Below are 288,358 nucleotides of genomic sequence, written 5' to 3'. Positions count from 1 at the left end.
TTCTAAAGGGTCGAAGCGCCTTTGCAGACATTCTCGTTCGATCAGAGGCCGAGTGGTCTCGCAGGTCGACAGCAGTGGAGGGTGCCAAACCTTCAGCGGGTCACCAGCGATTCCTCGACTCAGCTTCTTAGTTGCAGGATACTTGGCTCCTTATCCTTAGTTCATGAGAACTCAGGAGATCGACCTGGTAGTGGAGTTTTCAGCCTCCTCTTATGCAGAATTCCCTTCACGGCGAAACGGAGAGGGCCCAATGGGAGATCCACTCACAAACACTCACACCAAACGTGGACCTATCACGGACCACGGTGGTCCCAGGCATTCAGGACACTCTAGACTCTATGGCACCCAGGATGTGTATTGGTAACAGACATCTCAGCCCACATCCTGGATGCACACACAAGACATGCAGAAGCCCGCAAAAGCGTTGTGTTTCACGGGAAAGTGCATGACCAAATAAGGACTGCCTGGGGTCGGCTCGACCTGGGGGAAGGTGAAGGGGCAAGACGGTCAGCGGACAGGACAAAGAACCTTGTGGCATGGCCATTTTGGAGGCCAGGCCACCCATTTGGGCCAAACGCGGGTAGCGCGATTAACATGGCAAAAAGGGGTTCAAAACACAAAGAAACAATAGCTGCCACCAGTCCCGTCCATGTCACACTTGCACATTTCATGATATGTCCAGCGAGAGTTTCTAGGGCCTTTGGAATGACTAGAGACCCAACAGCGCGGTAATGTAAGTTATGGTGCACTCTTGTTTCATGTTGCTCAAAAGTTGCAACATGAGGAAAGGACTAAGGGAAACGAAGTCTCTCGGTACTGACAGTCTTAAGGGCATGTCAGTTTCCCCATAAGAATCGAGCGTAAGCCCTGAGGAGTGTGGCGGAAGGCTGCGCTTCTCTGGAAAAGTCTAGATCAGGGTGTAAAACAACAGCAAAATGTTTGGGGGTTGCCACATGGACGGAAAATTACCTACAATTATGAAATCTTTCCTAACAAGCGCTCAAACCACTGAGCTATCTTAATGCTTTGCTATTAAAAACGCAATCCCACCATAGAAAAGCATTTCAAAACTGGCAGCACATTTTAGGCCAGACACTTAATAACACTTATCATGTTTGCTCTAGCCTTGATGCTGCGCATTAAAAATTGCCATGCCACAGTAAGAAACATCTAGACTGGCAACACCAACATAATAACACTTATCTTGCCTATTTCATCATAGCTGCCCAGAAAAATATGCAATGCACAGTAAGGAATGGCTGCACCCAAATCAAAAACTAGTCAACCAGGTAAATACACATTAGCATGATTGCTTTATTAGAGATACCCATTACAAAATGTCATGCTACAATAAGAAATGGGTAATCCAGCTTCAGTAAAATGCTAGTCTAGACAAGTAATAACACATATGATGCTTACTTCATTATCAATGCCCAGAAAATGATGCCATGACGCAGTAAGAAATGGCTAGACTGGCTGCACCCAATGTCAGTCTAGACGATTATAGGTTAAAGCTTCGACTCAAAAAGGTCGAATGACAAAAGGGTCGAGTCAATTCAACTGAAAAAAAGGATCAAATTCTTTTTTTGTTTTGGGGGGTCTCCCCCAAACTCCTGTTTTACCTATACTAAATAAAATAAAAAATATATACATTTAAAAAAAATGTGATCCCTTTGTTTTCGGTCGAATGCACTCTCACCTTTGGCATTCGATCCTTTTGATTTCGGACACCAGTCTAGACAGGTAAAACATATCATGCTTACTTTTTTAGATATGCCCTGTAAAAATGCCATGCTACAGTAAGAAATTACTATACTGGCTGAACCCAAATCCCAGTCTAGACAGGTAGTAATACTTACCATGCTTACTTTATCACAAATGCCATGTAAAAATGTCATGCCACATTAAGAATTTACTAGAATCGCTGCACCGAAATGCGAGTCTAGACACTAATAATAGATATCATTCTTCTTTATGATGGATGCCAATTAAGTGATAGCGCACCCCCACCTGCCCCACCCTCCTGACACATCATCTTTCCCTCCAACTCTCCTCCTCAAACCCCAAACTCAGCCCCTTGGCCCAGCATTGCATTGATGTCCCTCTTCCTTGTCCCAGAACTTGTGTATGAAGCAAGGTGCTTCATAGGAATGTACTGGGATGAGGAAGAGTTGGACTAGAAGTAATGAAGATTACAGGTAAGCAATCTTGGTATTGAACACAAGCACACCATTCATGTGCTCGTTTACACTGCGCCCATTCACCATTCATTCACACACCCAGCCACCAGTACATCATGCGCTCACTCACACACATTGTAGAGACACGCTGCTGTAGAGTTATTTCAGATCTGTCATTTTGGATGCACCCATGCTAGCTTGTATGCCAGGTTATCCTTAGCAATCAGTAGGTAGGGTGAACTACAAATCCGAGGTAGCCTAGGGAACTTAAGCCCATTGGACGCGCATAAGCGCTGGTGTGTTTGAATGGCTGTTTTTTGCTGGCATATATACGGTGCTTTTGTTTTGCAGCTCTCATTTGAACGCATGCCATTGTGTGCTGGAAGTGTATGTGATTGGGGCATTTTACTGTGTGTGAAATCACAGAAATGTGAAAAATAATTGTTTGCTCATTGTGTTATCCTAATCTAAGTAGCTGCAATATCGTCATTTCAGATCTGCATTTTGGATACACCCGTGTTAGCTTGTACGCCAGGTGATCCTTAGCAATGACTAGGTCGGACGAACTACAATTCCCATCTAGCATAGGGAATGTAACCCCGTCGAAGGTGCGTACGAGCCAGCACGTTTGAGAGGCTGTTTTTTGCGGGTTCACTTAAGGTGCATGTAGTGGCGTGGTAAATGGCTGTTTGTCCTGGGAACCGTTCTGAAGACTCTACGCAGGTACCCACAAACCATTTTCCCCATAAGCTAGTCCTTTGGCTTTAATATGTCCACTGTGCTAGACTTCCTTAAAAAACTGTGCACCCAAAAAACGGTGACACCTACCCAGAATGTCAGCTTGTACCATGCATATCATGTGGAGATAGTCTCCCGTTATCAGTCTCTAGAACCCATATCCAAAACAGCCAACAGTGATTATGAGGCTTCTCTTCATAAAACCCAGAACTACAGCCCTGAACTGTGTGAGACACATAACTCGAGGGTTCTCAAAAGGAAAGAGACTTTCACAAAACAAAGCACAGAAATATATTTTGAGAGCAATATTCCTGAGCAAACACAAAGTACTCAGAAGTGAAACTCCACAGAAAATAGTATGCCACTATGGTTGGAATGATTGAAACAGACACAAAGAGATATGATCATACCAAGATGAATGTCGCTATATCAGACACTACAATTAATAAAAGTGACTCCACCCAGAACTCGCTCTTCAGCATATCCTTACTGAACAAACGATCACTTCTCCACAATGGAGTTGAAATTTCAGACCATCGTTTTGGCCATAATAGAGACATGGCTCCATGAGGCAGCCCAGGTGGCAGCCTTACAATCCCTTCCTTCCGGGTATAAGATATTCAGAGCTCACCCTCTCGGACAGAGAGATGGAGGGGTGGCTCTCATTGTTAAAGAACAGATGGATTGCCATCCAATCCACTCTGAAAATCTTGAAGGCTGAAAATGCCTGCTTGTAAAAATGAAAGGTAATACAAATATATCTATAAGTATCCTCACTCTATATAAACCCCCAAAATACATGCTCCAGTTTGAAGAGCAACTCCTCACTCTCCTCAACCATATCACTAAGCACCAATCACCTATGATTGTCTAAAGGCACTTTAAACTCTGGGCAAAGGACAAGCAGGATATGCAATCTTCATCCCTACTGTTGGCTCTTGGTGCCATTGGCTACACCCAACAAGTCAAGGAACAGACCCAAAGAGACGGCCACACCCTAGATTGGGTATTGACACATAATCTTTCTACTACATGCACTGCTACAATGTTGTGTCCGTGGTCTGATCTTGCATTGGTCAATACTATAATATTACTACCTACTGCACAATTTAGGCCGAACAAACAGCCAAGAATGCTAAAAAAAGAACAGGATTTTAAAAATGTCACACCATCTAGATGCTCTGCAACCTTTGCTGCCAGCTTAGATCTTCTGGAATATTTAATAATCCCAATGATCTTCTATTACATCTCTCACTTGCCATTTTCGCCAGTATTGTGGTACTGGCTCTGGAAAAAAACTAAGAGAGAATACTAAGAACTGGTTTGGGGATAACATCATTCAGGCCCAAAATGAGAAAAGAGCTCTGGAGCGTGAGTGGCATAAGAACCCCTGTCCATAAACCTGTACAAGGAATCTGTGAAGACATTCTAAACATGCTATCATAGAGGCTAAAACCAAGAACTATAATATGAGAATTAGCAATTGAAGATCCAGCTCTAGTGAGCTCTTTAACATTCTCAAAGAGTTTGAGTATAACGTGTCTGCCGTCCCTCACACTAATAGGGAACCAGCATGGTGTCAAGCGGTAGAGAATGAGTTTTACAATAAAGCAATGGCCATCAACAAGTCATTAATGATCAGCAAATCAGCATCAAGGGTTCAAACGTGGGCCCTGAGGTATTATCTAGTCCTGTTACCTCCACCACAAACCTGTCATTGCCCAAGTTTGAATTCAAACAGTGCACTGAAGCAGAAATTCAAGCAATAGTTTCCAACCTAAACCAACCTCATGTTTGGGAGACATTTGCCCTGCTAACATCCTTACAGTGTCTCTCGATGTGCTAGTTCCATGGATCACTAAGATGGTGAACATATCCTTTATGGATGACATAGTTCTATCATCTCTTAACGAGGCATGGATAACACCATTATTAAAGAAAAGTACTCTTGATCCATCACTGGCAAATAAGTACCAACCAATAACAAATGTCTGGTATCTCCTTAAAATCTAAAATCGAGTTGCATACATAAAGCTTCAGGAATTTGTAGAGAGTTGGGTTTTAGAGTTAAACATGTGATAGAAACAGCCCTAACAGATGTTAAGTCAAATATCCTAGGCATTGTGGAAAAGAGCCTGCCTTGTTGATGTTATTGGGCCTCTCAGCTGCCTTTGATCTTGTCAATCACAATCATCTGGTGGACAGACTGAAAGGCCTTGCATGCTGCCCAGAGAAGGCTGCACAATGGATCAAACCCTTTCTGGGTGTAGAGAACTCCTCCCCCCCATGCTCACACCAGAAAAAATGCAACCCACTAGGGAAAAAGGCCCAGCACACCTCTTGCAAGGAGAATAAAGGTGCATTTCCACAAAAATAGAAACATGCCAGCAAAGCACTCTTCTGCCATAGAACGTTCTGGCAAAATCAGAATGAGCAACACTTTATGAAGGGACACTGAGTCATCAGTGAAGTAAATTACATAATGTTCAAATCCAACTAACTGGTTGGCTAGACCCTATACATGGCTACCTGCTCCCTAAGGAAGGCCATGCCATTGGTCCCAGCCTGTCTGTCTTCTTCCATGTGGGTTCCTTCTTGCACGTCATCTTGCATGAAGCTGAACCTAATTGACAATTACGTGAAGAAAAACAATACATGCTCTATCCTTAAACTAATGTGCACCTGGTACTGCAGACAAGAGCTAAAAAGCTACTTCAAGGTCATTGCATCACACACACTAGCTCCATTCCAGACACGCTGGTGCCCATTCAATGCTCCCCACCCTCATTTTGGCTATGTTGGTTTACCCCTCCCGGTACCTTTCAGCACAAATCATGTGGCCTATGGTGAAGGCAACTGGTCCTGCTTTCAGATATTTTCTGATCAATTCGCGGTTTAACAGTTTTATGGTTGGTGGTCTGGGACTGACTGGTACCTTGGAATGCTGGGGGTCTTGGCATGGGGGCATCTGGGTGCTATTACTTAGAGTTGGGACATGGAAGGTTGGAGGCTCGTGCCCTCCTTCTCGTCGGATCACTTTTCACAGAGAGCTGTCAACCCCCTTGTGGCCTTGCAGGGCACATTCCTTCTGGGATATGAATGCTGGCAACATGAGACAATGAAAGCTATATGAATCTCTGCAGCTCTGGCTCTTCTCACCTGTGCCCATGCTGCAACCTATTCCCTATTCCTGCGTGCATGCACTTATTTCCATGTGAGTAGCTCAGGCTGTAACTCCGGCTGCAGTGCAAAGCTAATCCTCAATTTCAATATGGCTGCTAATGTGTAAGATGGTGCCGAAGTCCCAATGTATTTTAAAGCTAAAGCATACACCACCCTCGCCACATAATAGCCCCTGGTGACACCCCCTCGCCCTGTAAATTCCTCAAACCCTCTGCATAGGTCCAGGACTCTACCACATCGGAAAGCACTTTGGGGTTTTGGACAAACCTCCTCCTTCCCAACATGGGTCCAAGAACATCTTGAGTGGCGATCGAAAATGCTTAAGCGCCACCCACTATCAACACCTGTGGAGTGCCGATAGGATTGTGCTTATCGCCCACCTTGTTCAACATATATATATCAGGGCCCCTACTCGACCTCTTGGATAACATGGGTGTACAATATACGAATCATGCTAATGACACCCAGGTTCTCCTTGAGTTGTTGGGCAATCACGCACAAGACTCCAAGGCCCTGAATCCATTCTTGGATGGCTTTAAGTTCTGTTGCCCGCAACAAGAAAAATACCAAGACCCTCTCTGAGTGCTTCTCCATCATGGGAACCAAGATCTCAGTGGCCAGATGTGTGAAGACATTGGGGGTGTATGTGGATGCTGAGCTGTCCACAAAGCCTTATGTCTCTCATATCTATATTCCTGTGGATATGTCACTAAGTTACTGCATCAAATTAGGCCCTACCTGTCCATTGATAAAAAGATCTCTATTAGTCACTGCCTTGGTTAATACCAGGCATGACTATTTTAATAGCCTGTTAATAGGAACATCACAAGCCAATTTACACGCCCTCCAAACTGCAAAAAATTGTGAAATATAAGCCATTCATGGCCTAGCTAAACAAGACCACCTGTCTCCAGCCAGAAAGGCCCTACATTGGTTACCCTTCAAGTATAGGATCACTCATAAAGTGCTGTCACTTACATACAAATGCTGGACAGCAATTGCTCCCCAATACTTGACTGATCGCTTGGTTGTTGATCAGCCTAGGCGTAATGTACACTCCAATGAAAAGCATAAGTGCAACCACGCCACAAACTAACCAATTTTGGGGGAGCAAGGTTTGATGTGCAAGCCTCGAGTGTATGAAATGACCTCCTTCTCTCCTTGAGGTCACCCCTGTTCTTGGTAAAATGTAAGAGAGCCATTAAAACCCACCTCTTCAACCTAAAACCAGGTTGAAGAAAACAATGCTCTTGTGTGTCCTGTCTTCTATTTTCTGACTGTCCAGCTGTTTGATCCTACTTGTTATGTGTGTACACTGAGGCCCATGGGCATGTGGCACGTCATTTAAAATAATAATAATAATAATAATAATAATAATAATAATAATAATAATAATAATAATTTCCCGTGGGGTATGGAGGAAGAAGTTTATTTTTTAAGACTGACTTTAAAAAAAAAATGAATGGAAAGAGGTTTCTCTTGTGAGATCCCTCTTTACTTTTGTTTTCTCTATGCCTCTGCAGACCCCAGGGGTCGCAGACACAGAGGCAGAGGTTTCACAGGAGTTTCCAGAGTTTGCAATTCCAACCTCTGGTGACCCCCCAATAGACATCCCTAGGATGGGTTAAGACATATTTGACAGGCTTGGGAGACATTCGAGTCATGTAAGTGCAGGTGAAGGAGGCAACATGAATCACTAAATCAAACTGTAGGTGTTGGGAAATGGCAGTGCACAGAGACAAACAAGAAAACAATATAATAATAGATATTGGTAAAGAAATGTATGTGAGGGCCGCAACTGTGAAGAAGGACCTTTCACATCATTGCACCTGCTGAAAAGAACATTATTTCTACCTGACTATATACATACCCACAGACAAATACAGAATTGTCTTCTAAAATCAACAACAAGAAAAATCATGCTGTCACAAACAGTAGAGCGGAGTGAAGGCTACGAAACCCATACTTAACTGTACATAACCTGCTCTGTTTAGATCCCCATCAGAATAAGAAATACTTATGCATATTGAGGTTGAACCATATCTGTGGTTGCTTGTGGTCTCATGCAGCAGAAATGTTACCTAGCACTAGCAGTTGGGGCTGGTCAGGCCCTTTTGGTATGGAACCAATCCTAATTTGCATATGTTTTCGCTTTCTGTAATGCTGCAGCAGAATGAACAAATGATAGCATGGAAGACTGGCTTGAGAAACGTTGGTTCGTTTTTTTTATTTTTTATTAAATGATAGTTTTATTTCAAATCTTACAAAAAGTTAAAACATTTGATCGCCACCATTACATTTCCCCATACATCTCTTTAAAAGGAAATAAAGGGAAAGCAAGAGCCAAGAGAGGGCCAAAAATCGATAGGATGTACATAATGGCTCTCAAGGGTCGCCCTCAAGATTAAGAAACAGAGAGAGTACCAATTAGTTCACCCCGTCTCATTGACCCTTTCCCAATTCTAATACAACCTCCATAAACTTCATTGCAGCAAACACCATCTGGGTATTTTCTCCCGGAATAAACATGTCCCACCACTCCTGACATGTTAGAGTTCTACAACACTTGGATGTTTCACTCATATATTGTCTTCTTACTGCCTGCAAGGTTTGACATTCAGACAGTAGGTGTTGTGAGGTTTCCACTATTTCTTGATTTCAGCAGAATCTTCAGAAAGATTTGCTAATTGGAATCTGTTGCCTGTTGCTTATGACTTCCCTATTAGGGAAAATATTTAGTCTTAATCTCATAAATAACTTCCTATAGTGTTTTGATAGGTATTTGAGGAGGCTGTTCAGTGGTCTTCCTTCATGCTCCAGGTTCAGTGGTAACTTATAGGAGCTTCTTTGTGAGAGAGTGGTGATCCAATCCATTCTTATCACCTGCAATTTCACTTTGCCCGGATTTGTGTTAAGGACCTCCTCCTTTAGATCTAGCTGCTGAAGCAGGTCTTAGCTGGAGGATTTCCAAGCATCCACTGTCAGATCCCTCCCTTCATAATCCCCTTTGTCAAAAATGTCAAATGGGGGAGCCTTCCCCTCAATCATACATTTCGAAAAAAGGCATAACAGGCATAACGAGCACCATCCAATCATCAAATTAAGAGATTGCAGCCCCAATTCAAATCGGAATAGGGAGATAAAGATTCACCTTCCTCCAGAAGAGACACTCCAATCTGTCCCAAACTGCCTCTGGGATATTTGGGGCAGATTCAACCCCATATGTTAATATGGGTGCCACTTTGAGTCTATAAATACAGACTAGCGATTCAATTGTGAATTTGCCAAATTACATGTTTATTTTTCTTATTTGTGCAGCACATCTCAGGCATTTAAGTCTGAGACCATCCACCCATGGTTTTTCATCTACACTAGAACTGAAAGGGACACCCAAATGGATCATGGAGTCAACAGTTTCAATTTTCTCCAAATTCACTACCCGGGTAAACGTAGTCTTTTTCCGTATTCCAGGTTTTAGGAGAATCATTATGTTGGTTTTATTTGTATTCACCCTCAAGTTGAATGCTTTCAGATATCGCTCCAGTTGATTTAATTAAACGTCCTTTGAAGTTCTATTTGAGTGTAGTCGATCAAAAGGAAACCCTCCACATATATAACCCACAGGATCTAATGGCTATACATTTTTGGGTGGAAGGATTTCAACTCAGCCTGGCTCTGCTCCATATCAAATGGATACAAACTAAATAGCTCTGGAGATAGAGGGCAGCCCTGTTTGAGACCCTAGAGGTGCCGACCAACCTTGTTAGGGTCCTTGCACCGGACATCCTGATTTGAATAGGTGTTGAAGAATACAAGTTCTGCTTTGCTTTGAGCAGTTCTTGAGGGCAATGCAAATTATATAGTTTCTCCCCGAGCCTTTCTCTGATTATGGAATCGAAGGCCTGCTCCAGGTCAATTAAGGCTAAATAAACCTTCTACTTTGATCTACAGGCGTTCAACTTTAAGAGGTGAAGGAGAAATAAGTTTAGGCTGGTGTCCACCCCTGAGAGAAACCATTGTGCTGTTAGTCACAATTGCCAGATCTTATCACCCACTTCTTCAGGTGTCCCAACAAAATAGACATGAAGATCTTTCTAAGTGTGCCCAATAAAGCAATGGTCTGTAGTTTTTTGGGTATTCTCTGTCGCCCTTCTTTAGATTGGGACTATTATTGCTGGCATCCATGAGGGAGGAACCTCGCTAGCTGTTAAGATCTGGTTGAACAGTACCCAACCAAAATCCACCCAGTCCTAGGAGTTACGTTTCAGCATTTCATTGTGTAGTCCATTTTTTGAATCTTTACAACAATATCCTCCTGTGTAATCTCAATAGACATGGTCACGGTAGAGGAGGCCATGCTGACTACATTCGGTTCTGAGAGAGATGAAAAGAGTCCAGAAAAGAACTCAATCCACACCCTTTCAGAGACGGCGGAAATCATTGTTGCCAGAATGTGGTATTACTATTGAGCAGGGCCCAGAGGTCATGCGTGTACTTATTGGCTATAATTTTCATGATGACTTCAGCATCCACTTGAAGGCATTGTGCCTTTGTAGCCAGCAACCAATTCCTGTATTGCTGTTTGCGCATTTTCTTTAAAGTTACTTAATCGTCCCTTTCAAGATGATCAATATCCGACAAATCAGCTCTACATTTTTTTGTTGTTGCCTTTTTCACATCTTCATTAGTGTAGTGGAGCCTCTCAAAAGTGGCGTTGCTTCCAAACCTTGAAGTTACTTGGAACCTCAAAAGGATACAAGGAAATTCAATGCCCAGATATTTAGAGGCTAGGGCATTTTCTTAGGAGGCTGTGATCTCTTGTACTTCCCATGGTTTATTTTGACGGCTTTTTTCCCCATTCTCTTTTTCACCTCTCATTCCTGCTCTTTGAAGCAAAGACATAGAATACTGTGATCAATAGTGGCGGTAGGCGTGACATTCAGGGAGTGCATATATTTGAAGAGACTAGCTAACGCTAAATACTGGTCCAAATGGGCTTTCAGAGGACTGCAAGTCCATGTTGCTCTACCCGAATGTCACCTCTAAGGCCACCATTTACCATACAGCCATCACGTTCCTTCATCTTGGAGATCAACAGGGCTGTTTTATTCTGCAAGGAGCCCCACTGTAGTTTGGCCCCTGACTTGTCCAAACATCTTGCATTTAAATCGCCACATATCAAGAAAAGGGGAGATTTTAAATCAACCCAAGAATTATCCATTAGGCCAGTGATTAACTCAACTAACTCCTCATCTCCAAACCCAGCCAGGTTCCAATATACATTGAGTAACTAACAACAATGCAGCCCAATCTAGAGATACCATCTGCACATAAGGACTTGAATTGCTTGTATCCACAATTTTGAAGCTTTGACCCAATTTCACCAATGTTAGCAGGCCCGCTGATGGTCTCCCTACTTTCCTTGTTATAGCTGGATGCGCTAAGATTATCAGATTGTTACTGAAATTAAATAGGATAACCCCACTGAAGACTCTGCAGCCATTACTAAATGGAACTCTGTTTATTTCTAGTATAAAATCCTGATATCTTAACCTGAAGAAGGGCGATGGAGGCCCGAAACGAGTGGTCAAATGTTAGCGATGCAATGCTGAGTGATTTCAGCACTTCAAAAGCATTCATATATTAACTCCTACCAAGATGTCCAAAAAGACCACACATACAAATCTTGCATTATGATGCACATGAGAATCTAATGTGAATTGTATTATTGTAACACGATGTACACCCTGTGAATTTTGTATTGGTTGAATATCATTTGTTTTGTGAATTATGTTCTAAGATTACACTGAATATTGGAATATACCATATGTATGTCGGTACATACATTAATTGTGGAAATCTATGCATAAAAAATTCAGTTTTGTGAAAAACTGTATTGTCGTTTACAAATTCATTGATATCCAACAACTGTTTTGTTAAAAATGTGCCCTTGCTTGTCCCCTGTTGTTTTTCGAGGGACCTTTCTTTCCATAATACGTTCTGATCTGGTAGCACAGACCCAACAAGGAGCACCTGAAAGTCATTTATATTATTCATTGAATTACACTTAATTTCGATAATTTTAAGGAAATTCAGTGCACCTCCACAACTTGACTCCATCAATGTAATCACCTGCTAAAAGAGGGATTTCAAAACTGGTGATACGTGGGTGTAACATATCATATAGAATTCACCAGGTAGGCCATCACAAGTGGTGCCTTATTGATAGAGAAGGATTTTATTGCAGTCTGTATTTCTTCTTCTCTTATTGGGTTGCTGAGTTGAGTTCTGTCAGTGTTTGATAATTGTGGCAGGGTGAGGAGATCTAGGAAAGTTCTCACATTACTTTCTGATGCTGAGGTTTTTTCAGAGGTATACATGTTTTGTAAAATAGCTTTAACTCTTTATTTATTTGCTTCAGGTTGATGACTGAATCGCCTTTATAGTTTTTGAGGACACAGAGGCCCATTGTTTGTTATCTTTGGCACAACTGGTGATCTAGTAGATTTCCTGTTTTTTCATCTTGTTCAGAGTGTCTCTGTTTGAGATGAAATAGAAAGTATTCTGCTTTCTTTGTGTAAAGGGTGTTTAGAAGTATGTGGTCTTGGTTAGTGCCTTCAAGAGGTTTTCTGATGGTCTCTTCATCTACTCTAGTTTTAGAGTTTCGATTTCCTTTTCTTTCTCTACAAACTTGTTTGCATCCTATTTTTATGTAAGGAAATTTTGTTGGACCATCATACCTTTATAAATGCTACAAATAGGCAGTCAGTACATGTGACAAGCATGTCTTGAAGGTTTTGTTTTAGTATTTCTTTTTCTCGCAGATCCTTAAAAAACATTCTTTTGTTCTCCATTTGTTTCATGTGGGTCTTTTTAGATGTCAAGTGTATTGTAGTGAGGGAATTGTCTGGAATGTTTGCAGCCATCATTATGGTTATTTGAATGTGAGGCAGGAGGGATGAAGTAGTAAGGAAATAATCTATCTTTGATTGAGTTCCAATAACGCAGGAGGTGAAAGTATACTTTCTGTTGTCTGGATTGATCATCTTCCAAGGTTCTAGAAGATAATTGTCTCGCATTAGGTCTTTCAGAATCTCCATTTCCTTCTTGTACTTTATGTAGGCTTGCCCATTCTGTTTGGAAATGGGTCCATTGTCAAATTCCAGTCTCTGCCAATCACTGTCAGTGTGTTCACTACATCAAACAGTAATCTGTTCAGGTTATTTAGGATGACCCCTTTATCAGATTTGTGTACATGCACTTATCCAACAATGAGGGGCATGTCGTCTGTGTGTAGTTTGACTAGTATCATTTTGCCTTCCTCATCGGACCAGCTATTGGATATTTTTGCATTGACCTTTCTGTGGATCAGTATGTCTACTGCACATTTTCTACCTTTAAGTCAGGACCTTTCCTACACAGTATAATTTTAGTTTTGTTTTTTCTTGGTGGTTGAATTGTGTCTCCTGAAGTAGCGCAATGTCTGCTTTCGGTGCTTTTAAGTATGTGAGGATGTTCTTTCTCTTTCTGTAGTGGGTTTTGCCGGTGATGCTTAGAGAGAAACTTGTAATGCCTACCATTACTGTGGATTGTTTAGGTGGCAGTAGTTTTTCCCAAGTCTTGCCGCTTGATGAGATGAGAAAAGAGTGTACGAGGGTGGGATGCACAATTATGTGGATTGCTGGGGTGTACTGATGTTGAGTGCTGGTTGCAGTGGAGAGGGGCTTCAAGAGCAAGTGTGGCCCAGACAGAGCCTTAACTTTAGTGATTTCCTCTAAATACGTGAGGGGTGTGCGTGGTTTTGAAATTAGAAGTCGGGTGTTTAGTGTTAATTGAGGTCCTAATCACCTTGTGCTGCTTCATGCAAAAGAGTGTCAGATGCCTATTGAAGTTCCTTCAGTTAAGCCCTGCATGGCTTCCTCCTTGTAGGAGTAGGAGGGAGGAAGGTGACCTGCTATTTGAAGTGGTTTCATTTATTGATTTGGGGTCTGGTGAAGTGATATTGACATCCTTTAAGGGTGCTCTGTGTTCTGTTCTTTCCATCAGAATGTAACTTTTAGTTTCATGTAGACATTGCCTTTATTGGGGAACATGAGGTTGTCTATGTGCATCCCCTTGTGTGTCATCTCTGGGTGCTGCTGTGATTGGTTTGGTTCCTTTTTTGTCTTAGTGCTATTCTTGTGCTACCAGTATCTGCACTACTGATCTTCCTTGTTCTGGGGTTCCTGTGCTTGGATCTTTGGGCTTCCCGATGTGTCCATATGTTCTTCTGTAGTTGACTGCAGGTAGTGATAGATTTCTTCAGGTTTAAAGAACTCTCACGTCACCCTTTCTTTCTTGGTTATGAGCCCTATTGCTTGGCCAATGAGACCATATTGTGCTTGGCTATGGCAGAGTTCTGGTCCCAGCTCTAGAAACCTTTTGTGCTTAGCCATGGTTTGTTAGGAATAGTCAGCTGAGATGAAAAATCTTGTTGCCTTGGTATAGGATTGATGTTAGTTTCTTTGCGACTTACATTATTGTTCCTGTATGTTGATGGTGCCAGAGGCAGATTATTAGGGGTCTGGGAACTTGCCTGCTTCCTGAGTCCTTTGGTTTTATTGCATGTGCCCACTGAACTCTAGGAGTGGATCAAACTTTAGGTGGACTATCGATGAATCCATTCTTCCATGAATTTTACTGCATTTGCACCATCTGACTGATCCAGGAGCCAACAATATAGATGCTATCCCTTCTGCTTTTATCTTCTGTATCTATGCAAGTTAATTCTAGCTCTTTGACTATTACTTGGAGGTGTTCGAGACCTTCCAATCTGTCTTCCATAGTCATCATACGCTCTTATACATTTGTTAATATGCTGCCATGTGTCTTAATTTACTCCCTTAACCTTTTATTTAATTCAGCATATGCAGCATCCTCTGGTCGACTGCAGAAGTGGACTGTTTGATATCTGCAAGGTCTCCAAAGATTTGTATGATGTTATGCTGCTAGTCTGTGGGGGGCAATTCAGGTGTAGCTGACTCTTCTTGTTGTAGTTGCCTGCTGTGGTTCTACCCTTTCTTTTCACTTTGAAACTGCTCTTTCCTTGATGCCATGTTCACTTGGTGCACTGGAGCTTGGGCGGATCGAGAAGGGATATTGCTCAGGTCAATATGAGTATTGGAAGCAGGTAGATCTTCTCCTGGAGAACAGGCAATTCTTGCTCATGCAGCTTTCTCGTTGCCTCTTACAATATGGCTGCTCGTGATGTGCTCCAATAACTAATGGGAGAGAAAGGTATAATCTTTTTTTTCCCTTCATACTAAATATTAGTGCTGCTTATCGAATGCACTTTGCCAGGTGATTTTCCCGTTATTTCCTCCTGTGTCTTGCCGCTGTTTGGAGCCCAATATTCCAACCTTCAAAAGTGTGCTTGCCGCTGGTGAGGTAACCACCACGCTTCTTCCTGCAATCCGTGGAAGTGAGCATCAGGACACGAAGCATATGCTCTGCGATTCAATTATTACTTATTTTATGTTTGTTGGCTACAGAGCTGAGCACTTAGGTGCCCATTTTCTCGGGCAGTTGACAATGCCCCCGGGCCACTATGATTTCACCAGTTTACTACACTTAGACCATTAGCATTGTTAAGATGGATTTCTAAACTCTTACCTGGTGGGCAGAGGTTTAGGAGGTCACCCTACTTTAGTGCAACAGGGGAACCATCTGGACAAGCCCGACCAATGAGCGTAGCTTGGCGGGTACTAGGTCTCAGGAGGGGTGAGTGATCGGAAGGCCACAATGAGCACACACGGTAGTGAGCCACAGAATACTCTTAGACCGCTGTATATCAAAAACACATACATTTATTATGGGCCTTATAATCAAACATGAATAGCCATAGCAACGGTTACCACACAAGTGTATCACTAGGTGACATACATACACTCGCTTTTAGCCTAATGCAAGATGGCAGAAAACAAATGCACAACCTGTAACAGAAGGGGGTTAACACAATTATTGCATTGGGCAATCTTCAGAATTCAAACCCTAACTTAAGCATTCAAACCCTACGAAGCGGGGAGCCTTGAGCTCAAAAGTACAGCAGTGTGTTTACAACACTCAGTCGGTGTCAGGAGCAAAAACGGTACCTCTTCAGGGGGCTGTAGCAGTTCAGTAATGGACTTCAGGTGATGAAGAATAAAGTATGACTATTCGAGGAGGGTCTACGCTTGCAGGTAGAGCGACGTCCGACGTTCAGGAATAGCTAAGGCATGCAGGCTAGCAGAGCAAAGTGAGGATATTTTAAGGGATTCTTGTGAGTAAAAGTATATCAGTTGTGCCAGGGGCCACCGGTAAGTGAAGCAAGTACTCACCCCCCCTTGGCACAGGTCGAATAAAACTTTGCCAGTTTAGTCGAGGTCGCTTTTAGGTTCGAGCCCTGCAGTTTCTCGGCACTTCGGCTTTCAGAGGCTGCGGTATAGGACGATCATCCTTGATGAGACAGTAGCCTTTTCTCAGCTCACAAAGAAGAGAGGAAGAAAATTCCAGTGCAGCAGTCTTCAGGGCAACACGTAGTGACGTAGAGATCATAAAGGATTGCAGCGTGGCAAACTCTCCAAGTTTGCGACCCAGAGGAGCTAGGACTATGAAATTTGGCAGGAGATGATTAAGGACCACAAGCGATTCCCCAAGTCTTCTGAGAGGGCTATTTTGGTTGGTAATCAGGAGGTGCCAAGAGTCGTTTTTTCCCACTACTCCAAAGGAAGGAAGCGCCCTTGCAGGCCCTCTAAGATCGTTGACAAAAGCAGGGTTCCAACAGGACAGCAATGGACACATGGAGCCAAACCATCCAGTGCGACTCCGGTAGTCCACAGGTCTGCTTCGGCATCCCAGGATATTTGGCTCCTTCTGTAGTTCAGTGTGAACTTCAGTAGATGTATCTGCAGTGGGTGCAGACCCCCTTCACTTACCCAAAATTTGTTTCACGCTCAAATCTGGGATAACCAATGAAAGATTTGCTCTACTACAAGCCCGCCAGGCATGGGCCAATCATGGCCCACAGTGGTCTCAGTTATTCAGACATCCTAGCACCAATAGTGTGGATTGGGACCAGACAGTCCCAAACCTCTTTCTGGGCACTAGCACACGTGGCATGCAGGAGCCTGCGAAAGATGTTTTTTTTTGTGGGAGGCTGCATGCCCAAATAAGGAAGTCCCTGGTCAGCTTGAAGACTATGTACAAGATAGCCAAAGGACAGAACAAAAGACTTTGTGACACATCCATTTTTGGCACTGGCCACCACCAAGGCCCAAAGGCAATAAAGGATTTATGGTACAATAACAAGAAGTAAAAATACCAATAAAGTAAACTGCTGCCACCCGCTCGTGCTAGGCACACTTGTATAACCACCAATAAATCCTTAGAGGGTGTCTAGGGCCATAAAATGAAAGGACCCCTGTGCGTGGTACAGTAAGGTACTTGGCGCACAGATAAAAAGTTACCAAGAAATGGCAACAAAGTCTAAGACTAAGGGCAGCATTGTTTTCCAGTAATGACAGCCTGAAGGATGTGTCAGTTTCCCTATAACAAATAAGCAAAATCCCAGGGGAGCGCAGCTGAAGGCTGTCCTCCACTGGAAAACGTCAGGTTGTGTCAGTCACACAAAAGAAAAGTTTTGGGGGCGGGGGAAATTGCACTTAGAGAAAGTGTGGTGCAACATGAGGATCCGTAGACTTTTTTTTATCTAACACCAGGCAAAACACACCATTTAAGCAGAGAGAAATATTAGAGAAAACTGCATGCACCACTTAACTTTGTTAGGGCAACCCTTAACAATGTCGGAAAAATCTTCTAAGGAATACGAGTACAACAACTGCATGACTATTCTGGCTACAGATACTGGTATTCGGGTGGTCGGTTGGGCAAAAAGACCCCAAATCATTCATGCGTTCTCTGTAGGGATTGCTCTTCCCTTTACTAAGAAACCTGTGAAAGTTGCCACAAAGCCGGCCCAAAGCATGGGCAGTCTGTGCGGTCGACCTGTGCCCCACGCTCTAGGGAGCCACGCAGTTACCTGCTGCCATTAGTATAAGAATTAACAAGGGCTGGGATGCTTCTAGTCACAGGTCATTTCTTTGTGCCTGTTTTAGCAAGGCCTTGCTGTCAGCTCCCAAACCCTTGTGATGCACTTCTAGAGACAAACACCTCCCTAAAATCCCATCAGATCCATGGGGCCTCACAGTTGGGGCTTATCGTGCTTTTTGTTTGAAGTAATGGTACATTTAAGATTCTTTGTTTTGGATAAGGGGCTGGAAATAGGTATTTTATTCTGAAAGCACATACAGAAAAGCTAGTTGCCGCACAAATCTGTATTCTTTGAAGGCATTTAAAATATGTTGACGGTATTCATATGACGGCATTTGCTGTTTGTGGGATGTATTGACCCACTCTGTTATGCTATGCGGCATCACCCTGCCAGTTATGGGGAAAGAAACAGCAACAATGGCGGAAAAACCCTTGTGCCTGCAAAAAAAACTACAAAAACTGTGCCTCAGCACACAAAAATAGGGATGCACAACAAGCCACCCACGGTGCACGTGCAGTGGAATAGAACACATCCTGGAGAAATGTGCCAGTGGGTCCCATGACCAGCAAACAGAGTGCACAGAGAAATGCAGCACTTTGCAAATGAAACCCAAACATATGCCTACAAATGACATTTGTTTTGTTCCCAAAAACTCCAAAATGCCTATATCACAACACTTTTCAACATTCACAATCTTGCCTGATGCTAAAAAGTCATGTATCTAATGAAACATTGTAGACATACACAGTCCTGATATGAAGAGCAAAACATTCATCAGAAAACTGGATTGTCTGAAAACTGACAGCCATGCCCGATTTGGTGCAGTACCCTGGGCCTCCTGAATGACAGCTGTCAGAGGCGAACTAAGGCAGCTTTAAAATGGCCTAACACTCACAAGTCTGCTGAATTAGCATCACAAACAGGATTGTTGCCAAAAAGGAATATAGATTTTAGTTGTGTTTTGATTCCACAGATTTTAAGGCCAATAAAGAAATGTATTTATATGTGATGCAACAAATGTGGGTTTTTGCTAAGTTTAAAAAGTAATTAGCTTGGCTGAAGTTGCCAGTACTTGAAAAGCAGGTTTTTCTCCCAGAAGGAAGGCCTTCCCTCAGCAGAAACACACGGGGAGGTGTCAATTGCAGGGTTTGGACAGAATTTGGTCTACAAAGAGCAAAGGAACAATGACAAGATGCAGCTCGGGTTAATGGCTCTTGGCAGGATCTTTCCCTAACGAGGGGGTGTTCCTGGACTCCAGGGAGAGACCAAGGGGTGCAGCCAAGTGACCATCTGTTGCTACACATGAACAAAGAACACTTTTTAAAAGACTTATAACTTGCTATTCAAAATGGTGAAAAATATACCAAAGACATATATGTGAATCTAAATTTTGGCTGCATGTTTTAAGAGGCGGCAAAACCATGTGACATATTCTGGAAAGGAATGGCAAGATAGGTAATGTTACGCAAAATGTATTTCTGCTAGAACTGTGAAACTTTATACAATCATTCCCATGTTAAACACGTACATTTGTGGAAACTTGCATAAAAATTGAAAAGAGTGTTCATAGCGAAAAGGGCAAAATTCCGTAGAAAGGGGAAACATGATCCCACAGCTACGGGATTTGAGGAATAGCTGCTATGTAAAATATGCCAAAATTACACTTTGTGTTCCAGTGGCTAGGGGTGGATTCTCAGCATCATAAAATTACACCATAAAGATGACACTCTGTTTCTCTCCTCCTTTCAAGGCAGATAGTAGACTCCGGCCCAATCACCTTGCACAGGGGCAAGCCTAGCTAAGCCGGCCCATACATCCCCTTTGTGATGTCATTTCTAAGGCATAAATAGAGGCAGCAGAGAGCAGATAGGGACTCACTGATCCAGCCACCTTCCTGATTCCAAAAAAGCACTCTGATCCAGCTTCCTACATCCAGCTTTAAATATTATTCCCGATCCAGATGCCAAATCTCTTGCCAGCAATAGAGAATATTTATTTCCAGCAAGGGCCCAATCCTCAAATGTATTCTCCCCACTCAGTAAAGCACTGTGTGGGGTGAGAAGACCATTGTGAACCAGTATCCAGAAATTCTCTGGCTTGCCATCACTAGGCTTGCCTGAGGAATTCGCAATCCAGCTGATCCAAATACCCACAGACTAGGAGAGCAGAACCTGTGCCAATCCGACGACCGGCCTAGATGATCCAGTCCCGTGCTTGATCTGCTGTCCTTCTTAGACCAGACCAATCCAGGACCAGAACTGACAGTCCCATTTAAAAAACCTATCCAGTGAGTATAAATAGGAAGAACTGTGTCCCATAGCATATATACTTTGCATAGTCCTACCCCTATCAGACCCATTCTATCTTTCATTCGGAACCAGTATTGTTAGTAGTATCTTTGCCTTGCCTTATCCCTAGCTCCAACCCATGCTATCTTCCCTTCAGAACCAACTATCTTTGCGCTGATCCTTTGTTTTTCATCGGAAGAAGTCGGGTTTCATTATCAGTGGTCACCCTGATCCAGTGACTGTAATCCCTGTGTGGTATTCACTTCTTCATAGTCATCCCCTAATGTAAGCAAACTCATTTGTCAGTTTTAAAAGTGCATTTCTGTTCTTCATTTTTACAAAAACAACCTTGACTAAAACCTCCATAACTACCTCCGTTTTTGTAACAGAAACACAATTTCAACTGTAGCCCACATACATAGCTATCCAAAGATCCCAGATCCAAATTAGTGTGACTCTCCCGTTATCGTGAATTTCGTGCACTGAAAAGTTTGCCGCAAATTTCCAGTTTGATACATTTTTACACATGTAAAATAGCTTTTAACTGCTTCCGACCTGGACCTTAAGATCTTAATTGTTTTCTGCTGACCAAATCATTGCTTGTGCTTGTGTGCAACTATCCAAAGCGGCTCCCCTAAGAATGTATAACAATTTCAGCAATTTTGACCATATTTGATGTTTTTGCCCAGTCCATTCTAAAGTCAATCTTGAAAGCCAGTCTGACAGCTGAAAGTCAATTCCGTTTTCCTCTTGTGTTGCTGGGGGAAAGTGTGACTGATATTCTGTTTGATTTATGTTTTTCCATAATACCTGCTCTCTCCTCCTATATCTTTACATTGCCTATTGGGGGTTGAGGGGTGTTGCAGGGGGAACTGCTAACCACTGTGCTATCTGATCTGAACCAACCCAAAAGTATTATTTTCTGTGCTGCATTTGTTTTGCTTATTCCCTATTCCTAGTGTACTAAAGATATTATTCAGTGTTCTGTCACCCCATTGGTGATTGTTGTGTACCTATTAAAACGTATTGTGATTAAATCTTAAAAACATAAATAAATATTTACCTTTGCAAACCAGCCTGGTTCAGTGTGACCGGGGGTCAGGGGGGTTCCAGGCGAAGGGTTTCAGATGAGTGGTATATCGTTCAGAATATTGAGCATGCAAAACAGCAGGATTTGATCCAACTAACCCAGAAACCAAATGAAAGAGTCTTGAAAGCATACGGCTTGTAATGGTATTTTGCTTTCCATAGATTATTTCAATGTATATTTTGTCAGTCATTTTCTAGGTAAATCTTCTTTAGCTGTTGTGTTTTTTTCTTCTTATTTCGGGTATTGATGATGCATTTTGTGAAAGGCAATTCTCATTTCTATTTTGAATATTCTTCTTTTCTTCTATTAGGAAAGGCCAGTTGAATAAAATGTGCATATTTCTCTTTAGGATATGTTCAGTCCCTGTGCATATGTTAATGATCCCCCACACTTTTATCTGGATTTGAGCTCTATTGATGACATTTGAAGACCTGCGGAATTGCTTACTCTGGCTGCCTCAGTACCTTTCCAATAAATAGGCTTTATTACGATTGCACTATCCTGCAGCATAATCACTTTGCCCTGTCTGGCCCAGGGACAATCCCTACCTTATATTTTTGGAACATGCAGTCACATTAGGTATGATTGGATTACTCAGAGGTGATCTTCATTACCGTGTTTCCTACTCTTCCTCGTCACAGTAATTTATTTTATGGTTCTCATCTCTACAAATGATTCAGCCCACTCGGTCAGCTACTTCAAAATAAGCCTCAGTCCTGATATTGCTACAACCGTAATATTAACAGTCAAAGGGCCTCATTACAGGTCGGGCAGTCCGGAATTAACAGTGGCGGTAAACCCGCCACCACTGTTAATTCCGGACCGCCCGATCCCGAGTCCTGCAGGCGGGAGGTGCCGGTGTTTCCACTTCCCCATTTCCATTGATTCCTATGGGACTCAATGGGAATGGGGATTTACTGAATTCCGCCTCTGGAATTCCCGGGACACCAGGGTCGTAATGCCCTGGTATTTCCAGGAGTCACGGAGGCGGAATGGTAATACGAGTCCGGTGGTAACCAGGTGGTTTTACCGCCGCGGTTACTGCAGACTCGTAATGAGGCCCAAAATGTAGTTAAAATCAGATATTGAACATCAGTTCATTTTTTTCCCATGGATATTAATGACTAATTTTGTGATATCATTTTCTGCAAAAACAAAAGCCACCAAGGGGCCCACAAATCCTAGGGCCAGCCCTGAGTTGCCAGGTTCAAGAATTCATCTGAAAAGCAACCAATGCTCTTTACACATAACAGATATATTTAAAACATGCTGTGTGGTTTAGAAATTAGTGGTATCCCAAAGAATTAACAACGTTTACCCAAGTAATGGCTAAGGAATGCTGTTGATAGGACCCATTATGAACAGCAAGATAGTACAAGCAGAAAGAGACAGAACCAAGGGAATTTAAGATGTCTTTCTTCCACGATGAATGTGGACAAAATAACGTTGCGTAATCCTCACTTAAGGTGTCCGTCTTTGATTACAGTTTGCCCACCTGTATCTAGCCGATGTATAAATAAGTAAATAAGCAGCTGCCTACTAAATCCGAGTGTTTGCAGAACGTACTATTCCTCGTTTTAGATGTGATAGGAATGCAGCACTCCCTCTCTGTAAAGACTATGGCATACATTTATTTTAAGCGTTTTTACCAGCGTCCACATACTGCACAAGCAATGCAGCGAGGCTACGTTTGCTTTCCTGTGAGATGCCAGGGTGTAGGTCTGTCTTTAATAGGAATAGATTAACTGCAGTTATTTTATGGCTGTTAGGTAAAATACCTGTGGAGAGAAGTCATTAACAGTTCCAGAATTGATGAGGAAGGAATGTCTGCTCTGTTTTATGATCCATACAGGGCAGAGATCATTAGGGGGCGCTGAAGGCTTCAGGGGGTTGCAAATGGTCTCTGGCTCTGTTTCACCGATTACAGGGGAATTAGGCAAGTCATCAATTTGATCCAGCACAGGTAGAACTGGCATCTTGCGCTCTCCTCTCTAGAATTTACATTTTTACAAAGAAAAGAAAAAATGTTGGTGCTGGCTTTTGTGAATACTTTACGGAAACTAGACATAAGTGCACACGGCTCTCTATGGAAACTAGACACGCTGTAGAATGATAATGTTCTTTAAGTAATATATAATTCTGTGATTTATTATTTCATTTTACTGGCAACATTATTTGAATGCTGTGTCAAAGAGTTGCGTATGATTTCATATATTGCACTATGCTGCTCTCGTTTGAATGCATGTTCTGCCTCTTTTGAGAGAACATGTCTTCTTTAATGAAGTTATTGCTGCTTTCCATTTAATTTTGTGTTTTGAAGCTAGAACATCCCTACTTTCATCAAGAGGTGAAAGCATATGACAATTACTCGTACACAAACCATGTTTCTCAAAACTTAAATAAAAGGGAGCACACACATCCTGTATTTGTTTTGAAATGCTGATGTTTAAAAGTTCCCTTTTACTAATGTATGTCTCTGCAAAAGATTTGCCAAATTTCAGTGTTAGAGAAACGTAGGGGTCATTATAAGTTGGCAAATGTGGTAATAACGATAAATACTGGCACATTACCACACCGGGTAAGGTGGCGTTATTCCACCACCTTACCTGCAAAATTCGATTGTAATACTGGCAAAATCCCCCATGGGCACTTGCACCGGCTACTGCCACTTGTAAAGTGCTGGTAACAGTAAATCCGTTTGGTTGTTTTACCACCCAGACACCACCAAACTTGTAATGAGCTCCATTGTATGTTCCACCTTGAATTGGCAAATGGGTCGACTGGCTGAGTATAGTTGAGTTTGGGAGTGTGTGTGAGAGCAATTCTTGATATTAAAAAAAACACCCAGCTGCATGTAATGATAACCTTTTGTGGATGTGACTCCGATAGAGATAGAAACCAGAAAGTGACATTCATTTCTCAAATAATGCATTTTTTTAAATCACACAATTACACACTGAATGCTCCAACCGCTTTGAAAAACTCACTGGCAAGGCCAAACATTTTGGCTATTCTATTAGTGAACATGTTAACTTTATTTAGACATTGCTACAATGAAATATTTGCTACAATACCATTTTCTAAAAATTATCCCAACAAAATGAATAGCACGTTATAACTGGTTTTAAGATTTTATTTTGAAAAAAAAACAAAACACTAATTACAAAAATAGCATGGCGTTAAAGTATAAATGTCAATTTTAGATCACCACATTAAAACAATGCAGATACCGAGCAGCAGACGAATGGCTGAAATTAACTACTTACATTTCAGCTGAAATGTACTGTTTTAAGTGAAATGTGACAAGAACTTCGATAATACAGAACATGTGCTGAGGTTCATGCTACTTGTGTAAATATATATTTTCAAACGATCAGTCTGACAACTGTTGAAGAATCCAACCAAATTCAGAAACCGGAAACTAGTGAAACTATGTCAACGTTTCATAACAAATACTGCATTAAGTAACAGCCCTGAATTAATCGAGTATGTGAGATAAGAGTTCCCCCAGGCTGGGAAATCATTTTGTGGCTTTGTATAAATACTTTAACAAGTGTACGTGTAGGCTAGATGTGAATTGAAGAGTCTGATAATGTGTTTGTGCTTGGTGGAAGAATTTAGAATGATCAAGAATGCAGTTTGCTCAACTTAAACATAGGGCAGATACAAAGTGTGGGTTAAATGTGAATCTTTTATTAGCAAGATCACCTTAATAATGTTCCTATTGAAATGATACATCTCAAAGAGTTTATTTTATTTAAGATGTTTTGTGCAGAGACAACTTTTCGCACTCCTTTATTGATTCACAATGCCTCCCACCGATTCACTATGCCTCCCACTGATTCGCTATGCCTCCCACTGTTTCACTATGCCTCCCTCTATTCTTTACACTCTCATGCTCATCCTGCTACAACCATTTTTCTTCCTCCTTTTGCTGCGTTATTTTCCCATACCAAAATATTCCTACATAACGTTTAAATTCGAGTGCTTTACAGGTAGAATAATTGTTTGCTGCACTGTGTGTTTGCATTGTCATTCATAAGCAAGGACGCATATGTGGTGGAGTGTGTTCTGAGTTCTTTGGTATGAGGTAGTCCACTCCGTGACCACACTTTCTTTCTCTCAAAATATTAATGTTTCTACCTATTTCACCACATACATGTTTATTTGTCATCCCGATTTTGTAATAGTGAACATTCGAGAAAAGAACATGAAGCCGTCCTAATTAGTCATAGGAAGCAGTCAGGCCACACAACGTTCGCCAGTTTTCAATACAGTGAAGGAAACCCCAAATTTGCATTGGTATATAAAATATATTTAACATCTTTCTTTCATTGTCTAAAATCAAGCCAAAGAATCAGTAACAATTAAAATGATCAGCGGGTAATAATGGGGGCAGTATATTTTTAAATAACTCATCAACACCCAGCTCAAACCATTTGACAGAGGAACGTGAAATTGGTAAGGTACATTGTTTTCATGATGTAGGTACTCACTAAGGAACGATTTTTGAAAATTCCTTCCCATATGCGGTGAAAAAGAGTCATGAATTGTTTTATGAGGATACCTATGTCAAAATGAATATGTTAGTGGCGTGAAACTTGGTATTTAGATACTTCTTCAAAAATAGAGAAACACATGTTGTTGTCAACCCTTCAAGACTTGAAGACTTCAGGTCCCCTTAAAGGTTTGTTTTGCCATGACCATCATCAAATCTCCGGTGCAGACTTTAAAGGTAGCAGGGATTAACCTAAGGGAAGACTGCTTCTCGCTTGGACAGTTTTACATGGCCTGTTCCAGAGTGAGTTCACCTAACTCTCAGGTAATCCCAGTACCTGAAGGGAGAACCACTGATGTAGTTTACAAAGAAGTATTCAAATAGTTTTTTGTTGGTTTAATTATTTTGTCTGTCTGATTGTCTGTCTGTAATTACAACACAAACAAATTTCGGGATGCACATCAATGGAAAATTATCTTTGTTTGGTAGCTAATATGCCCGACTAACGTTTGCAATAAACAGTGATTATTATGTTAAGAAATCAACCCGGAAATTATATTTCATACAGTTTGAACAAAAAACTCATGTGTCTTTTAAAAACAATTGTACCAAATCCCCAAATCCACGCGAGACAAACCGCGAGCAACAGCTAATTCTAAATAATCTTCAAATTGTATTAATTCATTAATTTATTTATTTATGTTTCCATTTATAAAGCTCTCTAAGCCCATGGGCATCAAGGCACTGGTTGCAGAGGTAGAAAAGCAGTTACAGGTTAGCGAGAAAAGAGTCTGATGAGTATATAAGAGTGTTGTTGATACTTGAGCAAATAACAATGTCTTAAGTTGTTTTCAGAAGGCCCAGTAAGATTTTTTGGCTCTTAGTGATGGGGGTAGTGAGTTCCAGTTCTTGGAGGAAATGACCGGGAAGCTTAGCCCTCCAGCTCTCTTTAGGCAGAATCTAGAAGTGATAAGAGTTTTGAAGAGTATACACTCACTCATTGCCTGCGAGATTTGCTCTTTCTTAGGGATATTCAGAGCAGATCTTAGTTAATTGTTCGTAATGATCTGGAGTTTATTGGTGTTTCTCATGGAGGGGCCGGAAAAGAGTGCATTACAATAATCCAGTTTGGAGCCAATGAGGGCTAAGGCGATGGTGAGGCAGGTGTCGACCGACAGGAAGGGACTACTGCCATCGATTATCTTAGAGGTGTATGCTGTAGCAGATGCAATGACATAGGACTGATGGGTAAGCAAAAAGGAAGTGTCCAAGTGAACACCCATGGTCTTGACAACACTGGAGACTGGGATGGTGATGCCATCAGTAGTGAACATTTTGTATTCAAGGCCACGCTTGCTGAGTACTGGTTGTACACCAACTGGAAGAATTTCTGTCTTGTCGACATTCAGACAGAGGAGATGGGAAACCGTACATGTTTGGATGGTTAGGTAGACCGATTGCAGGTGGGTAGAGTCAGTGGCATAGTTTCCTGTTAGTGGTGAGAGAATATGTGTGTCATCGGCATAGTTCATAGTTCATGTAGGCAATGCCCAGATCATCAAGTAGGTTGCATAGACATTTTGTGAATATGTTGTATAGGGCAGGGAAGACACATGACCCTTGTGGCATGCAGCAGGTGACAGGGGCAGGGAAGCCAAGGCGTTGTCGACAAATACTCTCTTGGAGCGATCTGTCATGCAATTCCTTCGGTATAGAAGTGAGCGACCAATGCAAGGTGCTTGCATAGAATATGATGGTCGACAAGGTCAAAGGCTGTGGAGAGGTCCAACAAACAGAGGGAGGACAGAGTTTCTAGCTTCTTTGATCTGGTCTAGTTGATTTTGTAAACCCACCAGAGCTATTTCTGTGCCATGACCTGGTCGGAAGCCTAATTAACGTAACCCTATCATGTTATTTGATTCGAGGTGAGCCTGGATCTGGAGGTAGGCTACCCGATCAAGGATTTTGAGAAGGAAGCGGACAGTGTATATGGGGTTTTATTTAGTGGAGATAGTTGGTTCAAGGGAAGGTTTCTTTGGTAATGGAAGGACTCGGGCATCCTTCAAGCTGGTTGGGATGGAACAGCTAGAGAACGAGGCATTGATGAAAGTAGCGATGAAAGGAGAAAGGACTTTAACACAGTCCTGAATGACTCAAGCCAGCCAGATGCCCCTTTGCATTGAGAGAATTTGAGACTTTTCATGATCAAGGTGACCTTGTTTTCTGAGACAGGTTTGAAGGTGAGTAGGGGTGGATTATGCCTCAAAGCTGTAGTGTAGTTAACGTGTTGGGTGGACCTGTGGAGATGTTGGAAATGGCATATATTGTGTTAGAATCCTATGCTGAAGAGGGCATTTTGAATGTTTAAGCACCAGTTTTTACCCTTGGTACAGCTATTTGATGGAGGTGCTGGAGATTCAAGCTCTTGTAGTATTAGGAATAGCTTGTGGGTGCTGGAGTTAGCGTTTGCAACCCTCTCAGGTCCAGTTGCACCCCCTCATTGGTATTCTTCCTTTTCACACTTTCCCCCAGAAGCTCACTGTCTCCAGAGCTCTGGTCCTCTCTAGGCTGTACTATTGCAACAGCCTCTTTCAAAATCTAAATAAAACCAACATCCAATGAAGCATGAGAGTGTTTTTGACTGAGCTCAGCAGGCATAAATCCCTGAAATAAGTTTTATAATCTCTTTATTTTATTTTTATTTTTATTGTGTTACAACCGAATTCCGTTATTTCACAAATACAAAATTAATAAAACATATTCATAAAATTACATGCAAGTTCCAGATGTATATTAATAAACATTAGATGATTAAATAAAATATTCACATTTCCATCAATTTGATAAAACAGCATATGGAAACCATTAACAATGCTCAATCGTAATTAGCCCAGATAGCTGCAGGACCCTTATTACATTTATGATCAGTGTTGTTTCATGGCTTGCTATTAGCCTATCCCAGAACATTTCTGATTCAATTGCTCCTCGGTCTCTGCAAAGTAAAGAAAATGCTTCAGTCTTACATCCCGGATACCCCCACATTCCATCAAGATGTGTTTAATAGACTGTCTCCTCGGATCCTCACAACCAAGACACAGTTTCATGACTTTTCCCCCAATGAGACAACAACTCTCCAGTGTGTATCAGATTCAGACGGAATCTTAGGATATTTTGTCTTCTTTTCCTGTCTAGAAACTTTCTCAAGTACTTTGGGAGAAAGCCAATTTTTGTATCATTTGGGGAAAGTGAGACTGCTATAGATGACCTGCGCATATGTGTCCAATCCATGTGCATTAGCACCTGTTTTGCCTTCATTGGATTGGCTATGAAGGTATTCATGTCACTATTGCAGTCGGCCAATGCTCTAAGTACCAAATTCTGTAAATTGGACAAGAATGTCGACCATGAGTGTTCTAAGTGAACCTTTGAGTCCTCATAAAGAGAATTGGTCTGTGGGATCGTAATCTGTCAATATAAGGATAATTACTTCCATTATGCCTGTAATTTGAGTGACCTTAGACTCAGCTCATATTGTATGCTAGCCATAGGGAGACTCCGGGGAAGACCAAGGACCTTCTTCCAGATACTACCCTCTAATTTCTGCCAATTAAATTCCCATATCAGAGGTTTTGCTTCTAGCCCATAAAGCATTATTGTGATCTCTTTTGCTGTGTAGTACTTTATCGCAGGCATTATGGAGAATTTACAGTATTTTCCCAATATATTTTTCATTTGTGATGTTAGTTGGGAGACTTTTTCTATGAAGTCTTGATTACTTTGTCCCAACTTTGGAGCTGCATACAGGGTGAAACCTATATAGACAATTTCCTCTACCACCGGAATGGTTTTAGCTCCCAGTGTCCAGATAAATGTATGACCCTGTCTTCCGTGTCTCTGAAAAACTGTTTTGGATATCCCTGGATTAATTGATAGGCAATTCTCCTTTATACATAATTCAAGTGAGCAGAACAACTGCTGCAGACCCACTTCTGTATTATCAAGAATGACAATGTCATCCACATATGCTAGCCATCTGATCGGATTACTACCAATTTTAGTGCTTGCCTGAGCTGCATATTCTCTCTCCCTTCCCATATCTGTTAAGTAGAGGTTAAATAAGAAGGGTGCCACCATACATCCCTGTCTGACTCCCCTCTCTACTTTCACGTGTTTTGAAAGTGAGCCTTCACTGTCCAATCTTATTCTCACTGTGTTGTCCTTGTGGAAGTAGCTCCAACTTTCCAACTTTACCCACAACCGGTCTATGTTGACCAGGTCAACGGCTCTCAATAAGTCTATCCATGCCCCGTAGAGTACTGGTCCCTGTTTCAGGCCTGATTTTTCACTTAGGGTAGCTAGTATGGTGGCATTTAATGATGTTGAAAGACCTTTACGGAAACCAGTTTGAAATTTTGACAGAAGGCTACTTTGTGTGGCTCAGATCTCTAGCTCCCTCAGCAGGAGACTCGGGAAGAGCTTACTTTCTACCTCCAGGAGGGTGATCGGGCGGTAGTTTGCTGGAGCTGTTCCATCCACCTCTTAAAGATCGTAATAAATATTTACGTCTTCCAGGATGGGGGAAAGAGTCTTCTCTCCACAATTTCTTTAAATATCTGCGTTATCAGCCCTGACCAAACATTTATAATGCCTTTTAGCACCTGATCGGTCAAGCCAGTTGGACCCGCCACTCTATAGGATAATGGGCCGCATTACGAGTTAGGAAGTAGCCATGGTGCTATTAGCGGAATGGCTGCCTCCAAACTCGGGTCTGGGTTCCTTCAATAAGGAATTACCGGGTCATTCCAACCTTGGAGTACCCGGTAATTCCTCATTGAAGGTACCCATCCCCATTCCATGGGAATGGGGCGGGAGTTAATAACAGGCCCCTTAACAACGGGCCTGTTATTAGCTGCCTGGTCCCCTAGCGGATGTCTGGTCTGACCAGACGTTCTGAGCGTGTCCCGCTAAGGAACCTCGTAATAGGGCGGAATGGGTTACCCGGCACCGGAACATTACGTGCGCCATTAAACCCGTTACACCCACCTCATAATAAGGCCCGATGTCTTTTTTTATCAGTTCAGCAACATCACTCTCTACGAAGTCCAAGCAATATTAGGGATCTTAAAACTCACCGTACCTAGTACCTTTTGGTATTGGGAGGTCAGATGGTTGATCCATTCAATGTATTTCTTGGACTAAATTTGTTTGCCCACTTAATTGTGGAGTCTCAACTGAGTTTACTACTAGTCAAAGGTTGCGACAGGTGTTGTCACACAATACTTTGAGCATCAGCACTCCGTCTTTTTGCTGACAATGAATTTGACGTTGCCTCAACCAATTTCTGTAACATTTCTTGATGGTGTTTGCTCTTTTTTTAAATTCTTCCTTATCTGGGATTTTTATCCTCATAATCCTTAGGTTGTTTCGCATTTCTCTTTTTTTTACCCGGATCTATTTGTCAAATATGTGCTGGTGTGATTTCTGCTTAGATTGACATGATCTTAACGGGCAATCCAGAGACGACAGAAAATCTTTGAAAAATAGTGGACCAAATTTTTGCTTCAGGTCAGAGGCTAGCATATATTGGCAACACCTTTGTAGCTTATCGTTCAAACGTATACCATCTTTCCTATATTTCATCAATCTATTTTTGCTGTTATTAATGATCAAAGATTGGTGTAGATATTCCACTTTCCTACTGAGTTGCCAAGACATTTCCGCCTCTAAGCGTCTGTGATCACTTGATCCGCCGTCTTTGATGTCTGTCGAGTACTTGGGGTGATAGAAAAATGTGATGTTTGATAGAGGAGGAATTGCCCCCTCTCCATGTTACTGTGGGTGGGACATCTCCCTCTATGGAACCATTGATCATCTTCATGTTCCATTCTGCAAAAAATGCTAACCATCTTTTGCCCATGTTGGTGACTCTTTTGGCTCTTGGCCTATCTTCCTTTACTGTGGTGGTGATACATTTTGTATTAAGGTCTCCAGCTACAAGAACCAGAGTCCCTGGATGATCTAAATTTGCCTTAGTCAGGAGATCAGCCAATGATTCCAAAAAGATTGTGAGATTTGTACAGGCAGGGGTCCAATAAAGGTTTATTGCAAGTATTTTTTTCAAGCCCTTATCAGATCTTAGGATCAGCTTTGCTGCCAGTATTCCCTCCTGTGGATTAGCAATGGGTTCAGACTGCACTATTATAGCAGTCCTGCAAGCTATAGTGAGACCTTCTGAATGCCTACCCCTCCCCCAAAATGAGGTTTGCTGATGTAATGTTGTGAAACCTTCTAATTGGAAAGAGTTTACTTGCCATGTCTCCTGAAAAACAACAAATCATTTTTCTAAAATATCTCTTCCCTCATGACTATTGTTTTGAAGGAATTAGAACTCTGTGTGTTCCAACTCACAAATCACCACTTCCTCTAACTAAAGGGATTCCGTTCCCACACCTATCTTCAGAAAGACCTGGGACCGAATTAGGGGGAGCATTGACTATACTTTATTTTGTAATTCACCTTGTTCTGTTGAGCAACCATTAGTTTTCTCTATTTCTGCACTTCCTATGGTGTTAAAATACTTCTTTAGATTACGCCCCCCCAGATCTTGGACCCCCATTTTTCCCATCAAGTCTAGTACCATCAAATCTGTAAAAACCTCTAGTCCACGAGTATGCAGCAATTTAGAAGCTGCCAAGATTGCTTTGGCCCCCACCTTAGACTTCAAACCCACCTCAGCCACCAGAACAGTATGAGCCCAGGGAAATTTTACAAACTCTATATCATCCGACGAGAACAGGTACAAATCTGGAACTTTTGGTAAATATGCCAATATAGCACCTCAATTCAGAGATTTATAGTTTAAGATGTGTTTTTTGTACTTTAACCAAAGTCTTGGAACGGCATACCGAGCAATTTCTTCAATATTTAATATTAACTCCTGATTCATTGCTGGGTCCTCCACAAGTCTCAACTACTTATGCTCCTTACTGATCTCTTTTCCGTTCCTCGGCTTGTCCAGTGCGATGTTAGCTGCATTCTCAGACCTGTTGGCCCCTCTTCCTGCTTGACTCTCCAACAATGTGTCCTCTACTGGCATTTTTTTGTCACTCTCCAAAGGCTCCTCTTGATATCTTGACTTTCCTTGTAGGAAAGTTGGAGCCAATTTCAGCACTTGATGGTGCTGTGTTTTGGGTGACTCACCCTGTTTGCCTCGAGGGATTTGCTGTTTCCTTGGTATGAAGATGAGGGCCCATTTGATTGGATTTCTCATCACCTTTGGTTCCAAGTTGTCGATGTTCTGCTGTGCCTTTTCCCTTCCCATTGATGACTTGAGTTTATCGAGACTGTTGTCGGTGGCACATTTCTTATACTCTAGTGTCTCCTCTGTCTGTATGCTAATAGTCGCCCTGGTCTCTTTTATGTCCGGATTCTTTTGTGACTTATCTTTCTTCATTGATTGCTTATGTTTAGTTCTGTATGTTACTCCTGTAGTGTGTTTCTCCTGATCTCTTGTTTAAGTCTGGCTGGACACGCTTTGTTCATTCTCAGATATACTTGTGTCCGCCTTACTTGGGTCACTTAGTGCTTTAATGAAACTGGTTGTACCTATATTTTTGTATTTTTTTGTTTTCTTGTTCTTTGATTTTTTTCCCTTCCTGTTCAGCTGGGGCCATGGATTCCATACTTCCCTTTTTTGTCCCTTTCTTTTGGTCTTCCTCCTCCCCCAATAGCTCTGATGTGCGTTCTCCGTCCAGATGTTTCCAATGGTCTTTCCCCCTTGTGCGGGATTGGAGAGCGTATCTGGTGGTATATCTGTGGGTTCAGTTACATCACTCTCGGCTACTTGTGACATTCTGTGACATTCTTCCAATACTGATTCTGAAAGGGGGGTGTTATCAAGCAGCAATGAAACTGCCCTGTTGTCCAGTAGTGCAGGGTCTTCTTCCAAAACTGGCTCTTTTTTCCAGATTATGTGATTCAACCATTCAATAATTAGGCTGTGTGTTTCCTTTTTCCCGTTCTTAATTTTTGAAGGGCCTGCTTAATCACAGATGCCTCTAAGGTTTGCTTTGCAACCTCTTCTGTCAAGTTTGTTAAAGATGGAAATATTGTTGTATTTATGACTTTCTTTAGACCCACCATTGAGTATTCACATTGTTCAAATTATTTTGTAATTTCTAGCAGCATCCCTGAATTCACCCTTCAGCATTTCGAGCACCTTTACCAATGAGTTTAGAACAAAGTTGAGAGCTGCTAATGTAACTTAATTGGGTATTGAGTCCTGAGTGGTCCTTCCTGGAGCATCTTGATTTATTAGTTCACTCGTAGATTGCCTTGGAGCTGTTGTATCCAGTTGAAGTTGTTCAATAGAGTGGGATTCTGACAGAGAGTTTTGAATTTCATTTATTGTTATGGGTGTTGGATTGAGGTCCTGGGAAAACCTCCTTCCATGATGGCAGCACCCATTACCCTCACCATTTCCAGTGGTCTTATTGAAGAGTTCTGCTCTAAATGTCCCTAAATGTAGGTCTCCCATACTCCTGTGCCTTAATTTTGGGAAACATTCCTTGATTATTTTCTTAATGTGTGTTGCTGTAAGGGTAAATTCTTTTTCTGAAGCCAGTCGTTGGTCAAGGATCTTTATCTTCCTTGGTCTCACACTGCTTGAATGCTGTATTTGGGTATTATCTGTAGTGTGCACAATTACTTCTAGCCCTGCTGGTATGCTATGCTCTGTTTATGTATTCAGCAGGGCAGAGCTGGGTTTGTCAATTGGATTTCCCAGAGTTCCCAAATGAAAGCAGGGGAAAAGTGAAATGGACTAAATTTAGCTATGTGCTAGTGGTTGGTTTCCGTAATGAACATAATAGTTAAACACAGTTAAGGGTAACTGCAACCTTTCCTCCACCAAAAGGAGAAAAAACCTATAGTGTTCTTGCTATTGATTGGGATCGGCCACCCTCAGAATACAAATTGAGAGTAGAAGGGAGTGCGTTGAGCAGCGAGCAGAAACAAAAACATAAACTGCTTGCTCGCCTCTTCGCCTGCCAACGACTGCCAAAGACAACAAAGACTCAGCGACTGACTCTGTGACACCCCGAGTAGAGTCAGAGTCTTTATGTATGTAGCCCCACCACCTCTCATAAAGCTAGTTGAAAGACTACTTTCATCAATATTGCAGCAATGAAACAGCAATGAAACTGACAACAAAGACTCAGTGACTGACTCCTAATCATATGGAAGAGAAGTACATTGGTGAACCCTCCTGATTATTTTTCTTAACCCCATCTTCAAAACCCTGCAAACGTGGACCACATTTTCATTTTGCTCAGTTCGCCCACTTGACATACATGTGCTCTGCTTCTGACCTGAACGAGTCTGACCACTACTCACTTGAGTGTGGAATGGAACAAATCAGGGATCCCACAGAGCAAGAAGAGATTCTTGTAAAAGTCTAGATTTTCCAAAACACATACAAGACCTTCACGTCTCCTTTGGCTTACTTGTATTTCCCTTTTACCTGCTCCAACACCGCCAACATCTACTTAAAACAGCAACATCCAACAAAGTCACTAAACATGTGCTATCCAACTCCAAATGCCAAACCCTGTTTCTCCCAGTCTACCAGTTACATAGTGTTGCTGGGATCAATATCTACTCCTGGTCCAGCATACAGTCCTTCTGTATATAGTTACACCACTTCTACAGTCGGCCTTTGCCTGACTGCCAAACTACATCAACAGCTGGTTCCTATGCATTATTCATCTCCTAACTTCATCATGTACAACCTACTAGAATGTAGGTTAAACCAGGGCATGAATGCTGTTTTCTGATCAATTTCCACAGTCAACAAGTCTAGTAATACCAAGATTAACAACAAGCTGTGATCAATGAGACATTGCAGAAGGGTGCTGAAATTCATGCCAGCAAATAGTGCCTTCAGGTAGACAGGAGCACCTGCTTCTCCTGCTACAGTAGATATATCTCCACAATAAATAGGTCCAACAGTCTACTTCCACTATTGCAACAAATAGATTGACAAATGTAAGACTTTTTTTCTTACACTCAGTGGCATGACTCTATATTGATGAGAGGACACTTTCTGCCTCCCTCACATTAACATTGTGCTGACTTGGTAGAGTTTTTCTATACTAAGCATTATTGTATCTATTCAAACACACACCACCCTCCCCCCCATCCTGGACCCGCTGAGTACTCAGCCTGATTCCCATAAACTCGAAGCTCACTACATTTCTGTTATAACTGTTTTCAAGCCTCAAAACGTTTCAAAATTGTGGCCCCGAATTGTGACATCCGTAATTCAAAAACATTAAAGATATGCTTTCTGTAAGCATTTTGACTACTGAATCAATTAATGTTTGTTGCTAACACAAGTAATTATCACTTCTCTCTCTCTCACATATGGGATACTGTGTAGATTGCCAGGCATAGACAAGGCCCATAAAACAGTGGGTACAACACTGAACCCATTTTAGCCACAATGTATTCCTGAGTAACTACCAGTGAGATGTGTATCCTCTCTGGGCAATTAAATTACTGGATGTCAAAACAAAGCTACCAATTGCCAATAGCCACAAACATACTAGTGCATTGGACCTGATGGTCAATATACATGCTTCCTCACTGGCCACAGCAATCAGCTGTATTTATGTGAGGCATCCATTTATAGCATGGGCATACAATAAAATGTGTTTGTATCCTTCATCAAGAACCAAATGTGTCAGGAACATTATGACAGCATGAGCCATAAGGAGCTGCTTGTTATTCTGGGCATCACGCTCTTATATATGCTCAGAAGTAATCGCCCCAGCCTGAGGGACTGCAAATCTATTCATGTGTCATTGTTTGTGGTACTATTTAGTTTGTGTAAACTCTTGTGAGTTGTGGACCTTAAAGATTACAAATGGAGTATTTGGTAGCAAGAGACTATGAGCCTGATTTACAATGCAGTTTACAATTGGAATTTCCCATTGAAAGGGCTTTTGTAAATGGGACAGTTGTGGTTAATCTATTCCATAAGTCAGTCGAATTCAGTATCAGAATGCCATGCTGATATGAGTGGCCTATACTTTCTGCTGATTATTTCATGAGGGAGACAAGCCAGTCTTTGCCGGTCCTTGGCAGACGTGGTGGTGCTGGCAACACCACTGTAAGCTCGGCAGCCCTGTCTCTCTTTCTTGTGTTTTAAATATGCTCCCTTTGTTAGGGGGGTTTGCACAATGAACATTGATTCTTTTAAGGTATTTGAAGCAGAGTCCCAGGTCAAGCCTCTATACAGCTCAAGCTTTTTCCACGGTAGCCCCAACAGTGCTAATATGACCCTGAGAGCACTACTACTGAAGACCAGATCACTGGTCAAACATTCTGTTGACATTGCAGACTACATATTGGAGCGGGATATAGACATCTGTGCCTTGACGAAAACATGGCTCCAGGAGGCTGCTGCCCCTTCACTGATACTATCTACCCCTAAGGACTATTCTATTTGTTGTGTCAACAGGGAGAATCAAGGGGGCGAGGGTGGCAATTATTTTTAAGAATAACTTGGATCTATGGAAAGTAGATGTTCAAGGCCCTAGCGGTTGTGACACACTCTGTTTTAAAGTTAGAACAGATGCATCCACCATGTTGAACATGCTATTGATTTATCGTCTACCATCTATCATGCCAGAGTTCATCTCATATCTGAACAGTTTGGTTATAGCCCAACTGAAGGGCACTGCCAAATGGTTCATAATGGGCAACCTAAATCTTTGAAAGGATGGCCCTAAGGACCTGGCAGCCGGGTAACTTGTTATGTTCATGAATGCACTGGGTTTTCAACAATATATTGATAAACTCACGCATAGTAAAGGTCACATGTTAGACTTTTTCCCCCCACAAAATTAAGGTAAATAAACCTGATATCTCCTTATGCCCATGGTCCGATCACTCGTTTATTGAATTTAGTATAAGCATAGACTTTACTAGCAAAAAGGGCTTAGCGAAACAAAATTGGAACATATCTAGAAATCTTAAGAAGATCAATCCTGAGTCAATGAAGGAGTGGAACTTCCCCTTGTCCCAGAAGAACCCGACATCCCCAGTGAACATCAGAAGCATGCCCGACTCCCTCCTGAATGTACTTGATAAAGCTATCAATACATTAAGTCCTCTAAAAAATAGAAAGCTGATTAGCCATCCAAAAACATTTGGTTCTCAGACGACCTAAAAATGTTAAAGAGTGTCTAAAAGAAACGATTTCTACCATTGGAAAAAAATCCAAAAGAGAGGAGGATAAGTTATCTTATCAGCAGTCTGCTAGGAAGTTTAAACTGGCTGTCATAAAAGCCAAAAAAGACTATTATGAATCACGCATAGAGAAGGCTCAATATAACTCCAAAGAAATGTTTACCACCCTCAAGCAATTAGAGAAACATGACATTACATCCCATGAACCTATTTCTAAAGATCTGGAGTGGTGTGTGCATATTCAAAAGGCTATGGTGAACAAAAAGGAAATTATTAAAAGTCTTATCGAAAAAGCTCAAGTCAGATTGCTTTCTAATCCCACTATAGGGAAGTCGAATGAAGATGCCACATTATTGCAGACTACACCAAAGTTTAATTTGAGGAGCATAACTGGAGATTAACTTTGTATCATTCGGCCAAACTCAAGGGGATACATTCCTAGCTTCATCTATCAAAGCCTGTTCACAGCTTTCGATTAGCTCCATTACAAAAATAGTGAACGCAACCTTTAAAGAAGGATGGGTGCCCAAAAGACTGAATGATGCCTGGATAACTCCATTGCTAAAAAAACAAGGGCAGGATCCCAAAGTCACTAATTATCAGCCTATATCTAACTCACCATTTTTACTAAAAATAATGGACAGAGTGGCCTATGAACAACTACTGAGCCATATAAAAGACCATCCAATTTTGAATGGGGGCCAGTCGGGCTTCAGCCCAGGCTTAAGTACAGATTCAGCTTTACTGGAACTGAAGTCCAATGTGATGGCTAATATCAACGAGGGGAACCCATGTTGTTGATGTCACTGGACCTCTCATCTGCTTTTGATTTAGTGGATCACCCTCTCCTTTTGACCAGATTACAGGTTGTGGCCAACTGCAGTGATCAAGCAAGGGCGTGGATGCAGTCCTTCTTAAGTAATAGGACTTTGCGACTCTGCATTAATCAAGCGGAAGTTGACCCAGCCCCATTGTGCTGTGGGGTCCTGCAGGGGGTTTCTTTATCCACTGTGTGTACAACATCTTCACGGCTCCACTTTTCCAACTACTAGAGCAAAAAAAGATGTGTTTCTCAAACTATGCGCAGGATTCTCAATGCCTTATTCCTTTGTCAGGTAATTCGAGAAAGATTCCATACTGGTGACAGGAATGTATGAACTGATACATGAGTCGATGGATATGTGTGGGTTGGCCTTGAACCACGAAAAAACTGAACTCATGATCGTAGGTTCTAAGCCTAGACTACTTAAACTTAATACAGAACATGACTCCTTCCGCATTGCGAAGTACAACATCCCCACTAAAGGAAAAATAAAAATACTAGGTGTGGTATTTGAGCAGTCACTTAACATGATAGCTCAGGTTAACAGTCTTGTTTCAGTATCTGCCTATTACATACGACTACTTTCGCATATTCACCCATTCCCCTCTCAAAAGGGCTGTGAAACAGTTGCCAAAGCCATTATTTCATCACAAATGTATTATTGTAGCTCCCTACTTGCAGGTTTTGGTAAAAGAGAACTGGCCAAACTCCAAGTAGTGCAAAATAGCACTATCAGAGAGATTATGGGGATGCAGAAATATGAGCATGAGGGTGAGGGGAAGCCTGCATTGGCTGTCCATCGTAGCTAGGAAAGATTTTAGGTTACTTACGATTACCTACAATGCTTTGGCAGGGCTTCTTCCTGCATATTTAGCTTGCAGAATTAAAAACAAACCAGAACTATGCTCACTGCACTCAAGTAGTCTGAAACTGTTGCAAATACCGAAAGCCTCCCTTGAACTAGTAAAAAAGGGGCCTTTTGGGTGGCTGCTCTCTCTAAGTGGAATGCCCTGCCTGTTGAGTTAAGAAACTGACCTTCTCTGGAGTGTTTTAAGAAACAACTTAAAACCTATCTTTTTAGGTAATTCCTGGGCTAGGTCTAGTCTGTTCCGCTATGTAAACACTGTGCCCCTCAGCATAATCTAAAGTAAAGTAAAGTAGATTAAAATACAGAGGCAGATTATGAACACCTACCAACTTTGCCTAAATGCCCTAAATTCTTACATAATTATAGGTATGCCATCTTATGTAATATTATCATTTATATCCTTTATGAATTTTGAAAAATATATTTGAAAGAGTCTTTTTTGTATACAATGTTAACACATGATCCGAGTGGCCATATGGAGAAGTGACACTCTGATAAGTTCCTTTCGTGACCCCCTATTGGCTACCAAACTTTGGCTTACCTTAAATCCACAGGCATTGGATTCATAACAAAAGAGGTACTTTCACCGCTTGTTCATTCTTTGTCCGCCTTGTTAATTCATCCTCCAGGTCTACCGATTACCATCTAGAAGTCCTTATTGGGATACACACATTCGTCATTCATTCTCCCATCACTATCATCATGCTGATTCCAGGAATGCTTTGGTTGCAGCAGTCATCGAGCCCAGTCCTAATGAATGTGTTTATTGCATTATATAGCAGTATTCAGAGAAGACCATTTCTGAAACTATGCAATCACTGAACTCCTGGACTGGAAGACACATGTTCAGAGTTCTCAATTGACTAGCTCCAGAGATTGACAGACCTGAATAGATGTGGCCTGGTTGGAGCTGATACCATAGCAGAGTCCAGGTTGGGCTTTATTTATTGCAAAGATACACCTAGACTTGTTTCGGTTTTACAAAGGAGTTTGTTTCGATGCTTGATAACGTTGGTATAACATTAGAAACAAACTGAAGGTTCGTGCTCTGGCAGAGACATCCATTTAGCACAATTCAAGCGTGCCTCTGTCACATACCCCAGGAAAGACACGGGTATAGGTACTATAAGGAATGTATATGCTGTTAGTAAGATGCAATCATTTCAAGGAGTGGGAGGGGGGGGGGTGTTATGCTATTTAGCATTGTGTTAGCTATCTCACTGTATAGTTGTTTTCTTGTGTATCAGAAGGATTTTGTTCCTGTTCTCAGTACTTAGTATTTGCGAGGGTACACATCATAGGGTGAAATATCTCCCCAGCATAACAGGAATTAAGGAACATTCTCAAATAAGAGAACGGTGACAGTAGGCAAGCAGGATTTGGGTAGATGAATGAATATATTTAACAATGTTTCTACATACTCGAACAGTTACCCACTATGAACCAAGAGGCTTTGAGGCCGATTCATGGAATAAATGTGCGCCGAAAATCCCGGCGCAGAGGGGCCAATACGTGCGCTGCGCCGAAAATTAGCGAAAAGCGCAGGGAAACCAGCGCACGTCGATTCATGGAAGTCTGTGCGCAAGAAAAGCAGAGGACGTGCGCCGAAAAAGCGCGCGGCGCAGGCCGGCGCACAGGTCAACCAACGTCGTGCGCCACGGCCACTGCGCTATCACTCCGAGCGCAGCGCACAGCTCTAAAGTAGGCGGAACACAGGGCGGGACACTCGGAATGGGGAATAAAATGGTTCACAACACTCGGAATGGGGAAGAATGTGGGCGGCACGGGGAAAGTATAGGAGGCAAGTGCGCGGAACGCCCACACGCTCGCATACAACACGTATTCATGGAATAGAATAGGGCAAAAAAGCGCACGCTCAAAGCAGCGCACAGGCACAAACAGGCACAAACACGACCGCCACAAGAAAGCAGGCGGTAGCGTCTCTGCGCCTGCAAGAAATGTGCGCTAAAAGGTGCGCCAACAAATAGCACCTATATACAGACATGATCAATGTCCAATACTGTGGCCCTCCAGGACAAATGACGTACAAAGGGGTACCCACAAACACAGACACGCGCTGAGAGAAAAAATAAACGTGTGCGTGCATACCGGGGTGCGCGGGAAGTTGCACACGCGATATGGCCGGGTACGTGGATTACAGGGGTGCGCGGGAAGTTCCACACGCGATTAGTCAGGGTACGTGGATTGCAGGGGTGCGCGGGAAGTTCCACACGCGATATGGCCGGGTACGTGGATTTCAGGGGTGCGCGGGAAGTTCCACACGCGATATGGCCGGGTACGTGGATTTCAGGGGTGCGCGGGAAGTTCCACACGGGATATGGCCGGGTACGTGGATTTCAGGGGTGCGCGGGAAGTTCCACACGCGATATGGCCGGGTACGTGGATTGCAGGGGTGCGCGGGAAGTTCCACACGCGATATGGCCGGGTACGTGGATTGCAGGGGTGCGCGGGAAGTTCCACACGCGATATGGCAGGGTACGTGGATTTCAGGGGTGCGCGGGAAGTTCCACACGCGATATGGCCGTGTACGTGGATTTCAGGGGTGCGCGGGAAGTTCCACACGCGATATGGCCGGGTACGTGGATTGCAGGGGTGCGCGGGAAGTTCCACACGCGATTAGTCAGGGTACGTGGATTTCAGGGGTGCGCGGGAAGTACCACACGCGATATGGCCGGGTACGTGGATTTCAGGGGTGCGCGGGAAGTTCCACACGCGATATGGCCGTGTACGTGGATTTCAGGGGTGCGCGGGAAGTCCCACACGCGATATGGCCGGGTACGTGGATTTCAGGGGTGCGCGGGAAGTTCCACACGCGATATGGCCGTGTACGTGGATTTCAGGGGTGCGCGGGAAGTTCCACACGCGATATGGCCGGGTACGTGGATTGCAGGAGTGCGCGGGAAGTTCCACACGCGATATGGCAGGGTACGTGGATTTCAGGGGTGCGCGGGAAGTTCCACACGCGATATGGCCGTGTACGTGGATTTCAGGGGTGCGCGGGAAGTTCCACACGCGATATGGCCGGGTACGTGGATTGCAGGGGTGCGCGGGAAGTTCCACACGCGATATGGCAGGGTACGTGGATTTCAGGGGTGCGCGGGAAGTACCACACGCGATATGGCAGGGTACGTGGATTTCAGGGGTGCGCGGGAAGTCCCACACGCGATATGGCCGGGTACGTTGATTTCAGGGGTGCGCGGGAAGTTCCACACGCGATATGGCCGGGTACGTGGATTTCAGGGGTGCGCGGGAAGTTCCACACGCGATATGGCCGTGTACGTGGATTTCAGGGGTGCGCGGGAAGTCCCACACGCGATATGGCCGGGTACGTGGATTTCAGGGGTGCGCGGGAAGTTCCACACGCGATATGGCCGGGTACGTGGATTTCAGGGGTGCGCGGGAAGTTCCACACGCGATATGGCCGGGTACGTGGATTGCAGGGGTGCGCGGGAAGTTCCACACGCGATATGGCCGGGTACGTGGATTGCAGGGGTGCGCGGGAAGTTCCACACGCGATATGGCAGGGTACGTGGATTTCAGGGGTGCGCGGGAAGTTCCACACGTGATATGGCCGTGTACGTGGATTTCAGGGGTGCGCGGGAAGTTCCACACGCGATATGGCCGGGTACGTGGATTGCAGGGGTGCGCAGGAAGTTCCACACGCGATTAGTCAGGGTACGTGGATTTCAGGGGTGCGCGGGAAGTACCACACGCGATATGGCCGGGTACGTGGATTTCAGGGGTGCGCGGGAAGTTCCACACGCGATATGGCCGTGTACGTGGATTTCAGGGGTGCGCGGGAAGTCCCACACGCGATATGGCCGGGTACGTGGATTTCAGGGGTGCGCGGGAAGTTCCACACACGATATGGCCGTGTACGTGGATTTCAGGGGTGCGCGGGAAGTTCCACACGCGATATGGCCGGGTACGTGGATTGCAGGGGTGCGCGGGAAGTTCCACACGCGATATGGCAGGGTACGTGGATTTCAGGGGTGCGCGGGAAGTTCCACACGCGATATGGCCGTGTACGTGGATTTCAGGGGTGCGCGGGAAGTTCCACACGCGATATGGCCGGGTACGTGGATTGCAGGGGTGCGCGGGAAGTTCCACACGCGATATGGCAGGGTACGTGGATTTCAGGGGTGCGCGGGAAGTACCACACGCGATATGGCAGGGTACGTGGATTTCAGGGGTGCGCGGGAAGTCCCACACGGGATATGGCCGGGTACGTTGATTTCAGGGGTGCGCGGGAAGTTCCACACGCGATATGGCCGGGTACGTGGATTTCAGGGGTGCGCGGGAAGTTCCACACGCGATATGGCCGTGTACGTGGATTTCAGGGGTGCGCGGGAAGTCCCACACGCGATATGGCCGGGTAAGTGGATTTCAGGGGTGCGCGGGAAGTTCCACACGCGATATGGCAGGGTACGTGGATTTCAGGGGTGCGCGGGAAGTACCACACGCGATATGGCAGGGTACGTGGATTTCAGGGGTGCGCGGGAAGTCCCACACGCGATATGGCCGGGTACGTGGATTTCAGGGGTGCGCGGGAAGTTCCACACGCGATATGGCTGTGTGCTCCCAGGCATTACCTGTACACCCTCCACGGCCCCTGCAGGCAGCACACACCACAGGGAACTACCCTGCACACCTGCTCATGTCTCCCACCACCCCCACCCCCCATCCACCAGGGACACCCTCCACCAGGCCCCCACCCATGTCTCCCACCACCCCCACCCCCCATCCACCAGGGACACCCTCCACCAGGCCCCCACCCATGTCTCCCACCACCCCCAGCACTGTGGGGAACCTGCCAGCAGGCCCCCACCCATGTCCAACCCATGTCTCCCACCACCCCCACCCCCAGCACTGTGGGGAACCTGCCAGCAGGCCCCCACCCATGCCCAACCCATGTCTCCCACCACCCCCACCCCCCATCCACCAGGGACACCCTCCACCAGGCCCCCACCCATGTCTCCCACCACCCCCAGCACTGTGGGGAACCTGCCAGCAGGCCCCCACCCATGTCCAACCCATGTCTCCCACCACCCCCACCCCCCATCCACCAGGGACACCCTCCACCAGGCCCCCACCCATGTCTCCCACCACCCCCAGCACTGTGGGGAACCTGCCAGCAGGCCCCCACCCATGTCCAACCCATGTCTCCCACCACCCCCACCCCCCATCCACCAGGGACACCCTCCACCAGGCCCCCACCCATGTCTCCCACCACCCCCAGCACTGTGGGGAACCTGCCAGCAGGCCCCCACCCATGTCCAACCCATGTCTCCCACCACCCCCACCCCCCATCCACCAGGGACACCCTCCACCAGGCCCCCACCCATGTCTCCCACCACCCCCAGCACTGTGGGGAACCTGCCAGCAGGCCCCCACCCATGTCCCCCTGGCCCCAGGTCCTGACGATACACAATCATGGCAGTAATGGCCAGCATACCCAGCACAAACACCCAGGCAAGGATTGCATGCACCCACATAGTGAATGCAATCACATGACACAACCCCAAAGGCAAGTATGCAAAAGAACACATGTCTGTCACACACACATACACAATGGGTGCAAGTGAATGTCAAAACCCATATCATGACATGTAAGAAACCAAAGAGAAAATAACACAAGTGTAAGATAATATAAAAATGTATTAAAAACACAAATCAAGTAAACCAATAAAACATACAACTATGTGGCAAAGTAAATAAAAGGTCCATGTCCGAGAACAAAAATGATAAACCAAAAAACAAAGGATTAAAAAATCAATATAATTTGTCCAAAGCAAAACCATGTAGTAGGAAATCAAAGAAAAACCATTACGTCATGGTGTAAACAATAAAAAAATTAAAAAATGTATCTCCCAAAATAAAACAATATATACAGGAATGTTCCAGGGTCCATGAGCCCAACAGCACAAATGAAACCTAATACTAACTAATAAAATAAATATGTACAAAAAAGTGGCCATTGTCCGAGCGGTCCAAAATAATAAAAATAAATAAAGGAAACCTAGCACTAACTAACTAAAAAACTATATACAAAGGCAGCGGGCTAGTCCTGCGGCTCACTTGGTGATGCTGGCCAGGGCATCCTCGAACTCCATGTCAATGTCCTGGAGGCGGGACTCTGTCCTGGCCCCGAGGTCTCGCAGGGACAACTCCATGTGCTCACCAAAATCCCTGCGAGCCTCCTCGAGGCACTCAGCCCGCCTCAATGCCCGATGCATGGAGATCTCCGCCCTGGCCATGGCGAGCCGCTCCTCTTCCGCCCGCTGCCGCTCCGCACCTATCCGCTGGCCAAACTCCTCCCACACGGAACACACCGCCATGCCAGGGTTGCCCTGCCCTCCGGCCGATGCCTGCCCCTCTGATCTTGATGGCCCTGAGCCATGATGCCTCCCACGTCGAGCCCGCTGCTGCCTCCGACGCCACTGCCTCTGCCAGCACGACGGCATCCAGGCTGATGGTAACCACCGACGCCGTCGTGCACGTGCCCTGCCCGATGATGCCGGCACATCTTCCATCTGCTGGGGTCCACTTGCTGTGTCGTCCACCCCTGCTGGACCTCCGACTCCCAACTGTGGCAGGGATGGGATCCCCACCGAGCTGGCTGCATTGGTCGGGGCAGGTCCACAGGGGGCCATGGTGGCATCTGGGCCGGAAGACGGCAAGGAGAACGACCGTTGGATAGCCTGCACAGAGGAGGAGAGGGCCGTCAGATTGGCCAACACATGCAGGAACCCCCCGAACATGGCCGATCCCAATTGGGCCACGTCGGCACGGTGCACTTCGTGATGACGTGCGTGCTCCTCCCGGGAAGCACGCACGTCATCACGAATCACAGCCGTGCGCATCGCGACCCCAATCAGGACCTGCTCCACGCGGCCAGGGGTTCCCACGGCCGCAGGTGCAGGGGAGTCAGTTGACATGGACATCCCCACTACCTGCGGACGGGCCTGGGACGGGGCATCCCTGCTGGTGCATGGTGGTGCACTCACAGGGTCAGGGACAGCGACATGCACAGGCACCTCCACGGTGACCTGTGCTGCCTCCTGCCCCTGGCCCTGGACTGCACCACTTGCACCAGCAGGGATGCTCCCACCAGGCCCCATGTGTGCACCAGTGTCGGCCTCCTCCTCCTCTGTGCAAACCACCAACCTGGATGGCTCCTCACCGTCTCCCGCCGTAGCAGGCCCCTGTGGGGGCTCACCCACCCCTTCCGCTGCAGCCGTGGGGGCATCCCCGCCGCCTTGCTCCACAGCGCCGTCTCCGCCCTCTTCTTCACTAGCCGCTGCGTAGAGGGAGACAAAGGACACAAGCATCAGGCTACTGTAAAATGGTCCCCTAGACAGGAAGCAATAGCAGATGAGCACCCCTGTCAAAGTACACTTCCATCATGTCCCTCCACAACACATGGGTCAGTCCAGGCAAAACACACACAGTAACAGGCATGGTGCATGCCATGCACATTTCCATGCATGTCCAATTGACTCTTGAAACATTCAATGATATGTGACTCACATGCATCATGGCTCATGCATATCACATGCACACATTTCACCTCAGTCACATCCATCTGGCCCCAAACACAACAAACACAGGCGAAACAAGGGTTAGTTGGGTGCGTCACAGAATCTGTGCATTGTCACACACATGTGTCATGCATCCATGGCATGCACAAGTCACAGACACGCAGGTCAGGCACACAGACATGGCTACCATATATGTACCTGGCATCAGCACCCATCCTTCACCCCCATCCATGTCCAGGTACAGAGACTGGCATGCTCTCATGTCCTAAATCTGCATAGGGCTCCCCATGCCACATTTCAACACATGCAACAACCATGTGGGTCACACATCACTGGTCGCACATGCATTACCATGATGTCCCTGCACACATACATGCATACATGGCCCATGGCACACATACAGGCAAGTATCATAGAACCAGCACACCGCAACATGCCCTGTCTCACACAGTAATGCTTGCACACTTACCGCTCAACTCCAGACGGGCCTCCCTCTCAAGGACCTGGGCGTGGAGCGCTGGGCGTACGCGTTCCAGGACCCTCTTCTGGATGGAACTCATGCGGCCCCGGCCCCCCTCCACGAGGCGCCGGGCCTTCACAAGGGTCCTGGACCTCAAGTCCTCCCAGCGCTTCTTGATCTTCTGGACGTTGCGGGTTGCCACCCCCTCCGCGTTGATGGCAACCACACAGTCGGCCCAGATCCTCTCCCGTCCTTCCTTGCTGGCGCGGGACGATCCAAAGAGGGCATCATACTGCCCCAGGACATGCTCCACCAGGACACCAACTTCGGTGGCAGTGAAGCTGGTGCCCCTCTGCCCCTCTGGCCTGGGGTTGCCACTGGTGCCAGATGTCGAAGTGCCCGACATGGCAACCCCAGAGGCAGGTGTGGGTGGGCAACTGGGTCCTGGGGCTGGGCTGTGGAGCGATGTAATCCCAGTTGGGAGTCTTCAGTTCCAGCAGGGGTGGACACAGCAACTGGACCCCTGCAGATGGCTGATGTGCAGGCACCAAATGGCAGGGCACGGTGGCAGCAGGCAGGCAGGCAGGCAGCAGCAGATAGCACGTGGGAGGCTGCTCAGGGCACTGGGGGGGCAGTAACTCGGCCTTCTGGGCAGGAGCGTGGTGTTCCGTGTGTTTTCGGGTGGCCAGCTTGATACGGAGTGATTTGGCACGTGAAATTCCTGCACGTCAGCGTGAAATCCGAGGAAAGGGCCTTAGCGCGTAAGTGCATCAGCACGCATACGCGATTCTATTGGACCAGAGTCCCTCACCGCGTAAGCGCGTCTGACGTGATCCGCACGGGCGTTCCCCACTCAGCACGTGATGACGGAGCACACGTGGAAATACTGCACGTCAGAGTGTCATCGCGTGTAATTGGCCAAAAGTGCGCGTACACGCGATTGGCCAATGTACGTGTATTACATCGCGTGTAATTGGCCAAAAGTGCGCGTACACGCCATTGGCCTATGTACGTGTATTACAGGGGTGCGCGGGCACTTACACACGCAAGTACGTCAGCGCACCTGTATGCCTGCTGCGTGGGAATTTCCACACGCTATTGGAGTGGGAACTAGATTCCAGGGGTGCGAGGGTCACACGCTCGCCTAGAACACGCGCAAGGCATTAATTTGCGCACTTATCAATAAACAAGCCAGATGCCAGGATGAACATACCGTTCCTAGCAGCAGTGGCAGTGGGCTACCAAAGGAGGAGGAGGAGGAGAGTCAGGGCCAGAATATTCACACCCAGAACCAGCCTATTCGGGATGCCTGATGACCAGGTGTATGGGAGGTACAGGTTTCCAGCACACATCATACTGGACCTGGTCAGTGAGTGGGAGGATGACCTCACATCACCCACCCTGTGCTCCCAAGCACTCAGCCCCCTACAGAAGGTCCTGAATGTACTGCACTTCTTGGCCACTGGATCCTTTCAGCGGACAAGTGCCATAGTGGGTGGTGTGTCACAGGCCACGCAGTCACGCTGCGTACACCAGGTCTTGAACATCATCACTGCACGGCCATCAGTCCGCAGGCACATATATCTCCCCAGGACTCATGCAGAAAGGCGGACGTGCATCCAGGAATTCTATGGTGTGGCTCAATTCCCCAAAGTGCTTGGTGCAATTGACTGCACACATGTGGCTCTACGTCCACCCAGGGCAACAGAGCACATCTATAGAAACCGCAAGCACTGGCATTCCATCAACGTGCAAGTTGTATGCAATGCCAAGGGAATAATCACATCAGTATATGCCAACTATCCCGGGTCCACCCACGACAGCTTCATCTACAGAATGTCTACACTATGCCGGGACCTGGAGGCTGGCCAGCATGGAGATACATGGCTGCTTGGTGAGCATGAATGCCACTGCACATGCATGCATGTCAGATACTGGGTCATGACACAACACCACTAATGATACCCATCACCACCTCCGCAGGGGACAGTGCCTACCCTATCAGCCCCCACATGATGACCCCAATCCGGAACCCCACCACGCCACCCGAGGTAAGGTACAACACAGCCCACATTGCAACACGGGGCATAGTGGAGCGCACATTCGGAGTGCTGAAGTCACGCTTTCGCTCCCTTGACCGTTCTGGCGGGCAGCTGTTATATGCTCCCCGAATAGTGTGCAGGATCATAGTGGCAGCATGTGTCCTGCACAACGTTGCAACACGCCGGGGCCTGCCCGTGGACATGGTGGTGCCCCCACATCCACAACCACATGCACGCCCGCTGCGCATGGGAGGGGAAAGGGCACGGGGGTGGCAGCCCGTACGCAACTGGTGGCCAACTTCTTCACCTAGGAATCACAGTGCTGGCTAGTGCACACTGCTCTGGCACATACCATCTGACAATCAATGATGACACTACCTGACAATGTCACAAAATTACTTGACAATATACTGTCAGATACACATCAGCCTGAGATTGTTAACATGGAAGTGTCACTATGTGTGCACCCCTACCTACACATACACCAGCAATGCATCACAACGAGAAGACACAACTCCATCAATCAAATATGCATTGCCACAGGCGATTCACTACATGACAACATTGCCATGTCACCCATTCCCTTCACAGTCCCGCCACTGAGGACACCATGTCATGGTATGTGAGAGCAAACAAACTGGCCATCACAACATGACACCGGTGTCACAAATAGCAGTGCCCCAAATGGAACATAGCCGCACTTGAACAGCTAACCGCGCTGGAGCCACTACTACACACCTGTGTAAGAGTAATTTCAATCAAATTACACACCAACCCACCCTGAAGCCCACCCAAACAAGACACAATGCATGTAATCAATGGTAGTCTCATTACCTGATTCTGCTGGTATGTCCTCACCGTCCAGATGTACAGTGATGGCGCCACGCAAAAGTGTCAGTGCACATCTACCGACATGTAGTCTGACTCCAGAGAGTATGCCCGTGTGAAGAACTGTGTGAAATACCTGCAAAACATGAGCAACATATGTAAGTAGAGGCACATATCAAACCATCATGCATAGTTAGGTGCAACAACAATGTACACTATGAATGTCTACACAGTATTGACTATGGACTGGCCAACAGCTCATGGGAGTCCAATGTCACCGTGTAATTTGCTGTCACTTGGGCACACCCTTTGCAAGCCCATGGAAACGGAAGCAGGAGGGGTGTGGATGTCTGCTACCCAAGCATCTAAACCAAACTCAGGACAAGCCTGCATGTGCCCAGCCACAATACAGTGTATGCCCAGGTACCCACACAAGGCAACACTCTTGGAAAAGAAAAAAGAAAATTGAGAAAAAATGGCCATGAAAGGGCCGGCGGGGGGGGGGGGGCACCTATGAGGTCCGAGGACAGGATGCACGCCACAATCCACCTGTGTGGATCATGGGAAACTAAAACACCCCATAGGCTCGTGGCCCATACGGCTACTCTGTTGTGGGAGATGAGTCGCTATCGCTCTGGCCAGACCCTGCAGCTGACTCAGGAGGTGGGGGAGCTGCCTCAGAAGATGGTGTGACAATGGGAGGCAGCCCACGCAAAGCACGAGTTTGCTCCTCCATGGCTGCAAGCAGGCGGGTCTGGTAGTTCTGGTTCTGGGTTATAATCATGCGGAGGTCCCCATGCAGTAACTCCCGGGATGACCTGACCTCCGCACGAGTTGCCTGCATCTCGGCCGAGAGCGTCCGTGTCAGACGCTCCAGCTGCTCCTCTGTCCTTCTATGGGATGAAGCCTCAAGCTCTAACAGGGTCGACCTGAGGTGATGGAATTCTTCCCTCAGGCCTTCCCTGTGGCGCTGGGACTCCATGGAAAGTGATTCCCGCAGAGTCGCCATTCCCGCCGCCTGTCCTTGTTGGACGCCAACATATCCTCCCTGTGTGCCTGGCTGATGGACTCTGTAGCCTGCTCCAGTCGCTCCATCAGCCTTTCTGGGGGGACAATGGAAGTGGCCACCCTATCCATGGCCTGTGCAATCATCTCGGATGATGCTGCCTGTTGGTTGGCCATACCGTAGATGGATTGCTCCCAACCGGTATTGCCAGGTGGCATACGGCCACCACGTTGACGGGCACCACACCTGCCTGGGGCAAGGCGGACTGCGCCTTGCTGTGCCGGCAAGGCCTCAGGCTGCAGGACTGCATTCCCTCTCTGATCTGCAGCCCCAGGAACAGGATCAGAGATTGTGTGGTGTGGCCCTGCATCCGTAACCACCGGAGGCTGAGCTGCCGACACTGACATCCCCATTGAGGGCAATGGCCCGGCTGCAGGTGGGTCGGACAGAGGAGATTCTCTCCCAAGAACACTCACCTGCGACTGCACATAGGTGTCATCCTCCGAGTCTACACCTGAATACTGCTCGGGGGAGGAACCCCCAGAGACACCCCTCGACAGCACGACCTGCAGCACTTGTGGGTTTTCACCCACAAACACACCATGTCCCTCACTTGTGGAAGGTCGGCCCGGGTTGCCCTCCTGGGACGGCTCAACCACCACATCCCCAGCATCAACAAGTGCTTCGTCCCCTGCAAAGACATGAAAGAGAAAAATGGAAACAGGCATTAGCACCATGGCATGCAACAAGGGCTGATGAACAACAGAGGCAGTAGTTCTACGACACATGTCCCACATGACTGGGAGACCTCCTATGCATTCACCATCACTGGGTCTGTAGGGGAGGCTCAGGGCATGCAATGTACAGATTGGAGAGCAACGCCTGCTCACCATGCTGCCTAGCACTGCCATCACACATTGGCCGGTGATTGCCATGTCAAAGGCACATGCCATCACACACATGGCATGTGACATAGCCACCAAGTGAAGAGGGAGAGGAGGGCAACTTTTTTGGATTTCTACCACTCTGGTCCTGACATTGCATCATCACATCAATAAGTTGACATGTTGTACATGGATCTGCTAGTCCAAATTGGCCACGATGCACAGTGCCTTGTCTACATCAACAAAATGCAGTAAACAATGAGATTCCACCTCCCCATCACCTGTAAAGGAATCATATAGCATTCGTGAAGCACCGGTCCAGAAATGTATGAAGGTACAGCGGAGCACTGAGGGGTGGTGGGGCAGTAGGGGATGCCAGTCAACAATCCTACTGGTGCTGGTGTCATTCATGTCACGCAAGTGCAGGGGCGGGTGGCACAATGAAGTGCAAGGGGAAGTGGCGGCTGGAAGTGCTGTACAAGGTAAGTAGGACTTAACGTCAAGGGCAGATGGTGTTAGGCGCAGACAAGTGCTGGGGGGGGTGGCCTATAGGGGTACAGAGACAATCATGCAGTGCTGTGGGCTCGGAGGGGACAGGGGAGGTACACACTGCATCTGGCTCGGCAAGGTCCTTGCAGATTTCTATGTGTCCTGCAGAGTTGTCACATGCCGCAGATATGTGCCCTTGGATTGGGGATCTCATCTTGGTGAAAAGGGTGAGGCGCTATTGCCTTTGGAGCATGTGGCAGGCCAGTTTGCCAGAGGATGAGCATGATGCAGGACATTCCCTCTCTGCCACCCGGCACCTGTGGTCTGGGTTCACAAGATCCGAGTCATGCCAGGACTCTGCATTGGCATGGGGCTTCAGACAGGTGGTCATGACCGTGGCAAAGACATCCAGTGTACCTGACATAGAGTGGAGCATGGAGTGGGCCCTGTCAGGATGGGAGTGAGCCTAAGGGGGAGCTGGATGGGGGGGAGATTTTGGCAGCATGAGCCTCGACTGACACACACTTCATGGGTTGGAATACCAAGAAGGTGTGTGACAGTGGTGAGGGTGGCTTTGCCTGTGGTGTGGTGAGGGTGAGCTGGGAGGAGAGGAGAATGTGATCACTCCAGGAGAGAGGAGTGCAGAGATGGACGGAGAGGGGAAAGTCAGATGAGATCAGAGCATCAAGAGTGTGCCCTGCAGAATGAGTAGGGACAGACGGGAGTCTAGAGGGTGAGAGGGAGTTGCTGAGGTCACAGAAAGGTCACGTGGGGGGGTCAACAAGCATGCAGGTGGATGCGTACAGCAACAAGGAAGAGGATTTCTGTGTCTGGGGACATGAGTGAGGAGGAGAGGTGAGGACACTCAGAAAGGAAGTAGTACATTTGACCAGTTTTCCCAGACACAGTACGCACAGTTTGTGAATGTCAAGGTGTGGTAGAGAGAGACGTCACACAAGCCATTCCAGAGTGGAGTAGGTCTAAGTAGGAGTGACAGTGGCAGGAATACCCTCAGGGAAGCCAAGGGCACACCCCCCCTGCACAGTAGTGGCGGGCAAAGGAGAGGGTCTCCTGAACATCAGGTAGGAGTGTGTGAAGGATGCAGACAGAGCTGGCCGTCAGACATGTTTCCATGAGACCAAGGATGTCAAGGTGCATAACCTCATGTAAGTGACAGATATCGGAGGAATGCCTGATGCAGCCGCAGTGAAAGGAGTGTAATTGTGGAGGAGGTTGACAGCCTTGGAGGACTTACGGGGAGTGCTAGAGATCAGAGGTGCAGCATGTGTAGGAGTTGGAGTGGGAGGCGGAGAAGGATCATGGGAGGGTGCAGGGAGGCAGTGCAGGATTGATGAGGAGAGAGGAGGGGGGACAGCAGGAGAGGTAAGGAAGTTGATGAGATGTGGCTAGCATTTCTCAAGGAGAATGAGGTTGGCCTAAGGGCCTTGGACTGAGATGCTCCCATTACCATGCACATCAATTGTGGCCTCTGAGGATTTGAAGGAGGCCAGGAGTACACCCCAACGGGTCCCACCATTGATGGTGGAAGAGGAGCAAGGAGAGAGGACAGGGACCATGTGAAGGGTCTATGGGACAGGCAAAGGCATGTATGAGCAGATGTCAGTGAGAGTTGGCTTTGAGTAGGCTCAGATGCACTTGTCAGCAATAGGGTGGGTCGCATTGGAGGGCAGGGTGCCCTCATTTGACTGTTAGCAAGCAGGTGTCATGAGTAGGGCACGATGGTCTGAACTGTAGAAGTCAGGGAAGATAGACCATGAAGAGCAGCATGGAGTGTGAGGGAATGGGGCTCGAAACCAGACGGTACCAAAGCACACAGGTAGGAGGTGGATGTCAAGGCAACATCCACAGTATGACAGCATGTTGGTTGGCATTTATATACAGAGGACGCATTAGCATGTGGTATCATTGCATGTCAGGCATGTGAAGATGAAACTTGATTGGCTGGGGGTAAGTATAGGAATGGTATGTAAGACATCAGATGAATAGACAGGGGAGTATGAGCAACAATGTAGTGACAAAATGACAATTCAAGGGCAACTTCCATGGTGTAGGGCCATATGTGCACTGTTGCCAGTTGGGATAGTGCTGTGGGCAGATGGTGTTGCACTGAACATACTGGATGAGGCACATGGGTGCCACTATCTACTCTGCCACACACCCCCTTGACAGGCACCCAACATGAATGCTTCACACACACACCATGCACATGGATAATACACACATGCATGTGCACTCACCGGATGATGCCTCGTAATCAGGGAGATCTCCCACACCTTGGAGTTGTCCCTCGGTGACGTAGGATCCAGCTACGGACTCGTGTGGTGTGAGTTCTATTTCCTGTGCTGGGGACCCACCTCCAGTCACCAAGGTTCCAGCATGACTTGAGGCCAGCTTATCCTTTGCCCTGCGCTTAAGGTCATTCCAGCGCTTCTGGCAATCACTAGCTGTGCGCCTCACTACTCCAAGGGCACTTATTCTGTCAGCAATGGTCTGCCAGTGTGCCTGGCGTCTGGCATGTGTGGTCTTGGACCCTGCAACGATGACCATTTCCCTATCATGATCTGACACATACTGAACAAGTGCATTCAGTTCGGCGTCTGTGAAGCTTGGCTTCCTTGATGGGCCGGACTGTGCAGCCGTGCCTGGGGAATCAGCCTGTGCCGGACGTGCACTCTTCCTCTTGCGCTTGGAAGGGGGTGGGGATCCAGAGTGTCCTACGCCGCTGTGGACACTAGGGGCAGGAGCCGTGGTGGACTCAGTACTGGGTGTGTGGGATTGCACACTCAGCATGGGAGTAGGTGCAGGCATTGGGGGTAGTGGGATGGGGTCAGGCCTGATCTGAGGTGCATGAACTAGGACCGACACAGTCTTGGCAGGGTGTATGAGAGGTGGGGTGGATGGAGCCACACCCTGGATACGGGGGCCAGCAGATGACCTATCTGGCATAGATGCGCGTGCCCTGATGACACCAATGTGCACCGGTGCACGTGCAGTGGACCTGCTGACCTGGATGTCAGCGATGGGATCACCCTCGGACAGGTCTGCTGCCACAATGGGCTGGTCCAACAAGGGCTGATCAGGGTTGGTATCAGCCACATGACCCTCAACTGGGGGGGGGGCATGGGTGTCCCTGACTGGTCCTCCAGACTGGGGGGGACAGGGGCACCCTGCAAGTCACAACCACGTCCCCTAGTGGATCCTCCACGGCCACCACGTGTGGCTCGGCCACCTTTGCCACCCTTACGGCTTGCACGCCTCCCAACCATGGCACTGATGTTATTGTGCGTATGGGAGTCGGTGTGCACAATTGTCCTGGGCAATTGGGTGTCAAAGGGGTTGGGTACCAGATGGTATTCGTACCCTAGTGCAGTGGCAAGGCTATATGACACCCCTGGGGAAAGATGACGGGTCACGCAACGCACAGGCACCCCAGAAAAGTTAAGGAACGTGCACAATACCCCTCCTAGACCACGTGCGCTGATGGAAAACCCTGCACTACGCTGTGGCATCCAGTAACACAATGAACGTATGCGTGTCACACGCAGCCTAGAATGACCTCTGAAGGGGTAGGCTACACACGGGGCAAGCACAGAAGTTAGATACGTGCGTGACTCACCGTCTGCCAGGTAAAAGAGCGTGAAAAATGAGCGCGTTTGGTTGGCAACACCCCCGCCAAAAGAAGATGTGTACGCTGTCTGAGGAGACAGGACAACAGTAGAAGGGGACACTGTTTGAGGGAACAGGCCCAGGTAAACCAGTACAAGATGAAAAGGAGAAAAAGCTGTCAGAGGTAACAGGGAGTACGAACTGGAAACGCCGTGAAGTAAATCGCGTGTGAAACGACAAGAAGTACAGAATTCACCCACTCGCTCTCCACGAAAAGCACGTACAAGGAAATGGTGTTCAACACTACCTTATATACAGGCCCACACGTACAGCGTCACTTACGGCGTGTACGTGCTTGGCCCATGTTCACCAATCACACGCTTTGTCACTTCTGCGTGTGGATCCTTTTTCACCAATCACACGCTTTGACACTCCTGCGTGTAGCTCACTTTTCACCAATCACACGCTTTGTCACTCCTGCGTGTAGATCAATTTTCACCAATCACACGCTTTGTCACTCCTGCGTGTAGATCCATTTTCACCAATCACACGCTTTGACACTGCACGTGCAGGTAACTATAGACGCACATATGCTGGTGACGGGTTTTCGCGCGATTCGCTGAGTGTGGGGTTTTCACGTGCAAAATCACTCCCTATCAGGCTGTCCACGCGTCCAAACACGAAAGACCACGCTCCTGGCCAGGAGGCCAAATTACAGTCCCCCAGAGCCCTGAGCACGCTCCCACCTGCCATCTGCTGCTGCCTGACTGCCTGCTGGCCACGTGCCCCACAGTGCTGGTGGGTGGGGGTGGTGGGAGACATGGGTGGGGGCCTGGTGGAGGGTGCCCCTGGTGGATGGGGGGTGGGGGTGGTGGGAGACATGGGTGGGGGCCTGATGGCAGGTGCCCCTGCACTGCTGGGGGGTGGGGGTGGTGGGAGACATGGGTGGGGGCCTGGTGGAGGGTGCCCCTGGTGGATGGGGGTGCAGGGGGACATGATCAGGTGTGCAGGGTAGTCCCCTGTTTTGTGGGCTGCCTGCAGGGGCCGTGGAGGGTGTACAGGGTACACCTGTGAGGGCCCACCCAGCCTATTCGCGTGTGATAATTCCCACGCACCCCTGTGATACACGTACCCTGGCCAATCGCGTGTTGAACTTCCCGCTACCCCTGTAATACACGCACCCTGGCTGTTCGCGTGTGATAATTCCCGCGTACCCCTGTGATACACGTTCCCTGGCCTATCGCGTGTTCTACTTCACGCGTACCCCTGTAATACACGTTCCCTGGCCAATCGCGTGTTGAACTTCTCGCTACCCCTGTAATACACGCACCCTGGCTGTTCGCGTGTGATAATTCCCGCGTACCCCTGTAATACACGTTCCCTGGCCTATCGCGTGTTCTACTTCACGCGTACCCCTGTAATACACGTACCCTGGCCAATCGCGTGTTGAACTTCCCGCTACCCCTGTAATACACGCACCCTGGCTGTTCGCGTGTGATGATTCCCGCGTACCCCTTTAATACACGTTCCCTGGCCTATCGCGTGTTCTACTTCACGCGTACCCCTGTAATACACGTTCCCTGGCCTATCGCGTGTTCTACTTCATGCGTACCCCTGTAATACGCGTTCCCTGGCTGTTCGCGTGTGATAATTCCCGCGTACCCCTGTAATTCACGTTCCCTGCCTAGTCGCGTGTAGTACTTCCCGCGTACTCCTGATTTGAAGATTGCCCGCTTTGCTTTCCTTGTTTGCCTGCCCTGTGAAGTGGTCCAGGGTTAGCGCAGCCCTTAGCGATGATTTAGCGATTTTGATGGCTTTTCCTTGCGCGAGGGCGTTCTTGGGGGCGTTACTGGCGCTGCTGCAGGCTCGCTGCGATTCTCTGCGCCACGGCTGGTTTGGGAGCATGAAATCCATGAATACGCTGTGCGCGGAAATCAGTTTTAGCGCACGTGCCTGGCGCAGACTATCGCAGGCGCACGCTGTGCGCCAGCCGCGTGCGCTACTTGTGCGCTGGATTCTATGAATTACCCTGTTTATCTTTACATTGGAACTGTAAATGAATCAATGGATCAAAGCAACATTTGTTCATGTTTGTCGGAGAATAGCAGGTTTTTGTAGCTATTGGTAATGAGTACTAATGTTGTGGGTTCTCAGGAAGGAGTTTAAGTAACAGACCTTGTGACCATCATTTGGTGAATGGAGAGGAAGAATGGTGTTTACTATTGACCTTGAACGTATGTTCCATCTAAGGAATAGAGAAGGAACAAATGTGTTAATGTGTAGGGACCATTAATTTACTGGCTTAATATACTATTCAGGAAGGAGATAATTAGAATCAGGCTGAAATGATCTTGATGTTGATGAATTGTTTGACATATGATTTTGTTTTTTCTTCTCAGGCTTTAGTGCAACAACAGATCACTAATGCATGTTTCTCCAAGTATATTAAATGCAATATTTGTTTATGCCTAACAATTCCATTACCTTTTAAACCATGAACCCCTATGAGGAATACAAATTACTGCAGAACTGTCAGAATCATATTTGGTGCTTTAAGCAATAAGACAATGGGCCTCATTACAACTCTGGCGGTAGCCATGCCTGTAAAAACGGCAAGATTCTGCCGAAGTTGTGTATTTTTTCCAATGCCTGGCAATGGAGAATCACCTTGGCATTACAGCCCCGGTGGTCCCTGAAGCAAGGTGTCGGAAAAAGTTACAACCTATTCCCATTTGAGTCCCATAAGACTCAATGAGAATGGGGAAGACAGTAGCACCAGCACTATTGATAATGGTTCCGTTGCTACCGTCAAAGTCTGCGAGCAGGTGCCTTTCTGCCCGCCAGGTCCGACTTGTACTCTGCCGGTCTGGTAACAACAGTGCCGGTAAGTCTACCAGCAGCGTTGTTACCAGACCGGCAAGGTTGTGATGAGGCCCAATATGTTCCCACCCTTGAATATTCATTGACTTCACAAAATGAAATATTCACTTTACGTTAATTTGCCTGATGCAAAAAACTAGTTGTGACCCTCTACCACATACACATCACAAGATTGCTCACACATGACAAATTAACAAGAAGAGCAATTTCAACCTCCCAGATTCTGCCGCTCCCCGGTCAATTGAGATATACACTGTTTAAGCAAAATACCCATGTTTTTGATTCCCTTCACTTTGGAAACACATTGTTGCTTCTCTGTTTGGACACATTTCACCTGAAACTTACAGAAGCCCTTAAGACTCACTTTTTCCTAGCCTATAAGTCTCTGGACTATGCTAGCACTACCCCCAGTTCTTCATACCATTCTCTTGCCTGTCTTTCTTGGCACTCAGAGGTGGTTGACCAAGGCATGAATTCTACACAAAAGCAATCAACTCTATCAGTAAAATACATTGTTGGAGATTTATCTCCACTGCAGAAAGTAGAAATTTAAAAATATTTAAGTAACTTTTGTAGAAGGGCTTTATACAACGATCAAGCTATCCAAGGAATACAAATGGTTTCACAGATGGCTAAAGGATCACTCCCATTCTTAGAGGCAGTTGAATGATTGTTATTGAAGATTTTCTGGGATACATGGCCATCCATCTATCTCTCTCTCTCTCTCTCTCTCTCTCTCTCTCTCTCTCTCTCTCTCGATCTCCCCTGTCTAGTGTAGAACCTCTGCCCTAAGCAAGGGGTCCCTGACCCCGGCTAGTATTTAAATAAGATTGACCACTACTGTCATATTCTACCTTCTGCTAATGGAGAGGACCTAAAGAATGAATGCTGTAACTCACAAGACTCCCTCAGGGAATTCCTAACTCTCCCTACTATCCAATACGTAGTGTTCTAATGTGACTTGGGATGATGCCTTGCAATTATGCTGCTTGATTAAGGCCCTTTCAACCACACCTACTCTTAACTCTTCCTTTCTAATCATATTGCCATGCACCTCTGCCTTACTCCAGTCTTCTCTCGCTATGATGTTTCACTTCCCCTAGATCTTACATCCACCCGTTGATGTTGTTTCTCCTTTCATGACTACTTCTCCCTCTTCTTCACTACTACTCCCTTCTCCTACCAACTACTCCCCACTATTCTCCTCCTCCACTCTACTACTCTCCTCTTCTTCACTACTACTTCCTCCCACGCACTGCCACTCACTTTTCCACTCAACTACCTCACTGATTTATCAATAGTAGTGCTAACAGCCCTGATGATGGACGGAGGTCCGAAATGCATTGACAATAATATTGTGACACTGACTGGTCAGGAATAAATAAGGATACTTGATAAAACAATACAAAGCATTGTGGATTGATGATTTGGAATACAACTACCTAAAAAATAACTAATTACTTCTAAAATTGATTGAAACCCAACAAGGGGATTGAGAGTGAGCTCATCCAGGGATGGAAGTTGTCTGTCCCTTCTTTGTGGTCATTGGAAGGGAGCCATAATTTTTCACCAAGAGTTGAGCGGTAACAAATATTGTAGTTAAATTATGCAGATGACACATTATTGATAGACAGAACCCAGATTGGTTTTGCAATGAAGCATTGATACACTGTATAGGTGCTCTATGGAAAATTGCCTCATTATCAACCAGCACAATATATAAATGATGGAAACTGTACCTAAAAATAAATAAAAATGTGTCTTGAAGATATTAGATGAGTAGATTGAGGTTGTTCATTCATATATCTATTTGGGCATGTGTATCGTTGAAACATTGAGTATATTAGAGGTTGAAACATATATTAGCCTGAAAATAGAAACAATTTCGATGCCATCTATAACTTTGTGAAAAATAAAGGTGAATACTCAATTTATGGTTTACTAAAACTATATAAAACAAATTTGGTTCCCAACCTATTATACGGTCTGGAGATTTACACAATGGTGGAAACCAAATGGGTCTAAAAATTGGAGTGGATTCTCTGCCGGGTAGTGCTGGGTCTATCAAACTCTTTTCCGATTTAAGCGATTCATTCTGAATTGTGGTTAACCTCTTTATCCACTTTGTAAAGATTTTGATGAGTATTTCGATGGGTATTTTCTATTGGTATTTTCTATGTTAAGTTAATATTAGTTAAGATATTAGAGAAAAATGTGGACTCTTTGTATTCACATTTTGTTGATCTACTGAAGCATAACGCATCTCCAAATGTTTTTGGAGAATGGAAAAAAGAGGTCAATAACTTCTTATAGGAAATTGGTTTTATTTTATGAATATCTCATTAGTGGGAAAAAATCAAGAACTTGGCAAATAATTGGGGCATAGATGCTAACATGACAGTGCTGGGGAAACATAGAAAATATGCACTTTATATTAAACAAAGTTTCCCTGTGGAGGTACCTTGCACATATCTGAGAATATTCATAATGGGGGTGTGATTAGAACTTCCCCCTGCAATGTTGAGAGTGGGTGCCTGGGAGAAAATCCCATATCAGGAACATTTGTGTTGCTTGTGAAATAAAGAGGTGGAAACCCCTAGACACCTTTTATCTGACTGTTGTTAACTCTCCGATTTATATATCAAAGGATATCAAAATGCATGTTCCAAATTGGTAACCTTTAATTCGGATCAATCGTGGAGCCTTTTATATTCAGGAAGTAGTACAATTTTGAATTTTACATTATATCATATTTGGTTAAAAATTTAGAAATATTTAAAGAAAGTATTATGAAATTATTAGGTGCAAATATGAATACATGTTATCATTATATAAGAGTTGATTTGCTTCCATTTTACATAATGTATTGATCATTTTAGAGAGGTCATTTGATAGTAGTTCCTTATCCTGTTTTTTGTAATATGAATTTGAATTTGTACATTTTGTATGTATACATTTTACTTGATGTATTGTGATGCGTTTGTAATATGGTGTTAAATGGTTTATTCAACCAAAACATTTTTAATTTAATACAAAATAAAATAAATAAATATCCTTGCTATTCTTTAAGCATTACATACAATCACATTTTGCTTTTCCCCAATACAACTGGAATGAACAAGTGTTTGAAGGAAGATCATTGGAATACAAGGAACCATTTGATCAACTATTCCACTAAAACCTTTTCTAAAAATTGACGAACTGAGGTTTTTAGTGATGTAGCTTTTGAGAATCTAATATTTAACTCCAAATTGTTACTTTTTAAAATACAATTAATTATTAATGAAGACATAGCATATGGCCTACTTCAGTTTGTTTGATCTGAGGTATGTACATGTATGAAAATATCCACTTGATGGCAGTGTTGAGTTTTCTTTTAAAATGTCAATGCAATACAGGAATCTACAATTAGAAAGATCATCCCTGCCATCTCTCGAACATTATCAGGTATTTATGGAAAATCTACTAGAAAGAGAACATTATTGCTGGAGGGTAGACATCAGATTAAATCAGAATTTACGGGACACCAAAAAGCCTAGATATAATATTGTTGGCCATGAGGTTGTACATCCTTAGGAGATAATCAAGAATTACTGTTATCTACTTCTTAATTTTTGAATTTCTGCTACTCTAATGTAGTCAGCTTTTGGCTTCTGGTGATGCATTGACTAGCTGTGATAAATACAATATGCAATTGCAGGCTTAGCCTGTGAGACAGCTTGAGTTGTGAATGTTAGGGTGGCTTATCCATGAAGCCCATTTAGGGAAGGATAAATAATCAAAAAGAAACCAGTAGGAAGGCAAACCACATGTAACAGAATGCTTCAGGTTACAAACAAAGCAGAGAAATTGGCTCAAATCATGCAGAGCTGTAACACTGAAAATTGTTAGGGCAGTACAGCTTTATCTCTCAAAATGCAGGGCTGTAAAACTGAGGATAGCAGGAGGAACTGAGACTGGAGACTGGAGACTGGAGACTAATGAATATATCATTTGGGGGATTGAAGACAATGGGAACGCAACAGGCAAGTTAAGTAAAACAAAGTCGGATTGGACAAGAAAAGAAACATTCTCATAGACACAGGCTGGGAAGCTGAAACAGGAATCCTAGGAGCAAAACAATAAAACAGCTCAAACAGCTAACCAGAAGCATTGTAACACATTGGACATTATCCTTAGCAGTCCATCTATCAGCAATAACCTCTGCAATGGGCACCAACACAATCTTGGTACGGATATTAAAAGTCTCTAGGGCAAATAGAAATCAGGGGATCTCAAACCAGCATTGGTGCACTATAGATGACAGATTTGATACCTGTCAAGCCTCCATTCAGAAGAAGACTCGGTGCATCTTTCAACAGTTAAGTACTGGCAGAAATCTCAAGATTCTAGCAGGGGTTTGAGGTAACAAACATGGTGCTGGGTAATTGTAGCTGACCTTGATCTTCTTGTAGGCTTGTTTGAAAATGTGCATTGGGCTATGATAAGATATATGGAACATAATAGATACCTTTATCCTTTTGCATTCTATGTAACAATTATGTAGCCTGTCATTAATATCTTTATGTTGATCTTCTTCTGTCCATAAATGCCAATGATACTGCATTGACATTGCCTTTTTATTTTTCACAACTTTCACAATTTCCATTTTTGTGAGTCACTACAGCCCCTGCAAGTGACCCGGATTTCACTCTACCACACTATCCCATGTGTCTGCACCGAAAGTATTTTTGAGCGCTAGGCTCCACTCTTCTTAGGGTATCACTACATATTATCTCCACCAAAAATATTGCCAGATATATGGTCATCTGGAACAGCCTTAGGTGATATATTTGGGGGGATAGTTTTTGGCAGCTGGAGTTTCAGGGGTGTCGCCCGCTTCTTGAAAGATAATGCAGGGGTGTCCCCCCCAGGTTCTACGCCTTAATATTGCTGAAAAATATGGCATTATTTTTGTATGGTGATATTTTTGCAGGGATATTAACACATGGAACCCTTCTTAGGGCCTGTACTGCCTCTTAGTTAGGGTTTGTAAGTGAAGAACTGCTTAAAGTTTATTCACACTGTTTGCTCCCTTTCCATACAGGTTATGGACCCTTACTGTATGCCATTACTTTAGGCCACTAGATAACTGTATATATGTGTTATAGTAGTGTTGTGTTGCTTTAGGGTTTACTGCTGATATTTGCTGATATTTGTTTTGTGTTCGGTTTAAAAGGCCTTTAATAAATGTATATGTATTTTTGATATACACCTGACTGAGAGTCATTTGTAATGTTGTTTACTCTGTATGCTCATTTCGGGCTTTCGACACCCTCTCCCCTCCTGAGACCTAGTCTTGACTGCCACCAATGCTACCTTGATTTGTCTGGCTCGTCCAGAAAGTTACCCTGTTCCAAGAAACTAGGCTGGCCCACCAGGTCAGAATTCAGAAATCCATCTTAACAATCACCACTTGTATCAGCATAATTTAATGATGGGAAGAAGAATGCATACACCTCTCACACCCACATGCACAGCATCAGATGTTCACAGGCCATCCAGAGTGTTGGGGTAGGAGTTTCAGGGGTATTTGAGGGAGCTAACAAAAAGTATTAAGATCTTGTAGTGACAGATTACTGCTAGAAGAGAAGACATAGCTAAGGCATTGTTGTGCGATCAACTGAATGAATCAGCACCGCAACTGTATCCCAGAGACCAGATCTTCGTATGAAACTTTTTCTGGCGCTTGAATGACCAGTGTTTTCAGGACCCATAAAGAGGGGTCTTTTCCACCCCATTCATGATTCACGTAAAGCAGTTGTGGTACTTGGTCCTCTTATCTGATGTTCGGAAAGCACCTGGTACCACTCGAGAATGAAGCAGTTACTGAATAATATAAAAGTATACTTTGCAGCACGCTTTCCTATGGTATTACACATGATCAATCCCTGTACTGTGATGAAAGGTTTGGATTTTCCTGCATGTTTTTCTGTTTTTTCTACCCCTCTGCAGGCTCAACACTATAAATGTTATGTAATATATAGGTTATGTTGCATATGATGTTTTCTTTTTGTAGTCTTTCTATTGTTTCTTAATGGTTATTGTAAATGGTTGGGGCATATAAAGGGGGGTATGGGAATGATACAGATGAATAGTTGTGGATTACACGAATAAGGAGGAAAACTGAGACAGAGATAGAATATAATCAATACAAGGGTGTGACACTGCATATCAAGGAGGACGTGCACCACACCGAGATGGACAACATGTGGTATAATCACATGCGTGAGGTGGTGAGGGCGAGATCAAATGAGAGCTGCTTTTTATGCTCTCTGATACCTTACACAACAAGTGCACCCAAGTTGTTTATACCTGACAAAATGTTGTGTCTTATAGCCCAGTGTTTAGTACACCTGGACCTCTGCAGAATACAAAGTCTTTTCCAGGGGAATATGGTCCAAGCAGTAATAATGGACAGAAATGATGATAGTCTCGGGAGGATAGCTCAGCAGCAACGTGCTCGCCTTGGAAGCACGAAGCACCACAGGTTTGATCCCCGGGTCCATGCTTAGAAACCTCTGGGTATTAAGCGTGTTATAAATAACCTATCATATCATATCATATCATGAAGAGTGTGCCAAGAAGAAAGAACAAGACCATTGCAAAATAAGACCATTGCTTAAAATGGAAGGAGCGCTGTTTTCCAATGACAGATGGGTGGGAGGATAACTGAGCTGTGCAACAGGGTTCTTACTGGGTTCTCAGAGGATGCATGAATCAGAACTGTGGCAGGACATGGGGAAATTATGTGGAATAATTGATGTGGATCGAGTTAAGTGAGAAGCCAGCAAAAGTGCAGACACCAGTGTATTATTCTTTTTGCTTCTGTGCAGATGGGCCTTCAGTCACCTTAACCCAAACAGGCCCACCACTTAAGAAGTGAGTAAATGGTTGTACATAAAGCAAGTTTATTGTTCAAAGCTCTGGGGAGCAGTTAGATGGTGTTGCAGGACCAAACTAACCCAAGTCTCAACAATACCACATCAGTTCACATCTTTTATAATTTTTTGCAACAGTTAAAATACTCCCAAAATACTTTGCTGCAATCCATCCCACAAACATGATTGGACACAACCCTCTTCAAAGAAATCCCATCTATTCCCAATTTTTACATTTTCATTGGCCAGGTGTATCTCAATAATTATCTTCAGATTATATTCATAACACACCTCTACTTATGACTTGTCTGTAGTAGGTCACGACAACACATGGTTTAAACATTGGTATTGAAAACATAATTCATTACTAGCAATATCTGGCCTAAGCCGTTTAAATCCTAACTCTTTTTTACATATTGCTTGTATCAACATTTCACGCAATATGAGGAGGCTGGGTGAATGATTTACCTTTGTTCGTGATGCTTGCCAGGTCACTGTGCTATTGAACTTTCCAAGCTACAAGGCTCCCAATCCATTGCACAATTGCAAAGTCCTAAATAGCTTTAGGCACCAGTTTACCCTGTGTTTTACTACTGACCAGAATAAATAACAAAATTCCCTTGGTCATGCTCCCACACAGCAGGAGATTATATCTACTATCTACGAGATTCATCAGACCATAAAGCTCAAGGCTATTTATGCAGCAGTTGACAGTGAAGACCAAAGTCACTCACTTACCTGATTTTCTGCCATCTGAAAACCAGCTAGATGTCTAACTAACTAACTAACTAACTAACTAACTAACTAAATAAAAATGTTATTTAGCACACCCACAGACGAAGGCCTCAGGACACACTCACATGACAAACAACAAAGAACAAAAAATCAGTATGTTGGAAGGCAGCATGTCAAGAATAGACCCAAGAGTCTAAGTGCATTTGGCAAGAAAGCCCTAACCACTGTGATCTGATTCATTGTGAAAAGGCCTCTTACATTGAGATTCATTCATTCCACATGGATTTATATTAATGTGCATATATGTTTTTACATTTGGAGGATTTAATACGTTATCTTTCAGCGTGCGTGCAAGCGTATATGTATCAGTTCTGAACAAAAAGGAGCACTCACTCTCAGTTCACTGCACCCCCTGTCATCTATATGGCACTTGCAACATGAATCCCTTGTAATGATGGGAACCCTTCCTGACCACCCCAACATTTCCCCGTTCAGTTAATACTTTAGCTAACAAATCATAATCATTTTCTTGGAGAACATCCCTACACCCACCTTTAACCACAGTCTCAATATGGGCATAACCCTATGCTGAATAAACCCATCTCGCCCCCACCATTCCTACAATCTACCCGCTGCTACACACAAGCATGCCAGTTTGGTAGGGCACAAGACAGCTTCAGTTTGAGTACCCATGTGGGATGAAGTGCTGGTGACCGTAGCCTAGGATAAGGAGGGTTAAAGTTATCATAACAGCAGCTTTTGGCATCTGTGCAGAACAGCATTGTGAAAGTATTTGGTAAAAACAGAAAAGAATTAGAAATAATACAAAAAGTACACATAAAAGAACTTCACAGTGAGTCTTAACCAAGAAGGTACTCCAAGAGAACAAAGAGTTGATCCACGACTTGTTGGTGATCCACCCTCAGTCTCCATGATCACTTTCATGGTACGCAAGGCAGCAATAGTTCTGGTGCTTTTGATGATGCTGCTGAAATGCAGTTCAATCTTCTCCTATGTTGCAATCGATCCTTATTCTCGATGTCAATCAATGTCTTTTTGTCCGTATAGCGTGATGAAAAGGACGCAAGGGGCACAGGGGACAAAGTGTGGCACAGAGGTAACTTCGGACATTGGACGAGAAATGTTGTTCAGGGATCATCAGGACAGGAACATGAAGTGTAGAGAGACTGTTGGGTGTCCTGACCCACGTTTAAGCTATCATGCTACAACATTTGGTGCTGTGGGCTTAGAAAATTCAAGATGGCGGAAAACCCACATGTGCGCCGAAATCCAGGAAAGCTGCGCAGTTTGTGCGCACACCAAAATGGTTGCCTCACTTGCCACCCACCAGTGTGAGAATGAAAGGCCGGGTTGCCATGAAGGAAATGGGTTGCCAAAGGAAAAACAGTAGCGCCGGTTAGCTTCAAAGCGCTTTAAAACCACCATTGGACTACCCGCACAGTAGTCTGAAACCATTGGGAATGGCAATGCTGATTGCCAAATGCAACCTAGAATTGTGGGGAATTCATTTCTTAAATCCCAAAAATGGGTGCAGTACCAGTACTCACCACTATCCAAAAGCCGGCGTTTTAAAACCACCCTGTGTTTCTCTGAAGGCAGGCTCAAAATGCCTATTTTCAAACATTGCAACATGTGCAAAATATTCACTGAACACCAGCAGACATTTGGCAGAATGAGGTTTTGTGTGCTTACAAAATCTGGGAAATGAAGAGCCCAAAACAATGCTTATAACAAAACTGCTATGGAGTCAGCAGTTTAAGTTGCACTGGATTTAAAGACACTAAAATCGAAAATGTTTAGATTAAATGAGTGACCTATGTTTGGTGTCACATGCCTTTGTAACTGTTGAAATGTCATAGTTTTGCACTTAGAATCAGCATTCTAGCTGCATGTGTAAAATTGCAAGTTAATTTAAAAAGCAACAAAAAACATGACAGTTAGCTGAAAGTCTGGCTTAAGGAACTTGATTCTGCCTGGCAACTACCCCCATCAGGAGTGAAACTTGAGTCACAACTGTGTTCCCAGGCCCATCTGCCTTTTGCTGGCCACACTAAGGATATGCCATCTATCTGATAATTGAATTACCTGTGCTCTACAGGAGCTCTGAACAAAGCCTGTCTTGACTCAGGCAAAGGTTTTATTACAGCGGTCGTAAAATGTGGCTTCCTCTTGGCAGAAGCTGGGAGGGGCACTGCCTGTGAGAGCAAGCTGGCTTGGCAGAACTGGATAAACCAGTATTTCCACCATGTGACCTGGGAAACCACACCCCTTTGTAGCCAGAATATTGTTTAGAAAAAGATGAATAACTCATGGTGCGGACATGTGAAAATTTTATAAATGATACCATAATTCTTGTGATTTTTCTGCCCACAGTTTAAGAGGTTTTTAGAACCGGTGGTATGTTCAGGGGGGTGTTAGCGGAAAAGTGGATATTACTCTAAATGTATGCATGTTAAAAATCTGAAACTTCATCAGTTAATGTCCATACTCCCTGCGCACATGTATGTAAAGTTGGGTCAATGTCAGAAATTGAAAAATCAGTTAAAAAGTCAATTATGTGCCATTTCTGAATGCAAGCTCTTAGAAACAGCAGATTTGGACAGAGACATGGCTAAATTCAGCCACACCATGTATATGTAATTTCAAACAACTGTGTAACTCTGAAATATGTATTTTGATCATATATAGATTTGGGTGCACAGACGACAGGGGAGGTTTTTCAAGAGATCATAAATGGATGACATCACTCTGACTCACAGTCCTTCCCCAATCAAGTGAGGAATGGAAATTTGACCAATGACAAGGGAGAGGGGCAAGTTTAGTTATGACCAACACACACACCCACTTGCAGAACATATAAATGGACCACTGAAACTTAGGTAGAGGCCTTCAATTCCATCTGCCGCTGGAAGCTCTGCCGGAAAAATCCATACTTACCTCCATCAAACTTCAAAGAGCCAACACTTAGACTCCAAGATAAACAGAGACTTCAGAACCTTAACCAGAAAGGCCACTGCCAGCAAGAGTATTTGTCAGCAGGCCTCAAAATATTTTTGCAACTGAACTCTTCAGACAGCCGGGCGCCGTCTGAATTTTGCCAAGAACTTTTGCAAGAACCCGGTGACAGAAATATCCAAAGAGAAGGCAGGACCCGACCCAGAGAACCGGTGCCTAGCAGAGACCAGGCCATTGTATCCAGATTGCTGACCCCGATGCTGTGAGCAGTTCCAGAGACCAGACGCTGTGCCCAGAGACCGTCCGAAGTCCAGACCTGTTGACCAGATCGTGACAAAGCCGCCTTCCTGTTTAAAATCTCTTGTGAGTACCGCCAAACTGTACCAAACCAAAGCTCTTAGTTTAAATTCATCTAATTCAATCTATTTAACCTAAGTAGAACTGCCTGATAGCTCCAAATCTGTCACCTGTCATTTCTAGTAAAATCTGTCACTTGTCATTTTGAGCTTTTAAAATTTCAAATCTGAAAAACGACCTTCACAAAATCGCTCATATCTCCGCGACCGTTTGTCTTAGAGACTTGCAATAACTTTCATCTGAAAGCTTAGAATCGTGGCTTTCCTACGAACCTAGAACCGCATTCCTACCCCCTATAGTTTTACCGCAATCGCGGAACACGCATCCGCGAATTTTACCGCGATTTGCAAATTTCTCCTCGTGTAAAGACAGCAGTTTTGCTTTTCCTTGCCAAAAACTTTGTTTACCTGCTAGTTACTACTAAAGCATTGTTAAGGTGATCCTGAATTCATAGAGAGTAGCTATCACTCACCCTGAACCTCTAGAGGGAATCAAAAGTATTTTAGCATACTTTTCACTGAATCGCCAGCACATATCAAAGCATTTTGCCTGTGTTTTAAACTTCTGTTGTCTAAGCTTGCTGGGGATTGAACTGAATTACATTGATTGCATTTCTGAGAACTGTGTGCTTTCCTCCCATTTCCTTGCATTGCATAAAGAGGGGGGGAGTGAATAGCCAGAGAAAAGTGATTACATTGTTTGGTTGAAATCATATTGAGTATTTTCTGTACTGCATTCATTGAATATTGCATCCACCTGAGCTTACATAAAGCATTCTGTACCACCTTCTTCTTTTGTTCCTATTCACCTGTGTGCTACCTTATCCATTTCATGTCAACTCCTTATTGATTATAGAGAAGCGTGTTGGTGCCAGATTCTCCGTTGTTAATCTTTATCATATCAGATTAAGTGTGCTATTCAATTATTAATTTATTATAAAGTGTGATCTATATATCTATTGTTTAAATTATCAAATAAACCTTTTAACTTGCAAAACAGAACTACTTCTCGGCTCAGTGGGGTCAGGTGGATTCCAAGAGAGGGGTGTTATATAGGGGTAGTCATCCAGAACGCATGAACTGGACATAAAGATATATCAATAAGGGTTTTCATTCAGTATTATAGACTAGGCGTTGACTTAGCTGTAGTGTTGAATTGAATCCTCTTACAAACTGGGGGCTCGGCCGGACATTTGGGTTAGAATACCACTTGTGCAGCTTAATACAGTGTGCTAACTGACGGGATACATACATCCGGTCGGATCACCACGCTGCATTACGCTGTGAAGCATTCCTCAAAAGGGACACTCCAAGAAAAGTTCTGTTCTGCAAAAATAAAATACTAACTTCTGTAAGTCAGGACAGAGACCAATCTCTAGAATGACGACCTTGGTAGATATGAAAATAGCCAGAGAGCACTTCTTACATAAACTATTTGTGAGAGGTGAATGGGCTGAGCAGGGCCAGGATGCCTGGTTGCAGGCCATCACGCGACAGGTCACTGAAACAGGGTCAGTCTTATGGAGAGATCAGGGTCCATTACATGTGGCCCTGAGTGAACTATATATGGCTCCTAAAGCCAAAGAGGAACACAATAAGATTGCCAGGATAGCAGCATACCTGTACCTATATATGGGAGACATGCAGGATAGATGTGCTGAAAGCCAAAATCTGGCAAATAGGCAACAGGTGGTGTTAGAGAAGGTCCAATCTGACCTGGTCTCTTCTGAGCAGAGGCTGCAGGGGAGCCAGGAGTCAGAAAATGACAGCAGGCAGTACATCATTAAAATAAAAGAGGATATGGGCATCCTACAACAGGAAAAGACAGACCAGGATACCAGATTTCTGGCCCTGCAGAAGGAGCACCAAGACAGTTTGGACTCCTTACTGCAGAATCAGAAAAAGTTGGAGCAACAGATCAATTTCAACAGGGCATGCGCGGAGCAGGTAGTCACCCTGCAAAGCCAGCTAGATAGAGAGAAAGAGGAGAGCAATAAACTGATTCTGAAAGACCTGGATACCCAGGCAGAGTTTGATCAGGAGCGCCAGAAAGCTGGTGCCTTCCAAAGGCAGAGGGACGACCTGGCGGCACAAATGCAGGCTCTTAGTCAGGAAAGAGACGCCATAGGCCAGGAAGTCTGCCATTTAAAAAGGAAAATGGAAGAAAATCACCTGGCCCTCCAGGGGCTGGGTGACCTCCAAAAAGAAAACCAGAACTTGTTAGAGCACACCAGAAGGGTGGAAGATGCTCTGGCAAGAAAGGAGCAGGCCAGTAGGGATGGGAATCAGGAGGTAACCCTCCTGCAGCAAAGACTGGCCCAGTGCTCCAGGACCAATCAGGAAGCACAGAGGGAAAATGAGGCTCTCTGCCAGCACAATGAGAGGCTCCAGCAACAGGTAGCGATGCAGGAGAAACTGATAGAGTCGAGTAAGGACTTAACAGGCTCTTGCATTGCAACAGGGAGCAGGGGCGGATAGAGATGAGGTTCGCTGGGAAATGGAAACTCCGGAGCATAACCTCAGGAGCCCTAGTACCAGAGGCCCTCATACCTCTCAGTCCCTGGACTCTGCCACCCCCATGTCCCCTGGCGCACACGAGCACAGGGCCACAGGGATGGCAGATTACTATCCAACCAGAAGCATGGGGCTCATAGGCCAGTACCACTCAGGAATGGAGGGGTGGGCATCCGGGTATGGGCACCCAAGTACAGTACAGTTCAATGGGGAACCCCAGGAGAGTAGGCCCATTAAGGGCATCCTGAAAACCTCTACCCAGTTAGGTCAGTGGAGGGGGTACCCATCAAATCCTGGCAGCAAGGAGGAATCTGAAGACTCCTCTGAACTGCGCAGGACACAGGAGACCAGGTCCCCACATTCTGCCAGCCATTCCCAGGCTCGCAGAATCCGGGAAAACCTGGAAGAACAGACGGGAACCTCTGGGAGCAGTGCCTCTGAGTTCGAGGACGAATGGACAAGGGTTACCCGAACCAAAAAGGCCAATAAGGCAAAAAGGGCCTTGCTTAAGGACCCCTTAAAGCAGATTAAGGCGATCAGGAGCGTCATCACGCCTTACCATAAGAACGCTAAGTATTCTGTTTGGGAGCACTTAGAGTTGTTTGAACAAATGATGGAGACTTTCCATTTGAAGGACAGCCAAAGCTGTATTCAATATGTAAAGTGGACCTTCTCCCCAGAATACTCCAGTTTCTTTGCGGGGCTGAAGGACCAAAATCATTTAAGATGGTCCACCTATAAGGCGGCCATCTTGAAACATTTTTCTGTTCACAGAAATCCTCAAGAGGCTTGCAAGGCAGCCTACAATTTGCAATGTGGGGAGGATCAGGCCCCACAAGAATTTGTGCAGGAGTTAAAGCGTGCTTTTGCACAGACCACAAGAAGGGTGCGCACGGATAGCAGGGAATTTATTAATACGTTTTTCCATGCCTTGCCCAAATATATCATGACCCAGCTCGTGAGGGATTTTCACGAGAAAAGATCTTTAGACTGGGTCATTGAACAGGCTACCCAGATCTATGAGGTGCAGAAACCGATAGATAGCAAAAGTAATGCCCAGAAAAACCCCAAAGCCAACAGCACCCCTGCTGCTGCCAAGGTGGCAGAGGTAAAGGTCACCCCCGTTTTGGATTTGGAGATGGGGGGGCCTAAAAACCTACCTGCACCTAATAATGCTAGGCCCAGGAGGTCCTCGGGTCAGTCACAGACAGGGAGCCAAGGAGGCAGCCCCACAAATGGGGTCCCTCGCTCTCCTGATTATGTAAGTCCCCGTTACAAGGGAAATCGACCCATCCTGGGTTATGTGTGGACTCCTCCAGCCCAAGGGGGGGGATCCAGCCAAGCACCTAACCCAGGGAACTTCCCTCCAAACTTCCCACCGGAGGGCAGAAACTCTCCAAATCCTGGGCAGAACTTTTTCCCCAGGTATCCACCCAACTTTCAGCCCCAAAACCATCCATCCTTCTTTCCCCAATTCCCTGAGCCCAGACCACTGAATCCGGGAGAGGGGAGGCCAAGGGTGGAGGGGTACCCAAATCTTCCCAACCCGGGGTATTACCAGAGGAGGGATAGCTACCCTTCCCGGGATCAGCCCAGGGGAGAAAACAGGGCCCCGTATCAGCCTGAGCGGGTTTCCCAGTTAGAGCGCCAGGTTCAAAACATGGCGCGGGATCTGGGTCACATACTGAGGGCTCAGCAGAACCCTCAGATCGGCATGCCGGCGCAGAACGCACCCAACTCTGGACCTGGTGCTCCAGAACAATGACGGGGGCAGCACCCCGATAACTCACCGGTTCCCAGGGAGGAGGCACAAAGGGAAGGGGGGTGTAAAGCCTTGGAGGAAGCTTCCTTCCTCACTTGTAAACAGCCCCTGGAAACCCAGGAACCGGAAACAAAATCTCTTGCCCCTGAAAGTCTGCCTCCTAAGGAGCAGAGGGAGGTAGGAGAAACAAAAGACCCAAACAGACTCAGTTTGAGGAGGAGGTACAGATCTTCCAATTTGAGGGAGAGGGATCCTCAGAGGATCCTGGGAAAAGGATCTTCTCCTTCAGAGAGGGGGGAACTCCTCCCAAAGAAAAATGGGTCCCTAGGGATGCAAATCCAGACTGGGGAGATGTGGAGACTGAGCTACCGCCGCCCACCATCTCATCCCAGAACCAACAGCAAGAAAATCCCCTGGTTCAGACCCACCCTGGGGACTGCCTCCAAAAAGGGGGGGGCGGCCCAGAACCGGAACCAGGGGAACCCACAATGGCTCTGATCTCCAGTTGCCAAATTTTTCTTTCAGATTCCCAAGGCTCTCCACAGAATTCTGCCCAAATCTCTTCTCTTGCAATGTCCAAAACCAGAAAATTAGCCCACCAGTTGTCCAAAAATGTACATTATCTGTGCCCCCTTGAGGAGAAGGAGGGAAGATATTATGCCCCGGTACAAGTACAGGGGCAGGGTACAATCTCGGCACTGGTGGACACTGGATCTCAAGCTACCCTTCTGTCCAGAAGGGCCTTTGACGAACTGAATGCAGGAAGGGGAGGGAATTACCAAATTCCTCTCACCTCACTTCCTGGACAACTCCAGAACTTTGACGGGAAGGAAATTCCCGTCGAGGGGACGGCAGATTTGGACATTAAAATTGGGCGACACAAGTTGAAACACCCGGTCATAGTTGTGACCCCAGAGGGCACCCCTTGTTTACTAGGGAATGACCTCCTGAGAAGGTTGTCACCCCTAATAGATTGCGTAAACAAGGTCCTCTGGACCCAGACTAGCCGACCAATAAAATTAAAACAGAGTGTCAACCATGTTAGTTTAAACGGCACCTGCCACATGGTTGGACAAAAATCTGACCAAGTAGAATTTCACTTCCAGAACAACCAGATTCCAGACGTGACAGTAATAGCAGTAGGACAACAGACTGGTGATGGGGGGTCCTCTCTATTTCTGAAAATCAACCTTCCTCCCAGTTTAAAGTGGTATTCCACGCTGGAAGGAAACACTCTGAAGTTCTATACTAATCCACAATCAGAAACTCCCACTCCTATAGTCCAGAAAGATGTGAAATCAGCTCAGAGCCTGGCTGATATTCAGCAAATTGGAGAGCAGTTGTTCATCCCTGTTCAGTTAAATGATGGGAAGGACTCTGTTCTCGCTCGAGTGTGTGTGAACAACGGTAAGAGCTTCATCAGCGAAGCCATGTTTCGCCAACTCCCAAAAGATCCAGCCATTTCCACCTTCAAACTGATAGACAAATGGGAAATGGACCTGGAAGCACCTAATTCCAAACATCTCCTGCCAAGCAGGTGTATGCTCAAAATCTCCATTGGCAACAAGAGCATAGTCCATAATTGTTGGGTCGTGCGAGACGTCCCTGCCGCCTTTTACTTAGGCAGTGACATTCTCAATCGCTTTGCCATTAGTTTGGACCTAATAAACTTCAAAGCTTGGTCCCGATTAGCGGATAATCCCATGAGCTTTGATGATCCAGAAAAAGCATTTAGGTCAGCTCAATTGCTACCTTATGCAGTTGAAATTCAGGTTAAAGAGGAAGTCACCATCCTAGAAAGGACCCGACAATTCTCCCTGGAAGTGAAAGTCAAAAGGGGACAAGAGTTGAAAAACCCTGATGCTTATATACATCTAAATGCTTCTCTCCAACAGCAAGGGTTGGGGGTAAACCCAACTCCATTAGTCAACATAGAACATGACACCATTCCAATAGAGGTGGATAACAGCGACTTAAAGAGTATTACTCTAGCCGCAGGCACCATTATTGGAATGGCGGTTGATGACCGACATTTTTCCATAGACTTAGGTAATGAACTGTTAGGGCCAATCCCCAAGGACTGCTTTGACAGTGACAGTGATGACAATACAACACCAGACAGGATTTTAACCCGGCATGGGGGGAACTTCCTGGTGTACACTTCTTGCCCTTATGGTAAGGAAGATGTGACTTGTGACTTCAGGAGGGATGAGGTGATTTTCCAAGTCCATGAGGGCTGCCTTTCCCACCTGAAGCCTCCGGTCCAAATCAGCACTCTGACCAGGGACTTCTCCACCCAGCTGGAGGAGGCCGCTGAAATAGCCAAACCAGAAGTCTTTCCAGGCTTCAGGCAGATGGTGGAAGAGAGAGTCAACCTAGCTGATGCCTGTGTGACTCTGGAACAAAAGCAAAAGTTGAAACAAGTTTTCTTGGATTTCCAAGATCTCTTTGCGGTAGACTCATATGACTGTGGTTGCACTGATATCCACACCACAACAATCCCCACAGACCCTGGCATGACTCCAGTGTTTGTGAAGCAATATCGCTTGCCTCTCGCATCCATGGAGTCCCTTACTGAAATAATTAAGAACCTTGAGTCCCGGGAAATAATCCGTCCAGTCCACAGCACCTTCAATAATCCGGTGCTGGGAATATTGAAGCCAAACGGCCAGTGGAGACTCTGTGCTGACCTTAGGGAGCTCAACAATTGGGTCCATACTTCCCGATGGCCTCTTCCCTACATTGACCAAGGGCTGGCCCAGATTCAGGGGTCACAGGTATTCACTGCAATAGACCTGACCAATGGATACTGGACTGTGCCTGTCAGTAGGGAGGACCAATACAAGCTGGCTTTTACCTTTGGGGGCCAGCAGTACACATGGACCCGGACTCCCTTCGGATACCTTAACTCCGGCAATGAATTCAACATTTTCCTACATAAGGCCATGCCCGACCTGGGTGCGAGGGGTAACCTGGCTTATGTAGATGATGTCCTCATCAAAAGTTCATCTTTGGAGGAACACATAGCGGAGATCTGTTATGTTCTGACCCAGTTGAGGGCCGCCGGAGCAAAACTTTCCTTTCAGAAAGCACAGTGGTGTAGAACCCGTGTTAATTTCTTGGGGCATGAGATTACTCCTCAGGGTCTCTGTCCCCAGGAAAAGAAAGTGGAAGCACTTCAGAAACTGAAAGACCCCACAACTCTGCGAGAACTAAGGAGCCTCCTTGGACTGACTAATTACAGCAGGAAGTTCATTGAGGGCTACGCAGAGATCACCAGACCCCTGATTCATCTCCTGAAGGGGGGGGTCAAGTGGGAATGGGGTCCAGAACAAGCCGAGGCAGTAAAACAACTCAAGAGAAGCCTCTCACAAGCGCCTTGCCTAGCTTACCCTGTCAGAAACAAGGAGTTCTTCCTGGAGACAGGGTTCTCTAATACGTGCTTGACGGCAGTATTATACCAAAAGCATGACAAGGTCAATAAAGTAATCTCCTATGCGAGCAAAACTTTATCCTCTGTGGAGGAAAAATTCAACGATTGTGAGAAGGCACTCCTGGCAACGGTGTGGGCATTGAAGAATTACCGCCCGTTTATCCAGGGGGAACACATCATAGTGGAGACTCCACACCAGCCTCTGCAATATCTCCAAAGTGACAGAATCCGGGCCGGAAATGTGAGTAATTCCCGAATTACTTCCTGGATTCTGTCAATGCAAGGCTTTCCTGTGGAGGTCCGATATGGCCAAAACAAGAAGAGTCCCCTCGCGCAAGGTCTGGCTGACTTGCATGATTGTGCCAGAGAAAACTGTCTCGAGGACGAAAGTCTAAATATAAAGGACAACATGGAGGCATACCTTAATTCCCCCCACAAAGTCTTTGAAGAAGACAAGTGTGAGGGAATGCCCACTGTGTATGTGGATGGATGCTCTTACCATGTTGACAACAACGGGGAGAAAGAATTGGTGGCCGGCGTAGGGAATGCATGGGTGAATGAGTCCCCAGAACCCTCCGCTGGATACAAAATTGGTCCCCAAAGTAGTCAGGTGGCAGAATTGATGGCTGTGCATCAGGCCATCCTCACTGCTGTCCAGCATCAACTCCGCGAACTGGTCATAATCACAGATTCGGATTATGTACGGAACGGGTTCGTGGAGCACCTGGTTAATTGGAAAACCAGAGGCATGTTATGTGCTAACAACAAACCCTTGAAACATGGGAAGTTGATCCAAAACATTGATGATCTGGTCACCTCGAATGAGATGACCATCTATTGGAAAAAGATCAAGGGTCATTCCAAAGTAGAGGGACCAGACAAAACTGGAAATGACTTAGCTGATCAGCTGGCCAAAACCGGGGCCATCCAAGGGGATCTAATTGAGATTGAGTCCCTGTTGGGGGAAATCCAGGTCACTGCCATCACTAGGTCCCAGACAAATGCTCACAACGACCTTTCAATTGTACAATGGAGTAAGGAGACCCCTGATGCTGATTTGATTACCGCTCAGAAGGGGGATCCAATTATTGGTAAATTTTACCAGCACCTTGAGGACCCTGAGAACTTTCCCCTGACGGATACCGATTACAATGGGAAAGAGGACCTAAGAGTGTTGATGAAATGTCCAAAAATGTTCCGAATCCAAGACGGTTTGCTGGTAAGGAAATCCAAAGCTGGCCACGATCAGTGGGTGGTCCCTACCTCATTCCGAAGCCTGATGTTAAGTCACGCCCATGATGCGGCCACCGCCGGTCATAGGGGGTTTCACACAACATTGGAAATCTTAAGAGAGGTTGCATACTGGCCACACATGGGGCAGGACCTCGACCAATACTTGAAGGGGTGTCTTGTGTGTGCACAATTTCAGCCATCATCCCTCACGCACCGGGCGCCTTTACAAAAGAGGGGAATGACACTCCCATGGTCAGATTTACAAATCGACTTTGTAGGCCCTGTGATTCGCTCGGCTAGGGGGAATAAGTACATGTTGACTGTGACATGCTTGTTTACCAAGTGGGTGGAATGTCTCCCAGCCCCAAATTGCAAGGCAGAAACTGCAGCTGCCTTGATGATTAACCACATCTTTTCCCGTTTTGGTCTACCTCAAAGGATTGAGTCAGACAGAGGTAGCCACTTCACCAGTGAAGTAATGACAAAGATGTGGGAGATATTGGGGGTCAAGAGAAATCTGCATATTGCTTATAGACCAGCTTCTTCTGGGGCAGTAGAGAGATATAACCGGACAATTGTGAGCATATTAAAGAAGTTTGTGGCAGATTCTGGGCCAAGTTGGGATATCCGATTACCTCTGGTCCTAATGGCCATCAGATCTACCCCTTCGTCTGCAACCAAAATGTCACCATTTGAGTTGATGACTGGACGCAAGAAGGTGCTTCCGCAGCATTTGCTCTACAGGACCCAAGAGCAGACACTGATAAATGCCTCCACAACTCATGAGTATGTGGAGAATTTAAGGAAACACCTTCAACATGCTTTTGCTTATGCTCAGCGGAATCTAGAAAGATCGGCTGATAGCATGAAGACCCACTATGACCTGAAGACTTCCAGGAAGGAATATCAGGTGGGGGACCGGGTCTATCTATACAACTTCCAAAGGAACCAGGCCAAGCAGCGCAAATTTTTGCCTACATGGAAGGGACCCTTGGAGATCATCGACAAGATCTCCCCTGTGGCCTACAAAATCCACATCCCCAAAGGTCCTTTGGCAGCGGGGGAAGACAAGTGGGTACACATAAACCAGTTGAAGTGTTGCCATCCCAGGCACGCTCTGCAACAACTGGAGGAATCCTCTGGAATCCTAGCGGGTACTGTCTCAGACTAATTCTGTTCCAATCATAAAACATACCACATCTAGTCTCTAAAATATTGTGATTTGCATGAAACTGTCTCTTAGTTATAATGTTTTTTTTTCAAAATAAGAATGTAATGTTTCGTTATGATGAAATGCATATGCTGCCCCACTATCTCAACAGTGGTGGAAAAACGTCTATGAGTAGGTATTGCCGCTCTTCCTTTGTCGTCCTAGGAGAAAGAAAACCTGAAGACGGGCCAAGGAGGACGATCCGGAGACCGGGAACGAAGATCCAATGGGCCCAGTGGACCGCCCAATACTCCCATCAGGACTGGCGAGGAGAACCGATCGATCAGTACCGGATGGAGAAGAAGATGCTGAACTGTGCCATCTACAGAAGAGGAAGAAGATTATGCGGACAGACCGGTGCGTGGGTCAAAACCCTTGTGCACCCGACTCCCCATCGACTCAAATTCAAAGTGCAGTCGCGTGGGGGGGGCTTGTTGGGTGTCCTGACCCACGTTTAAGCTATCATGCTACAACATTTGGTGCTGTGGGCTTAGAAAATTCAAGATGGCGGAAAACCCACATGTGCGCCGAAATCCAGGAAAGCTGCGCAGTTTGTGCGCACACCAAAATGGTTGCCTCACTTGCCACCCACCAGTGTGAGAATGAAAGGCCGGGTTGCCATGAGGGAAATGGGTTGCCAAAGGAAAAACAGTAGCGCCGGTTAGCTTCAAAGCGCTTTAAAACCACCATTGGACTACCCGCACAGTAGTCTGAAACCATTGGGAATGGCAATGCTGATTGCCAAATGCAACCTAGAATTGTGGGGAATTCATTTCTTAAATCCCAAAAATGGGTGCAGTACCAGTACTCACCACTATCCAAAAGCCGGCGTTTTAAAACCACCCTGTGTTTCTCTGAAGGCAGGCTCAAAATGCCTATTTTCAAACATTGCAACATGTGCAAAATATTCACTGAACACCAGCAGACATTTGGCAGAATGAGGTTTTGTGTGCTTACAAAATCTGGGAAATGAAGAGCCCAAAACAATGCTTATAACAAAACTGCTATGGAGTCAGCAGTTTAAGTTGCACTGGATTTAAAGACACTAAAATCGAAAATGTTTAGATTAAATGAGTGACCTATGTTTGGTGTCACATGCCTTTGTAACTGTTGAAATGTCATAGTTTTGCACTTAGAATCAGCATTCTAGCTGCATGTGTAAAATTGCAAGTTAATTTAAAAAGCAACAAAAAACATGACAGTTAGCTGAAAGTCTGGCTTAAGGAACTTGATTCTGCCTGGCAACTACCCCCATCAGGAGTGAAACTTGAGTCACAACTGTGTTCCCAGGCCCATCTGCCTTTTGCTGGCCACACTAAGGATATGCCATCTATCTGATAATTGAATTACCTGTGCTCTACAGGAGCTCTGAACAAAGCCTGTCTTGACTCAGGCAAAGGTTTTATTACAGCGGTCGTAAAATGTAGCTTCCTCTTGGCAGAAGCTGGGAGGGGCACTGCCTGTGAGAGCAAGCTGGCTTGGCAGAACTGGATAAACCAGTATTTCCACCATGTGACCTGGGAAACCACACCCCTTTGTAGCCAGAATATTGTTTAGAAAAAGATGAATAACTCATGGTGCGGACATGTGAACATTTTATAAATGATACCATAATTTTTGTGATTTTTCTGCCCACAGTTTAAGAGGTTTTTAGAACCGGTGGTATGTTCAGGGGGGTGTTAGTGGATATTACTCTAAATGTATGCATGTTAAAAATCTGAAACTTCATCAGTTAATGTCCATACTCCCTGCGCACATGTATGTAAAGTTGGGTCAATGTCAGAAATTGAAAAATCAGTTAAAAAGTCAATTATGTGCCATTTCTGAATGCAAGCTCTTAGAAACAGCAGATTTGGACAGAGACATGGCTAAATTCAGCCACACCATGTATATGTAATTTCAAACAACTGTGTAACTCTGAAATATGTATTTTGATCATATATAGATTTGGGTGCACAGATGACAGGGGAGGTTTTTCAAGAGATCATAAATGGATGACATCACTCTGACTCACAGTCCTTCCCCAATCAAGTGAGGAATGGAAATTTGACCAATGACAAGGGAGAGGGGCAAGTTTAGTTATGACCAACACACACACCCACTTGCAGAACATATAAATGGACCACTGAAACTTAGGTAGAGGCCTTCAATTCCATCTGCCGCTGGAAGCTCTGCCGGAAAAATCCATACTTACCTCCATCAAACTTCAAAGAGCCAACACTTAGACTCCAAGGTAAACAGAGACTTCAGAACCTTAACCAGAAAGGCCACTGCCAGCAAGAGTATTTGTCAGCAGGCCTCAAAATATTTTTGCAACTGAACTCTTCAGACAGCCGGGCGCCGTCTGAATTTTGCCAAGAACTTTTGCAAGAACCCGGTGACAGAAATATCCAAAGAGAAGGCAGGACCCGACCCAGAGAACCGGTGCCTAGCAGAGACCAGGCCATTGTATCCAGATTGCTGACCCCGATGCTGTGAGCAGTTCCAGAGACCAGACGCTGTGCCCAGAGACCGTCCGAAGTCCAGACCTGTTGACCAGATCGTGACAAAGCCGCCTTCCTGTTTAAAATCTCTTGTGAGTACCGCCAAACTGTACCAAACCAAAGCTCTTAGTTTAAATTCATCTAATTCAATCTATTTAACCTAAGTAGAACTGCCTGATAGCTCCAAATCTGTCACCTGTCATTTCTAGTAAAATCTGTCACTTGTCATTTTGAGCTTTTAAAATTTCAAATCTGAAAAACGACCTTCACAAAATCGCTCATATCTCCGCGACCGTTTGTCTTAGAGACTTGCAATAACTTTCATCTGAAAGCTTAGAATCGTGGCTTTCCTACGAACCTAGAACCGCATTCCTACCCCCTATAGTTTTACCGCAATCGCGGAACACGCATCCGCGAATTTTACCGCGATTTGCAAATTTCTCCTCGTGTAAAGACAGCAGTTTTGCTTTTCCTTGCCAAAAACTTTGTTTACCTGCTAGTTACTACTAAAGCATTGTTAAGGTGATCCTGAATTCATAGAGAGTAGCTATCACTCACCCTGAACCTCTAGAGGGAATCAAAAGTATTTTAGCATACTTTTCACTGAATCGCCAGCACATATCAAAGCATTTTGCCTGTGTTTTAAACTTCTGTTGTCTAAGCTTGCTGGGGATTGAACTGAATTACATTGATTGCATTTCTGAGAACTGTGTGCTTTCCTCCCATTTCCTTGCATTGCATAAAGAGGGGGGGAGTGAATAGCCAGAGAAAAGTGATTACATTGTTTGGTTGAAATCATATTGAGTATTTTCTGTACTGCATTCATTGAATATTGCATCCACCTGAGTTTACATAAAGCATTCTGTACCACCTTCTTCTTTTGTTCCTATTCACCTGTGTGCTACCTTATCCATTTCATGTCAACTCCTTATTGATTATAGAGAAGCGTGTTGGTGCCAGATTCTCCGTTGTTAATCTTTATCATATCAGATTAAGTGTGCTATTCAATTATTAATTTATTATAAAGTGTGATCTATATATCTATTGTTTAAATTATCAAATAAACCTTTTAACTTGCAAAACAGAACTACTTCTCGGCTCAGTGGGGTCAGGGGGATTCCAAGAGAGGGGTGTTATATAGGGGTAGTCATCCAGAACGCATGAACTGGACATAAAGATATATCAATAAGGGTTTTCATTCAGTATTATAGACTAGGCGTTGACTTAGCTGTAGTGTTGAATTGAATCCTCTTACAAGACTACACACACCTAGCCAGGTCTGGAGGCAACTGCCTGTATAAATTTGATCCGCAAGTCCAGAAATTATCCAAAAGAGAAGCCGTACCTCTAGCCAGTTCTGTGATGCATAGCGTGTAACTGCAGTTCCAATTTGTGCTAATGGACACTGTGCCCTTGCCCTTATAACTCAGAGAAAAATGGGTAAGTGTTTTGTCTTAACAGTTTTTTTCTGGCTTCTTGAGCCACGTCAGATACTGCAATTTATTTCTCCATATTGTCCCACACTCTTGATTAATTTGTGCCACCCCTTCTTCTGAGAATCCCCCCATTCCTCTAGCTCTGCAACTCTTGAGCCCTTGCTCCCATCAATTAAAAAAAAAATAGCTCCTTCCAAGGTGAATTGAACTCTTTGAACACACCTAACATTGTGTTTTCTGTTCTCTCGCATCTGAACATTCCTCATCACATGGTATGATTGATGCCGTATTTGTCTTCCCTTTAAACTGCCCATGAACCCTGCACAGGGCTAGGTACACCAGGCATAGCGCATCCGCTACCTCTACCTCAATCAGTGTAAATACCCTGGGAATGCCAACATGGGGGATGAGATAGAAGATGTAGAAGTATCCTGTGGATCTCTCTCTCTCCACGCTCCCCATATGGCAATACCATATGTGATCCACTGCAAAACCATGTCCATTCATTGTAGGATCTAATTCATCATTGTTGTTATCTAGTTATCTAAATGAATATTATTGCCATTTCTTCTCACTCTAAGGGCCTCATCACGAGTTGGGATGTAGCCCCTAAATGTGGCGGTAACAGTGTTATTGCCACATTTATCGCTCCGCCCAATCTCTACTCTGACGTGTTTACCCCCAGCTCAGAGCTGGGGGTAAATTTACAATTTTTGGCAAAATTACCACTGGCGGTGTTAACATATGCTAATTGCACCAGAAATTCTCCATTGGGTCCAAGGGACACAAAAGGGAAAGAGGAATAACATTAAGCACCCAACCTGTGATCCGACAGTAATACCACGGGACGGGTGGGCACTAACTCAAATAAAGTAGGGCAGTATCCCAGTCGGGATACTGCCCAAGTCGTGATGAGGCCCTTAGTATTTTCTCCTTGGACCTCATAAACCTAGACAATTTAAAATTTCCCCTGTTTATACTTTTTGCCATCTTCAGACATGATGCCCCTGGACTTAGTAAACCACAAAAACTTTAATTTTTACACTATGTACAATCATAGACATGATTTTCCTTATACAAAAACATTATTTAAAATACAAATCTCTATTCATATCCAACTGAAAAGATTGCTGAATTCCTAGGGCATAAGTAACTTCTATGCCTGCTACTGTGCAGGTGGAGGGCTGACAGTATCCCTTTTGTGTATCCCCCAGGTGGATCCAACTCTTGTTGCACTCCACGTTGACGGCAGCAGGAGCTGCGCAGATCACTGTGCATGGCCCATGGAAACGATGTTGATTCCAGCGTAGATGAGGTCCCTCAGGAGATGATGTGACTTTTGCTGATCATCGGTAGTCTTGACATTTTCTACTGTCTGTTGGTGAGAAGGCACAACCACTGAAAATATGATCTTAACACTTTTCGTACACAGGGACCAACCTCAAGCCACCGTGACAATGGACAAGCCATAACAATTAGATATCTGCAGTTACTGCACCTCATTATCATGTCCAAAAAGTTGATGTGGAGCTCCTTGAATGGACCAGAGGATCTGGGCAAGACCCCCCTCACCAAAATCATGGTAGTTTCAGGTGTTACCTCCTCGCACAATACACAATTCCCTAGCAATCTACTTACCAGCTCTTGTAGGTTAGGGTTGAAAAAGTCTGCATGGAGCTCTGCTGTGATTTGTCGTTCAGATGTATGCGACGGCTAATGTAGTTTCTTAAGACCCAAAAGAAGCAGCTCTACAGGCATTAATGATTTCCCTGTCACTTCCCGTCTCCAAAGCAAATCTGTGGATGAGAGAACATATCTTCTATTTGTTTAGAGTTCCTGTTCCTATCTAGGTGCTTTTCATTGAAATTCTATTATCTGAAGCACCGGAACTGCTGTGAACTGGGCTGGGGTCATGGCTTCCTTTTTCTGTGAATCTGTGAAAGGAAAACATGCTGCTTCCTTCCTCTCCTTGTTTGCAGCATCATTTTTGCTGCCCAGGTTAACACTTACATTAGCTGGGGTAGCAGCACAGCATGCTGGACAGGGGGCCATCAGACCTCCTAAACTCTCTTCTCTGCCACCTGGATAACTCAGAGTGGACAGTGGAGGTGATGCATGCGAGTCAGAATACACAGTGAATTTCTGATGTCTGGGACCCAAATCAACAAAACCAATACCCCAGAAAGAAAATATGCTGCATGTACAGAAACCACCTTAATCATGCCTGTTGGTACAGTAGGTCTGAAAATGCTCTGCTTCCCTTACCGGATACAACCATTGGGTAAACCATGCACTACCTTCATCCGTGAAGGTATTCAACATGCACAACTTTCTCACGATGTCCCTATCGAAAGGATTTGCTGGGGTGTCCATACAATATAACAAAGGGTCTGATAAATATTGATTACCCACCTTGATATGAAAATCTTCAGTATAAGGAACTGAAAGGATAGCCCCAGAGAATCCCTGTATATCTATTGTTTTGGTCACTTACCTGCACATCTATCTGGGGTTCCTCTTCTGGATAGGTAGTAACAGACAGGACTGGACACATCTGGGACCTCTCTGGGCTGTCCTACCCCTGGTACATATAAGGACCTGGGATAGGAAAAGGCTTTCCCCCAAAAACACTTGCTCCAGTGTAGTGTGCAACTGTTCCTTGGGAGAAAGGAGTCATGTCCCATGTCTGCACCGATGCTTGTGATGGCATGATCAGTGGCATACCAAAGGTCTGTGCAGACTCAGTCACTGGGTTCTATTCAACCCGTGCCCGCTGCGATTGCACAGATCCCGTGGGGCATATGGCAGGGTTGGGACCTGCATCTGCTGAGCTCCCATGTAAAAGTGCTGCAGCCTTTCATGACAATCCCGTAACATGTGTTCCACCCTTCCACATGACCAACACTGAATCCCATAAAATCCTCACAAATTTTTTCCTGTTGGCCCATTAAACCGGGAACAAGTTCCTCCGTATCCAAAAAATTACCCACTTCCCTGTGGAAATCCTCCCCTACACCTCAGAAACCCCCTCATCGGCCGTTGACCAGGGAAATATCTGTCCATCCAGCCCTGTGTCATACCCTGTTCTCTGTGTCCCTGTTGTCGTGATTGCCCCTACTGTCCCTCTATAGGATTCATGATTACTTCCCCTTCTAGACAATATTTGCCAATTTCTTTTGAACAAGCTTAGCCTCTGCTTTTGTACATGCTCTGCATTCTCCCTCTCATTTTGGTTTCTTGTCATGCAAAAATGCATGATGTGCGCCCAAATTTCCAGCCAATTCTTGGCCTGCATCCCTATCACTTTATCTAAATTGTTTTGGAATTCTTGAAGTCCATGCTTCAACATGCGGTAAAAAAATTACCACATTCTTGTCCCATGCTTCTCCTGTTTCTGCCCTCCATATCTGCTGAATTAACTGGATGTGTGTGGCAGGATCGTCATTCAATTTCATTGTCTTAGCTAAAATTTAATTACTATCAGGCGTATCAGGATACATAATCCACAAGGCCCCCCATACCTGTCCCCTAAGATTATGAAAAGCTGCTCCATTATGGATATGTGTATCCAACTGAACTCCTGGATCCTGTGATCTCTTCCAAAGCTCATCGGACTGCTCCCCAATTAGTGGGGTGAATAAGCTCTTCATGTCCCCTATGGCCAACATGACAATTACAGTGTGCTTCTCCAATGCATAAATCCAGTTCCCTGCCCCTGCAGTGAGTGAAGGGGTTGTCTCCAACAAGTTACTCTGGTTCATGTGTGACCACGGGACATAACACGCCCTTTTTCCTGGGACTTCCCCCATCTCTTCCCATATCACTTACTACAGCTATGCAAGTACCCGGGTGCCTCCTATGGTTCTATGGTGTGCTTTCTATTACTGCTGCTAGAGTGGGAGATAGGCTGACGTCACGCTGCTCTCCTTGCTCGACATCCCATTCCTCTCTTCTTCATTGTCTACTTTGGCTACTACATCCACTAACCCTTCTGCTAGCATGGAAACATGATCAGCACTACCATAGGGTGCTGTTTCCCAGCCTCCCTGATCAGACCCTGTACCCGTGGCAGCATCCTTGTTCTCCATATCCCCCTCAACCATTCTGATAAGCGAGTTGTCCAATCTAAAGAGAACCTGCCCATGTCTCCACCTTCCTTCTTCTAGATTCCTTTCCTGTCTTCTCACTTTCTCCCCCTCTTCATCTCTTTGCCACCATAGCAGCACTACCTCTTCCTCTGCTAGCCTTAGTGCTTTCTTCATTTTCTCCTGTTCTTGCACATCTACCACTATTCTCAGATTATACTCTATCCTAGCAGGAAGAGGCCTAACCTCTGCTTTCTCTCCCATTTTCAATCTTTTCTCTGCTCTTCTGACTAGCGGCCTCAGTCTTTCTCGCTCATCCACCCTTAATATATCTGTTAACCTAGCAGTCAATAGGGAGTTATCCCCTTCCCACTATCTGTTTTCACCCTCTCTGTAGCCCTAACCATTGAAGGAGTCATCCTTCCACGTTCTTCAAAATCCCAGTTCTTAGAAGTCGTAACTGATGAAGGTGTTACCTGTGTCCATCTTGCAACCACTGGAGTAGCCTCTGGTAGAAATGGTGGTACAAACTCAGGGTCTGTCTACCCCACTGCGGGCGATAGAGGATAGCACCCATATGGGGGCGGGGCAGAAGATATTCTTTCACCATCCTTTTTCAGCCCTTCCACCACAATTTCAACATTATGGTCCGTTTTGCCTTTTTTTCACACATCCTTCATAATTCCAGCTTTTTACCCTTACCCAATTCCTTAGTCGCACTTCACACTAATTCACCGTACTTGTCTGTACTGCAATGACCTCACTTCTCTATTTACTCCAATCACTCATAAACAGAAGACACCATCTTATAAAAAAAAAAAACACTCCACCGGCCAATATCTCTGAGATATCCACACCACTCAAGCATAGGAGGTGTGCAATGCTTTCCACTAAAGAAGCGCTGGTCTTGCTCTCTACATCACTAGTACAATTTTCTCTACTACAAAACGGACATTTCCTGACTACAGGTACATTCCCTTCACTACTTCAAATAACCAAGAAAATCACAGTGAGGGGCTCCGCCTGCATGACAAATACAAGAGACTGTCACTGTCTACTTCAGAAAGGTATCTATGGTTGGACTTACCCTAAGATACCACCCCACCTTCAGGTGAATGCACCAGCTAACCAGACAAGCAAGCTAAAACATATCAGGACAAGCCTTACACTGGGCATATGGGGTAAGGTATCCCCTCACACCTGTAAAATAACAAACTAGTTAAACAATATATATGTGGGACTTACAAAACAGAAAGGTTCAACCACTCTATCAGTAACATCCACTTTTCCAATCCTCACAACCTCAACTAATTTCACAACCCCACTCCAAGTCTATCCTTATCAAAACACCCTTAAATCAAAGAAACCAACCCTTTCCCTTATGTGCCAGGCTATTATTGAAGTCTATCCAAAAAGGACGAGTACTCGTCCTTGCCACTGAAGGGATTAACCCTATTTCCACCTTGCTTAACACTCCAAACATGCACTATCATGAACCTGAGGCGCTCCGATATGGTGCTTTGTCAATAAGGCTTGCACAGCTAGGCCTCAGCACTACGTCTCTGGGGAGCAGACAAATCTTTAACCAATACAGCATCCACAGACCTGTTTACAACATGCATGGAAGAGAGGTCCCTATCATGAGGTGCCACAGCTGAGATGTGTGGACAGAAGACTCCCAAAGTCTTGGAATGCCTGTTCCTATCTGGCTCATCAAATGTGTGGCTGAGCCTTCAATCACATCAACTCTAACAGGCCCAACACTTAAGAAGTGAGTTCTCGTTTGTACATAAAGCAAGTTTATTGTTCAAATCTATGAGGAGTGGTTAGATGGTTTTGAAGTGCCACACTAACTAACCCAAGTCTCAACAATACCACATCAATGCACAACTTTTATATTTTTTTTGCCACAGTTAAAGCACTCCCAAAATAATGTATTGCAATCTACCCCCCAAACATGATTGGACACATCCCTCTTCAAAGAAATTCCAGCTTTTCCTAATTCCTACGTTATCACTGACCAGCTTTATCTCAATAATTATCTTCAGATTATATTCATAACATATCTCTACTTATGATTCATCCATGGTAGGTCATGATGAAAACACATGGTTAAACATTCATATTGAAAACATTATTCATTACTAGCAATAACTGGCCTAAGCTGTTTCAATCCTAACTTGCCCATGGCTTGTATGGACATTTCCCACAATATAAGGAGGATGCGTGAACAATTTCCCTTTGTTCATGATGCTAGCTCATTTCCCAGGTCACTGTTCTATTGAGCTTTCCAAGCTGCAAGGTTCCCACTCCATTGTACAATTAGAAACTCCTAAATAGCTTTAAGAACCGGTTTACCCTGCATTGTACTACTGACCATAATAAATAACAAAAAATCCTTGGTCACAAGCTCAAACATCAGGAGATTATATTTACTAGGGTAGAATGCCAGAAAAATATGTGCTTTTCCCAACAAATTCACAAAGCGCTTCTTCATATATACATCCAATATCCTATTTTAATACAATGATCAGTCAGTACAATTATAGTAGATGTATATAATAAATCTGTCGTTTAAATATCCAAAATACACAGAATGTCCTTGAAGACACGGGTTTTGACTAGTAAGTCCTTAACAAGGCAAACCATTGGCTGAATTCTCTTTAATACAATCCTATGGTTCCAGTACTCCTCCATATTCAAGTAGTTAATGTGCTTTCCTAAAAGTCTTCTATGTCCAATGGTCCCATCTGGTCTCCCAAAAGTGCCTTTAAATGCACTATTCCATACTCAGTAGTCATTGAAATTTCTCACCACATCAAAGTGATTGTTAAAATATTATCTTTCAAAAGCAGGCTGGAGACAGATGCAGAATGGGTGCTCTTCAGAGGACACCCTGAGATACACTTTAGAACATCACTATTAGGTGCATGACATAAATAGAGTGCTGCGTGATGTTTCAACATACACTATTTGAACAATCACTTTGAGGTGGTCAGAAACATCATGATTACGGACTAGTGCATTTATTCATTTACATGCAATTTTGGGAGACCAGATGGGAAAATTGGATTTAGAAGACATTTAGGAAAACACTTTGACTGCTCAAATGAGGAGGAGTACTGGAACCATAGGATTGGATTAAAGAAAATTCAGCCCATGAGTTGCCTTGATGAGGACCTACGGGTGGGTTGAAATACATGTCGGCAAGGTCATTCTGTATATTCTGGATAATTAAACACCAGTGTAATGTCATAAATGTACTATAATTTTACTGATTGATTATTAACTGTATCAAAATAGGATATTGGATGCATATATGTAGAGGAGTTTTTTTTACATTTGGCATTCAACACCAAATGTAAAATGGTAAATTTCATTTGGCTAGGAGCTAGCCTGAGTAATCCAGAAAGTGTAGCTTTCCGTGCAAAAATATAGTAATAATAACTAGCAAAATATCAATCCAAAAATATCCTCCACCTAACCGCCCCTATTATCCTGGATAAGACCACACATAGTACTAGATTATATTTACTGTCTGCAAGACGTATTAGACGATAACACTCATGGCTATTTGTGCAGCTGTTGACTGCGAAGGCCAAACTCACTCATTCACCTGCTTTTCCACAGTGTGAAAACCTGTTTAGAAGTCAAAGTGCATTTTGCATGAAAGCCCTAACCACTGTGTTCTTGTTCATTTGGAAAGGTCACTTATATTGAGATTCATGAATTCCATATGGATATATATTAATGTGCATACAAGTATTTATATTTGGTGGATTTATTACTTTATCTTTCTGAATGCTTGCAAGCTAATAAGATGGAGACCATTCCAGACCACCCAACACATCATAGGAAATGGTACTATACCTGTAGGAACGAACATTAATTTTAACAAGACACTTTCCATCTCTGACCTGACCTGAAGATGCTGCAATGTAAATGGATGTCTACTGGGTGTGTGGACAATACGCATACCAACACATTGCACCATCATAGAGGGGCAAGAGTTCACTGACCACCTTGCACTTAGCAGTGCTGGTAGTTCCTGATGCTCATCTGAGGGTCATAAATGTGATAGCCTCAGAAAAAACGATGCCCCCACCCATTGAGCACACCCATCACTCACTAAGGCTTTGTCTCCAGAAAATATCCAATTACTTGGACAAAGACTCATCTGGTAGAAGGCAATCCCAGACCAGTTCATTTTGTTTACCAAAACAGAAACCTTTTTAACTCCATCCTAGTGCCAGGTTTTCAGACTGCAGCAAATGGCAAGTGGCTAACAATCACTATGTGGGAGATGCTTTATTTCCATGAAGACTGTTTTAAGTGCTTCCAGGGTCATGACCCTTCATAACAGATATATTCTGGATTTGATCATGGCTATGGGAGGGGGCATGTGCAAAATAAATGGTTTGTCTTGTTGTACGTACTTCCCCCAAATGATGCAGACAACGGGCCCTTGACCCATGCAATAGGAGCCCTTTATAATTTGAGGATTGCCATGGAGAAAGAAGCGGGAGTGAATGCTGATGACATGTTTGATTTGATGTTTTCGTGGGCCCCGTTGTGGTTTGAAATGGTCATAAAGGAATTTGTTTGAGGCATAGTTTTTCTGCTTGTGCTTGTTTGTTCATGTCAGATGATCCTGAGATGTTGCACAAAGACCCTCCTGAAGATTGTGATTATGATGGTGTCAATAACAATGGCTAGAGCTCATCCCCTCACAAAACACTAGTACCCCTAGATTGAGAGATGGAATGGGGTTGTAAAACCAAGGATGTTGAGAGAAGAGCAGGATTATGGACCCCTGAGTTCATTGACTACACCCCCACCTGACCCAGAGAACTATGTAGAGCACTGGGATGACTTGTAAGGAGATGGGGGGTGTAGCTTTATGACAGGCACTCACGAGGAATATGCCTGAGGGGGTAAGGGAGATTGTGTCATGTGTTTAGGGCATGGGTACCCATAGATGATGACAATAGAAGGAAGGAGGCAGTAGGTTTATTTAATCGAGTATTAACTAAAGGGGTGAATGTTGGCATGAACTTACAGCGTCCCAGCCAAAATAATTGTTCTGGCTGATGAACATAACACAGGTTGAGTAGGGAGAGTTTTGTAGTTAATTTAGACACATGGGATATCCACATATAGCAACACAGAAGGAGAAACAAATATATTCATTTAATGTCGTGTTTGAGAGGTTATAGATAGGGAAGTGCTATAGGCCCTATGTTTAGGAGCTGTAGGCAAAGTTATGTTTTTCAGTGAGGTGCGAGGAAAGAGCTCAACCAGGTGAAATATGGAGTCAGAAAGGTACTGTGGCAGGAGCGAGGTCAGCATGGTCAGCATGTTAACATGGCAGGAAAGTCACCATATTGCAATTTAAAGCATAGTAGACAATGAACAGAATACAACACAGGCCTAGATGTGAAGCTGTGGTTCTGTTTAGCTTAGTCCCAAGACGAATCCCGATTCCATCTCCCAGGAGAACAGCCGAGGTCAGAGGCACCTGTGGTGCAGAGATAAACACAAATGGTATCGAGCTGCAGGAACTGAACGCAATCGGAACAGGATGTTAGCTTTGTGGAGGCCAGCTAGGGATGAGCCCCTCGAAGGACAAGTTCATCAGAGTAGGGCATGAGGTTTTATGATTCCAATAGGCCAGGCAAAGATTTAGAGCACTACTGCACTCACCCAGGGAGTGGTCATGCCATTTGAATTACAAGTAGATGCATAACTAAAAGCATATAAATCCCTGAAATTCAGACTCAAGAGCGGTGCCCTGGTCATGTAATTACTGAGCACAAGGGTTCTGAAGGAGATAAGGGGGAGCCGTGTCTGGAATTTTTTGTGATTTTGGATAGGAGGAGCAGAGGTGATACCAATAAATTCAGTACAAGATCCGGGGGTTCACCTTGTATGTGCCGCAGCATCTACTATAATCAAAGCAGTTGTACTTTGAACATGTCTGGATCGCAGGGGTGCACATCAGGTGACGGTCACGATTTATTATTGTATCAATTTACTTATTAGCAAATACCGTACTCAGATTGAATCGTGACAACATAGTGGGCCACGTGATTTGGGGAATGGGTTTAGATAAGGTGTAGCCAATCAGTCAAGGGAATATATAGTGGTATTAGCATGTTCTATAGGTGGTAGACAATGCGGGTGGTGGGATAACATTATAAACTATGTATGCTGATTTGCAGATTTCCAATATATAACCTGTAACATCTTGGGGCATAACGAGCTCCATGTCAGTTCAGTTCTACGGGACCATCTGAGACCTTCTTGCATGTAATAAACCTTGTTTTCATTTGCAAAACGGTGCAATGATCATTTGGTGTCTTGGATTATGCCATGTGGGTATTGGGTTACTATTCTCTTTACAAGCTGAAGCTTAATATCATTTGAAACTTTAAAACTGGAATTTGAGCTGCTCAAATAGACACTAGTATGAGAGAGTTTGACTAATCTCCAGCAAACCTCTTTGATGATAAAGGTGCCTTTCTCAAATTCCCCAACGTATTTAAAAACTGCACTTTATACTTGCATTCAAATGCTTTTCTTTTTAGAAAAAAAACGGTTATTTTTGGTTTCATGTATTTTAAATAGAAAGCAGGGACTGGTTCATTGTGGCTCATTCCAAATGTGGTGGTATTTACAGTGGAAATACTATCAAGCTAGTGTTACTGCCATTTGCTTTTGGTAGAATTACCACCAGATTATGATTGTGGTCACAGTGGGGTAAGCGCTCATGTGTACAGTCAATAAAACTCCCTGGTGACTCTTGCGGAAATACTGCAGTGGTAATTATGCCTACAGTATCCCTTGTTTGCATTAAAGTGGAGGACATAACTCTATTACTTGACCACAGGTATCTCCTCCACTTTAACACCAAACCTGGAATCTGTCTGTGTAGTAAAGCGGGCAGCAATTCCATTACTGCACAACATATGGTGTGAAAAAAATGACCAATATTTGGAAGGCCAAAAATGAGTTATTAGAAAAATCAAAATGTCTGTCTATACAATTCCATCAGCACATAATGATTCAATTTGTCTCATAGTTGGAGAAGGAAACCTTAATGGTTGCATTTTCAGTCAAACTTGCCAGGGGCAATAAACCATTTCATTTCGTGTTGCTTAAAAGGTGGCACGTTCAACAGTAAGATTTCTTTTTTTTTAAATCATTAATTTCATAAATTACAGCAATTTTATTTGTACATAGATACTTTTTTACTCTAATTCATGCAATGTAAGTATTACTTCATTGACTTAACCCTCACATCTTTTCACTGTCTTTGACAATTTGTTCTGCAGATTGTCTTTGAGTTCTTGCATTTGTACTATAGCCTTTAAAATGAAGGTGAGAAGGGGTGAGACAGCATCCCGTTGAGCACCCACTCACACACTACTCTGACAGGACAATGACCTAAATGAACACTTCAAAGGAAGGCAAGTAGTGTCTGTTTATATCAGAGTACATTTCCGAAAAAGACGCCCTGCTTCACAATTGGAAAAATGAACAGCTATTTAAATCGTGAGGGGTTATCACCCATCCCGCACGTTTCCCACGTCCATGGCGGTCCCATTGACACCAGTGGGGCAGATCTAAAACATACTCCTGCTTCAGATCCAACATTCCATTCTCCCTTTGTAACGCCCATGGACGTTTTCCAGCTTCCTGAAATCACCATACCTGGCCTTCTTCCTCGTGTGAATGCCTTTCCCCTGACGCCACCACATGGCATCTTGCAAAATGTGCTCATTCCACCATAGAATCTCTCTCCTCCCCGCACTTACCCTTTTGCTCCTGCACCAACCTGTTCTTTTGTAAGCTCCTGCCCTTTCCATCCCTCTCTCTTCTGCAATCCTCCACCCTTTTCTCCAGTCACTTGCTCCTCTCTGACGGCCCACACTTTCCAGTTGAGTGGCACACTCCTGACGATTCCTATATGCTACTTGGCAATGTCATGCTTCCAGCAAGTGGACTGTCTCCTCATCTTCTCACTGAATGTCCTGCCTCCTACATATCCCTCACCCAACATGCCTGCAACGTCCCAATCAATACCGACGACTCCAGATTGAGGAACACACGATGTTTCTAATTGCATTTAGTTTTAAAATATTATTATTTGCATTCTAGTTTTGTGCCAGAAGTCTCCAATGCAAGATTGCCATTGCATTCTGGGTTGGTTGGCTGTAACAGGTCTTTGAGTCCCTTTTCCCGCTTTAAGCACCCCAAGCATTGCCATGACCCCTTAAGTCAGGACCGGACCAATAACTCTCATTGCAGCCTACCAAACTGGGCAGTAACTCCCAAGTAAAACACGGCCTCTTTAAATACTTTTTAAGATGCCCAAGAGACATGATTTGAGTAGAACATGCAACACAAAAGTGGAGCATCTGGATTGGTCTGTGCACAAGTTGTGGTCAGTGAGAGGAGTGTGTGCTTGTGTATAACTGTGAGGATCATGGCTGCAGAATGGGCAAACATGTCGGATATAATTGATGACAATGTCCATTAGTCCATTTGAGTGGGAATGAACCAGCAGTTGGTAAAAGTAAAAACATCTTGCAAAAGACACTTTAAATTGTGCATTATGATCGGTGCTACCCAGGTATAAATACGTGAAATACAACACATTTACCACATCAGGTATGGTTTTACTAAATGTGGTAAATGTCCTGCTTGATCCAAAAGCATGATTTAGTGGTATCAAAACAAGTAATAGTACCACATGCCTTTATAATCTCCATCATACAGATAATGAAGCCAAAGAACCGGATTTGCAATGACATTACATTTAACACGACATGTTCATATGTAGCTTCCATGTCCCTCACATGAAAAGACTATCATGGCATTAAACTTGACACACCAATAATAGGCAAAATGTTTCTGCGGCTCATTTCCCCTAACTAATCCTGTACTATGGCGTCCAGTCCCTTACTGCGCTTTAACTATTTGATTGAATTCCCTATGAAATTGTATGGGAGTTCAACAGGTGAATTGCTTCATGGCCTCTGTTTACTAGAACTGTGATTATTACACTGAACAGTTCACCATTGCATCCAGCTTGTGACAGAAGGGATCGAATAACAGGAAGCAAGCACATCTGAGTCTGAACAATAGTGACTTGTATCTCTAGCCTAAAACAACCTTACAATAATCATGTCTATGACTTTGGGAAATACTGCTTTAGTAATATTTAAAACAAATCTAAAATTAATCTTGTAGGTTGATGAAAAGCTTGTGTTCAGCATTAACTCTAAGCCCTTGAATAATATGAGTGCTTTAATGATAATGATGTGTTATTTATACAGCGCTTAAGCCTAAGTGTTATACATAGAATATATTTACAAACAACATCACCCAACCAGGTTGGTACTCATTTATCAACTGCAGAGGATGACAGGCCGGGTTGATCTTGTCGGGATTCGAACCTGAAACCTGCAGATCACACACAGGTTGCAACAGTGAATGCTCAACCTGCAGAGTTATCTTGCCAGCTTTATTTTGTGTACTAACTCAAAAGCATGATAAACTATGGGGTCTTTTCAATACCTCTTACAAATTAAGTATAGACTAAACCAATATAACTGAGGTTTTCCCAGGCTTCTTTACAACATATTTCCATAGCAACGATGTATTTTTTTTAAGCTTGGGCCCTACATCTGCATACCAAATTAGGAGTCTTCGGTGTATCATTTTATTTTCCAAGTACTTTAGATGGTCATGTTTTGTATAAAGGAAGCAAAAATGCAAGTTGATAGCTACAAACCAGTCATAAAAAAGTCACTTGCCACCTCAATACTATAGATACATCGCATCATTTCTTACCCACCAAGAGTCAAATATCACTAGCCACTGGCTTGGCAAGTGCACATTTTGCACCATGGTGTAAATATAGAATGAGAAAAGAATTGTGTTGTGTTATTTTAACATTCTTTAAAGATGTTAACCGTGTTCTGTGCTTATTCGTGGGATTACTCTTTTCACAAAAGATACCATGATCGAGCAAACGCACCACTCGTGACAGCCAGTCCAAGAAATCACAAATGGCTGACATCTGTGCTGACTTCAAATGTAGCAGCTTTTTTGCGAAACATTGCCAATTGTCGTTTTTCTTTTCTTTCTTCTTTTCCCTTTTCAACCATGGCACTTAACGAGAAAAAGAATAACGACGAACCAGTAAAATAAACCAAGATGTATATCCTGTTGGGGACAAAAGGGTTTGACGTAATTTATGTTGAGTATGTCTACAAACCCCAAAAAAAATATTCAAATGTAAGAAATAAACTTTAGTGGCTGGATGCTTAATTACACATCTGACAGGATATTGGCCATTTTATTCCAAGATTGAGAATCCTTGTAAACAAATATCATTTGGAAACATTGAGGACAAGATAATAGATTGGAATGCTCCCAGTTCATAACAGGAACGCAATGCGACGCGATGCTGGCAAACAGATATAAGGAAACGCTAAACCAGAGCAGAGCTCTTTCCTTTCAAGGCATGTGTGTGCCAAAGGACCGCATGCCGTTCTTCTGAAGCCGGGTTGCTGCTGCGAGTGTGGCCCATCTGAAGACTCGTTCGAGTGTCTCGAACCCCCACAGAATGTGCCTGGGTGATACTGAAAACCGGCCTGCAGGAAATACCTCAGGACTGCGGTGTGCGCCACACCCACACCTTCTGATGTGGTGCACGTTTTCATTTCTGAAGAGGCAGCTAATTAAGAAACTCTGACTCGACCACGTGGATTCGTTTGATCTGAATTACACTCCAAACCGCAGCAAATTGTGAGCATGTGTGAGCCCGAAACATTTGTTCCCTGCGTCTGCGAGAACCGAGCCATCTCTGGGCAGCACATGTTCAAGTGACGAAAATTATTTCATAAATAACTTACTCTGAGAGCTACTTTTCCACATTAGGTATTTTATACTTTTCATAAGAGGTCGCCTCGTATCTGTACGTCTGCAGTTATTCCAGACTTGGAAAGGGAATGTCACTTCTCTGCAGTACAATGAGAGAGAGGACCACCTAGCATGCCTCTGTTGATAGACGCTCTCTTAAAGCAGTCATGACAGATGGAGGGTTGCCTCTTGCATTGTATCTCAAGCATATCATCACGGCTGTTGCAAGGCATCTGCAGCCTGTGCAGCAGCACTGAGCTTTGCTTTTAAGGGGGGCCTCACAGCCTCAGAGCTGTGATGAAAGGACGCGTGTGACTGACAGGTTGCTGGATACTTTTAACACAGGAAAATGAATGTCCCCCACTGGAGCCTCTCGCATTCTTTTTTTTTATATCTCTTCATCATCAACAGAACACTTACATGGAGCATTTTATAAGAGGTCCTTCATTGGATTGGCCATTGTCTCTTACAAGTGTCAATGTTTGGGTGCTAAGAACTGAAGGTTGCATTTTCTTCTGAACTCCGACACACCTCACCTGTTAGCTACCAATTGAATCACAACAAATCTTGTCAAACTGTCTCACTTATTTTCTTGAGACATGCCAATAACATTCACCCGATGACTTATTCTCTCCCATCTTAACTAACCCTGACTACCCCCACCTGAGTATATGATTTCTATTGCCCATGGATGATGTCCCTAAAACACTACGGCTTTAGAATGACCTGCCCTAGTGTTAATATCTATCTGCACAGGCACAGCTCATTCCCAGAAAGGACCCCCTTAGAAATAAAATAGGGGTCCAATCTTAGAAGGAAACCTCCAGAGTAGAACCTACCGAAGAACGTTATCTTCCTTGTTTTTAACGAAAACTTGCACCTGCCTAAAACAGAGAAAACCTATTAAAGAGAACAATGTCCTTCATCTGCAAGGCAGCAGACACATGTGAAGAACAAGGTGGTCCAGCATGTTCCTTTTAGCACTACACAGTGCACCAGAGACGATTTGGAAAGCCCAGTTAGCGAAGCTGGTCCCTTGTAACCTTTTCCACTCGACAAACTGTGATTTTTCAGTGTGACGTCCCTAAAACACTGCCAAGATTAAACTATATATGTCTATCTAGATTTGCAATATTGCAAAATAATTAATTACGCATAACATTCTATTTCTTGAACCATTCCAGACTGAATGTTTAACAGAGCCAAAACATGCAATCTGGCTTCAATCATAAAGGTAAAACAGGGACCGTTAAGATCTGTACCTCCTTTGCCTTTTGTAGTACAAAGGGCATAGGGAAGGCTATGCTCTTAAGAGGGGTGTGAAGGTGAACCGGTAGTGAGCCAAACAACACAGGATCAGAGTCCAAAAAAAAGGAAATATCCAATCAAGGTTTTATAAAAACATATATACTGTAATTAAACACACCACCTGTATACCAGTGTGGCCATGGCTAGGGTCTCTACCTCTACACACCTACTGTATCCCACCTTCTCAACATCCACTCAACCTCCCCCACCTTGTGTACCCCCACCCTGTCTACCCCATCCTCCACCATAATCCCTCCCTGTTTATTCTCTCCCATTTTACCTAAACCTCCCACCCACTCACCCTTCTTACACATTTCGTAACACCATTGTATTCCCACTATGTCTTTGACCACCCACTCTGCTGCTCCAGAATCTATGTATGCTTCTACACCATTCTCCCATTATGTCATTTTACATAAATATTTGCATATGTAAATATATATAAAAAAATTATAGCCCTGGCTACGTAAAAAGTGATGGGATTGGGCGAACGACATGTGTGATTAACCGCAGCAATGACTGTTGTAGGCATGTCCACGCCTACGACAATTGCAGATATCTTCTGGGACCACGTGGAATCACGGCTATATACAGGCCAATGGAACATTTTTTTTTGTGGTTTGCATTGCCGCAGTGACCGGAAAATGTGATCCAAACTGCGTCATAGAAATGACAAGTGTTATAGGGGTAATGAGAGAGGACCAGCGAGTTACCACCCTAAGTTACTAGGGGAATCCAGACGTGTACCCCTTGCTCACTATTCTTAGAGAAGCACAGCACCACCTCACTGATGAGGTCCAACCAGACCAAAACACGTGCTTGGTGTTGCTGTTGGTACTCTTGTTCAGAGAAGAATTGCCTAGCATTTTGGTGCTGGACTGCCTCAGGGCCTCTGTGAAAGACAGTGAGCTAAAGAATCTGGGTAAGGCTCTCGTAACCGGGACTAATGTCCGGCAGAGGGACTCCCAGGACGCCTCTTTTTTTCGTATACCCATTGGTATACAGCTTGCAGCCAGGCGTATGTAGGCTTGTTAACGTATCATGCCAGTTAATTGGTTGCTGCTGTACACACGGCTATATGAATAGCCATGGGTATTAAGCCATACCTTTTGGTGCAGTAATCATATTATTCTCTGGATGTTAGACCACACAATTTTACATGTACTTCTGATTCAATGTCATCACCTCTACCCTTGTCTCATTTGAACTTTTAAAGGTTGACAGTGTTTATTTTTGAGTTAGTAAAAAATGTACATGTAGCAGCGGCTACAGCCATGGCTATAAAAAGATGGTTGGAAAAAAAATGTTGTGTTTGTGTTTCAGTGTTTACAATTTGTTGGTGTTACTGTTGTCAATGTGTATTGGCATGTAAAAGGTTGCAGTGAAAATGTGTTGGCCATTTTAGTAATTTTCTTACTACAGTCCTCCTCCTGTGCTATTGATTTTGGAAAATATCAAAGCTACCATTTTGTACACGTCTCATTCTGAACTCACACTACTGTGCACATTTTGAGTGTGTGGCTGATATGAAAGTAAGTGTTAGTAAATATTTACATATTTAAATGTTTATTTGCAGTGCCGTGCTTGTAGGCTATATTAACCACTGCAATCAGATGGCCTATATTGCCACTGTTGCCACCTTCTAACATCAAGTGTCAGTTAATTTTACTCTAAAAGTGCCTACAGAATTAGAAACATTTAAGTGCTGCTCATACACCTATGCATTATCAGTCATTTACTCAGATACTATTAAAAATAGCTATCCCTAAAATGTAGCATATTCCACTACATATGAAGCTACACTATTTTATGAGCACTACTACCAGATGTAGGCCAGACATAGTACAAGTGCTCACACCAAGTTCAACTTACCAGTATTATAGAAATGTTTGGCAATTGCGTTAGCCTTACTTGCAAAAAAGGTATAAATGGAGCTCCTTTTTCTACACAGGTTACTGAAATTAAAGGTTTATTTGCTTGTCCTTGTCCTAAACATTCACTACACCTCCATCATGAAATACCTTCTGTCTGCAGTTGTGTCCTGGGAGGAAAATGTAAAGACATTGAAAAAGACGTGAGAAATAGCACCAGGCCAGTGAAAATAAAAATATTTTAAAAAAGAAAATAATTATATTAAAGAATGATTTGTCAATTTTCTCTGAGGTTAAAGTTCTTTTTTTTAACTTGACCTACATTTCCTCTGTAAAAAAAATAGCATCTCCCACCATGATGCAATTGTGCTATTTGCAGCACCAAACTTTACACTGCTTCAGACATAGTTTGGGAAGCAGTAGGGGAGGTTGGGTCTCGTGAAGGTTGTGCAAGGTATGGTGGTGAATGATGCGGAAGTTGTGGTTTCTGCTGTAGAAGGTGATGGCACGGCAGCTGCTTGATGCACAGAGTTTGGCCCATATGTCTTTATTTTGTTTTTCTCATGGGCCTTTTAGAAGTCCTCATCAACATTGTCCCTGTGGACTCGGACTAAGTGTTGAGTGAGGACGAATGTCCCCAAGCTCTGTGACGGTATATTAGATTATTCTTGCAGATCCTCTACTGTAACTGTTGTGTCTCTTTAGGGAGTGGTGCTGCTCAACCATAAAGTATCTTCAGATGTCTGCATTTTTTTTCATTCTGCCTAATTCTTTGTGGGGGTGGGGAGGTTGATTTGGTAACAAATGAGTTAATTGCTGCTGCTGCTGTTGTCAGATATATTGTGCAATGCCTGACCTGGGAGAAAATTGTAATAAAATTAAAAAAGACACAATAAAAAGGACTTTGCCACTAAAAATAAAAATATTTTAATTGAAAAGAAAATTACTAACTAAAATAATTAATTGACAAACAGGACAAATGACAGGACAAAGGAAAGAGGTAAATGGATAAAGGAGGGAAAAGAAGGATGGGAAATATTGAGAAGTTTGCTTAAAATTCACAGACAAGCTGTCAGTAGGAAAAGGCAATGAGGGAAAACACATGAGTCTTCTTTGCTTGTGGTTTATGCACATGGCTAAAAGCCATGTGTCACTGCGTGATGGCAGTGAGTGTTCTGATTGGTCAATTCAACACATTTGGGTTATCGTCAAAGCCGTGACTATGTAACTCAACATATAATTGGTTGCTGCTTTAGACGCAGTTACGCACCATGTGTAGGCACTTGAGCGGAGCGCTAATGGTCGATGGTCTAGGTGTGGATGCGTGTATCTGCATTAAGGAACCGTGCAGCCTGATTGGACCCTCTCATTGATGCGGTTACAGGTCATGTACTGGCACATAAGCGGGGCGCGGAATCTGATTGGTCGATGGTCTGTGCGTTAATGCGCATAACTGCATCAAGGAACAGTGTTGCTTGATTAAGCCCTCTCGTTGATGCAGTTACGGGTCATGTGCAGACGCATAAGCAGAGCATGAAATGTGACTGATCAATGGTTTAGGCACTTATGCGTGTAGCTGCATTAAGGAACCGTGCCACCTGATTGGTCCCTCTCATTGATGCAGTTACGGGTCTTGTGTAGGTGCATTATAGGAGCATGAAATGCGATTGCTCGATGGTGTAGGCGCAATTGTGCGTAACCGTGTCAAGAAACCACGCCGCATGACTGGGCCTTCTGGTTGATGTTGTTACGGGTCATGTGTAGGTACATATGCAGATTGTGAAATCTGATTGGTCATTGATCTAAGTGCAAATGAGCATAATGCATTAAGAAGCCATGCCGCATCGTTGGCCCCTCTCGTTGACATGGTTGCGGGTCATCTGTAGGCACGTAAGCAGAGCACATGTGATTGGTCGATGGTCTAGACGTGAATGCGCTTAACCACGTTAAGGAACCACGGCGCCCGATGGGACCCTCTCATTGGCGTGGTTCCGGGTCATGTCAAGGAATGTAAGCAGAGCACAAAATGTGATTGGTCGATGTTTTAGGTGCTGTTTTGCTTTTCCAAAAAGTGTACGGATGTAGTGCTTATTTTTCTACCCAATACACTAAATGAAAAAACTGTTGTGCACTAAAAAGGCAATTATATACACCAACACACACACACTGAGCTAGATGAGAAAATGGCTCTTTATGGCCTTTTATTTACCCAAATGAAACATACAATAATGAATGAATGCAACAAAAATATTCCATTAAAAGGTTAATTATACTTCACCATTAAAGTGCCAGCCACAGAAGTCCTCATCTCCGCCAGATCTTCAATGGGAAACTCCAATCCAGCCAAACAGAGAGATTTTTGCTTAAAGGACGATAGAAAGTGATACGTCTATCCTATCCCTGAAGCTTCTTCTGATCTCCTAATCTGGTGCTCTACAATTTAAATCCCCCTCAAATGCAGGATAATGTTTTTCCAGAAAGTTCTGACTTTACAAGTTCACCTGTTGCTAGCCTCCATAGGCTTTTGGCCGAAACGGCACATGGAAACCCTAAGAGGTAAACACTTCCCTTTCTCATAGGAGTGGGAAAAACAACATAACTTGCTTTCAGCTCCTGCAATGTTTATCAGGCGCCAGCCGGAACCTTTCTTCAAAACAATCATTGGAGCAATTCAGATTAATATAAGCAGTCAGCCTCAAGGATAACCATGTTTGCCAGTGAAAGAGTGTTCATACCTACAGTAAATGCAAATCTCAATGAGGAAGAAAAATGTCCATTGAGGATATGTGCTCACCCAGAATGCATTTCATACAGTCTCAATGTTTGTAGTCAAAAACATTACATTTCAAAAGCATTACAGGCGCAAATGCGTGTAGCTGCGTTAAGTAACTGAATTGCCTGATTTGGCCCTCTCGTTGATGCCGCTAAAGAGTGAACCCAAATCAATTGGCTGCATGGAAGGCATGAATGCTCGCAGCTGTGTTAATGAACCATGCCATCTGATTGGGCCCTCACATTGACATGGCTGTAGAGTGCATGCAATCCAGTTGGTTAGTGTAGAAATCGTGAATGCCTGTAGCCGCGTTAAGGAACCTCACCATTTGATTTGGTCCTCTCATTGATGCAGTTAGGGGTCATGGGTAGGCACATCAGTGGAGCGCAAAATGTGATTGGTCGATGGTCTAGGCACATATGTGTATAACCGCGCTAAGGAACCACCTGATAGAGCCCTCTCATTGACGTGGTTACGGTCATGTGTAGGTATATAAGCGGAGTGCAAAAACCGAGTGGTAGATGGTCTAGTCGCATATGCACATAACTGCATTAAGGAAGCACGCAGTCTGATTGTGCCCTCTCATTGTCACGGTTACAGGTCATGTGTAGGTGCATAAGCAAATTGAGAAATGTGATTGGTCAATGGTTTAGGCAAAAACGCTCATATTCACATTAAGAAATAGCCCCCCCACCCCCTCGATTGGTTCCTCACGTTGACGTGGCTGTTTAGTGCACACAATCCGATTGGTTGGCACAGAAGGCACAAATACGCATAGCCGCGTTAAGGAACCATGCCATCTGATTGGTCCCTCTCATTGACACGGCTATAAAATGCATGCAATCCAATTGGCTGGTGTGAATGCATGTAGCCACATTAACAAACCGTGCCATCTGATAAGTCCTTCTCATTGATGTGGCCAATGGTTTAGGTTTGACTATGTCATGTACCTGGCCATAGCCACATGTATGAAAGTCACACTCTGATTGGCTTGTTGGAGTAGCCGCAGCTGTTCATCACGCCCAAAGACACTTCTCTTTTGTTCTCATTGCTTTTTATCTCTTGGTGGGGGAACTTGCATGTGAGCCTATAGGAGGAGTATCCACATGTTCCTATTCGCTTATTACCACTCTTGTTCCTATACCTTTCTCCTTTGTCCAGCCATGTGTAGCTTGTGTTTTATTTTATTTTAGCTCAGTTATAAGTGTTTTTTTGTTTGTTTTATTTTCCCTCCATGGTCCCAGGTTTTTAATATGTCTGGGACCAACAGTGATTAAGAGGTGGTATGGGTGTACACTATCTTACCTCCACGGAAGAAACATTGTGCCCAGAAAACTGTCCCTCATAGCTGGTAGTATTTTTGTGTGAAAGAGCAACACAGTAAGAAGGAGTTTGAGGGAGTTCAGTGTGCTTTCTGTCGGAAGATGTTGTGGAGAGGACCATCAAATAAACTATCACAGAGTTTGGGAACCTCTACTTTGATTCAGCACCTGGCCTGTGTCCATTGGCATGATGTGGAGGAAACCTATCGGAAGGCTCATTTCCATCACAAGGTGAAAGCCTGTAGTAGACAATCTGCATGCCGGTATCTGCTGGCCAAAAGCACATCTGCTCAACTGCCTTCTGTTGCTTCATTTGTTTCCTCCACCACCACCCAACCTCATCCCATCCTGCCTGCAGTCGATCTAGACGACTGGCAGGTAATGTGTTTGAGATGTCACGACTGGATTGTGGTGGGAGATGCCACCCTAGATGGTTGGAGAAGGGCCATTTTAGAACACCAGAACTGCTAGAAATATATATATTTTAAAATGCCAATTTGTTTTACCTATTTTAAAAAATAAAGAAAAACACAGTAAAACACACAAAGATTAAGGAAATGCATAGAAAATAAAGTTTACTTATTTACCTTTTGTTACAATAGTGATTCCTAATATTTTCCCATTCCCAGTTCTGTCCTCCTCCTTACCTCTCCCCCAAAATGGCCCTTTTCTGGACCAAGTTTTCAATTATAAAAGTATACAATAAAAACACAGACTCTATAAATGGATCAATAATCCTTAACCTGCCTTTTTAATACAGTGGGCCTCATTACGACCCTGGTGGAAGACCATGGTACTATTAGCACCATGGTTGATGCCGGAGTCCGCCATGGCGGAATGGGGAATTACCACCCAATTCCGAGGTTGGCGGGGTGGTAATTCCCCATGCCACCATGGCCCTTCCCCATTCCCATTTTTGCCCATAGGGCTCAATTGGAATGGGGAAGGCGCTAAGTATGGTGCCGCAAATTGCGGCACCGTACTTAGCACCAAGGTCCCTTTGCGGGTCCCTACTTTAACGGCTGGTAAAACCAGCCGTTAAGGTCGGGTCCCGCAAAATGACCTCGTAATTAGGCGCTAATAGGTTAACGGTGCCGCAGCCTTTTACGGCGCCGTTAACCCATTAGCGCCTGGGTCGTAATGAGGCCCAGTATGTGTTAAAAAAAACACATATATGTATGTTTTTAGTTTAGCCTCGGTTATCCTTTATGGCAGCCGGGGTACAATGACAGTGATGACAGTAGCTGCAGTAACCATGAATGTTATGTTATGTTGTGCAATGTTATGCCTCAGAGCTGCGACTATGAGCAAAACGTTTTTGTAAAAACAATATTTACATATGTATATATGTGTATGGTAGATAGCCCTGAAGCATTCTATTTTGAAATATATTGAGTTTAGTATTTGTAAAAAATTACTGTAACACTTTATTTAATTAATCTTTATCTATAATATTTTTAAAAGTTAAATTAAGTGGTGGTGGGATTTATGGTATAACAAAACCCTTGAAATTCAAGGAAAAACAGTAGTTGCAGCAACATTAACATGAGCAATACATTGTAAAGAAAAAACTTAAAATTCAAGGAAACAAATGTACTTGCACAGACATTAGGTGAGAACTTAACACAACAAAACCCCTGATATTCATCTAAAGCCCCCTTGACTTTGCGCCCACTGTTGAGCAGCCAATGACCACAATGATGACATCACAAATGGCAACACTGATGGCATCACTAATTACATTACAAGAGTAACAAGCACAAAGCATTGCCTTCAGTCATGCGTAGTGTGCATAGACACATATATTTTAACACATGCATGGGTCAGGAGTCATGGTCAGTGGACATGGACAATGACCACAGCCTTCAGCCTTGCTCAATGTATATTTTAAAACACTAACAGGCCACCAACCATAGCTTTTGCCCTTCACCAGTGGCCATGACCTTCTGCCCTGTCCACTGTATATTATATGCACTAACAAGCTACTAATCATGGCCTGCAAAAACACTATTGGTCAGTAGCCACAGGCTTTGGTGGTGCCTACTGTATATTGTAACTTATTAATGGGACTAGCCAAGGCTTTTAGCCATAGTCAGTGGCTACGTCTTTCGAACTTGTACACTGTATATTTTAAAACAGTAACAGGCCACTAGGTGTGGCTTTGAGCCATGCCCACTGTATATTTTACAATACTAACTGACCACTAGGTATGGCATTTGGTGTTGGCCAGTGACCCGAGCCTTTGTCATGGCCAAGTCCATGGCCTAAATTGTTGTTAAGAAAATCAAAGTTTGTAGGAGCTAACTTATTAATTATGTTATATATAATGCCATTATTGATGTAATCTGTTATAGGCAATGTAATTAGTGTTGTCAGTGATGGCATCAGTGATGCAATCTGTGATGTCATCAGTGTTCTCATAGAACATTTAATGAATTATGTCATCTGTGATGTCATTATGGTCATAGGCTGTGCAAAAAGGGGCACAAAGTTAAGGTGGCTTGAGCTGAATTGCAGGGGTTTTGTTGTGTTAAGTTCTCACCGTAAAGTCCCTGCATTGAATTTCAAGTTTATTTTTTACAATGTATTGCTCACCTTAAGATCCCTGCAACTAAAGCTTTTTCCTTGAATTACACAGCCCACGGTAGTGGCTGTGTAGTTATGGTTAAGTTGGTAATCCCATAGGAAGAACACTTTTGGGCGGCTTATAACTTGCTCCCCCTGGACGAATCCTCAGCAAACTTTGCAAAAAAAGTATATGGCCCACTCAAGTTATAGGGGGGGTCCCAAAATGTCTTTTCTCCCATAGACATAATGGGAAAAAACTTTGTGCACCCCTACATCTCAAACCGCTGGACGGATTTCCAACAAATTTTAAATGGCCAAAACCTAAGGCAAAAAAATCAGTGATATCTATGTCCGCTCTGTGGATGTGCATCCCTGTTCGCTCTGCGAATTGGCTAACCGGCTCACGTCATGTCTGTGGACACACAACGTGTTCGCCGATTGGCTGGGGTGAGGCTTGAGGTGCATCACCTTGTTTCGATGCACCCGCCATCTTGGATCCGCCGACAGCGTGGCGGCGAACAGAGGCAAAATGCAGTTTGGGGAGTGTTTTGGTGTGCAGAAGTGCTTGGGGAGGGTTAAATACTGTATTTGTTTAGGTGGCCTGTGCCCCTGATGTATTCGACATGCCCGCGCTGTCCGGGATGTCCATAATTATTCAAAATAAGGGGTGTTCTAAGGACACTATTCCCGTCCGTGCTGTCCACAGGCAGGTTGAAACTGTTCTAAGGACACACGCGGTGTCCGCGGACATAAAATATGCCCATATGACACAGTTAAAATGTTTGATTCTATGGGTGTGATCTATGGGTGTGATATGCTGCGGTGGTTGTGGCCAGGGCCTAGAGGCCTAGGCCATGGCAGAGCCGAAGGCCATGCACCCAAGACTCTAGGCCCTTGCCACAACTACCGCAGCATATCACACCCATAGAATCAAATATCTATCAAATATTTGCAAAGCTACAGTTTGTGTACTGTTTGATTTGTATAGTTTGAATGTGAAGTTTTGGCTACATCATGCCATTAAGATTGTAGAGTTTGGTAACCAGCATTGCAGTATAACATGTACATGTAAGTAAGCATTTTGTATTGTGGTGTATGGTTAGGTGTTTGCTTCAATGGTTCTGTTATGCAGCAGTATTTATGCGTTCTATTAGAATATACTTACTGTTTGATTTTTTGTGATGGGATATATTTTTTTCATGAGTTCGGTAACTGGAGCAGATATTCTTTTTCAATTTCTGTGATAAAAGAAAAGATCATGTTAGTGCAGGTCTTTTATAAAGACTTATTACATTGTAAAATAGACATTTCAGCTTGTTTTCAACCCTCATATTTAGTAGTTTACAAACCAGTGTACTGTGCAATTTGCTCAGTTTCTGTGTTTGTTTTTTAAATCATTGGGTTTGTGGGAAAAAATCATGTTGGATTAACAAACACTTTTTTTGTTATGGTACAGTCTATTTGTTTGTTTTCAGTATTCACTTGTTGTTTCTGGCTAATGTTCTATCTGTTGGCTTGTTGCAGATTGTTACATACCTGTTGTTGAATTGTATCTGGTTATAGTTTTTTATTTATATTCTCAAGTTGCTGATCTATCTGTTGGGTTGTTGCAGATTTTTGGAGCAGTTGCATACATGTTGGCATATTTTAACTGTTTATTTCTTGTTATAATTTATTGGTATTGATTTATCTGTTTGGTTGTTGCAGAATCTTGGGACAGTTAGATACCTGTTGGCGTATTCTAACTGTTTATTTCTTGTTATAATTTAGTGGTATTGATTTATCTGTTTGGTTGTTATAGAATCTTGGGGCAGTTAGATACCTGTTGGTGCATTCTAACTGTTTATTTCTTGTTATTTTTCAGTGGTATTGATTTATCTGTTTGGTTGTTGCAAAATCTTGGGGCAGTTAGATACCTGTTGGCGTATTCTAACTCTTTATTTCTTGTTATAATTTAGTGGTATTGATTTATCTGTTTGGTTGTTATAGAATCGTGGGGCAATTAGATACCTGTTGGCGTATTCTAACTGTTTATTTCTTGTTATAATTTCGTGGTATTGATTTATCTATTTGGTTGTTATAGAATTGTGGGGCAGTTAGATACCTGTTGGTGTATTCTAACTGTTTATAGTTTTTTAATTGAAGTTTTATTAATGTTTATGCACAGATTAGTTATTAGTGGTATTGATTTATTTCTTTGGTTGTTGAACAATCTTGGAGCAGTTAGATACCTGTTGGCGTATTCTAACTGTTTATAGTTGTCTAATTGAAGTTTTGTTAATGTTTAAGTACAGATTAGTTATTAAATTTTGTTTTTAAGGAGATTAAATAAGCGTTTGTAAGATTTCCTGGTAATCTCTGCTTTAGAGTAAAGGTACTATCATTACATTGGAACCACCCACATTTCTTTTTTATATATGCAGTGTACTGACCTGCATTGGTTGTGGCTCCTGTGTGGTAGATTATACCTATTGTTGTGAAGGTTTTCTTACCAAGTGATACGTGACCATGTGTGAATCCAGTCAGCTTGCAGTTGTTTTTGGTACCATATGCATTTTAACGTAGAAGCATTAGTATTACGTATTTACTATGTGTTTGTATTAGTAAGGCGGAGCGATTATCTGAATTGCAGGTAGTACATAATTTACCATGGTTTGCATTTTGTATAAGTTGCTGAAATGGAACGGATTCACAATTAGGTATGGATACATACACGAAGCGCTCATTAGGGATTTTTGTTTGTTTCAGAGAGTGCATGTATGTTTCCACATGTATGAAATCTGGAAGATTTCATTTATAGGTATGTTTTTGTTTTCCAGTACTAGTAGTAAGTACCTTAGAAATTCTTGTGGATCTTCTTGTGGGTTTATAGTGAATTTCACCATTCCAGCACAGTAGTCCAATTCTTGTCCTATTCCATGAACACTATATGTGCTGTCAGGATTGTTTGTTGCGTTTCTATGAAGGACTAACATTTGCAAACAGAATTGGTCTGTACTGTGTAAGTAAATGTTGTAAACAATTGGTGGCAATTGAAATAGAATATTGATTGCTACATTTGCGTAGCAATTTACACCAGTTATATTTGAAAATTTGAATGGACCTGATAGTTCTGTGTCCAAGTCATTTTTTTGGAGTGTGTGTTGCTTCTTTGAAGAAGTACCTGAGTTACTTTGAGTAATAGATTCTTCTTTGGTTGTGGTAATTGATGAAGTCTTAGCTTCTTTTACTCTCTTTGGAGGATTTGCAGTGAGATCCTGTTGCATTTCTGTTTGAATTAGTTTTCTTTTACAACGTTTTCCTTTTTGTGGAACAGGATGTGTTTTTAGATGGGGCGTGTATAGTGAACGTAGTCTATTGTATTCTAAAATGCAAGGAATATCAGCGTTTACTTTACTTGCATCGAAGTTGATTAGAAATAGACTGTCGCGTGTACGTAAGTATGATAGTGCTATGTAGCTCATGCCTTCTTTAAAGACTGTGTTCCCAATATCTATCAATGCTTTATCTAGGGTAAGACCTTGTGATTTGTGAATGGTGACTTTGTATGCTAGAGTTAGAGAAAATTGTTTTCTGCGTGCATACATGTCTTTGAAAAGAAGGAATCGAGCTGTTGAGCGCCCTATCCTTTTTACTTCTGAACGTTTGTCAAAGAGAATATTGACAAACTGAATGTTGTTGTCACGTGGGTATGTTTGAAAGCCAACAACTGTACCCAGTGCTCCATTAAGTAGTCCTTGCTCCACGTCAAGATTACGTTTAAGCATTACTCTACAGTTTAAGGTTAATTTTAATATTTTCTCCAAACCAGCTGTTTTGGAGATAGAATTTTCTAAGGTATTTAGTCCTGTTGTGGCTTGTTGACACTTGGATAGTGTCATACCATGTACGTCCAGTTTGTCTGTGGAGCAAATTTCAATTATTGGTTGCATTTCTTTTTTCAACATTGTTTCATTGAATTTGGAAGAGCTTGCAAGAGTTGGCATTAAGGACATACAATTGACATTTTTGTGTGCTAATTGTTCCATGACATCAGTAGCACATGAGTTATGGCCATAAAGTGCATGGATGTGCCGGGTTTTTAATATTGCTTGTGCTTCTTGAGACAGTACACCAACTCTTATACTTTTTTAAAATGTTGGCGTAAGTGAAGTCTGCAGATTGGCGCATGTTTTCTGTTAATTCTTTGTATTAGAAATGTTGCCAAAGGTTGACATTTCGTATCCTGCCAACAGTTTTACGGCAGAGTTTGTGTCGTACGGTTTTAAAAATAGGTTCATCTCTCACTGGCGTCAATTGAAGAAAATCTCCAAAAACAATAAGGTGTTTTCCTCCAAAGAGTTCTTCATAGTTTGTTTTAAGTACTTCTTGCAATCTGAGGTGAACCAAAGCCAACAATAGGTTGGAGACCATGCTCACTTCATCTATTAGTAGCATTTTCATTTGTTTTAACACTCTGCGTAGTTCCATTGCAGCTTCTGTAGACATTTTGTAATATTCTAATTTGTTTTGGTGTTCTACTGGAAGGAGTAGTAATCGGTGTAAAGTGACACCACCTATGTTGTAGGCAGCTAAACCTGTGGGGGCAGTTACAACAGCTGACAGTTTGTTGTTTGTCAATTGTTGAAGGAACTTGCTGATGATTTTGATTAAGAATGTTTTGCCTGAACCAGCTTCACCACTGACATATAATAGTATAGGTTTGTAATTTTGGCAGGTACATTCTATATTTTCATGTTGTACCCCATGTGCAATTTGTTTTGTTACTTCTTGAAAAATGGTACGCTGCTCTTTGTTCAATTTTGATTGTAGTACAGTTAAGTATTCTGTATCTTCTTCATAGTGACACATGGTGTTCTCTACTTCTGTCATTGCTAATTCTGCCTCATTTGCTATTAGTGGCTGTCCCAGTGGTTCTTGGCTTCCTGTTACAGAAGGTTGACTACTGTCGGGAGTGTCCTTATCTATTTGGGCCTGGAGTTCTTCTTTGTGTTGCTGTTCATTGTGCAATATTGTTTTGTACTGTGTAAAGTTTACATCAGTGATAGTGCTTTCATTTGCTTTGAAAGCATCCTCTTAGGAGTCATAGCTTTATAATATCTCTTCTTCTTTTCTCCATGGTTTAAAAAGTTGTAGCAGGGACATGTAATATAGTTCTTTATGTTGAGGAGTTTTTAATGACAATTTGATATGATTAATTAAGCTTCATTTGTTAAGTTTCACTAAGCTGTCTTCACAATTTGTCACTCTATAGCTACCTTTTTTTCATCAGGTTTTATATTATTTTTGTATGTGAAGTTTTGGGCTATGTGGTATAGACACGTGGTTTCCAAAGTAGTACTCCTGTTGGGGCAGTATGTGTCTAGTAAATTGTTTTTCAAAATGTCTTGGCTGTTGGGATCATTTTTGGGTATTGTTTCTATGTCGTCGTATGATTTGAGAACTCTTTTTCTAAATTTAGCAAGACCAAGACTTAGCCATACTCTATTTTAAGATTTTCCATATAAAGCCGTACCGGTTAAACAATCTGCAGCTTCATAGGAGCCGGATTCTCTATGAGAGAGAATTTTTATGCTGTTTGTGCCCTCCCCATCTTTCACGTGCAAAAGGAATAAAAATAGAATAAAATAGACACACCCCGGATGGGCAATGAGACAAGGAGAACAGGCTGCGAGAGTTCAAGGTAAGGTTTATGTAAGTAAATGGCATCCAAAGAACTCTGCTGCCTATGAGAGCGCTCTGACAAGAATTAAGGTTACAATACATTTTATATGACAAATGTGTCAAAGATGATGCAACTAACATAGGGTACTACGTTGGTCCCGGATTGGACAGTCCATATAGTGCCTATGGTGTGGGCGGCATCTCGTCCTCCGGGTTGGCTGCTTGGTTGGCGGGAGGATGGACGTCAGGCATCTGTGCTTCGAATGGGTGAAGGTCAGGTCGCTGTGCAGCAGAGTGGCCACTAGCTAAAATACATAATACATTCTTAAAATGCATGCACTAAATAATAATCATTTGAAGTCTTTGAACAAATCATCATGTCTCTATAAACTTCACACACGTGTTTATGCTATCAATAACATTGGATTATAAAGGCATTAGGTTAAGGGTCTTGACCGCTATAATAACACTGGTTGAAGTGAGGGTCTGTGTTCATAAGAATCTCTGGTATGTTGACATTTGTTAGTAGTAGACAACAATATACTGCAGCAGGGATCTAATGTTAGTTGGGGGTCTGTTGGGTGGGCCTCATGACATGGTTAGCGGTCTGGCACATAAAAGGGATACCTTGAAGGGGCACGGGGTTGCAATGGCAGTAAGTTTCCACTGGCGAGGGAACGGGGCAAGGACACGTTTGTGGAGATGGATGAGCTTTGTGCTTAGCTCATGCTGGTTCACACGCAGGACAGTGATCTCAGAGGAAGAGTGATGTGTTACATTTGTTCTTTGTTGCAATTACCTCTGGCTTCAGCGTGAGAGTGGAGCTGCAGAGTTTTCCAGTCAGAGTGGGAAAGATGGTGGGGGCCGTGTGCCCTGCATGCCTGGCTGTTGTGAGAAAGGGGAGAGAGAGAAGCGTTTTTGTATTATCGCAGTGAGGCCTAGTCACCAAGATGGAGTCGAAAGGGGGTACGAAAATGGATGCCCTGTGTCCTGCTCACTGGTCCCATCTATGCGAATGTTAACCAAAGTCGAGATCGCATAAGGGTAAGGGGAGAACCCACCACTGGAGGCACTTGGTCCGACTTTGTACTGAGAAGTAAAGGATGCGAGGGGCCTATTGGCCCCTCACTCCCACACATTCCCCCCTTTCGTTACATCTAAAGTAACGAATTACGAGCCTTGTGCTCTGTTAATCTCCCTTCGGTAATACTCAGCTTCTGCAACAGCTGCTTCCCATGCTGGGGTATCTTTTATAGGCATGAAAAAGAGAAAATTGAGCGGATATCCACAGTCACTAAAAGAAATAACAATGGGATTAGTGGAAAAAAAGGTACAAATCTTAGCGGGAACAAATTGGGAAGTGTGTAACTAAAGAGGTGAAGGACTTAGTGGGAAGGAGGTACTGCACAGAGAGGGCTCCTGTGCATATCAAGAATTCCCTTGGGTAGGGAAGATCTTACCTGTTTAACAATAGCGCTGCCAAATGGAGACCGGAGCCCAGAAGTAAAGCCGATGCCATTTGAAACACTGTGCGTGTTTATATTGTGTTCTAAGGCGTGATGTCATCACGCGGATGCGTGTGACGCGGCATACTCAAATTAGAGTATAATTAGAAGATATGCCATAAGCATTATATGGGGAAGACATCACAATAGTGGAACTATTTTCACTGTCACAAAGTGAGTAATTGTTGCGGAAAAGTGCGAGGCAGAGTAACAGAGGCCCGGGATGTTGATAACATGACATCATCACATTAGCACGTGCATGACGTAATGTGTAAACAAACCAGAGCCGGCGAACTTGCGATCCATAAAAGGCACATGGGACCTCATAGAGTTGAGTATAAAGGCCTGTGAAAAAGGTGCAGGTAAGCAAAGTACTTCTAGTTGGGCTAGAAACAAGGCCAATCTTGCTAATGGTGTGAACGACGTCAAAGCATGGCATCCATGTCACGGAGAGTTAATGTAATCAGAGGAACATAAAAACACTATGTGAGCAGCCTAGAAAAGGCCCCCAAAGAAACAAACTAGTAATAATTTCCGGGAGAGGGAGATCAAAATCGAGATATGGTAAAAACAGCTTGCTGTTATGTTAACCAGCTTAAAAAAAGGCCCCCATATGGGAAGAAGGTGGTACTCCTTGCTCAAAATGAATGTACCAGAGGATATCCAGTGCACAGAACACAAGAGTGTTCTGTTAGGATAGTGAGGACTTTGTAGCGTAGGACAGCTGTAATTGGTCAATGAAACGACAATTATGTAATTTTTAGAGTAGTGTACAGTGATTAGAACCGCATGCATGAATGATGTGACTGGAATTTATTAGAGTCCATATTGGATCTGGTGGAACATAAAGGAGGGGCGAAAGATCAAGGATATTAATCTAAAAAAAAACTCATATATCAAGCGTCACAAGGTCTATTATTTATGCCCCTTCAAGATATAGTCATTTCCATAATTATGATGTATAGGCCAGACAACTTCACTGCCCATAAATGGTTGACAATTTGGTTGTAAATCAAGTGTAATAGAACATATGATCATTGACATATAAATAACACTTGGCCGGTCATGCAGACAGAGTATAATTTGTGTATAGCTAAATTAAGAGGCGCTCATCTGCCCATCGGCATGGTGCACAATCTAAAGGTGGTCATACAATCATTTCATCAGTTACATCTCTAGCCAGAACATATCAAGTGTGACTAAAGGTGGTAATCAGGACAGTAAAAAGAGTAGTATGTTAGTGATTTTTTTTTTTAAATAAATGGACCCAAGTAGTAGTGTTCGTTGAGCCCCAGGGGGGACATTGCATCAAGTCTATGTATCCAATATAGTTCTTTTTGTGCAAGTAGTTTTGGTAAGTCTCCTCCCCTTTGTAGGGGGTGCAATACTTCTAGTATCGCAAATCTCATCTGTGAGATACTGTGATTGTTGTCCCTAAAATGCCGGAACACGAGTGATTTGAGGTTTTTGGTTCTGATCTGTGACTTATGCTCGGTCCATCTTTCCTTTACTTTTCTATTGGTCTTCCCCACGTAGTATTTGCCACAAGGGCATCTGATGGTATAGACTACATTTTTAGAATCACAAGTTGCATAGCTTTTCAAAGGAATCTTCTTGCCTTTGTTAGGATGCCTAATGTGATTGCCTTTTATGATGTTTCGAACAATGTTGGCAGTTTAGGCAGGTGAAAGTGCCGTTTTTTGTCTTATTAAGTGTCCTCTGAGTGGAAGTTTTAGGTCTTTCTGCTTTTATTAGCGTATATCTGAAATTCCTTCCTCTTTTATACGCTAACATTGGAGGAGATGGAAAGAGATGGTTAAGGTTGGGATCTGATTTAATCAGGTCCCAATTTTTAGTGATGATCTTTTTGACCTGGAAACTCTGTGCTGAGTATCTCAATGTGTAAATCAAGTTGGATTTAGTCTGTGTTGGTTGTTTATTCAGTAACCTGTCCCGAGGTTGAGATTCCGTTCTGGTGATGGCTTGCATCACTACTTGTTCTGGAAATAATCTTTCCAGAAATCTCGATCTCATAGTGTCAAATTCTGTTTGTAGCTTTTCTGTGTTGGAAGTGATCCGTTTGGCTCGTAAGAGTTGACTGTAGGGAAGATTGTTCTTAAGATGTCTTGGGTGGAAACTTGTGAAATGTAAAGAGCTATTAACATCAGTTGGTTTCCTGTACATTGTTTTTACCAACTCTGTGTTTTTCCATTCTACTGTTACATCCAGAAAATTCACATGTGGTCTTCCAATCTCTATTGTAAATTTGATCCATGGGTTACATTGATTGATGTAATGCAAGAATTCAGTCAATTGCTGTTCTGTGCCCTTCCTAATTCCAAAGACATCATCAATGTATTTTGTCCAACAGTGTAATTTCTTTCCAGTGTGGGTGATCCAAAACGTGGGTTTTCTCGAAATAGAACATGAAGGGGCTACAGCTGAGCCCATAGAGGTACCTGAGATCTGTAGGTAGTATTGGCCATTAAATCTGAAATAGTTATTGTATAGTATTAGATTAATCAGTTTGATAGCGAAAGTTTTTTGGATTTGAACTTCATCATGTCTTAAAAGAAACCATTCCAAGGCAGCTATACCTTCGTCATGGGGAATTGAATTGCATAGACTAATAACGTCCATGGAAAATATTAGGGGATCCGGAAAGTTAATCTGCAAGTTGTTGATTTTCTGCAAAAAATGTGTAGTGTCCTTTAGGTAAGTAGGTATTTTCTGTACCAGTGGTTGCAATACGGTATCTAGATAAACTGCTAGAGCTTGAAATATGCTGTCTGTGCCAGCGACAATAGGCCTGAAAGGAGGATCTTTGGAATCTTTATGTATTTTAGGTAACCCGTAAAATACTGGGATGATTGGAGTTGTTTTGATCAGTAATTCTTCTGTTTTATCTGATATCCAGTCCATAGTACTTGCTTTCTCAACTGCCTGTTTGATAATGATACTTATGTTGTTTGTAGGGTCATTATTCAATGGGAGGTAGGTCTGTCTATCATCAAGTAATTTGAGACAGCCAGTATTTTACAGTGTCGTGTCCATGAGTACTAGGGCTCCCCCTTTGTCGGCTGTTTCATAGTGAGGGAATTATCATCCGCAAGGTCCTTGATTATTTTGAGCTGATGTCTCCGAATATCTTGTTTAGTGGAAGATTCATATTTAATCTTTCTCAATTCACGTGTGGTTTTTGTTTTAAATAGATTGATCAATGGATTATTGATATGTGGATGAAAGGTGCTTTGTTTCTTCATTTCCAAGTAGTCGTGTTCTTTAGCTGGTGTTGTTTGTCCCAAGTTGTCAAAGAAAATCTTTCATTCCATTTTCCGTATTAGTTTGAAAAGGTTAATTTCTTCTTCAAATAAAGTAGTTGATTTTGTGGGAATAAATGAGATCCCAAGACTTATGTGTGTCAATTTGAGCTTTGGATAGCTGTCTGGAGGAGATGTTAATGATCAACGGTGAATCTATTTGTTCTTTTGGCACTGTTTTCTTTTTCCCTCTTCTGGTCGGATGTCTCCTAAAAAAGGTTGTGGAGCAATTGGAGGAATTGTTGTATCTATTCCCCGTGGGATTGGTGTTTCACTAACCGTAGCTGTGGAAGTAGTTACTGGATTGGTTGCACTTGTTCTGGGCTGTTCTTCTTGTTCACCACTTGTGATATCACTGTTCTCAGTGTTGTTATCTGGGGTCGGTTTCTTAGGGCTGCCAGATGGTCCAGGTCGAGGTTTATAACTGCTATAATATTCCTGCCATGTATAGACTACTTCTCTGGCAAAGTCCAACGTGTCCCTACGAAATGTCTGAATTTTCAGCTGTTTGTTGTCGCGTTTATAGTTCTCCAACTTGGTATTGGTGTCTTCCAAGATTGTATGAAGTTCTGCTGCAGATTTGAGTTTAGTGAGTTCTGTGGATACCTCTTCGTTTTCTTTATTAATGGTATGAAGAGATTATGCAAGTTCCTCTATGGTAAGTAGTATGAGATCAAGGGAACATTTGTTCAAGATCTGTTCCCACCTTTTCACAAACTCTTTATTTTCTTTACATAATGTCTGTCGGAGGTACACTCTAAGTCCTCTCAGAATTCTTTTAGCCTTATAATACTGCGTTAAAGTAGTAGGATGAAGATTTTGTGAAATTTCTCTACGGATAAGTCTTTCCAGCCGTTGGATGAGAATTTCAGGGTTTTCTCTGTTTGTAGCCTCAGTACTGGTATCTTTAATCAGGCCTAAAATCCTCTCAGCTTCTTCATCAGTGAAGGCTAAGGTAGTAGCTGCTATATCTGTTAAAGTGTTGATTTTGGAAAATGACATTTCACAGAGGCCGAGGTGCTCACGTCCAGGGTAAGGTGTCAACCCGTCAGGGGGTAACAAAACATGAAAAAGAGAAAATTGAATGGATATGGCACACCCTATTAATGTGGGTAATAGTGTATTGGATTATTGTCTAAGTAGGAAATTTAAGGAAAATAGAAAATAGATATGAGGTGCAGAGGAGAGATAGGCAACCTTGACACCTAGGTTGCACAAAGTAATAAGAAACAAGATAAGTTCCCAATTAAGGAACTCACGTCCCCTGCACACTTTCCAATGTCCGGAAAACCAGACCAACAATTAGTTTGTATTCTAAACAGTGTTTCAAATAATATCTTTTGAAACCTTTGCATTAAACCCAGCTCAAGAAGGTCAATTATTAAAGAAATCAACATTCAGGCAAAGTAGATCACAAGAACCAAAATTCATATTTATTCTTGATGTTGAAACTGTGGATGGCCCAACGCGTTTCGAGTGGTACAACACTCTTCATCAGGGGCAAATCAAAAATTCTAAGGAAAGATATGTACAAAATTTACATTAGACTGCTATTTTGCATTAACAGCAATTTTGCAAAACAAGTCGTTTCAACAAACTTCAACTGGTATATGGGCTAATTGAATGAGCATAATTAACACTAGATATCCAAAGTTCTGGGTACATTGACAAAAAAAATAACATGTTTTAACTGGACAGCTACCATAATATTTCTATTAGAATAAAAGCAGTAGATCGGTGTCATGAGATTACGTTATAAACTGTGCTGTGCACAAGGTGGACTATATGATCATGGAATAGATATAACAAGTGTGAACTAAAGAGTAACAGCAGATAGAAGTGGCTCTAACCTTGTGAATTTAGTAAAATATCTTCAAGCGAAGAGGTAGTAGGTCCGGGAAGAGGATTCCAGGTTATCGATGAGACAGTACAAGATGAGTATTGTCAACTGACTCATATCTGTAAAAGAGGAGTGAGTATCAGAAGCTTGTAAGAGGGTGAAGGAAGAGAAAACTAAGGCTAAAAAAAATAATAAAAAATAAACTTACAACTGAATGCGATCTATCTGGACACTGAATAATCGTTTTAGCCATGGTATAGTTCCCAAGGTTCTTAGTGGTCCAAGGAGGTGGCTTGAAAAACCCAGATTGTTGCCAATAACTTTTTCAAATGTTCAGCAGGTATCCACTGTCACTAAAAGAAATAACAATGGGAAGAGTGGAAAAAAAGGTACAAATCTTAGCGGGGAAAAATTGGGAAGAGTGTAACTAAAGAGGTGAAGGACTTAGTGGGAAGGAGGTACTGCACAGAGAGGGCTCCTGTGCATATCAAGAATTCCCTTGGGTAGGGAAGATCTTACCTGTTTAACAATAGCGCTGCCAAATGGAGACCGGAGCCCAGAAGGAAAGCCGACGCCATTTGAACCACTGTGTGTGTTTATATTGTGTTCTAAGGCGTGACGTCATCACGCGGATGCTTGTGACGCGGCATACTCAAATTAGAGTATAACTAGAAGATATGCCATAAGCATTATCTGGGGAAAACATCACAATAGTGGAACTATTGTCAATGTCACAAAGTGAGTAATTGTTGCAGAAAAGTGCGAAGCAGAGTAACGGAGGCCCGGGATGTTGATAACATGACGTCATCACGGTAGCGTGTGCATGACGAAATGTGTAAACAAACCCGAGCCGGCAAACTTGCGATCCCTAAAAGGCACATGGGACCTCATAGAGTTGAGTATAAAGGCCTGTGAAAAAGGTGCAGGTAAGCAAAGTACTTCTAGTTGGACTGGAAACAAGGCCAATCTTGCTAATGGTGTGAACGGCACCAAAGCATGGCATCCGTGTCACGGAGAGTTAATGTAATCAGAGGAACATAAAAACACTATGTGAGTAGCCTAGAAAAGGCCCCCAAAGAAACAAACTAGTAATCATTTCCGGGAGAGGGAGATCAAAATCATTGTATGGTAAAAACAGCTTATTTCTTTTAGTGACAGTGGATACCTGCTGAACATTTGAAAAAGTTACTGGCAACAATCTGGGTTTTTCAAGCCGCCTCCTTGGACCACTAAGAACCTTGGGAACTATACCATGGCTGAAACGATTATTCAGTGTCCAGATAGATCGCCATCAGTTGTAAGTTTATTTTTTATTATTTTTTTAGCCTTAGTTTTCTCTTCCTGCACCCTCTTACTAGCTTCTGATACTCACTCCTCTTTTACAGATATGAGTTCGTTGACAATACTCATCTCATCGATCCCGTTCCCGGACCTACTACCTCTTCGCTTGAAGATATTTTACTAAATTCACAAGGTTAGAGCCACTTCTATCTGCTGTTACTCTTTAGTCCACACTTGTTATATCTATTCCATGATCATATAGTCCACCTTGTGCACAGCACAGTTTGTAAAGTAATCCCATGACACTGATCTACTGCTTTTATTCTAATAGAAATATTATGGTAGCTGTCCAGTTAAAACATGTTATTTTTTTGCATCAATGTACCCAGAACTTTGGATATCTAGTGTTCATTATGCTCATTCAATTAGCCTACATACCAGTTGAAGTTTGTTGAAACGACTTCTTTTGCAAAATTGTTGTTAATGGAAAATATCACTTTAATGTAAATTTTGTACATATCTTTCCTTAGAATTTTTGATTTGCCCCTGATGAAGAGTGTTGTACCACTCGAAACGCTTTGGGCCATCCACAGTTTCAACATCAAGAATAAATATGAATTTTGGTTCTTGTGACCTACTTTGCGTGAATGTTGATTTCTTTAATAATTGACCTTCTTGAGCTTGGTTTAATGCACAGGTTTCAAAAGATAGTATTAGAAACACTGTTTAGAATACAAACTAATTGTTGGTCTGGTTTTCCAGACATTGGAAAGTGTGCAGGGGACGTGAGTTCCTTAATTGGGAACTTATCTTGTTTCTTATCTTTTATAGGCATCCATGCTCTGCACACACTCCTCAAGCAATGCCCTCTTCTTGCGTATTCATCAGGAGTGCACGTTAGGTATATCCCACCATCCCCATCCAGATCTACCCATACCTCTTTATACCATTGTAGCTCCCTTGGTTCTTTGATTGTGGTGTGGTATACATTATGAACCCTGTCCCCATACTGTCTGTATATTGCAGTCATTTTGTATTTTGGGGGGTTATGTTCCCCTGTTTGTACTTGTGCATCTATCATAGTTGCTACCGTTGTCGGTTGGCCCATTGTTACCATCATCATAGCTGAGGTAGGCATACTTTTTACACAACAACTGAGACCTAATTGGCACACGCAGAAAAACAGCAGCACAAAGACGATAATAGGAACAAGTATTTTCATCATTACATTGACCCATGATGGTATCCAGCTGAACATGTTGTCAAACCATGTGTTTGGCTCTACTCCGCCCTCCGTTCTCATCCGTTCTCCTAAACTATGAACTGCTGATATAACATGGGAAAGTGTCCCGTTATCTGCATCTTCAGATGGTACGAATGTGCAACATGCCCCCCCCCCCGATTTTTCAGCAAACACTGCCGTCCATTGCCGTGAGGAGGTCTAGAACATATCTGTTTTGCATTGTCATTAGGCGCAAGGCACGGAGCCCTATCTTTATTACGTTGAACCCTTCTTCAGTGTCATTGGCCAGTTGGATCAGCTCCCAGCGCACTATTTGTAACCATTTGGCATTCGCTCACGCCTGGAGACCTGGCACTAAGAGCGATGCAAAGAATGCCTCTGCGGATGTGAAGAGCTTCTATTTTTGTGGGATCTCCGCAAGGAGTTTCGATGATTCAGACAAGATATAGTTGGATTATCTTTTACTTCGTGATAATTTTGTTTTCAGTTCTCGTTCGGACAACAGTTCGTAAACTGGTGGTACTGTTTTTTCTTGTTGGGGTGTTGTCGATGTGCCTACCGATTGCTCTGCTGCCGATTTGCCAGCCGATTCTCCTGCTGCTTCTTGGATGTGGCTTTCAGGTACTACCATCAGGGCTGTATGTAGTGTGGCTAGGGCGCAAGTACCCTTCCAGAAAGCAGGTAGATGCAGGTAGGCTTCTTTACCGCAAATCCAGTACATGTCCATGAGTGCTGCGGTACCTTTCTTCATATCAGGTATTATTATTGTCTTATTGCATCTCTTTGTCACCCCCATGTTCACTTTCCCTTCCCCATGGAAGCAGAGTTCATGCTGTATTTCCTTTTGTATTTTTATTGGCTTCTCCAGTGTGGTAATCCATGTTAGCTTAGTAACGTGTTGCTACCAGATAGGGGCACAAACTTCCTTCACCCACTGGAAGTTTTCCTCAGGTAGTCCTCAGAGCGCTTCTGCTTTGCACTCGATAGTTTCATCGTGCCATTTGTTCTCTGCTTATGTCATCCTTTTTATGACAAAAAATGGCTCCTTGATGCAAACTACTCCTTGCCGCCTGCTAGTGCATGTACTCTCATTTTCCAGAATTTCTATTGTGATGGTGTGTGCCTGGAAGGTGCTTCTTACCCTACACAGAACAAGATGAAACAAACATTGGGCCTCCATCAAGGGCACTTCTTGTGGTACTAACATTTTGGGCGTCCCTGATGCATGCGGTATGAGTGAACAGACATAGCAGCTTTCGTTTGTTGACTGCTTTGCCATGGCACTCATGTCCGAATACCATTTGTTAGATTGATCAGGGTGGCGGGGGTCTTCTATTTCGTCTAAACCCAGATCATGATAAATGTTGTATCTTTTCCCTCCTGCCCTCCTTTTTTCTCTCCTCTTTCCCTCCTTCTTGTAACTTCTTACTTTTCAATAATGAATTGGGAACACACCAACCCAGACAGTATCATTACTGTTAGATATGACGTATTTATACTCATTAGTAGCAGCAGTGTAATATGAGGTAGCTTCTATGGTTGTCTGCGCATGCATACTTGTGTTGGCCAAGTCACTCGGCCAATAATAATCTCCATCATATTCATTTGTCTCATTATCGTTACTCATACTCATGCCAGGGTGTAACAGGGAGATAATTGTTGGGTCGGCAGTGAAGTGCTCTAAAGAGTGTGTTGCATTTGTATCATTATCATCAGTGACATATGTTTCTCCCCATATTGTCTTTACTCCAGTCCATATTAGGCTTGACCCTTCTCGTATCAGTTGGGCCCCGCTCCCCCCTTTGTGCATATCATTAACCAGAGATAAGAGCGTGTAATACCAGGTCATGAAGAACAGCATCACAGAAAGCAAAACAGCAGCACATTTTAAAACACATTCGACATTGCTGTATTTATTGGCCCTACTGCCATCCCTATTGCTAGCTAACATTAAATCAGTCTCTGTGAGTGCCCTTGTTTCGGCCATTGTGTCACCTGGAGCGGCGATATAAATTTGTTAAGCGACCAGAATATGCTTATCATATATATATATATATATATATATATTGCATTTATTCGCTATTTTCATTTACTTTAACTATACGTTTTATATACATTTTTCTTTTATCAGCTTCACATATATATTCTTTTTACTTTTCATCATTGTTTTTTTTATATATAGTGGGAGGATGAATCCGCACGAAAAAGAGAGAGGGAGAGTGGAAGAGATAGAGAAGTAGCGGAAGGCAAACATCTTTTCTGCTCCATTATAAGTTCTTCTCAATTGATCAGGATGTGATTAATTCTCAACCTCAGTTGCAGTGCTACTTGCACATGCCTGCTCACATTGAGGGAGTGCAGTATCGCGCACCCTCCTCACATCTGAGAGGTGCACCCAATACTTCAGTCCCTTAACATTCACTGCAGTGAGTGTACTGTAAACCACCTCATATGGTTCATGGAACCTTGGTGAATTCCACCTTCTAACAAAACTCCTCACATATACCTGTGCTCCTGGCATTAGCGGCCCACTGGGGCTATCTGTGGCTGGCATTGTGGTGTCTGTTGCTGCGTTTTCGGTGAACGGTGGTGCTATCTGTTGCGCTATGCTGCATACCTCGCGTGTCAGCTGGGTCAAGTATTCCTTAAATTCTTCCCCCAGCACTGTTGCAGCCCTGTGCGCATCTGATGCTCTTCTAATTGGGGAAAGTGGCGTGTGTATCTGCCAAACACTCACAATTTCATGGGGGCTTAAATGGTGGTCTTTGCTTGGCTGCGTTCTGAGTTGGAACAGTGCTAGGGGCAGGCAATACACCCAGTTTTTCTTCAGTGGTTTACACAATTTCGATAGTTTACTCTTGAGCACGCCGTTGATCTTTTGCACCACTCCATTAGCCATCGGATTATAAAAGGAACACAGTTTGTGCCTCACCCGTAGGAGAGACGTCACTTCTTTAAAGAGGTAATTCACAAAGTGTGTGCCATTGTCTGATAGTATCACATCACATATTCCCCACCGGGAAAACACTTCCCTCACCAAAAACCTAGCTGCTCACTTCGCGTCCGGGTGGGGCCATGATCCCACTTCCACCCACCTTGAGAAGGGGCATACTATAAAAATTAGATATCTTGCCCCATTGCATCTTTCTCCTATTTCTGCATAATGTATGTGGAGCTCTCTAAAGGGCCCTATATGCCGTGGCAAAGTCCCTCGTAATGTCCTCAAAGTCATCCCTGAATTGTATGTTTGGCATGTAGTACAATCTATGATAAATTTGGACAGATGTTCCTGCAGTTTGGGGGCGAACCAATGTTCCTGAATGTCTGCGGCGATGTGTTGTTTTGCCGCATGGGCCGGGAAATGCAGCTGTTGGAACGCTACCTCTAGTAATTCTACCGGCATTACTACCTTCCCTGTTGTCTCTTGTCTGCAAATGAGGTCTGTAGGGGATTGTTTACATACCCGTTTACTCCATAATTCTTGCTCCTCTATTGGTGCTCTTCTATGTAGCTCTATTAATTGTGTTATGGGCGTGTTGCTATAGGCCTCTTCTAGTGGTTGTGTGATGGTTGTTTTAACAATGCACTCAGTCGCGGGGGATACTTTGAAATACAAGGCATCCTTCGACGCTGCGTTGGCTGCCGTGTTTCCCAATGAGATTGCATGTGTGTTGTTGGTATGGACTTGGCATTTCACCACTGCTACTACTGATGGTTCTGCTAAGGCCTCTATTAGTTCATTCAATAATGTGGCGTGCTGTATTGGTGCGCCATCTGCTCTTCTGAACCCTCTTCTACGCCAGCGCGATAGTCCTGAATGTACAGTGGTAGTGGCATATGTTGAATCTGAATATATAGTCACTGTGCATACTTTGGCTGTGTGTATTGCTTCAATTAATGTAATTAGTTCAGCCGCTTGTGCGGAGTAATGGGAAGGGAGGCGCTTTTGGACGATCGTTTCATAGCTATCTTCCTCCATCCTTACTACTGCCATTCCTACATGTTTCTCTCCTGTTTCTGGATTTATTGATGCTGCCCCGTCTATGAAGTATATTTCCCCTTCCTGCAGAGCGTTTTCGCTCGCTTTGGGAATATCATCACCCCCCACCTCATATGTTGCACAATCGTGCTCCTGCATGTCTTACACAGTACACGGTTCTGTAATGAACGTTGCTGGGTTTACTGTCTTGCACCTGACTACAGGCACGTTGGGGCTTGAAATAATTATCTCATATGCAGTCGCTCTTTGTGTTGTCAGTGTTGACTTTGACCGCTCAAGAATAGCAAATAGTGAATGTTCTGCATACAGTGTTACTGAACATCCCATTACAATTGTGGCACTCTTTTCAATGGCGAAAGCCACAGCTGCGAGGGCTTGTTTGCAGGCGAAGTGACCTTGCATTACTGCATCCAGTGTTCCACTGTAGTAGGCCAATGGCTTGTGGCCTAGTGATGTTTTTTGCGTTAACACTGCAGTCATCAGTGTTCTATTGCAGTGTGAGAATAAGAAAAAATCCCTGTCATAGTCTAGGTTCGCGAGAACTGGGGCTTCTGCTATGAGGTCTTTCAGTCTGAAGTACTGGGCCATCATATCATGTGTCCATTTTATTGGGGTCCTGCTCTTTTGCGCTTCCTTTAATGCTTGCAATAATGGGCGCATGTATGCTGCATAATCAAGTATCCATGCTTGGCAATAGTTGCATATGCCAAGACATTTTTGCATGTCCTTCACTGTCTTTGGTATTATTATGTTGCGTATGGCAGCTGCTCTGTAAGGGAGTATTCTTTTGCCATCTTTGGATACCAACTGTCCGAGGTACAGGACCTCGGCATGGCAGTACTGTAGTTTCCCTTTATCAACCTTGTACCCTTTGGTGGCTAACACATTTAACAATGTTATGGAATCTTCTGTACATTTTTGCTGCAAATAAGTAAATCATCTACGTATTGTATTATGGTGCTCTCTACGTCAATATTTCCAATGTCTTCACGTAATACTCTGTTAAAAATGCTTGGGCTTTCACAATATCCCTGGGTGAGTCTGCGATGCTCATATCTGTTATTTCCCAGTGTGAACGCTGTGAGATACTGTGATCTTGGGTCGAGTAGTATGGAAAAGAAGTCGTTTTTCAAGTCGACTACAGTGAAACATGTAGATTCTTTGGGTATACTGCATAGTATTGATGCCGGGTTTGGCTCTAGTGGGAAATCTTTTTGGATGATGTCATTGAGTGGGCGGAGATCTTGGATTATCCTCCACGCCCCTCCTTTTGCTTTTTTGTGCGGCAAGATTGCCGTGTTGCATGGGGAATTTGATGGAACTATTACACCTTGTCTGAGGAGTGCATTGATTGTTTCTCTAATCCCTTCATCTGCCTCTTTTGATATTGGGTATTGTTTCACTCTTGGCGGTATGGCATCTGGTTTGAGTTTTATCTTTATTGGCGTTACTTCATGTAATGACCCTACATCATCTGGGCCTGTGGTCCAAATCTCTGTCGATACTTTTGTCATGTCTTCCTCAAATATTGTTGGTGGGGCATTAACACTAGCCATACGTGGGTAGTGTACCTCTATGTAATGGCTCATGATGTCACTGGGTATACTTATTTCCATTATTATCTCTCCATCACCTTCATTATCAGTGAATAGTTCTTCATCAGTTAGAACTCTTAGCATTATGTTTGTGTCTATGCATAACACAGTTCTCCACTCGCATCCATGCGTGTCCAACCCTATCACCACAATACGTTTATTCGATACCTGAACTGCCTAGATGTCTATAGGCAGTATAGTTCCTGGTACAACATCTGTATTTGCAATGGGGCGGAATATAAAGTCTGATGGTGTTCTCCACTCGTTTCTCATAACTTCAGGCACAACTCGCGCCATCACCTTGATGCCATAAATGAACATGTCTATGTCAATGGGTATTCCTCGTACTCCAACCTCGTTTGTCATCGTACTAATCATCAACATTGCTCGTACTGGGCATACTCCTGGGGTGGAACACATTATTCCCTGCTCGGTGAATGAGATGGTCATGTTCAACTTACTCAACAAGTCTCTTCCCAGCAAATTGATTGGCGCGTCTTTGAGATACAGTAAGGGTGCGCACACTGTTTTTCCCCCTACAGTTATATCAAGATCTTTGGTGTAAGGAACTTTTAAAATAGCCCCAGAGAACCCCTGTGTTTCCGAATTCCTGCCTGAGAGCGGAAACCGGCCTTCCATAAGACATTATTTCTCCACTCATGAGTCTACAATAAAGATACACTGCTTATTTCCTATCTCTGCCCCCACTAGTGGTTCCTCTTCTGCACATAGGGTGGTGGATAGGACTGGACACGCAAGTGCTCCCTGTGGGCTGTCCTAATCTGTATACCTTTCCTGTCCTGGCACTGAGAAAACATTATTTCCCACTACAGTTGTGCCGCGGAGCGGTGCAGGTGCACCGTTTGTGGATGTCGCGAAAATGTTGCTGTTTATGTTTCCTACAGTATTTTGTCTTGCCATGGGCTGTGAGGCGTTGTGGTCTGGTTGTGAAGGTGGTAGTCTTTGCTGCATTTGGGGTTCATTATAACACTGGTCATGTGGTCTTCCCCCCCATTGGTAATCCATAGGGGCTACATGGATGGGGACATCCCCATACCTGTTCATTTTCCATGGGCGGTTGCCCTTGGAAATACCCTGAGGGCCACATCCTGCAGTCTCTTGAGTAGTGCCCCCACCTTCCACAGTTCCAACACGACCCTTGTTATCCTCTCATCACTTGCCCGCCAAATCCTCTGTTCCCCATACGCCAAACCCTCCTCTCTTGCCATGGTACCCACCTCGTCCTCTTGCTGGCCTTTCTTGCCACTTAGGTCCTCTGTTTTGCTCTTCTCTGTCCCACGGTCCTGGCCCTCCTGCTGCCCACACTGCAGAGATTCTGACTGGATTGCCTCCTGCACTTTCATCCCCCTCATTCTCCCTATCTGTCGTTATGCTTGCATTCATGGCGGCAACCTTCACTAATTTGTTTTGCACCAGCTTTGCTTCGTCTGCCAACCTTTTTTGTGCTATCTCCTTTTCTCTCTCTTTGATCCACCTACAGAGGTGCACAATTATGCTCTGAATTTCAGGCCAGCCCTTGGCTTCTATCCCAGCTATTTTGTCCAAGGCCTTCTGTACCTCCCTCGGGAGCCCTTTCTTGATTATAAAATAGAACAATGCGGTGGATTAGTTACATGCCGTACCAGTTTCACTTCTCCATAGGTCTTGCACTCGTAGTATGAATTGCGTAGGATCGTTGTTCTCCTCCAGTGTGCATTGCATCACTAAAGGTAAATTTGGAATATCTGGAAATGTGTGTCGCAACGCATCCCAAACTTGTGCTCGAACATTGTTAAAGGGTGATCCGTTGTGGCGGTCGCAACTCATAGTCACCCCTGGGAACCCTGCCTATTCCCACACTGCATCTGCTTGATGACCAACGGCGGACACTAACAAACTCTTTACATCACCTATCGCTAATGGTACTCTTGCTGTGTTCTTCTCGAACACGTTTATCCATTTCCCTGCCCCTCCCGCAAGTGGGGGGAAGAGTTTCAACAGGTTGTTCTTGTCCATCTGGACCCATGGAATATAGTGTGGCCTACCTGCTCCCTTGTGTATCAATGGCATCTGCAGCTTATGCTTTTTTCCTGTTTTACCTACCGTCCCTTTCTTTGTCTTACTTACCAGCATATTCCCTACTCGTTGTCTTAACCTACCCTGCCATCGTGGGGGTGATCGTTCATCTAAGTCATCAAAATGAAATGGTAGTGGGGATCCCACAGCTGCTACTCCCTCTTCATATTCATCTAGATCACTGCGCACCTCTTCTACTTCCTGTTCTTGATCATTATTCTCTTCCTGTCCTTCCCCTCGCTGGCTTTCTGGGGTGGCTGGTCATATTATTTTTACTGGTTTATCGTTCAGATGGAACAGGAACTCTCCAGATCGCCATTCTTTTTCTCGCACTTGTGATGCGGGTGCTCCTTGTGATGATGTAGACTGCGCTGGCTCTGGCGTCGCTGGTGCTGATTCTCCTGTTACACTTAGCGGGGGTGTGCGGTCTGCTACTGACAATGGAGGTACCTCCCCTCCCCCAGGCAGCATTTGGCCCCTGTCACACAGTGCTCGTAGCTGTGTTATTTCCATTTGTGTGTGCGCTAACTGTCGGTCTAAATCTCCGGTTAATCACGCTAGTTTTACAGGGGGTGCACTTGTCGGGCCATAAAGCCCTCCTTTGTCATATGGTGGTGGTGTGGTGGCTAGCACTCCGCCCGAGGGAGTGGGGGTGGGGCACGCAGGTACATACAGAGGTTCATTGTATCCTACTGCTGGTCTTGTCATTAAGGGGTATATTTTAGTTGTATCATTCTCAACTGTGGTCGTAGAGCATTCACCTCTTGGTGTTCCGTTTACCTCTTCCTGTGTTTTCTGCTTCTCGATTGCTTTATCTGTATTTACCTCTGCTGTGGGGGTAACCTCCTCGAACATTCGCCACAGGTCTAATACTTCCCTTCTGTTTTGCAAATGTTTTCCCTTATATATTGCTAATAGGTGTGTCGCTACTAAATCTAATACCCTTTTGTCAAACGACCCTCACTCTGGCCAAATTGGTGTTACACTGTCCCCTTTTATCTCCGTCACCCACTGACCGTGATATTTTTGTATCTTTTCACTATACAATGGGAGATGTTGACAGATGTGAGCTAATGGTGTTATTCCCCCCATGATAATGCTTCTCCCTGTACTTGTGTACTCACCCGCACCTGAACTTCCACCTATCTCGAGTGCAATATTTGTTACTTTCTTTGGTATTCACTCCCTTAAAACACCTCTCCCCTTATTGTGAATCAACAATATTATAAATGTTCTCAATCATTGACAGTTGTTGTTCCTAATACTCAAATCATCTTTGCAATCATTGCATTTTCAATTCCAACATTTCACTTTTTGCATGTATAACCAATTACTGACAGAGCACATATAACGTCTTGACATATGTGACAACAATGAACATAAGAGACATATAACACATAACAGGTACTACCTGCGTGCTTTTATTCCCCTCTTGTTCCCGTTACTGTAGGCTCCTTACCCCCTATTCTGCTCTTCTGATTCACTCCACTGCTCTTGCACCCTCTTACCCTTTCCCAAGAATCTTACATCTTACTTACACAGAAAAAGAATATTCTAAATTACTACTCCGAGTCTACTAAATATATGAGACCCCTAATTTTTTCTCTTTATCTTCACTTATTTATCTGCACTGGACGAGACAATGCTACGCGGAGCTGCCTTCTACCCCGTTCGGGCTAGGATCCCTCTTCTCTTCTTCTTTATTCTCACAAAACCTAATGGCCATATAAAGGATATATCAGAAAAGCCTCAACATCACTCATACAGACCCAAGTCTTAGTTCTGACCCACTGCCACCTGTTCCCCTGTTCCCTTACTCTCCCCCTTACCTTTCCTTGGGAACTTTCACAACCGGTACTCACGTATTCAGTCGGGTAATCCGAGAGTCACCGTTCGCGGTCTATCCACAATCTGGTTTGCAACCCAACCAAGCAATGGCCCGCCTCGGCGAGCAGCTTTTACTGTTGGGTATTCGTCAAACGGGAACCCTTGACCCTTTCTCATTGTGTGCACAGGCTGGTCAACCGCGGAGGCGATGGTTTTGCTGGGGGGCGTCCCGGATCTCGCTGCATGGTGCGGGACTCAAGCCACCTTCCCAAATAACGTTGCAGGGGGTCACCAAATGTTTGTGCCCTCCCCGTCTTTCACGTGCAAAAGGAATAAAAATAGAATAAAATAGACACACCCCGGACGGGGAATGAGGCAAGGAGAACAGGCTGCGAGAGTTCAAGGTAAGGTTTATGTAAGTAAATGGCATCCAAAGAACTCTACTGCCTATGAGAGCGTTCTGACAAGAATTAAGGTTACAATACATTTTATAGGACAAATGTGTCATAGATGACGGAACTAACATAGGTTACTACGTTGGTCCCGGATTGGACAGTCCATATAATGCCTATGGTGTGGGTGGCATCTCTTCCTTCGGGTTGGCTGCTTGGTTGACGGGAGGATGGACACCAGGCATCTGTGCTCCGAATGTGTGAAGGTCAGGTCGCTGTGCAGCAGGGTGGCCACTAGCTAAACTAACATAATACATTCTTAAAATGCATGCACTATATAATAATCATTCGAAGTCTTTGAACAAATCATCATGCCTCTATAAACTTCACACACGTGTTTATACTATCAATAACATCTATACTATCAATAACATCGGATTATAAAGGCATTAGGTTAAGGCTATAATAACACTGGTTGAAGTGAGGGTCTGTGTTCATAAGAATCTCTGGTATGTTGACATTTGTTAGTAGTAGACAACAATATACTGCAGCAGGGGTCTAATGTTAGTTGGGGGTCTGTTGGGTGGGCATCATGGCATGGACAGCGGTCTGGCACATAAAAGGGATACCTTGCAGGGGCACAGGGTTGCAATGGCAGTAAGTTTCCACTGGCTAGGGCACGGGGGCAAGGGCACGTTTGTGGAGATGGATGAGCTTTTTGCTTAGCTCATGCTGGTTCACACGCAGGACAGTGATCTCAGAGGAAGAGTGATGTGTTACATTTGTTCTTTGTTGCAATTACCTCCGGCTTCAGCTTGAGAGTGGAGCTGCAGAGTTTTCCAGTCAGAGTGGGAAAGATGGTGGGGGCCATGTGCCCTGCGCACATGGCCGTTGCGAGAAAGGGGAGAGAGAGAAGCGTTTTTGTATTATCGCAGTGAGGCCTAGTCACCGAGATGGAGTCGAAAGGGGGTACAAAAATGGATTCCCTGTGTCCTGCTCACTGGTCCCATCTACGTGAATGTTAACCAAAGTAGACATTGTATAAGGGTAAGGGGCGAACCCACCACTGGAGGCACTTGGTCCGAGCTTGTACTGAGAAGTAAAGGATGCGAGGGGCCTGTTGGATCGGGCGTCTCCTGCACGGGCAGAAGAACGGGTGAGGGGGGACAAGGAGTAACAAGTAAAAGGGGCGTAGGCTCAAAGGAATGACCTTACGGGAGGAGGGCCATCTAACCACTCAGAGGCAGTGTGGAAATAAATAAAACCAAACTAATTGGTCAAAGGGCTACAGGAAGGTATATGTGCCTGATCACTGGTGCACAAAGACTCATCATTGGGGGTGTGGGTGGGATGGGCTGAGATGGGGTGAGGGATTTGTGTGCCATTCTGCCTGCTAATCCCTGTTTAATAAATGGGGATTTGTGGGCAGAATAGTTCAGAAATCTCTGTTTTTTTGGTGCGCAAATTAAATGAATGAACTACACAGTGTGTTTGAGTAACATTAAGAATATTAAGGTAGTATTGTACTTACTCTTTTTTTGTGGAATGAGCAGGTTTTTACGGATATTTTGTTTGTAATTCAGATGCTGCTACTTTTCAGGAGAGTGGTCTTCACTGCAATTGTAAAAGAAAGAAGTTAGTAATGTTGTGTGTTTATAGCACTGATGTTAATTTAGATGTTGATTTTTATGTTTTTGTAGTAGTATTCTTGTTTGTTATCTGAACATAGTATATGTATGCATTTCATGTGACTATGTGCAGCCTTTATATTTTAATTACAATATGTTAGTTCAACATGGTTTGCAAATGAGTAGAATTTTAAGTGTATGAAATTCACTTGGTTTTTTAAAGCTGTGTTGTAGATAGCAGACTGGTTTCGAAGTGACAGTTGATTATAGTAGATGGGAAAAATTGCAATAAGTTAATTTTATAGGTTATGCAGGTTTAGTGCCATTACTCTGTTTATATGTCTTCATAAGAGTTTTACATGTACTCTGAATAAAATATGCATACCTGTAGTTTGTATTCATGCATGTGGATATGCATGCAGCTGTAAGTAGAAATCTTGGAGACTTGTAGAGTAGTTTTTGTAGTAGGTGCTTTCCAATGATATGAGACTTGTACTCAGAGTGATCAACAGTACATTTGAAGTGCGGACCTCTGATGATGGAGTTAGATGTAAAGGTCTTGGATGTCATTGGTGGATGGTTGTGTGACTGCTTAGCTGTATCCAATGAGGGAATGGCACCAACAGTGATGTGGAAAGGGTAGAAGGGCTGGCTAAGAGTTACGCGCATTGTGGTTGCCGCGGCTGACCGCGGTTAGAGCGTGCCACATCCGGGGTTTCCAGCATAACCGGCATGGAAAGGGGAATGTAGGGATCAGCCAATCAGATGTTGAGGTTGTGAATTTGTGTTGAAAGAGACTGTGTGTAGTGAAGATGGCAGAGGTGGAGAAAGTCAGGGTGTTGGTGCTTGGAGATATGTTTGTGCATGCTTTACAGCAGTATGCTCAATGCAGGCATGTGGCAAACAATTTCGATGTTAAAGGAGTGGAGGTGGTGTGGAGCACTGTGCCTGATTGCAATGCACAAGGAATTGTACAAGTTTGTGAAGAAATGGGCAGGATTAACAGACCGCATCTGGTAGTTTTGCACTATGGTGCTTTCCATTTGGGCTACGTCAGTGCCGCTACTTTGTTGGCAGATTTGGAACACTTGGTTCAAGCAGTAATGAAAATCCTTCCAAATTCCAAAGTATTTTTTTCTGGATTACTACCTAGGGCAATATGGGACAATAGTTCTGTTTTTTGCCCTCAGCAAAACATTGGTAGGTGTGCAATCAACCGAGGCATGTGTGATTTCATGCTTAGAGCTCGTATGTTTTTTTGTAATAATGAGAATATTGATTCCACTAATGCTGTTTATTTTAAAGAAGATGGCGTTTTCTTATCTTTTTTGGGAAATGTTATGCTGTTTTGGAATATAAGGGTTGCTTTGGATACACTTATGTGAAGATTTTATTAGTAAAGTAAGAAGAAAAAAAAGAAAAAATACAAAATAACAGGTGTCTGTCAAGCATCTCCAAAAAAAATGGCTCTTTTCAGTGCCAACCTCAAAGGGGAAATGGGGCGCACTATTTAAATTTACATTCACCACGCTCAGATTTTCAACATGTCCGCGGTATGGCGGTAGTCCATGGACACCGCGCATTACATACAGGGGTTTTGTGGTGGAGAGGCATGCAAATGAGAATGACCAGAGCTTGGGATTGGTCAGTAAAGTTTACTGGGTGTGTTGTGTAAGGAGAGAGTTTGTCAGAATGTGTTTTTCCTGAGAGAAGAACAGATAGCTATGGCTGTGTGTTTCCGAAAACAGTTTATCTGGATTTTGGGAGACTCATGGATACATTTGTTGGAGGTGCATGCAGAACGCTGTGGAGTAGCTGCAGATCTTGGATTCCTTCATGTGGAAGTGCACTGGCATGGAGTGCGTGGAATGAAGTGGCTGGACTTGATACCTCTCTGTGCTACTTTAGAGACAGAGCATCATCCAGACATAATTATAATTCATTGTGGAGGGAACATTTTAGGACATGTGTCTAGAATTACTTTGCAATTTGCAATGAAGGAAGGACTTGGGAAGGTCATGGACATGTTTCCAAATTCCCAAGTAATTTTTTCTCGTATTGCGCAAAGACAAATGTGGCTGCGTTCTTCTTCATTTGGTTCACAAATGGAGAAAGCGAGGCGCAATGTCAATAAGGCTGTTTGTGCCTTTCTAAGAGATGTTGGCATGTCCTCATTTCACAATGAAAATATTATGTTTCACAGCACCTACATTTTTCGCAGAGATGGAGTCCATCTTATGCTGGCAATCACATTTTTCTGAGAAATATACAAAATGCATTGCAACCTTTTTGGAATTACAGTTATCTATTTTGCAGTAGATGTTGACGATTTCAAGTTTTTCAAACACACAAAACCACCACCAAAAGGCTCTTTTCAGAGCGACCACTTCCTCCCAGAGAAAAGTGCATTGGTTTTGCTAGGGCAGCACCCTAAAACTTTAGATGTCCTAGGACTGTCCGCGGACTTCCAAAAAATGCACAGGGCCCTGCACTGTTTATTTGCCGCCACTTCTATTTTTAAACTGTGAAAGTCGGCTCTGAAAACAGCCTTTTTTCTTTTTTCTTTTTGTTCTTTTATATTTTTTTGTTTTTTTACACACAACACACTATGAGAGGAGGGGAAAGGAGGGTAATGAAGGGATACCAACCACAGGGATAAGAAAGGGCAGGTGATGAGAGGAAGATGTAGGGTAGGCCTTATTTAGGTAGGTAGCAGGTCTTCTGGTCCTCCGTGACCGTAGTCTCGAAAGCACTTCGAAGACTCTCCCCCCTGCAGAGTACTGCGTCGCAGTACATACACAATATTGTGACCCTCAGAAGGTAAGGGTAAACAGCATCATGAATGGCTTGTGAGGCAGCTGGAGGGATGCGCTCTCCCACAGGAGTGTCTCTTATGGTGAGAGTCGCAGAAACAGAGGATATGCTAGAGGAACTCAACCTACTACGTTGATCACAAGGTAGAATCTGGCAAATGCACCGTGGAATGACATTAGGTGTTGCTTCATGGATGTCGTACCAAATGGTCGTGTGCAAGCACGCGGGTGTTCTACGGACAGTGTTCGGGTACTAAAACAAATTAAAAGTGCGACACAAGTGAGACGGACAGTTACGGACAGGTACGATGTTCGCAGAACTTATGTGTGTGGTGCTTATGTGTGTAGATGTTCTGCAGACTGTACGGACAGGTATAGTGTCCTTAAGACACCTCCATTTTGTTTAACTACGGACATCCCGGACACCATGCGTGTTCTTAGGACAGTTTCAACTTGCCTGCGGGCAGTACGGACAGATATAGTGTCCTTAGGATACCTCCATTTTGTTCACTTACGGACATCCCGGACACCGGGTGTGCTCTAATTACAGTTCCATCTTGGTTGCGAACGGTACGGACAGGTATAGTGTCTTTAGGACACCAGCATTTTGTTCATTTACGGACATCCCGGACACCGAGTGTGTTCTAAGAACAGTTCCATCTTGCTTGCGAACGGTACGGACAAGTATAATGTCCCTAGGACACCTCCATTTTGCTAATTATGGACATTCCGGTCAGGCACGCTCTCCACGGACACCGCAACTGAGTTTAAAAAAAAAATATAAGACACAAAGGATTGAATTAAAAGACACATAATATTGTTTTTATTATATACAGATAAACAATTTATGAAAAAGAGGTGGAAGCAGAAACTGATACAAATATAGGGGAATTAGGGGTTTGGAGAGGATGGATGGGAGGGGATGAAGGGATGGAAGTCTCATCAAAACGTTTTTCTTGGTGTTGAGGGTTTGGGGATAGTTGACTGGGACATGGAGAGGTGTAACAGGTACATGTAGGACAATGGTATTAATTTTTCTTTTATGTGGTCCTCCACAAAATGTTTCAGAAGATTGAAATTTTCCATGGGCATGTCCATTTTTTGTTTCAATGCGCCGCAGAGTATTTTCCAATGTGTCTTTTAGTGTATTATTTTCAATGTCTGTATGGTCTGTTAAAAAAAATATATATGTTAAGTGCACATAAAGTAATGATTTTTAATTTGCTTATAAAGAGACGTGTCTACCATTAGTATTACTGTCTTCAGACATTTCCTCATGTGGGAAATGTTCCTCAAGCCATTCCAAAGTACTGGACATTTCTGTGTAAAAAACAAAAATATATTAATTTTAGTGTACCTAATAAAACATTTTTAGAAATATATAAGAAAAATGAAGTTTACTTACTAATTTCTGGTAAATTGTATTCTTACTGTTGTGTAGGTCTACTGTTGCTCCTAGCTGTGCAGTTTCTGTGAGGTAATTATGTTGGAGGTATATCTTTTTTGTTCTGGTATCTTCCATTTTAGTACATATGGTATTTAAATGGATGGTTGATGTGTTAGATATATAGGTTCCACTTCTTATTTATTATTACATATAATGTGTTCATGTGCTGCGTTTTGAACTTGTCCAGTGTTTATATGTTATGATAGAACAATTTAAGATACCCCCTGGTATTTGGGTAATGTTGATATTGTCCGCATCCGTTCACGGACATAAGCACAGTCCGCGGACATCAAAATCATTAGCAGACAGTTCAGTATGTTCTATGTTACATGTATATAAAGTAAGGGATTCCTAGTAAACATCTATCAAATTCACACTATGAATATGTATATTCAGTAAAATAAAATTTGATAAAGGGAGGTTATGGTTAAGTTGCGCTATTAAAAACCTATGAAATTCAGTAAAAAAACTTTGTTAAGGGGATTTTATGGTTCAAAGTAAAACCGAAAAACCCTTGAAATTCGCTAGTTATGGTAAGCTAAGCAACCATAACTTGCGCCACCATCGTGCACTGCTAAGACTAACACCCAGGACATCAAAGATGATATTACAAATGCCATTGGTGACATCACTGATGACATCACATGTCTGACTCGCTTTTCGTCCTTTAGTGATATATCTTAGACAGTAATAGTTAGGAATAAAGAAATCAAAAAGTACTATATTTGTAGACTTATTCTTCAAATATGTTCTTACAATAATTGACTCAGGGTCCACTCACAGCACATGAAACATATACATAGGAAAAATACTCACTTAAAAGATAGCAATACTTTCTGTGTATGAAGACAATCAGTAAGGTTATCAACCCTTTCTTATTGTTCTGCTGTTTTTTGTATTACTGTACTTTCTCCGGATGTGCTCATATTTGTATTTGCATTACTTTCTTTAGGGTGCAGTCACATCCTGTGATATTTGTAAATAGGGAAGTAGTAGTTTGAAGCAGAGCAAGCCTTTCTGTGCATAAAGATAATCAGTTAGGTTGTGAACACTTTCTGCTTCTACTACTGCTTTTTTGCATACTTCACTTTCTCTATATATACTCATATTTGTATGTGTTGTTGTGTCTTTGTGTTTTGCATGTAATAATGAAATTATTTGGTAAGTGGTTTTATTAGCTACTTATTACATATTGCACAGCACACAAAACTCTAATAAGAAAGCATTTATCAATTCACTATTCAACATGGTAAGATTATGAATATTGCACCTCCATCATGTATGCTGCACACAAGGCTTATTTTTATACATGAGTAGTTTAGTATACTGTAAAAAACTTCATAATAGAATGCTATTTATATCAATGCATTGCCTAATGCACTACATAGCTCAAGATGTCTATAACAATGATCCTTGGCACTTTTTTAAACAGTGTTTTAATCAACTTTATAATAAGAATCCCTTGTGCAGACTTTTTATGAAAAGTAAATGCACATTATGTTATCAGTGATGTCATCAATGATATTTGTGATGTCATCTTTGATGTCCTGGGTGTTAGTCTTAGCAGTGCACGGTACATAATGTATGAACATAGGAATGTTTGGAAGCGGATTGGTATGCTGCACTTTATAGGCACTATGCACTTTATTGGAATTGCACTATGCACTTTATTTTGCAAGTGAAGCTAAATGCATGATAACTGTGAAGACACAAATGTCACATATGACAGTATTAATAGCTACAAACATGAAGCAAAATCAAAAGAAACTTACTGCTTCATACTTATTCCTGCACAATGCATTACCCCATTAACAAACCGTACAAGTATTAAGCAATTTCTGTACATGTTTGGGGTGATTTTTGAAGATTATTACTATATCTTAAACAAAGGTTTCCCCCTCCCCCTCACCCCCCGCTCATGCCCCGTGTGTCTCTACCCTTCCCACCCACCCCCACTCATGTCCGTGTCTCCCTCCTGTACCCCCATGCCCCGCTCTTGCCCCGTGTCTCCTTCCTGTACCCCCCAACCCCCGCTCATGCCCCGTGTCTTCCTTCTTTCCCCCCACCCCCCGCTCATGCCCGTGTCTCCTTCTCCCCCCACCCCCCGTGTCTCCCTTCTTTCCAGCCCCACCCCCCGCTCATGCCCCGTGTCTTCCTTTTCCCCCCACCCCCCGCACATGCCCCGTGTCTCCCTTCTTTCCCTCACTCCCTGCTCATGCCCCGTGTCTCCCTTCTCCCCCTCACCCCCGCTCATGCCCCGTGTCTCCCTTCTTTACACCGCCCACCCCCCGCTCATGGCCCATGTCTTCCTTCTCCCCCCAACCCCCCGCTCATGCCCCGTGTCTCCTTTCTTCCCCCCACCCCCGGTCATGCCCCGTGTCTCCCTTCTTCCCCCTGCCACCCCCCACTCTTGCCCCGTGTCTGCCCTGTTCCCCCCACCCCCCGCTCATGCCCTGTGTCTCCCTCATGTACCCCCCACCCCCCGCTCATGCCCTGTGTCTCCCTACTTCCCCCCACCCCTGCTCATGCCACGTGTCTTCCTTCTTTCCCCCGCCCACCCCCGCTCATGCCCCGTGTCTCCCTTCTTCCCCCCCACCCCCCGCTCATGCCCCGTGTCTCCCTTCTTACCCCCCCGCCCCCTGCTCATGCCCCGTGTCTCCCTTCTCCCCCCCACCCCTGCTCATGCCACGTGTCTTCCTTCTTCCCCCAACCCCCGCTCATGCCCCGTGTCTCCCTTCTTACCCCCCCGCCCCCTGCTCATGCCCCGTGTCTCCCTTCTTTCCTCCCCCACCCCCTGATCATGCCCTGTGTCTTCCTTCTTCCCCCCCACCCCTCGCTCATGCCCCGTGTCTCCCTTCTTCCCCCCGCTCATGCCCCATGTCTCCCACCTTACCCCCCCACCCCCCACTCATGCCCCGTGTATCCCTTCTACCTCCCCCACCCCCCGCTCATGATCCGTGTCTCCCTTGTGTTCCCCCGACACCCCGCTCATGCCCCGTGTCTCCCTCCTTCCCCCCCACCCCCCGCTCATGCCCCATGTCTCCCATCTTTCCCCCCACCCCCGCTCATGCACAGTGTCTCCCTTCTTCCCCCCCACCCCCCACTCATGCCCCATGTCTCCTTCTCCCCCCCAGCCCCCGTGTCTCCCTTCTTTCCAGCCCCACCCCCTCTCATGCCCCGTGTCTTCCTTCTCCCCCCCACCCCCACTCATGCCCCGTGTCTCCCTTCTTTCCCCCCCACCCCCCGCTCATGCCCCGTGTCTCCCTTCTTTTCCCCCACCTTCCGCTCATGCCCCCTGTCTCCCTTCTTTCCACCCCACCCCCTGCTCATGCACTGCGTCTCCCTTCTCCCCCCCACCGCCCCTGCTCATGCCCCGTGTCTCCCTTCTCCCCCTCACCCCCCGCTCATGCCCCGTGTCTCCCTTCTTTACACTGCCCACCCCCCGCTCTTGGCCCGTGTCTTCCTTCTCCGCCCCACCCCCCGCTCATGCCCCATGTCTCTTTTCTTCCCCCCACCCCCGCTCATGCCTAGTGTCTCCCTTCTTCCTCCTGCCACCCCCCGCTCTTGCCCCGTGTCTCCCTTATTTCCCCCCACCCCCTGCTCATGCCCCGTGTCTCCCTTCTTCCTCCCCCACCCCCCGCTCATGCCCCGTGTCTGCCCTGTTCCCCCCACCCCCCGCTCATGCCCCGTGTCTCCCTCCTGTACCCCCACCCCCGCTCATGCCCTGTGTCTCCCTACTTCCCCCCCGCTCATGCCCCGTGTCTCCCTTCTCCCCCCCACCCATGCTCATGCCCTGTGTCTTCCTTCTTTCCCCCGCCCACTCCCCGCTCATGCCCCGTGTCTCCCTTCTTCCCCCCCACCCCCCACTCATGCCCCGTGTCTCCCTTCTTACCTCCTCACCCCCTGCTCATGCCCCGTGTCTTCCTTCTTTCCACCCCCAACCCCTGCTCATGCCCTGTGTCTTCCTTCTTCCCCCCACCTCTCGCTCATGCCCCGTGTCTCCCTTCTTCCCCCCCGCTCATGCCCCATGTCTCCCTTCTTACCCCCCACCCCCCACTCATACCCCGTGTCTCCCTTCTACCTCCCCCACCCCCCGCTCATGACCCGTGTCTCCCTTGTGTTCCCCCCACACCCCGCTCATGCCCCATGTCTCCCTCCTTTCCCCCCCACCCCCTGCTCATGCCCCATGTCTCCCATCTTTCCCCCACTCCCTGCTCATGCCCCGTGTCTCCCGTCTTACCCCCCACCCCCCGCTTATGCCCCGTGTCTTCCTTCTTCCCCCCACCTCCCGCTCATGCCCCATGTGTCCCTTCTTCCCCCCACCCCCGCTCATGCCCCGTGTCTTCCCCTTCCCCCACCACCCCCGTTCATACCCCGTGTCTCCCTTCTTTCCCCCCCACCCCCCGCTCATGCCCCATGTCTCCCTTCTTCCCCCCCACCCCCCGCTCATGCCCCGTGTCTCCCTTCTTCCCCCCCGCTCATGCCCCATGTCTCCCTTCTTACCCCCCCACCCCCCACTCATGCCCTGTGTCTCCCTTCTACCTCCCCCGCCCCCGCTCATGACCCGTGTCTCCCTTGTGTTCCCCCCACACCCCGCTCATGCCCCGTGTCTCCCTCCTTTCCCCCCACCCCCTGCTCATGCCCCATGTCTCCCATCATTCCCCCCACCCCCCGCTCATGCCCCATGTCTCCCTTCTTCCCACCACCCCCCGCTCATGCCCTGTGTCTCCCGTCTTCCCCCCCACCCTCCGCTTATGCCCCGTGTCTTCCTTCTTCCCCCCCACCTCCCGCTCATTCCCCATGTCGCCCTTCTTCCCTCCACCCCCCGCTCATGCCCTGTGTCTTCCCCTTCCCACACCACCCCCCGTTCATACCCTGTGTCTCCCTTCTTCCCTCCCCACCCCCGCTCATGCCCCGTGTCTCCCTTCTTCCCCCCCACCCCATGCTCATGCCCCGTGTCTTCCTTCTCCCCCCCACCCCCGCTCATGCCCCGTGTCTCCCTTCTTCCCCCACCCCCCGCTCATGCCAAGTGTCTCCCTTCTTCCCTCCAATCCCCGCTCATGCCCCATGTCTCCCTTCTTACCCCCCACCCACCGCTCATGCCCTGTGTCTCCCTTATTCCCCCCACCCCTTCCTCATGCCCCGTAACTCCCTTCTCCCCCCCACACTCGCTCATGCCGCATGTCTCCCTTCTTCCCCCCACCCCCCGTTCATGCCCTGTGTCTCCCTTCTTTCCCCCCACGCCCCGCTCATACCCCTTGTCTTCCTTCTTTCCCCCCACTCATGTCCCGTGTCTCCCTTCTTCCCCCACCCCGCTCATGCCCCGTGTCTCCCTACTTCCCCCCCACCCCCATTCATGCCCCTTGTCTCCCTTCTTCTCCCCCACCCCCCGTTCATGCCCCGTGTCTCCCTTCTTCCTCCCCCATACCCCACTCATGCCCCGTGTCTGCCCTGTTCCCCCACCCCCCACTCATACCCTGTGTTTCCCTCTTGTTCCCCCCCATGCCCCGCTCTTGCCCCGTGTCTCCCTCCTGTACCCCCACCCCCCGCTCATGCCCCATGTCTCCCTTCTTCCCCCCCACCCACCGCTCATGCCCCATGTCTCCTTTATTCCCCCCCACCCCTTGCTCATGCCCCGTAACTCCCTTCTCCCCCCCACCCCCGCTCATGCCGCATGTCTCCCTTCTTCCCCCACCCCCGTTCATGTCCTGTGTCTCCCTTCTTTCCCCCCACGCCCCGCTCATACCCCTTGTCTTCCTTCTTCCCCCCGCTCATGCCCCGTGTCTCCCTTCTTCCCCCATCCCCGCTCATGCCCCGTGTCTCCCTACTTCCCCCCCACCCCCGCTCATGCCCCATATCTCCCTTCTTCTCCCCCACCCCCGTTCATGCCCGTGTCTCCCTTCTTCCTCCCCCATACCCCACTCATGCCCCGTGTCTGCCCTGTTCCCCCACCCCCCACTCATGCCCTGTGTCTCCCTCTTGTACCGGCTCATGCCCCGTGTCTCCCTTCTTCCCCCTGCCACCCCCGCTCATGCCCCGTGTCTCCCTTCTTCCCCCCACCCCCTGCTCTTGCTCCGTGTCTCCCTCCTCTACCCCCCACCCCCGCTCATGCCCCGTGTCTCCCTTCTTCCCCCCACCCCCTGCTCTTGCTCCGTGTCTCCCTCCTCTACCCCCCACCCCCCGCTCATGAACCGTGTCTCCCTTCTTCCCCCCCGCTCATGCCCTGTGTCTCCCTTCTCCCCCCACCTCCCGTGTCTCCCTTCTTTCCACCCCCACCCTCCGCTCATGCCCCGTGTCTTCTTTCTACCCCCCACCCCCTGCACATGCCCCGTGTCTCCCTTCTTCCCCCCCTCTCCCTGCTCATGCCCCGTGTCTGTACTGTTGGAACAGGGCAGACACGGGGCATGCGCGGGGGTGGGGCCCCACCACTCCCTACTCATGCCCTGTGTCTCCCTTCTTTCCCCCCCACCCCCGCTCATGCCCCTTGTCTCCCTTCTTTTCCCCCACCCTCCGCTCATGCCCCATGTCTCCCTTCTTTCCCCCCACCCCCTGCTCATGCACTGTGTCTCCCTTCTTCCCCTCCAACCCCCCTCATGCCCCGTGTCTCCCTTCTCCCCCTCACCCCCCGCTCATGCCCCGTGTCTCACATCTTTACACCGCCCACCCCCCGCTCATGGCCCGTTTCTCCCTTCTTCCTCCCCCACACCCAGCTCATGCCCCGTGTCTTCCTTCTTTCCCCCCTACCCCCAGCTCATGCACCGTGTCTCCCTTTCCCCCCCCACCCCCACTCATGCCCCATGTCTCCCTTCTCACCCCCCACCCCCCGTGTCTCCCTTCTTTCCACCCCCACCCCCCGCTCATGCCCCGTGTCTTCCTTCTCCTCCCCACCCCCCACACATGCCCCGTGTCTCCCTTCTTCGCCCCACTCCCTGCTCATGCCCCGTGTCTGTACTGTTGGAACAGGGCAGACACGGGGCATGAGCGGGGGTGGGGCCCCACAACCCCCCACTCATGCCCCGTGTCTCCCTTCTTTCCCCACCACCCCCCGCTCATGCCCTGGGTCTCCCTTCTTTTCCCCCACCCTCCGCTCATGCCCCATGTCTCCCTTCTTTCCCCCCACCCCCTGCTCATGCACCGCGTCTCCCTTCTCCCCCCCCACCCCCGCTCATGCCCCGTGTCTCCCTTCTCCCCCTCACCCCCCGCTCATGCCCCGTGTCTCCCTTCTTTACACCGCCCACCCCCCGCTCATGGCCCGTGTCTTCCTTCTCCCCCCCGCTCATGCCCCGTGTCTCCTTTCTTCCCCCCACCCCCGCTCATGCCCCGTGTCTCCCTTCTTCCCCCTGCCACCCCCTGCTCATGCCCCGTGTCCCGCTTCTCCCCCCCACCCCCTGCTCATGCCCCGTGTCTCCCTTCTTCCTCCCCCACCCCCCGCTCATGCCCCGTGTCTGCCCTGTTCCCCCCCCGCTCATGACCCGTGTCTCCCTCCTGTACCCCCCACCCCCCGCTCATGCCCCGTGTCTCCCTCCTGTACCCCCACCCCCCGCTCATACCAGGTGTCTCTCTACTTCCCCTCCACCCCCGCTCATGCCCCGTGTCTCCCTTCTTCCCCCCACCCCTGCTCATGCCCCATGTCTCCCTTCTTCCCCCCACCCCTGCTCATGCCCTGTGTCTTCCTTCTTCCCCCGCCCACCCCCGCTCATGCCCCGTGTCTCCCTTCTTCCCCCCACCCCCGCTCATGCCCCGTGTCTCCCTTCTTACCACCCACCCCCTGCTCATGCCCCGTGTCTCCCTTCTTTCCACCCCTACCCCCTGCTCATGCCCTGTGTCTTCCTTCTTCCCCCCCACCCCCCGCTCATGCCCCGTGTCTCCCTTCTTCCCCCCGCTCATGCCCCATGTCTCCCTTCTTACCCCCCCACCCCCCACTCATGCCCCGTGTTGCCCTTCTACCGCCGCCACCCCCCGCTCATGACCCGTGTTTCCCTTCTTCCCCTTCACACCCCGCTCATGCCCCGTGTCTTCCTTCTTTCCCCCCAACCCCCGCTCATGCCCGTGTCTCCCTTCTTCCCCCCACCCCCCTGCTCATGCCCCGTGTCTCCCTTCTTTCCACCCCCCGCTCATGGCCCGTGTCTCACTTGTTTCTCCCCTCCCCCCGCTTATGCCCCGTATCTCCCTTCTTTCCCCCCCGCTCATGCCCCGTGTCTCTCCCTTCTTCCCACTCCACTACCCGCTCATGCTCCTTGTCTCCCTTCTTCCAACCCCACACCCCGCTCATGCCCCGTGTCTCCCTTCTTTCCCCCGCTCATGTCCCGTGTCTCCCTCCTTTCCCCCCCACCCCCCGCTCATGCCCGTGTCTCCCTTCTTTCCCCCACCTCTCGCACATGCCCCTTGTCTCCCTTCTTTCCCCCCTCCCCGCTCATGCCCTGTGTCTTCCTTCCCCCCCCCGCTCATGCCCCGTGTCTCCCTTCTTTCCCCTCCACACCGCGCTCATGCCCCGTGTCTGCCCTGTTTGAACAGGGCAGACACGGGGCATGAGCGGGGGTTGGGGCTCCACATTGCCCTTCCCCCGCTCATGCCCCGTGTCTCTCCTGTTCACCCCCACACCCGCTCATGCTCTGTGTCTGTCTCCCTCCTTTTCCCCCCACTCATGGCCCGTGTCTCCCCTGTTCACCCCCACCCCCGCTCATGCCCCCTGTCTCCCTTCTTCCCCCCCACCCACCGCTCATGCCCCGTGTCTCCTTTATTCCCCCCCACCCCTTGCTCATGCCCCGTAACTCCCTTCTCCCCCCCACCCCCGCTCATGCCGCATGTCTCCCTTCTTCCCCCACCCCCCGTTCATGTCCTGTGTCTCCCTTCTTTCCCCCCACGCCCCGCTCATACCCCTTGTCTTCCTTCTTTCCCCCCGCTCATGCCCCGTGTCTCCCTTCTTCCCCCACCCCCGCTCATGCCCCGTGTCTCCCTACCCCCCCACCCCCGCTCATGCCCCATGTCTCCCTTCTTCTCCCCCACCCCCCGTTCATGCCCCGTGTCTCCCTTCTTCCTCCCCCATACCCCACTCATGCCCCGTGTCTGCCCTGTTCCCCCACCCCCCACTCATGCCCTGTGTCTCCCTCTTGTACCGGCTCATGCCCCGTGTCTCCCTTCTTCCCCCTGCCACCCCCGCTCATGCCCCGTGTCTCCCTTCTTCCCCCCACCCCCTGCTCTTGCCCCGTGTCTCCCTCCTGTACCCCCCACCCCCCGCTCATGCCCCGTGTCTCCCTTCTTCCCCCCACCCACCGCTCATGCCCCGTGTCTTCATTATTTCCCCCCTAGCCCCCGCTCATGCACCGTGTCTCCCTTCTTCCCCCCCGCTCATGCCCTGTGTCTCCCTTCTCCCCCCACCCACCGTGTCTCCCTTCTTTCCACCCCCACCCCCCGCTCATGCCCCGTGTCTTCCTTCTCCCCCCCACCCCCTGCACATGCCCCGTGTCTCCCTTCTTCCCCCCCACTCCCTGCTCATGCCCCGTGTCTGTACTGCTGGAACAGGGTAGACACGGGGCATGAGCGGGTGTGGGGCCCCACCACCCCTACTCATGCCCCGTGTCTCCCTTCTTGCCCCCCCACCCCCCGCTCATGCCCTGTGTCTCCCTTCTTTTCCCCCACCCTCCGCTCATGCCCCATGTCTCCGTTCTTTCCCCCCACCCCCTGCTCATGCACCGTGTCTCCCTTCTTCCCCTCCACCCAGCCTCATGCCCCCTGTCTCCCTTCTCCCCCTCATCCCCCGCTCATGCCCCGTGTCTCACATCTTTACACCGCCCACCCCCCGCTCATGGACCGTTTCTCCCTTCTTCCTCCCCACACCCAGCTCATGCCCCGTGTCTGCCCTGTTCCCCCACCCCCCACTTATGCCCTGTGTCTCCCTCCTGTACCCCCCATGCCCCACTCTTGCCCCGTGTCTCCCTCCTGTACCCCCCATGCCCCGCTCATGCCCTGTGTCTCCCTTCTTTCACCCCACCCCCGGCTCATGCCCGTGTCTTCCTTCTTTCCCCCCTACCCCCCGCTCATGCACCGTGTCTCCCTTTCGGCCCCCACCCCCCGCTCATGCCCCATGTCTCCCTTCTCACCCCCCACCCCCGTGTCTCCCTTCTTTCCACCCCCACTCCCCGCTCATGCCCCGTGTCTTCCTTCTCCTCCCCACCACCCACACATGCCCCGTGTCTCCCTTCTTCCCCCCCACTCCCTGCTCATGCCCCGTGTCTGTACTGTTGGAACAGGGCAGACACGGGGCATGAGCGGGGGTGGGGCCCCACAACCCCCCACTCATGCCCCGTGTCTCCCTTCTTTCCCCACCACCCCCCGCTCATGCCCTCTGTCTCCCTTCTTTTCCCCCACCCTCTGCTCATGCCCCATGTCTCCCTTCTTTCCCCCCACCCCCTGCTCATGCACCGCGTCTCCCTTCTCCACCCCACCCCCGCTCATGCCCCGTGTCTCCCTTCTCCCCCTCACCCCCCGCTCATGCCCCGTGTCTCCCTTCTTTACACCGCCCACCCCCCGCTCATGGCCCGTGTCTTCCTTCTCCCCCCCGCTCATGCCCCGTGCCTCCTTTCTTCCCCCCACCCCCGCTCATGCCCCGTGTCTCCCTTCTTCCCCCTGCCACCCCCCGCTCATGCCCCGTGTCTCCCTTCTGTACCCCCCACCCCCCGCTCATGCCCCTTGTCTCCCTCCTGTACCCCCCGCTCATACCAGGTGTCTCCCTACTTCCCCCCCACCCCCGCTCATGCCCCGTGTCTCCCTTCTTCCCCCCACCCCTGCTCATGCCCCGTGTCTTCCTTCTTCCCCCGCCCACCCCCCGCTCATGCCCTGTGTCTCCCGTCTTCCCCCCCACCCCCCACTCATGCCCCGTGTTGCCCTTCTACCGCCGCCACCCCCCGCTCATGACCCGTGTTTCCCTTCTTCCCCTTCACACCCCGCTCATGCCCCGTGTCTTCCTTCTTTCCCCCCAACCCCCGCTCATGCCCGTGTCTCCCTTCTTCCCCCCACCCCCCTGCTCATGCCCCGTGTCTCCCTTCTTTCCACCCCCCGCTCATGGCCCGTGTCTCACTTGTTTCTCCCCTCCCCCCGCTTATGCCCCGTATCTCCCTTCTTTCCCCCCCGCTCATGCCCCGTGTCTCTCCCTTCTTCCCACTCCACTACCCGCTCCCCTTGTCTCCCTTCTTCCAACCCCACACCCCGCTCATGCCCCGTGTCTCCCTTCTTTCCCCCGCTCATGTCCCGTGTCTCCCTCCTTTCCCCCCCACCCCCCGCTCATGCCCGTGTCTCCCTTCTTTCCAACACCTCTCGCACATGCCCCTTGTCTCCCTTCTTTCCCCCCTCCCCCGCTCATGCCCTGTGTCTTCCTTCCCCCCCCCGCTCATGCCCCGTGTCTCCCTTCTTTCCCCTCCACACCGCGCTCATGCCCCGTGTCTGCCCTGTTTGAACAGGGCAGACACGGGGCATGAGCGGGGGTTGGGGCTCCACATTGCCCTACCCCCGCTCATGCCCCGTGTCTCTCCTGTTCACCCCCACACCCGCTCATGCTCTGTGTCTGTCTCCCTCCTTTTCCCCCCACTCATGGCCCGTGTCTCCGCTGTTCACCCCCACCTCCGCTCATGCCCCCTGTCTCCCTTCTTCCCCCCCACCCACCGCTCATGCCCCGTGTCTCCTTTATTCCCCCCCACCCCTTGCTCATGCCCCGTAACTCCCTTCTCCCCCCCACCCCCGCTCATGCCGCATGTCTCCCTTCTTCCCCCACCCCCCGTTCATGTCCTGTGTCTCCCTTCTTTCCCCCCACGCCCCGCTCATACCCCTTGTCTTCCTTCTTTCCCCCCGCTCATGCCCCGTGTCTCCCTTCTTCCCCCACCCCCGCTCATGCCCCGTGTCTCCCTACCCCCCCACCCCCGCTCATGCCCCATGTCTCCCTTCTTCTCCCCCACCCCCCGTTCATGCCCCGTGTCTCCCTTCTTCCTCCCCCATACCCCACTCATGCCCCGTGTCTGCCCTGTTCCCCCACCCCCCACTCATGCCCTGTGTCTCCCTCTTGTACCGGCTCATGCCCCGTGTCTCCCTTCTTCCCCCTGCCACCCCCGCTCATGCCCCGTATCTCCCTTCTTCCCCCCACCCCCTGCTCTTGCCCCGTGTCTCCCTCCTGTACCCCCCACCCCCCGCTCATGCCCCGTGTCTCCCTTCTTCCCCCCCACCCACCGCTCATGCCCCGTGTCTTCATTATTTCCCCCCTAGCCCCCGCTCATGCACCGTGTCTCCCTTCTTCCCCCCCGCTCATGCCCTGTGTCTCCCTTCTCCCCCCACCCCCCGTGTCTCCCTTCTTTCCACCCCCACCCCCCGCTCATGCCCCGTGTCTTCCTTCTCCCCCCCACCCCCTGCACATGCCCCGTGTCTCCCTTCTTCCCCCCCACTCCCTGCTCATGCCCCGTGTCTGTACTGCTGGAACAGGGCAGACACGGGGCATGAGCGGGTGTGGGGCCCCACCACCCCCTACTCATGCCCCGTGTCTCCCTTCTTGCCCCCCCACCCCCCGCTCATGCCCTGTGTCTCCCTTCTTTTCCCCCACCCTCCGCTCATGCCCCATGTCTCCGTTCTTTCCCCCCACCCCCTGCTCATGCACCGTGTCTCCCTTCTTCCCCTCCACCCAGCCTCATGCCCCGTGTCTCCCTTCTCCCCCTCATCCCCCGCTCATGCCCCGTGTCTCACATCTTTACACCGCCCACCCCCCGCTCATGGACCGTTTCTCCCTTCTTCCTCCCCACACCCAGCTCATGCCCCGTGTCTGCCCTGTTCCCCCACCCCCCACTTATGCCCTGTGTCTCCCTCCTGTACCCCCCATGCCCCACTCTTGCCCCGTGTCTCCCTCCTGTACCCCCCATGCCCCGCTCATGCCCTGTGTCTCCCTTCTTTCACCCCACCCCCGGCTCATGCCCGTGTCTTCCTTCTTTCCCCCCTACCCCCCGCTCATGCACCGTGTCTCCCTTTCGGCCCCCACCCCCCGCTCATGCCCCATGTCTCCCTTCTCACCCCCCACCCCCCGTGTCTCCCTTCTTTCCACCCCCACTCCCCGCTCATGCCCCGTGTCTTCCTTCTCCTCCCCACCACCCACACATGCCCCGTGTCTCCCTTCTTCCCCCCCACTCCCTGCTCATGCCCCGTGTCTGTACTGTTGGAACAGGGCAGACACGGGGCATGAGCGGGGGTGGGGCCCCACAACCCCCCACTCATGCCCCGTGTCTCCCTTCTTTCCCCACCACCCCCCGCTCATGCCCTCTGTCTCCCTTCTTTTCCCCCACCCTCTGCTCATGCCCCATGTCTCCCTTCTTTCCCCCCACCCCCTGCTCATGCAGAGCGTCTCCCTTCTCCACCCCACCCCCGCTCATGCCCCGTGTCTCCCTTCTCCCCCTCACCCCCCGCTCATGCCCCGTGTCTCCCTTCTTTACACCGCCCACCCCCCGCTCATGGCCCGTGTCTTCCTTCTCCCCCCCGCTCATGCCCCGTGCCTCCTTTCTTCCCCCCACCCCCGCTCATGCCCCGTGTCTCCCTTCTTCCCCCTGCCACCCCCCGCTCATGCCCCGTGTCTCCCTTCTGTACCCCCCACCCCCCGCTCATGCCCCGTGTCTCCCTCCTGTACCCCCCGCTCATACCAGGTGTCTCCCTACTTCCCCCCCACCCCCGCTCATGCCCCGTGTCTCCCTTCTTCCCCCCACCCCTGCTCATGCCCCGTGTCTTCCTTCTTCCCCCGCCCACCCCCGCTCATGCCCCGTGTCTCCCTTCTTCCCCCCACCCCCCGCTCATGCCCCGTGTCTCCCTTCTTACCCCCCACCCCTTCTCATGCCCTGTGTCTCCCTTCTTTCCACCCCTAACCCCTGCTCATGCCCTGTGTCTTCCTTCTTCCCCCCCACCCCCCGCTCATACCCCGTGTCTCCCTTCTTCCCCCCGCTCATGCCCCATGTCTCCCTTCTTACCCCCCCACCCCCCACTCATGTCCCGTGTCTCCCTTCTTTCCCCCCCACCCCTCGCTCATGCCCTGAGTCTCCCTTGTTCCCCCCCACCCCTGCTCATGACCCGTGTTTCCCTTCTTCCCCCTCACACCCCGCTCATGCCCCGTGTCTTCCTTCTTTCCCCCCAACCCCCGCTCATGCCCGTGTCTCCCTGCTTCCCCCCACCCCCGCTCATACCCCGTGTCTCCCTTCTTTCCCCCCCACCCCCGCTCATGTCCCGTGTCTCCCTTCTTCCCCCCACCCCCCGCTCATGCCCCATGTCTCCCTCCTGTACACCCCACCCCTGCTCATGCCCTGTGTCTCCCTTCTTTTCCCTCACCCCCCGCTCATGCCCAGTGTCTCCCTTCTTTCCCCCCACCCCTCGCTCATGCCCCGTGTCTCCCTTCTACCTCCGCCACCCCCGCTCATGACCCGTGTTTCCCTTCTTCCCCCTCACACCCCGCTCATGCCCCGTGTCTTCCTTCTTTCCCCCCAACCCCCGCTCATGCCCGTGTCTCCCTTCTTCCCCCCACCCCCCTGCTCAAGCCCCGTGTCTCCCTTCTTTCCACCCCCCGCTCAGGGCCCGAGTCTCACTTCTTTCCCCCCTCCCCCTGCTCATGCCCCGTGTCTCCCTTCTTTCCCCCCTGCTCATGCCCCGTGTCTCCCTTCTTCCCACTCCACTACCCTGCTCATGCCCCGTGTCTCCTTTCTTTCCCCCACCCACCGCTCATGCCCCCTGTCTCTCTCCTTTCCCCCCACCCCCCGCTCATGCCTGTGTCTCCCTTCTTTCCCCCCCACCCCTCGCTCATGCCCTGTGTCTCCCTTCTTTCCCCCCCGCTCATGCCCTGTGTCTCCCTTCTTTCCCCCCACCCCCTGCTCATGCCCCGTGTCTCCCTTCTTTCCCCCCCACCCCCTGCTCATGCTCCGTGTCTTCCTTTTCCCCACCCCCGCTCATGCCCCGTGTCTTCCTTCTTCCCCCCACCCCCCGCTCATGACCCGTGTCTCCCTTCTTCCCCCACCCCCTGCTCATGCCCCGTGTCTCACTTCTTTCCACCCCCCGCTCATGCCCTGTGTCTCCCTTCTTCCCCCCAACCCCCGCTCATGCCCCGTGTCTCCCTTCTTCCCACCCCACTCCCCGCTCATGCCCTGTGTCTCCCTTCTTCCCACCCCACACCCGCTCATGCCACGTGTCTCCCTTCTTTCCCCCCGCTCATGCCCCGTGTCTTCCTCCTTTCACCCCCACCCCCCGTTCATGCCAGTGTCTCCCTTCTTTCCACCCCCCGCTCATGCCCTGTGTCTCCCTTCTTCCCCCCAACCCCCGCTCATGCCCCGTGTCTCCCTTCTTCCCACCCCACTCCCCGCTATTGCCCTGTGTCTCCCTTCTTCCCACCCCACACCCGCTCATGCCCCGTGTCTTCCTCCTTTCCCCCCCACCCCCCGTTCATGCCAGTGTCTCCCTTCTTTCCCCCCCGCTCATGCCCTGTGTCTCCCTTCTTTCCCCCCCACCCCCGCTCATGCCCCGTGTCTCCCTTCTTTCCCCCCACCCCCTGCTCATGCCCCATGTCTTCCTTTTCCCCACCCCCGCTCATGCCCCGTGTCTTCCTTCTTCCCCCCACCCCCCGCTCATGCCCCGTGTCTCCCTTCTTCCCCCCACCCCCTGCTCATGCCCCGTGTCTCCCTTCTTTCCACCCCCCGCTCATGCCCTGTGTCTCCCTTCTTCCCCCAACCCCCGCTCATGCCCCATGTCTCCCTTCTTCCCACCCCACTCCCCGCTCATGCCCTGTGTCTCCCTTCTTCCCACCCCACACCCGCTCATGCCCCGTGTCTCCCTTCTTTCCCCCCGCTCATGCCCCGTGTCTTCCTCCTTTCCCCCCCACCCCCCGCTCATGCCAGTGTCTCCCTTGTCTCCCCCCCACCCCTCGCTCTTGCCCTGTGTCTCCCTTCTTTCCCCCCACCCCCTGCTCATGCCCCGTGTCTCCCTTCTTTCCCCCCCACCCCCTGCTCATGCCCCGTGTCTTCCTTTTCCCCACCCCCACTCATGCCCCGTGTCTTCCTTCTTCCCCCCACCCCCCGCTCATGCCCCGTGTCTCCCTTCTTCCCCCCCACCCCCTGCTCATGCCCCGTGTCTCCCTTCTTTCCACCCCCCGCTCATGCCCTGTGTCTCCCTTCTTCCCCCCAACCCTTGCTCATGCCACGTGTCTCCCTTCTTCCCACCCCACTCCCCGCTCATGCCCTGTGTCTCCCTTCTTCCCACCCCACACCCGCTCATGCCACGTGTCTCCATTCTTTCCCCCCGCTCATGCCCCGTGACTTCCTCCTCCCCCCCCGCTTATGCCAGTGTCTCCCTTGTTTCCCCCCCACCCCTCGCTCTTGCCCTGTGTCTCCCTTCTTTCCCCCCACCCCCCGCTCATGCCCCATGTCTCCCTTCTTTCCCTCCACACCCCACTCACGCCCCGTGTCTGCCCTGTTGGAACAGTGCAGACACAGGGCATGAGCCGGTCTGGGGGCCGCACCTTGCCCTACTCCTGCTCATGCCTTGTGTCTCCCCTGTTCACCCCCACGCCCCGCTCATGCCCCGTGTCTCCCTTCTTCCCCCCACCCCCCGCTCATGCCCCGTGTCTCCCTTCTTTCCCGCTCATGCCCTGTGTCTCCCTTCTTTCCACCCCACGCTCATGCCCTGTGACTCCCTTCTTTTCCCCCCACCCCCTGCTCATGCCCTGTGTCTCCCTTCTTTCCACCCACCGCTCATGCCTCGTGTCCCCCTTCTATCCCCCCCACCCCCGCTCATGCCACGCGTCTCCCTTCCTCCCCCTCCACCCCCCGCTGATGCCCTGTGTCTCCCTTCTTTCCCCCCACCCCCGCTCATGCCCCGTGTCTTTCTTCTTCCCCCCCAACCCCCACTCATGCCCCGTGTCTCCCTTCTTCCCCCACCACCCGCTCATGCACCGTGTCTCCCTTCTTCCCCCACCCCCGCTCATGCCCCGTGTCTCCCTTCTTTCCCCCACCACCCCCTGCTCATGCCCCGTGTCTCCCTTCTTCCCCCCACCCCCGCTCATGCCCCGCGTCTCCCTTCTTTCCCCTCCACTGTTCGCTCATGCCCCGTGTCTTCCTTTTCCCCACCCCCGCTCATGCCCCGTGTCTTCCTTCTTCCCCCCCACCCCCCACTCATTCCCGTGTCTCCCTTCTTCCCCCGACCACCCGCTCATGTCCCGTGTCTCCCTTCTTCCCCCCACCGCTGCTCATGCCCCGTGTCTCTCTTCTTTCCCCCCCACCCCCGCTCATGTCCCGTGTCTCTCTTCTTCCCCCCACCCCCCGCTCATGCCCCATGTCTCCCTCCTGTACACCCCACCCCTGCTCATGCCCTGTGTCTCCCTTCTTTTCCATCACCCCCCGCTCATGCCCAGTGTCTCCCTTCTTCCCCCCCACCCCTCGCTCATGCCCTGAGTCTCCCGTGTTCCCCCCCACCCCTGCTCATGACCTGTGTCTTCCTTCTTCCTTCCCCACCCCCCGCTCATGCCCCATGTCTCCCTTCTTACCCCCCCACCCCCTGCTCATGCCCCGTGTCTCCCTTCTTTCCACCCCCAACCCCTGCTCATGCCCTGTGTCTTCCTTCCCCCCCAACCCCCGCTCATGCCCCGTGTCTCCCTTCTTCCCCCCGCTCATGCCCCATGTCTCCCTTCTTACCCCCCACTCATGCCCTGTGTCTCCCTTCTACCTCCCCCACCCCCCGCTCATGACCCGTGTCTCCCTTCTTCCCCCCACCCCCTGCTCATGCCCCATGTCTCCCTTCTTTCCACCCCCTGCTCACGGCCCATGTTTCACTTCTTTCCCCCCTCCCCCCGCTCATGCCCCGTGTCTCCCTTCTTACCCCCCCGCTCATGCCCCGTGTCTCCCTTCTTCCCACTCCACTACCCGCTCATGCCCTGTGTCTCCCTTCTTCCCACCCCACCCCCTCTCATGCCACGTGTCTCCCTTCTTTCCCCCCGCTCATGTCCCGTGTCTCACTCCTTCCCCCCCCACCCCCCGCTCATGCCCATGTCTCCCTTCTTACCCCCACCCCTCGCTCATGCCCCATGTCTCCCTTCTTTCCCCTCCACACCGCGCTCATGCCCCGTGTCTGCCCTGTTGGAACAGGGCAGACACGGGGCATGAGCGGGGGTGGAGGCCCCACCTTGCCCTACCCCCGCTCATGCCCCGTGTCTCTCCTGTTCACCCCCACACCCGCTCATGCTCTGTGTCTGTCTCCCTCTTTTTCCGCCCGCTCATGACCCGTGTCTCCCCTGTTCAACCCCACCCCCCGCTCTTGCCCCGTGACTCCCTTCTTCCCCCCCACCCCCGCTCATGCCCCTTGTCTCCCTTCTTTCCCGCTCATGCCCTGTGTCTCCCTTCTTTCCACCCCCCGCTCATGCCCCGTGTCTCCCTTTTTTCCCCCCACCCCCTGCTCATGCCCCGTGTCTCCCTTCTTTCCATCTACGGCTCATGCCCCGTGTCTCCCTTCTTTCCCCCCACCCCTGCTCATGCCACGTGTCTCCCTTCTTCCCCCCCACCCCCTGCTGATGCCCCGTGTCTCCCTTCTTCCCCCCACCCACCGCTCATGCCTCGTGTCTCCCTTCTTTCCCCCCCACCCCCCGCTCATGCCCCGTGTCTCCCTTCTTTCCCCCCACCTCCCAGTCATGCCCCGTGTCTTCCTTTTCCCCACCCCTGATCATGCCCATGTCTTCCTTCTTCCCCCCCACCCACGGTCATGCCCCGTGTCTTCCTTTTCCCCACCCCCGATCATGCCCCGTGTCTTCCTTCTTCCCCCCCATCCCCCGCTCATGCCCCATGTCTCCCTTCTCCCCCCCTGCTCATGCCCCGTGTCTCCCTTCTTTCCAGCCCCCGCTCATGGCCCGTATATCACTTCTTTCCCCCCTCACCCGCTCATGCCCCGTGTCTCCCTTCTTACCCCCCCGCTCATGCCCTGTGTCTCCCTTCTTCCCCCCCACCCCCCGCTCATGCCCTGTTAGGGAGAATTCTCTGTTTAGGCTGAATGTCCTAACCTAGTGAGTCCCCCAGCAGCTTTGCTGGATTTCGGGAGTTTGTTTTTTTCCATCCTGCCAAGAGTGAGACTCTTTTTCTCCCACTCTTGGACATGTATGTGTGTAATTCCTTTGAATGTCAATGTGTTCTATGGGCTATGGGGCTTTTACTCCATAGGGTCTCATATGTTTTTCTATGTGTGTTACACCGCACCCTACGTGCCGTAACACTGGGGCGTCCTAGCGGACCTCCACCATAGACTCCATACACGGGGACTGACTACTGTCTCCCCGGGCATGTAAAGTCACCATTGGCTTTACTAGACCTAAATTTACTAACAGAACTAGTACAAACCATCTTATTGTGGACGTACTAGTAGGGGTAATTCAATTACTCCTGGATCTGTTATTCGAGGGGGCACTGTCCCGTCCCCCCTCGTCGAGTTTTGGCTGGTGGCAGTGGAAACGACTTGTTATGTTCGACCCCGAACATAACCCTATGGGATTCGTCCCATTGTTGGAGATTGATACTTTTTCTCGTTAATCTCTAACGTACCACCGGTCTACTTATCTTAAATAAGTTTAGTGGATGGTATTTTCTGCCAGAACTCGGTTTGTAAAATGGCGTCTGTGTTCGTCTCTGTGACTCCTAAACCAAAGGTTGAGCCTTTTGTTCCACTTTTGGCAGGCTCTGTACAGAGACCCTCCAAAGTGGTGCCATTCTGTCTGGGTTACCACAGGGGTGTGGGAGGGGGTTTAGGCACCCTGGACCGAGTTGCCTTGCCAACTCTGGTCGCACTCTGGAGTGATTGGCCCAAGTGGTGAGCCTCCCCGCTCACCACTTAGCATGTGTTGATTGACAACTAGGCTGAATGAATGGGGGCTTTCTGCATACAAGCAGGGCTTTTGGGACTGGATCTTCAGAAGTCGCCACAGGACCTAAGAATCCGACGAGGGTAACGCTGAGCCGACCTGCACGACGACACCTCCGGTGGAGCCCTGCAGAACCGACTCACCACTTCCCGACGACAGAGGAGATCTCCCTGTCGGAGATTCTCTTCCCTTGACTGGTGGGAACAACCAGTCCCCTTTGCTTTTTATTCGCCGCAGGACTCAGTGGTCGAATTGCCCGTGCAGCGCACCTCGGCAACTGGATAGCCACTACCCCTGTACCGCGACCAAAAGGTGGTGCCTTGTGACGGAGCACTCCGCGGCTGGCCTCTTCCCTGGTGGTGCACGGACTTCACTTTTCTTCGACGACGAGAACATCTCTACTCTTGGCAAAGACCCGACGTGCATCCACCACCAGGAACAACTGCCCCCGCCGGAGCTGCCCTCCACAACAAGGTACCGTGTGCACCTGGCTTCCCTTTCGATCGGTTCGAGTGAGGTGTCTTAATCCTCTCCTTTCCGTTGGGTCGCCTCCAAGCTTTCTCACGTATTGTTCTGAACTGGTTCAATCAGCCGATAACAATTTGCTACAAAGACTCGAACGCATTTCTACTAGAGACTTTTTGGGACATATCGCCTTGCCTCTCTCCGAGTGGGCCTGGCCTCTGAACTTTTCTGATCTATTGTGCTTCTTGCCTTGCATTTTTCCCGTGAAGTATTGAACTGTGTTGATTTCATAACCTGCCTATTTTTCTCTCCCGTCCTAACTAATATTAGAGTGCCATCTAGGTTGAGGCATACACCTCTGTCTGTAAATAAGTGGTGCCGGTAAAACCTAGACTTGTCGAAATATTGCTAGGGGGATTGATCGTTTCTTCTTCGTAGAGTAATTGTAATTGATTTGTTTGCCGTGATAGTACCTTAGTGTTTTTATATAGATGTTTCGTTATAAATAAATACCCTAATATCTTTACACTGAGCCTCGTTGCGTGTTTGCTTATCTTCCTGTGAAGAATTGCCCTATCTTGTATACTCCACATACTGCTTAACTCTTCTTGAGAGAGGTCTGACTGCTCAGCCACAGCTACCAACAGTGAATCTGTGTGGTACAGACTGCTACCAAGTGGGTTTACTGCCAAACACCTGTAGTCCTAAACCTTTTGCAGTGGTCCCAGAGGGAACTGCACAGGTTTCCGCCTAACATGCCCCGTGGCTCCCTTCTTCCCACCCCACTCCCCGCTCATGCCCTGTGTCTCCCTTCTTCCCACCCGACACCCGCTCATGCCCCGTGTCTCCCTTCTTTCCCCCGCTCATGCCCCGTGTCTTCCTCCTATTTCCTCATCCCCGCTCATGCCCGTGTCTCCCTTCTTTCCCCCCACCCCTCGCTCATGCCCTGTGTCTCCCTTCTTTCCCCCCCACCCCTGCTCATGCCCCGTGTCTCCCTTCTTTCCCCCGCTCATGCCCCGTGTCTCCCTTCTTCCCCCCTCACCCCCTGCTCATGCCCAGTGTCTTCCTTTTCCCCATCCCCGCTCATGCCCCATGTCTCACTTCTTTCCCCCCTCCCCCCGCTCATGCCCCGTGTCTCCCTTCTTACCCCCCGCTCATGCGCTGTCTCCCTTCTTCCCCCACCCCCCGCTCATGCCCCGTGTCTCCCTTCTTCCCACCCCACTCCCCGCTCATGCCCTGTGTCTGCCCTGTTGGAACAGTGCAGACACAGGGCATGAGCGGGGCTGGAGGCCCCACCTTGCCCTACCCCTGCTCATGCCCCGTGTCTCTCCTGTTCACCCCCACCCCCGCTCATGCCCCGTGTCTCCCTTCTTTCCCCCACCACCCCCCGCTCATGCCCCGTGTCTCCCTTCTTCCCCCCACTCCCCGCTCATGCCCCGTGTCTCCCTTCTTTCCCCCCCACCCTCCGCTCATGCCCCGTGTCTTCCGTTTCCCCACCCCCACTCATGCCCCGTGTCTTCCTTCTTTCCCCCCACCCCCCGCTCATGCCCCGTGTCTCCCTTCTTTTCCCCCCAACCCCCGCTCATGCCCAGTGTCTCCCTTCTTTCCCCCCACCCCTCGCTCATGCCCCGTGTCTAACTTCTTCCTCCCCCACCCCCCGCTCATGCGCTGTGTCTGCCCTGTTCCCCCCACCCCCTGCTCATGCCCCGTGTCTCTCCTGTTCACCCCCAACCCCGCTCATGCCCCGTGTCTCCCTTCTTTCCCCCACCACCCCCCGCTCATGCCCCGTGTCTCCCTTCTTCCCCCCACTCCCCGCTCATGCCCCGTGTCTCCCTTCTTTCCCCCCCACCCTCCGCTCATGCCCCGTGTCTTCCGTTTCCCCACCCCCACTCATGCCCCGTGTCTTCCTTCTTTCCCCCCACCCCCCGCTCATGCCCCGTGTCTCCCTTCTTTTCCCCCCAACCCCCGCTCATGCCCCGTGTCTCCCTCCTGTACCCCCCACCCCCCGCTCATGCCCCGTGTCTCCCTTATTCCCCCCCACCCCTGCTCATGACCTGTGTCTTCCTTCTTCCTTCCCCACCCCCCGCTCATGCCCCATGTCTCCCTTCTTACCCCCCACCCCCTGCTCATGCCCCGTGTCTCCCTTCTTTCCACCCCCAACCCCTGCTCATGCCCTGTGTCTTCCTTCCCCCCAACCCCCGCTCATGCCCCGTGTCTCCCTTCTTCCCCCCGCTCATGCCCCATGTCTCCCTTCTTACCCCCCACCCCCCACTCATGCCCTGTGTCTCCCTTCTACCTCCCCCACCCCCCGCTCATGACCCGTGTCTCCCTTCTTCCCCCCACCCCCTGCTCATGCCCCATGTCTCCCTTCTTTCCACCCCCTGCTCACGGCCCATGTTTCACTTCTTTCCCCCCTCCCCCCGATCATGCCCCGTGTCTCCCTTCTTACCCCCCCGCTCATGCCCCGTGTCTCCCTTCTTCCCACTCCACTACCCGCTCATGCCCTGTGTCTCCCTTCTTCCCACCTCACCCCCTCTCATGCCCCGTGTCTCCCTTCTTTCCCCCCGCTCATGTCCCGTGTCTCACTCCTTCCCCCCCCACCCCCCGCTCATGCCCATGTCTCCCTTCTTACCCCCACCCCTCGCTCATGCCCCATGTCTCCCTTCTTTCCCCTCCACACCGCGCTCATGCCCCGTGTCTGCCCTGTTGGAACAGGGCAGACACGGGGCATGAGCGGGGGTGGAGGCCCCACCTTGCCCTACCCCCGCTCATGCCCCGTGTCTCTCCTGTTCACCCCCACACCCGCTCATGCTCTGTGTCTGTCTCCCTCTTTTTCCGCCCGCTCATGACCCGTGTCTCCCCTGTTCAACCCCACCCCCCGCTCTTGCCCCGTGACTCCCTTCTTCCCCCCCACCCCCCGCTCATGCCCCTTGTCTCCCTTTTTTCCCGCTCATGCCCTGTGTCTCCCTTCTTTCCACCCCCCGCTCATGCCCCGTGTCTCCCTTTTTTCCCCCCACCCCCTGCTCATGCCCCGTGTCTCCCTTCTTTCCACCCACGGCTCATGCCCCGTGTCTCCCTTCTTTCCCCCCACCCCTGCTCATGCCACGTGTCTCCCTTCTTCCCCCCCACCCCCTGCTGATGCCCCGTGTCTCCCTTCTTCCCCCCACCCACCGCTCATGCCTCGTGTCTCCCTTCTTTCCCCCCCACCCCCCGCTCATGCCCCGTGTCTCCCTTCTTTCCCCCCCACCTCCCAGTCATGCCCCGTGTCTTCCTTTTCCCCACCCCCGATCATGCCCATGTCTTCCTTCTTCCCCCCCACCCCGGTCATGCCCCGTGTCTTCCTTTTCCCCACCCCCGATCATGCCCCGTGTCTTCCTTCTTCCCCCCCATCCCCCGCTCATGCCCCATGTCTCCCTTCTCCCCCCCTGCTCATGCCCCGTGTCTCCCTTCTTTCCAGCCCCCGCTCATGGCCCGTATATCACTTCTTTCCCCCCTCCCCCGCTCATGCCCCGTGTCTCCCTTCTTACCCCCCCGCTCATGCCCTGTGTCTCCCTTCTTCCCCCCCACCCCCCGCTCATGCCCTGTTAGGGAGAATTCTCTGTTTAGGCTGAATGTCCTAACCTAGTGAGTCCCCCAGCAGCTTTGCTGGATTTCGGGAGTTTGTTTTTTTCCATCCTGCCAAGAGTGAGACTCTTTTTCTCCCACTCTTGGACATGTATGTGTGTAATTCCTTTGAATGTCAATGTGTTCTATGGGCTATGGGGCTTTTACTCCATAGGGTCTCATATGTTTTTCTATGTGTGTTACACCGCACCCTACGTGCCGTAACACTGGGGCGTCCTAGCGGACCTCCACCATAGACTCCATACACGGGGACTGACTACTGTCTCCCCGGGCATGTTAAGTCACCATTGGCTTTACTAGACCTAAATTTACTAACAGAACTAGTACAAACCATCTTATTGTGGACGTACTAGTAGGGGTAATTCAATTACTCCTGGATCTGTTATTCGAGGGGGCACTGTCCCGTCCCCCCTCGTCGAGTTTTGGCTGGTGGCAGTGGAAACGACTTGTTATGTTCGACCCCGAACATAACCCTATGGGATTCGTCCCATTGTTGGAGATTGATACTTTTTCTCGTTAATCTCTAACGTACCACCGGTCTACTTATCTTAAATAAGTTTAGTGGATGGTATTTTCTGCCAGAACTCGGTTTGTAAAATGGCGTCTGTGTTCGTCTCTGTGACTCCTAAACCAAAGGTTGAGCCCTTTGTTCCACTTTTGGCAGGCTCTGTACAGAGACCCTCCAAAGTGGTGCCATTCTGTCTGGGTTACCACAGGGGTGTGGGAGGGGGTTTAGGCACCCTGGACCGAGTTGCCTTGCCAACTCTGGTCGCACTCTGGAGTGATTGGCCCAAGTGGTGAGCCTCCCCGCTCACCACTTAGCATGTGTTGATTGACAACTAGGCTGAATGAATGGGGGCTTTCTGCATACAAGCAGGGCTTTTGGGACTGGATCTTCAGAAGTCGCCACAGGACCTAAGAATCCGACGAGGGTAACGCTGAGCCGACCTGCACGACGACACCTCCGGTGGAGCCCTGCAGAACCGACTCACCACTTCCCGACGACAGATGAGATCTCCCTGTCGGAGATTCTCTTCCCTTGACTGGTGGGAACAACCAGTCCCCTTTGCTTTTTATTCGCCGCAGGACACAGTGGTCGAATTGCCCGTGCAGCGCACCTCGGCAACTGGATAGCCACTACCCCTGTACCGCGACCAAAAGGTGGTGCCTTGTGACGGAGCACTCCGCGGCTGGCCTCTTCCCTGGTGGTGCACGGACTTCACTTTTCTTCGACGACGAGAACATCTCTACTCTTGGCAAAGACCCGACGTGCATCCACCACCAGGAACAACTGCCCCCGCCGGAGCTGCCCTCCACAACAAGGTACCGTGTGCACCTGGCTTCCCTTTCGATCGGTTCGAGTGAGGTGTCTTAATCCTCTCCTTTCCGTTGGGTCGCCTCCAAGCTTTCTCACGTATTGTTCTGAACTGGTTCAATCTGCCGATAACAATTTGCTACAAAGACTCGAACGCATTTCTACTAGAGACTTTTTGGGACATATCGCCTTGCCTCTCTCCGAGTGGGCCTGGCCTCTGAACTTTTCTGATCTATTGTGCTTCTTGCCTTGCATTTTTCCCGTGAAGTATTGAACTGTGTTGATTTCATAACCTGCCTATTTTTCTCTCCCGTCCTAACTAATATTAGAGTGCCATCTAGGTTGAGGCATACACCTCTGTCTGTAAATAAGTGGTGCCGGTAAAACCTAGACTTGTCGAAATATTGCTAGGGGGATTGATCGTTTCTTCTTCGTAGAGTAATTGTAATTGATTTGTTTGCCGTGATAGTACCTTAGTGTTTTTATATAGATGTTTCGTTATAAATAAATACCCTAATATCTTTACACTGAGCCTCGTTGCGTGTTTGCTTATCTTCCTGTGAAGAATTGCCCTATCTTGTATACTCCACATACTGCTTAACTCTTCTTGAGAGAGGTCTGACTGCTCAGCCACAGCTACCAACAGTGAATCTGTGTGGTACAGACTGCTACCAAGTGGGTTTACTGCCAAACACCTGTAGTCCTAAACCTTTTGCAGTGGTCCCAGAGGGAACTGCACAGGTTTCCGCCTAACATGCCCCGTGTCTCCCTTCTTCCCACCCCACTCCCCGCTCATGCCCTGTGTCTCCCTTCTTCCCACCCGACACCCGCTCATGCCCCGTGTCTCCCTTCTTTCCCCCGCTCATGCCCCGTGTCTTCCTCCTATTTCCTCACCCCCCGCTCATGCCCGTGTCTCCCTTCTTTCCCCCCACCCCTCGCTCATGCCCTGTGTCTCCCTTCTTTCCCCCACCCCTGCTCATGCCCCGTGTCTCCCTTCTTTCCCCCGCTCATGCCCCGTGTCTCCCTTCTTCCCCCCTCACCCCCTGCTCATGCCCCGTGTCTTCCTTTTCCCCATCCCCGCTCATGCCCCGTGTCTCACTTCTTTCCCCCCTCCCCCCGCTCATGCCCCGTGTCTCCCTTCTTACCCCCCGCTCATGCGCTGTCTCCCTTCTTCCCCCACCCCCCGCTCATGCCCCGTGTCTCCCTTCTTCCCACCCCACTCCCCGCTCATGCCCTGTGTCTGCCCTGTTGGAACAGTGCAGACACAGGGCATGAGCGGGGCTGGAGGCCCCACCTTGCCCTACCCCTGCTCATGCCCCGTGTCTCTCCTGTTCACCCCCACCCCCGCTCATGCCCCGTGTCTCCCTTCTTTCCCCCACCACCCCCCGCTCATGCCCCGTGTCTCCCTTCTTCCCCCCACTCCCCGCTCATGCCCCGTGTCTCCCTTCTTTCCCCCCCACCCTCCGCTCATGCCCCGTGTCTTCCGTTTCCCCACCCCCACTCATGCCCCGTGTCTTCCTTCTTTCCCCCCACCCCCCGCTCATGCCCCGTGTCTCCCTTCTTTTCCCCCCAACCCCCGCTCATGCCCAGTGTCTCCCTTCTTTCCCCCCACCCCTCGCTCATGCCCCGTGTCTAACTTCTTCCTCCCCCACCCCCCGCTCATGCGCTGTGTCTGCCCTGTTCCCCCCACCCCCTGCTCATGCCCCGTGTCTCTCCTGTTCACCCCCACCCCCGATCATGCCCCGTGTCTCCCTTCTTTCCCCCACCACCCCCCGCTCATGCCCCGTGTCTCCCTTCTTCCCCCCACTCCCCGCTCATGCCCCGTGTCTCCCTTCTTTCCCCCCCACCCTCCGCTCATGCCCCGTGTCTTTCGTTTCCCCACCCCCACTCATGCCCCGTGTCTTCCTTCTTTCTCCCCACCCCCCGCTCATGCCCCGTGTCTCCCTTCTTTTCCCCCCAACCCCCGCTCATGCCCCGTGTCTCCCTCCTGTACCCCCCACCCCCCGCTCATACCCCGTGTCTCCCTTATTCCCCCCCACCCCCGCTCATGCCCCCTGTCTCCCTTCTCTCCCCCGCTCATGCCCCGTGTCTCCCCTCTCCCCCTGCTCATGCCCCGTGTCTTCCATCTCCCCCCCACCCCCGCTCATGCCCCGTGTCTTCCTTCTTTATCCCCCACCCCCGCTCATGCCCCGTGTCTCCCTCTTGTTACCCCCCATCCCCGCTCATGCCCCGTGTCTCCCTCGTGTTACCCCCCACTCATGCCCCGTGTCTCTCTCCTGGTCTTCCTGACCCCCCACCGATGCCCTGTTGTGTTCTCTTTATACACCCCGCCTTCCCTTTCCCTGGTGTCCATCTTGGTAAAAGATTTTCCTTCCTACACCGGGACGCCTGCCGGTTTGGGAAGAAAAATCTTTTTTTTACCACCCCGGGTTCCAACTTTGAGAACCTAGGATGCTAGTGGTCTTCCTCCATTGAAAAGGACGTTATGGTTATGTTGCACTAATAAAAAACTATGAAATTCAGTAAAACAAAATGTGTTAAAGTGACTTTATGGTTAAGTTGCACTAATAAAAACCTATGAAATTCAGTAAAAAAACTTTGTGAAAGGGACGTTATGGTTAAGTTGCGCTACTAAAAACCTATGAAATTCAGTTAAAAAACTTTGTTAAAGGAAAGTTATGGTTAAGTTGCGCTACTAAAAACCTATGAAATTCAGTATAAAAACATTGTTAAAAGGACGTTATGGATCCAAGTAAAACCGAAAAACCCTTGAAATTCGCCAGTTATGGTATTCTAAGCATCAAAGATGACATCACAAATGTCATGGAGGACATCACTGATGACATCACATGTCTGACTCCCCCTTTTTTTCCTTTCCTGACATATCTAGGCCACATGATTTTCTTCTGTAACAGTCAGGAACTAAACATTGTAAATGTACTATATTCGTAGACTTATCCTTCAAGTATGTTCTTACAATAATTCCCTTATGGTCCAGTCATATCATATGAAACATAAACATAGGGGAAGACAGAACCTTGAAAGACAGCAATCCTTTTTGTGCATTAAAATTATCAGTAGATTTATCAGCACTTTCTGATACTTTTGATGTTTTTTTTATTACTGTACTTTCCCTGTATATGCTCATATTTTTATATGTTGTACTCACCCTATTTTCCTTAGGGTCCAGACACATCATGTGATATATATAGATAGGGTAAGTAACAGCTTTGAAACAGAGCAATCATTTCTCTGCATAAAGGTAATCAGTTAGGTTATGAACACTTTCTGCTACTATTGCTGTTTTTTTTTCTTACTTCAGTTCCCTTGTATATATTCATATTTGTATGTGGTGTTGTCTCTTTGTGATTTGTCTATAATAATGCAATTATGTAGTAAGTGGGTTTTATTACCTACTTATCACAAGTTTCACTGTACACAAAACTCTAATATGAAAACAGTTATCATGTCACTATTCAACATGGCAAGCTTATGAATATTGCACCTCCATCATGTATGCTGCACACAATGCCTATGTTTCTACATGAGTACCTTAGTATACTGGATTGAAGTTAATAATAGAATGCTATTTATATCAATGCATGGCTTAATGCACTGATTAGCACTTGATATTTATTCCAATAATCTTTGACACTTTTTTATTAACATTACACTAAGAATCCATTGTACAGACTTTTCATGAAAGGTAAATGCACGTGTGATGTCATCAGTGATGTCATCAATGACATTTGTGATGTCATCTTTGATGTCCTGGGTGTTAGGCTTAGCAGTGCACGGTGGTGGCGCGAGTTATGGTTGCTTAGTTTACCATAACTGGCGAATTTCAAGGATTTTTCGGTTTTACTTGGAACCAGAACTTCCCTTTAACAATGTTTTTTCACTGAATTTCATAGGTTTTTAGTAGCACAACTTAACCATAACGTCACTTTAACAAAGTTTGTTTACTGAATATATATATATGCGATGCTTATTTAATGTTGAATGCTCGAATCTGACTAGGTGTATTTCACCTTAACAAGTTTTTCCGAATTATTTTTTAAACTATTATAGAATGTATATCTATACAGGGACTATCTGGAAAAATCTAAAAATCTATAATTTGTCAGGCCTTGAGCAACATTGTCTATATGCAGACTTGGTTTTCGAATTGCATCTTGCATTGTACAAGATGGCCGAATGAAAAAACGTCATCTTTGTTAGTCACCTTTTCTATGTTCATGAGGTATGCCATGGGTTAAAAGAGCTCCCACAACAGGGTGGAGCTACTGTGAACAAGCCACAGGAGTGTGGCGAAACGCGTCAGGTAGCCTTCTCTCAGCCACTGGGAAGCCGTTTTTCTACTACATATTACTTTTTGAATTAAAATGTATAACTTTTTAAAAAAACAAACTTTTGGCAATACAGTGATTTATTTTTCGGCGTGCATTTGTTGCTGAGCATTGATGGATTTCGTTTACCAAAAGGGAGTGCAACTTCAAAAGGAACTCGACCTTGCGGTATGTGTCTACCTTTCAATTTCATATATATATATATATATATATTGGCAAATTCTACCTTCAGGTAGCAAAATCGAGCTGCACTCTCCACAATGCCATGTTCGCCCAGTTTCCACAAACGGGGGGGGGGGGATTTAAAGTCCACACCAACGCTTTCTCGTTTTCTTGTTATCTTCCTTTATTGCTTTACACGGGAAAAAACAATGGAAATTCGTTTCCACAAAATAGAAAAATGACCCCAGTGTGGGTCCTATATATATATTCAGTAAAAAAACTTTTGCTTAATGCACTAATTAGCTCATGAGATTTATCCCAATGATCCTTGAAAGTTTTTGGTCAGCATTATAAGAATCCTTGTACAGAGTTTTCATGAAGAGTAAATGCACATGTGATGTCATCAGTGATGTCATCAATGACATTTGTGATGTCATCTTTGATGTCCTGGGTGTTAGTGTTAGCAGTGCACGGTGGCCGAGTTATGGTTGCTTATCTTACCATAACTGCCGAATTACAGGGGTTTTTCGGTTTTACTTTGAACCATAACGTCCTTTAACAAAGTGTTTTCACTGAATTTCATAGGTTTTTAGTAGCGCAACTTAAGCATAACGTCCCTTTAACAAAGTTTTTTTACTGATTTTCATAGGTTTTTAGTAGCACAACTTAACCATAATATCCCTGACTTTAAATACATGTAACATAGAACATACTGAACCCCTAGCTAGTGATTTCGATGTCCGTTGACTACCGCCATGTCCGCGGACATATCGAAAATATGAGCGTGGTGAATGTAAATTTAAATAGTTTGCCCCATTTCCCCTTTGAGGTTGGCTCTGAAAAGAGCTGTTTTTTTTGTTTTTTTTGCAGATGCTTGACAGACACATGTTATTTTTTTTTCTTTTTTTTTTCTTACCTTACTCCTAAAATCTTCACATAACATTCTCCAAAGCAATCCTTACATTCCAAAACAGCATGGCATTCCCATAAAAGATAAGGAAATGCCATCTTCTTTAAAATAAACAGCATTACTGGAATCAATATTCTCATTATTACAGAAGAACATACCAGCTCTAAGCATGAAGGCACACATGCCTCAGTTGATTACACACCTAGCATTGTCTTGCTGAGGACAAAAAACTGAACTATTGTCTCATATTGCCCTAGGTAGTAATCCAGAAAAATATACTTTGGCATTTGGAAGGATGTTCATTACTGCTTGAACCAAGTGTTCCAAATCTGCCAACAAAGTAGGGGCACTGACATAGCCCAAATGGAAAGCACCATAGTTCAAAACTACCACATGGGGACTGTTCATCCTGCCCATATCTTCACAAACTTGGCACAGTGCTCCACACCACCTCCACTCCTTTAACATCAAAATTGTTTGCCACATGCCTGCATTGAGCATACTGCTGTAAAGCATGCACAAACATATCTCCAAACACCAACACCCTGACTTTCTCCACTTCTGCCATCTTCACTACACACAGTCTCTTTCAACACAAATACACAACCTCAACATCTGATTGGCTGATCCTACAGTCTTTTTTCCATGCTTGATTTGCTGGAAAACCCTGGATGTAGCATGCCCTGTCCACCGACAGCCGTGGTGTCCGCGGACCGCGTAACTCTTGGACAGCCCTTCTACCATTTCCACTTCACTCTCTGTGCCATTCCCTCATTGCATACAGCTAAGCAGTCACACAATACAGAGAACGTCCTCAGAACACCCCATTTTGTTTATTTTCAAACATTTCAGGACACCACGAGTGATCTTATAACACATGCAATTTGCCAGCGAACAATACGGACAACGTCCTCAGAACACCCCCATTTTCTTTATGTACGAACATTTCAGGACACCGCGAGTGTTCTTCTGGCTCACTCTTTTTTCTTTTGCTGACATATCTAGGCCACATGGTTTTCTTCAGTAACAGTCAGAAACTAAAAATTGTATTTTATTTGTAGACGTATCCTACAAGTAGGTTCTAATAGTAATTCCCTTAGAGTCCAGTCACATCATATGAAACATATACATAGGGGAAGACACAAGCTTTAAAGACAGCATTATTTTCATGCAAATAAATGATGATTTCTCTGTTTCAAAGCTGCTGTTTACCCTATGTATATGTATATTGGTATGTGTTCTTGTCTATTTGTGTTTTCTCTATAGTAATGCAATTATGTAATACATGGGTTTTATTAGCTACTTATTACATATTTCACAGTACACAAAAATATATTAAGAAAACAATTATCATTTCGTTATTCAACATATTAACATTACGAATATTATACCTTCATCTTGTACGCTGCACACAATGCTATGTTTCTGCATTAGTAGCTTAGTATACTAGATAGAACCCCATAATAGAATGCTATTTATATCAATGCATCGTTCAATGCACTAATTAGGGTATGATGTCTATTGTAATGATCCTTGACACTTTTTTCGCAACATTATAATAAGAATCACTTGTACATATATTTCATGAAAAGTACATACACATATGATGTCATCAGTGATGTCATCAATGACATTTGTGATGTCATCTTTGATGTCGTGGGTGTTAGTCTTAGCAGTGCACGGTGTGGCGCGAGTTATGGTTGCTTAGCTTACCATCACTGGCGAATTTCAGGGGTTTTTCAGTTTTACTTGGAACCATGACGTCCCGTTAACAAAGTTTTTTTATTAGCACGCAAACAATATACAAAGATGGAGTGTAAAAAGCAATTTCTCAGAGATGGATGTACACAGAATGTTGCAAACTAAGAATTTATGGTAGTTTACAGTGAAGGTCAGCTGCTTCAATTTTTTGCTCGCATGCCGGAGAGGCCCACGACTCGCACTATAAGGTTCTATTGTTTTTTTACCTTAACAGACAGGGATCGTGCTAAAAGACTTCTTTTGAAGGAGTGTTGCAAAAACGCAAGACACGATAAGGATGAAATTTCTGAAGCGAAACCACTTTTATATATTATATCACTATGAGAAAGATCGTTGGCACAGACAAAGTCGTATTTTGGGACTGCACTACGCTTAGACAATGGAAAATGCCAATATAATGTAAGTAACCCTTTAGATAATTTTATACCGGAATATAATAACAATAGCGTGGCGTTAAAGCCTGGTTAAGTTGTACTTGTTCGTTCAATGTGGCATAGTGTTTTCTACCGCGCACTATCACCGCCTAATTGGTCCCCTGTCGCTGGGCTCTGAAAAAGGCAGAGGACAGAGGGTGGGTTAATGGGAATAAGTTAACATACTCTGTTGCACTATCCTCGCTAGTAAATAGTTTCACGCCCTAATAAATAAAATGAATATTTTTAATGAAGATCGGCTGGTGAGACTAATTTATGTTTTTTAAAACAGGTACGTCCTTCCGTACTGTCAATGCCACAATTTTCAGAACCCAGCCGACGGATTTTTTAACAGCCAGGTGCAGCTACTTCTAAACAACTTCATGACCCTCACCATTTTATGGGACAATCGCCAAGGACCAATATGCCCTTATGGGGTACTAGCGGCTAGAAGCAACATACCAACCATTATGGTGGTCTAATTCCTTTTTGTTGGAACAGCCTTCCGATTATCAGTGCAACCATAGTGCTTCTTTTATCATAAACCAACATCCTGTGTACCGCAAAGGAACAGTGCGTGACTCAAGATGAACTTTTCTGGATCGACAGCAAAGACAAATGCAAATCGCTAAATATTCTCTAAACATTTAGGGGGTAATTCATAGAATTCAGTGCACAAGTGGCGCATGTGGCTGGTGCACAGTGTGCGCGTGCGAATCCCTGCGCCAACCGCGTGCGCTAAAATACATTTCCGCGCACAGCGTATTCATGGATTCCAGCCACCAAAACCAGCCGTGGCACACAGTGGCGCAGCGAGCCTGCAGCAGCGCCAGTTACGCCCCCAAGAATGCCCCTTGCGCAGGGAAAAGCCATCAAAATCCCCAATCCAGCGCAAAGGGCTGCGCTAACCCTGTACCAGCACGGCAAGCGGGGTACGTGTATCACTGGGGTGCACGGGAAGTTCCTCACGTGATTTCAGCTGGGTACGTGTATTACTGGGGTGCGCGGGAAGTTTCACACGCGATTGCCCTGTGCGAGCGGGGTACGTGTATTACTGGGGTGCACGGGAAGTTTAACACGTGAATTCAGCAGGGTACGTGTATTCCAGGGGTGCGCGGGAAGTTTCACACGCGAATGTCCTGGGTATGTGTATTTCGGGGTGCGCGGGAAGTTACACACGTGAATTCAGCAGTCTACGTGCATTTTAGGGGTGCGCGGAAAGTTCCACACGTGATTCCATCAGGGTACGTGTATATCAGGGGTGCGCGGGAAGTTCCACATGCAAATGTCCTCTGTACGTGTATTTCGGGGTGCGCGGGAAGTTACACACACGATTTCAGCTGGGTACTGGTATTCCAGGGGTGCACGGGAAGTTACACATGTGAATTCAGCAGGCTACGTGTATTTCAGGGGTGCGCGGGAAGTTTCACACGCGATTCCATCAGGGTACGTGTATTTCAGGGATGCGCGGGAAGTTCCACACGCGATTCCATCAGGGTACGTGTATTTCAGGGGTGCACGGGAAGTTCCACACGCGATTCCATCAGGGTACGTGTATATCAGGGGTGCGTGGGAAGTTTCACACGCGATTTCAACTGGGTACGTGTATTCCAGGGGTGCGCTGGAAGTTCCACACGCAAATGTCCTGGGATGTGTATTTCGGGGTGCGCAGGACGTTACACACGTGAATTCAGCAGGCTACGTGTATTTCAGGGATGCGCGGGAAGTTCCACACGCGATTCCATCAGGGTACGTGTATTTCAGGGGTGCATGGGAAATTCCACACGCGATTCCATCAGGGTACGTGTATATCAGGGGTGCGTGGGAAGTTTCACACGCAATTTCAACTGGGTACGTGTATTCCAGGGGTGCGCTGGAAGTTCCACACGCGAATGTCCTGGGTATGTGTATTTCGGGGTGCGCGGGAAGTTACACACGTGAATTCAGCAGGCTACGTGTATTTCAGGGGTGCGCGGAAAGTTCCACACGCGATTCCATCAGGGCACTTGTATATCAGGGGTGCGCGGGAAGTTCCACACACGAATGTTCTGTGTACGTGTATTTCGGGGTGCGCAGGAAGTTTCACACGCGATTTCAGCAGGGTACGTGTATTTCAGGGGTTCTGTGGAGTACTACACGTGAATTGGCCGTGTGGGTCCTCCCAGGTGTTCGCTCTACAACCTCCACGGCCCCTGCAGGCAGCCCACACCACGGGGGACTACCCTGCACCCCTGCTCATGTCCCGCAGGCAGCCCATCCACCATGGGCACGCCCCCCAGCCAAGCCACATGTCACCTTGCACTACTGATCAACAATGCATGTCTCCCAGCACCCCCACCCCCCAGCACTGTGGGGCACCCTCCACCAGGCCCCCACTCATGTCCAACTCATGTCCCCCAGCACTCCCACCCCCCAGCAGTGCAGGGCACCCTCCACCAGGCCCCCAACTCATGTCCCCCTGCACCCCCACCCCCCAGCATCCAGGGGCACCCTCCACCAGGCCCCCATTCATGTCTCCCAGCACCCCCACCCCCCAGCAGTGCAAGGCACCCTCCACCAGGCCCCCACTCATGTCCCCCTGCACCCCCACCCCGCAGCATCCAGGGGCACCCTCCACCAGGCCCCCACTCATGTCCCCCTGCATCCCCACCCCCCAGCAGTGCAGGGCACCCTCCACCAGGCCCCCACTCATGTCCTTCTGCACCCCCATCCCCCATCACTGTGGGGCACCCACCACCAGGCCCCCACTCATGTCTCCCAGCACTGCCACCCCCCAGCACTGTGGGGCACCCTTCGCCAGGCCCCCACTCATGTCCAACTCATGTCCCCCAGCACCCCCACCCCCCAGCATTGCAGGGCACCCTCCACCAGGCCCCCAACTCATGTCCCCCTGCACCCCCACCCCCCAGCATCGAGGAGCACCCTCCACCAGGCCCCCACTCATGTCTCCCAGCACCCCCACCCCCCAGGAGTGCAGGGCACCCTCCACCAGGCCCCCACACATATCCCCCTGCACCCCCACCCCCCAGCAGTGCAGGGCACCCTCCACCAGGCCCCCAAATCATGTCCCCCTGCACCCCCACCCCTCAGCATCCAGGGGCACCCTCCACCAGGCCCCCACCCATGTCTCCCAGCACCCCCACGCCCCAGCAGTGCAGGGCACCCTCCACCAGGCCCCCACACATGTCCCCCAGCCAACATGTCATCACAATCTAGATCCCTGGCCCGTATGGTCAGCCTCCAAATGCCAAACACCCACCCGAGTATTGCATCCACCCACTTAGAAATGGCAATAACATGATAGAGCCCCAATTGCAAGTTTGGAAATGAACACATGTCCCTCACATACACCCAATGGGTGTCAGTGAATGTCAAAACCTATATCATGATATGCAGAAACCAATGAGATGATACTACACATTGAAGTTTGAAGAAAAAATATGTATTAAAAGCAACATAAATTGAATCAAAAATAAACAAACAAAAATGGGAATTTAAAAAAATAAAAACCAGCATGTCCGTGAAATAATGCAAAACCACAAATCATAATCCAAAGGAAAGGTGTCCAAAGTCACAGTCCACAAAAGTAAATCCAATGGATAATTAAAATCGAAAACCATTGCTCCATGGGTAAATCATTAAAAAAAATGAAAATCCAACAGTCAACTATATACAGATAAACACTCCAGGGTCCATGAAATGCAAAACCAAAGGAAACCTAACACTAACTACAGAACTATTTAGAAGGTCAGCGGGCTAGTCCGACGGCTCACTTTTGGATGTCCCGGGCCAGGGCATCATCGAACTCCTGCTCAATGTCCCGGAGGCGGTCCTCGTCCATGGCCCAGACGGTCCGCAGGGCCGTCGACATGTCCACCTACAACCCCCTGCAGATTGCCTCGAGGCACTCAGCCCGCCTCAGGGCCCTCCGCATGGAGTTCTCCGCCCTGACCATCGTGAGCCGTGCCTCTTCCGCCCGCTGCCGCTCCACATCTATGGCGTGGCCCAACTGCTGCCACACGGAAGACACTTCCCGTCCTGGGTCCTCCTGCCCTCCGGCCGATGCCTGCCCCTCCGATGTTGAAGGCCCCGAGCCATCATGGCTCCCACCACGTTGCTGCTGCTGCTGTGCCTCTGCCCGTGCACTGCCTCCTGCTGCCTACACATCCTCCGCTGGCTGGGGTGCAGTCGTTGATGTGGCCACCCCTGCTGGACGTCCGACTCCCAACTGTGGCAGGGATGCCCCCTCCACCAGCCTGGCCGCACCGTCAGAGGCAGCTCCACAGGGCACCCAGGTGACTAATGGGTGGGAAGATGGCACGGAGGACGACTGGCGCATAGGGGGTTCAGTTGAGGAGGGGGTCGTAGCAAGCCCCATCAAACGGAGGAATCCGGCCTGGGTGACCTGTCCCAGTAGGCCGACGCAGTCAACGAGCCATTCGAGATGACGTGCAGTCTCCTCATGAAAAGACTGCAGGTCACCTCGCATGGCCGTTGACGCAACACCACACCAGTCAGGACAGGCTCAACCCGTACCCGGATAGCCACGTCCGCAGGCAGAGGAAGGCCAGTTGTCGTGAGCTCATCCCCTGCCTGAAAACGGGTCTGGACGTAGGCATCCCTGTTAGTGCAAGATGATGCAGTGACAGGATCAGGGACATGATTGCACACAGGCACCTCCGCAGTGGCCTGTGCTGCCTCCTGTCCCTGGTCCTGCACTGCACCACTAGCACCAGTGGAATCCCCACCTCCAGACCCCATCTCTGTTGCTTGCACAGCCTCCTCCTCCACCAAACCCCCCACCAACCTGGATGACTCTGTGCCATCTTCCCCCGTTGGGCCCTGTGGGTTCCCAGCTGCCCCTTCTGCTGCCGAGGAGTCCAACTCCAACCTCCGCCTCTTGGACCTCCCCCCGGCAGCTGCGGCCTCGGACGCGGCACCGGACTCCTCACTCCCCGACGAGATCACAACCTGGGAGGGGAGCCGGGCCTTGCATCTCTGGCTGGTGGTGCGATCCCCGCCGATGTGCTCCACAGCACCTTTTCCGCCCTCTTCATCAGTTGACACTGCAGACAGGGAGAAATAAAACACAGGCATCAGGGCACTGTACAATGGACACATACACACATGACAGTTGTACATGAGTGGCATTGGCAAACCTCAGACATGGCATCACAATCGCCAACACACATGTCATTTCAACTTGCACACATGAGCCATACCACAGCCATATCGCAACTGCCAGCACCATCCATACACATACAACAGCATGAGCAGGCAAAGGTGAGCCAGACATCACATGCAACACAGGGAGTGCACTACACATGCACGCACACCACCACACTTGCATGCATATGTACAGCTCTGCCAACTGTCGCAGTGTTCAGATGGGCATCCATGTCACATCTGCCAATCAGGCTTCCACATCTCGCTGTCATATGTATCCATGTTGCATCACTGCTGCACCCTTGTCAAATACACACACATGCACATGTACACAGTGCTGATACATGCAGCTGAAAACAACATACATGCGTGACATCACGAACATGCCTACTTACATACACATTCATCGAAAACATGTGTGCCCACACAACTGCATTTGGCATGCAAGCCTACACACACAAGCACCATCCATGTCTCACACATGACAGCCCTCGCATGTGTTAGCCTCACGGCCCTGTAAACCCCCACCCATACTCGGCCCCATACAAACAGATGTGCAACCTGCACACTACTGGCACATCACCACACGCACAGCTTACAATCATGATGCATGTACACTTACCGCTCGACTCCAGACGGGTCTGCCTCTCAAGGACCTGGACGTGGAGCGCTGGGGATATGCGTTCCAGGACCCTCATCTGATCTTCCGACAAGTGGCCCCGGTGCTCCTTAGCATCTGCTGCCTTCAAGAGGTGCCGGGCCTTGTTGAGGGTCCTGGACCTGAAGTGCTTCTTGATATGTTGGAAGTCGCGGACTGCCACCCCCTCCGCGTTGATGGCAGTCACGATGTCCGTCCAGATCCAAGCCCGTCCTTCCTTGTCGGCTCGGGACCTTCCGATGAGGGCATCATACAGCCCCAGGACTTGCTCCACCAGGACACCAACTTCGGTGGCAGTGAAGCTGGTGCCCCTCTGCCTCTCTGGCCGGGGGTTGTCAGTGGTGCCAGATGTTGCAGTGCCCGACACGACAACCCCAGAGGCAGTAGCGGGTGGGCAACTGGGTCCTGGGGCTGGGCTGTGGAGCGATGGATTCCCAGTCGGGATTCTTCAGTTCCAGCAGGGGTGGTCACAGCAACAGCACCCCTGGCTGATGTGCAGGCAGCAAATGGCAGGGCACGTGGGCAGCAGGCAGCAGCAGATGGCAGGTGGGAGCGTGCTCGGGGCTCTGGGGGGCAGTAATTCGGCCTTCTGGGCAGGAGCGTGGTCTTCCGTGTGCTTACGCGTGGCCAGCTTGATATGGAGTGATTTGGCACGTGAAAATTCTGCACGTCAGATTGTAATTCGAGGAAAGGCCCTTAGCGCGTAAGCGCGTCTGCACGCATACGCAATTTCATTGGACAAAAGGCCCTTCAAGCGCAAGCGCCTCTGTGACGTGACGCGCGCAGGCATGCATGGGTGTTTCAGCGCGCGTGAAAAACTGCAGGTCCACGTGTAATCCGAGGAAAGGGCCCATGCGCGTAAGTGAAGTGACGCGCGGGCGTTTCCCTCAGCACGGGTTAAAGGTGAGCAGGGCCAGCAGTTCGCTGTACGTGCCTTTCGTGGAGACCGATGTGTGTTGCTGCTTCCTGTTGTTTCGCGTGCCATCACAACTTCACAGCTATCAAGGACGTATCTCTTCTTTTGGCGGGGGTATTAGCTACGCGTGTTTTTCTGCATCGCGCTAGTCAGAAGGTGAGTCGCACACGCTATTTTTCCCACTGCGGGTGCCCCTGTGTATCGCACCCATTTTCGATGTCATAGTAGCCTGTGTGTCCCACGTGGACGCGTTATTCGTGTTACTGGGTTCCACCGCGTACTGCGGGAGGTTGATTCCACGCACGTAGGCTGCAGGGTTGCGTGCACGGTTTTACTGCAGTTTTGGGGTGCCTGAGCATTGCGTGACCCATCACTACATCACCGGGGTCACATACAGCCTTGCAGGTGCAGGGGGGCTGTTAACATCTTGCTTCCCACCCCCTTCACCCCAATTGCCCAGGTCAATTGTGGTGTCCACCTCCCATTGGCACTACTCCATCTGTGCCGGCACTACTACATCTGTGCCATGGTTGGGAGGACACCAAAGGTGAGGGGAGCCTCAGCTGGGCGTACTCCTCGTGGCGGGCGTGGTCGGGGACGTGGCCGTGGTGACCAGGGAGTAGGGGGACTCCAGGGTGTCCAGGGCGGCCACAGAGGGGGAAGAGGCAGGGGTGCGCCACTTGAGCCCAATGTTGTGCCATGCGTCGGTGCAGTCATGCCACCACCCCCTGTGGTTCCGGGGGATGCAGCTTCTGCATCTGGCACTGGCGCCCGTGTAACCCGGCAGTCAGTTCCATCGACTGCCACGGGCCCAAGGGTAGTGGTAGCTGCAGGTGCAGCTGTGGACACTGCCACCCAGGCTCAGGGTCCGCCAGCACAGGCTGCGTTGGCACTTGAGGAGCCCTTGGTAGATTTTCAACAGGCCAGGAGGGAAACCATAGGGGCAGGCAGGGCTGCTTAGACCAAGACGCGTGTCCCTGGGGCACTCTTATGTCATCTGCTGCCCCGAACAGCCGGGTGCTGGCAAGTGCAGGGGCAGATACACCCAACAACACCCCGGTTGTGAGTCTGCCAACCAGGACCGTTGCGGTCAATGACCTTGCCACAGCTGATGTTGCTGCGCAGGGCCATTAGAGGGCACCCAGATGCCACTGACACAAGTCAGGCCTTTGGTCGACCCTCCACCTGCCACTCCCTTGCCTCAATCCACTGAACCCACTAGCCATACTGGTCAGGGCGGCATTAGCCAGCCAGGGTCTGCGCCACAGTCCAAGAGGAGGAAGGTTGCACCTGCAGCACAGGCTGGGACCCCACACACAGCCACGACCTCCTGTACGTCGAGGAAGAAGCCTTTATGCAAGCAGGAACTGGACTTCCTCGAGGGCTACGTGCAGGGCCACAGCCGTGACATGCTAGTGGGTGCCAATAGTCAGACTACGGCTGCCCAACGTGACACCCACTGGAAGCATGTTGCGGAACATGTCAGTTCATTCGGCCATGAGGTGCGCACGGCGCAAGAGTGCAAAAAGCGTTGGAATGACATCAAACGCAGCACTAAGGCTAAGCGTGCCTCTAATTACAACTTGACTCTGGTGACTGGCGGTGGGCCTGCACCAGAGGAGGAAGAGCTCACTCCGCATGAGGCACTCGTTGCAGAGTTCATACCACCTGCATTGGTCGAAGGAGTCGGAGAGATGCTGGACTTTGATGCCCAGTCCAGTGAGTGTTGATGCGTGTTTGTTGAGGACGTGTGTGTTTCACTTGTGGGATGTGTTGTGCATGATTGCCACTATATGTGACGTGTACATGGTTCTGATGTGTAAGTAATGCAATGCTTCCGTGATGCATGTCTGCTCTGCTGGATGGTGGACATGTGGAGCAGACGGGGACTGTCCGCATCACCACTATTGCACCCTACTGACATGCTGGTTACAAGTATGCCCCTCTGGTCCATGTTCCAGCTCACTGGCCCTTCTGCATGTGGCGTGGGATGACCTTCCTCTCAGCCCAGGCACAATGTCATTGCATGACTGACGTGCATGTCTGTTCTGCCTGCATGCAGGGACTCCATGTAGGCATGCTCCCTTGCCCCTCCTCCGCCACTCTGCACCCCAGTTCCACCTCTGCACTGGTCTGCTTCAATCTTGCCAATGTGTACTTTCCTGTTCATGCGTCCTGTGTAGATGCTAACTTCCAGCGTACAATCTGCCAGACATATGCCATGTGGTACAGCCCTAGTACTTGATGCAGGGTATCTCACTTGTACTGTGCATAGGTCAGATGTCCCGCAGGGACATGAGTGCCCATTCATGCTCCATGTGCATTGCACGCATGCCCCTATGTGTCATTGACTGGATGATCACTGTAATACAAGTCCTGGGTGACATACATTGCATGGCATCTCATCAGCCTTCCCATGTCAACTGTGGCTCAGTACTGCGTTGCACACATGTTTAGGGTCTGACAATCTGTGTGGCTCACAGGCCTCAGCCTGTTCAATGGCCAATGACTCTGTCCAACGGTTGTTGTGTCTTCTTCACACGTGGGCGGCCTCCAGAGTTTTCATCATGTGTCCTGCTTACTGTCCCATCATCATTTGCAGTGTTGTCACTTGAATCACATTAAGCTGTTGATGCCAGTCAACACTCCCTGTCAATACACAGGTGTATGGTCAGCCTTTTGATACCATGCTAGGCATCCCTGCTTTTGTACTGGGGTGGAGGGGTGCTTGGCTTCTAGATATGCTACACATTGAATGCACAATGCACGTGATGCCTGAATTTGACCTTGCACTGCCTTCACATTTCCTGACACACACCATGGAATCCTTGTACATGTAGGTAGTGAGTGGCGTACACATTTTCTGCACTGCATAGACCCACTTCCATGGAAACTGCCACCTTTCAACAGGTCTGATCACAGAAGCAATTCAAAGTTGACCCAGCATGCATGCCAGGTTATATGTTGTGTGTCACATGTCTGCCTGATACGTTTGTTGTCGGTGTGTGTGTGTTGTGTGCTTCTGACATGTGTAGTGACCTTTTTTCTCTCTATTTTTCAGGTGATGACGCAATGGAGGCAGAGGATGGTGTTGTCATGCCAGACACAGGGTTGTTACCACTACATCAACCCGGCACAAGTGGGGGTCGTGGGGTGGTAGGCCATGAAAACCCCCAAGTGCTAAAGTCCATCTTGTCTCTGGCTGCCTATGAGTCCAGCCTTGATGACGACTCTGACGTCCATGTTGAGTTGGATGAGCATCAAGTCCATGTGTCAGGGTTGAGTGATTCTGATGTGGACACTCCTCTGTCCGTGACACCTGCACTGAGGGATCAGACAGTATTGGTTCCTCCGCCCGTGGTGGATCGGGGCGCAGGGTCACCCTCCACACTAGTCACTGATGTGCCTGGGACATCACGTCGACGGGGGCATGTAGTCGTGCAGCCGTGGGCGGTGCCAACACAGCGAGGACCCCCGGTCCTTGGGTCCCGCAGGGGTCAAGCCCGGCAACACTGTCGCCGCGCGCAACCGCAGTATACTGAGTGGGAGCAAGACATGACTGCCAATTCAGAACGGCAGGGGGCAGCAATGGAGAACAATGCTGAGAGCATGGAGCGTGTGGCCCGATCTGTGCTCCCCCCTGCTAGGCAGGTGCTTCTCCAGCAGCAGGCGGCACGGTCCACGGCCTGCTCGCTCAGGCTGGGCATGGCGGCCTCAGACAGGGCACGCCAGGCTGAAATGTCGTCTCTGCGTCAAGCAATTGCTGCTCACGCAGAGGCGCACATGGATGCCCTGAGGGAGGAGTATGCTTCCCTCAAATCCACTCTGGGTGTCCTTATGATGTCCCAGAGGCAGCGGGCAGAGGAGAGGTTTGCACAGCTTGAGTGTACCATCTCAGCTGAGCTACAGGCTTGCCGGGAGGTGCAGCGGTTGCCCAGCCAGGCCTTGCAGGAGGAACTCCGTGTTACACGTGCTACCTTGCAAGAGGAAGCACGTGTATCACGTGAGGTTCTGCATGCAGACCTACGTCACATCGCCACACAGACCAGGCTCATCCGTCCGGCAGACTTGCTGCCGACGAGGGGCAAGCTGCGGCTAGGGGTGGCCAGGCTACTGTGCCACGTCCTCCTTTCCAGGATGAGCCAGACTCGGACGACCATCTATCTCCCACATAGGTCGGGCTGTGCAGGCGTTGAGCCCATGGAGGTTTTTTTTTTGGCTCAGCATCATCGCATGTGGGTGTTGAGCAGCACCCTGGTGCTCCCCCCCTCCTGGGTGTCTCCCCTCCCCCCGGGTCGTATGTGGCCATTTTTGATTATTCTTTTAGTTTAGTTAGTTAGGTTTCTGTTTGATAGTTAGTTTAATTAGGTAATGTAGGTTTTTCATAGTTAGTGTAATTAGTTAATATAGTTTAAAATTGCTTGTCTATTGTGCTTTCATGTGACGGTGCAGTGCTTTGTGGCTTTTGAAGGCATCCACTGTCTGTTCCAGCTGGGCCCTTCAGGCTTGTCTTGTGTATGTGTTTGCCGCTTGGGGTCCTTGACTCACATATGCCACTCCTGCCTCCCTTATCCATGGGCTTGCAAGGATGGTTCGGTGTGACAACCTATTACACAAGGGCTTTGGACTGTCATATCTGTGGCATGTCTGGTGCTGTGTGACTTGTGTTGACACCCCTAGTGGGGATGATTGCGGTGTTATTGTCCACTGTTCAGCTTTTGCTAGATGGGGTGTTTCATGATTAATGTGTACATTCATTGCTATGCATTGTGTAGTATGTTTCTTATCTTTACTGTACACGTGCTTGTTGCAATTCATGCCGTAGATAGTGTGTTCCACACTTTGGATGTGAAAGACGGACTGATGGTGTGATTTCTGATGTAAGTCTCTGACATGGTCCAGTAATGAGATGCCTGAAGAGACACACACAGATGACTTTAAAGCATTAATCATGTGTTTCATGCCCTTTCTGCAGGGGGATGAGCCTCCAGAGCACCTTTGCCAGCAGGCATGGCCCATTGGACATCTGAATTCTGGACACGTTTGTTGGTGCCCACATGCACATGTGTGCACAAGCAGAGGCACAGGGATTGCAGACCTACATCCTAGAACTGCTGACGTGTTCCAAGGAACTCCAGGCAAGGTGAGCAGCACAGGGGGGCACAACACAGCAAAGCTTGCACCAGGCGAGTTGCACATGCAGGCTTCGTTACAGCACTGAGGGTGAGCTTGGACGAATATTGGTGTTGAAGCACACAATGCAGCTCAGATGTGTTGGTGGACTGATGGCTGTTGATTGTAAGGTTGTCTGGGACACCTGCAGGGGAAGTGGCACATACCCTCCGGTACACCAAGGTCCATTGAGGCACTTGTGTCAACCATGTAGCCTTCCGAGACATGGAAAGGGGCAGCTCACAGGGACATACAGCAAGGGACATACTCGGGTGCAGTGCATTTCATTTCCATGTACATTTTGATACATGCACTGCCTACTTTGTTTCGGTCATGGTGGAACACGACTTGTTCTGAAGTCATGCCTTGCTATATGGGTCTGTCTGCTTACCCAGGGAACATTGCATGTTGTGTGAATTGTGACACATTGGTGTTCCATTTGCCACGCACCCACCGGCGGCTGACTTACTGCATTGACTGTGTATGACCCATCACAGGGATAATGTTATATATGGGTATGAAGCATCTACACCAGATTGTCTGTTTGTAGAGTAGTTTGTTGCTGTGGGGCATGTTTGGTGGTGTGTTTTTGTGTTATGGGCACGGACAGATTATTAACTGTGGCTCTCTTTGCAGCATTGCAGTGCTCCTGTAACTGGACCAGAGAGTGCGCAGGCAGGAGGCCAGCACTCAAAACCAGAGCTAATTGTCTTGTTGTTTTTCTTTCAAACTGCTCTGCATAGGCTTGCTGGGAGGTGCACTAATGCATGGATGAATGTGTAATTCAATTTGGTATGTTTGTTTTCCCCTAATCACCCGGAGTCCTATCCAATTTTAAAACCTGTACCCTCTACCCGGTGTTCCTGCTTCCCGTACCTATCCAAGCAACGTTCCCTAACCCTCTTTCCCCGCTGGGGTTGCGGATGCCTGTGTAAGCCCCAAACTTGCAGGCGCCAAAACCCTAGAGGGGGTGTTTGGTTCGTGCCACTCCTAAGCCTAGACTACAGAAGGCCATGACAATGATGTCCAAGTTTGTTCGGATTGTGTATGTGTTCATGCAGTTAGTACATTTTCGTGCATTCCCTACTTTCATGTGTCATTCCTCCTCCCCTCTCCTGCCACTCATTCCAGTTATCCAGTGTGCCAACACCTGTCCCGACTGCACATCCCTGACCCTCCTTCCCCACCAGGGTCTCAGAGCCCTGTGTGAGTTTAACCTTGCAGGCACCCGGGACACGGTGGGGGTGGTTGTTTCGTGCAACTCCTGCGCCTGTACACGGGACCTGTGACAGTACACATCCGTTCATGGTGCATCATTCTATGTTATGTACCACACATGGTTCACATCCTGTTGTGACATTGTTTTACTGTGCTACCTTGGTTGTTACCTCATTATGGTAGTACTTGGCCTTTGTGAGGTACTGCTACGTCAAGTCACCTACTGGAGGGTGTTCTGGTTCGTTTTTCTGGCATGGATTTTGTGATTTTGCAAATGAGGGTGGACTCTGAGGGTGCAGGCACCTTTTTACACACAAGGTGGGAGATGGTGACGAAGGGGAAGGGTGATCCTGTGGCCAGGTGAAATTGAGGGTTGAAGGCTCCATGACCCAGGTGCAGTTGTTCAGTGGGTCATGGTCATTTGTGAGGGAGGGGGGGTGGTTTGTTGTTGATAGTTGCCTTGCCCTGCAGTGTGATGGGAACCCTGACATTGTAATTGTGGTATCCTATGTACATGTTGTGTTCTGCTGATCAATGCCTGTTCATGTGTTGTGTTTACCTTTCAGGTGTGAGGGGATAGTTGTGGTTTGACATGCTGGGGTGTACACATGGTGAATGTTCACATGTGATGTGTAGAGGACACTGATGGTCACTTGATTGCACATGCATATGTTGAGTGCATGTCCTTACTGACCCACACACTTGCACTATGATGCACTACATGTACAACCACCCTTGCATATCCACGTGTACACTCTGTTTGCCTTCTGGTGCCCACTGTGTTCCTGCAGCACATGTTCTGTGACCAATTATGGATCCTGTACATGCCTAATTTGCTTTTTGATGTGGTCTGTCGCTTAGATGTGATGCTCAAAGTGTGCATCACACACAATGGCTGTTCACTGTGCTGTGCGCTGAGCAGTGTGTTGCAGGAGTTGGACACAGCACACAGAAGCTGCAGTGTTGATTTTGCAATGCACAATGTGCATGTAGACAGTCTTTCATTGTTATGTTACGTCTACAACTTTTGTAATGCATTTGGGAATGACTTATTTTGGGTGGGTAGTTGTTGGTCAGTCATTTCATCTGATTCCATGTCAGCCATCTTTGTCTGATGCCACTGTTCATTATTGACATGGCAATGTGTACCTTATTGGTACTGTGTTGGTGTATGGGTATTGCTTGCCATGTCATGTTGTGGTTTGGGAGGGTTTGAGTGACATAACAGTGATGGTCATGGCCTGTTTTGCAGGTGTGTGTGATTCACACCTTGCATGTCAGGGTCATCCGCTTCTCAAAGCAACTAGCTGGGGGTAGATCTCTCTCCGCGGCAGGGGCCTCCCTCTGGAACAGCCTTCCTGCCTCACTGGAACTTGAGGAGAACCATCTCCGGTTCCAGAAGCACCTCAAGACCTTCCTCTTTGCTTCTGCTTTCTCTCTCCCTCTCCCTTGCAAAATTCTTCACTGGAACTGCACTGGATCTGCACTGGGCCACTCTCACCGACCTAGGTCCCTGGCCCAGCCACTCTCCACTTGCACTGTCTCCCTGGCAACCCCTGCACTGCGGGACTGTCTCTCTATCCCTACACCCCCCCCTTCCCAGCACTTGTCTGCACTTACCTTTGCAGTTGCCACCAGATGGCCTATTTATTTGTTTTTTAGTCTACTTACCCTGTCCTGCACTCCCCCCCTTCCCCTTGCACTTTTCCCTTCCCCCTACCTCTGCACTTGCACAATCTGACTTGAGCACTCCGAATGTGCGCTCCACTATGGCCCTGGTTGCAATATGGGCGGCGTTGTATCTTACCTAGGGTGGTGTGGTGGGGTTCCGGATTGGCGTCATCATGTGGTTGCTCAGAGGGTAGGCACTGTTCCCTGGGGAGGTGTACATGGTTGTGATTATTGGGGTTTGTGTATTTGTGTGTGTGTGTGTGACATGCATGCATGTGCAAGGGCCTTTGTACTCACCTAGGAGCCATGTGTCGCCATGCTGCCCAGCTTCCAGGGCCCGGCTCAGGGCGGACATTCCGTATATGAAACTGTCATGGGTGGAGCCAGGGTAGTTTGCATAGACAGAGGTGATGATTCCCTTTGCATCGCATACCACCTGTACATTGATGGAATGCCAGTGCTTGCGGTTTCGGTAGATGTGCTCAGTGGCCCTAGGTGGACGTAGGGCCACATGGGTGCAATCTATGGCACCAAGCACTTTGGGGAAGTGTGCCACCCTCTAAAAATCCAGGACAACGGCCTGCCTTTCTGCGGGTGTTCTGGGCATGTATATGTGCCTGCGGACTGAGGGGCACGCTGTCATGATTGCCAATACCTGGTGTAGGCAGCGTGACTGCGTGGCCTGTGAGACCCCCCCCACTATGGCAGTAGTCCACTGGAATGACCCAGTGGCCAAGAAATGCAGGACATTGAGCACCTTCTCCAAGGGGCTCAATGCTTGGGAGCAAAGGGTGGGGGATGTAAGGTCATATTCCCACTCCCTGACCAGGTCTAGGATGATATGGGGTGGAAACCTATACCTGCCGTAGACCTGGTCGTCAGGCATCCCAAAAAGGCTTGTCCGTGATGCGAAAATGCATGCCCTGGCTATTCTCCTCCTCCTGCGGTGTCCCACGATCAGTGCTGCGACAAATGGGGCATTCATCGTAGCTGTATATACGTGTTTGTTGTTTGCGCGCACTTTTATACTGTGGGCGGGGACGCTTCCACCTACCTTCGTGTGGCGGACGTGTTGACGCCTGTGTGCGGCTTTTGCCATGCGTGGGTTTCCCGTATTCGAATCCATGAATACGGGTTGTTTGCGTGCGTGTGGGCGTTCCGTGTAGTTCGCTGCAGTACTTCCCCAGTTACGCCTTCTTTTTCACGTGTTATTCCCCATTCCGCGTGTTATGCCCACTGTTCCGCCCACTTTGGTTGTGTGCGCCGCGCTATGTGCGCTTTTGCTGTGCGCGTAGCGCACACCGTGTGTGCCCGCATGCGCCATGGCAGGATTTGGCGCACGGACAGCGGGAAACACGTGCAGCATCTTCCTTGAATCGCACGCGCGCGCGTGCGCTGAGTTTCTAACGCTTGCGCCACCTTGCGCCTTCTTGCGCTGGGATTTTCGGTGCACGTTTGCTCCATGAATCGACCCCTTGATGTCAAATAAAAGTACTTTACGAAATTTACAATCTTGCTGTTTGCTTTTAAATCACAATTTCATATTCCGAATTGTGGCGCGCTGTGTTGTGAGATGATCTGTGTTGTTTTCTGGGTTCTGTGTAAAGTCGCGTAGGACTGGAGACGACTGGGCCTTACACGATACTAGCGGCTAGAAGCAACATACCAACCATTATGGTGGTCTAATGCCTCGTTGTTGGAACAGCTTTCCGACCATAGTGCTTCTTTTATCATAAACCAACACCCTGTGTACTGCAAAGGAACAGCGCGTGACTCAAGATGAACTTTTCCGGATCGACAGCAAAGACAAATGCAAATCGCTGAATAGTCTCTAAACATTTGATGTCAAATAAAAGTACTTTACGAAATGTACAATCTTGCTGTTTGCTTTTAAATCACAGTTTCATATTCTGAATTGTTGCGCGCTGTGTTGTGAGATGATTGTTTTCCGGGTTCTGTGTAAAGTCGCGTAGGACTGGAGACGACTGGGCGCGTTTGGCTACGCACCCTGTACCGTCACGGAGAGAGACAGGGAATATGAATGCTTTGATAATGTCAGGCTTAGGGGTGGGAGATATGATTTAGTGTTGCAAAAGCAGGTCAGCCAGGTCGATGGGGCAAGTGATAGGATTATCACATAATGTCGGCACACAGCAGCCTGATTTATCGTTTGTTTAGTGGACAAAAAGTCAGGTAAGGCCCATAGGAAACTGTAATGTCAACGGACATAAGGAGGGTTCTTAGAACACTTTCAACCTGACAGTGAACAATACGAACAGCGTTCTCAGAACACCCCCATTTTGATCAATTGCAAACATTACCTCCACGTCCACTCTTCCTCATCCCAGTACTTATTTCATGAGGCCCCTGCCTCCGACACAGGACCTTCTTCTATTTCTTTAAATTCCTATAACTCCTCCCCCACATCCACATCACTCAGTTTCATATTACCAAGCCGGAGCATGGGACCTTCCCTGCAGGGAGGGTGAGGAGGGTCGTCAGTACTGTGACGAGGAAGAGTAAGAGTAGGAGTAATGAAGATTACCGGTAAGTAATCAGAGAATTTCAGGACACAGCGAGTGTTCTTAGAACACATTCAACTTGCCAGAGTACAATACGGACAGCGTCCTCAGGACACCCCCATTTTGTTTATGTATGAACATTTAAGGACACTGCGAGTGTTCTTAGCTCAATTTTAGCTTGCTTGCGAACAAAACGGACACATACTCCGTCCTCAGAACACTCCACCATTTAGTTTATATAGAACATTTCAGAACAGGCGTGTTGTCCGCAGACAAATCAAATACAACAAAAGTGTCTAGCATATAAAAAAACAGAACATTGAACCTATCTCATACTCACCCACCCTCCCCAAACACTCTTACACACCAACACACTCCACTAAATACAATTTGTAATCCAAGTTTCACCGCGCTGTCCGCGGGCGTCGGCGAATGCAAGATGGCGGGCGCCACAGAAAATCTGATGCGCTTCACGACCACGCCATCCAATCAGCGAACACGTCGCATGTCTGCGGACATCACGCAAGCCGCTTGGCCAATCAGGGCACTGTCCGCGGAGCGAACCGAAAAGTCTGTCCGCGGAGCAAACTGAGATATCACAAATTTTTTTGCCTTACATTTTGGTCATTTTAAAAATAAACTACTGGACGGATTTACACCAAATTTGCAAAAGCACACTTTCCGGACCAAGCCCCCGCTCCTGCCGCAAAATTTGGTGTAAATCCGTCCAGCGGTTTGGGCTGTAGGCGTGCGCAAATTTTTTTCCCATTATGTCTATGGGAAAAACAAAAGTTTTGGGACGCCCCTATAACTTTTCCCCCCTGGACCAAACCTCTCCAAACTTTTCAAAAGAATTCAGAGTGGGCCATATACTTTTTTTTGCAAAGTCTGGTGAGGATTCGTCCAGAGGGAGCGAAGTTATAAGCCACTCAAAAAATGCTCTTCCTATGGAAACACCAACTTAACCATAACTACATGGACGCTATATAAAAATTATTTCACATTATACAATTATCTCTATATGACAACAGGTTATATACTGTGCTATAGATAAAATAAATGTTGTATGATTATTTCAAATACAATAACCATCCAGGTAACTACGAACTTGGTTTTACATGAGCAAATTCTAAATAGAATGTCAATAATGTGTGCACCTATAAGGTTGTGTTACTATTATGAAGCTGTGTTTCAATTCTGTACACAATTATTATATATTGAATGATGAAATATATGCAGATAGATGTATGCAACCTAATCAGGAAACCAAGATATATAATCTAAGTGTGTCTTCAGTTTTATAAATAACTGTATAAAGACATGCCAACATTGTAACATTATTTTGAGTATACATCTTTTTACATTCTAGTCATACCAATATTTCATATAATAGGTAGATAATAAAAACATGTGTGTGTGTAAATCAATTAACACATAAAACAAGCTACACTTAGAACATAACAAATGGTATGCCCATACTTTTTGTGAGATCTGTGTGTGTCCTTTGTTTGGCCACTTACACACATAAGAAGTTAATAAAGACATCTGAAAATCTACACATCATGTTTGAAATGTTTTTTTTAAAAAATGGGAATTGTTTATTTGCACAGATAGTTTTGTGCATTGTGGGATTTCTTTTATGAAGTTGTTTGTTTTTAAATATTATAATTATCTCTGCATTGTTATTGGAATGCTTCTTTTCAAATTGGCATACATGCTTTTTTGCCCACCTACACACTTAAGAAGCTAATGACAACTTAATTATTTTTTTTTTTAAATGCCCATGGTGTAATGACACATCACAGTGCAAGGCTTTTCTGGAAGTGTCCACACTGCAAATAGCATATCTTTAAACATTGAACACACTAATGCTTAAACTAGGCTATTTTCATTATTTAATTGAATTGGAATGTGTGTGCATCTTTATTCTGGCCACCTACACACATAACAAGTAAGACACAATGGCCCTCATTACGATACTGGTGCTAAACCATGGTGCTATTAGCACCATGGTTGGTGCCGGTATCGTAACGAGTCCACCAATGTTCAATGAGGAATTACCACCCCATTTCAAGGTTGCTGGGGAGGTAATTCCCCATTGAACATTGGCCATTCCCCATTCCCATTTTTGCCCCATAGGGCTCAATGGGACTGGGGAAGGTGCTAAGTACGGTACCGCAAATTGCGGTACCGTACTTCGCACCAAGGTCCCTTTGCGGGTCTAGACCAGTCGTTCAGGTCGGGTCCCGCAAAGGGACCTCGTAGTAAGGTGCTAAGTGTTTAACGGCGCAGCCTTTTACGGCGCCGTTAACCACTTAGCACCTGGGTCGTAATGAGGCCCAATATCCCTAAATCCTTCCCTACAATTCTTTTTTGTCTCCTAATGTTAACTTGAATCATATGTAAACAGTCTTGAACCTCCACACTCCCTAACACTCAAAATAATGTACATGGAACCATTTATGTACCCTAGTAATTACAGTGAACACATGTACATTTTAAATTATACACTGTTATAGACAATAAAGCAGCATTAGAAGATTTCAGAATGCTGTTTTTCTTCTAATTTATTTAATATTCAGAAGAGTATCTCTACATTTATTTCATTCACATTTTAAAATACATCCTAGTAAAAATGTATGTTCAACTTTACATAAAACACTTATTAGCCTATTCTTCAATTTTAAAGTTTGATTTTGCAAATAATACAAAAGAATTCACAAAGAATACAAAAGAAATAATGTAACACATTGGTTCTAACAACATTAAGTAAGAATTCTTTAAACCCTTTAGCAATGTAACTTGGTGTGTGACTATAGAGTCATTATAGACAAGACAATCTTCTTCTTTACGTACCCATGTTGTGAAATGTCCACAATGAACTAATGCCCCCTCATATAAATAATTGCACACATCTTAAACATTTTCTTAGAAGCTTAACTATTTAGAAAATTAATTACTGACATATTAATGTTCTTACCATCTATACTGTATCTTTGAAACATAATCAATATATACATGTAAAAAACCTAGATGTTGTAGTGTAGATTGTAAATTACAACCAAAGTCACTGCATTGCATGTCATGAAATGCTTTGGTTAGAAGATTAGAAACATTTAAGATTTTCTGATCTGGAAAGGGAACATATCAAAAGTACTGTAATCTTTCTTACATTGTAGACACATATGGTTCCACTCATAACTAGTTCCTACATATTTATCTACAAAAACAGTACCCTGCAATAATACATCAAAGGTAGTCATTACAAATTCCTGACTATCCTCATGAGTATTTTGAGAACATTGTTGATTTCCACTTGCTTCAGCTTATCTTCTGTGGAAGCTATTTCTTGCCTCAAAGGTGTCATTTAAAACAACATAAAAAGTTGCACTAGAATAACATTCAACTCCTGTTTCATTACAAAATCTACAATGGGATTATGACATACTGGAATTACTTTCTGATTCCAGTAGATTGTCTTGTTCTTTAGTCTTAAGAGAAATTGTTTTATTTGAATGTAGTTTCACTGATTCATTATGTTTCCTAGCCTGAGTGCTTAGGAGGTACAGGTATAAGGTTCAGGTGAGGAGCAGACTGTACACATAACCTATTATATTCTTCAATGCAAGAAATGTCAGCTGTCACTTTTCTTTGATCATAGTTTATTAAAAAATAAACTTTCGTAGAGGAGCAGGTAGATGCTATCTTGCTAGTTCCTGCCCCTCACCACCGTCATATAGGAGAAGTTATAGAAAATAAATTAATGGGAGTCCCTGTAAAGTTCCCATACTGCATTGAATGTATGGAGGACATTATTCACTCATATAGCCCTACAGAATGTACCCTCGCACCGAAGGTGTGGAAAGATGTCATATGGCAGAACACTACATGGAAGCACGTCACATGCCAAGATGCCAGAATACATCAATCAATACTATGGATGGACATTAAAAGTAAAATCTGACAAGTAAAAAATGATGGGACAAAGAAGACATATGAACCTATGCTGAAACAATATGAAACATACTTAGAAGTAATAATGCAATTGAAGCACTAAAAGCTGAAGTAATAATGGATCTAAAGAAGCTTAAGTAACTTACTGTTCAATTGATGAGTCAAGGTCGGCCTCGAGTTAACAATGCTAGTTTCAATGAATAAACTCAGATTATGAAGGGAGTACATGGATACGCTCTGAATGTGGTACATTCTTCATAGATGGAAGAAGACAGAAACATCTGTGAGAGCCAAGCTATTGGTCAATTACAAGCATACAAAGTTCATATGAGATAGAGTGAACAAGTCTCTAGAGGCCAAGTAGAGCAACAGCACCCTTCATGATTGAATCAAATAGCAGTAAATGGAAAGATGAAATGGACACATTTATATTCTGTTCACATGTGACTCAGAAGTAAAAAATCAAAGGCTATTCATTAGAGCATTAAGCTAAAATGGTGAAATGCTCACACTCTGTTGAATGTTCCAGGACAGTGAGCAAGAAACAAGTTCCACTACAATTGGAAGACATTGCCTTGTGTCCTACAGATCAGAGATGATGGACACATTGGGAACATGGGGAGTGGCTGATGGGATACAAACACCTAAGTCACGTATGTGCTGCTAAAGAGTAAAGATTCCAAGGTTGGGAAAGAATGGCAATCAATCAGTAGGGTTGGAGGACAACCTAACACACAATGTTTCAGAAGCCAATCAACTGTTGTTATGTCCACTATAAACGGTACTATACATATTTAGAGGTAGTTCAAGGTGTGCCCTACAGATAAAGGTTAGCCAATGATGCACCAGTCCTTATATCTTATATAAGTAGATGTGTTCCCTTCACCAATCCCTTCCCTTGATAGGTTTGGTATTTTTCCATGTGGATTGACAACATAGTTGATGCATATTGGGGTATAAGACCTCCATGCAATCAAGTTTGTGTGTGACAGTTTGTGCATCAATCCAATGTCTGCCAGTTGACCTTGATTTGTTTCATTGATTATAAAGTATTACTTCTTTGAGTCTGTCCGATTATTTGGTCTAAGATCATTATTATATTTCCATCTAGCACAAAAGATATTTCAAGGTGCTAGAGCACACCTTCAATAATTTCAAACAGACAGATGACAGAGCTACATATGACATTCCTTCTTCAAACACTGTATGACCAAAGTCAATAAGTGCTGCTTCTAAAGGCAAGGTTTGTGATTTATGAATAGTAATTGCATATGCAGAGCAAAATAGAAATTGGGATCCTTTCACGAAGGCATCCTTAAAAAACATGAAATGTAGAGTGGTAAGGGAAATCAAATGAGTTTTTTGTACACGATCAAACTTAAATTCAACATGTTCAATATTTGTCCTGTGAGGAAAAGTGTGAAATACAATCACTATTTCCATAGCTCCATTGACTAGACCAATTTGTACATTCAAATTCCTCTTTAACATTACCTGTGCTTTGATGCAGAGTTTTAAAACTACTTCTAGACCTGCTGTTTTAGAAACTGAACTCTCTTGCTTGAACTTATTGAGCTTTTGCTTTTTTATCCATCTCTAATGGCATAAAATGACCTTCTAAAACATTGCATGACTTTATCTCCACAATATTTTGCTTATCTGACAGCAGCATTGTAGAATTTAAAATGTTACATTCTGCAAGTGTACATATCAAAGCAACACAAGAAATGTTTATTTCCTTAAGAGTCAACATGACATGAGATGTAGTGCAATCTGCATGATACATGTTAGAAATCAGTCTTTCCTTTAAGATTGCTTTCACATTATCCTCAACGATACTAATACACATCTTATTAGGGAATTATGCATACTCTAAGTAAGCAGATTGTCTTATTTTAATTGGTAGTTCCGGAATTCAAAAAAATTCCACATTTTAAAATGATCAAAACTGCCTTTAGTTGTTTGACTATGCTTAGATTGCAGCATCTTGAAAACGGGTTGACATTTGGCAGGAGTTCTTTGTAACAGGTCTCTAAAAACAAGTACATGTTTACCTCCAAACAAATTGTCGTAGTCAATTGTTTCAAACCTCTTGCATTTGCAAGTGAATAAAAGCTAGCATCAAGTTAGACACCATGCTTACTTCATCTGCAATCAAGGTATTCAATTTTCTTAGAACTTTTCCTACTTCTTGATGTCATGAGTGTTAGTCTTAGCAGTGCACGGTGGTGGTGTGAGTTATGGTTGCTTAGATTACCATAACTGGCAAAGTTCTGAGGTTTTATTCGGTTTTACTTGTAACCTTAATATGGTTAGGTTGTTATTAGTGCAAAGTAACTATAACGTCCCTTTAACAATGTTTTTGCACTGCATTTGATAGGTTTTTATTAGGGCAACTGAACCATAACATCCCTTTAACAAAGTTTTTTCACTGAATTTGATAGGTTTTTAGTAGCGCAACTTATCCATAACGTCCCTTTACCAAGGTTTTTTCACAGAATTTCATAGATCTTTACCAGGATACCCTTAATTTGTATATATGTACCATACAACATTGAACCCCCTAGTCCCATGCAGATAACCACAAGGTCCGCAGACTGTGCGACTGTTCGCCGACCTTGGGTATCATCCAAACATCCAAAAAGCTCAGGGGTTCTCTTACATTGTTGTAGCGTGCAGCAAAGACACTGAACATTTTGAAGAGCAAAACATAAGTGAATTGGAAGGAAAAATGAAGTAGGTCTACAAATTCTGTACTTATGAAAGCAACCGTGCAATTGCATAGGGTATGCAACATAATGGAACTGTGCTTTGATGCAGAGTTTTAAAACTACTTCTAGAGCTGCTGTTTTAGAAACTGAACTCTCTAGCTTGAACTAATTGAGCTTTTGCTTTTTTATCCATCTCTAATGGCATAAAATGACCTTCTAAAACATTGCATGACTTTATCTCCACAATAGTTTGCTTATCTGACAGCAGCATTGTAGAATTTAAAATGTTACATTCTGCAAGTGTACATATCAAAGCAACACAAGCAAATGTTTATTTCCTTAAGAGTCAACATGACATCAGATGTAGTGCAATCTGCATGATACATGTTAGAAATCAGTCTTTCCTTTAAGACGCTTCCCACGCCTCATCAACATCCTTTCCTCTCCTGCTGTGCCCCCTCCTCTGTCCTCGACTAACTTGCCTCTTCCCTCCCTCCCCACCCCCTCTCGTGCTCCTTCTTCATCTCCGCAGGGTGTACCTCTGATCTCTACCCCTCCCCGGAAGTCCTTCAAAGATGGCAAACTTCTCCACATTGCCACTCTTAACTCTCGCTCTGCCGTCAAACATTCCTCTGATATCTGCCGCCTTCTTGAGGAACTTGACCTTGACGTACTCGGTCTCACTGAGACATGGTTCACGGCCAGCTCTGTCACCAGCTTTGACACACTCCTACCCTACGGTTACAAGATCCTCTCTGTGCCCAGGCCCAACCGTGCGGGGGGAGGCGTGGCCCTTATCTTCCCTGAGTGGATTCCTGCCACTGTTACTCCCATGCAGACCTACTCCTCTTTTGAATGTCTTGTCTGCCGACTCTCTCTCTCTCCTAGCCATTCCCTTACCGTGGCTACTATCTATCGGCCACCTGGTCAAATTTCCTCCTTCCTCTCCGAGTGGGCGGACCTCTCCTCCTCACTCCTGTCCTCAACCACTCAACTCCTCTTTCTTGAAGACTTCAACATCCACCTGGATGCCTCCTGTCCCCCTCTGGACTCTTTCGCAACCTCTGCGACTCTCTCTCACTCTCTATTCTCCCGTCTGGGCCGACTCATTCTGCAGGGCACACTCTTGATGCCCTGATCTCCTCTGACCTTCCCCTCTCTGTCCCTCTCTCCACTCCTCTCTCCTGGAGTGATCACTTTCTCCTCTCCTCCCACCTCACCCTCCCTACCCCACAGGCAAAGCCACCCCCATCACTGCCACCTTCCTTCTCGGTCATCCGACCCATGAAGCACGTGTCAGTTGAGGCTTTTGCTGCCACCTTCTTGCCCCCTCCTCCCCCTTCAGCTGACTCCCACCCTGACACAGCCCTCTCCACTCTCCACTCTGCTATATCTGATACTCTTGATATCCTTGCCCCTGTCATGAGAATCCGCCTGAAGCCCAAAGCCAAATGTAACTCCTGGTATGACTCGGATCTCGTCACCCTTAAACTCAAGTGCAGGGTGGCAGAGAGGAAATGGCGTGCTTCATGTTCATCCTCTGACAAACTGGCCTGTCGCCTGCTCCAAAGGCAATACCGGCTCTCCGTTCTCACCAAGAAGAGAGCCCTTATCCAAGCCCGCATCTCTGTGGCATCTAACAATTCGGCCGAACTCTTTAAAATCTGCAAGGAGCTGGCCAACCCTGCTGCAGTCTCTACCTCTCCTGTCCCCTCCCAGGCCCTCTGCACGGCACTGGCCTTTCACTTCATTTCAAAAACTCAGGACATCCTGTCCTCACTCTCCTCCTATAACCTCCCCCCCCTCTATTCCCTGCCCTTCCTCTGGCTCTTCTGCAGCCACCCCTCCTCTCTCCTTCTCTTCCTTTCCCCTTTTTTCTGCTGACAAGGTTTCAAGACAAGTCCGATCTATGAAAGTCTTGTCAAAACAGGTCCACCCCTGTTCCTCCAAAACTATCAAGGACCACATTGACTCCTTGGCTCCTGCCCTTGCTGACTTCTGCAATCACTCCTTCGCCTCTGGAGTCTTCCCATCCCCTCCCAAGCACTCCCTTGTGCACCCCCTTCTTAAGAAACCCTCTTCTGACCCTTCCTGCCCAGCTAACCATCGCCCAATCTCTATAACTCCCTTCCTGGGCAAGCTCCTGGAGAAACTGGCCATCTCCCAGCTTAATCTCCATGCTGAATGTGTTGGTAGTCTTCATGACCATCAGTCTGGCTTCAGAGCTGCCAGAAGCACGGAAACTGCTCTCCTGAACATCCGTGAGGACCAGCTCTCGAACCTTGACTCTAACATTCCATGTGTTCTCATTTTGCTTGATCTCTCTTCTGCCTTTGATACTGTCAACCATACCATCCTGCTCAACCGTCTCCGTGATAACCTCGGTATCACTGGTCAGGCTCTGACGTGGCTGACCTCTTTCCTCTCAAATCGACCCTCCCAGGTCCAACTGGGGTCTTTCCTCCCTGACATCTTCTTCTCTACCTGTGGTGTCCCCCAGGGATCTAACCTCTCTCCCTGGCTGTTCAACCAGTATCTGGCACTTCTCGCCCACCACATCGCCGCTCTCTGCCCCTACTTTCAGTGCTATGCGGATGATACCCAACTCATTTTCAGGCTACCCTTGGCCTCCTCTTCTCCTTCCCTCATCTCTGACTGTCTTTCTGCTATCCAGGAATGGTGTGCCACCAACAACCTCTGCCTTAATGCCAGTAAGACTGAGATTCTACTCATCGGCACTCCCACTCCCTCCTTCCCTGCTGCTCTCTGGCCGGCCTCTCTGGGCCCTCTTCCTTCTCCTACCTGCAAGGCAAAAAACCTTGGGGTCATCTTCGACTCCACACTCTCCTTCTCTCCTCACATACCCGACGTATCTAAGAAGTCACACTTCCAGCTACACCTCCTCAGAGGTATCCTTCCTTTCCTCTCCTTCCCCCAGAATCTCACTGTCTCTAGAGCCCTGGTTCTCTCTAAGCTGGACTACTGTAACAGCCTCTATCTTAATCTGCCCGCCTCTACTCTCCGCCCTTTGCAACTCATCAAGAACAGAACTGCAAGACTTGTCCTTGGCCTCAAGCCCAGGGACCGTATCTCTCCAGGACTGAAATCACTACACTGGCTCCCAGTGACTGCGAGGATCAAGTTCAAAACCCTCTGCATTGTCCACAAGGCCGTCTGGGGCCTTGGGCCAAAATACCTTCAACTCTCTCTTCCTAAATATCTTCCTTCTCGAGCTCTTCGCTCATCCGCCTCCAACTCCCTCAGGGTCAGCCGCTTCTCCAAACAACGAGTTGCGGGCAGATCTCTTTCCAATGCAGGGGCCTCCCTCTGGAACAGCCTTCCTACCTCCCTGAAACTTGAGGAGAACCACCTCCGGTTCCGGAAGCACCTCAAAACCTTCCTCTTTGCCTCCGCTTTCTCTCCCCCTCTCCCCTGCTAATACTACTGAAACTGCACTGAATCTGCAACTGGGCCATTCACCGTTCTCGGCCCAGCCACTCTCCCCTGCACTGCCCCCACGGCAACCCCTGCACTACGGGACTGTGTCTGTATCCATACAGCCCCCCTTCCCAGCACTTGTCTGCACTTACCTCGCACTTGCCACCAGCTGGCCCTTGTTATTTATCCTGTATGCTGTATGCTAATAACCCTGTACTGCACTTTCCCCTCTCCCTTTCCCCCATGCACTTTTCCCTTCCCCTCTACCCTTGCACTTGCGCGATCTGAATGACACCTGGCCTAGTAAGATCGTTGTCTGTCTCCCCTTGTTCCCCCCCTGCCTCGTCGCGCCTTGAAACACTTGTGTATAGGCGCTTTACAAATGCCTTATCATATCATATCATTGATTGCTTTCACATTATCCTCAACGATACTAATACACATCTTATTAGGGAATTATGCATACTCTATGTAAGTAGATTGTCTTATTTTAATTGGTAATTCCTGGAATTCTAAAAAATTCCACATTTTAAAATGATCAATACTGCCTTTAGTTGTTTGACTATGCTTAGATTGCAGCATCTTGAAAACTGGTTGACATTTCGCAGGAGTTCTTTGTAACAGGTCTCTACCAAACAAGTACATGTTTACCTCCAAACAAATTGTTGTAGTCAATTGTTTCAAAACCTCTTGCATTTGCAAGTGAATAAAAGCTAGCATCAAGTTAGACACCATGCTTACTTCATCTGCAATCAAGGTATTCAATTTTCTTAGAACCTTTCCTACTTCTTGATGTCATGAGTGTTAGTCTTATCAGTGCACGGTGGTGGTGTGAGTTATGGTTGCTTAGATTACCATAACTGGCAAAGTTCTGAGGTTTTATTCGGTTTTACTTGTAACCTTAATATGGTTAGGTTGTTATTAGTGCAAAGTAACTATAACGTCCCTTTAACAATGTTTTTGCACTGCATTTGATAGGTTTTTATTAGGGCAACTGAACCATAACATCCCTTTAACAAAGTTTTTTAACTGAATTTGATAGGTTTTTAGTAGCGCAACTTATCCATAACGTCCCTTTACCAAGGTTTTTTCACAGAATTTCATAGATCTTTACCAGGATACCCTTAATTTGTATATATGTACCATACAACATTGAACCCCCTAGTCCCATGCAGATAACCACAGGGTCCGCAGACTGTGCAACTGTTCGCTGACCTTGGGTATCATCCACACATCCAAAAAGCTCAGGGTTTCTCTTACATTGTTGTAGCGTGCAGCAAAGACACTGAACATTTTGACAGAGCAAAACATAAGTGAATTAGAAGGAAAAATGATGTAGGTCTACAAATTCTGTACTTATGAAAGCAACAGTGCAATTGCATAGGGTATGCAACATAATGGAATGCACCAAGAAGAACAGTATCCTGTGCTTCCAACAGAAATACCTCAGTGCTGCTTTACATACAAACTGAGAAGCAACTTTCATTAGGACAACTGCAAAGTACTGACAGCAGAACTGTACTACTAAGTGGTAGGTACACTACATTTTTCCAATAACTGTGCAGTTTGTTCAGTGTGCAATACTAGGAAAAAATATTTCTCCTTTTTTACACACAAATGGCAAGCACCCTTGAGTGGCTTGAAGAGAATTTCCCTCGGGATGAAATGAGTGAAGAAAGTAACTTTATAGGTACACAATACAGTAAGACAATTAATACACATTGCTTCAAATGTACCTCACCCATATTTTATTTGTTTAACAGTACATACGGGTAATGAAGGGAATGCTCCAGAAGCAGCAGCTCCTCCACAAGTCCATGACCACATAGAACACCAAAGTAACAATGCAAAAAATCAACTAGTGAGCCTGGAGGCAAAAATTGACCAATCAATGAACACATTTGCCGACTTAAACAGATTTTGTACAGAGACATATAATGGACAATATTAAATGCCACTGCCCCACCTGCACCTGTACCCCTTGCCCTTGTCCCAGCCTACCATCCCCATAAATTCCCTATTCGCAAAGACGTTATGATGAGACGTCAATCCCTTCCTCCCCTGAAAACCAACCTGTGGAAAACCCCAAGTCTCCTCTATATGTCTCTATTTCTGCTACCCCTTCCCTTTGCTAATTGTGTGTATTTATGTGTGGAAATAAAGTGCAATGTGTATATTGTTGCACCGCGTGTGTTTAAAAATGTTATGGGTTAGCGGAGCACACAACTGCCCGAGATGTCCGCAATTAATCAAAATGGAGGTGTCCTGCGGACACCGCACCGGTCCGGAAAGTCCGTAGTACTCCGATCCTGTCTGCATGTCCGCAAAGTTGTGACATACCTTTAATTAGTTTTATGATCCCAACCCTGTCCGGCAGACACTTGGGGGCATACGTACCTCTTCCCTCAAGTCTTATGAACATCATGCCTCTCCGGCATGTCCACAAAACAGTGACATACTTTAATTAGTTTCCGGCCCCCAGTCATTTCCGGTAGATGCCTGGGCTCATGAGCATCTCAATCCCTGTGTTCTATGGACAACGAGCCTGTCCGGCATGTCCGCAAAGTTGTGACATACTTTTAATTAGTTCGAGGATCCCAACCCTGTCCGGCGTACACCTGGGCACATGCACATCTTATCTCTTGGGTCCTATGAACACTGCACGTGTACGGAAACTGTTTGCCGCACGTGTTTCACACTTTTAATTAGTTCAGGTACCTAAACCCTGTCCATAGAACTTCTATGCACATGCACACAATGGATCCCGCGCAATAGGTGTCCTATGGACAACCGTCCCATTCACAAACGTTTGTGCTGTCACCATGTGACCTCACCCACGCTGAGCGTCAGTCCTTATTCACCATGCACCCAAGACTATAGTAACTGGCCACAATTACCTCCCACTGCATAGACATTCATACACCCAAGAATCTCAGGACAGTCCAACAAGCCACCTGCCACACACCCTGTCCACTTTTGTACACATAATATTATACTACTTGCAGCCAGTGGGCAGACTCTTCGGTGCATGGCCTCTGACCATACACCTATGAGTCTAGTAGATGGTCACAATCACAACAGCATAATACAGCCATGTACCCAACAATGTGTACAATGGCCACATCCCACACATATAAGCCAGCCGCCTGAGACCCTATCCACATCTGTACACATAGTATTCCAGTACATGCAACCAGTCAGCACACTGTGGGTGCAGTAAGCCAGCCACCTGAGGCCCTGCTTGCTTCTCTACTCATACTATTACAGTACGTCAACCCCTGTCCACTAGTGTACACATACTATTACTCTACTTGCTGCCAGTGGGCAGACTCTTGGGTGCATGGCCCAAGATGCTAGTAGCTGTTCACAATCACCACAGCATAATACAGCCATGCACCCAACAATCTATACACTGCCACAACCTACACACATAAGCCAGCCGCCTGAGGCCCTGTCCACTTCTGTACACATAGTATTCCAGTACATACAACCAGTCAGCAAACTCTTGGATCCAATAAACTAGCCACCTAAGGACTTGTGCACTTTTCTATACATACTATTACAGCACTTCAACCAGTGGGCAGACCCTTGGACACATGGATGCATGGCCTGTGGCCATGCACCCAAGACTGTAGTAACTGGCCACAATTACCTCCCACTGCATAGACTATCATACACCCAAGAATCTCAGGACAGTCCAACAAGCCACCTGCCACATACCCTGTCCACTTTTGTACACATACTATTATAGTACTTGCAGCCAGTGGGCAGACACTTGGGTGCATGCCCTCCAGCCATGCACCCAAGAGTCTAGTAGCTGGTCACAATCACCAGAGCATATTACAGCCAAGAACCCAACAATCTGTACACTGACCACAACCCACACACATGGAAGTGGCTTCTGCTCAGTTTAGAAAAAAAAAAATCCCTCACAACGTTCAGTAAAGTACTAAAAACAAAGTTGTTCAACTAAACCGTTACCATACTGCACTTCCTCCAACATTGTTCCTCTGTAATTTCAGGACACCTCTCTACAATGTCATTTAATGTCTATATTTGCCTCTGCAACTAATGTTATAACATGCATTAAGTGAATATTCTGTAACAGCACCACGAAGCCTCCGGGCCACTGGGCGCTTTATGAATCCAAATAAATAAATAAAAAATAAACATAAGCCAGCCGCCTGAGATCCTGTCCACTTCCGTACACATAGTATTCCAGTACAAACAACCAGTCAGCACACTATTGGGTGCAGTAAGCCAGCCACCTGAGGCCATGTTCACTGCTCTGCACGTACTATTACAGTACTTCAACTCCTGTTCACTTCTGTACACATACTCTTGGACTCTTGAGGCCATGCACCCAAGACTTTAGTAGCTGCCACAATGACCTCCCACTGTATAGACTATCATACACCCAAGAATCTCGGAGAAGTCCAAAAAGTCACCTGCTACACACCTTGTCCACTTCTGTACACATATTATTACACCACTTGCAGCCAGTCGACAGATGCACCCAAGACTCCAGTAGCTGGCCACAATCTTCACAATATAATACAGCCTACACAAACGTCCGCATATCATCTAAATTCCACTCCCCTACCTTAATGAAGCATGCTTGAAGTCACCACATAACCTGCTGGCCAGTGGACCTACCCCGAACTGCTGCGGTGTCCCAAAAAATGTTGTCCAGGTGTTTTCACAGCCATGCTATCCGCAGATATCCATGGATACAATATGGTGGGTGTTTCAGAAAAATGTGACGCACATCATGCTTCCGTCCAGCCAATCAGCGGGCGAGTTGGGTGTCCGCGAACATGATGCATGCCTCAGAACCAATCAGAGTCCAGTCTGCGGAGTGAACAGGGAAATGGGTCCACAGAACAGAGTCAGATATCACTAATTTTTTGGTACCTACATTTTGCGTGTTAAAAAAAAGAAAACTACTGGACAGATTTTCACCAAATTTACAAAAGCACGCTTTCAGGACCAAGCCGTCGCTCCTGCCACATATTTGGTGAAAATCTGGCCATGGCATGAGCAAAGTTTTTTCCATTCGGTCTATGAAATAAAAAATGTTTCAGACCCCTCTATAACTTTGCCTCCTCTTGACGACACCTCACCAAATTTACAAAAAAAAAATCAGAGTGGACCATATACTTTATTTTGCAAAGTTTGGTAAGGATTTGTGAAGGCGGAGCAAAGTTATAAGCCACTATGAGTTGAGCAACTTAACCATAAGTACAGGGCTATTACTGCAGGCTGTGTAATTTACATAATAGATCACTCTTAAATAGGACTCTTTCTGGTAAAAACAGCAGATTTGTTTGCACATTGAGGTATATAGCCACGATTATGGTCCAGCAAACCCATGGCTGCAACCCTTCCCAGCCGTTTCTGCAGTTAACCGCTCCTTAAAAATTCAACTTCCCATTGGAACATATGGTAGCCATCTATGCTTAAACAAATTTAACTACATATCTATAGATGTAAAATCAAGGAGACTAAAGAGGTGAGAGTATGGTTAATCTCAGAGGTACAAAAGCAGTGAATAGATTCAGTAGATATAGAACATAGAAGATACAATAACATCCTTCTATTTGTAAAAAAAGAAAACATAATTAGTAAGAGAACATGCACACTTTAACAAAAAAAAAATAATACATACGTTTTTATGACCCTCATATCTCATGTGCAGTGCACCAAGTGCACTATATAGCATACAACATGGGTGCATTGTGTTTTCTTCACACATAGTAATAAATGGGTCACTGAAAAAAATCCAAGGTGGATTAAAAAAAAACATAGTTGCAGTACACTGTTACATTCCACTTCTGCCACCACTGTCACTTCCTCCCAACCTCATCCCATCTTGTATACACCCGATCTAAAATACTGCCAAGAACATGACAAAAAAATAACCATTCAGTTATTGGGAAAAAAAACATGGTGGATTGAAAAAAACAACTACATGAAAACATGGTGTCGGGTTCTTCTGCTTTACCTCCACTCAAATAAAATCCAAATACTCAGAAAACTATTGCTGATGATTCACAATATTTTCGGGTCAAGGAGCAACACAGTAAGAAAGAAATTCAGGAAGTGCAGTGTACTTGGACAATAATCAATTTCTAAATATGGGAACCTCAATTTTCATCTGCCACCTTGTTCAGGTTCATACACATGATGTGGATGAGATGAACCCTATAGGAAGGCTTGTGTTTAACACAGTTTCAGCACATAGTCTACAATCAGCGGACCACTGTACAAGTACAAGAAAGTAAACCCTTACCCGCAAAAACATGCATACAAAAAAGAAATAGATACATAAAAATGCAATTGAATTTAAACAGCATATTACTAAAACTTAAAACATCATCAAAAATGTACTGTATTAAAAGTATAAGAAAAATAATAGTAGTGGTAATTTATCTGACACATAACATCCCAAACAAAACTTTAAAATATTTAATTCTATGCTGGTACTTACTTCCACAACAGCGACACACTCAGCATACTGTACTGTGGGAGTTCTGCAATCAAAATGAGAATACTACACAAAATTGTGACTTTTATACTACCCAAAAGCAATAACACAAAAAGAAACTATATATTAAGCAAACTACTAAAATGGCCAACACATTTTCACCACAACCTATCACAGACATCTACACAAATAGAAGAGTAATAACAGCCAATAACAAACAATCACATTCACAGAAATCTTTTTTATCGCTGGCCAGCATCTCTCGTAGCCGCGGCTAGAAATCTTGACTTGTAGCTGCGGCTACATGTACATATTCTGCAAACCCAAAATCAAGCTAAGCCAACCTTCAAAACTTCAAATAAGACAAGGAAACACCTAATCACACAAAATAACAAATACAAAGAACATTCTGAGCTCTGTCATCCACATAACAATTTGATTATTGCGCAGAAAATGTATGGCCCAATAGTTGTGGCTATAATAATAACCATTCCTAACAGAACAACTAATGGAATTGAAAAAGGTTTTGATGAGCAACCACACATGTTTATTGTAGCCGCGGTTATAGAGAAGCCTAGCCGGTTCATATGTTGATAGCCGCGGCTACCACACGTCCACAAACACTTGACGTGCCATATGCTACTATGTAGCTGCACTGAACAGGGCACCACTTTTACCCATGGATAGCAACACCGCACACCAGCTAGGCACTGGGTTGCAGTGGGTAAACATGCCAGTCATTGCTGTGGCTAGGCGCATACTCAATACACCAATCACACCCTTTTTTGTAAAGCCACAGTTATACGATTTAAAAAATATAAAAATCTGAATATGAAATAGCAATGATGAAGGATTCACTAGTGATGCAATGATAGTTAAATGGTATCACTACAGTATATGACTGTCATGGAGTTATGTAAAGTGTACGATGATAAGGAAAGCACACAATACATAGTAGTTAGGATACAGAAGATGGGGTTAACTTGGCTGCCTGCAGACAAGTTCATATACATTAGTATTCTTCTATCTGTAAAAAAAAGAAAACACAATTAGTTAAAGAACACACTACATCAACACAATTAAATACATTTTCTTTGACCCTCATATATAGTGCAATATATAGACAATACAAGATACAACACTGTTGTTCTCTTTGCACATGCTAATCATTGGGTCATTGGGACAATAAAATCAACATGGATTAAAAATAACATACAAAAAGAAGTATTAAAACTGTAATTACAATAAATGGACAACAACATATAAACAGAGTAAGAATAAACAGGGGAGATTATACTCTGTAGTTGCAATAGAACGGATGAGGTAGGGTAAGTAACATTGGAGAGCAGGAGAATATAGGGTAGGATAAGTAAACTTGGAGAACATGGTACAGAAACCCAACACACAGGTACAAACACTAGTACTTTAGAAAGAATCTGTTTACATTTTTTGTAACATTGGGCCTCATTACGAGAAAAAACTGGGTCATTACCGGCATGGTGGAAGTAGTGGGTCCGTGCTCCTTAGATGCCGCTAATAGTGGCTGATTACGGGTGCGCGAGTATGCGCGAACCCCCATGCCAGTAATGGCCATACCGCCATGCCGTTAAAGGGCCTCCAACCCCCCGATAGCGCCATCACAGGACCTGCCGATACCGCCTCTGTCAAGGAGCAACCTCTTAATAATGAACCAGAAATAACAACATGCCAATACCCGGCTTGTAATACTGGACCCGGAAGTAACGTCATTGCGTCGGAATGGGAAATGCGCCGGCAGCCATCTTTAAAAACACAATCAATTGCAATCCTCCCAAACCACCACTGCTACAGAGGAGAGACCAGGGCCATTGTGTACATCATGTCCAATGCAACCTGTAAAACCACCTCTGCATGCGCAAGAAGCGCTTCTCAGATGAGGAATTAAATATGTTGGCAGATACCCTTGCTGCCCATGCCGATGAGGTATTCACGAATAACCTCAAAAGGGAGGTGCAGCTGAGGAAGAAGGACATTTGGGAGGAGGTAGCACGCAAGGTGTCTGCAGTAGGCACCACCCCCCGGAAGGTCAAAGACTGCAAAAAAAGATGGGACGACCTCCGTCTCAGGGTCCAGAACATCCTGGCCAGCAATCAGAGGGAGGCCATGGCCACAGGCGGGGGTGCGCACTCACCAGTGAAACTCATGAGCTGGGAGGAAACCTGCAGCACAACCATCCAGATGGAGTCGATAGAGGGCTTCGGGGAAATGGAGAAGGGTGCCGCGACATCTGGAGAAGGAGGTGAGTGACCCTGCAAACCTCAGTAGGCCAAACCATGACGTAGCACAACTGATGTGAAAATGTCCGAGCCAAGGCAATGCATGGCCCATCGTGCACACATTTACAGATCCATGTCCAGATGGAGGCCCAAACCCTGCCACAATGAAATGCATGCTGTGTGCCAATCCCATAACCAACAGACACCCAACACACAGGGACCATTTGCATGTAACACATCACACAAAGCCCAATACAATGGCATACCACCTGGTATGCATCAGTGCCAAATGTAGATTCCACGGCTAATGCCAATATGCCCCCCCTTGAAACTACCCTGTGTGATACACCTATAAGATTGCAATGCATGAGAAATGAAATATTGTACAGCACAATCTCATGCTTCTTGCATGTAACACCATGTGGGATGTTCTAACCCACTAGTCTATGACCTGCAACATCACTGTGTGCTGTTTTCATCAAAAACAACAGGATGGCCGCCAAAAAGATCTATGCGCTACAAATCGATGAGAAGTGTGCAGGAGACCTGAAGAATAGGCCGCCAATCCATTTTGCCTATGTCAGTGGTAACACAGGAGACCACTGCCAAAACCTATCATAGGGCTTCCCACAGAGTAAAATGAAACTATTTGAAAAAGCAGTGCTGCATTGCATGGGAAACCCAGAACTGCTTGAAAATCCATTTTTCCTTGGCTGTTAAATTTGCAAAATAATGATGCTCAAACATCAGAAAAGATCGAACATCCTTGTTGGGTTTTAAACATCACTTTATTTAAAGAATGCACCTAAGCACAATGTCTGCAGAAGCACATTTCATCATAAGAAAATCCACATTCAAAGGTGCTTGCTTGGAAAAATATGTCAAATATGGGCGCAGTACCGACGCTCGCCTGTGTCAGAAGCTGGCATTTACTTATACTGTCATTTAAACTTGTACATTAAAATCAAAGCAATATAGGTTGTTACAATTCAAACTCTGTGTTTTAAAAAGGCTGGAATTAAGAGATTGGTGGATATATTTGGTAAGAATGTTAATTGTATTTTAGAAAAAGACCATTTTAAACAGTGTGTTAAAAGTGAGCTAAAACCAGCCACACCGGGCTTCAAAGACATTCCACAGCTTCTCCCAAACAAATTAATCTTCCCCCCTGCTCTCTGCTGAGGAGCTGGCAGGGAGTTGTGAAAGAAGGTGGGAGGAGGACTTTGGCCTGTTGCTCTGACAGGAGACAAAAGACTCCCTTGACTGAAAGGAAATGCACATTTGGGCGTCAACAGAAACCAGCTGCTAGCAGGAAGAGGCTCAGGTTGTTCTTGGCTCAGCCAAACCTTGGAGGCGGGACTAGACTGAAATGTGTATCTGGAACTGGAAAAAATATATTTTTGAGAAAACGACTCAGAAAACTGTGCCAAACTGGTAAAAATCTGGAATTTATATGTTGTTAACATGAAAATGTTGCTCACAGTTTTATAACTACTCTGGAATTTGTGCGGTATTCAGAGACTGGAACACTAAAATGTTGATATTGTAGCAATTGCGATAATGCTAGGAATATGAACATTTACAGGATTATGCCTAGATGTCATTCGCATGTATGTGGAAAAATGTGTACAGATCTGACACTGGGTAACCAACCAAAAGCGCGAAAAACGGTCATTTGTGAACCAAAACTCTTAAGAAGATGGGACTTGGACAGATATGTGCCTTATTACATTTGGGATGTGAATATGTATTATTAGCAAGTTGGTGATATTGTAAATATGCTTTATATGAATAATATACTTTCTGTGCATAAACAAAGGGGAGGTTTTTCCCTGGACCATAAACACAGCGTCATCATGACACACCATGCCACACTGTTTCCTTCTCAAATCACGAGAGAGGGAATACTTTGACCTATCAGTTTCCTAGAGGGTGGGCTTAGTATAATCAGCCTATCCACCCCCCTGGGAAATACATAAATAGGGACTGTTGAGGATCTACACACACACACACATTAACCCATCAACTGATTTACTGGCGAAGCACTCTGCAGGAGAACCCAGATCCACACTCCAGAACTCTGAAAGCAGAAGGCCCAAAATCTAAAGCTGAACCCTTTTCAGCTGGACTTTAAAATCTTGCAACCTGATTTTAACCCCAAACTTCCAAGGGGTACAACAAATTGAACAGCCGGGCTGTGCTGTTTCTGGTTCTTGTCAAGAACTCTTGCCAGAACCCAGAGATCCAAACCAGTAGAGCAGAGCTTTAACCCAGAACCAACCCATCAGATCCAGTCCAGGAGGCCGTGCAGAGACCAGAGTGCCTTGCTGAGTGCAGAACCAAGCACCTGAATCCTGTCCGGTGGCTATCAGATTCCAGTCCAAAACCCTTTGACCAGATCCTGACGGGCCTATTCCAAAACCATAGTTGTGAGTATCTATAGCATAGAACTGTCCATAGCCAATCTCTTACCCTTAAGTAATCCCATCCAACCCATTCTATCATATCCAGACTGCATTGTAGAATCTCTTTTGTCTGTCCTGAATCCTTCTCTCATCCATATAGTCCTGTGATAATTGGAGTGATAAATCATCTTTGCGCTAATATATTTGCTGAAGAAAGGCAAGTGTTGCGGTGGGGAAAGATCAGGCAGAGGCTGGACTTGTGGCTGTACCGTTGGTATCTCGCATCTTCATAGCCCCTTAGTGTAAAGCCAATCCTTGTTTGTAATATTCAAAAGCGCATATTTCATTTGAAATCTTGACTCTTTTTGCGAAAAATTTACCTTTACTAAAACCGTCATAACTTCTGAACCACATTCCAACTTCTTATAGTTTTGTCGCAATCGTGCTTAACGTGCGCAGAAAAGTTTGCCGCAAATCGGCATTTGGCTCAATTTCATCACATGTAAAATAGCTATTCTTTGCACTCAACCTCTGAATTCAGTTTCCTATATGCCATTTATTCAATCATCATTGCTAGTGTTTACCTGAAGCTATCCAAAGCGGTTCCCACTAGTTCTGAATCCATTTCAGAGAATTAAATCCATTTTTAGCATTTTTCCCATTCATTTAAAATCACATTCAAAAGAAATTGACCTGTTTTGAAATCATTCCTGTTTTTCTCTAAGCTTGCTGGGGGAATTGGGATTGAAACTGTATTGGTTAAGAGTGTTTATTCCTGAACCCTGTTTTCTCTCCTTCCCTTTCTTTATTGCATATTATGGGGGATTGAGTAGTATCAGGGGGAAACAGTGATTACATTGCATTTGATTGAACATACAAAAGTATTATTTCTGTGCTGCATTAATTTCCTATCATTGCATTTCATTTAACCCACACACAGTTTTATTCTATGCTACATTATTCTTATTATCCATACTCCTATTGATTAAAGAGATTGTTGATTGTAATATCACCCAACGCGGATCATTGTATAAATATTAATAGTGTGATATCTAGATATTGTTCAAATTCATAAAAGTGTGATATATATATATATATATTGTTCAATCCATCAAATAAATCTTTTAACTTTGCAAAACAACCTACTTCTTGGTTCAATGAGACCGGGGGGGATTCAAAGAGAGAGGCGTGATATAGGGGTACATCATTCAGAAATAAAAGAACTTTTAGACATTAAAATATATATAATTAAGGGTTCCACCTGGGCATCTCACACTAGGCATTGACTTACGTGGAGTGCTGGGTTGAAACCACTTACAGATTGGGGGCTCGAATCCGGGATTTCTGAATTAGATATACCACTTGTGACAGTCTATTACAGTGTGCTAACTGACAGGGTATATAAATCCTGTTGGGCTACCACACTGTGTTACACTGTGAAAAGCACCCCTCAAAAGGGAACGCTCTAAGGAAACGGTCTGTTTTGCAAAAATAAAAGAAGACTTCTGTAAGTCAGGAAGGAACTTAATATTTCCAGAATGGCGACATTGGTAGAGATGTATATGGCTAGAGAACACCTATTGCATAAGTTATTTGTGAGAGGTGAATGGACAGAGCAGGATCAGAAGGTGTGGTTGCAGGCAATCACACAACAGATCACTGCAACAGGGTTAGATACATGGAACGACCAGGGTCCATTACATATAGCCTTGAGTGAACTATATATGGCCCCTAAGGCACAGGATGAGCAACACAACATTGCCAAAATAGCGGCATATCTATACCTATCTATTGGGGCCATACAGGATAAATATGCTGTAGGCCAAGATTTGGCAAGTAAACAACTGCAGGCATTAGGAAAGGCCCAAACTGATCTGGACTCTGCTGAGCAGAGGCTACAGAGGAGCCAGGAGTTAGAAAATGAAAGTAGGCAGTACATAACCAAAATAAAAGAGGACTTGGGTATCCTGCAGCAGGAAAAGGCAGAACAGGATACCAGAATTCTGGCCTTGCAGAAGGAGTACCAAGAAAGTATGGACTCTCTACTGCAGAGCCAGAAAAAGCTGGAGCAACAGCTACATTTCAACAGGGCATGCACAGAGCAGGTAGCAACCCTGCAAAGCCAACTAGACAGAGATAAAGAGAAGAGCAATACATTAATCCTGAAAGACCTGGACACCCAGGCAGAATTTGATGAAGAGCGCCAGAAAGCTGGTGCGCTTCAAAGACAGAAGGATGACCTGGCGGCACAGAGGCAGACTCTTGCTCTGGAAAGGGACGCCTTAGGCCAGGAAGTCTGTCATTAAAAAGAGAAAGTAGAAGAAAATCAACTGGCCCTTCAGGGACTGGGTGACCTCTAAAAAGAGCATGAAAGATTGTTAGAGCACACCAGGAGGGTGGAAGAGGCTCTAGCAAGGAAGGACCAGGTCAGTATGGACAGTACTCAGGAGGTAATCCTCCTGCAGCAAAGACTGGCCCAGTACTCAAAAACAAGCCAGGAAGCACAGAGAGAAAATAAGGCTCTCTGTGAGAACAATGACAGGCTCCACAGACAGGTAGCCATGCAGGAGAGATTGATAGAGACTAGTAAGGTCTTGATTGAGGAACAGAAAGCTCAGGTTCTTGCATGGCAACAGGGAGCAGGGGCTGATAGAGATGAGGTTCGCTGGGAAAGGGAAACATCTGAGCATAACCTCAGGAACCCTAGTACTAGAGGCCTCACCTCTTCCAATCCCTGGACTCTGCCACCCCCATGTCCACTGGTGCACATGTGCCAAAGGCCACGGGGATGGTAGATTACAATCCAATCAGAAATATGGGGCTCATAGACCAGCTCCTACCAGGAATGGATGGGCGGGCATCTGGGTATGGTACCCAAGTACTCCGAAATTTAGTGGGGAACTCCATGAGAGTAGGCCCACTAAGGGCATCCTGAAAACCTCTGCCCAGCTAGTACAGTGGAGGGGGGTACCCATCAAATCCTGGGAACAAGGAGGAATCAGAAGACTCCTCTGAGCGCCACAGGACTCAGGAGACTAGATCCGCACATTCTACCAGCCATTCCCAGGCTCGCAGAATCCAGGAAAACCTAGAAGACCAGACGGGCACCTCTGGGAGCAGTGCCTCTGAGTCAGAGGAGGAATGGACTAGGGTTACCCGAACCAAGAAGGCCAATAAGGCGAAAAGGGCGTAGCCTAAGGACCCCTTAAAGCAAATGAAGGCGGTAAGGAGTGTCATCACACCCTATCATAAGAACGCTAACTATTCTTTTTGGGAGCACTTGCAGCTCTTTGAGCAGATGATGGAAACTTTCCATTTGAAGGACTGCCAGAGCTGTATTCAATATGTGAAATGGACCTTCTCACCAGAATACTCCAGCTTCTTTGCGGGGCTGGAGGACCAACATCATTCTAGATGGTCCACCTATAGGGCGGCCATCTTGAAGCATTTTTCTGTTCACAGAAATCATCAGGAGGCTCGCAAGACAGCCTAAAACTTGCAATGTCTGGAGGATCAGGCCCCACAAGAATTTGTGCAGGAATTAAAGCGTGCCTTTGCGCAGATCACCAGAATGGTGCGCACGGACAGCAAAGAATTTGTCAATACTTTTTTCCACGCTCTACCAAAGTACATCATGACCCAGTTAGTGAGAGATTTTCATGAGAAAAGATCACTATACTGGGTCATTGAACAGGCCACACGATTTTATGAGGTGCAAAGCCCATAGAAAACAAGAATAATGCTAAAAGCCCCAAAACAACCAACACCCCTGCTGCTGCTAAGGTGGCAGAGGTGAAGGTTGCCCCCATTTTAGATTTGGAGATGGGGGCCTAAAAACCCACCTGCACAAATTCAGAGCAATCCCAAGCCCAGAAGGCCATCGGGCCAGTCACAGACAGGGAGCCATGGACGTAGTCCCACAAATGGGATCCCTCACTCCCCTGACTACATAAGTCCCTGCTACAAGGGGACCCGACCCATCCTGGGTTATGTATGGACTCCTCCAGCCCAAGGGGGGATCCAACCAAGCACAAGGAAACCCAGGGAACTTCCCTCCTCACTCCCCCCAGGTGGGCAGAAATTCCCCAAATCCTGGACAGAACGTTTTCCCCAGGTACCCACAAAACTTTCAACCCCAGAACAATCCATGCTTCTTTCCACACTTTCCTGAGCCCAGACAACCCAATCCGGGAGAGGGGAGGCCAAGGGTGGAGGGGTGCGAAATTCTCCAAACCCGGGGTATTTTCAGAGAAGGGATAGCTACCCTTCCTGGGATCAGCACAAGGGAGAAATGAGAATACCTTATCAGCAGGAGCGGGTGTCACAGCTAGAGCGCCAGGTCCAAAACATGGCACAGTATCTGGGTCGCATGCTGAGGGCTCAACAGAACCCTCAGATGAGCAGGCCGGGGTGGAATGCCCCAACCGCTGGATCGGATGCTCCTGAGCAATGACGGGGGCAGAACCCCAACAACCCACTGGTTCCCAGGGAGGAGGCATAATGGGAAAGGTGGTGTAAAGCCTTGGAGGAAGCCTCCTTCCCCACTTGTAAAAAGCCCCTGGAAACCCAGGAACTGGAACCAAAATCTCCTGCCCCTGAAAGTTTGCCACCCAAGGAACAGAGGGGTGTTAGGAGAAACAAAGAACCCAAACAGACCTATTTTGAGGAGGAGGTACAAATCTTCCAATTTGAAGGAGAGGGATCCTAAGAGGATCCTGGGAAAAGGATATTCTCCTTCAGAGATTGGGGAACTCCTCCCAAAGAAAAATGGGGCCCAAAGGATTCAAATCCGACTGAGGAGATGTGGGGACTGAGCTAGCGCCGCCCATCATTCATTCCCAGAAACAACAACATGAAAATCCCCTGGTTCAAACCCATCCTGTTGACTGCCTCCAAAAAGGGGGGGCGGCACAGAACCAGAACCAGGGGTACCCAAAACTTCTCCCATATCTAGTTGTCACCTTTTCTTTTCAGATTCCCAAGATTTACCACATAATTCTGCCCAAATCACCTCCTTATCAGTGTCCAAAACTAGGAAACTAACCCACCAGTTGTCCAAAAATGTACATTATCTTTGCCCCCTTGCGGAGAAGGAGGGAATATTCTATGCCCTGGTCCAAATACAAGGGCAGGATACAATTTTGGCACTGGTGGACACTGGATCCCAAGCTACCCTTCTGTCCAAATAGGCCTTTGATAAACTGAATTCAGAAAGGGGGGGGGATTACCAAATTCCTCTCACCCTTCTTCCTGGACAACTTAAAAGCTTTGACGGGAAGGAAATTCCTGTTGAGGGGACTGCGGATTTGGATATTAAAATTGGGCGACACAAGGTGAAGCACCCGGTCATAGTTGTGACTCCAGAGGGCACCCCTTGTTTACTAGGGAATGACCTCCTGCGAAGGTTGTCACCGCTAATAGATTGTGTAAACAAAGTCCTCTGGACCCAGACTAGCCGAAACAGAGTGTCAACCATGTTAGTTTAAACGGCACCTGCCACATGGTTGAACAACTGACCAAGTAGAATTTCACTTCCAGAACAACCAAATCCCAGACGTGACAGTAATAGCAGTCGGACAACAAACTGTTGATGGGGGGTCCTCTCTATTTCTGAAAATCAACCTTCCTTCCAGTTTAAGGTGGCATTCCACACTGGAAGGAAACACTCTGAAATTCTTTACCAACCCCCAATCAGACATTCCCACTCCTATAGTCCCGAAAGATGAGAAATCAACTCAAAGCCTGGCTGATATTCACCAAATTGGACGGCAGTTGTTCATCCCTGTTCAGTTAAATGAAGGGAAGCACTCTGTTCTTGCCCGAGTGTGTGTGGACAACGGTAAGAGCTTCATCAGCGAAGCCATGTTCTGCCAACTCCCAAAAGATCCAGTCATCTCCACATTCAAACTGATAGACAAATGGGAAATGGATCTGGAAACACCCAATTCCAAACTTCTCCTGCCAAGCAGGTGTATGCTCAAAATCTCCATAGGCAACAAGAGCATAGTCCATAATTGTTGGGTCGTGCGAGATGCCACTGCTGTCTTTTACTTAGGCTGTGACATTCTCAATCACTTCACCACTAGTTTGGACCTAATAAACTTCAAAGCTTGGTCCTGATTAGCGGATAATCCCATGGGCTTTGTTGATCCAGAGAAAGCATTTAGGTCAGCTCAATTGTTGCCTTATGCAGTTGAAATTCAGATTGGAGAGGAAGTCACCATCCCAGAAAGGACCCGGCAATTCTCCCTGGAAGTGAAAGTGAAAAGAGGACAGAAATTGAAAAACCCTGATGCCTATTTTCATCTGAATGCTTCTATCCACCAGCAAGGGTTTGGGGTAAACCCAACACCACTAGTCACTATAGAACATGACACCATTCCAATAGAGGTGGATAACAGCGACTTTAAGCGAATCACTCCAGCCGCAGGCACCATTATTGGAATGGCGGTTGATGACCAACATTTTTCCATAGATTTAGGCAATGAACTGTTAGGACCAATCCCCAAGGACTGTTTTGACAGTGATAGTGATGATAGCATAACACCAGACAGGATATTTACCCGGCATGGGGGGAATTTCCTGGTGTACACTTCCTGCCCTTATGGTAAGGAAGATGTGACTTGTGACTTCAAGAGGGATGAGGTGATTTTCCAGGTCTGTGAGGACAGCCTTCCCCACCTGAAGCCACAAGTCCAAATCAGCACTTTGACCAGGGACTTCTCCACCCAGCTGGAGGAGGCCGCTGAGACAGCAAAACCAGAAGTCTTTCCAGGCTTCAGGCAGATGGTTGAAGAGAGAGTCAACCTAGCTGATGCCGGTGAGACTCTGGAGCAAAGGCAAAAATTGAAACAGGTTTTCTTGGATTTTCAAGATCTCATATGACTGTGGTCACACCGACATCCAAACACCTCGAATGGGATGACCATATACTGGAAAAAGATCAAGGGTCATTCTAAAGTAGAGGGACCAGACAAAACTGGAAATGACTTAGCTGATCAGCTGGCCAAAACTGGAGCCATCCAAGGGGATATACTAGAGATCGAGTCCCTGTTCGGGGAGATCCAGGACACTGCTATCACTAGGTCTCAGACAAATGCTCACAATGAACTCTCAACTGCACAATGGAGCAAGGAGACCCCAGATGCTGATTTGATTACGGCTCAAAAGGGGGATCCAATAATTGGTAAGTTCTATCAACACATTTAGGACCCTGAGAACTTTCCCCTGATGTATACCGATTACATAGGGAAGGAGGACCTCAGAGTGTTAATGAAATGTCCAAAAATGTTCCGAATCCAAGATGGTTTGTTGGTAAGGAGATCTCTAGCTGGCCATGATCAGTGGGTGGTCCCTACCTCATTCCGAAGCCTGATGTTAAGTCACGCCCATGATGCGGCCACAGTCGGTAATAGGGGGTTTCATACAAAACTTGAAATCTTAAGAGAGGTTGCATACTGGCCACACATGGGGCAGGACCTCGACCAATACTTGAAAGGGTGTCTTGTGTGTGCACCATTTCAGCCAACATCCCTCACACACTATGCGCCTCTCCAAAAGAGGGGGATGACACTGCCTTGGTCAGATTTACAAGTCGACTATATCGGGCCCGTGATTCGCTCCTCTAGGGGGAACAAGTACATGTTGACCGGAACATGCTTGTTTACTAAATGGGTGGAATATCTCCCGGCCCCAAACTGCAAGGCAGAAACCACAGCTGCTCTGATGATCAACCACATCTTTTCGTGTTTTGGACTACCCGAAAGGATCGAGTCAGACCGAGGAAGCCATTTCACTAGTGAAGTAATGACAAAGATGTGGGAGATACTTGGGGTCAAAAGGAAGCTACACGTTGCTTACTGGCTAGCCTCTAGTGGTGCATGGAGAGATACAATAAAATAATTGTGAGCATATTAAAAAAGTTTGTCGCAGATTCTGGGCCAACTTGGGATATTCGATTACCTCTTGTTCTAATGGCCATCAGATCTACCCCTTCATCTGCAACTAAAATGTCACCGTTTCAGCTGATGACTGGACGCAGGATGGTGCTTCCCCAGCATCTGCTCTACAGAACCCAAGAGCAGACATTGATCAATGCCTCCACAACTCATGAGTATGTTGAAAATCTAAGAAAACACCTTCAACATGCTTTTGCCTATGCTCATCGAAATCTAGAAAGATCTGCAGACAGCATGAAGACCCACTATGTCTTAAAGACTACCAGAAAAGAATACAATGTAGGAGACCAAAGGAACTGGGCCAAACAGCGCACATTTTTGCCTACCTCGAGGGGTCCTTTTGAGATTGCAGACAAAATCTCAGCAGTCGCCTACAAAATCCACATCCCCAAAGGCAGTTTGGCAGAGGGGGAAGATAAGTGGGTCCATATTAACCAACTGAAGTGTTGCCATCCTAGGCACACTCTGCAGCAACTGGAGGAGTCTTCTGAAACCCTAGAGGGGGTCACTCCAGCTCCCTAGAATTCCAACTATAAATAGTCAATAAATTACAATAGAAAAAAGTGTCCTGATTTATCAAAATGTATGTGTCCGCGCCACTACATTAATAGTGGTGGGGAAATGTCTACAAATATGTTTTTGCTTTGTCATCCTAGGATTGGAAACCATGATGGAGACTAAAACCAAGGAGGACCACCCAGGGACCGGAAGCAAAGATCCAAGGGGCCCGGAGTATCTCTCAATACTCACATCCGGACTGGGTGAGGAGAACTGGTCGATCCACACCTGATGGAGGAAAAGATGATGAACTTTGCCATGTTTGGAACCAAAAGAAATGAGACTGACCATCCCAGTCTTGCAACTTCCCATTGATAGACGGTCAACGCCAAATCGCAAGGGGGGGCTTGTGGGATGTTCTAACACACTAGTCTATGCCCTGCAACATCACTGTGTGCTGATTTTATCAAAAACAACAGGATGGCCACCAAAAAGATCTATGCGCTAAAAATCGCTGAGAAGTGCACAGGGAAACCTGAAAAATAGTCTGCCAATCCATTTTGCCTATGTCAGTGGTACCACAGGAGACCAGTGCCAAAACCTATCATAGGGCAGCCCACAGGGTAAAATAAAACTACTTGAAAAAGCAGTGCTGCATTGCAAGGGAAACCCAAAACTGCTGGAAAATCTGTTTTTCCTTGGCTGTTAAATTTGCAAATAATGATGCTCAAACATCAGAAAAGATCCAACATCCTTGTTGGGTGTTAAACATCACTTTATTTAAAGAATTCACCTAAGCACAATGTCAGCAAAGCACATTTCATCATAAGAAAATCCACATTCAAGGGTGCTTGCTTGGACAAATATGTCAAATATGGGCGCAGTACCGCCGCTCGCCTGTTTCAGAAGCTGGCATTTACTTATACTGTCATTTAAACTTGTACATTAAAATCAAAGTGTGGAAAAGAAGAGACTTCCCATCAAAAGCAATATAGGCTATTACAATTCAATCTCTATGTTTTAAAAAGCCTGGAATTAAGAGATTGGTGGCTATATTTGGTGAGAATGTTAATTGTATTTTAGAAAAAGACCATTTTAAACAGTGTGTTAAAAGTGAGCTAAAACCAGCCACACTGGGCTTCAAAGACATTCCACAGCTTCTCCCAAACAAAGGAATCTTCCCCCTGCTCTCTGCTGAGGAACTGGCCGGGAGTTGTGAAAGGAGGTGGGAGGAGGACTTTGGCCTGTTGCTCTGACAGGAGACAAAAGACTATCTTGACTGAAAGGAAATGCAAATTCGGGTGTCAACAGAAACCAGCTGCTAGCAGGAAGAGGCTCAGGTTGCTCTTGGCTCAGCCAAACCTTGGAGGTGGGACTAGACTGAAATGTGTATTTGGAACTGGAGAAAATATATTTTTGAGAAAAAAGACTCCTAGAAAACTGTGCCAAACTGGTAAAAATCTGGAATTTAAAGGTTGTTAAAATGAAATTGTTGCTCACAGTTTGAAACCACTCTGGAATTTGTGCAATATTCAGAAACTGGACCACTAAAATGTTGATATTGTAGCAATTGTGATAATGCTAGGAATATGAGAATTTTCAGGATTATGTCCAGATGTCATGCGCATGTATGTGGGAAAATGTGTACAGATCTGACACTGAGTAACAAACCAAGTGCACGAAAAACTGTCATTTGTGAACCAAAACTCTTAAGAAGATAGGACTTGGACAGATACGTGCCTTATTAAATTTGGGATGTGAATATGTGTTATTAGCAAGTTGGTCATATTGTAAATATGCTTTATATGAAAAATATACTTTCTGTGCAGAAACAAAGGGGAGGTTTTTCCCTGGACCATAAACACAGCATCATCATGACACATCATGGCACACTGTTTCCTTCTAAAATCAGGAGAGAGGAAATACTTTGATCAATCAGTTTCCTAGAGGGTGGGCTTAGTATAATTAGCCTATCCACCCCCTTGGGAAATACATAAATTGGGACTGTTGAGGACCTACACACACACATTCACCCATCAACTGATTTACTGACGAAGCGCTCTGCAGGAAAACCCAGATCCAGACTCCAGAACTCTGAAAGCAGAAGGCCCAAATTCCAAAGCTGAACCCTTCTCAGCTGGCCTTAAAATCTTGCAACCTGATTTTAACCCCAGACTTCCAAGGGGCACAACAAATTGAACAGCCGGGCTGTGGTGTTTCTGGTTCTTGCCAAGAACTCTTGCCAGAACCCAGAGATCCAAACCAGTAGATCAGAGCTGTAACCCAGAACCAACCTATCAGATCCAGTCCAGGAGGCGTGCAGAGACCAGAGTGCCTTGCTGAGTGCAGAACAAAGCGCCTGAATCCTGTCCGGTGGCTCGCAGATTCCAGTCCAAAACCCTTTGACCAGATCCTAACGGGCCTATTCCAAAACCATAGGTGTGAGTATCTATAGCATAGAACTGTCCATAGCCAATCTCTTACTCTTAAGTAATCCCATCCAACCCATTCCAACATATCCAGACTGCATTGTAGAATCTCTTTTGTCTGTCCTGAATCCTTCTCTCATCCATATAGTCCTGTGATAATTGTAGTGATAAATCATCTTTGTGCTAATATATTTGCTGAAGAAAGGCAAGTGTTGCGGCGGGCAAAGATCAGACAGAGGCGCCTCTGGACTGGTGGCTGTACCGTTGGTATCTCGCATCTTCATAGCCCCTTAGTGTAAATCCAATCCTAGTTTGTAATATTCAAAAGTGTATCTTTCATTTAAAATCTTGACTCTTTTTGAGAAAAATCGACCTTTACTAAAACTGTCATAACTTCTGAACCGTACATGCTAGGAACGAAATTTAAGTGTCAAACTGAAGCTAACATCCTCCGCTTTCAAAGAAAATCAAACCCGCATTACTTATAGTTTTGCCACAATCACGCTTAACACGCGCAGAAAAGTTTGCTGCAAATCGGCATTTGGCTCAATTTCATCACATTAAAATAGCTATTCTTTGCACTCAACCTCTGAATTCAGTTTCCTATCTGCCAGTTATTCAATCATCATTGCTAGTGTTTACCTGAAGCTATCCAAAGGGCCTCTCACTAGTTCTGCATCCATTTTAGAGAATTAAATCAATTTTTAGCATTTTTTCCATTCATTTAAAATCACATTCAAAAGCAATTGACCTGTTTTGAAATCATTCCTGTTTCTCTCTAAGCTTGCTGGGGGAATTGGGATTGAAACTGTATTGGTTACGAGTGTTTATTCCAGGGGGGAGGGCGTGTGAGTGGTGGAGGGAGGAAGCACTTTTATGTACTTTTCATTAATACACCCGGTGTGTTCAAAATCATTTAATGCCTGGACATTGTTCATTTTTTGTGTGTTCATTCTATTCATGACAGTGCACAGTGCCCAACTCCCCACATACCCTGTGTGCATATCCACATGGACACAGTGCTCAGTGTAGCACTGACACATATCCATCAACGTCCCTGTGGTACAGAAGTGTTTGTCAATCAGTGATTGGCGTACAGCACGGCCATCTTGTGCATCATGTACTGGCAGGGGTGCTGCTTCTCCTCCATCATCATCCTCATCATCCTCACCCGGTGCATGCATGTCAATGTCAGGTGGCAGTGGTACATTTCTCCGGATGCACATGTTGTGCAGCATGACACAGACCATGGTGATCTTTGCCACCTTCTCAGGGTCATCAAGGAGTGCTCCACCAGACCTGCTTAGGCAGCGGAACCGCGCCTTCAACAGGCCAAAGGTCTGCTCAATCACGACACGGGTACAGGTATGAACCTAATTGTACTCCTCTTTGTGCCTGATACGGGGGTTCCGCACAGGGGTAAGTAGCCACGGTTTCAAGGGATAGCCTCCATCACCTGCATGGGAGCACAAAGAGGTATGTGTGAGTCATTCTGAGCTGCCACCTTTAGGATTCACGGCCATGGCCACAGCTATTTGGTGTTGACATGCATATGTCCCTGTACAAATGCACACAGATTCATTGGATGCATTGTGTACTGCAATATGGTCTGCTAGTTTGGATTGCGTTGTACAGATGATGCAGGGTGTTCACTTGCATGCTGATACGGATGTACTGTGGATGCAGAACAATGTCTTGCCTCCCATAAATGCAGTGTATGCTACTCTGTGCCTAATCACACTGGAAACATTGGCACAGTTGTAATCATGTTTAGTCATGCATTTCGTGACATACCCATGGTGGCCTGTGCTTGTGATTCTTGCATGTTGTCATTGATGTACAGCATTGGTCTTATGTATGGCATTGATGTGTCATGTTTGGGTTAGGAGGTTCAGGTCAGAAGTGTTTAGCTCTGAGTGCATTGTCCACTCACTGCCCATTCCCACCCAGGTGGAGTATGCATCCCCCCTTCCCACCCAGTGGAATATGCATCCCCCCCATTCCCACCCAGGTGGAATATGCATCCCGCCACCTCACAACCCTGATGCACTGCCATGGGCCAGTCAGACGATCACCAAGCAGCCAGGCACGTCATCCAGCATGTCGCTCCATGTGGCGGGGTAGCGTGGAGTTACGCAGCACCATGGCATCATGTGTAGATCCGGGATATCGGGCGCAACAATGTGTGATGATCTTGCTGGAGTCACATACCATCTGCACATGATGGAGTGGTATTGCTTGCAATTGCGGTATAGTGCCTCTGTTGCATGAGAGGCGACCAATTCTACATGGGTGCAGTCGTGGGGAACAAGGCAATTGGGCAAGCCTGCCAATGCATGGAAGCCTACTTTAGTATCGGCAAGCTCCTGGACAGTCCGTGGTAGGGATATGTGGGTGCTAGCGTGCTTCAGGAGGGCATCCAGCACTTGGGTCAGCAGGCATGAAAAGAGTGGTTGTGATATGTCATGCAGCTTGCCCACTGTGTGCTGGTAGGTGCCTGTGGCTAGGAAGTGGAGCACAGACACCACCTTTAGTAGCGGGGGGATGGCAGTGCGTATTTCTATGAGGCTGACGATGTCGTTGTGTATCATATCCGCTATGGTGGTGATGGTGTCCCGGTCCAACCGGTACAGGGTGTGGATCTGCTCTAGGGTTAGATTGAATTGGCTGGGTCTGATGCGAGGGATTGGTGGCTGCCTACGTGGTACCACTGGCTGCACTGGTGGAACTTGCTGGGCCTGTCTCACCCTCCTTCTCCTCCTGCATCTCCTCTGTGCTGCCTGTTGTTGTAGCTGTAGTTATTGTTGTTTCTGTAGTTGTAGCAGTACAGGCATGTCCTCAAGCCCCATGATTGCAACAGCTAGTGGTATCATTTTGGTGTGGGAAGGGGTGTGGTGTGTGGGTGTACTCCTTTTGTACTGGGACAGGCTCCATTGACTCCACCTGTGGTGATTGTGTGCACTTGTGGCAGTTGCCTACAGTGCAGGTTGCTATTTACAGGTTGTCTGCGATGCCTGTGTTGCTGCCGTCGTGCAGGCCCTAATTACTGCCTTTGGGATGCCGGTAAGTGCATGCCCGCGTAACTTGTGATGTCCTCCTATTAGCGGCGTCCTGGTATTTCTGCTGCGAAGGGGCGCGTGTACACGCGCATGCTGGTGTGAAGGGGCATAGTACGGGTGGTGGCGGTATTGGCGGGTTGTCGGGTTGTAATGGCCCGGACCTGTTAACGATCCCGTAAATACCATTCCGCCTTCCTATTTTCATTACCTCCATGCTCGTAATGAGGCCCATTGTCTTATCTCTGTGGATTTATTATTTACTCCTCTGTTAGACATATAACTTGTCTGACATTTATAGCAGAATGAAGACCACCACAGAAAGTTGACAATACGTCAAACTGAAAAAATAATGAGATTCTGTGGTTTTACCTCCATATAAAAAAAGCAATGTGCACAGAAAACAATTGCTGACAGTGCTCAATATTACCGGGTGATGTGCCAACACAGCAAAGGGAGATTTAGAAAGTGATGTGCACATTTTGTAGAACGTTTTTACAGAGGGATCCTTCATAAAAACTGTAGCAAAGTTTGGAAACCTCAACATTCATTCAACATCGTGTCTGCGCACATTCTAATGAAGTGAAAGAATCATATATAAAGGCGCATATGCAACATAAAGTCAAAGCACATGGAACAAAATCAGCAAACCAGTATTTATCATCTGCACCACAGTGCACAAATAATATCACTACTTATTTTCCACCAGCCAACACCGAACCTCATCCCATCGTGCCTGCACCCAATCTGTCAAATTGTTTGGTAATGTGTAAAACCTGTCACAGCTGAATCCAGGTGAGAGATGCCACTATAGACAGTTTGAACAAGGCTATTTCAGAACACCAGGACAATGCCAATGCTGGGTGCAGCATTCAAAACTAGACTAGGGTGAATGAAGTTCAAAAACAGGGAAAGGATGAGTTGGACACAAAGAATAACAGTATATTGCACAGCGGTTCAGAAAATAAGGGTGCAATGCATAGAGAATAATACAGTAGAAGATGGTATGATATGATATGATATGGCATTTATAACGCGCCTATACGCAAGTGTTTCAAGACGCGACAAGGCAAGGGGGGATACAAAGGGAGGACAGACAACGATCCTACTAGGCCAAGTGTCATTCAGATTGCGCAAGTGCATGAGAAGGGGCAAAAGGAAAAGTGCGCGGGGGAAGGGAGCGGGGAAAGTGCAGTACATGGGAAAAGTGGAATAAATAAGAAAATAAATAAACAGCTGGCTAGTGGCAAGTACAAGGAAGTGCAGACAAAAGTGCTGGTAGGAGGACTGTAGTGATACAGAACAACGGTCCCCAGGTGCAGGGGTTTCCAGGGAGGCAGTGCAAGTGGGAAATTGGCCAGGTAACCCGAGCAGTTTCAGTCAGGAAATCAGCAGGGTAGAGGGGGAGAGAAAACTGAGGCAAAGAGGAAGGTTTTTAGCTGCTTCCGGAACCGGAGATGGTTCTGCTCGAGTTTCAGGGAGGCAGGAAGGCTGTTCCAGAGAGAGGCCCAGCTGAAGAGAGTAATATGCCACCAACTTGTTGCTTGGAGAAGCGACTGACACTTTGGGAGTTGGAAGCGGATGAGCGAAGAGCTCGAGAAGGAACATATTTAGGAAGAGAGAGTTGAAGGTATTGCGGCCCTATGCTCCAGAAGGCCTTGTGTACAATGAAGAGGGTTTTCAACTTAATCCTCTCAGCCACTGGGAGTCAGTGAAGAGATTTCAGTCCTGGAGATATACGATCCCTGGGCTAGAGGCCAAGGACAAGTCTTGCAGTCCTGTTCTGGATAAGTTGCAGAGGGTGGAGAGTAGAGGCAGGCAGATTTAGATAGAGGCTGTTACAATAGTCCAGCCTAGAGAGGACCAGGGATCTGGAGACAGTGAGCTTCTGGGGGAAGGAGAGGAAAGGAAGAATACCTCTAAGAAGGTGCAGCTGGTAGTGTGACTTCTTAGAGACGTCAGAGATGTGAGGGGAGAAGGAGCTATGTGTGACCTACCTAGCAGGAGTCATCATAAATTGTGTAGGTTCCCAATCCATCCCGACCACATAAAAGGGCTAGGAATGAAAATGTTTGCACACATGGATAAACTACACATACATGTACAAGATGTGGATATACTACAACTACAATAAAACACAGAAGAAACTAACAATAAACGTATAAAACTACCACTACAATAAACAAACATGGATATATAAACTGGGTAAGAATAAACAAAGGACATTTTACTAGGACAGAGGATGCGGAAGGTTAAGTAAACTTGGAGAACAAGAGAGAATAGGGTGGGATAAGTAAACTTGGACAACAAAGAATATAAAACTTTCACAAAGGTAGAATCACTAAAATCCTTTAAAAAAATGTTAGCAGTCTTTTTCACCATACTCCAAGAAGACCACTGCAGATAGTTGGAAATATTTAAAGATAAAAGAACACTGTTTAAAAAGACATGGAGAAATTCCTAAGCACCTTGTGCAAAAAGACCCTGAGATGTGAACCTTCAAATGTTGCATTTCCAAGCTTGGAAACATCTAGTTTCAGTGGGACATCACTGACTGTGAATGAACCACAAACTTCTGCAACATTGCCAATTCCTCCTGTTCCAATGTTACTGCTCTCAATGTTTCAGTTATGAGAGTTATGTGTTGCCTATGCCTCAGTTGGCTTCTCCCAGGAGATGCCACACTAACTCATTGAGAAATGACTCTCTCTAAACATAATGCACATTGGGATCACTAATTCACTTACACAATAGGGGTACAATAAAATTATAGAGACTGTTACTATAATCAACTAACATAAATATATAAACTGGGTGATAACAAACAAGGGACATTATGCTAACACACCCTAAAACAATTGTGCATAGGTGCGTTATAAATGTCATATCATATCATAACATATTATAAGGAATTACAATATAGTGAATTGGGTGGGTTAAGGAAACTTGGAATACAAGAGAGCATGGGTTAGGTTAAGTAAAAGTGCAGAACATGAATGGATGGTGTAGGTTAAGTAAACTTGGAGAACATCGGAAACAAAACAGTCACACAGACAGAAAGAGTACTGATGACCAATCAGGACACCCGAAATTCCACAGACAAGCTATCTTCCACACCCCAAAAAATTACTTTATATTGATCATTGCAAACAGTACCTTTTAGTGAACAATGTTCTATTCCAATGCTTAGGAACATCAGTACCGATCAACCGTCTGTTACAGGTGCACTAGAACAATGAATGTTTAAAAGCAATACCTTTGTTGTGATCTCTGAACACATATACGTTGCTCAAAAACTGTAAGTCTTAAATGCAACAATTAAATTATTCAAACTCCTGTGTTTAAGTATGGAATACATATGTTGTTATATTTTGTGTATACATTGTTTAAAAAAATTGTTTGTAATTTGATCTATTTTAAGTACTCTGCATATATAAATGAAGTATGCAGTTTTAATGTTAATTGATTGACTAAAAGTATTTTAATATATTTGTAAAGGTTTTGTAAACCAAAAACAAATAAAAAGTTGTATATAAAGCAATACCTCTTCCACCACCACCTCCATCCACTCTTATGTTTTGAATATGGGTTAGGCTTTCACAGGAGTTAACTGTACAACATCTGGTGTGAGTCCACTGGGACAATGAGAACGATGCATATTGGAAATCGCACAAGCACCACAAAATGAAAATGCATGTGCCTCATGCATTATATCACAGAAGATCAGCACCTCATCCAGCAAGTCCATCCACCAGTGGAAAATCTTCAACAGTCAACTCTTGGGTGTCAACCTCAACTCATCTCTCTCCTTCTCACCTCATATCACTGACATTGCCAAGATGGCCCACTATCAGCTTCATCTCCTCATAGGGATTCTCCCTTTTTTTACCTTCCCCCAGAAACTCAATGGGCCTCATTACGAGTAGCGCTGTAAAAACAGGGTCATTACCGGCATGGCAGAATGAGCGGGTCCGTGTTCGTATGACCCCGCTAATAGCGGGTGATTACGAGTGTGCGAGCATGCGCGATCCCCCATGCTGGTAATGGCCATACCGGCATGCCGCAAAAGGCCCTCCAACTCCCCGATAGCTCTATCACGGGACCCACCGATACCGCCACCACCAAGGAGGAACCCCTAAATACTGACCCGGTAATACCAAAATGCTAATACCGGGCTCGTAATCCCGGACCTGGAAATAACGTCATCGCGTCGGAACGGGAAATGGGCCAGCGGCCATCTTTAAAACATAATCCATTACAATCCTCCAAAACCACCAGTTGATTCCTGGAGAGTTCTATGCCAATCCTTCCATAACGTCCAAATGTACCCTGTCGTATGATTCTCCCTATTGCTTAACACAGGATCCCTCCTCACTGTAACCCAAGGCACAACTGTACCTGTACCTGTAACTAAGTTCCCTTACAAGTAACAGCTTCACAATGCCCTTGGGCTGCCTGCGCGTTATATAAAAGTAATAAATAAATAAATTAAACAGGAAGACCACCCCCCGGCTGCGGAAACAGCGATTTTCCAACGCAGTACTAAATATGCTAGCTGACACCCTTGCTGCACACGCAGACATCATGAAATCCCTAAGCCTGAAGCGTGAGGTGCAGCAGCAGAAGAAGGACATCTGGCAGGAGGTATCCCGCAAGGTGTCGGCTGTAGGAACCACCCCACGTAGTGTGATCGACTGCAGGAAGAGGTGGGATGACATCCGCTTGAGGGTCCGTAACATCATGGCAAGCAACAGGAGGGAGGCCATGGCCACAGGCGGGGGTCCCCACTCTCCTGTAAAAATGACCACCTGGGAGGAGACCGCAAGCACCTTCATTAGTCCAGAGACCATCGAGGGATTCGGGGAGATGGAGACGGGTGCGGCATCATCATCAGAAGGAGGTGAGTGACCCTGCAGATCCATGTAGGGGAAACCATGACGTAGCACAAGTGATGTGGAAGAGATTCTAGGCAAGGCAATGCATGTCCCAACACCCACATGGACACATACAAGTCCAGATGGCGGGCCAAACCCTGCCAGACAGAAATGCATGCTGAGTGCCAATCCCATAACCAACACACAGCCAACACACATGGACCATGCCCATGTAATACCTCACACAAACCCCAAATCAACGGCATGCCACCTGCCATGCAGCCAATGCCAAAATACCCCCTCAGACTACCCTGTGTGATACACCTGTAAGACAAGAATGCATGATTAAATGAATAATGAAGAGCACCATAGTATGCTTCTGGCATGAAACACCATCAGTGATGCCCTGCATCTCTTCTACCCCCAGGCACTGATGCAGAAGATGCCAGCAAAGACAGCACCGCCAGGGCATCCACGTCCTGCCCAAAGAAAAGGGCTACCGCCACCACCACCTCCGGGGCCACCAAGCAGGCCACACATACAGCCAGTGTGCCTGACACAGCCAAGACACAGCTGACAACACCTACTGCCAGTGTGTCTGACACACTCGGACCCAGCAGCCCACACCCACACCAGTGGAAGAGGAGTCCCTACAGGCACTGGCCACCACAGAAAATGACTTTGAGGAGATTGTGGACCAGGAGGGAATCACTGAAGTGACATGTCCACCCACCCCAAGCCCCATGTCCACCCCTCCTCCCCCAAAATCAGCCCTCACCCACCTACAGCAGTGCTGATCCCTGCCTCCATGATTCGGACCTGAGCCCCTTCCAGGAGGACAGCACCAACAATGCAGGCCCTGTGAGTGCACCACCCACCACTCCTGCTCCCACCAACACCTTCGAGTCACGTCTGGCGAGGGTGGTGGCCCGACAGGAGTCCATGTTGGAGATCCTGCGGCAATATGTGGCAGATGGCTAGGACACCAAGCGGGAAATAGCCACTGCGATTGCGGGGACCACTGCTGCTATTACCGCAAACACAGCCACAGTGAATGCGTTAGCTGTGCTGATGAGGGACTGCCTGGGGGCAGTAACACAGGTACTTACATCCATCCTGCTCCACATGTTGCGGCCATGCCCTGCAGCAGCCGTGGAACCTGACACCAACTCCTCATCATCCACCACTCCTGCTTCCTCAGTCCCCACCAGCCCTGTGCGTCCCACCAGGAGGAGTGCAAGGCACACCAAAATGCTGCCCCTAGACAGCAAAAAGTCCCGCAAGTAGTGTAGGCGGACAATGGGACTGGGACAAATGGTTGGGGGTGAATGGGAGCATTTGGTGGAGTTTTTTGGGGGGTTTGGGAGTTGACTGGGGGATTTGGGAGTTCATTGGGGGGTTTGGGAGTTGACTGGGGGTTAGGGAATTCACTGGGGGGCGTTGGGAGTTCACTGTGGATTTTGGGAATTGACTGGGGGGTTTGGGAGTTGACTGGAGGGGTTTGGGAGTTGACTGGGGGGTTTGGGAGTTCACTGGGGGGTTTGGAAGTACACTAGGGGGGGTTTGGGAGTTGACTAGGGGGGTTTGAAAGTTCACTGGGGGTTGGGGGGATTGTCACATTTTTGCTGTTTGATCCAATACACCCGTTTTGAGAAAAAACATTCAATGGCTGGACATTGTTCATTTGGTGTATATCCATTTATTGTATGACAGAGTTCTGTGCCCAACTGCCAACATTCCCTGTGAGCATGTCCACATGGACCCAGTGTGTCACTGACACATGTCTATCGCAGTCCCTATGGTTCAGAAGTATTTGTGGATCAGTGATTGGCGTACTGCATGGCCATCCTGTGCATCACGTACTGGCAGGGGTGCTGCTTCACCTCTGTCTCCATCCTCATCATCCTCACCCGGTGCATGCATGTCAATGTCAGGTGGCAGTGGTACATTTCTCCGGACGCACATGTTGTGCAGCATGACACAGGCCATGGTGATCTTTGCCACCTTCTCAGGCCTATGAAGGAGTGCTCCACCAGACCTGCTTAGGCAGCAGAACTGCGTCTTCAACAGGCCAAAGGTCTGCTCAATCACAACACGGGTACGGGTGTGAACCCGATTGTACTCCTCTTCATGGCTGTTCTGCGGGTTCCGCACAGGGGTAAGTAGCCACGGCCTCAAGGGATATCCTCCATCGCCTGCAAGCAAATACAAATAGGTGTGTGTCACTATGAGCTGCCACCTTCAGGAAGCACAGTCATGGCCGCAGCTATTTGGTGTGGACATGCACATGTCCCTGTCGATATGCACATATGTTATCTAGATGCATACTATACTGCTATGAGGTGTGGTAGTCTGGATGGCGTTCAATAGATGATGCAGGGTGAGATGATGCATGCTGAGGCGGATGTACTGTGGATGTACGACAATGTTTAGCCTTCCAATTATGCTGCATATTCTACACTGTGCATGGTCACACTAGCCATATCGGCACAGTAGCGATCCTGTATATTCATGCATTTCTTGACATACACATGTTGGTCAGGTCGTGCGTATCACATGTGGTCATTGATATGCGTTAATGGTCAGATGTGTGCCAATGATGTGTCATGTTGGGGTTGGGAGGTTCAGGTCAGGTGTCATTAGCTCTGCGTGCATTCTCCAATCACTGTCCATTCCCACCCAGGTGGTGTATGCATCACAACACATCCCGACCCCATTGCATTGCCATGGCCCACTCAGGCAACTCACCAAGCAGCCAGGCACGTGGTCCAGCATGTCGCTCCATTTGACGGGGTAGCGTGGAGTTACGCAGCACCATGGCATCATGTGTTTATCCGGGAAATCGGGCGCTGCAATGTGTGATGATCTTGCTGGAGTCACATACCATCTGCACATTGATGGAGTTGTATTGCTTCCAATTGCGGTATACCGCCTCTACGGCATGGGGGACTACCAATTTTACAGGGGTGCAATCCAGGGCACCAACACAATTGGACATGCCTGCCAGTGCATTGAAGCATACGCTGGTGTTGGATATCTCCTGGGGAGTCCGTGGTAGGGATATGTGGGTGCTAGCGTGCTTCAGGAGGGCATCCAGCACTTGGGTCAGCATGCATGAAAATAGTGGTTGTGAAATGCCATGCAGCTGGCCCACTGTGTGCTGGTACGTGCCTGTGGCCAGGAAGTTGAGCACAGACACCACCTTTAGTAGCGGGGGGATGGCAGTGCGTATTTCTATGAGGCTGGCAATGTCATTGCCTATCATGTCCACTATAGTGGTGATGGTGTCCCAGTCTAACCGGTACAGGGTGTGGATCTGGTCAGGGGCACTGGTGGTGATTGCTGGGCCTGTCTCACCCTCCTTCTCCTCCTGTGTCTCCTCTGTGCTGCCTGTTATTGCTGCTGTAGTTGTTGTTGTAGTTGCTGTTGTTGCTATAGTTGCAGCAGTATATGCATGTCCTCCAGCGCCATGATTGCAACAGCTAGTGGTAGCATTTTGGTGTAGGAAGGGGAGTGGTGTGTGGGTGTACTCCTTTTATACTGGCCCAGACTCCATTGAGTCCACCTGTGGTGATTGTGTGCACCTGTAGCAGTTGGGTTGATTGCTGATTGCTGTTTGTGGGTGGTCCGTGATGCCTTTATGGCCGGCATCGTGCAGCCCCTGAGTACCGCCTTCGGGATGCCAGTATTTGCATGTCCGCATGGGTTGTGATGTCCTCCTATTACCGGCATGCCGGTATTTGCTCCCTGAAGGGGCGCGTGTACGCGCACATGCCGGTATTAGGGGGCACGGTACGGGCGGTGCCGGTATTGGCAGGTTGTCGGGTCAGAATGCCCCAGACCTGTTAACGATGCCGCTATTACCATTCCGACTTTCTTTATCCATTACATCCATTCTCGTAATGACGCCCAATGTCTTCAAAGTTATGGTTCTCTCAAGGCGTAATTACTACAACAGCCTCTTCCTTAATCTGCCTCTTTCCTCCCTCTGCCCTCTTCAACTAATCCAAAATGGGACAGCATGATGTATCCTTGGCCTCTGTCAAGACTGGAGGGGGGTATCTGTATTTCTGGCTCCTATATTGTAGGGTAGAGAGACAGAACACCCCAGCCAAGGTTCTCTATATTGTAGCTATGGATGAGCATCCAAGGCTTAAGATCTCAGGAGGTGATGCAGGCTAGTTCTGAAGTACAGTGGGCCTCATTCCGAGTTCGGAGGTAAGCACGCTGCTATTTGCGGAATGGCTGCCTCCGAACTTGTCCAAACTCGGCCTGGTGAATAGAGTAAATACCGGTCCATTCCGAGGTTGGAGGGACCGGTAATTACCCATTCACCAGGGCCATTCCCCATTCCCATTTGAGCCCCCATAGGGCTCAGTGGGAAGGCGGCAATAACAGTACCGTAAATTAAGGTACCGTTATTGACCCAAGAGTCCCTTTGCGGGGTGCCGTCCTTAACGCCTACTAAAAGCAGGCGTTAAGGAAGGACCCGCAAAGGGAACTCGTAGTAGGGCGGTAAGGGTTTAACGGCACCGGTCTCGTTACAGCCCTACTCGGAATGAGGCCCAGTGAGTCCCCAAGCCCCCATAATGGAATGTCCACACACAATGTTACGTGCTAACACAGTTATATATATAAAAGTAAGTTTCAGAGATATTACACAATTCAAAAAACACACTTTGTACTCTGGTAATTCTATGATAGCAAAGCTATGCAATGCTATGTGGTAGCACACTTTTAGATTTCTTTAAAATGCATCAACTCCTGGCAGTTATAATAGAGCATACACATCTTTCAGTAAGGTGTATTAACATAGACAATAAGGAAGGAAGGCAGGTTAAGGTTAGGCAATGGCAAAATGCTTTCTTTGGATATAGATACACAATTCTGAATGAACATCCCCACACCCCGGCAACCAGTAATATAAGAATTACAAAGTCCAGTCCATAAATGTTTAATCAGCCTTGTTTCTTGGTTAAAAAGCTCAACTACCCCAATGTACCTGAAGTGAAAGTGTTTCTTCAATGGTTCATCAATGGTATCCTTTGAGGATGGGCTGCATTTGAAGCAGGAGCCACTGGACATGGAGAACCTTGAGGAAATGTGGAACACTTACAGTGATTCTGCAGCTTCGACCTTCACAGTGCTCTTCGACGATCAATCGTTTAAGTTATGTGAAGTCCAGGCATGCAGTAAGATTAATGAAAAGTGTTTGGTGCCACAAATAAGACTCTGTGATGGATGTAGGTCCGGCAGCGGGTGTAGGATGTCGCATTCTGTGGTCCTCCAGCCTGTCAGTGTTGCAGCCGCAGCATGTACCTCGGGATAGCTTTGGCGATCGGAACTTGACCACGGGCTGGACCTTGGATTTTCAGTGTCCTCTGGACGTCTTTGTCGGCTTCTGGGGATGGGATCCAACGGGCAAACTTTCCTTGGTAGCTCGCAATCTCAACTTTCTCATGCGCGACAAAGTGGTTAACGGTGATGGCAAGCAAGTCCTCTGTCAAATGTTCTTAGGCAAGAGTGGAGCTTTCTCTAATCCGGGCATCAAGCAGCACAGCGTCAAAGTGTCCCTGCTTCTGGGCAACACAAGACGACTGGCTACCAGTGGTCATGTCGATCTTCCAAACCCTGGTCGATGTCAGTGGACATCAATGGCCTCGATGTCCAGGCGCTCTCTTCGGTATTCTCAACTGACCCCTTCTCTGGACGCCAGACTCACAGAACTGGATTCCAGGGTGCTTCAATGAAGAACAGCAGTTTTTGCATGCTGGTCCCTTGTAGCTCGAGGAGAGGTCTCCTAGCCAGGTCCTCTCTCGGATCAGTCCTCGACAGACTTGACAGCTTTTAGATTCCTTCAAAGAAAATGCAGCAACAATCTTCTTCCGGCTGGGCTTCGAGGATGAGCTTCAAGTTTCAACTTCAGCGTCTGAACAAATTGGGAAGTGAGAGGTCCCCAGAGATACATCTCTGTCCCTCATTCACTCTGGCTGAGCCCGGCTCAGTCAGCCAATCACACAAATGGGCATTTATGCAGGAAGGGCTGTCTCATTAATTATGTCACACACACACAGAAACCAGACACCCATAACATACAATACATATTGGTCATACACTCTATTCACAAAGGTCCCACCCAAAGGGTGTACACACAAACATACAGTCACTGCGAAGGCTCCACCCAGTTTAGCCTGGACTTCTCCACAGGACCATATATGGTTCTTCCACCCAACAGCCAGTCAGGGCTTCCCAGGACTTTGGGAAAACAAGGTAACAGGCAAAAGAAACCAAGAGGGAGGCCCCAGGGGCCATCTTGCCTTCTATTAGGAATCCACTGATTCCGATGCCAGGGCCTGGCTATACCAAAATGGAGGATACTCAGATCTCCTATCACAAAAGCATGAAGCTGCCACAGCCCATACCCTGTTCTGTGGACAACACAAAGGTGCCCAAAAACATACAGTAGGGGTACATGGTAGGGGTATCCCGAGGGTCTCGGTTCACAACAACTAAAAAGAGGAAGAACTGCACTGCAATGGGTCGCAACTGGACTCCTGTGCAGAAAATAACACAGACCACATATGATAAGGGAGTACAGGACAAGTACAGGACAGGACAAGGACAGGGAGGCCCTGTCCCTCCAATGCTTTTCCAGCATCACAGCCCCAATCCCAGGCACTGGATCTCTCCAGCCCAAAATTCTCTACATTGACTCCCGATGGCTGCAAGGTTCAAATTCAAGTCCCTCTGCATCAACTGCCTTTCTTCTCCCGCTGACCCTTCTTTCCCTTCTCTGGCTCCTCTGCCTCCTCCATCCTCTGCCACCTCTTCAGCACCCTCTACTGAATCACCTGGTCATCCGCTTTATTCGGGCCCAGGTCCTTTCCTGTCCAGCTGCAATCCTGCACTGCTCCCTGGCTCCCCTGCACTGGTGGTCTGTATCTGTAACCCTAAAGTTCCCTCCCTTGCACTTATTGCCACCCGCTGGCTGTACTTATGAGTACCTGCACTTGCCACCTGCTGGCTGCAGTCTTTTTTTCTCCTTTGTCCCACACTTCTCCTTCCTCCCATTTCCCCTTGCACTTCCCCCTCACCCCTTTTCCTGCTCTTGCGCAATCTGAATGACACAAGGCCTAGTAAGATTATTGTTTTGTCCTCCTATTTGTTTCCCCGCTTTATCTTGTCACTCCTAGACACACTTGTGTACAGGAACATTATAAATGCTGCACTTATATTATATTATATTATATTATATTATATTATATTATATTATATTATATTATATTATATTATATTATATTATATTCATATCATATCATCTTCCACAAGGCTTTCTGGGGCCTGGGACCTGACTACATTCAACTCTCTCTCCCTAAATACCTCCCAGCTAGAGTCCTTTGGTCTCCAACTCTCTGCAGATCAGATGATTCTCCAAGCAGAGAGTAGGTGGTAAATCTGTCTATTGGGCAAGAACCTCCCGCTGGAACGACCTCTCTGCCCCTCTCCATCTTGAGCCAGATCTTCTTAAGATCTGGAAGCTACTCAAGAACTTCCTTTTCTCTTCCTCTTTCCCTGTCCCCCTCCCCTGCTAGTCGCATCCTGCCACTATAACTGGATGCCTGTGTCCCTTATGAGTCTCCCAGGAGGGACATGCCCTTCTTTGTCCAGTCTTCCCTCTCACCCTTCCTATGAGCACTTGCCCTTGGGTAACCTTCCCTGACTAGCCTTCCATGGCTGGTCCACCCCCCTCGTCACCATTACACCTTGCTTACCCTGGCACTTGCCATTCTGGGCACCCCTTAGCACTTGCCCAGCCCCTTGTGCCTCCTCCCTCCAGCACTTCACCTTCCCTCATCCTCTCCTTACCCCATGCCTTGTCCTCACCTCCCCCTTCCCCTGCACTTCTTGATACTGCACTTGCATCATCCAAATGTCACAAGGCATAGTATGACCATTATTGTTGTTTCTCCTCTGTCCCCCCTCACCCACTTAGTCTTGTTGCACCTGGAAACACTTGCTGCTGTATAGGCGCCATACAAATGCTCAATAAATTAAATTAAATAAAACCCTCAACTTCTGCGGGTACTTCTTCAATTCGACCTCTTGCTAAACTACTGGCAATTAATTTATCTGTTAAGAAGATAAAGTGTTCCATAAGCCACAATTTGATTTCCACTAAAAATGCAACAACATAAGATTGGCACAGTGGTACATCTACTTTGTAACTTATCCTCTTTTCCCTTTACAAGTTACAGTTTTTCTTCATCCCCTGCTACATTTTGAATATAGGTTGACTTTCACTGGAGTTAATTGAACAACATCTTCAGTAGCCACAGAGCACCTCAAGTACTTGAACCATATCAGCACCTGTCCACCATCAAAACAATAATGACCCAATCTGAAAATAAATGCAAAGAATCAAACTTTTCTACAAATACTAAAAAAGCAGCAACAAAAAAAACTACAATAAAACAATGTACGACCTCACATAAAACTGAAAACAGCTAAAAGTGCTGGCTAGCGAAAGTCCATTAAAATTATGACAAATATATTCAAAGAAACCTTCAACCACCTCACTAACATTAATACGCAATCTAAATATCTGCATATGAATGCCATTGGAAGACAAATCTAATTGTGTAGGTCCATGTTAGTGAAAATTAAAAAATACATTAAAATACAATCAGAGCAGATAAAACAATGACAGCAGTTGTTAATATAACTAACACACACAACACTGCAAATCAACCTTCAAATATGTAAATATTTATTAACACTAACTTTCATATCAGCCATACTCTTGCATGTGCACACTGTGAGTACTGGAATAAAAAGGATAAGACTGCAGAAAATGAATACCACAAAAAGAGGACTATGTACCAATGAAACTACTAAAATGAATGTCACATTTTCACCACAACCTATCATAGACAGTGACACAAATAACAAACAATAACAAACAATCACACTCACTGAAACTTTTTTCCCTGCCCAGCATTTCACGTAGCCGTGGCTATCACACATGAACAAACACTTGATGTACCTTTTGCTGGTATATAGCCGCGGCTGCACAGGGTGCCACTTTTACCCATGGGTGGGTGCTGAATAGGCGAGTGTAAGCACCCCAGACACTGCTGTTGCTGAGAGCAATCCGCAATAAACCAATTGCACTCCTTTATTTTATAGGAGCTACTATAAGAATGTTTTTTTTTTAAATCATAGTATGGAATATAAATTATAAAAGAGACAGTAGTAATTAAATAATACTTGAAAGACACCAATACAATAAATGACTGCTCATGGAGTTACTTAAAGTGGATGATGATAAAGAATTATACATAGTAGTTAGGATTCAGAAGATTGGAGTTAGGTGGGGTGGATGAGGTTCGAAAACAGGTAAAGGATGCATAGGACACAAAGAATTAAAGTATGGTACATAATGACTTCTACAATCAAAAGTTGTCCCAGTTGAAGTATGACTGTAAGAGTAACACCTAGCCAATGTCTGTGAAGTGGAGAGAGTAAGTAAATGCTGTTGGAGATAGGAAGAACGTACAATGACCCACAAAAGGGACAGGGGCATTGACCAATGGAGTGTGTGGTGAGTGTGGGAGGGTATCAGGGATCAGACCTCACAACAACTTGACTCTGGAGGCGGCAGAAATATGCACACTCACTTATGGCATGCCATGATGCATGTTGGTAGTCATCTTGGATGTTCTATGTAGCATGGAAGCACCTACATACATCTGCAAATAGACAATCCATACCCTGCAGTGCATGAAGTGTAACTCATGCTTCAGACAAAAGCACATAGCTAGCAGAGCAGAGTCACTGACATCAAGGATGCAACTAACAAGATGGCATGTTGTGGTATCATGTTGCAGATGGTGGGTGGGTATGCTAGTGGGGGATGAGTACTGTCACATGGTCATGTTTTACTGATGCACAATACATGGGTTGTATCCACTCTTCAGTACACTGGCTGAGAGTCAGTGTACCATTACATGGTTCACCAAGGACAACGATTCAAATGCAGCCAGATGTGCAACACAATCATACATCTTTGTTATGCTTCATTAGACATACTCAAGATGTACAATCTTGGTCACTCACCGGACGTGCCGTCGTAATTTGGCAGTCCTCCCACACCTTGCACCTGCTCCATTAGAATTAATTGGATCACAGTCTCTTCATGCTAGGGGAGCTCCTCCTCCTCTGGTAACACCGCTCCAGTTGTCATAGCAGAGGCGAGGTTGACACCCAGCTTGGACTTGGTGTGACGGGTGAGGTCATTACAGTGCTTCACTTCCTGAGCAGCAGTGTGCCTCTCAAACCTTATGGTGTTGATCTCATCCGTTACATGCTGCCAATGCACCTTACGATGAGTAGGTGGATGTGTACTCCTCAGTTGCAGGGACATGTCACAGTAGTGCTTGGTCATGTAGCCCATCAAGGTCTGGAGTTCTTCATCATTGAAGTTCCTCTCCCTCAACATGCCAGTGTCCTGTGCCATGCCATGGGGTTGAGCCTGTTCTTGCTGTGCCAGCTTTGCCTTCTTGGCACATGGTGTTGGTGTTGATGCTGCATAGCTGGGACCACTCTGAGCTCCAGATGCTGGACCACTAGTGGCCCGGCATGGCATTACCCACTGGGGCTGTGACAGCTGCTTTAGCTGCACTTCCCTTGCACTTCGGGGCTGGGACAGCTGCTTTAGCTGCACCTCACTTACCATTTGGGGCTGGGACAGCTGCTTCTGCTGCACATGCCTGGATCTTTGGGCTGGGACAGCTGCTTCCACTGCACGTGCCTGGGCCCTTGTGGCTGGTACAGCTGATTCCACTGCACGTATCTGGATCATTGAGCTGGGTCAGCTACTTCTGCTGCACGTCCCTGAACCCTTGGGCTGGCACAGCTGCTTCTGCTGCACGTCCCTGGACCCTCGAGGCTGGGACAGCAGCTTCTGCTGCACGTCCCTGACTCCGGCCACCTCTGCCACCTTTCTCTCTTGGGGCCTTTCCAGTCATGTTCCAGGTGTAAGTGAACAATGGAAGGCGCACCAAGCAATTGTCCTGGGCAATTAGAGTGAGGGGGCAGTGTACTTGATGAAAACCTACTTCTGTGGTCCAGCAAGACTCAAATGTATCCCAGGTGACACAAATAGGGATGCGTAATGTGCAGGCTCCCCAAGAACTTCAAAATTGCATTTGCGAGACCAGGATAGCTTATGTAATAATAAAAAGCATTACGCGATATGCAGTGGCACCCAGCAACATTAAAAATGCGTACGCGGACCCCAGAAAGCTACAGTAAAGGTAAGAATAAAGGTACATGATAGACAGGGGCACCCAGAGTAGGAAAAATGCATACCCAACTCACCGTTAGCCTCTGAAAATACAAAAGTAGACAGGCGTATGCGCGGCGGCAAATCACCCACCAAAATAAGAGGTTTGTATGGTCCCTGAAGTGAATGAATTGCATGACACCCCATAATTTGCAGTATTCCACTCATCTGTCTACTCCCCTTTGCACGTACAGTCGGAGTTGCTTCTATGCATACTTATCTATCCCTGATTCTGGTCTGCTCCCCAATTTCAACCATGGGGACGAACCCAGAGACGGCCACGCTTCCGCAGGAGGAGCAATCGACCAGCAACGAACCAGTAAACTTACCAGTATTTAACTTATCACAAGTACCGCTTACAGTGATGAAACTTCAAGTTCTCTCCAAAGGTCTTTCATTTATTCCAACACATCCAACTGATTGGTTCAGTGTGCACTCTGAGATCAAAAGATTCTTTAGGTCAGTTAGACTCAAGATCTTTTTCTCAGATAACCAGGGTGCATCGGATGAAAGTGAAACAGGGTTACACCCGCCCTCTACATTCATCCCGGAAGACAGCACTATGCCAGCTGAACTCCTGACATTTGAGAAATGTATTCTAAGAGACCTCAACCAGCTACAAAAACAGCATAGGACTGTTTGTTACAATCTAACACAAGCAGAGAGACTAGCCTTAAAATCCCTCAGCAGTAACTCAAAAATTGTCATCAAACCTGTGGATAAGGGTGGGGGCATAGTAATACTAAATCAGTCTCAATACCACACTATGGTACAGGACCTTCTCAGTGTACCAGGCAGTTACCGCCCCCTACGCAAGGATCCAATTAAAGACATCCAGAAGATGATTTCAGAAATCACAGATTATGCATTACTACACTCCTGGATCACTCCAAAAGAAGCACAATTTCTTAACAAACCCAACTGTTCCACCCCTAAATTTTATGCCATTCCTAAAATCCATAAAGACTTGGCTAAACCACTGGGGCGGCCTATATTAGCAGTCTGTGGTACCATTTTGGAACCAGTCTGCCAATTCATTGACAAATATTTACAACCAATTAGCCAACAAACAGAGACATATCTAAGAGATAGTACTGCAGTAATTTCTCTGTTTGAAGGCAAGACCTTTGACCCAGCTACCAGCCTTCTGGTCACACTAGATATCACGGCATTGTATACTAACATCCCACACGATGAGGCTATGGACTGTATCAGAAAAAATCTGACCCATTCTGCATCAAGTTTCAAAGCTCCCACTGAATTTCTCATGGAATTACTCTCCCTGGCACTTACCAGGAACTACTTTGTATATCAAAATCAATTTTATCAGCAAACCCAAGGCACTGCAATGGGTGCGGCCTTCGCCCCCAGCCTGGCCATCATTTTTATGGCTGACTTTGAGTCCAAATTCATTTTTTCTGACATTAATCCATATCGCCAATATATCGAGAGCTGGAGGCGCTATATAGACGACATAATCTTCATCTGGCACGGCACCTCCCAGGAACTTGACTCCTTTCTTCTCTGGTTGAACTCTTGCCACCGGACGATTACATTTACTCATGATATGAGCAATATCGAAATCCCTTTTCTTGATTTACTCATTCAACATAAGGCCAACCAACTGGTCTGTTCTCTTTTTACCAAGCCCACAGATCGTAATACATTACTGCATTACGACAGTTACCACCCACGCACTCTGAAAGAAAACTTACCCTATTCCCAGTTTCTACGCATTAGACAGAACTGTACATCCATAGCATATTATGTCCAACATGCTACTAACCTGACCACTAAGTTCCGCCAGCGAGGGTACTCCAAAAAATTGATTACCAATTCCAGTAAACGAGCAAGATTCACCCCTCGGGACACCCTGCTACTACCTAAAAATGTGGAGCCACAGGACAAACTAGTATGTGCCCTTACCTATAGTCCCCATTCCTTTCTCATTAAAAAAGCAATTAAGAAGCATTGGTCAGTGGCACAATTAGCTTTACCAGCTGAACCATTGCCGATCTTCGCCATGAAGAGACAAAAGAATCTCAAGGACCAATTAGTCCATGCCTCCTCTTCATTAAAATCTTCTAGATCCACTACGACCAGTTGGGACCTTCGCCCACTGACGGGTAATTTTCCCTGCGGGTCCTGCTCCATTTGTAAATTTGCGATGAAGACAAAAACAGTCCTGGTGCATGGCAAACTTTGGGGACTGAGACACTATTCAAATTGCAAGACTGCATGGGCTATCTATTGCATTGAATGCCTGTGTGGGCTCAAATATATTGGAAAAACTACACGGCCAGTACACACTAGAATCACGGAGCACCGCTCCAGGATTCGACGTAAGTCAATTAACTCACCACTAGTGAGCCATTACATGGAATACGGCCACTCTACAGAGGATCTGCGCTGGTGCGTGATTGGTGTTGTCAAAAACTCTTCCAACCCCTCTCAAACTCTGTCCACAAACGAGGCTCGTTGGATTTTCCAATTGGACACCATTTCCAATGGTCTTAATGAGCTATCTCCGCTTTGGCACTAAGGCTATATTTATTTAACTAATTTTTTAACTAGTCCTCTTGAAAAAAACTTTTTTACAATTTTTTCACAATTTTTGCATTTCTATATGTTTCTTTTTACCAATGTTTATTATTGGTTGGTTTTCAATTTTCTTTCATGCAGCTTCGAATTTGGTAGAATTAACACTCCATATGCTTTGTGGTGTGCTGCCCCTTTTCGCTTTCTAATGTTTTTTTTCCCTAGGATTAGTACCCTTTGCATATAGTACATAATGCCTGGCCTCACTAAAGTTTCAGCAAGCCTGCAATGTTAGTGTTAGTCCCTTGTCTACGTCCGGTCATTCATTCATAGGATTAGTACCCCTTGCATATAGTAAATAATGCCTGGCTTCACTAACGTCTCAGCAAGCCTGCAATGTTAGTGTTAGTCCCTTGTTTGTGTCCGGTCATTCATGGAAGGGCTCCATTTTGCTTTCCATTCACTTTGTTAGTCCAAGTCCCCTTTCTTTGTCTGCCTTTTTCATTCACTGTTACCAATTCACTTTGTTAGTTCCCGTCCTCTTTCTTTGTCCACCTTTTCCATTCAGTGTTACGTGCCTTCCAGTTGAGTGCTACTACACCCCACTGGCTGCCTCTTTCTTCACTATGAAGAATAGCGTATACACGCAGCATTTTCCAGAAGCAAGCCGCAGCTTTCTTTAGAAGCAAGTCATTTGCTGATTCTATGTGGTAGAAGTCAACAGTAAGTTCCATTTTACTTACTCTTCTCACTAAACCATGACTGACCCACGCGCTGGGCGTTTTATTTACACTGCCTAACTCACATGTTGGGCTTGTCATTTTTTACTATTATGCAGCACTGCCATACTCATCAACCCATAGCCTGATACCACCAGCCCCAGGCTAGGAGTTTTTGTGTCCTGCGCAAAATACGAAGCGCTTCATGGGCATCCACATATTCATATGGTGAGTTCTTGTTACCTTTACCATACCTGCACACCAGCCGTATTAAATTACAGCTGCACATAAACTATCGCCACCTTTATGTCTTTGTTCTCCTCCTCTTTCACTTTAGGTGAAAATTCCAGATTCAGTTTGTTTTCTAATTGCTAAACCCAAATAATGTGCTGAATGCACGACATCTTGCATGGTGAGCACATGATGTGCCCTCTGAGGTACGTTCTGCCATGTTTTGATTTATGTGCCTTTCTTTTGCACAGCATTTTTTGTATTCTATCACACACATTTTTCACTATATGATCACATCTTTCACTTATTTCTCTCACGAGTTTTTGGGCACGCTCTTTACACTTTAAGGGCGCCTTTCTGGTAACCTTCAAGTTTTCTGTCTGGGGGTACTGCCAACTTGTTTTTGGGGCTCTGAGGCCTGATGCCTTCACCATATATTGGTATATTCTCTAGTTCTCTTCCCATTTAAAGTTAAACCTTTTGAGTTCACAAAATGTCCCCTGTTACTACCTTTTCAGGAGGACCCCCTACATTAAGGCTGTCTGTATTTAGGCTGAATGTGAAGATCCCAGTACCTGAGGAAGGTGGTTGCTACCCATCAATATACCACCAAAACGCCAACTAGTCCTATGTAATGGTCGCAGGAACTACATTCTCCTGCGGTTTGGCATCATGGACATACACGCTTTATAGCGGTAGGTGTATATTAAATTGACACACTGTCTAGTTACAAACTAACAATTAAAGCAAGTTTATATTTTTTTTATGCCAATGTCCTTTTTCCCCTTTTTTTTCTCATAAAGGTTACTTTGACTGGTGAGAGACCAGTAAATTTAAATATTGAATTTGATTTAATCTATTGTTTAGGCTACCAGGAGATTAATACTGTTAGCTCCACAAATTATATTTTTTGACTTTGTATGTTCAGGCACAGCCTTGTGTTTATAGATGTCTGTTTGTTCCATTTGAGTGCCTGTACGTTTTGGAGTCCCTCTTTTGTTTATATCTGGTCTGCTCAATGCCACATGCAACAGGCCTTTCCTCAGATTTCACGTGTCCACGTTTTTTTTATGTGCAAAGTCCTGTCACTCTGTTTCTGGCTGCCCACAGAATAATATACAGAAGACCCATGCTCTTGCCTCTGTGCCATTTTACCTGCCTCCTACTGCCCTTATCTGCCTCCTACCTAGCCATCTGCTGCTGCTTGTCCTGTGTCTGTGACTGCTTCCCACCTGGACTGAATTTGGAGTGCCTGCTGTCCAGCCATTGGCAATGCTCCTGTCCTTGGCCCTGTGACCACCTCAGCTGCTTCAATGGGCTCCCACTGTGCTATACCACCACCACCGCTCCACACCCCATCTCCAGGACCCCCTTGCCCACCCACGCCTGCCTAAGGGGTTGCCATGTCTGCACCATCATCTTCAGACCAGAGTGGCAACCCCATGGCAGCGAGGCAGAGGGCTGTCAACTTCACTACCAGGGAAGTTGACATCATGGTGGAGAAGGTCCTGGAGAATAATGATGCCCTCTTCAACCCAGTGATGCAACACGGCAAGGAAGGATGTCAGCAGATCTTGGATGGGATAACGGATGCCATCAACGCGGAGGGGGTGGCATCCCTGACCTTCAAGACTGTGCATATGTGTTGGGAGGACCGGAAATCCCGGACCCACAGAAAAGCCTGCACTACATCCAGGCCAGTGCCATGCAGAGGTGCACCGTTTGTGCAGGTGCCGGCTGTCCAGTACCAACATGCAGGTCCTGGAGAAGTTTTACCCGGCGCTGTACACCCAGATCTGTGATTTGCATGAAAGTCTGGAGTTGACTGGTGAGTTTCCATGTGTTGCTATGCTCTATGGTGCATGTGCATGTTGCTGCATGTTGGCAGTGACACCCTTAGGCTTGCAGCAAGTATGCCTCTGAGATGGATGTCTGCGTGCATGCCCCAGTCATTGCTCTCCATTTGTGCATTGACCATATGTATTTTGAATGAGATATCACTTGCATTGTGTGTTGTAGTGCTGCCTTTCAGACAATCAGGCAATGATGCTAGGAAAAGTTCAAGAAGTCGAAGGTATGAGTGGACTCCTCAGGAGCGCGGGGACAGGTGATGCCACACAGGGGCCATCCATGGCAGAAGACACACCAGAGTCATCCAGGTTGGTGGGGGGAGGGGGAAGAGCTATCCATTGAAGACCAGCCCATGGGGTCAGGTGGGGGTGTTAAGGTGGGCATGGCTACTGCAGTCCTGTCCCAGGGGCATGAGGCTGTGCAGGCCACAGTCAAGTTGCCTGCACAAAATCTAGTCCATGGGCCATCGGATGCAGCTGTATGCGCCTGCCGGATGCCTCCACCCAGACCCACCACTCGGTGTTGGCTGTGTCCTCCCAGAACGGCACCCCCTTACCATCTAGTGTTGCCATCCAGGAATATGTGATACCCCTGCAGGCCGGGGTGATGAGGCGAACACCACGTAGTGTGTCTGCACATCATCACAGTGAGGTATGCCGCCTCATCACCTGGCTTGTAACATGCCTGTTCCGTATTGTGCTCCATGTGATGTTCACTGATGCAACCCCCTCCTCATCTTCCTCCTCTGTGCACCAGTCGTTCTCTGGGGTGCCTTCTAGCCCAGATACCACCAGTACCCCCTGTGTTCCAGTTCCACCCAAATTGCCCATTCTGGTGGAGCCAACATCCCTGCCCGAGTTGGAGGCCTTCGGACAAGAACAGAGGCCTGCCTGAACGTGAGGACATGGCGCTGGACTCAGACCTGCTAGAGAGCCTAAATTGAGATTGGCGAAGGGGAGTTGGACTAGGCCGCTGCCCGTGTACATAGTTATTTAGGTGTAGGTTTCCTTTCTTTCTTTATTATTTTACCCAGACTTTTCAGACATTCCTTCACCATTTTTCTTGTATTTATTTCTATAGGCTTAAGGATTTCACTTTTTTAGATATTTTACATGGACTACTTTTACCTTCATTCAAAGTTTTTTTGTACATATTTCTTCAATATACATCATTCTTTTTCTTAAATTCAATGCTTTGTGCAGTTCATTTGTGTGTTGGCCTGTTTGCTAGTTCTATTTTCAGCCAGTGCTTCTCTACATTACAAGTCATGTGTCTTGTTGCATGCATACTTGTGTATTGTTATTGCAGGGATGGTTGCGGATGGCAGGATGCACATGTGCCTGACATGTGGTGGTGTGTCGATCAGACAAATGGGTGTGCACTGTATATATGGATTTGCATTTAACTGTGCTGCATCAATCTGTGTTGGCATCAGTGTGGTTTGGGTGGGGGGAGGTGGACTCGCTGTGGAAGTGTTCCATGGCCACGTTCATAGCCCATTGCTTTGTTATTGCTGTGTAAAACACATGTCATGCATAGACCTTCGCCAGCATGTGCAGTCACACAATGCCTTCTCTCATGTGTTGGTCAACCTCTACTACTGGAATGTAGTAGTGGCACATATTTGATCTTCCTGAGTGGCTGCACAATGCACCAGTCTCTGTGAGCCATGCTCTCTCTGACTGTCCTACCATCACTCACGCATGGACCTGTAATGCGATAGTTACCTGACAGGTATTTTGACACGCAGCTCAATCATGCTCAGGCTGTGACTTGCCTGGCCATTGTTTGTGGATCTTGCATTCAACTTTTGGTATGTTTGCTTGTGTCGTGGGAACACATTCTGTCACTTGCTTTGATGCCTTTGCAATGTGCCATGGGCTTTATGCACATGTTTTTGCACTCACTTGTCAAATGTGTATTTTGGGGGCTGGAAGGGTATGTGAGCTGATGCTACACTCATGGATGGATCTCTGGTTATTCCAGTTGTTTGGATTTGTGTAATATATGTTGATGTTGCAAATCATAGTGCTGTCACATGGATGTTCAGGTGAGCAACAGGAATGTATTGCAGTGGTGATGTGTCAGACTGTCGGGGTGCTGCATGTGGGAGGTGTCCCATCTGGAGGGGGCTGCCTGTGGGGGTGTCCCATCTTGAGGGGACTTCCTATGGGGGTTTTACAGGTGAGGGAGGTTGGGGGGTGGTGTCCAGTCTGGAGGTGGCTGCCTGGCTGGGGTTTCCCATCTGGAGGTGGCTGCCTGTGGGTGGTGTCACAGGTGGGGGGGCTGGGAGGTGGTGGCCCATCTGGACGGGGCTGTATGCGCGTGGTGTCTCAGGTGAGGGGGACTGGGAGTGGTGTCCATTCTGGAGGGGGCTGCCTGTGGGGGGTGTCCAGTCCAGAGGAGGCTGCCTGTGGGTTGTGTCACAGGTTGGGGTGGCTGGGTGGGGGTGTCCCATCAGGAGGGGGCTGCCTGTGGGGGTTGTCCCATCTCGAGGGGGCTGCCTGTGGAGGGTGTCATAGATGAGGGGGGCCGGGGCGTGGTGTCCACTGTGATGGGGGCTACCTGTGGGTGGTGTCACACACAATTGAGGGGGCTGTGGGTGGTGTCCAGTCTGGAGATGGCTGCCTGTGGGGGGTGTCCCATCTGGAGGAAGCTGCCTGTTTGGGGTGTCTGATTTGGAACGGACTGCCTGTGGGTGGTGTCACAGGTGAAGGGTTGTGTCTGGTCTGGACAGAGCTACCTGTGGGTGGTGTCACAGTTGAGGGGGCCTGGGGTGGTGTCCAGTCTGGAGGGGACTGACTGTGGGGTGTGTCCAGTCTGGAGGGGTCTGCCTGTGGGGGGTGTCGCGTCTGGAGGGGGCTGCCTGTGGATGGGATTACAGGTGAGGGGGGCTGTGGGGTGGTGTGTGGACTACAGTGGTTCATGTGCAGTAAGAGTGGTATGTGGACAGGATGGGTGCCGTGGGTGTAAGGGGAACTCATGTTTTTGTAAGGGGTGTAGCCTACACTCTCTGTGGCCTGGGATGGCGAGGGGAGGCGTGCAATATCGCTGGGTTATGGGCTGGGCTTGGAAGGGAGGGCACGCATTTTCTTGCGGCTGGGATTGCGAGTTGAGGTGCGCAATTTCACTGTGAAATTGCATTATGGGCCACGGGTGTCGCTGAGCCTTGTGCCGTGTTAGTCCTTTGGCTTGCTTTTTGGTGTGTGTGGGGGCATGTTGTAGGCGTTCCACGCAAAGCTTGCAGTGACTTGCGCAACGGCTAGTAATGTGTCTTGGAATCAATGAATATGCTTGGCATGCAATATTTTTTCTGCGCCACGGCTCGTGCAGGGTCCTTATCCGCGCAAAGCCCTTGCCCCATTTCTGCGCCGGATTCCATCAATCAAGCTCTTAATCTCATTCTTGTATTCACAGTCTTCTATTCAAAACGGGGAAATAACACTTGAATCATATTAGTTCTATGATATTTCTATAATGATTGATACATTTGTGAGAGGCAAATGGATTTGTGTGATTTTCAGGTCATATCTTTTAAACAGACTGTTGATAGCTTCTAGCAAATTGAGATGCAAAAATGTATGGTGAAGTGTCTGAGTTGCAGATTGTTCTGAAATCCAAGTTGCACCATTTAACTAGAGAGCTTGATCTCATGCAAATATGTGTATCACACTTTGCCTTATCTGCTAAAATAAATCACAAGTAATATTCATAATAGTAATAATAAAATAATAATCACACAACTAAATCATATTTCTGGCACCAGGGCTCACTACCATAATAGTTTGTGTTAGTTCCATCTGCGGGACACAGCAACCTATTTGTTTATGGTGCTTACAGTTAAAATACAGCTCCGTGTACTAAGCTGCTAGTGTTTGCCTAAACATGTCATCCGACGCACTGCATTTTTCGGTGCTTTGAGTGACAATATATTTAAACAAAGAGAACTTTCCAGGTGCGTAGTCCCTGATCCATGCTGCCCATGGCAAACAGGGCGTGCCTAAATGGTTCCTTGGCTCAAGGTGCCGCACTGAAACAGCTGGCTGCCGAAGCGCTGTGCCAAACACGGCGTACCGTCCCTGTGGCTCTCAGAGAGCCCCCTAAAAGCATTCAATGCACGGTGCACATGCCTATTTCATGCGTTGCAGTGCACACTGCATTGACACAGTTTTGATCTTTAAGCTGAAATGAAACAACACCACACTGACGAAGAACCTTGCAAATTCACAGCCATGATTTGTGCTAGAGGCGACGATGAACACGAGCCTGTTTGGAATTCCGTACCCAAGGGCGCACTGAAAAGTATTCTTAAGAGCACACTAAAGTCGAGCTAAGATGTAAACACTGAATAGAGGGAAGTGTTGCTCGGACGTGTAACTGAAAAGAGCCCGACGTGTGCCTGGTACATAGTTCCCATCCTAGCACAGAGGAGGCGGCGCACATGCTGTAGCTCTCCTCATGAAACAATCAGCATCCTATTCCAGGCGGCCATAGCTGCAGGCAGTCACAGGGCTGACGGATATCTATCACGAAAAGTCCACTGTCAATGTGCCCCTCAATTTATTTACTGACCTTCAACACAACAGTCACACACTCCTGACCCTCATAAGAAGGAGCCTGAGGCTAAATGGCACCGAGCACCAATTCCTATATCCTGTTGTTCTGTGCTCTAAATTAAGAGCTAATTAATTACCACTGGCATCTTTGGCATTGCCTGTCAAATTGGATTTAGGACATCCTTTCGCTGTTAACACAAACCGCGCTGGCTTGCCGGCTTAAATCCTGAGCTTTGATATTTCTTTAGCAAGCCAATCGGTGTTTAGGAGTCGTACAGCGTATCCCCGTTACGCCCATACAGGTAGCTTTCCAACCAACATAAACAATCGTTGCAATTGTCAATCGTGATTAATAGCGCTCCTTTAATAAGCATTCTGTTTGCAGTTACCACCTGCACTGGCTCATGTTGCCTGGGATCAATTACGCCATGTAATGCAATTTACTTTTGCAAGAAAAGATTTGGATGAGTGTATACAAGAGGGTATCATACTTACAGCGTTTATTCAGCTCGAGGTTTTTACTTTTCTGTCGTCTCGACCAATATTGAGAGTAAATATTGTGTAGAGGATTCTGCATGTATGTAATTTAAAAAAAAAAAACACGATGCATATAGTATGGCTTTTTGGCTGCATTCTGTGTACGTGCATAAAACAGGCTGCACTGAAGTATTTTGTGCTCATCAAATAGTTTGTCATGAAATATCGGGATTATTTGAGCTCACAAGCACTGGCATGAATTGCAGATGACATTTAGTTTAGTTGGGTTGTAAATGAGCAACTATAGAAATGCATTTGTTAATGTTATGAAAGAAATTATGTGTTGTATGATGTTTGTGTAGTCAACATTTTGGACAAAACAATAGCTCAGTTGAAAAATGAAAACAATATGTAAACAAATGAAACTGGTAATCACATTGTTCCTCAAGGTTTGGAACAAACACAATACTTTATTTTCAAGTGAAAATGAGGACTGAAAAAAATTGTACCCCGATGACTTTGAAACTTTCTTCACCAATGTTGACAGCTAAAAGAATCGATTTGTCGAGTTCTGTCGAACTAGTAGTTGACACAGAGTGGTCACGCTTCAGGCCTTATTCAACGTACAAGTGTCTGCATCGGTGCAAGTTTGTTCATTGGTGCAATATTGGAAAGTGGCTTCAATGGTACCGGGTTGTAAGGCTATAGGCCTTCCATTGCTCCTGGGTGTTAGTGCTGGTATGACTGTTTATTTGCAATTGTCAGTCACCTGGGGGTACCTACAAAGGTTCAGGGTAATAGTGGCTTCCCTCTTCTGCAACTCCGTGTGTTTGACAATTTCTTCTAATTCAGGGAAATGGAGGGTTTAGAAATGTTTTTGTTCCAAGCCACGTCTACAATCTCTCTTGCATGAGAGACCACCCTCTTAACAGCATATCTAGCCGGTCTGTCAATTACCCTTCTCTCCTGCTTCATAAAACCATCATTGGTGTACAGAACAGCCTATGGAAAGCTGTTGGCTATGTTTTGAAAGAACCTCTTGTATCTTGTATTTATTTACAAGAGATTCTTCCAAAAAAGCTGTTCACAGATACATGTTCGACTGACGAATTTCTCAAGACCGCAAAGCTCAGCACCATAAGCAACACTGCCTCCAAACTTTACACAGTAGACTGTTTTTATATCAGCAACACAATTATGCCTGTGTTTGCGCACAAGAACTAACTCTATTTAGGCTTTCCAGGAAAGATTAGGAGTACATAATACAACCAAATACGAGAAAAAATGTCCACCATATCTATTGTTTCCCCATCTAACCTGAAGCTGGGCTTAGGTCAACCACTATTCAACTGTTGAGGACCATCACTTTGGACTTGGGTTTGTTAAGGATTAGATGGTTAAGAAGAGCAATACTATGAAACACCACGTGATTGGGCTCTGAGAGCATTGGGTGTCCAACCAAGAAGAAGTGAGTCGTCTGGATGTTGTAGCATAGGCACAGGCCTCCCTTGAACATTAGGGATGTCTTTTGCAGCTTCTTCAAGAAATGTCTTATCATTTATATATCGGCAGAAGAGAACTGCAGCCAGTAGGAAGCTTTGTTTGACACCTCTCATGGTTTGTATTTTCTGTCTAAGTTGACCCTGAGAACCAAATCTTATCTGTACTGAGGTACTGTTATATAGGCCCTGATAATGTCAAGCAGATTCTTTGTCTATTCCCATGGTTTCCAACTTCACCAAAAGCCTCTATCTGAGCACCAGGTCGAAAGCTAAAGAGAAATCTAAGAATGCCACACAGAAGGGCCTGTTCCTAACTATGGCATATTTGTGTGACAAGTGCCATGGGACAAAGGCCTGATCCACAATTGAGAGACCTGATGTAAATTATTTCTTTAGGGCAGTGAGCGACTACTCGATAGCCCTAAGGCTGTCCTGTCATTTCTTTTGGTGGACCTTTATACCAACATTACCAAAGCATCCGCAAGTTTTATTTATCGACCTTGGCATCACACAGCAAAGAAGTCTAGTAACCCCTGTGTTCAGAGCCTTTGATAAATTGGAATTTCAGGGCTGCGAGTGAGGATGTTAAAATGTATCTAATGCTGGTCATTCCTCACTCTCCCCATTGGTGAGGAGTGACATTTGCATCCAGTTCTAAGGGTGTTTATCTTACTTTTGATGTCATTTCACATTTTACCTAGGACATCTAAGTGAAGGGGTACGAACATAATGATAATGATAATGATGTGTTATTTATATAACGCCTTAATCCAAAGCGCTTTACAGAGCACATATTTACATACAATATCACCCAACCGAAATTGGTACATGCCCACAGTTTAAAACTGTAGTGGTGTCATTTAACTATTTTATTATTTTGGTGGCGATTTTAGCTTGTGTTTTTGTTGCAATGTTTTTAACATATTGAGTTTTTTTTTTTTACCATGTGTTTTTACTGCCACCAAAGGCTCAAACAGCCTAAAGTGTAGATTCAATTTGAAATCCGTGTGTTGGAGTGAGAAGGTCAGATTTATATCAATTGTGTCCCTGGATGTAGGCTTCTATGTCGTGAATATCATCCTAATTCAGTGTTTATAACCTGCCCTGCATGGTCACATATGGTTTGAAGGTACTAGTGGATATGTGTTGATGAAGACGATTGTGAGATGATGGGAAGACGGCTAAGAAGCAAGAAATGGGAATGAGAAGTGAAGTTTCAGATAGGTGAGTGTGGAAGACCCTGGGTCATTTTTCAAGTGTGTTTTTCAAGTGTGATAGGTAACACACATTTGTTGTGGGTGGTGTAATCATGAAGGTGTGTAATTTGAAAGTTCTGTAAGTGGTGTTGGAGTTATGGAAAAATGTATTGAAATGGCAAAAGATGATTGTTTGGAAATGTAGTGCACTGGAGGATAATGGTGGTGTGAGTCGGAAGTGACTGCTCCATAGAAAATATAGTCCCTGGCTTGAAAGATGCGGTCCCTGGGCTTGAGGCCAAGGATACATCTTGCTGCCCTATTCTGGATTAGCTGGAGGGGTCGCAGAGTGGGAGAAGGTAGATTGAGGAGGAGGCTATTGCAATAGTCGAGCCTAGAGAGAACCAGAGCCTGGGTAACATTGAGTCTCTAGGGAAGGTGAGGAAAGGTAGAATTCCTTTCATAAAGAAAAGCTGAAAGTGGGACTTCTTGGCAATGTCCTGAGTATAAGGGAGCAAGTAGAGAAAGGAGTCAAACATCACTCTGAGGTTTCTGGTTTCTGAAGAGGGAGCAGGTGGAGAGCCCATGGATGAAGGCCAGAGTGAAGGGAGGAAGTATGGTGCCGGGGTCCCAATAGGTAGGATCTCTGTTTTGCTGGCATTGAGGCAAAGATCATTAGAAGTACACCAGGCCTGGATAGCTGAGAGGCAGTAAGGGATGAAGGAGGGTACAAGGGTGTCTGTAGGAAGTTTGAAGAACAGTACAGTGTCATCATCATAAGATTGGAAGTTGAGGTAGAAGAAGGAAATGCGGTGTTCCAGCAGAGTAAGGTAGATGTTAAAGAGCCAAGGCAAAAGAATGCAGCCTTGTGGGATGCCACAGGAGGAGGATGAAATAGGGGAGGAGAAGGTTTGCAGTATGACTTTGGAAGAGTGGTCAGTTAGGATGGAGGTAAGGCAGTACAGTTCCCGCTCCGAGATACCAAGGGTGTCATAGAGCCTTTTTATGAGGATGGAATGGTTCACCGTGTCAAAAGCAGAAGAGAGATCAAGGAAGATGCCAACAGCCAGAGAGTTGGAATCAAGGGATGCAAGCAGTTCTTCGCGGGTGTTCAGAAGAGCAGTTTCCGTGCCTCTGGATGTTCGGAATCCAGACTTATGGTTGCAAAGACTGTCAACAAGTTCAATGTGGAAGTTAAGTTGGGGGAGGGCCAACTTCCAAGCAGTCACCAATGGATGTTCGTGAACAAGGTTGGCAGGGTATTTGGAGGCGTTGTCACAGGGCCATAGGGATCCAAGTGGGAGGAGAGAAGAGAGTGGTCAGACCAAGAGAGAGGGGTGACAAGAGGAGAAGAGAGAGGGAGGTTAGAATGGATGATGAATTCCAGCGTGTGTCCGGCAGAGTGGGTGGGACCAGAAGGAAGAATGGAGAGGGCTAGGGAGGTGCAGAGGTCAATGAAGAGCTGCACATGGGAAGTCCGAATGGATGTAAAAGTCACCCAGGTGTAGCAGGCTGGAGGTGGTAGAGAGTAAGGAGGAACATAAACCAGCCCACTTAGAGAGAAACAGAGAGGAAGCTCCTGGAGGCAGTTAAATGGTAGCAATGGACAAGTTTGTGGAGAGAGAGATTACCAATTTGCACACTAGGGTCTCAAAGGGTGAAAAGAGCTGAGTTTGTAGGATGGAAGAAGGACTCCACTCTGGGAATATTAAGGCAACCCCACCGCCAGCCCAGTGAGGCCGAGGCTTGGAGGAGATCTTAAAGCCATTGGGAAAGAGAGAGACAAAGGAAATGACTGAGCTGGCATTGAACTCGGTCTCAGTGAGTGCGAATATGTCAAGGTCAATGTTTTCCAGGAGAAGGCAGATGTCAGCAGAGTGTTTGTTGGCTGAGCGTGCATTTAGGGTTGTCAGGTGGAGACAATTGCTGCCTTTGAATTCTTTTTGAGGTAGAGTACAGGGGTGTGGTACTTCAGTCAGAGGTGGCGGAGCAAGGGGGGTGTAGAGAGAGAAGAAGAAGAAGGAAGGAAGTTTATGAGAGATGGCAGCATCCGGTCAAAGAGAAGGGGGTTAGCCCGAGGGCCTTGAATGGGGATTGTGCCTGTGAAGTAGACATTAATGCAGCAGCGAGATGAGAAGCAATCCGCCAAGATGACTTCCCACTTGATGCCAATGGTAGTGGAAAAGTAAGGGGAGAGTGTAGAGATGAGATGAGAAGTCCATAGGTCTAGAGATGGGACAGAGAAACGGATGTTGAAGATTTCTCTGGATGATGCACTGACATAGGTGTCTGCAATTGGGAGGCCAGGGTTTGCAGCAAGGATGTCCTTTTTATGCTTTTTCCATCCAGGTTTTGTGAGAGAGGGTGGATAGGGGATAGTGCATCAATTGGAGTAGATAGAGATGGAGAGTGCCATCTCAGAACAAAAGGAAAGGCAGTGAGAGGCAGAGAGACAAAGAGGGAGGGAGGGTGCTGCCACGGTGTAACAGTCACAAACAGTGCAGGATGTGGGCAAGCCTAAATTCGATTTTTAAACAGACAGGCAGAAACAATGCAGGATGTGAGGGAACCTAAATATGATTTTTAAACAGACCAGCACCTATAATGCAGGATGTGAGGACACCAAAATACGATTTTTAAACAGACAAGCAATAACAATGCAGGATGTGAGGATACCAAAATACAATTTTCAAACAGACAGGCACTAACAATGCAGGATGTGAGGACACATACATACAATTTTTAAACTGACAGGCACTAGCAACGCAGGATGTGAGGACACTTAAATGCAATTTTTAAACAGACATGCAATAACAATGCAGGATGTAAAGACACCTTTTAAAAAGACAGGCACTAACAATGCTGGATATAATGACACCTAAATACAATTTTTAAACACACAGGCAATACCAGTGCAGGATGTGAGGACACCTAAATACGATTTTTAAACAGATAGGCACTAACAATGCAGCATGTGAGGGCACCTAAATTTGATTTTTAAACAGACAGGCACTAACAATGCAGGATGTGAGGGCACCTAAATACGATGTTTAAACAGACAGGCACTAACAATGCAGTGAGGTCATCCTGATGATGACAAAATACATCTTTTGGTTCATAAGGGTACGTGACTGAATTCTGAAAATCCCCTTTGGTTTATAATCGAAAGACTCAGGCAATTCACCCTGTGAAGTGACATAGCTTTCAGGAATATTCCCAATTGCTGGGTTGTTTAAATCTGCAATGTAGTATGATTCTTGCATTGCCATCCCAAATGGTGTACCTTCATTCAAGTAAATATCCTGACATCCTTTGTTATCTATGAGTATTTGGATGGGACTATCCCCAACTTCCACTAAGGATGTGTATTCACATTCTAGCCGCTGTTGTCTCATGGATTCATTGAAACACACAGATTAATCAGGCTCCTACATTTTCTGTCCCTTCCTTTACTCCAAAACTATTGTGAATTGTCTTGTGAACACAAGAATGATAACATCCTTTTTTACTTGAAGTTCAAATGCATATGTCATTATTTGCACCCAATAGTATTCATGCCTTATATCCTCAAATTCAGGTGCTGCTCCATCTAGTCTGGAACAAACTTTTTGGATTTCAGAAATCCAAAACCATACTCTTTCTGTGAATAATGTCATTTTCGAGTTAGAATGTGGCTTTAGTTCCACTTAAAATCCATTGTGTTGTGATGAATGCATTGAAACCCTATTGTTATTATCAAGATTTATCTCTCCACAATTCTTTGTACCAAATTATGACCATCTAAACTAAATATTGTTGATTTGTTTTGTATTTTAAAATGTGTTATTTCTTACCTGTCAAGCATTTGTTTGAACACTTTCTCAATAATAAAACTCTTCTCTTGTTCCAGGGCAAATACTACCTCAATCATTTCCAGATGCCCATGTACATCCATTCAAATCCATTCAGATCCTCACAGCCACCACTAAACTCCTGCTCATGGGTGATTTTAACATCCACCTTGACTCCTCAATCCCGGCATCCACTTTCTTCCATGACCTCTGGACCTCACTCTCCCTCGCCATTCTCCCTTTGGTCCTACCCACTAAGCTAGACACACACTTGATGTCTTCATCCACACAGATCCTTTACTCTCCTCCCCTCTTACCACCCCACTCTCCTGGTCAGACCACTTTCTCCTCTCCTCTCACCTGGGTCCTCTCAGCCCTCTGACCATACCCCCCTGCAGCCATGCCAACCTCGTTCACGAACATCCGTCTGATAAAATGAGTGTTAGTTGCTGTCTTTGCATCTACCTTCATCCCCTCCTCTCTCCCCACTCCAGACTCTACCTCTGACTCTGATCTCAGCAACTTCCTGCTTGCCATTTTCTAATACCCATGACATTCTAGCCCCAGTCATGAAGATCCACCTGAAACATGCCTCTAAGTGTAACGCCTGGTACGACACCAAACCTGCAGCCCTGAATGCAAGTTCAGAGCTGCAGAATGGAAGTGGCAGACCTCAGGCTCCCCCTCTGGCAACCTGGCCTGTTGCCTGATCCAAAGGCAATACAGATTCTCCATCTGCACAAGAAAAAGGGCCCACATCCAGGCTTGTGTCTCTGGTGCATCCTACAACATGGTGGAACTCTTTAGAATCGGCTGGGAACTAGCCAAACCCTCTGCAGTCTTTTCCTCACCTTTTCTCTCCTAGACCCTTTGCAAAACACTGACCACACACTTCACTGCAATAACTCAGGACATCCTGAGCACCCTTGCGTCCCTCCCCCTCTCACCCACTCCCTTGCCTCCTATGTCCTCTCATCCTCTGTCTACCTTTCTCTCCTCTTTCTCTCTTATCACACCTGAGGAGGTCACCAGAGTTGTCCACTCCATGAAGGTCTCCTCCAATAGGTTACCCCCTGCTCCTCCAGAACCATTAAGGACAACATCAGCTCTCTTGCCCCTGCAACTGCTGATTTCTGCAACCACTCTTTTGCTACTGCACCTTTCCCCTCCTGCCTCAAGTACTTCTTTGTTTGCCCCTTCCTGCAAAATTCTTCTACGGATCTGTCTTGCCCAGCCTACTATTGCCCCATATCTATCACTCCCTTCATTGGGGAAACTCGGAGAAGCTGGTCTTCCCCCAACTGACCCAGCACACTGAACTTGTTGGTTGACTCCATGACAATCAATCTGGATTCTGAGCATCCAGAGGCATGGAAACTGCTCTACTGAACATCTCTTGACTCCAACTCCCCATCTGTTTTAATTCTACTTGATATCTCCTCTGCATTTGATACAGTCAACCATTCCATCTTGGCTGACCTCTTCCCTCAGTGACCGTCCATCCCAGGTTGCTCTTGGCTCTTTCTTCTCCCCCACCTCCATCTCCACTTGGGGCATCCCCCAGGGCTTCAACCTTTCTCCCTGGCTCTTCAACAACTACCTTGATCCGCTTGCACACCTCATTTCTGCCTTTCCCCAAACTTCCAGTGTTATGCAGATGAAAAACAACTCTTCTTCAAACTTCCACCTGCTTATCTTTTGCTGCCTCCTTAATTCCTGACTGCCTATCTGCCATCCAGTCCTGGTGTACTTCCAATGACCTGTGCCTCAACATCAGCAAGGCCGATGTTAAGATGGATTTCTAAACTCTGACCTGGTGGGCAGAGGTTTAGGAAGCCACCCTAGTTTAGTGGAACTGGGGAACCTTTTGGACAAACCAGACCAATCTACAGTAGCTTGGCAGGCGGTCAAGACTAAGTCTCAGGAGGGGTGAGAGTGATTGGAAGCCCACAATGAGCACGCACAGTAAAACTCTACAGGATACTCTTCTCAGATGTATATCAAAAATACATTTATTGTAGGCCCTATAACTAAACACAAATAAACCACAGTAATAATGAAACAGTTACCACATGTGCTTTTCACTATGTAACATATATACAAAATGTGTTTAGCCTAATGCTCATAAAAGGGGAGAAAATAACCACAACCTTCAACAGAAGAGGTATCTTCAACACAGAGATCAAATTAGGCAGTTCTTCAAAATCAATCCCTATCTTATCTTTGTTTTGTCCTCACGTTGCACTGGAAAAGACAGCAGAAACACTGTTGTGCTCCCAACACCACCGCTACCACCTCTGTGCTGTTGGAGCTTTGGGAGTAGCGCTGCTGCTGTTTCTGCACTAAAGGTATGTCCCATTGAGTTTGTTACTGCCTGGGGAGGGCGAAAACATTTATTTGCTAAATTTCGCCACTGAGCGTGCATCATGCCATTAATTGCGTCTGAAGATGCAAAAATAATTTAAAAAGCAAAGCCATCTTGAGGGAGCCTGTGTAAAGGGCAGCATCTTGCCATTTGTTATTTTCTCTACCATTCACTGGTATCACCTACTGGTATTGTATCTTTCCAAGATGGCGACCCTTTCCTAATGACTAAGAGCTTTTGGAATGCCTGCAAGCTGCCTACAACGTGATTGGCTGCCTTCTCACCTTAAGCCAATCACATGCGCCGGTAGGCGGTAACCGACCCATCCACCTTCACCTGCCTGGCTGGCCTTTGTGGGCATAAGATAGAACAGATCTGTTTAAAAATCATATTTAGGTGTCCTCACATCCTGTATTGTTAGTGCCTGCCTGTATAAAAATCGTATTTAGGTGTTCTCACACCCTGCATTGTTAGTGCCTGCCTGTTTAAAAATCGTATTTAGATGACCTCTCATGATCAGGTTGATGAACATGAGACAGAGTAAAAACAGCAAACTGAGGTGGAGGCTGTAGTGCCATAGTAAGAGACAATGCCACACATTTAGAAGAACACACAGAGATTCCCCCTTTATAGGATGTTTCAGAATTTTCTAAAAATGGCAGAGAAACAAATCCAGGCTGCAAATGCATGCACAAATGAAGAGCAGAAAGACCAATTAAGATCAATATTCAAAGAATTCAAGGCGGTATTTGCTAGGGACGCCTACGATTGTATACATGCTGAACTGCATGTTGCTACACTTCCAGAATTCTATGGTAGAGAACCTGTATTTGTATGACAGTATAGATTGACCTGGGTCTGTTAAGACTCTTTGGCAGAAATAATTAAGAACTTGGAGTCTAGGGGAAACATTAGACCTATTCACTTTACCTCAAACACACCTATATCAGGTGTGTTGAAGCCCAATGGTCAATGGTGGTTGTGTGCAGACCTTACAAGGTGTCGTACTCCATTAATTGACCAAGTCCTTCCACAAATCCAAGGTTCAAAGGTTTTTCCTACCTTAGATCTAACAGCAGGGTCTTGGTGCATGCCTCTAGGAAAATATATACAAAATCTATTTGCCTTTACATTCCAAGGGACTCAATATGCATGGAAATATACTCAGTTTAGGCTTATAAATAGTGAAAGTGAGATTGGGATCTTCTTGAACAAAGCACTCCCAGATGCAGCTGAGAGGGGCACTGTGGTTTATGTGGTTGATGTCCTCATTCAAAATGAGTATATAAAATACCATTTCAGTGAAATTAGACAAGTATTCAGCCAGTTGCCAAAGAATCGGGCAAAAGTATTAGTGCAGAAGGTGCAGTAGTGTAGAAAAGTGTACAGTTCTTGGGATATGAAGTTACAGATCAGGGATTAAACCCACAAAAGAAAAAGGTTGACGAAATCCAAAAGTTAAAAGATGCCCCAAATTTGAAGGGCATAACAAGTTTGTTATTGATGACAAGTTGCAATAGGAAGTTCATTAAAGAATATGCAGAAATCACACAATCATTGACTTCATTACTGAAACAGGGAGTGCCCTGGGAATGGGGACACAAACAATTTGAGGTGGTAGCCAAATTGAAAGATTGTCTTCTAAAGGCCCATGTTTGCTTATCCAAAGAAGAATCAATATTTATTTTTCGAGATAGGGTTCACAGAGCTATGCACGTCAGCGGTCTTGTATCAAAAGCATGATTCAAATCCCAAAAACATTACATATACTAGCACAGCATTGTCACAGGTGGAAACAAAATGTAATGTGGGTGAAAAAGTACTTTTGATGACTGTTTAGGCATTACAACATTTTAGCATTACTCAAGGAGAGAGGGGGATTGTTGAAACTAATCATCAGCTCCTGCAATTGTTGCAGTGTAAAAGGATCAGGTCAGGAATCCTAGCCCAGTCAAGAATTACATAATGGATGTTGGCATTTCAGGGGCTCCCTGTAGAAGTGAGATATGGGCAGACTAAAAAAAGTTCAGTAGCTTATGAGCTGGTAGAATTACATGACTGTGCAAATGTTGATGCTACAGATGGTGCAGCATTAGAAAGAACATGTGACTGAATTTGAACAATCACCACACAAGGCCTTTGATGGTGACCCTGAAAACAACTTGTGGCAGGAATAGGGAATGTGTGTATGAGGTGTGAAGGTAGCCCATGAGTGAGCATGAGAAAAGGTCCCAAAAGAAGTCAGGGAGCATAATTGGCTGCAATTTACACAGCAATACCCACAGCTATAGAAAACAAATGAATAGAAATAGTGTTAGTTACTGATTCTAATTAAACCCGGAATAGTTGTGTTGCATATTTACCGAGGTGTAAGCCGAGAGGGATGGTCACATGTAACAAAAAAATGCTCAAACATTATACACTGATCCAGGCCATAGAAAATCTTATTTCAGTGAGTGAGGAGATGAAAAAATTCACTGGAGGAAGGTACGAGGGCATTCCCGAACTCCAAGGGAAGACAAGGAAGGGAATCGCAAGGCTTATCAATTAGCCAAAATTGTAACATTGATGGGGGAGTTGTTTCCTATTCAACACCTGCTCGGTGAGATCCAATTGGATGTGGTAACATGTTCCAAATCTCAGGGAAGAAGTGATCCACCAGTGAAGTTGAGTTTTGATATGCCAGATCAGGATTTGATCAAAGAACAAAAAGAAGACCCAATCATAGGTATGTTGTACAATCATCTGTCAGATGCAGAACAGAATCCGTTAACAGAGGAGGGCTCAAGGGAAGAGAGGAACTGAGGGTGATGTTGAAGAATAGAAAAAGGTTTCAACTGCAAGATGGACTGTTGGGCTGAGAATCCATTTCAGGTCAAATCCAAAGCATTGTCCATATGTCATTTCGACGGTTAATGCTACTTCATGCCCATGATGCAAAAACATCAGGGCACAGAGGTTCACAGAAATTATTGAAATATTGACAAAATATGCTTATTGGCTGCATATGTCCCAAGATGTGGAGTTGTATACCTGAGGGTGTTTGATCTGTGCACAATTCCAGCCTGCCTCCCAAACACATAGAGCCCAATTAATGAAAAGTGATATGACAATCCCTGGTCAGATTTGCCAATATATTTCATTGGCCCACTCCAAGGATCATCATTGGGAAATAAATACATCCTAACAGTCACCTGTCTGATGTCTAAATGGTTGGAATACCTATCAGCACCCGACTGTAGTGCTCAGAAAACAGCTACATTTTAGTAAACCACAGATGTTCTAGGTTTGGTTTGCCTCAAATAATAGAATCAGACCATGAAAGACATTTCACCATTGCAGTGCAGTAGTGACCACGATGTGGCCAATACTGGGACTATAAAGGAAGCTATATATTTCATACCGGACCTCTGCTAGTGGTGATATAGAATGATGCAACTGATCAATAATTGACATCCTTAAAATGTGTGGGTGAAGCAGGGTCTAGTTGTGATTTGCGACTTCTTTTGGTACTGATGGCCATTAGGGCAAGACCTTTGAAGTTTTCCAATCTCAGTCCACATGAAATTATCACAGGTAGGAAAATGGTACTTCCCCAACATCATTTGTATAGAAACAATGAGCAAGTCTTGGTGAATGCATCCATGATTCATGGATCTGTGGAAGAATTGAGAAAGCATTTGCAGCATGCATTTGCATTTGTACAATGAAATCTGGAAAAAGCACCTGAGGGTCCCAAATCACACTAGGACAGGAAGTCATCTATTATTGATTATAAAATATGTGACCAGGTGTGCAAATTCAACTTCGCGAAAGGTAAGGGTAAAAATGCCAAATGTATGTCATGCTTGCGTGGCCCATTCACAAATGTGGACAAGATGTTTCCTGTAGTGTACAGAATCATGACAAAGGAAGGAGATCTGGCTGTGGAACAGTTTGTCCGCATGAACCAAATAAAACTATTTCAACGAAAAAATGAAGTACAGATGTTGGAGCAGTCTGGCGAAACCAGTATTGAGTGAAAGGTGCAATAGTCAGATTAGAATCAAGATGAGTAAGTCAGCTAGGTGATAGCAGTAAGTTGGTAAAAGGTGTTCATCAGAGAAGGTAAGTAGGTGTGTTGGGTGTTGCGTGCCTGAAGGAAATAAGGAGAAGTAAGGATGTATACTAATAACAAAAATGTAAATATGTATATGTATAGAAAAAGTGTGTTAACAGGTTTGTGCCAACCAGTTAGAAAGCAGGTTAAGCCCTAAAGGAAACATGATCATTGGGTAGTATTTGACTCGACTGTCTCTTTCTTCTGGTTTATATTGCCTAATTAATTTTCCTTCATCAGTGTTCTGTGGGTTTCCTGGATAAGGATGTCCTTGAAGGAGGCCTCAGGATCAAAAGAGGAGGAATACCGCAGGTGGAAGCAATCTGGCAAGTGCAAAAAGGAAATCCAGAAGACTGCACAGACGTCTGTGAGAGATGGAAATAAACACTGTATTATTTTATACAGGAATATATTGATTACAACGTGCTTATTAACTTCGACAAGTGCTACACCAGCAAATGGGCAAGTTCTGATAGAGCCGGGTCCAGAATTAGGAAATGTGGTGAAGGAGGCCCCTGGTTTTATTTTGGGAAACATAAAACATCAGTGTAAACCCACTATTGATTTTAGAAAATAATGTTAATGTCTCATACAATTAGTCTGCTCAATTGAAACAGTAGGTGCAAATGCATATGGAAGTGGCTCAAAGAACAGCAACAGTAACTGTTGGAAGAAACTTTTATTAATTCATTTAACATTAGAAAATAAAGGGGTCGAAGGATGGCTGGTTTTGTGATTGCTTTGATTGTAGTAACACTATTCTGGACCATTGTTGGAACAACTGTGTAAACAGCAAATGAAGTGTCAGTAAGCCCATTGGATGTCAGAGCCTGGGAGTTAGGACAGGACTTGAAAATGATAGAGCAGAGACTGGACAAAGTCAGAATTGAACAGAAGGAGTTGGTTCAGTGCCTAAATAAAACGATCTTAAACCATAACAAGCAACCAACACTATTGTCTTGTTGAGGTAGAAACAATTCAGGAGAAAAATGCATTTGAAATGGGAAGTGTGATTCCCCTGTAAATAGATGGGGAATAGACTAAGGTGCACATTGTGGGTTTCTGGCAGGGTAAGACATGTGTCAACATTGTAACTCCTGAAATGGTGGCTTTTCAAAGTTAGGGCACAATTTATATTTAGTCCCAAATTTGGAAGCCTATGGAAAGATCAAAGAGCAGAATTACATGTGCCCAGGGAAGTCATTTGTACATGATGCAACAAGTGAAATGTGTGGGTTGCCTTCGGATCAGGGCATTACTGAAGGGTTTGCATTGTCTATAAGTAACTCAAAACCTGAAGAGCTAGCACATGCCATATTGATTAAACACAGGTGGGTGGTCAGTACTTGTGCTATGAATTATACAGTTACCCATATGTGACCAAGTGCGCAAGTTAATTTGTTGTCAAACTCATTACAATGCAATGTTTTCTATATGACAATACCCACAGATACTGTGGTGAAAAATATCGAATTGTCCCAAAGAAATTGGTTTCCCATATATCCTAACATTGAGTACTTGTTGAAGCATAAAAATGTATGTACAGTGAAATTTAGTATAATCCAAAATAATATCATGATGAATGACTTGGGCTTGCCAGATGAGGATGTGCATGCATGGGCAACCTGGCAATTCACAGAGAAGGGATTGGTAATCATAGGTGTGTGCATGGCATCTATCACAATATATGGATGATAGTGCTTACGATAAAATTGCATACCATGTCTTTTGTCTTGACAGTCGTTTAAAGAAGAAAGATACAGTTGAATGAAGCACATGATTTTTAGCCAGGATTGAATTTTCTGCAGAGTCTTGTTCAATCAGTGTCCTGCGCAGATGTAGGGGGGAGGTGTATGGAAGAAGTTGGTTGCCAATAATTTCAACATGCAGCACATGCTATGTACTAATATGAATTGCTAACATTATTTACTAACAATTAGGGTGATTGAGGTATTAGGAACCGAAAGAGGTATGCTTGAACCAAACAGCTGATGTAGAGGTTCGATTTGCAGCCTGCAGGCCTTAACATTATAACATTCAGGAGCATGAACAAATACACTGACTGTATCCATCATCACACCGAGTTCAAAGAAACCCAATAAAGGGGGGTGTTAAACATGTCATAGCTGATTGTATGATATGCATTTTGTATATATGTAACTGATGTATGTAATTTGCTCTCTTGCATCCCTCGAAGTCTAGAGATAGACGTCGCGGGACGTGAGACCGAGTTGGCCCACTGAGACTATTTGCTTTGCAATAAACCCTAGCTTTGGGAATACAACCTCGTGTCTGGCGTATCTATCGTGCGTGGTGACTTACCTTGTTTCCATAGATGTAAGGGACCCTTAGGGGCCCCTTTCAAGATGGCGCCCGAATAGGGACCCTCCCCCACTTGTTCCATCGCATATGTTGTAATTGAGTCAAGGCGGAGAACGGCGAGGACAAGACGATCGAGCCGGGATCAAGAGGTTTCGGGGCGCCCTGTAGAAGTGATGAGAGATTCCTTTGCAGATCTGCACACATCTGATCTCTGATCGACATACCCAGCTAGAGAACAAGGAGGCGAGGGTCCCGAAACGAGGCGGAAGCCAAGAAACGCAGACACAACGTCATTGGTTGCGTCAGTATACAGACGACTTGTGTCCAGAAGGACAAATTGATTTATCAGGTGAGTCATTCCCCGATTCAAAGTAATCCTGATATTGGTTGAGAGTTGACTTTGCAAAATCAAACACCCTAGGTAAGGTTGACTAACCAGGGGGAAGGTTGAAACATGCCTGGGGTATTGTCCACCCTAGCGGGGTTTTTCCGCTGTGGTAGACAATCTTTGGAAGATGGCCAAATTGCACCACCTGGGGGAACACCGACGTTATACAATATTTTCACAAAGCCCCTCTTTGATAAACTGGACCGTCTGGGTGTCACCTACACAAACTACGCGGATGACACCCAGATACTCCTCACTATCTCGGGCAACTACAAAACTGATGTAACTAGGATCAACGAAATCTTCTCTGTCATTCAGGCATAGATGGCCACACATGGCCTCTGCCTGAATGACGAGAAGACTGAACTGCTCATTGTTGGTTCACCCAACAACTTACAAAAACTAAGTCCCAACTATTCCAACATCATAATCGATGGTAATACTATCCCGGTTGCCAAAAATGTAAAAACACTTGGCTTTTACCTCGATGCTAATACCAACCTCGCCAAACAAGTCAACTCGACCGCTTCAGCCACTGCCTATACAGGAAAACTAATTAGAGCTTGCAGACCATTTATTTCCTCTAACAGTTACCTCACACTAGCTAGAGCTCTTATACAATCTAAGTTAGACTACTGTAATAGCCTCTACCTAGGTGCCAATTAAGCGATAATTAGCAAACTCCAAGTCCTACAAAATAATGCGCTACGGGCAGCACTAAACATTCCCAGACGTGAGCACATCTCTGCCACTCAAACCTCATGCAAATGGCTCACCATCCAACATGAAATCGATCTAAATACCCTCTGCCTTACCTACAAAGCCCTCAACCAGCTAGCCCCTCCCTACCTTACTAACAAATTCACTCTAAAATCTTCCCCTAGAACTACGAGATCTTCCAATACCCTAAGTCTCACAGTACCTAGATTTACCTCTAAAAGAGCCGGAGGTTCGAGCTTCACTGTCCTCGCCTCCCAACTCTGGAACACCCTGCCACTGAATATTAAGTCGTCCAAATCCTTCCAATCGTTCAGGAAGCTTGCCATTGGGTGGCTTCTGACAAAAAGTAAACTTTCAAGTTAGACCTCAGCTATAAATTGTACATATTGCACATGTCTCATTTCTGTCATTATTGGTTGCTATTACCTCTACTGTCTGTATATTCCGTATATATATATATATATATATATATATATATATATATATATATATATTTACTATGTATATTTGTTGATCTACTACTACTACTGATTATTACCATGTACCGTACTAAGAGCCCTTATACACCCGGGTCCGGAGCGCTATAGAAATATAATAAACAAACAAACAAATATGAGATATATGTGAAGTATGAAGTGGGTGCAATAATATTCTGTGAGACTTGGCATAGGCAAACCAGAAAGCAACAAGACCATCAGTTGCCGATTAATGGTAGTTTTGAGTTAGCGAGAATAGATAACTTGGAAAGGGTGTTGATAAGAAAGAAAGCGCGTCCTGCAGCATTTGATATCGTTAAGGACTGGAGAAGGGAAGCAATGCTCTGATTTAGAAGTAGTGCAAAGCATGCGCGCAGGCATAAATCTAAAGGTGAAGTAGCGGAAGAAAAGGAAGAGGAGGAGTGGACAGAGAATCTAAGGAGGTCAGGTAGACGTGACCAGTTGAATATAGAAAAAATATACCCACAACGAGAATTGCACATAGCAGATGAATTGATAGAAAACATATTTATCCATACAAAACAAGGCCCAAGATCAGAAGCGAGGCCAAACACGCCAGTAACTAGTGCCCAAACTCCGCCCGGAGCTCAAACTCTTCCTCCTGTAGCTCAAGCCCTCCCACAGCCACAGACCGCGCACGTAACACTTCCTATTAGCCAACCAGGCCCACATCAGACACTGCCCGTTTCTGTTGTCCCATCCGCACCTCCCGCCTTAGATACAGACTCGGCACCGTCCGTCCCTCCCGGAGGTGAAATTGAAACCACGGGGGCGAGAGGCAGGACTGAACAAAGTAGATGCACGAGGGTAACTCGCAGTGCGATCAGCAAAGAAAGGAAGGTGGAATTGCAGCAACAGGCAGAAATGTATATAAACGGGAATGATGGGACGGCAACACTGGCTTCGATGTATGACTTTGGAAGAAGCAACGAAAGACAGGTAGTGTTGGAATGCATGGGTGAATATTTGGTGGAGAGATGGAAACAGTTAATTGGGAAATTAACACAGCAGCGATTGTTGGATTTGAATGCATTAGCACGCTGTAGGGAGAGGGATGAAGAGGTGAGAGAACATGTATTTGGACTTTTTGAACTTAAAAATGAATTAGATAATGATTATGCCGAAATGTTTACTGCACCTGGGTACAGGGGTAAGGATATCGGGAGACATAGGAAGGGAATGCAGGGGTCACATAATGAACGGCAGCAGTTACCATGGCCGGGGCAGAAGGCGATGGTGGACGGATTATCGTTGTTAAAACAGGCGGGGGAAGACTTGAAAACATGCCTACTGAAAACACAGGTGCTACTACAGCAAGTAGCAGGACATAATAGAGGGAGAGGGAATTCACAAGGAAGGACTAATTCGAATATGCATGGGGGACCAGTGGGACCAAACCAGTGTGCGTATTGTAAGGAGGAAGGACACTGGGGAGCGCAATGTCCACATCTGCAGAATAGAAATGGGTCTGGTCAGAGGAGACAGCACAAAGGGCACCAAGGAGCAAATGGTCCAAATAGGAATAGTATGCAGCAGCAGCACCACAATAATGGAGGTAATCAAAAGTAAGCCCAAAACCAAAGTACCCCTAACCAGAATCAGGGACAGCAAAACCAACAGTATGGGAACCAGAGTGGGGGAAATAGAGGGAAGAGTGGGAACGTTTTTGATACACAGCCAAACACGTATTAAGTAATAGTAATGATTACACATCGGACGATGTGTTGTTTCCCCAATAGGACAGCCCAGGACAGGGGTCGGAACCAGTGTCTATTCTCGTGAATCAGAGAGGACCCTACGTAGAAATGAGAGTCAGGAATGAGGAGCACCGCTTCCTCGTAGATACAGGAGCGCAAAAGCGTTCAATAGACCTTCACTTGGTTCCGGATATACCACTGTCAGGGCAAAAGAATGTTTCCGTAGGGTTCGCAGGTACACTAGTCATAAACCCAGTGTCCCAACCAGTCCCAGTTACGATAGGACCATTCACTGAACATTGTCCTTTCTTTTTAACAGAAAATTGTGGGGAGAACCTGTTGGGATTAAATTTGTTGAAAAAGTTAGGTTCCGTTATACATTGCACGGCAGACGGGGTGTTCCTAACGATTTGGCCACAAGATGCCCCTGTGTCAGAATTCATGTCTGAAACTTTACCAGGAGACCTAAGTAAAGTGCCAACCTGTGTATGGGCAATGCATGATAATGAAGTAGGATGCTTGAAAATAGAGCCAGTAAAGATCATTTTGAAAGAGGGTGTTACACTACCGCAAATTCCCCAATACAGAATTTCGACTGAAGGTGAGAAAGGATTGAAGAGTATTGTTACAGATTTGGCGAAATTATGGGTGATTGAAGAAATTACAGGCAGTACATGCAACAGCCCGATTCTTCCAGTTTATACAAAAGGAGGCAATGAAATACCATACCGTTTCATAATTGATTTGCGCGCTCTAAACAAAGTAGTAGATCCACAATTTCCTTTAGTGCCAGATGTCACTACAATATTGACAATGATACCTGTCTCAGCAGAATACTTTAGTGTAGTTGATCTAAAAAATGCATTCTTTTGCATTCCAGTGGACAAGGACAGCAGATAGTTGTTCGCGTTCACATTAGGAGGACGATCATTTACATTCACGCGGATTCCGCAAGGTTACATGGAAAGTCAGAGTATTTACAGTAGAACATTGAAAGAGCAGCTAGACATGCTAGAATTACCAGTGGGTTGCGTACTCTTGCAATACATAGACGATCTATTGTTAGCTGCTGACACAGAGGAGATTTGTAAAGAAAGCTCTTTATTACTACTATCACACCTAGCGGCACATGGCCATAAAGCTAGTTTGAAGAAATTTCAATATAATCGAAAGGAGGTAGCTTATTTGGGCTACCTACTTTCGAAAGAGGGAAAAAGGCTAACGCCAGAACGCATAGAAAGTATTTCTTGTATGCCTATTCCAAAGACACAGAAAGGAGTCAGAGCCATAATAGGCATGGCTTCATATTGCCAACAATGGATCGGTAATTTTGTGTTAATTGTGAAACCGATGGTGAATTTGACTAGAAAGGATGCGGTTATGCCTCTACAGTGGGATGAGTTATGTCAGAGAGCGTTTGATCAATTAAAAACTGCATTATGTTCTGCTCCAGTTTTGGGCACACCAAATTATGAAAAGTTTTTTAGACTGTTTGTGTGTGAAAGTGAAGGATGTGCATTGGCGGTTTTGACACAGGAAAAAGGTGGAAGAAATAGGCTGTGTGGCTATTTTTATTCTGCGCTGGACCCTGTAGCGCGTGCACTAGCACGATGTTTGTGATCTGTTGCGGTGGATGCTGCGTCAGTGGAACAAACGGAAGGAATGGTATTGGGGCATACTTTAATTCTGATGGTGCCACATGCCATAGACGTTCTATTAAATAGAACAAAGACGCAACACCTCACCTCTGCTAGATTGACAAGATGTGATATTATCTTGTTCGCACCCCATATCCAAATTATGAGGTGTAACGTTTTGAATCCTGCTAAATTAATGCCACTACCCATAAAAGAAATTGGTGACAACGAATCACCCGCCCCCCCACCATGATTGCTTAATGGTCACTGAGGAAGAAACAAAGTGGAGAGTTGATTTAAGTGATACCCCACAGAAAGAGCCAGATGGAGAGTTGTTTTGTGACGGCTCTTTTTTTAAATTACCTGATGGCACGACAACTGCCGCCTATGCTATCACTACCATAGAGAGCATTGTAGTAAGCAAAAGAATCCCCTACAACTGGGCACAAGCCGCAGAGATAATAGCATTGACCAGAGCCTGCGAGATTTCTGAAAATTTGAATGTGAATATATATACTGAGAGTCAGTATGCTTTTGGGGTGGTTCATAACTTTGGTCGACTCTGGGCTGAGTGAGGCTTTTTGACATCACATGGTGCCAGAATTCAACATGGCCCTTTGATTGTACGATTGCTGTCTGCACTCACGTTTTCAAAACGCCTAGCAATAGTGAAATGCGAGGCACACAAAAAGGTAACATGCAAAGTAGGAGAGGGAAACGCGTTTGCAGACAGAATCGCGAAACAAACTGCCACTGATTTGAATACTAAAATGATGACAGTCCAGACTAAGGAAGTACCCTGTATGATAGGAAATGGAATTGCCACTGTCAAAGAAATGCAGGCCGAAGCCATGGCCAATGAAATACAAGGGTGGGCAGAGGGCTCTGCTGAGTTAGATCTGGAGGGTTGTTGGGTGGACAAGGGAACTAGAAACTGGATGTTGCCAAATTCTTATGTGACTGCAATGGTCACAATGGCCCACAGCCCTACTCACATCTGTGCGAAAAAGATAATACAGAATGTATGGCAGAATGTAAACATAAAGAAGAACGCAGAGAGGTTGGTGCAGAACTGTATCACGTGTTTACAACACAATGTAGGAAAGGGAACAGTGACTCCAATAGGCAGTTTTGGCCCGCCCTCTATGCCTTTTGAGGTAATCCATTTTGACTTTATAGAGATGGAGAGATGCCAAAACCTGAAATATGTCTTAGTGGTGATTTGTGCATTCAGCAAGTGGGTGGAGGCATATCCCTTAAAAGACTGCACAGCAATGAGCACGGCAAAAGTAATGCTTAAAGAATACTTTTCCCGTTTTGGCCTGCCCCGCGTCCTACGGTCAAATAATGGTCCACATTTTGTGGCCGCAGTGGTGTTATAGATATTTGCGGGTCTTCAGATTGATAAGAGATTTCATAGTTCAAGACATCCGAGTTCGGCTGATCTTGTGGAGAGGCACAACGGGATCTTCAAGTCAAAAATAAGCAAGATATGTGCAGGAAGCAAGTTGAGTTGGGTGGATGCATTATCAATAGCGTTATTATGCATGCGTACGTCTGTACAGGCTAGAACTGGGCTCTCCCCATACGAAATCGTAATGGGGAGGCTGGCAAATGTTTGGTGCGCACCTCAGCCAAAAACGACTTAGAGAGGTAGAGCATCCTGTGCTTAATACTTATTGTGGCCTTTTAATGCAGAAATTGTGTTTGATTCATCAGCAGGTGCAGGAGGCTTTACCAGTGAGATACACTGGTCCGGGGCATGCGCTGGAGCCAGGCGACTAGGTGCTGCTAAACATTTTTGAAAGAAAGTCATCGTTAGCACCCAGGTGGCACGGCCCCTATCAAGTACTCTTGGCAACGCAGACGGCGATACGGGTGGATGGACGGAAGTCATGGATCCATGCCACCCATGCCAAACAGATTCCAACTTCACTGAAAGACTTGCATGGCCCAGACGATTGGAAAGAGACAGCGGTCCCAGAAACGAAAGAAACTGTTGCCAGTAAGCCACCACCAAATCTGCCCGAGCGAGAAGTGAAGCTCGAAACAAAGCCTGAGACGATTGCCAAAAAGGGGGAAGGGCAAAGAGTGCCCCAACGTTGCCCAGCAGAATCTACTGTCGGCTGACACAAAATCTGCATTGCAAATACTGGCAGACACTAAACATGTACCCCTTTGGCGCCCACCAGCACTTGCCAGCACGCCAAAGACCAAATCTGCATCACTGGTGCAGCGCACACCAGCACCTGCAATAGCGCCACAGGCTGACTTTGAGCCTGGATCTGGAAGTGCACTGGCACTGTTCACGGATCACACAATACCAGGAGTGAGGCGATATGATTTGCGGCCTCGAAAGACAAAGTGATCCACAGTTCTTTGCTGTTTATGTCAACCTCTGGTTCCGCTCATGGACGGAGAAGGAACTAGAGGTGTTGAGGAGAGAAGCGTGAGAATTGTGCAAGTCGGACAATTCAAGACTCGCGGTTCCTCGGTGCGATCATAAAAAGTACATGTGTCCTGAACCAGAGCGGACAAGCTGGGCGCACATGGCAATAGATAACTGATCAAAAGTCAATATATAACTGATCAAAAGTCCTCTGAGCAGTATGAGAAAGGACAAGTGATCTTGCCTAAAAACAAGTAAGCAAATCCAGTCTATAAAGGACTGGCAGAACTGAACTGTGACAATTCCGTTGAATTTATTGACATCAGAGCAAGTGCAACGAAGAGAGATATCCACGACGAACTCTAATAAGAAAGAAGAAGGACGATGAGAAACATGTCGGGACCGGTTTAAGCCTCCTCCTGCACCACTGCTGAGAATGAGTTAATTGTAAAGACTGTAAGCTTAAGAAAAACGCATAGTAAAAAGAATTGTATGCTGGCACTGACAATAATTATGTGCTTTATGATTGTGGTAGCACCAATAACAACAGCCCTAGTATTATGGTATGTGGAATCGATACACCATTGGGAATGTTTTTCAGGTGATTACTTATACCTTGTGCCCAATGGAAGAAAGACACAGGGAAGGGTATGGGAACAATGCGTTGTTATTGATTATGAATATGACACTTGCAATTCTAAAGAAAACAAATTGCTGGGTATGTGCCCATTTACCGCAGCATGCTGGGAAAGGAATAGGTTGGTATGTACAGCCATTACCATTAAGTTCTGCATGTAGTGCATCTTTAAGTGCAATGTTCTATGGGAAATGGAATAAGAGTAGTACGGGTCAATTAGACAGAACAAACATGAATGAGTTTGAGGAAATAATTATGAGGCCTGTGGGTTGTTCCATATTCCATAAAGCACAAGTGATGACCCCAGAGCCTACGAGGAAAAGTATGCGAAAAATAACACGACAAAATAGACAAGATAGATTGTCCCCACCAGTTAAAACATCTGTGATGACGTTTCGTGTAAGAACAGACGGGAACAAAGATGCAGTTCCCCCTTCTTACACGGTGAATTATAACCCAAGAACTGTCCCTTTTTGTCTAAAAAAGAAAGGCTCCTATTCAGTCGGAACATTTACTGAATGCATGAATACAGTGGTATTAAAATGGGAAATAGAACCAGTATATGTGGGAGATTCAGTTTATTTTATATGTGGAGAGAAAGCATATCCTTGGTTGCCCACAAACTGGGGAGGTACATGTTACCTAGGTCTACTGTTCCCAGGAGTGTTCCTCTTAGAAACAGCAGACATGGCCAGACTATCCAGATCTAGAGCCAAAAGGAGTAGCGAAGGCTTTCTGATAGCAACTGACGTAGCAAAAACATTCATTCCATATTTGTCCCAAATAGTGAACTCCTATAACATAAGGCAGCTGTCCAGAATACTAAAAAATACCATAAACACAACAACAGATATACTATTTAACATGACGTTGGAAGAAAAAGGAATCAGGTTAATGACGCTGCAAAATAGAATGGCTCTCGATGTGATCCTGGTTGATCGTGGGGGAATTTGCAAGATAGTGGGATCAGCGTGTTGTGTATTTGTAGATGACTATTCCCCTACGATTTTTGAAGCGATAAAGAAAATGCATGTCCTAAGCTCCGAACTCCCTACTGGAGAAGGAGGCTGGGGAATAGAGTCCTGGCTTTGGGGAATATTGCGTTCTTGGGGATGGAAGTTGATCTCGATATTAGTAGTGGTGTTTGGAATATTCATAACGAGCTGTTGTTGCATACACTGCCTACCGTTAGTTTGCACTGAGGTAACTGAGGGATGTACGAAGGGATGTATGCATATGATGACAAGAACAAAACAAACTTATGGTCGGGCTGACCAAGACACTAATGAGATGAAAACAGTGAAAGAATTAATGGCTATAGATATTAATGAAGATGATGATGCTTACAATGGCATGCAAAATTCAGAAATAAATACTTCAGACTTATCGTCATCAGAGGAGGATACCATGAATGAATGAGACGTTTGGCATACGGCCAAAGGAGGGTTTGTCAGTCTAGAAAAATGGATACCTCTCATGATTGACGGCAAACATATTTTGGTGGGCGTGGGCCAACCGTCTCATGCACGATATGATAGACATATAGGTTTCCGAGTTTACCAATGAACGACCATTTTGATGTAACAAGGATCGCCATTTTGTTTTCTAACAATTTCTCATTGCTTTCTGTTCTTATTGCTTCGCAGCACATTTTCTGCTTACACTGCTCGACTGTTAAACATTGTTGTCTGAACGTGAAAGGACAAGGCTGCAGGGCTGCGAGGCTAACAAGAGTTTGTTGAAACACAACGTAGGCAGCGCCAGGAAGGAATGCCCGGCTCCCTCCCGAATGTAGCCTTGAAGCAGAGCTGCGGGGTGTTTAATCATTTCACAACTGCCAGCCAGTCTCGTTATATGTTAGAATATGTTAGAATAAAGCAGATAAAGCTTGAATTATGCTCTTCTTACGGGCCCCCTTTTACTGAGCCCTGTAGAGCGTGTCGGCTCCCAGGACACGAATAGCACCTCATAGATAGCAAGGTCTGGAATGTGACTCTTCCCCCGTTTGTAGCTCGCTTCCAAGAACAGAAGCACTGTGTTCTGTTCAACAACTAAAAGATGCCTCCGCACTTGCAAATTGCATATTGTTACTAGAATAGATATTTGAAGGTGTCATAATTGTCAAAAGTGTCCATCATCACACCGAGTTCAAAGAAACCCAATAAAGGGGGGTGTTAAACATGTCATAGCTGATTGTATGATATGCATTTTGTATATATGTAACTGATGTACGTAATTCGCTCTCTTGCGTCCCTCGAGGTCTAGAGATACACGTCGCGGGGCGTGAGACCGAGTTGGCCAACTGAGACTATTTGCTTTTCAATAAACCCTAGCTTTGGGAATACAACCTTGTGTCTGGCGTATATATCGTGTGTGGTGACTTGCCTTGTTTCCATAGACATAAGGGACCCCTAGGGGCCCCTTTCACCCGCCTCCTAAACACAAAGAGCCCAATTAATGAAAAGTGATATGACAGATCCCTGGTCAGATTTGCCAATAGATTTCATTGGCCCAGTCCAAAGATCATCATTGGGAAATAAATACATCCTAACAGTCACCTATCTGATGTCTAAATGGTTGGAATACCTATCAGCACCCGACTGTAGTGCTCAGAAAACAGCTACATTTTAGTGAACCACAGATGTTCTAGGTTTGGTTTGCCTCAAATAAAAGAATCAGACCATGAAAGACATTTCACCATTGCAGTGCAGTAGTGACCACGATGTGGCCAATACTGGGACTATAAAGGAAGCTATATATTTCATACCGGACCTCTGCTAGTGGTGATATAGAATGATGCAACTGATCAATAATTGAAATCCTTAAAATGTGTGGGTGAAGCAGGGTCTAGTTGTGATTTGCGACTCCTTTTGGTACTGATGGCCATTATGGCAAAACCTTTGAAGTTTTCCAATCTCAGTCCACATGAAATTGTCACAGGTAGGAAAATGGTACTTCCCCAACATCATTTGTATAGAAACAATGAGCAAGTCTTGGTGAATGCATCCACGATTCATGGATCTGTGGAAGAATTGAGAAAGCATTTGCAGCATGCATTTGCATTTGCACAGTGACATCTGGAAAAAGCACCTGAGGGTGCCAAATCATACTAGGACAGGAAGTCATTTATTATAGAGTATAAAATATGTGACCAGGTGTGCAAATTCAACTTCGCGAAAGGTAAGGGTAAAAATGCCAAATGTATGGCATGCTTGCATGGCCCATTCACAAATGTGGACAAGATGTTTCCTGTAGTGTACAGAATCATGACAAAGGAAGGAGATCTGGCTGTGGAACAGTTTGTCCGCATTAACCAAATAAAACTATTTCAACCAAAACATGAAGTACAGATGTTGGAGCAGTCTGGAGACACCAGTATTGAGTGAAAGGTGCAATAGTCAGATTAGAATCAAGGTGAGTAAGTCAGCTAGGTGATAGCAGCAAGATGGTAAAAGGGGTGCACCAGAGCAGGTAAGTAGGTGTGTTGGGTGTGGCGTGCCTGAAGGAAAGAAGGAGAAGTAAGGATGTATACTAATAACACAAATGTAAATATGTATATGTATAGAAAAAGTGTGTTAAAAGGTTTGTGCCAACCAGTTAGAAAGCAGGTTAAGCCCTAAAGGAAACATGATCATTGGCTAGTATTTGACTTGACTGTCTTTTTCTTCTGGTTTATATTGCCTAATTAATTTTCCTTCATCAGTGTTCAGTGGGTTTCCTGGATCAGGATATCCTTGAAGGAGGCCTCAGGATCAACAGAGGAGGAATACAGCAGTTGGAAGCAATCTGGCAAGTGAAAAAAGGAAATCCAGAAGACTGCACAGCCGTCTGTGAGAGATGGAAAGAGACACTGTATTATTTTATACAGGAATATATTGATTTGATTTCAAATGCATTTGAAATGGGAAGTGTGATTCCCCTGTAAATAGATGGGGAATAGACTAAGGTGCACATTGTGGGTTTCTGGCAGGGTAAGACATGTGTCAACATTGTAACTCCTGAAATGGTGGCTTTTCAAAGTTAGGGCACAATTTATATTTAGTCCCAAATTTGGAAACCTATGGAAAGTTCAAAGAGCAGAATTACATGTGCCTAGTGAAGTCATTTGTACATGATGCAACAAGTGAAATGTGTGGGTTGCCTTCGGATCAGGGCATTACTGAAGGGTTTGCATTGTCTATAAGTAACTCAAAACCTGAAGAGCTAGCACATGCCATATTGATTCTTTTTTTAATTTTTTTGTTACTTGTTTATAATCAAAAACATTTGATTTTTACAAGATGTTGATACGCAAAGCAGAGAAAAGCATGTTTTGTAAAAAATAGATATCATGGATGCAAATAAAAAAGATAACGATAGAACAAAAAGTGGATAACAAGAAACAGAGGAATAATTGGAACCAGAAAACTAGGCACTTCACTGCATAAACTTTGTGTCTCAACATAAAAGAAAGTCACTGTTCTTTAAATTGCACTTGACTAGTTTGTAGGTTCTGGTTTAGACTCAATGCTGCTTCTAAAATCTTTACTGTCGCTGTCGACCACTTAGTTCTGTCTCCAGCAATCAGACGACACCACCATGTGTTTTCCTCTCGGAGTGGTACGTCATACATCAAAGGGAGCAGATAGGCTTCCCGCAAAAATAAGGTTCTAGTGCAAGTCATAGGTAAGTGTCTCAGAGTTTCCACTTTTCCTGGGTCCAGACAGAATCTGCAAGTACGAGCGTCCGTTTTCGTACGGATTGCTATGATTTCCTGCATTGGTAATTGATTGAATCTTATTTTCATAAAAGTTTTCTGCATTTTTTTGTTGGGGAATTTTATGCAGTAGCTCATAGGTTGGTTGAGTTTGTTTGTTGTTGCTGGTAAATGAGCCAGGAGTTTGTTTCATATTGTTTTTTCACCGGTTTGGATCCAATATGCTTGCGCTTTTTTTGTCTTGATTCTGTTGGGTTTCGTGATCAGATCGTCTGCCGAACAGGCCAAATCTGCTAGTTGTTTTGTAAGTTTTTGAACCCAGTTATTTAGTGCTCTGCAACGTCCTTGGTTAAGCTCTATCTGGACCAACTTGTAAATTGGAATGGCATCTGGAAGAATAATTTTCTGAAAAAGACGCATCTTGCTTTGGTCTACTGATGCTTGTAATGATAGTAAGCCCAGTTCACTTCTAACAGCAGCAATTGCAGAGGATTTAGGCAGCCCTAACACGGCTTTCCATAGGTAGCCTTCCAGTTTGGTCCATATGGTGTTATCGATGTTCAACGCAGCGTCCATGCCGTAGATTATAGACAGAACTACCTTTTGTTTGTAGTATTGGATCACTGAAAGAAGCGAGAATTTACAAAATTTCCGATCTACTAATTTAATTTGGATTGTCAGAGTTTTGGTCATTGTCCATACCGCTGAAATGGTCGGACTTTCTGACCTTTTTGAATCTATCATGATTCCCAAGTATTTTATAGTAGACACAGATTCAAGTTTTGTGTTGTTTAAATACCAGTGGTCTTGATGGATCGTTGCTGGACGACTTTTCCCCATCGTCAACATTTTGGACTTATGGATGTTTATCTCTAAGTCATTATCGCTGATGTAACTTGCCAGGTTCGTAAATTGGCGTTGGAGACCTATTTGGGTTTGATCCATCAGGATCAAGTCTTCAGCATATAATAATCTTGAGATTTCAGTATTGCCCAATTTAGGTGGAAAGGCTCTGACTGCTGGTTGTGTATGCTGGAAGTCTCCTGTGAAGGCGATGAATAGGGCCGGAGCGAGCGGGCAGCCCTGTTTAACACCACGCTCTGATGAAAATTGGTCCGATAACATCCCTTGCCGATTTAAGCGTACTCTTAGTTTAGTATCTGTGTGTAATGCGATCACCGGGCATAGGATCTTTTCAGGGCAATTCCACGTTTTTAATTTCGCCCATAGCCTTTGACGGCTGATCTTGTCAAAGGCTTGTGTTAAATCGATAAACGCAATATAGACTGGAGGCGCACCGTTCTTAACATTGTCCTTTACGATATTCAAAATCAGGATGTTTATGCTGGTACAATCGTTTTTAAAAAAGCCTGTTTGAAATGTATCTAGACAGGGCGCCGATCTTGCCCAGTTTTGAAATCTAGTTAATAGAAGGGTGGCAAAGATCTTCCCCATGATGTCAAGAAGGGCAATAGGGCGGTAGTTTGCTGGAATTTCTCTATTTCCCTTTTTAAAATGGGAACTATTACCGCCTCAGTCCAAGTTTTAGGTATTAGCCTAGTGATTGTACATTGCTTAAAGATTTTTGTGATTAGGGCGGCCCATTCCTCTGGATGCTGCTTTAGATCGATGTTGGTTAAGCCATCAGGGCCAGACACCCTAGAGGTTTTTAATTTCAGGATTGTTGCCAGAATTTCGTCGAGATCTGCCAGATCTTCCCAAGGTGATGTTGTGCAGCATAGAGATTTTTTTGAGGTTTGCGAGATAAAAGCAAACTGTGCTGAGATATAGGTTATCCACGCCTGTTCTGAGACGGCGTTCGAGAGTTGGTTGTTTGTCACATCGTTTTTGTCTTTGATCAGGGACCAGAATTCTCTTGGATTTTTTGTTATTAGAGTTTTGAGCATTTGCTCTGAGTCATTCTGGTACATTGCTGCTTTATGGTGTCTCACCCAAGATTTGTAAGATCCTGTGGCCGCTTTAGCGTAGTCCTTTTGTACCTGATTATTGGAGACTTTAGCCAGACGGTTTAATTTACTCATCTGCTTTTTTTTCAAGGCAAGTTCTTTATCATACTCGTGGACCCCTTTTCCATTGGGTCGGTGACATAGACCCTTTTCCTTCCTATACGGCAACAACAAGGGCATGTAATTTGGTCTATTTGTTGCGTCTATCTTTGTTTTACTGAGTACATCAAATTGCTCGGCGATTTCCTTGATATTAGTTGCTGTAAATTGAATTTGCGACGACTTTCGCGCTACCTCTACCTCAAAAGGATATATTTGCTTTGGAGTTGATTCGGTCTCGAGAGTCATTATCAGAGGATTATGGTCGCTGAATTTTGTTCTGTATACCTCAAAATAGTCAACAAAGGGGAGGAACGGATAAGAGACGTAAATATGATCCAGTGTTGCTGATGTTTTGGCACGTTCCCAAGTTGGAATTCGGGGTAAATGGCCTCTAGCTGGTGCAACATTATAAAATGTTCTTGAGTCCATAAAATCGGTCCAAAGCACACCTCTCAGAGCCGAGGGGCAGAGATTTGGTGCTACAGCAGTTTGATCAACTCTTGCGTTAAGGTCGCCACAGATTATGATGTAGTCAGTTTTCTCTTCAAGAAGAAATTTATCTATGTTTTCCGCGATGGTATCAAGAAATTCCATGTTACTTGTTCTTTGCGGGTTCCAATAGACGATGATTCTGAGGTTGGATTTCGTATTGCTTCTTGATATAGATTCTATATGGAACCACTCAACTAGTAGAGCTAACATGCCATATGATTCGGCCACTTTCTTTTTACTAGAAATGCCCGATCCAATTTTAATTGCCGTTAGGAGGCCCGATGATGGTCTTCCAAACAGACCTTTGACTGCAGAAGAGATGTGTATATCGTATCCATCTAGTACTGGTGGTTCCATAAGCCACGTCTCCTGGAGGCAGACAATATCAAAGTCACTCAAGTCAAAAGCATCTGGCTTAGTAAGGTGATCGTGACCCCTCGTATTCCAAGAACACATGATACTCCTGTTCCGTCGTAAACATTCCGATGTTAGAGGTCCCGTAGGCGTCGCTGAATCTTTTAGTTTTTATTCTTGCTGGTTTGGGTTCAGAACCTTTTTTAACCATCTCCAAGGCCCCGACGGTTCACGCTTTTTATTATGGGCCCACTCAGCAGTTTCGTCAGTGGACTCTGAGTGCTTATGGATTTTCCCCCGTCTGGGATTTGAACTCCAGTTACCTTCATGTTGAAATTTTCGATGGTTTGTGTTGGTGTTCGACGAGTATAATCTCGATCTGAATCTCCCTCTGCTAAGTTCAAGTTTCTCCCTGAAAGCAACTCTTCTACTGCCCACCGGCAGATCTGTAGTGTTTAGGTGGCGTTCCGAAGGGTCCACCGTCACATTGCTTCACAGAGGAACAGCCGTTTCCGCACCTTCAGACATCGGGACATCCTCTATCGAGAAGCCTAATTGGATTAAGGCGGCGCTCACATCTTTGCCACCATCCAGGTCCACGAGATTGTTCCCATGAAGGTAAGTTTTAGCCTTCCAGTCTCTATGGTAAGGCTCCACCAATACAAGATCTGATGTTTTTAAAGATTTCAATGCCGGTATGCTGGTTAAGATTTTCAGGACCGTCTTTCTGTTCAAGACGAGGAAATTTTTCCCAGCTGCGAGTTGTTGCATTTTATAAACTCTGGTAGATGTTACTTTAGAATCGCACTGACGCCTTGTCTCCCCTGATATCTTTGTAGTATTTACAGTTTTCGTCTTTTCAGGTATTTTTTCATGTTGCTTTAGCCGCACATCCCTTTTTTTGATCGATGGATCCGCTGGTAGTTTTTCACTCTCTTTACACATTGTAGTTTTTGTTTTATTTGTGTTTGAAGGCAGGAATTTACTCATGATTTGTGGTTCTTCTCCGTCATTTACGTTTAACTCCAAGTTTGTTTCCTCTTCGTTTAGATGGACCGTCAGGTCAAGAAGTGACGAATTCCCCATTGAGCCTTGCTCATTTAGTTTGGAATTGTCAAGTTCGATTATAGTTTGTTCCATTTCTAAATTACTGCCAACTGGGGCTTGAGGTGGCGCGTGGGTAGTTGCAATCTTTTCCTGAGTCGAAGCAATTGCTTTTGGAGTTTTAAACATTGCTGGCGTTTTTAGATGTTCTTTGCTTTTCTTCCCATTTTGAAGCGTAGAGTTTGTGCTTTGGCTTCTAACGGCTTGATTTGCCTTTGCACCTTGTGTTTGTGGATCCTTTGTGTTTAAGGTCAGAAGATGTTCTAACTGGGGGTTTTGCCTGTTTTCCCCAAGATTTCTTGCAGTGGTTAGTATGGTAATTAAAAATTCAACCCGGGTAAGCTTTGAGTCCCATTGTTTCTCTTTCTCCACGTTTTGTTGGTTTTGGGCAGTAATGAAACCTTCCAAAAATTTTACTTTTGTATTCAGGGCTGAAGCAAGAGTTAAAGAATCCTTCATTGAATCGTTAATTGATTCATACAATTTTACAAAGGGTTCCAGCCCCACTGTTATGGCGGACATGATTGTGAGTAAGTCTGGCTTTTTTGTTGGCGTTCCTTTGGGAAGGTGGCCCACCATGTCACTTGGTCTTCTATTTCTGACTGGTGTTGAGGTGTCTTTTAGAAAGTCATTATATGAAGACTGTCTTCCAGGTGGAGGGTCAGGTAGAAATATCGTTTGTCCATGCGTAACCAGCACAGGTGGAACGATTCTAGGAAGGGACCTATTCCCCAAATCCGGTTGGGCTGGTATTGGTGACAAAGTCTTTTTTGGTTATTTACTTTCATTGGTGGGGAAATAGTTTATGGTATTAGAAAATGTTCCTCCTGTCGGGCTCTCTCCGAATGATGTGGGGGGATGTCTTCATCGAGCAGATTTATTGTCTCTGTTTGTGCTCTCGTTCGACAATGGTTGATCCTGTTTCCTTGCACCTCCCTGTCACCTCGGCTGCTAAATAGTGGGGTGGTGGGGTTGCCACACTGGGCCTCAACTGCACTATGAGCGTAATCCGCTATTCTTTCTCTTTGTTGTGCCACTGGAGGTAATTCCAGCGGAACATCGAGCATTTCTGCATCGGAAAGTTTGGTGTCTGTTTATGGTATCCTCATTGTTTGTTTAAAAAATAATTCTTTGAGCGTGTGTGGTGTCGGAAGATTTTGAAAGGTGGATTTGACTGAGTCGCATTTTTTTTGTTTCTGAATTGGAGCCCTTTTTAGTTGCTGGGAGCTATGCTCTAAATGGTCCCCCAGTTCCTTTCCACTCTTTCTTAATGATGCTCTTTTTTTTAATAGCGCCATTGCAATGTCTCTTTTCTGGGCAATGAGCTTGCCAGTTATGGGATTTTGTCTATTTCTCTGGGTTGGGCGATCTTGGGTTGCGTCCGTGAAGCCATTCTCAATAACAGGCAAGGAAGCCTGTTGCTGCAAGTCGTGGCTTTGTCTAACACAGGCTGATGTTTGGCAGCGACAACTTCTGCCTGTGAAAGAACTTGGTGGTCTTGGATATCTGGGTCTGTTTCAGCGCGCATGGCCTCGGATTGGGGAGGTAGCGGTGCCGGATACGATGTTTCACAGGAAACGTTAATAGAATCCTCCTCTGAGCTTTCACTCGTTGCGTTCTCCAAAGTACCGTAGGAAATGTCGTTTGATGTTTTCTGAGCGGTCCAAGGGCTTACGACCTTACAGGACGCTTTCTCAAGAGGGTTCTCAAGGTGGCTAAAGTTCGTTTGGGTGGGGGGCACTGAGGGTACTGAAGGTAGCGTTTTTTTCACTGGCATAGTGCCAGAGTTAGCATTAATTCCACGATTTTTCTTTGCTGTGTAAATTTTACGGGATTCTTTCTGCTTCTCAGGGCATAGAAATTTGCTCCTCAGTACCCTACCAGATGGGCTTTTTACTTAGGGATAAAGGGTAGAAAGTTCCGAGTTATCTGTAACACTTTCAGGTCTAGGAAGTAGGGGGTCCGCTTGCAAATCCATGCCTCCTTACCTCTTAGCTTCGGTAGACTGCTTCCTTACCATCCACCAAACAGCCGCACAACAGCCAGTGGCTTGACTCTTCCGGGCTTAACGCTGCGAGGGTGGATGGGTCTGCCTTTTCCAGGTGATGTAAATCACGTGACTTGACATTTGTGCAGCCCAAGCCCCGCCTCCTCCAGGAAGCACACGGGCACCAGCACAAGCCCCTTGTCAGCTCTGAATGCTGGCCGTTGAAAATAGGGAAGCCTTCATTTTTTCCAGCAGAAAGAGAATGCTACTGGCAGCAGTGCAGCAGCGTTCACCCCTCGGGCGGATGGGTCTGCCTTTTCCAGGTGATGTAAATCACGTGACTTGACATGTGTGCAGCCGAAGCCCCGCCTCCTCCAGGAAGCACACGGGCACCAGCACAAGCCCCTTGTCAGCTCTGAATGCTGGCTGTTGAAAATAGAGAAGCCTTTGTTTTTTCCAGCAGAAAGAGAATGCTACTGGCAGCAGTGCAGCAGCGTTCGCTCCGCGGGCGGATGGGTCTGCCTTTTCCAGGCAATGTAAATCACGTGACTTGACACATGTGCAGCCCAAGCCTCGCCTCCTCCAGGAAGCACACGGGCACCAGCACAAGCCCCTTTTCAGCTCTGAATGCTGGCCGTTGAAAATAGAGAAGCCTTTGTTTTTTCCAGCAGAAAGAGAATGCTACTGGCAGCAGTGCAGCATTGATTAAACACAGGTGGGTGGTCAGTACTTGTGCTATGAATTATACAGTTACCCATATGTGACCAGGTGTGCAAGTTCATTTGTTGTCAAACTCATTACAATGCAATGTTTTCTATATGACAATACCCACAGATACTGTGGTGAAAAATATCGAATTGTCCCAAAGAAAATGGTTTCCCATATATCCTAACATTGAGTACTTGTTGAAGCATAAAAATGTATGTACAATGAAATTGACTATAATCCAAAATAATATCATGATGAATGACTTGGGCTTGCCAGATGAGGATGTGCATGCATGGGCAACCTGGCAATTGACAGAGAAGGGATTGGTAATAATAGGTGTGTGCCTGGCATCTATCACAATATATGGATGATAGTGCTTACGATAAAATTGCATACCATGTCTTTTGCCTTGACAGTCGTTTAAAGAAGAAAGATACAGTTGAATGATGCATGTGATTTTTAGCCAGGATTGAATTTTCTGCAGAGTCTCATGTTCAATCAGTGTCCTGCGCAGATATAGGGGGGAGGTGTATGGAAGAAGGTGGGTGCCAATAATTTCAACATGCAGCACATGCTATGCACTAATATGAATTGCTAACATTATTTACTAACAATTAGGGTGATTGAGGTATTAGGAACCGAAAGAGGTAAGCTTGAACCAAACAGCTGATGTAGAGGTTTGATTTGCAGCCTGCAGGCCTTAACATTATAACATTCAGGAGCATGAACAAATACACTGACTATAGCTTTCCAGTTTCCAGTTCAGATTGTCAGCGAAGAGTGAACAATGCATTTGCAGGCTGAGTTTCTTCGAGGCTGCAGTGTGGGTATTGAAGATCAGAGTTTGTCAAATTTGTATAGTTTTAGGCAGAAAGAGGAAGGAAGGAATTGTGTCACATTATCAGGTGAGTCGAATGCTGCTCAAATCTCATTTAGTGCTGAGCTGGAAAATGACATGAGATGGGTGCAGGAAGGACTGGACATTTCTCGAAGGCACAGTCACATGTTGCAGTCGGGTGTGAAACAAGAAAGGGGCTGAAGTGAAGGAGGTGACATCTCCAGAAAGGTTGGTAGAAAGGCTCAGAATCTATACATGAAATCAGACACTGGGCTGGATTCTAGAGAGAGGTTTATAAGGGGCTTTGAGCTGGAATGCTGGGATTTTTGCCAGGGGCCTTTGACATGGGTTTTTAGTATGGGTATTTTTGCTATATGAGGGAGTTTGCTTGGGCTGTGACAGAGTCTGTTCTGTGCTGGCTGAGACTTTAAAAAACTGAGCTGAGATTTAGCAAGCTTGGATTTTGATCAAGGGCTGGGGCTGTGATTTCTGAATTTTGAAAGTGATCATCGAGTGAGAATGCT

This window comes from Ambystoma mexicanum, chromosome 9 (assembly GCF_040938575.1).
Source record: "Ambystoma mexicanum isolate Mex_15411 chromosome 9, UKY_AmexF1_1, whole genome shotgun sequence".
Taxonomy (NCBI): domain Eukaryota; kingdom Metazoa; phylum Chordata; class Amphibia; order Caudata; family Ambystomatidae; genus Ambystoma; species Ambystoma mexicanum.
The sequence above is the reverse complement of the archived record's forward strand: the minus strand, read 5'-3'. Positions refer to the sequence as shown.